The following is a 283,446-nucleotide window of genomic DNA, read 5'->3' as shown; positions in this document are numbered from 1 at the left end:
CCCAGCTTGGCGCCTGACATAGTAATGGTGGCAGTGATGGTGGCAGGCACAGGTGCTGTGCGGCACAAAAGACATGTAGCAAGCTCCCTAGCAGAGGTGACACCTGAGCCAAAGCAGAGGGAGCTATTAGGCCACGGCATGAACCAGCCCCTCTATGAGGATGCCTCCTGTAGGTTTGAATAGTGTCCCCAAAGAGATACGCCCCAGCCAAGGCCCTGGTACCTGTGCATGTGGCCTTATTTGGAAATGGGGACTTTGCAGATGGAATTAAGTTGAGGATCTCAGGATGAGATCATCCGGATTTAGGGTTGACTGGTGTCCTTATAAGAGGAAGGAGAGGGAGATTTGAGACGCACATCCCGCGGGAAGATGCAGACAGAGACGGGGGTCGGAGTGAGGCAGCTACAAGCCAAGGGACGCCAAGGATTTCCGGCAGCCATCACAAGCTGGGAGAGAGGCCTGGAAAGGACTCTCCCTCAGAGCTTCTAGAAGGAACCACCTCTGCCAACACCTTGGTTTTTGGACTTCTGGCCTCTAGAACTGTGAGGAAATAAATCGCTGTTGTTTGAAGGCACCCAGCCTGTGGTCCTTTGTTATGGCAGCCCCTCGGAACCGACACACGCCCAAGGGGCCGTCTTTCTCAAGCTCCATCTGTAAGCCCCTTCCTTCATGACCCCTTGTCCCCAGGACCCCTTAGAGGACCAGGTCTCTTATCCAGCCTGCGGCAGCCAGCCACCAAAATGGCCCCAGTGACCCTCGCCGCTGGTATGCATGCTCTTATCTAGTCCCTCCCACACTGAACAGGGCTGACGAGTGTGACAGTGAAATACTGCACGAGTGACAGGGTGTGGCTCCCAAGGCGAGGTTATAAATGTCAAGATCCAGCTTCTGCCCTGGCCTCTCGGACTGCTCCCTCTGGGGGAAGCCAGCCGCCATGTCCACGGGGTGAGGAGCAGAGGCTTGTCCCCCACAGCCAGCCCCAACTTGCTGACCAAGTGAGCGAGCCCCTGGGAAGACCACTGTCCCACACTGGTCCAGCCTTCTGGTGACTGAAGCCTCGGCAACCCCATGGGAGACCTCGAGTCCAAATCCTGCCTGAGGGTCGGACTCATAGCAGCTTCGGGGTCGTTTGTTATGCAGCACTGATCCTGCATAACTGACACAGGGCCCCAGTTAAATTTCATGCTTGTTTCTCTCAACTTCAAGGTCCTCGGGCCCCACCCTTGGCACTGGAAGTTGACAGGAGGCAACAATTGGTGGCTGGATTTAATGGTGACAGCTGGCCCTACTGGCCTCAGGAGGATCAGAGCTGGGAGGGGGCCGGCTGGTCTTCTAGTCTAACCCTCCTTGACAGCCCGGAAGCCGCTTCAGGTCCTTGTCCGGGAAAGTCACGCCCAGTCTGAATAGACTCCTGTGCCTGGAGGCCATTGACCCATTTCCTGGGGCTACTGTAACAAAGCACCCCAGATCGGGTGGCTTAACCAACAGAAGCTTAGCGTCTCACGGTTCTGGAGGCCAGAAGTCCAAAATCAAGGTGCCAGCAAGGTTGGTTCCTTCTTTTTTTTTTTTTTAAAGATTTTTTTTTTTAATTTATTTTTTTCCCCTTTTTCTCCCCAAAGCCCCCCGGTACATAGTTGTCTATTCTTAGTTGTGGGTCCTTCTAGTTGTGGCATGTGGGACGCCACCTCAGCGTGGTTCAATGAGCAGTGCCATGTCCGCGCCCAGGATTCGAACCAACGAAACACTGGGCCGCCTGCAGCGGAACGCGTGAACTTAACCACTCGGCCACGGGGCCAGCCCAGGTTGGTTCCTTCTGAGGGCTGTGAACAAAGGAGCTACTCCAGGCCTCCCTCCTTGGCTTGGAGATGACCATTTTCATGGTCACATGGTGTTCTCCCTACACGGCTGTCTGTGTCCAAATTGCCCCTTCTTACAAGGACACCAGTCCTATTGGACTAGGGCCCACCCGAATGACCTCACTTTAAGTTCATACCTCTGGAAAGACCCTGTCTCCAAATAAGGTCTCATTCTGAGCTACTGCGGGATGGGACTGCGACATATGAATTTTGGGGGGAACACAATTCAATCTGTAACACCCCAGGACCCCCTTTTTAGGGTCATGGTCTTTCTGCCCATAATTCATTCTGTTTCCCGGCCTCTTTCCTTCTCTCTGCCTCCCCCCGCCCATTTTGTGCCCTTGGGAGACGTATCTGATCCCTCCCAGCATCCTCTCTGCTGAAGCAGGAAGCAGACTCAGAGTCCTCATCAGCAGTCTCCAGGCCATCTGCCCACCAATATGGGCTGGGTAAGACTTTGCGGAGAGGGGTCAGCCCCGTGGCATAGTGGTTAAGTTCAGTGCACTCCACTTCAGTGGCTGGGGTTCACAGGTTTAGATCTTGGGTGGGGACCTACACCACTCATCAGCCACACGGTGACCACGACCCATGTATAAAATAGAGGAAGATTGGTATAGATGTTAGCTCAGGGCTAATCTTCCTCAAGCAAAAAAAGAGGAAGATTGGCACCAGATGTTAGGTCAGGGCCAGTCTTCCTCAGCAAAAAAAAAAAAAAAAAAAGAAAGAGGACTTTGTGGAGGAGAGGGAGGAGTCAGAGGAGACTATGCATGATAAGCTCTTATTGAATGTATGACTGCATACCTCTAACCTACAAACAGTTCAAAATCCATCAACTTGTCCGTCTGTCTCTGAAGGCTTACCACTGGGCCCAATGAGGCTGATCCCCATCAGGAGCTGTGGCCCTCTTTGCTGGTTTTCATCCTGGGGAAGGTGGGCACCTGGGGGCCCTGACTTCAGGGCCAGAGCCCATGGCTGCCAGGGAAGAGAACCCTTCTGCGTCCTTCTGTTGTTTGTAGGTCAAGCAGTACGGTTTTTTTTTCTTTCTTTTTTTTTTTTTTTTGAGGAAGATTAACCCTGAGCTAACATCTGCCGCCAATCCTCCTCTTTTTGCTGAGGAAGACTGGCCCTTGGCCCTGAGCTAACATACGTGCCCATCTTCCTCTACTTTATACGTGGGACGCCTACCACAGCATGACCTGCCAAATGGTGCCATGTCTGCACCCGGGATCCGAACCAGCGAACCCCAGGCCACCAAAGTGGAACGTGCACACTTAACCTCTGCGCCACCGGGTCGGCCCCAAGTATTTCTGAATGCTGTAATGCAGGGAGGGGGCAGGGGGTGGGCAGTAGGGGGCAGGGTTGCCTGTCTACCCAACAGCCATGCTTCCTTCTTTCTTGCAAACAGAGCCCCAGCTCTGCTGGGGTGATGCGTGGAGATCCCTGGGTGTCACGGCAGGTGTGCTGGAGCACAGACGTGATGGGTCCAACCCAAGCGTGGGCACCCTATGCTCCTTTGCTAGGGGTTGGTAAAGGGGCCTGGGCCTGCTCAGGGATTCCTGGCAAAAGTTATTCTCCCTGAAAAAAGAGAGATGCCACGGAGAAAGGCCCACACCTCTCCCCTCCTAATCTAGAAATTGTCCTTCAAGGATGGGAGGCTCGGAGCAGCTGCAGCCATTTAGCGACCATGAGGGGAAAACTTCTGATGCGTGGAAGAGGCAGAACTGAGAGAAGAGAAACAAGGAAGAGGCCTTGATGACCACGGAGAGCTGTCCGTGGTGACCATCAACCTTCACACTTCTTAGGAGAGATCATAAAATGTCTGCTTTGCTCAAACCACCACTGAGCAGCTGTTCTCTTACAGGAGGAACAGCCAAATGCATCTTCACTGAAAGGGCGTGGACATAGGGATTCGAAACACAGGGCTCTGGCATCAGCCGGGTTGAGATCAGTCCCGGCTCCGCCACTTTCAGGCTGTGTGGCCTTAGGAGGTCCTGTTCTGAAATCTCAGCTCCCCGCCTGTAAAAATGAAGCTAACTGGGATACCCACCTCACAGGGCTCCTGTGGGGGGAAACGAGAAGAGAAAATTTAGGCAGGCATTTTGCACACAGTGGTTGGTCCATCTCAAAATTCAATTTGTTTATTCATCCATGAATTTATTCAGCAGTAATTCTTGAACATCTACTATGTACTTGGACATAGTATGGACTAATCTAGAGTCAGAAGATGTAGCTATGAAAAAATTAATAACAGGAACTCAAAGACGTTGGCTCTTTCTATTATTATTGTAAGTCTTTACCTACCAGGAGCCCGTAATCTGTTGGTAAAATCGAGGGAGATTGGGCAGGAGGATTTCCCTGGACGTGGTGAGGCTGGGGCCGTTACAGAGGGGAGGGGCAGTGAAGTGGGACTTGGGACGCCCCCGAGCTGATTCACTCAGCAGCCATTTGTTGCGTACCTACTGTGTGCCAGCTGCTACAGGAGGAGCTGGGGATGCACAGGTGAATCAGACAGGCCCCGCCCTCTCTGGGCTCACAGCCTCAATGGGGGGACAGACAGGTAAACAAGCAGGTGGTTACACTGGAGTGTGATCGGGGCTGAGATGGGGAGGGAGGGAGCGGTCCCAGACAAGGCGCTGTCTGAGCTTCATTTTGCAAAGTCAATGAGGATTAGTCAACAGGAAAGGAGCAGCGGCGGCTTCCCCAGGGAGGAACGGCAGGTGGTTCAGCGTGGCCGAAGAAGCATCAGTTCAAGAGGAGCAGTGTTCAGGGATGTGTTGTTTCAGAGGCTGTGCTTGCAAGTGACAGGAAACTGAAATCAACCAGGCGCAAGCAGTCCGAGGAACCTGCTGGCTCATACGACTAAAATGTTCAGAGGTTAAGCGGCTTCAGGTGCGGTTGATCCAGCAACTCAAAGATGTCACTGGGAAACCAATTTTCTTCCCTCTCTTCGTTGTGCCCTCCAGTGTTGACTTTCTTTGAGGATCAAAGATGGAGGCCGAGGAGCTGGCCTGGTGGCGCAGCAGTTAAGTTCCCACGTTCTGTTTCGGCGGCCCAGGGTTTGCCGATTCCGATCCCGGGTGTGGACATGGCACCGCTTGTCAAGCCATGCTGTGGCAGGCATCCCGCATACAAAGTAAAGGAAGATGGGCACGGATGTTAGCTCAGGGCCAGTCTTCCTCAGCAAAAAGAGGAGGATTGGCAGCAGTTAGCTCAGGGCTAACCTTCCTCAAAAAATAAAAATAAAATAAAATCTGTAAAAAAAAAAAAAAAAGAAGGAGCTCAGAGGAGGCAAGAAGGGAGCTGTTTCAGTAATGGGGTGAGAGGGAGGGGACTGACAGAAACGGGAGACTCGTGGACACGGAAGTGAAGCAAAGGGAGGAGGAGTCCAGGGCAACGCCCGTTTCTACTTTGGGTCCTGGCGGGCAGGGGAATCAGGAGTGGGGTAGGCAGTGCGAATGGGCCATCAAGAGGCTGAGGTCTGACTTGGAAAGGCTGGCATGGGGGTGTCTGAGAAATAAGCGAGCACAGCCGTCCAGAAGGCACTTGGTTGGACATGGGGCTCCCGAGCCCGGGGTGGGGGTCTGGGCTGGGGAGGGAGGCTGGAGCGTCCATGGCGGGGGAGTTCAGGATGTGGACTGGCCCTGAAGCAGGCACGAGGGGAGCCGGCCGGGAGCTCATGTCCGGGAGCACGGCTGGCCCTCTCTGTCCAGTCCTGCCCGTCCAGAGGCAGAGGAGCGAGACCGGGCCCACCAGGGTTTTGGGTTCAGAGATAACAGCCACTGGTGACCTTGGCAGGAACAGTCTCCGAGGAGCAGCTGAGGGTGAGGTGTCATTGCAGTGAGTGGGAGGTGAGGACAAGGATAAAGGGTGTGAACAACTCTTTTAAGAAGCCCAGCTTGAAAAAAAAAGAGGAAAGGCAGCAGTAGCTTCAGCTGAAAGGCGGAGCCAAAGATGAGCGTGGGACAGAGGGCCGGCGGGGTGCATGTGCGTGTTGGCGTGTCAGTGGAGGTGGCGGCTGGGGGTGGGCTGGGGGCATGTGAGGATGGAGGGACTGAAGCAGGCTGACGTGCTGAGGGGACAGACAGGAATGGGGGAGGAGAGGTAAAGGAGGACCAAGGCCCTCGGGAAGGGGTGTGTGTGCACGTGGAGGGGGGAGATGTGGAGCCTGGGAGCGAGGTGGCCTTGAAGGGAGAAGGTGCGGCTACAACTGGAGGTGAGAGGGACGGAGCCGAATCTCTGGATGTGGGGGCAGGCTTCCTCCCAGATGGCCTCACTTCTGTCTGGAAGTGGGAGGCAAGGTCACGGGCTAAGAGCCAAGCACCAGGTGGGGTGGAGGAGGAGCATGAAGGGCCAGGATAGAGGGGACCAGGCCAGGAGCCCCGGCTGAGTGCTGCCAGAGCAGAGCTCGCCTGCAGGAGCCAGCAGTCCCAAGGGACAGCAGGGCATGGGGCATTCCGTAGTGGGCTGGTCAGCATTTGCAGGGTGGATGGGAAATTCTGGGCCACCAGCTAGGGCTCAGCAGATGGTGAGCAGATCTCTTTGGCTGGATCAGAAACAGGTTAGAAAGCCCTCGGTACTGGGCTAGGAGAGGAGAAGTTCCAACTTTGCCCGGAAGGCAATAGAGAGCCACGGAAGATTATGGAGCAGGAAGGGGACCTGATCAAAGCAGTATTTAAGAATCTGTATCCAGCTCCGTGTGCACGAGGGACTGGAGAAATCAGACTGAAGGCAGGACTCTGGAGCACTGGACAAGTCTGAAGGGAGGATGTCAAGCGTCAAATGTCACAGAGGAAGAGCTTTTTAGCACCAGAGGTCAGACCCAGGAGCCCTGGGTGGCGATGACCTTCAGCTGGTCCACAGAGCAGGGGCTGCCTCACAGAGCAATGAAGGGGTTTCCAGCTGGGTGGGGGTATCCAAGAGGGGACCCCTGCTTTAGAAGGAAACCAGCATTGACCGCGGCTCTACTTATGTTCCAGCTGAGATGATGCTGGATCGTCTCCCAACAATCAGATGAGGTCAGAATTATTGTTCCCTTTGAGAGATGGAGGGCTGAGGATCAGAGAGGCCAAGTTACTCACCTCGGGCCACACAGCAAGGGAGAAGCAGAGCCAGGACTTACCCCAGGTCTGAGATCTTTGACCTGCACTGCTTTTGGGCTTCCCTGGCCTGTTCCTAATCTCCTCTGCCATTTCTCTAGAGCTTTCTGCTCCATCTGACCTTGTTCTGGGAGGTTCTGGGTGGCTCTGGGCCTAGGAGACTTGTTGGGGACCGGATCTAAAGCTTAGTAACTCTAAACGTCGCAGGGCGACCTGGATCCCACGCCCTTACGCCAGGAGGTCGACCTCCCAGGGAGGACGTGTGTGGCCAGGCGGAGGCGGGACCCCTTGGTTCACGCGGTCACCGCCAGAGGGCGCCAGCTGTCGCCCAGGTGAGGGCGCGGGGAGGCCCCTGCCCGGCTTCCGGAACAACAGAGCGGGCTCCTGGGGCTGGAAGCTGCCCCCTCGTGGGTCCGGGGAGCCCCTGTCGCCTTCCCCCCTCTGTCTCAGCCTTGGGCTTGCTGACCCTTCCTCCCCACTTCTGCTTTGCGCAGGGAGTCACATTTCCTCGGTGTGGGTGTCGGAAGCCTGGGGTCGTCGCGCTGCCCTCCCCCGGGCGCCAGTCCCAGATGTGCCTGGCTCCCCCCTCACGCGGAAACAGTGCTGAGGCCGTGCCAAGCACCGGATTGTCACCTCTGTCACCTCCTCTCAGCCTCTTCACAGCCCTGGGTGGGAGTGCGGGCCAGGCCCGGGGATTACTAACTGGGCCCAGAGAGGGGGAGGGCAGCGCTCTGGGCCACACAGCCTGCCAGTGGGCCCCAGGGGTGTGGGGGAGGGAGGAATCGAATTCCTGCCTAGGCAGGATTGGGAGGGTGGGGGCCCAGGCTCCTTCCGGCTGCAGCCCATCTCCTCCATTCCCCCAGCTTCATCTTCCCCCAGGGCCTCCAGTCCAGGGGAGTCCAGGGGAGCACCTCCCTCCAGCCCCCCCTACTGCTCAGTCAGGTTTCTGCTTAGATCCTGCCACCGTCCCCCCGCCGGCCCGCTTCCCTCCCTCCCCCCCCACGCTTCGCCCCTTGGCTGTGGCCACTGAGGGCCTGGCCGGGGGCCCAGGCAGCACACCGCAGCGGCCAGCGCGCTCGGGACAGTCCCAGTCTGTCTGGCAGGGCTGCGGGTTCAGGATTGGCTGGAGCTGCCCCCGCCTTTGGGAGGAGGCAGCCGTGAGAGAGGCCCGGAGGTGGCTCGCTCAAGGTCACCCTCCTTTTCTCTCCCAGCATCCCTGTTCAACCTTTGTCCCTTCTGCCTCACCTGGAGGAGGGGAGGAGGCAAGAGGCCCCACAGGCAGAGGACAGAGGAGCCCAGGGAAGAGGCAGGCTTTTTGGGCTCCTGGCGTTTATTCATTCAGCAAATATTGAGTGCCCACTATATGCCAGGCACTGAGAACACAGCAGGGAACACCGTGGACGCAGTCCGTGCCCACAGCCCAGTGGGGAGACAGACCAGAAATAAACAATCACACAAACTGTGTAAACTTGTGTCCCCAGCAGTGTGGCAAGGGCCCTGAGCGGGGCTGTGGTCTCGCCTCCCTGGGGACCTGGGAGTGAGGCGTCTTATCTGGCCCAGGGCAGGGAGGCTGACTTCAGACGCGGCCAAGGGCTTTGCGGAGGCCGGGGGGCGGGGCTGAGCACAGCCTCAGTTTCCTCAACTGGAAAACGGGGAAAATAAATGGCCCTGATCATGGGCTGCTGCATCCTGGCCTGCAGCCCTCAAAAAGAAGGCGCTGTCACCGTCCCTGAGGAAGGGTGAGGGAGCTCATCAGGAAAATGGCGGGGAGGGCATTCCTGGAGACCAGCAGCTCTCACAAAGCTCAGAGGTGGCCTCAAGGAGGTGAGGGAGCCCAGTCCTACAGCCGCTGCGCTACCGAGCTTCGCTGGCCCCTCGCTGCCTGAGGCTGGAGGAGAGGAGGGGCTGGTCCCCGGGGCTGTCTCTCCTTCTTTCCCTTCCGTGCCCCCATGTTCCTGGCCACGTGGCACCTCTGCGGCCCCCCGCCTGGGGGAGGCTGATTCCTGACCTGGGGCTGGGGGAGCCAGGGACAAGTGGGTTTGGGGTACCGCAGAGAGCAGGTCTGTGGCGTGCTGGCTCCGCCCCGCCCCACAGCCCCAGGGTGGCAGGGAGGGGTGCTGTCTCTTTAAGAGCCTTCAGGCTGCTGGGAGCAGATGGCCAGGCCGGCCGGGGCCCCTTGTCCTTTGTGTGGCTTTGCACAAAAGAGGGGGCCAGCTGGGGAGGGGGCGGCTGCAGCAGGTGGGAGGGTGGGGCCTTGCCCCTCCCCCTCCTAGCCCTGTGCCATTGCCCTTGGGGAGGGGGTTGCTCACTAGGAATGTGCCTCCTTTACGGGCACTGTGGCCCCCACAGTCGCCCCCAAACTCCTAGGATACCCCTCCAGTGTCATGTCACACCTCCTAGGTAGAAGCTTCATCACACCCAGGCCTAGGGACTCCCGCCACCCCCAGCTCCAAGGAATAAACCTACCCTCCCTGCCCCCTCCCCCAGCAGAATCTTCCTCCTGCCCTGAGCTCCAGGCTCTCGGGAGAAGGGAGAGCAGAATGAGCTCCTTCTGGGAGGGGTATGGAAGAAGGAGTGACACTAGTGGCTGGGGGTACCTGGGGCACCCCTGGAGAAGGGAGGCCAGAACAAGCATGATGCTGAGGCCTGGGGGCGCAGGGGAGCAGCTGGGGCCCTGGACCCTGGGTATGAGTGCCAAATGGAAGCAAGGAGAGGCGGGAGACCCAACTGAGGCCCTGCCTAACGTGGGCCGGAGCGGGCAAGATGGACTCCCTCCTAGGAGCGGGCTGTGTGCAGTGATGGCTGCCTGCCAGGCAGGAGGGGACAGCTATGGGAGCCTCCCTAAGGACTGGAGGTGCTGGGGGCGGGTGTGGCACCCTGCCCCGCAGGAGGGGTGGCTGGAGAGGCTCTCTTCATCTTGTAGCAGACCCCTTAGCTCAGACCTGCCCTTGGCCCATTCATTCTCCTCCTTTGTCCAGACTTCCCCACCCTGGGGCTTGGTGCCCAATCCATGATTTAAGAGGAGGAAAAAGGCCCCGTAGCTCTGGCCCGAGGTGTGGCGGGCAACGTGGCCGCGGGTTGGGTGGCCCCATGTGGCCCGACAGTGCCGCAGCCGGGCGGGGTGGTGCCTGACTTTGCCCGGCCGCCCGCAGGAGCCCTAGGACCAGGCGGTCCCAGCCGGGTCGCGGCCCGACCGCAGGACCCCGGCCGGCTGGCCGCAGGCAGTGGGTGGGGGCGGGGATCCCTGGCTGGGCCCTGGGTTGCTTCTAAATTTAGGAATCTGATTACAGAGTGGCCGAGGAAGGGAAGGGAGAGGAGGGGGCGAACGCAGGCTCGGCTCTGTCTGGGCACAGCGGGGTGTGCCCGGGTGGAGGTGTGTCTAGGAGTCCGGGGCTCCGGGTGGGAGGGGCGGCGGGCGGGGGCTTCGGCTTGTGTGCGCTGCAGCACGTGCCCCGGGTGGCGGGGACGGGCACCGGCGCGGCTCGCAGGCTCGGAGCCGCCGCCGGTGTGCGCGCTGGCTCTTTGTGTGCCTGGCAGGGTGGCTGGGTCTGGCTTTGAAAGTCTCTGCCCACCCCCCTCCCCCATCTCCGTCTGTGCCGCTCTACCCGCTTCCCGGTCTGTCACTCTGCCCGTGCTTGTCCTGGGGGAGGGGGATGCTGATCCCAGCTGGGGTGACAGTGAACCCAGTAGGGAGGAGACCCAGCTCCTCCCTCTCTTTGCCGTCCAGACTTTTCCCTACACCTCCCACTCCCCATCCCTCAGCCCCTTATGCCACTGTTTTGGGATGCACACTGCAGCAGTTAAAGGGAATTGGGGCGACCCCTGGGGACCCACAGATGCACCAGAAGCCAGGCTTTGGCCCGGGAGCTCTTGGAGGAATTCATTCCTCGCCTGTCCGGCCTCCCATCCGCTCTAGCCCCCAAGGGCGCATGACGGGGGGGGGGTCCCCCCTGCGGAAGGGGGGGCGGGGAGTTCCTTGGCAGGAAGGGAAATGGAAGGAAAAGCTGGGCTCCACCCGGGCGGGCGGGCAGGCGGCCTCAGGGCCCCCGGGGCAGGCGGCAGTAACCCGAGCCCACTGGTGCGTGGGGCTGCTGTGCGCGCGGGTGGGGCTGACCCCCGGCTACTCCTGGGGGGCAGCGGGGTCTTCCCCAGGGACAAGTCTGGGAGCCCGGGGGGCCGGCCGAGGGAAGCGCTCTCCACCCTGGTCCTGACCCCACCCCCTGGAGGTCTAGCCCCGGCCCCCAGGCCCCGCCCCCCGGGCCCTCCCTCCCACCCCAGGGCCAGATGTTCAGCTGGCGGAGGCATCGGCTGGGGGAGGGGTGCTGAGGCCGCAGCCGGCACTACTTCCCTGCCAGCAGCTTCATTGTGTGCGCGAGGAGCGAGCGGCGGCGGAGAGCGGGCGAGCGAGCGGCGCCCGAGCGCGGCGGGGAGAGCGAGCGCGCCGGGGAGGGTGCGAGGCGGCGCCCGCGGCTGCGCTGCGCCCGCCTCCCGGCAACTCTGCCCCAGCGCCCCGCGCCGTGCGCGCAGTCCCGCCACCGCCGGGGCCCCGCCGCCTGCCGTCGCAGGCAGGGGTCTGGTCGGGACAGGGGTCCCCACCCGGGGACCGGGGCATCCCGGTGCAGCCGAGAGGTGCGGAGCCCGCGGGGGGCGCCAGTTGCACGGCAGCGTCCGCCCGCTGAACTGCGTGGGCACGCGGGCGCTGGGGCTCAGGGGCGCCCCGAGGGCAGGGCGCCCCGACTTCTCCGGGGGAGCCCATACCCGGTGGAGCGCACGGCGCGAGCGCGCCCCAGCCGCACCGGACCTTGCGCGCATTCCCCGCGTACCCCACTTCTGCACAAACTTTTCTGACGCCCTCGCCCCTGGGGGTCGCGGGGAGCGCTGGGCTGCCCGCTGGCCTCCCGCCCCGCCGGACCCTAGCCACGCTGACCTCCTGCCTCTCGTAGCCTCAGTGGCGACCTCTCCAGGCCGGGCCGGGCACGGCACCCGAGGCGAGCGCGGCAACCACCGCAGCTCTCCGAAGGCTCCCGCGCCCCCGGGGGCAGCTGGGCGCGGTAATGCCCTCGGTGATGGAGAAGCCGAGCGCGGGCTCCGGGATCCTGTCCCGCAGCCGGTCCAAGACGGCGCCCAACGGCGGACAGCCCCACTCGGAGGATGACAGCAGCGAGGAGGAGCACTCGCACGGTGAGCCCGGCGGCCTGGGGTTAAAGGCGCACCGCACCAGCCCGGAGGGCGCGGAGTCGGGCGGGGGAGTTGCCGACCGCGGGCGTGTTATACTGATGGTTCCAGCTCCCTGGGTTGGAACCTCTGCCTTGCTTCTCGCCTAGGCCGGCTCAGGGAATCTGAAGGCTGGGCCCCTAGCTGCTCAGGAGGCGGTCCTGCCCTCCCCCGCCCTGCCCTCAGTCCCTGAGGGACTCAGGCGCCCCTCCCTTCCCCTGATTGGGTCCCTCATACCTTGCCACCTTGCAGGGGTCTGAGGTCTGGCTGGGGCAGGGGCTGGAAAGACACCTCCATAGCGAGCTGTGAGGCTCATGTGGTAGGGAGGAGCTTGGATTCCCTGCAGGGCTGTGGTCCAGGTCTAGGGGCAGCCCTCCAACCCCCTTACCCCCGCAGCCGGAACAAAGGGCTCTGCTTGGCCTGGCCTCTAAAATTGGCCCCTTGTCCGTCTGGTGTCGTTCCCCCCCCACCCCCCCACCCCCCATGGCTATGACTAGGCAGGGTCTCTCCCTCTTCCAGTTCCTTCTGTGGCTGAGGGTAACTAAGAGGGAAGATAGCGAAAAGTGAGCCTCCTGGAAGGTGGGGGCCCTGGGTGGTCAGGAAGGAGAACTCTAGGCCAGCCACCTCCCCCGCCACATCCTCCCATCCTCCCTCCCTCCCTGGAGTCCTGACTGCCTCCCCCTGGCTTCACAGACAGCATGATCCGCGTTGGAACCAATTACCAGGCCGTAATTCCGGAGTGCAAGCCTGGTGAGTGGCAGGGCAGGCTGCGAAGGGAGGGGAGCGGAGGGCCCATGGCTTGGCCCTGAGCCCCACCTGGGGGAGCCCTTGGCTGGCGCCCACTGGAAGGACAGGCGGGGGGGGGGGGGTGGCCCCGTGGCGTGGTTAGTTTTCCTGCTCTGCCTTCCTGTCTGGGTCTCTGCCCCTCCTTCCCTCTGGGCCTCACCTCCCAGGCCCCACTCCTCTGCGGCCCTTTGGCCGTGGGTTCAGGCCAGCGCCACCAGGCTGGTCTGAATGTCTTCCCTCCTCTGCTTCTGTGCCTTTCAGAGAGCCCCGCACGCTACAGCAACAAGGAGCTGAAGGGGATGCTGGTGTGGTCGCCCAACCACTGTGTGTCAGATGCCAAGCGTGAGTGGGGTCAGGACCCTGGGTTCATGCACGTCCCTGGGAGCTGGCGCCTTGAGGTCGTGCCAGCGGGTGGCCAGCTCTTCTCAGAAATGGGCTGGAGGCTGAGTGAGGTGTGTGGGTTCAGCCCCTGCCAGGGGGGGCTCAGGCTCAGGGGCCTGGTCCCTGGGGGTGTCCCTCTGTCTGGACAGGCCTGGGTTAGGAGTTGGAACCCCTCCTTCAAACTCTGGCCCCTCCCGCCCCTGCAGTTGACAAGTACATCGCCATGGCCAAGGAGAAGCACGGCTACAACATTGAGCAGGTGAGCCCTGGCCCCGCAGGGGTTTGGGGTGGGCACGGGACAGTGCAGGGGGCGGCTGAGCCTGAGCCCGAGTTGTCCCCTCTCCCGGGCCAGGCACTGGGCATGCTCCTGTGGCATAAGCATGACGTGGAGAAGTCGCTGGCCGACCTGGCCAACTTCACCCCCTTCCCCGACGAGTGGACTGTGGAGGACAAGGTGTTGTTTGAACAGGCCTTCGGCTTCCACGGCAAGTGCTTCCAGCGGATCCAGCAGATGGTAAAGCCCCTCCACCCCCACCGCGGCTCCTTAGCCCCTCCTTCCTGACGAGCCTGCCTGGGGCCCGAGTCTTGGGTGGGCCCCAGCCTCTGGCGTTGCCCCTTCAGCTGCCCGACAAGCTGATCCCCAGCCTGGTGAAGTATTATTACTCTTGGAAGAAGACCCGTAGCCGGACCAGTGTGATGGACAGACAGGCTCGGCGGCTGGGGGGCCGAAAGGACAAAGAAGACAGGTAGGGGCCCAGGGAAGCTCTGGGTGGGGGCAAGCCGAGCTCCTGGGGGCCCCTTGCTCCCGCCTCACTCCCTCCCTGGCCCTGTGTCAACAGCGATGAGCTTGAAGAAGGACGAGGAGCCGTGAGTGAGGGAGAGCCAGATGCCGGAGACCCCAAGAGAGAGGTGAGGTCCCAGAGCTGGGTAGGCCCTGCCTGCCCGCCTGCCTTCTCTCTGGGCTCTGCACCACCCAGCCCCTCTCCTTTCCCTGGCAGCCTGTGCCCTCTCGGCCCCTGAATGCCCGCCCAGGTCCGGGGAAGAAGGAGGCGCAGGGGTCTCAGTACCGCCACCACCCGCTGCGAACCCGACGGCGCCCACCCAAGGGCATGTACCTGAGCCCAGAGGGCCTCACTGCCGTGTCAGGAAGCCCGGATCTTGCCAACCTCACGCTTCGAGGCCTTGACTCCCAGCTCATCTCCCTCAAGCGCCAGGTGGGGCCCAAGAAGGGGCCATGCAGAGGGGGCAGTCAGCAGCGGGGAACTATGAGTGGGGGCAGCTGCGATGGAAGGGAGGCGGTGCAGGCGCCAAGGCTTCCTCTGCCCTATCCTCTGGGCTTCCGGGTAACTCGGCATTCTTTTCTGGGCCTTTAGAAAAACTGGTTCGTAAAGAGAGGTGAACCCTAGCATCACCCCTACTGAGTGGTTGTGAGGGAGGAATGAGCTAGATGATGGGTGGGAAAGAGCTTGGCTGGGAAGGAGGCCCCTGGCGAGGGCTGGGTATTGATGGCCATCCTGGCACGGAGAGTTTGACATCCCTTCATTTCTGACCTTCCCAGGTGCAGAGCATGAAGCAGACAAACAGCAGCCTCCGCCAAGCCCTGGAGGGGGGCATTGATCCACTCCGCCCCCCCGAGGTAAGGCTGCTCTTCGAGTGCAGAAGGGGGTTTTCTTGCAGGTGGAGCAGAAAGGGAGAGCAAGGCCTCCACTTCCGTATTTTTGAGTCTCAAGGATATATTGTTTGCTCTCCAGGCCAACACCAAGTTCAACTCCCGCTGGACCACGGATGAGCAGCTTTTGGCTGTGCAAGGTAGGTTCGATCGCCTATGGGGGGAGTAGAGGGCCCCCAGAGTCTTCCCACCCTCCGAGGAGCTGGGGTGGAGGGGGAGGAGCAGGGAAGTAACTAGTTCTCAGGGGTGTTCACAGTCTGCTGCCCTTTTGACCCTTGCAGCCATCCGTAGGTATGGCAAAGACTTTGGGGCTATTGCAGAGGTGATTGGGAACAAGACTCTGACCCAAGTGAAGACCTTCTTTGTGAGCTACCGGCGCCGCTTCAATCTGGAGGAGGTGCTGCAGGAATGGGAGGCCGAGCAGGATGGGGCCCCTGGAGCCCCGGGCCCCATGGAGGAGGCTAGGAGAGGGGCTCCCTTGCCAGCCCCAGCCCTAGAGGAAGATGACGAGGTGAGAAGGGGTGAGGACACCCTTCAGAGAAGAGAGGAGAGGAACCGCGGGGACTGGGCCGAGGGCGGGAAAGAGCCTGGTCTCTCGCTCTTTTCTCTCCTCTCAGGTCCAGATCACATCTGTCTCAACGTCGGTGCCCCGATCGGTGCCCCCTGCACCACCCCCTCCTCCACCTCCCACCTCGCTGTCCCAGCCGCCCCCGCTGCTGAGGCCACCTTTGCCCACGGCTCCCACTCTGCTTCGTCAGCCACCCCCACTCCAGCAGGGCCGCTTCCTCCAGCCCCGGCTGGCCCCCAACCAGCCCCCACCACCCCTCATCCGCCCTGCTCTGGCTGCCTCCCGCCACAGTGCCCGCCCTGGCCCTCAGCCCCCACCCACCCTGATTGGAGCCCCTCTGGAGCCTCCAGCACCCTCACTCTGAGCCCTGAGGCCCTCTACCAACCAGAGGCTCCAGAACCCCTTTGCTGGACATCCTCAGACACCTCTGGCTTCCCTGAGGCCAGAAGGGACTAGAGCTCTTGCCAGCCCTTTTGAAGACCCGAGCAGCCGATGGGCACAGCCTGGACCCGCGGGTTCTGCACATCTCTGGCAGCTGAGCCTGTCTCTGCCCCCATCCCAGCCAGCAGCTGGGACTCAGTGGCTTCTGAGCTGGCCTGAGGGTACTTTCTTCCTGGCTGGGACTGGAATGGCTGTCTCCGAGTCAGCTCGGGCTTGGCCTCTGGGCCATGCCCGTTGTGTAGAGGGGGTAGTGACTCTAGCTTGGCGGGTAGGGGAGAGGACAGTTCGGCGTGTGGGCTGTTCTCCCTCCGTCCCTTCTTTCAGCAATAAGTCTGGGGTGAGCTGGGGAGGGGCCCGCAGGGGGTTGGTGGGCAGAGGTTCCTCGGGGCCTGAGGTGAGCAGGGCTGGAGGGGCAGCTCTCCTGTCTGTCTTCAGGGGCCCCTGGGGAGTGCCGAGGAGCTCTGAGGGTGCCCACTGTGCCCCCCACCCACAAGCCTGGAGAAAGGAGGACTGGGAACATATGCAGACATGGGTTTATTTTTCAATGTTTTTAAAAAATAAATAAAACCTTCCAAGCTCGCTGAGTCCTCTTTCCCTGGTGTAAGGACCTGTCAATGCCATGAGAGTGGGAGCGAAGGCCACCCAGCATAGGCCTCTCCCCCAGGCCCCAGACAGGAATCAGTTCTCTCCTGCGAGGCAGGCGGGCTGGGCCACATCTTGCCCACGGGGACTGGGTCCCTGCCCAGCTGGGAGAAGAAACAGGAGGCAGCTCAGATTCCAAACATTCTCTTTATTACGTGTTTGATCCAGAGGAGAAACTAAGTGCAGGGGGGGGCTGGGTGGGGAGGGGCCACCTTGCCTGGGAGCCCCCCCGGCCACCACCCCCTTTGGGAGCCAAGCCATGCCCTCCGGGCCCCTCGGAGCACCCGGGCTGTTCCATAGGGCAGGAGCGGGGTGGGGGGGGAGGGAGGGAGGGTGGAAGGGAGGGGGAGCCCTTGGTCGGAGCCGGAGCAGCCCGCAGTCCAGTCGGGGCTTGGGGCAGGAGGGCTGAGGTTGGCGAGGCCCCTTCCTGGGACCCAAGGGCTCGACTTGCCACGGAGCCTGGCCTGGGAGTGGGGGTGATGAGTAGGGGTGGAGTCATCATAAATCAAAAAAAATAAAATAATAAAATAAAAAATAAAACCCATCACAAAAAAATGTACAACTCAGGTGAGGGTGGGGGCAGCCTCTGTGCAGGACCCCCTCCCCCAATTTCTCAAGAACAGAAACAGCAGAGAAATAAATTAAGGGATGCAGCGGCCGCCACCAGCCAAGCGCCCGTCACCAGCCACTCCCACACTGGCCGTGGAGGTTGGCAAGCTGGGCATCACTTGGCCTAGCTGTCCCCCCACCCCGTGGAGGGCAGAGGCTCCCGGCCCCCGCTGCCCCATCCAGCCCCGCCAGGCGGCCCTGGGCAGTGTCTCCTGAGAGGAGGGGCGACAGTGTCAGGAAGAAGAGGCAAGGCCGAGATGAGTGGTGAGGGAAGTCACTGCTATGGAACTAGCTGGTGCCTAGATTAATGCCAATGACGGGGAGCAGTGGGGGAGGAAAGGCGGGGGCTGTGCTTTCAGACAAAGGCTCTCCCATAACGGAGAATGCCCAGCGTCCCTGTTCCGGAGACTAGCAGCCCAGGCGGCCCCCTGGGGGCCGAGGAGCCCATCTGCCCTGCAGTCCCCTCCCCTCTCCCAGCCCTGGGGTCAGCCCCGCCTTCTACCCGGGAGGGGATGGGAGAAGATGGCACAGACTTTTGAGGAGGGGGACAAAAGTCCCCACAGCAGCTCGTGGAAGGAAATGCCCAGCTCGGGGGAAGGAGGGGCAGAGGATACAGTGTGGAGGGAGGCCGAGCCCCATCCTCGCCGCCAGCCCCACCTGCTTCAGGGCTGCGCAGCACCCCCGCCCCAGCCCCCAGCCGCCCAGGCCTCCAGCCCAGGGGCCTGAGGTCAGGGGAAGGCCACCTCTGGTGGTTTGCTTGGAGGGGAACGAGGGGGAGAGGGGAGAAGCCCAAAGTGGGCCTGGCGGAGGGCCTGACAGGGAACTCCACCACTCTTGCCTGAGAGTGTTCCAGCCCTGAGCCACCCTCCCGGGAAACCCCACAGATCCAGTCTCAACTGTCCCGATGGGGCAGGGAGGAAAGGTGGCCGCTGGGATTTTTTTTTTTTTCTTTTTTCTTTTTGGTATTAAAAAATTTCTTGGTTTAGGCGAAATACTCTGTGCAACCGCAGTACCGAGGGGGAGCCCTGCCCCCCCACCCTCCCTCCCCTTCCTTTGCCTCCTGTGGGAGCGAGGGGGGAAGGGGGGGACTTCTGGGCAGGGGTAAATGTGGGGGGGAAAGAGCCATCTCCCATCCCCCACAAACATGGAAGAAAAAACTGAGAAGGGCGGGGAGGGGAGATGTGCCAGCAGGGGGAGACACACCGATCCATCTCTGCAGTCTCGCCCAGGTGGGGCGGAGCGGCCGGCCCCAGCAGCGAAGTCCAGCTGGCCCGCCTCCGTGGCCCCCCACTCCTGGCAGCCTGTTAAAGCTTCAGCTCGTTGGCTATTTTGGAGGCAATGTTTTTGAAGGCCATGGAGGTGCCCGATATCCGCTTAAATCGAACACCGTTGAGAGAGAGCCGCGGCAGTTTGCACACCTCCATCTCCCACTGCACGAAGTTCTCGTGGCCCGGCGTGCCGTGCATGCACAGCAGCATGTACTTCTCGTGCAGCTCGCTCTGGCAGCTGTTTGCGTCCAGCACCTTGCGGATCTCCCGCATCATCTCGTTCGGCTCCATGGAGCTCGTGGTCTTCATACTCCACGTGAAGCGCAGGGAGCGGGGCTTGGCCTCCCGAAACTCCTCCTTTTCTTTGTCATTACCTCCGCTGCCCACTACGTGAGGTCTGCGGAGAGGGCAGAGGCAGAGTCAGGCGGGGGCTGAGGCACCCCCCGAGGGACAGCCACCCTGGCAGACAGACCCTGAGACGATGGGGGAGCGGAGGGTGCCCGGGAGGCGACACTGCAAGAGGGAATGCGAGCCCTGGTCCGGGGGAGCAGGGAGGGTGCGACAGGTGGGCAGGCCTGCCCCTCCGGCTCTTGGGGCGGAGAAGGCGAGGGGAGGCCAGGCCCTGATGGGGGGTGGGGGGGTGACAGTTCCATGCTTTGCTCTGAAGAGGGGAGGAGAGCCAGGGAAGAAAGGGGAGCGGTGTTCAACAGCCCTGAGCAGTTCACAGCCTGGACAGAAAGAAGCAGCTGAGGCACAGAAGTGAGCCAGTCAATGGGTAGGAATCTGTAGCCCCGACCGCCCAGCCCAGGGCCCCTGCTTCTAGAATATACCAGATCTGAGGGGAAGGGCCCACACCGACTACAGCTGGGCTGTGGGGATTCTCTGAGGAAAGGGAGGCCCCAAGAGGGTGAGGACAGGGCAGAACCACCGGGGGAAGAGCCAGGTGGCAGAAGGAAGGAGGAGCAGGCGGCGTGTGGCGAGCCCGGCGGCCCGGGCAGGGCCAGTGCTGCTCCCGCCCTCTCACCTGAGCGTCTCCACTCGGTCTTTGCTTTCAGGTTCATTCAGGTTCCTCAAAAAATAGAGCGAGGGAGAGTTTAGTGCTGGGACCTCTCGCTCCTTCCGCCGCCGCAGACCCAGGTGAGGGTGGGTCCGGGGAGGCGCCACTGGCAGGTGGGCAGGACCCAAGCCCAAAGGCCATTTGCCTGTCACCTGGCAGGCCAACGTGGCTCTGCAGCACCTCACACTGGCAGCTCGACTGTCCCTTTCCAACAGGGAGCCCAGCACAGGGGGGCTGTCCCTCCCCACACTCCCAGATATCTGTGCTGGGGAGAAGGAGCCTCTGCTCTGGGGGAGGAAGAGGGTGTGGATGTGCAGGCACACGCATCAGCACACAGCCACAGCACGAGGCAGCTTCCCCCACCAGCCCACAGCCAGGGCTCACGCTGTGAGCGGGTCTCTGAACCGCAGTCCTCTGGGACGGAAGGGGCAGGGGGGAGACAGAGGTCTCTGTCCAGAAGCTCACAGGCTCAAGAGCCGGAACTGCTCTGAGGACACCCGGGGCTGGGCGGGGAGGAGAAGGGCCCTGAGGCCAGCTGTGCCAGCCTGCCTCGCCCATTCTTTTGTAACTCCCTGCCTGCCAGGCCCTCTGCTTGTAGAGAATGGAGGATGGAGGGCAGGGCAGGGCAGACACCTTGCTTGAGAGGGTGGGTGGGGAACAGGTCTGGCCCCGCTGAGCGGCTTCTCCAGCTCCTGGCTGGAAGATGGGTGCCTGGAGCCGGGAAACTGGGGATTGCAAGAGGGCAGGGATGTGAGGAGGAGTGAGAGAGAGCAGCAGCAGCACATGTAAAAGGAACACAAAGACACAACAGACGCACAACTGCAAACCAGCGCACCGCGAGCAGCGAGCCCGGGCTGTGCAGGGGAAGGAGCCTGGCTGCTCTCTCCAGCCCCACCTGGCTCCTGCCCTGTGGGTGGAGGCGCCCTGCAGGGCAGGCCCCCACTGGGGCCTTGTGAGTCAACAGTCAGCCATGCAGTGAAGGGCTGGGTGGGGAGCAGTGGGCGGAAGGGGGAAAGCCTGAAGACCCTGTCTTGGCCCCTCCTCTGTCAGCTAGGACACCAACGTGCCTGGCGAGGTGTCCCCGCCCAAGCACAGGGCCTGGGCTGACAGCCTTGGGGAACCAGGGCTCCCAACCTGGCCGCTGGTCTTCAACTTGGTATTTGGCCCACTCAGGCCTCCAGAGAGGAGGAGGGTAGGGCCAGGGGTGGCAAAGCCAGAATCTGGCCTACGAAGGGAGATGCCTGAGGTGGGATCTCCCATCGTTTCGCCAGAGCTTAGGGGTAAGCAGCCCAGACCTAGAACATCCCAGCTCCTGGCTCTTCGGAAGCCACAGGCCATATCAGGAGCACCTAGCCCAGAGAGGTGGCTCATTCGTCCAGATACTGGGGGAGGCAGGAGGTGTGCCGGGGGAGAGCGGGGTGGGCCTAGTTCTGCAGGAGCTGCCAGAAGGGGGTGCTGTGCCCCACTCGTGAGGCAAAGGCTCCTTGGGCCTGGAGGCTCAGAGTGAAGTCCTGGGATCCCAGGGTCCCTGGAGTACCTCCAAAGTCCTACCATCCTGTAGGACGGGGGCAACAGGTCACAAAGTTCCAAGGACCAGAGAAGGCGGAGCCCCCAGGAGACCCGGAATGAGATCCCATCCCAGACGCACTTTCGACCCCCGTGGAGCCTCTTCACAGCGCATGCACAGATGGGCGAGGGCCAGAAAGGGAACCCAATGCTTGTACCAAAACCCGGGCTGGGGGTGGGGGGAGGAGACAATCTTAAAGGGAGAACTCCCTGAGAAGGTCCCCCTTGCTTGGGGACAGACCCATCATTTTCGAAGCCATCTGCCCTGAGTGGGCAAACGTGGCCTCGTGCCGCCGCCTGGTCAGAGGCAGTCTTCGTCCCTTTAAGATGGCAGAGAGAGGGCCACACAGACGTGGTTAGCAGATGGAGGAGGGAGCGAGAGCCAGAAAAGGGGAGTTAGTGACGGAGGCAGGACACAGGACACAGACACACACACACAGCGGGCTCAACGCCTACCTTCTGGCAAACCTGAAAGACAGATTTCTAAAAAAACAAACAAAAAAAGACAAAATAAAAAAAGAAATAAAAGAAAAAAACCAACAAGACGGTATGTGGATAAGCAGGTGAGGAGTGGGCTTTACAGGGTCCAAGGGTCGCCCCATCTGTGGAAGAGCCGCTCAGCGAGACTAGAGTCCCAGACATCCCGATCTGCTCCCGGCCGCCCCGCCGCCCTGGACCCCGTTCCAGGGCCCAAAGGGGCCTGGCTTCGGGCCGCTCCAGTGAGTGGAGTGGAGTGCAGGAGTAGGGCCAGCAACCCTGCTCTCTCTGAACCCCCTGCTGCTTCTGGAGCTACACTAAGGTGCTTAGAGGAAGCGGTGGGATGGAGAGACAGCATCCCAAGAGGCCAGATTGCTGGATGCCCCTCAAGAATCAAAACTTCCCTTTGGGGTGGTCGGGGCCGGGTGAGAACCCTCGTGAAGAGAATTCCCACCCGGTTTCCACACAGGGAGGCATCAGAGCATCGGTCTGCAACGGAGGAGGCCACCCTTGGCGCGGCCCACCCCCACCCCCGCCCCGGGCTACTTCATTGATGGCTTCATCTTGGCAACTCCCAGTGGCAGAGGGGAGTGGCTGCAGCCAGACCTAACCAAGTGGGTTGGGGGAAAGGAGGTCAGAGGGGGCGAGGCAAGAGACTAGGAAAAACTCTCCTTGCCGGCCCAGCCTGGCTCAGGCCTCATGACTTTGCAGCTGCGTCACCAAATATAAGTTTCCATGGGAACCCAGGAGAGAAGAGGGGGCTTTTATTTTAGCATCTGAGTTCACACTCTCCGAGGGAGGAGGCGGCATCGGCCATCTGCTCTGGGGCCAGAGAACGAGGGGTGTGTATAAGGAGCTGGGAAGGCCTCAGAGGGATGGACGGGTTTGGGCACCTGAGGTGCTGACAAAGACCCAATTTCTTAGGCTTCCCGAGGCCTCTTCTAACCCCAGGACCCAAGTGCAGTTCTGGGTGTCCCTGTCCCCACCACCAGGCAGGTAGGAAGGCCTGGCCTCAGCCTCTCTGCCACCCTAAGCCCCCTACTCACCTGCGTACAAACTTGGAGGTGAATTTGCTGAAGATGCTCCCAGAGGCGCCCCGCCGGCCCTGGCTGTTGCCCGAGGGAGAGGCTGGGGTCACACCGTAGGGCAAATTCTGCTGGTCCCGCACCTGCCGGAGCTGCCCAGCGTGGAAGGTGCTTCGACTGGACACACCCCGGGGGAAATTAGTTCGGTCTGGGGCTCCACCACTGCTGCTGATGTTGTGGGCGGAGGGGGAGGCGACAGGGACACGCTGGGGGGCTGTGCTGTGGGAAAAGAGGTGAGGGGTGGGAGAAATGCGTGAGGGCATGAGAAAGCTGTCATCGCCAACCAAATGGACCATCCTAGGGTGGGAACAGGGCAGAGACAGCCATCACAGAGGACACAGAAGGAAGGGGTGTGACCATTGAGGACACTGGTGAGGACGTCCGGGTGGAGGTGGAAGGAAATGGTGGCGGGGAGGGAGGAAGGAAGGACACGTGTGTGGAGAGCAGCACAGGCTGGAGAGAAGTGGCTCCGTGGGAGCTGGGCAGACTGGAACCTCAAGGGGACAATGTTGACCAGCCCTCAAGGGTTGAGTCCCTGTGATGCTGACTGTCCCCAGGGTCCTAAGGACGTCCAGGAAGGCTCAGAACAAAAAGGCTTCCTTCTGGAGCCCCAGGACGGCTTCTGGCATACCTGTTCTGAGAGGGAGAACTGGAGGAAAAAGGGGGCAGTAAGCTATTTTTGGTTCTCTCCACTTCCTGGCTGCAGGGGACAGAGCCATTTCTTGTGGCTAAGATGACAAGAACAGAGCAGGACCCTCAGGTGGGAAGAAATCGTAGGGGCAGGGGTGGGGCAGGCCGAGGGCAGCAGGTGCACCAGCTGCCACAGCACACTTGCCTGGGCCGCGGCACCTCACAGTTACTGTCCGTGGGGGGCAGCCCAGTGGCCTTGTTGGGGTGCACGGAGGCCGACATGGATTTCTGGTGCTGGCGGGGCCGGGCCGCAGAGACTGCGGCGGAAGCAGAAGCCGTGGAGGCCCGGGACCCTGGCATGGTTAGGCTAGGAGACAAAAGCAGCGGAGAGGCCTGGGTTAGGGGCAGGTGGGGGCAGGGAGGTTCGGGTTAGGAAGCAAGGGCAGGGCAGGAAGGCCAGAGCTAGGAGCCTCGGCAGGATGCAGAGCAGGCCCCAGAGCAGCAATGGGATGCAAGTCAGAGCTGAGAAGCAGGGCTGGGAGGCGGAGGGCAGGGTGAGGAAGGCGAGGCAGGCCCGAGCCTGGGAGAGGAAACCAAAAGTGCAGGGAAGCCGACAGGAGGCAACTGCCTCCAGCTGCACTGGTCTCCTAGGAATTCTAAGAACAAGGATGCTTCGTTGACAGAAAGAGCAGGGTGTTGCTAAGGGGAATTTTCATTAAGCTCAGAAGAGGCGGAGCCAGGAATGCAACACACGGGGAGATGCTGACGGCCAAGGCTGGGGGAGCGCTGCTCTCACGGGCACAGCTGGAGTCACCCACAATGTGTATGCCCCTCAGGTGGGCATCTCAGTTCTGCCCTGAGCTGGGGCCCCCAAAACAAAGCCTCAGGCAGTGATGCCTCGAGGAGCGCAGCTGCCATGCCCGGCTGCAGTCAGGAAGTGAGAAGGCAGCTGAGATGATCATGGAGTCACACTTGGGGCACTGCAGGGGCGGCCACAGGAGCACAGGGAAGAGGAGACGGGTGGGGGGAGTGGAGAGCAGGGAGGAGGCGCTGGTGTGTGGGAGGCTGGACTGGACAGAGCCGGGACGGAATTCCAGGGAGCAGGGAGGGAGGCGGTGCTGCTGACGGACGTCACCACCGCAAGAAGAGGTTCCAGGGAGCGGGGCAGGCAAGGCCAGGCCTGCTTACCTGTCTTTGCCATTCTGGATGGAGGCCTGGCCAAGGCTGGCCCTCTCCAAAAGTGGGGAATTCCTGCTTCGATTTGTGCTGGTGGAGAGGACACTGTTCTGTGGGGAATAAAAGACAGAGTTGTACTCAGAAAATCAGTGTTCTACTGGCAGGTTTGTAGGACCTGCTTCCCCTCCCCCTTTCACCGGGGGCAGATGGGGTAGGGAAAAGAAAGGATTTTGCTTTTACTCTTGAGGGCAAGGCTGTCCACAGTAAGCAGACGTGGCCCCGGAGGGAAGTCAGGGAGGCAGCAAAAGGGAGCTGGGTCTGGATTAAGAGCTGCCTGGAGAGGGCAGGCCCCACTGCAGGAGGGGAGAGAATGGGAGGGAGAGAGTGGGGCTGGCCAGGAGCAGGGAAGGGATGGCATGGCTCACCGTGGAGGGGGTGGGGGTGGTCTTCTTCCTCTCCAGGCCGGGCAGGGGGCTGGCAGGCACTTTGGCTGTGCTGCTGGCCTTCCGCCCTGACTCCCGGTCCTCCTCCGGCCGCTTATTTTCTGCGTTGTTACTCTGAGTCTTCTTAGAGTAGGAATTCGAGGTGGGAATGGCAGGACCAGCTGTTGGGCCAGAGGGACGGTGGGAATGGGTGAGGGCCGGGGGCCCGCTGAGTGCCCGCCACATACACGGTGCTTTCCTATAGTCTTGCAGCAGCCCAGCAAACCCCACCTCACCGGGGCCAAGAGAAGTTCTGTGACTTGCCCAAGGCCATGCTACTAGCAAGCGGCTGAATGGGGACTGAATCTCTGCGGTGTCACCTGAAGCCCCCAGGACCTGTGACCTCTCAGGAGAGGGGTGAGCCCCCAGCTGCAACTCCTGCTGCACTTACCCTGGTCACTGAAGCGCCGCTGCTTGGGGTTGGCTGAGACGCTGCGCTGTACCTTGTGGGAGGGGGAAGGGGCGCTGCTATTGGTCAGATCAGCTGGAGGCCGGGGCTTCAAGGTGATGGTGTCGCCCTCCAGCTGTAAGAACAGAAGAGGGAGGGCTGATCCTCCAGCGGTGCCTACAGAGGGACTCGCTCATACCTGTCACTCTGCCTCCCCCGAACCCGCCCCGGGCTCACAGGAGACAGAGCCCTGCAAGGCCAATGTGCATCAAAACACGTCCCGACACAGATACTGACAGGCACAGCCAAAGACACCCCCTCAAGACCCCCACCCTGAGAGAGGGATGTCCATGTCCACGAGAACATACTCAGAGACCCTCCGCCCCAGATAACGCCTGAGCCCGCAAAGGTGAGAACCCAGAGAAGGAGCCCAACACTACCAGGGGCCAGCAGGGTGGGGAGGCCGTGGCACATGTGGGGACACACAGATGATGAGCAAGACTCCACTCCCACAGAAACCCACGGACTCAGACACAAACATGATCACCCAGACGGGCAGAAGGACAATCACGAAGCCTCCAGATGCACAGACTCCCGTGGACACACGTGCACACAGATGCACATACCCAGACGCCAGCACCAGGCAGAAGCAACACACAGACTCAAGACCCCATAAGAAAGACACACAGGCCCACAGACCCACAAACCGAGATGTGCACTTCCAGAAACAGAGAGACACCAACACATGGAACGGACACAAAGATTTCTAGATCAACACAAAACTAATCCAGTCAGACTGACCCAGACCCAGTCTAGCCAACAGAGAGCGAGCCACATCTGGCTTGCCCACGTGAAAACCCAGCCCCAGGCCCCGGCCCCAGAGGCTTCCCTACTCCTTCCCTCCTGCAGACACGTGAAAGCAAAGGCCGGAGGCCCTCGGCCACCAGAGCAGAGCTTAAAATTTGTCAGCAGAGAGCACACCTATTCAGAGACAAGCGTCTGCCCTCCACGGCTGCCAGAAGCATGGGGGAGCTACTGACGGGGAAGGTGGCCGGTCAGGGAGGGGAGCAGGGGGCACACACCTCGGAGCTCTTGTAGCCCAGGAGCAGATAGGTGGCCATCACCTCGTTGTACCTCTGGCCCACCAGCGAGTCCTGGATCTCTTCCCGTGTGTAACCCATGGACACCATCAACTCTGCAAGGGGGGACACACAGTTAAGGCTGGTCCTGAGTCCTGGCAGGCTCAGCTTCCTGGCCCAGCACAGCCTCACCTGTCCGCCGGGGGTCCTTGTAGTCAGGGAGTGGCTCCACATAAGGCTTTAATTCATCATCTTCATGACCCACGTTCATCCATCGATCTTTCATGATTTGCTGGGGAACAAAGGGAAAGGGAAGGAGACTCAGCTTGGAGGCTTCCTCGGGAACCCAGGGCCTCCCAGCCAGCTGGGCTCAGGCTGCTCACCTCTAAAGTGCCTCTCTTGCTGGGATTGAGAATGAGAAATTTCTTAAGCAGGTTTTCACAGTCCGTGGACATGTAGAACGGAATACGGTATTTTCCCCTCAGTACCCGCTCCCGCAGCTCCTGTAGGAGGGAAATTTACATCACCCCACGGCCCAGGGAAGAAACCTAATATTCAGGCTCTTGAGAGCTTAAGACAGGCCAGGCAGGTATACATGAAATACAGCAGGAGGCAGAGAGCCCAGGACAAGGCACCTCGCCCGAGAAGCGGTCAAGTACCCTGTGCCCTGTGGCTTGCCCGAGGCCAGAAGTCCTGAGTGCCTTGGAGGGTGAAGGGACACGTGATCTATCCCATCCCTCGAGGAAACAACTGCGATTATGACACCGGGCGCAGAAGACCTTTCAACTGCTGCTACCTTTTGCAAGCCCTTCTCTGAAGCCCTGGCTGGGGAAGAACGTAGAGAGGTGGCGAAGGGGAGACCAGGGACAAGGCGAGAGGCCGAGAGAGGAAACGAGAAGTAACACAAGCGGCCTGAGTCTGCGCTGCACTCCACCTTGAGGTTCTGTCCGTCAAAAGGCAGGGATCCGCTGACCAGTGTATACAGGATAACACCCAGGCTCCACACGTCCACCTCGGGGCCATCGTACTTTTTGCCCTGGAAGAGCTCCGGGGCGGCATAAGGAGGGCTGCCACAGAAGGTGTCCAGCTTGTTCCCAAAGGTGAACTCGTTGCTGAAGCCAAAGTCTGCAATCTTGATGTTCATATCAGCATCCAAAAGCAGGTTTTCTGCCTGGAAGGTAAGGTGGAACATGTCAGGGAACCAAGTGGACTCCACTAAGGCCCGGGGCAGGAGGGAGCTGAGGGGAACGGGAGAACAAACAGGAAGTCATCTCCAGTCTTAGAACTTTCTCCACCAACTCCAGGGCAGCTCTTCAATCGCTGTGAGGAGGCTGGGCTGAGGAGGGCAGTGCAGGCCACTCCTCACACAGGCAGCCCTGAGAGAGCTGGGATGCGAAGGCTCAGAGAGGCTGCGAGCTGTGCAAAGCGTCTGCGTCAGGCCCAAGGTTAATCATGGTCACAGCTCTGAGGATGCAGGGGCCAGGAGACTCATAGGCAGCCTCACGCCCTAACATCTCAGTGAAAGAGGTGAGTGAGCGTGTACGCCGGCACAGCAGCTGTGACACAGCTGTGGGAACAGCCAACGTTCTTTCCTCGCTCAGCCGCCAGGCTGCCTGAAGGACCAGCAAAGCCTGGAGCGCTCCTGCCAGGCCTGGCTGCCTGGAAGGTGAAATGGCAGAGACCCGCTGCCGGCCAGCTGGAGTGGGATCCTAAGTCCAGTCGTAAGGCCTCTATCAAAAGCAGCCCTAGAGGCTTCCTCACCATCTCCAAAGAAATTAAAGGCTGGGGTTTCCTCAAACACCTGGGGCCTGATGGTTCTGTACGTCATGGTGAATGGAAGGCCAAGAACCCAGCCCAGACTGAGACGCGGGGGTAAGGGCACACCTTACCTTTAGGTCTCTATGAACAATAAACTTCTGGTGACAGTACTGCACAGCAGACACTATCTGAAAGGAAGGAAGAAGGGTCAGTCCAGTGGCACCTGAGGGTAGGCCACAGGGGCTGGCAGAACTGTGACCCCGTGACCTAGTTCTCAGCTGCCACATAGATAAGCAAAGCCCAGAGGACCCTCCAAAGGCCACTTACAGACAGGCAGCTCCTCCATGTATGCCAAACCCCAGAAGGCAGAGGTCGGGCCCATACTCCATGGAGGGACTCGCACCCACCTGGCGGAATTTGGCTCGAGCCTCTTTTTCTTTCATCCTGCCATGAGCCACTAGGTAGTCAAACACCTCTCCTGCAAGAGACGGGGCAGAGTCTAGGTCAGAGCTTGTGGGGTCTGGGGGGCATGGGGACACGGCAGGAAGAGGCAGTTCCACACCTACCTCCACTGGCGTACTCCATGACAAGGTAGAGAGTTTTTTCAGTTTCGATCACTTCAAATAATTTAACTACAAGAGAAAAGGCCAAGCCATGAGTCAGAGAAGCGGGAGGGACAACACATCGAGCCCCAACACGTACAGGGGCATCCCAAGGATGAACGCTCCCCCCTCACACGCCCAGCCTCCCAAGGACAAGCTCCTCTCAGAGCAGCCACATTCCTAAGGACAGCCCAGTGGGCCGGAGGCAGAGCTGGCCGTTGAGCTGGGCTTCCCCAGAGGCGGCCTTGAAGACTCCAGAAGGCCACATGCCTGGGGGGTGGGGGGAGGATGACACGCTGGGAAGTGGAGCCCTGAGGTGGGGGAAGAATGGAATGATGACTGGTTCTCACCTATGTTGGGGTGATTCAAAACCTTCATTATTCTTACTTCCCGGAAGAGCTGGAAAATAAAACACCAGGGGTCATGCCTGCCCAGGCTGCTCCCCAAACAGAGCCACTGCCAGCATTCTTTTTCCAAAGAGAAAACAGGCAAGGAAAGGAAACAGGACAGTTGTCCAGGTCATCCCTGCCCGTCCCGGGTGGCTGGGAAGCAGGGGGGAGGGGAGGAGAACAAGGAGGGCCGGGGAGGGGGAGAGCTGGGCTCTCACACCTTGCAGCCTCAGGTTCAGCACCTGCGCGTCTCCCCGAATCCAGCCCCCAACAGCACACGGGTTTGGGGTACGTCAGAAGGCAGGAGTGTGAGTCCATGTATATGAATATTCAGAAGCTGAGCTGCTTCTAAAGTTCAGTGCCAAGACAGACTCCAGCCTGGTCTGCATGAAGGGGTGGGGCGTTCTAAGGGGGACCCCATCATCTCCTGATTTGCAGAAGTCACAGGGCTCTGCACTGGGGGTAGGCCTTTCTCTCCTGGGCCTCTGGGGTGGTGACAGAAGAAGCCACTCCTATATATAGCTGATGCCAATTTTAATCAAATCCACCTCCACACACTCACGCTCTCTTTGAGAAACAAAATCAGGGACTCCAAACCATACATTTCCATAAAGAAAGATGACAGAAATGAACTCCATCCCCTCGGCGGGGGCCAGAGCACTAGAGGTGGGGTTTTTCATAACGTCCAGGCCTCACAACTTGCACAAAGAGCAGAACTAGTTTTTTGTTTGTTTGTTTTGGTTTGGTTTTTGCGGGGAGAGGAGGTTTGGAGTATAGTTTATGGCATAAAGTGAACACTGTTTTTTCCTTTAACGAGGTCCCAGAGCTTTCGTGAGCTGGAAAGAAGAAGAGACAGGCTTTCCAAAATCTTCAGGAACCTGATTCTGACCTTGGCCCCCTTTTCTTGTCAGAGCCCAGGTTTCTCTTGCTTTCTTCCCTGGCCCAGCAGTTGTCTTGGATGAACAGGCAAAAAATCCTGGACACCGCCTCGGGGCGGTGAAGGGGGGCAGCACTGAAATGGGGTCCGGAGGCAGCTGCCAGCGTTCTGCTGCTGAGGGCAGCCACTTGGCCTGGAAAGGGCACTCTCCTGGGACAGTGTGGAGCTTCCTGGGCTCGACCAGAGCCCTGAGGGGGCTAGCTTCCTCACTGCTAGTCCTTTAGGGATCATTCTGGGATTAAATTTAAACAGAGTGATGCGGCCAGAATCAGATTGGCCTGGTAACAGAGTGTGTTAAAAGGCTTTTAAAATGGCTGCATTTGTCTGGTACTGGTGCCTTCCAGCCAGTCGGGAAGAGGCAGGGAGCAAAAAAGAGGTGTGGAATAAGATGGCCTGGTCGACTCTGGCAATGATGATGGCAGGCTGGACGGTTCCAAAGACCAAATGGCCCATGCCAGACTGGCATCTCCTCTGTGGGGTCTGAGCCAATAGTAGCCCTCTTTCTCCTCTTTCTGGAAAGCTCCAAACAGGGAAGCCCCAGTGATGACAGCAATGTTTCCTTTGAATCAAAGAGCCTTGAAAGGAGCTCAGGGGTAACAAAAAACAAACACCTTGGATTTGGGTGTAAGCGTGTCAGGGCGCCTCAACCCACACGCTCTGAATCGGAGAGCATCTCTCTCGGTAACAGCCCCCAGGCCCTGTCCCAAGCTTCCCCATCTCACTGTAGCTGACTCTGTTAGCACGAGGTGTGCCCTCTCCTAACTCAAATGACACAATGTGCTCATGAAAAGAAAACTTCAATCTGCCATGAGATGAGAAGAACCAGGTTAATCAAGGTGAGAAATCTGAGCCAGGGTCAGCTGGAGCGGGAGGGCACAAAGGAAATGTGACTGACCTTAACGGGGGCAGCTTTCGGGAGCCAGACGGGAGATTCCCTCCTTCCCCTGACTGCCGGAGCGCAGCACGGGGGGAAAGCGCAGAGAGCTTCCAGGTCTACAACCCCCAGGCGCTGGCACGCTGCCCCCTTCTGCAAATCAAAGTCTCCTTTTCTCACTCCTACCAGCTTTCATAGTTTCTTGAGTTGGGAGAGGGGGGAGGTATGTATTCCTACTTGGAACGTTCTCCCAACCTGCCAAGTAAGACCTCAGTTTCCCTCCACAAGTCAAAGAGGGAAGGAGAAGTTCAACCTCAACCAGCGAAGACTGTGTGCAAACGACGTTGCGACTTCTGGTCAAGAAGAGCCTGGAAGTGAGAAGGGAGACTGGGAGAACCTGTCTTCATGTGCACACTGCCAGAGGCCCGGGCTGGAGCTCACCCTCCAGAAACCCCAGTCTGCCGCACTCAATCTCCAAAACGTAGCTGGCACAGAATCCAGGGGCAGGCTCCCTGCCTCGTCTTATCCCTGTACTCCTATAGCCACTCCCCTGGATTATTCCAGATCTGGGAGTAACTGCATGTGTTTCTAGTAATGGCTACAAACATGTGTTTTTGCATAGGGCTGGCCACAGGCCAGAAGATAACAAGATGCAGGAAGTAGGTCAGACAGGTAGGCCAAGTGGCTGGGAAGGGGCAGAAAGACTTCTAAAGAGCCAGTGCCTGTGGCCAGGAAGTCCAATTGGAAGGAGTCAACACAGGAGATCCAATCAAGGCCATAAAGGTAGCAGAGCCACGGAGATGGGTGGTGCGACAGTGAAGTGCCCAGAGATTTTCAACTAGGGATTCAAGAGGAGGTCCAAACGGGGTTAGGAGATCACTGACCCCTGGAGAGAGCTTTAGAAAGGGAGAGGAGGTGCGGTGTGCTTACTTTCTGGAGGCTGGAGGAGTTCAACTGAGTCTTGTCAATGATCTTCACAGCTACCTGAAGATGAGACAAAAAGCCCAAGGTTACCTCTCTGCCCAAGCTAACCCAGGACGCAAATCTCCTTCCTCCTTTACATTTCTGCCTCCTTTCTGCCCTGCCCTCTTAGCACCCCTACTTGTTCAGATCTCACTTCTGCCTGATAAACAAGAAGTTGGCTGTGGTGGAGGCCCCACTACTACCTGCTGGAGCGTTAACAGTCGGGAGACACTGCCACGTCCCAACCCCAGTGCTCACCTCTTTCCCAGTTAGGATGTGCCGAGCCAGCTTCACCTTAGCGAAGTTACCCTTGCCAATGGTCTTGAGGAGTCGATAGTTGCCAATATGGGGCTGCTCGTCAGCAGAGGTGGCTGAGTTGCGGCCCCGCAGCATGTTGGACTTACTGCTGGGCTTGGAGTCAAGATGTCCCAAGGTGGGCTGCAGGGTGGAAACACGCACACCTTTGAGCACACTGGCCTTCCAGCTCCGCACACCCTTCCCTTCAGCCCTCTGCAAAATATCGAAGAGGCTGGGGGTGTAGGGGCAGATTCCAAGGGGCTGGCGGGCATGCAAAGAATCATAAGGCGAGGAGGGAAAGGAAAAAAGAGATGAGAAGTGAGCCAGTCTTCCCCTCAAGAGCACAGCCCAAGGTCCCTTGCCAACATCCTGTGGGTGTTGGAGCTTAGGACCTGAGCTATTCCATCACTGGCTCCACCGCCTGGCAATACATTCCCCCATTAATAACCCAACAGCTCCTCCGCCTCACGTGGGAGAGCGTCTCCTACTGTTCTGCCTGCTGCCTGTTCACACTGTGAGAAGGCTGCATCTCAAAGTCGCAGGTGCAACACGATCAGAACTACTTCAAAGCACTCATCGCCACCCAACGCTTTCATCTACCTCCATTATTTATCATTTTGCATTGATTTGCTGTCTATCCCAATGAGAAAGGAAGCTCATGAAGGCAGGCATATATCATTTATTCATTGATACATCCCAGCACCTAGAGTGGACTATAGTGGATGCCAAGTGAATATGCGTGCAAAGAATGAAGTGAAGGACAGAGTTTGAGCAAGGCAATGTTCTGCCCTACCTAGATACTTGACAGCTCCAACAAGGGTGCGAGGAAGCAGAAATGATGACAGCGGCACTGAGCAGGCATACAGACATAACGCGGGGTGTGGTCCAGACAAAAACATACGTGCATACAAAGACTTGTACATTCCTCAAAGGGCTAAACACACAGTTACCATGTGATCCAGCAATTCCACTCCTAGGTCCACACCCAAGAGAAATGGAAATGGACGTCCACACAAAAACTTGTATCCCAATGTTCACGCATAATATCCCATAGTCACGATAGCCAAAAAGTGGAAACAACACAAATGTCCAACAACTGGTGAATGGGATAAACAAACTGCGGAAGATCCACACAGTGGAATATTCATCAGCTGTGAAAAGAAATGAAGTACTGACACATGCTACAACACAGATGAACCTTGAAAACATTACGCTGAGTGAATGAAACCAGTCACAAAGGAAGACATACTGTATGATTCATTTCCATGAAATGTCCAGAATGGGCAAATCTATAGAGACAGAAAGGAGATTAGTCTAGGGCTGGGAGGGCTGAGGAGAGCGGGGGATTTGGGAGTGACAACTATGGGGTGTGGGGTTTCTTTCTGTGATAAGGAAAATGTTCAGCTCTGTGAATTTCCTAAAAGCCACTGAATTGTAACTTTAGTTATTTGGTTTTTTTTGGTGAGGAAGATTAGCCATAAGCTAACATCCATTGCCAATCTTCCTCTTTTTCCTGAGGAAGAGTGGCCCTAAGCTAACACCCGTGCCCATCTTCCTCTATTTTGTATGTGGGATGCCACCACAGCATGGCTTGATGAGCGGTGTGTAGGTCTGTGCCCCAGATCCAAACCTGTGAACCCTGGGCTGCTGAAGCAGAACATGCAAACTTAATCACTATGCGACCAGACAGGTCCCTAGTTTAAAAAAAAATTTTTCCCCCCGCCCCAAAGCCCCAGTACACGGTTGTATAACCTAGTTATAAGTCCTTCTAGTTCTTCTGTGTGAGTCACTGCCACACTATGGCAACTAACAGACAAGTGGTGTGGTTCTGTGACCAGGAAGCGATCCTAGGTCACCAAAGCAGTGAGAGCACCCACCTTTAACCACTAGGCCATCGGGGCTGGCTCTGAACTGTACACTTCAAATGGGTGAATTGTATGGATACGTGAATTATATCTCAATCAAACTGCTGAGAGTCTGGTCTAACTCTAGTTCTTATTTTCCTCTCAGAGACTATCTGACGCCATTGCTCCAGCAGACTGCACATAGCTGCTGCCAGAGCCTCACCCCAGAATCACTCAGAGCTTCCCTGAAAACTTCACGGGAACGATCTGGAGGGGGGCAGGCTGACCAGAGGAGTGGGCGTCAAAGTTCCTCACAGCCCCTTCTGTCTGTATGTGAAGCCCTCAAAAACCACAGAGGAAAGGAATGACTTGCTGCCACCCAAGGAACTGCCCAGGGTTCCCTGACAAGGAGCTTGCCTTCCCTACCAGAGACTTCAGCAGAAAAACAGTAACACACAGTAAGTGTCCTGCTACCGACTGTCCCCTTCTTCACTGTGTCAATGTCCGGCCTCCCTTTCTCTCCACACTGCAGCAGCCGCCTGGTTTGGGGGCAGCTGATTGACTCAGATCCCAGAAGCTCATGAGGCTGAACCCTTGAGGAGAAAAGACCCCCTCCCCCCGGGTGCGGCAGACGCGGGAGAGGTTCCCGCCATCCCCGTGGCCCTTCAGGGAGTGCTCTTTCTTAAGTCCTCACCAATCCTCAGATCTACCACAAGTGCCCAAAGCCTCTGACGCCTGCCCACTGCCACCCACAAAGCTCTCTGCCCTCTGCTCTCCAGACACCCTGGAGCGCACCTGAGCCTGCCCGGTCCTGACGCGGTACTGCTGGACCAGCTTTTCTCCCTCCAAAAGGAACTCTAGGGTTCACAACGCTTGGAGAGAAGGGCATTTCTGGGTCCTGCTGGTACCTGCATTTGGGTCAGTCTACTGAACGGCACCCTGAACCCCACCCTTCAGGGTCCTGAAGGCCTGGCCTCCTGGCCTACCAGCCGGCCTGAGAAACCATGGACAAAGCTTCCCTCTGCCCCAACTCCCACAGGAGGAAGATGGGTAGAAAAGCTTCCCGGCAACCTCTAATTCACCTCCTGTTTCTTGCCACTCCCCTCTTCTCTGAGGATAGGTGCCAGGGCAGCAGGAGCTTGGCAGTCTCCAGTCCTCAACATGTAGAATAGGGGATTCAGCATCTCCCTGGGGATTTAGGCCCTCTGCCCCTCTGAAGCCAAGGCTGCGAAGCCTACTGCCTATCCTGAGCTCTGCGCTGCCCATCCCTCTCGGGGTTTCTGGCACCAGGGGCTGGTCAGTGTGGCACGGCAGGACAGCACTCCCTGCCAGGCTCAGCTGCACGATGAACTTGAAGGAACATCCACAACCACAAGCGGGGCTCTGCCATCCGGGCGCCTCCTCACCGGGGTAGAGCGGCGTGGTTAAGAGTGTGGATGCCAGAGACAAACTGCCAGGGGTCAAACCCTAAATCTGCCACTTACTCACCACATGCTAACTTTATTATCAACACCATCCTTCAGAAGGAGAAGAGAGTATTACAAAGTGGGAAGGAAACCATCTGAAAGATGACCGGTGTGGGTGACCCCACACATCTGTGGTCTGGTAGATGGTCTAGTGGACGATGAGGAGCTCCGTCGTACAGAACTCGGCTCCCCCACTTACTAGCGATGGTTTCCTTATGTGTAAAGTGGCGATAAAATACTCCTTACTTCACACTAGGTAGGTGAGAGAACACTGTAAAATGTTTTAGCCAACGCTCAATAAAGAGCAACCATTATTGCTATTATTTTTGGTTCCCAAATACTACTGTCTGCAAAGCTAGAAATCTCAACAAGATTTCCGCATCTAAGTCGAGCCCTCGTAAGCCAGCTGCAGCCCAGATGGAGGCCCACGAGAGATGCTATGGGCCGCCCCACGGGAGAGAGGGCCACGCTGAGTGTCAGCCGCCCTCTGCTCCAGCGCTGCTGCCGGCCTTCACAGCAGGGGACGAGACAGGCCAGCTGTGAAGCGCTCGTTCCAAGCCGGGTATCTAGGACTGTAAGAGAGAAGGCTCTGCTTGTCCGGGACCCAGAGAAGCAGAGAGTGCTGGCACATGCTCTTTGATCCCCCGCGCCAGAAGTCACCTACTCCCCTGTCAGGACTGAACCACCCACCTCTCAGGACTCAAAGCGTACAGCCCTTCTCTTACCCGCTCCCCTCTTCTACGTCGTAAGATGTTCCCACAGCAGGGATGTGGGACAGGGCGAGGAGAGCCCGCAGCAGGAAGTAGAGCATGGAGAACGGGAGTAGAGAAAGGAGAAAGGCTCCAACAGAAAACGTTTCTTGGACCGAGACCCCAAGCGAGGCGGCTTCCCCGAAGGCTGACGAGGAGGTAAGGGTGTGCGGCCGCTGCTATGGAGAGTCCCTTCCCTGGTTCCGAGAGACCCGTGCAGCCTGGGCCCAGATCTCCCCAGGCCGAGGACTAGCTGCCCCTCTGGGCCAGCTAAACAGGATCTGGCTAAAGCCATGTCTGTCCTCCGTGCTCACAGGAAGATACGGAACACCAGCCGGCCCAGGGCTCTGGCCTACCTCACACCCAGGCAGGTCCCAAAGGTCTGAGGGAGCCTGCTGAAAGCACACGCCACAGCTCTCGGGCGGCCCTCAGAAAGAACAACGGGGTCCCCTGTGAGGACGTATTTGGAACCAAACGGCAGGCCTGATTCAGAAGCAGGGCCTCAACAGCTTCAGGGTCCTCGACCAAAAGGAGGAGAGAACGCAGGACACGGAGGATAAAAGAACAAGAGAGCCTGACATCCGGTGGGCCCTTCCACCTGGGATCTCCGAGCCGGCCGAGGCGCGCTGCCAGGTGCGCCGGAAGCCAGCCTCCACCCCGAGGCCCGGCGCTGACTCAGGGAGCGGGGCGCCTTCCCTGGTGCTGGGGGCTCCTCCAACAGTTCTCCCCCGGAAAGGCTCGCGCTTCGGGGCTCTGCACTCAGGGCTGGCCTCGAGTGTCCTGAGGCTTCCCCAGGGCTGAGAAGGGGCCGAGCTGGGAGGGGTGACAGGCAGGCACTCCCTAGCCACAGGTAGAGTAAGCCCGGGCACTGTGGAGTGGAGGAAGAAAGGCGTCCCTTGGGCACTACCCTTGGGTGACTGCCCAGATCCCAGTCTCCCTCACTCTCACACCAGAGACCCCCCTGGGCCCCTGCCTGTCACCAGCACCCCGTCTCGCTCTGCTTGAGCCCGCTGACTCCACCTAAGGGAGACTCCTCCTGGTATTTGCTCTTCCTTCCGTAGCCAATGCCTGTTCATCTGGAAACCCTTCCCATGAATTTCACTGCCCTGTGCTGGTGCCTGGCTCCATTTAGCAATCTTTTAGACATCCGGTGTTCGGGGTAGGAGGGAGGAAAGAAGACAGGGTAATCCTAGAGCAAAAAAGGGGAAAACATACCCGGCTGGAGAAAGGGACAAGGACTACCAGCGACTTCCATTCAGCAGAACCTGTCAGGCAGCGAGGGCAAAGTACAGAGGCCGGGAAGAGCCAGGCCCAGGGCGGGGGCTGCTGGCTCCGCCAGCCACCCTTACTCAGCCGACGCAGGCGACACCTTCCACCACCTCCTCAGTGAAAAGTAGCGAAGCAGCCAGGCCGAGCGGCTCCTGCCTGGGAACCTGGACTGTGTTGCAACCGAAACCACCACTAGTAGAGAGAACCCGGGCTTGGCAAGGGGAGCAATGGGGACCAAGCCCCGCGGCTTCCCACAGGCCAGGGCCCGGTGGCCAGGAAACGCATGCAGTTCCAGGACACTACAGCAGGAGCAAGGTGGGAGAAAAGGGGCAGGAGGGGACGGAGAAGGAAGGGAGACAGACAGAGAAAGAGGCGGGTTTAGATCAACTTCCTTCTCCCTCCCCCACCCCCTCCCCGGAAGTGGGCTGCCCCACCCTCCCCAAGGTGCTTTGCTGGGTAACAGCTGGGACAGGGTGAGGAGACTCAGTGCAGCCAGGGCTGTCATCAAGTCCTTATCTCACCTGCAGCAGGTGGGACCTGGGTAAGGGCTCGAATCAGACATGCTGACCCAGAGAGCGGCTGGGAAGACCAGCAACCGCCCCTCAAGAACAAGGGTGGGTGGGGGGAGAAGACACCAGCATCCCATGGTGGCAGATGGACCTCCTACTTCTCAAAAAGCAGTGTTTAACCTTAAAAATGCATATTCTACTTACATGGACAATATTTTGGACATAGTTTCAGGGGGTTTAGGGACCCTGTGAAGCACCTTAGAAGTCTGTGGGTTCTAGATTAAGGACCTTTGTCACCGATACAGAATGTCATGTTTAATCCTACAGTTTGCCCAAAGGCTGGGGAACAAACGAAATGTCCCTTCTAAGTCCCTTCCAGCCCTGCTTCTGGGAGTCTAGCCCTAGCTTCCCGCCCCCTTCCAGGTCTCCACCCCACCCGCCAACACTGCTTTCTAGAAGAACTCTGAGGGCCTGGGGGCCTGGGGGCAGCCGTTCGCACACCTTCCACCTGCAAAGCCTGCTCTCTAGGCGTCTGCTGACGCGGGGCAAGGTGGAGCCCACCCTTGCCTATGCTCTGTGCTCTGGTCATGGCCTTTCTTCTGGCTCCCAGATCGACTTTGCATTCATTCCACTACTCCAGGCTACAGTCTGTCCCACTGAGCAACTCTTTAAAGATCTCGTGCTGGTAAGCCCTAAACACCTCCAGGGAAGGGCCAAGCCTCCTCTGTGCCCTCAGCATCGGAGCACAGACACCTGGGAGACCATGCTACTCAGTGGTCACCTTACATACGAGCCCTTGTGCACAGATTCGACATTCTGACACTACATCTGCCGGCACTTCCTTCCTATGTACTCCACACCACAGACCTGCAGGGTAGGTAGCATCCTCATTTTACAGAGGAGAAATTGAAGCACAGAGGTTAAGAGACTTGCCCAACGTGTCTCCAAGCCTCGCAGTGCAGAGCTGGGACTGGAGCCCAGGGCCCCTGTGCCCGCTTCAGCACTCTGCTGTTCTCACAGTCCCCTTTACTACTTCTCATTAACCCTTCTTGATGCCTAATCTGCTCTTATTTCCTCTAAAAGAAGGTAAGTCCCTGGCTCTTCCTCCAAGGAGGGGAAAGATGTGAAGACTCCGGGAAGGTGCCTGGGACAACAAGAATGCCGATGGTCGCTTGAGGCCAGTGGGGAGGGCTGTTTTAAAGGCTGACCCAGGTGGTCCCATAACAATCCCTCCTTTCACTCCTTCCCAAAGTGGGCCCTGATCTCAACGGAAGAGGTCAGGATTTATTCTGGACCCTGGGCTCAGGCCTGCCTGGGACCACTTGCCCCTTCACTCAGAAGCCAGAGCAGGATGGAACAGCTTCATTTTTCCAGTCCCCAGGATTTTGCAATGTGACAGAAGGATTGTTTCCTCAATCCTATTTGTGGGAGGCATTAAGGGGTTTTGTAAACTGAGGAAGTACTGAGCACTGACCTCAAACAGACAGGCTGGGGAGAGATGGGGTCAGACTGAGCTGAAAAGTCACATGGCTGTGGCAAGTTGCTAGTTCTTTAACCCTTCCTCCTTCACCGCATCCAGGAGCCTTGTCTGCCTCCTTTGATCCTGGTAACTGTCACTCTCAACTGCCAAACCAGCGGAACACTCTAGGTGGGAGAGATCTTGCAAAGCTGTGGTAAGCACCGATCAGTGGGGAGGCTGGATGCACCTCTGTCCCCGACATTGACTGTGATGGCCCCACCTGGGGACCCCCATCCCTTTAACACCCCACTGCAGAGGGGAGGTGGGGGCTGTACAAAACCGTCAAAGGGCTGCTCCCTTTTCCCGCCAGGGCAGCTGCCTCCCTGACACAAGAGACCAGCAGAGCCTGCCACTGAAGCACAAAGCCGAAAGCAAGGGGGTCCGCTGCCCTTTAGCGCTGAGTTGCAAGCCTCACCGCGAGCAGGGAGACCAGCACTGCAGCCTGGGCCACGAGGGGAGCCTGCAGGCCTCATAGCGGCCACAGCAGAACAAGTGCCCGCCTGGCAAGACCAGCAGGCAAGAACCGACCTGGAGTGGGATGAGAACTGAGCCCCTCCAGCTCACTCCCTGCATGCACGGGAGCCACACTGCAGCGAACACCCCTCCGATCTCCCGTCTCCAGAGCCGCCTCAAACGCTGGGCTCCTCTTCAAACACAGTGGATTCTCCTGAGCGACCAGGGCTTTGTTCAGGAGCTTCCAGCACCACTTCATCCCTGAGAATCTGCTCGCTGGGGTCTGGTCTCTATGTCAATCCAGAGGTAGGGGCCAGAGCCAGCTGCAAAGTGCAGAGCGATGTGGTTCCCGCCTTCTAGAAACTCAGAGGAGGGAAGTGTACATGAGACTCACGACAGTATCTCTGCTTACTGTACTGAGGGGGCAGGAGGGCACGGCAGACGACCCCCGCCTTGGCTGCTTACTAGCCGACTGAACACAAGCAGGATTACTTCACTTCTCTAAGTCTCAGTGTCCTCATTTGGGACATGAGGATACTAGCTGTACCCACTTCACAGGATTAGTGTGAAGACGAAATAAGGAAATCCACGCCCGAGTTCACCATGGTGCCAGGTACTCAGTAAGGTCTCGACGAGGGTTCTACGATCTCTCTTCACTTTCAGTAGGAACCTTTGTTTCCCGTCTCAAGGGGTTCTCTGAGCCCTGAGAAGAGCTATAATCTCTAAGAACTTGACTACAAGTACCAGTGTAGCGAAGCTGGTATCCCTTCTAGAATAAGGAGAAGTCAAATTTCTACCATGGCTGGGCTGTCAGGCAAAAATGACCCTCCTTCCTAACATAAAACCCCTCCTGCCAAGAGGAGCGGGGGAACGAGAAAGCGGCCCTGCACCTCTGCCCCCTGAGCAGCCCAGAGGAGGAGGAAAGTGTGCCTGCTCTGCCCTTTCCCATCGGTTCCTTAACTCCTTCCTCTCAGAAAAGGCCTAAGAAACAGCCGACATACCAGTACCACATGGTGCCAAGGGCTGGGGGAAGCTCGCGTTGCCAGCCTGACACTCCATTCGGCTCCTCCCTGTACCAGTGGGTTCTGTAGCCATGGAGACCAACTAGTTCCTCCATCTCACAGGAGAGCCCGCCTGCCAGCAGCCCAGGGCTCTGGGGGAGGCAGAAGGCAGCCTGCAGCAGGAAGGTTTGGCTCACGTTACAGAGGACTGTGGGGAGTTGATGGAGACTAACCAGTGCAGCCAAGGCGCCTGGGCCTCCCTCTGACTTCCTTTTCTTTGCCTAGTAGTTTGTGTTGTTAGCACATTGTCTGGCTGTTTATGGTGTGGTAGACAAGGGCATCACTCTGGAGTTAGACAGACCTGCAGGGGGACCCCAGCTCCACCACTCTGGCTGCTGTGTAGGGAACGGATGGGAACTGTGGTAGGAAGAGCTACACAGATACACACATATTAGGAGGAAGGCTCCAGCTATCATATGATGCCTTCTTTTAAGGGATCCAAGTAAGTAAACCCTCTTATCCTTTGTTTATCCGAAATCCTTTTGTTCCAAGAATTATCCAGACATCTTAGCTGAGAGCGATCCCTCCCTTCTCCGGACTCTCACAGCACACTATCTGTACCTGTTCGTCTCTCCTGACTTTGTGTCTCCACGCCTTAACCCCTTGGAGCTCTGAGATATCGGAGACATCTTCATATGCCCTTAGTGCCTGTACCTAGCTGGCCCATGTTAAAGTGCACACAGAATAAAAGTGGTACAACTTTTTGATACTTAAAGTTGCCCTCCCCCCAGCCCCCAAAAGATAAGCCAAGGGCAGAGGAAGGAAGATGAACACCTCTTACCACAAGACCCCTTTCCCCTCTTAAAGGCATTCATTGCCCTTTGAAGTTGGTTGGTTACTGTTCGTCCTTCCCACTAGACTACACTACAAAGGGAGGGACCCTGGTCTGTCGGATTCACGGCCCACAACGATGACTACAGCACAGAGCAGAAGTATTCAATAAGGTACTGAATGAATAAATGGGTATGAACAAATAAGCAAGAAATGTGCTGGGGCAGCTTCATGACCATCTCTGGGATCCACACCAATAACCCGCATCAGTGGTTCTGCACACAACATCCAAGAGGGCAGTGGGCCACAGGATCCCCTCTCCCAAGGATGGATGACATCTACAGAGCATCAGTTCTACAGAGAAGCTTTCTCAGGTGGTGATAAGGCCCTTGGTGCTCTCTCCTGACACAAAGCTCGAGGCAAAGGTGGCTGGAGACAGACTCAGAATACAGGCATACCCAGGACCAGCAGGGCCCATCCCAGCCCTGCTCCCTGGGCCCCCTCTCAACCACGTCCTGCTTTCGTCACAGAGGGGGTACCCTCTCCTCCAAACTTCCTGCTGCCCAACAATCACCAGGCCCTCCCACTTAAGACAGTTCTCTCTGCCTCTTCCATTCAATCCCTCCACTGCTTTGCTATCAAAGCCGCTGTGTCTTGCTGTGACAATGCAATGCAGCGCAAGTATTCTAAGAGCTACTGATTTGGGGAAGTGACAGTGACTTGCAGGAGACATTTATTTACTGTTTGCCACACTGAGAGCTCTGCTTTGCTATTTCCTCCCTGAACCACTGTACTGACTGTAAGGCCCTGTCAGCCCTAGAGGGCCAAGAGAATTCACCCATACACACCTGCCTCCTGTCCTGCTGTAGAAACCGGCATCATCCACCACCTCCCCCCAAGTGCCTCCTGGTACAGAAAAGCAAAGGAACTAAAAACGGCAGCTGGGGAGCGCAGGTGACTCACCCAGCATAATCATCTCCTCCCAGAATCTCCCATCTTCTCCTGGGGTTTTTGCCAACACAAAGTGAAAAAGAAGCACAAGATCTTAAGAAAAAAAATCCTCTCTCAGCATTTATGCAACAGCCTTTCCACCTGGGTGCAGATTTAACCCTTTATCTCTACCCTTTCCAGTGTGGTTTCCTTAAAGGGTCTTCAGGCTGGGGAAGGCCGGGGTCCTAGCCAGCTCCAGCTCTACACGGGAAGGTGCTGAATAAGATGTGTGCCTCTTTCCACTGCATCTTTCTCTGGGAGTGGAAAAAACACTAGCTGCCTACTCCTCCAGTTTCAAAGAGGGAGTTGAAGGAGGAGGAGGAAATGTCAGATGAAACACTGGGACAAAGTTTGCTGCCCAAGAAGTCACCAAGGCAGAGATCAGAGTCAAGCAGGAGAAGTAGTAATAGAAACCACCTAAGGCTGTCCCCACTACTCTTGCCTCAGAACTGTCCCCACCTAGCCAGGCTGCAATGTGGCTGCTCCACCTAAGCGACCATGAAAAATCCACTGGCTGCTGTTTCCATCAGCAAACCCCCAGTGGGCGGCCCCTGCTCACAGTGTTATCTTCCTCCTACAGCAGGTCTTCCAAACCCAGCAGGCAAGGGCACCTGAGCTCTGCGGCGCGGGGTGCCCCCGTTTCCGGTGCTGCCTGACAATGGGTCAGATCAGCCCAAACTGAGAATTCAGTCTCACCTGTCCCTCAGAACACCCACGGGAGACGAGTACAGCGCTCAACAACATTTCTCGCAGGAAGTGGTGTTTTGTCGTTGTCATCCAGAAGGACAACTTACTTTTCTGATAGATCGTGCTGCAACTGGAAGTACTGAGGACTCTTCCACAAGCAAATCTGTCGCAGCATATTAGTCAAGAAATCCCCAAATTACCAAAAGTTCCGTTCTGAGAAGGGACTATTTTTCCATAGAAATATGTTTCAAATGGAGGTTGTGTCCTCAGGCCAGCCCATGAGAGCCCACCACGTATCTAAAGTAGTATATTAGCCATACTTAAGATGTAAACTGTAGTCCAGAACAGGGAAATGAATTCAGTGTTCCAAGGTGGGACCTAGGAACGTATCTTGGTTCTCCAAGCAGCAGGGGTAGCAGAAACTGGGGCTCTCTAACCGACAAATCCTGGGTGAGGGGTTGAAACAAGGGGACTTGGGATGGGGGAGGGGGCTTCAAAGCATTTGGGGTGTTCAACTAACAGGGAGGGTCTAAGGAGCTGTGAACCCAGGTGAGGATGAGGAATGACGCTAGAGGAAAGGAATTTTGAGTGGGTACTGCCTTACAGAAGGGGAGGAAGCCCAGAGAGAACATTCGGCTAGAGAGAGACAGTCCCCCAACATATCAGGGGCAATGCTCTTTAGAACTGTCTCCTTGTTTGGCAACTGAAGCCAGAGAGCGTGCCTCATATCTACCTCACTGGGCCTGTCGCTGCCACTGCAGTCTCAACCCTGAGCGGAGGGCAGACACTGCTGGATCCTGCCACTAAGTGGCCATGACGTGGGCAGGTGCCTCGGCTAGCCTGCCAGGTCAATGCAGGAGGGCTCACTGGTCAGAAGTGAGGTGGAGAAGACTGAAAAGCACAAGCTCCTCAGTGAGACTAAGCACATGTCAGCTTCTGACTCCCGGCCTAGGTTGCCCCCGGAGCCAAACACTGTTGATTCTCTGGTGGCAAGGACAGTTCTACTCTCTAGTGCCCTAGCTGTTTGTGCATTTGGCCCAGGAGCAGAGAGTACAGTAAGGGAGAGGAGAGCCATTTTCCATTACAAGTGCCTTCTTAAAAAGCACTTTTTAGAGTTAATTCACCTTTTCAGAAAGAATCCTAAGAAGAGAGTCTGACTGTACTGGTTTCCAAGAAAAGGGAGTGGTCCAGAGAAGGGCCAGCTCAGCCCTGGCCATGGCACCGGGGAGATGTGGGATCTGGAGGTTCTGAGCTTTCTGCCCTCTGATATGAACCCAGGAGCAGGGCTCTTTGGTGCAGATTAGCTCACGTGGTGGTGGAAGCCCTCAGGAGCTAGAACCACCAGTTAACAGGTGGGGGTGGGCAGGAGGGGGTCACTTTTGGGCACTGTTAGATGTACTATTACACAGACTGCAGACAAGAGAATGCCGGTTATTTTGAAGGAGGCAAGCAGCCAAGTCTGTAGCTCTCCACCTCCGAGTCCACTCAGAGAGGGCAGGGAAGAAAGGATGGCTACAAAAGGAATACAGATCCTCCACACCAAATCCTGAAGGGCAGCTCTAATTGCCAACAGGCATAGTGGCTTAAATAAAGACCTGAAGCTTGAGAGGAAAAACCCACACAGGATACATCCAATCAGAAGAATCTAGCTGGGCAGCAGGAGGCCACTGCTACCCATTCTGCTGTTCTGTCTAGTCCATGAGACCACCAAAGACAAAAACCCCACAGGCATAAACGGGTCTTTACCAAGAGAAAACAGAAGGTGTTAAGTCAGAAGTCACCGAATATCCAATAGCGTCCAAAACACTTAGAACAATGCCTGGCATCCCCTAAATGCTCACGACACGCCTGCTATTATTACTGTCATTCCATATGCTCTCCCAACTTAGTCTGCAGGTTACCAGAAAAAGACATGGCTTTCGGCTTTAACTTCTCTTACCCAATGATCTCCGCAAATGCTCTACCTCTCCAAAACGAGATGCATCTTTTCCTACCGGCCCCGGAGAGCTCTCGAGTCAAGGCCAAGTTCTGGTCATCTATTCACATGGCTTGGACGTGGACTTGGGTTTCCTGCAGAGCCAGAAAAGGCTCCAGCAACTCAACCATTCTATCCCTTCCATAAAAGGCCACTCTACTTTCCCCTGATAAAAAACACTTTAAACATACACATCCCACCCTAGGAAAATCCGGAGTGCACACCACAGCTCCTGAGATATACAATGTCAGCAAGCTTGCCAAAATCTGCCAGATATATGGACCTGGAAACTTTGCAAATCAATAGTCACAATGGGATATGTGACTAGTATTTACAACACACACACACAGACACACATACACACAGCATGGCTGGAGTCCCTGACTGTGAGGCCCTGGAGAGCGCTGCCTTTTCAGGTGTGAGATGAGGGAAACCTGCGTGTGGGCGTGCTGGTGGCGGTGAATGCTCAGCCGCACTTTCAGCTCCCGAGTGTCTCTGGCGTGAAGACTCGGCAGCCTTCGGTGGCAGCCAGGCTCCCACCACCAGCTGTCCTTCACACGACATAACAAGAGCACTGTTTGGGAAGACGGGATTTTCGGTGTTGGGTTTTGTATCCCACGAATTAGTGTGCATCTGTCTCAGGGGCAGTTTCCTGAAACAGCTGCACGTCTTGGGCCCCAGCAGAGAGGATTTGAGACACAGGAGAAAGATAAATGAGCTGCCAGAAGTAGGAATTCAAGGATAATAAAGGCAAGAAGGAATAAACTGTCTAGCTGTCTCTCGCTCCTGTCCCCCGGGAGCCGACCTGTCCTACCTGGTCCTCGCCAAGGAAGCACATCCTCTCCCGTTTACTTCCTTGGCAGACCCAGGCTTCCTCCCAGCGTCTCCACCTCTTTACCCTGACAGCTCGACCCCGTCAAGTGACCACGGTATCTAAAGTTGAAGCTGGTTACCCCAGGAAGAGATAACCAAGGTCATGTGAGCTGGCCCGACACGTTCCGCTGCACTTGTTTATAGGCAAGAGGATTAAAACAACCTGTCAGGGGAGGGAAGGGGGCAAACCCTGTGCACAGGGCAAGCACTGGGAACACAGCAGAGAGGCCTCCCGCCAAGAAATCTTTCGCTCAAATATAAAGCAGAAATCTCTCACCAAATGCCAAACCAGCTAACTATGCCAAATACCACTTACGATACAGTGACCCTGAGGCACCGCTCAATTTTTCCAATGTTCTGTGCGTGAAAGGTTTGGGTTTTTTTGGGGGGGGTTGGGGAGACTAGAGGGATGAACAACACAGGCCCCCATAAAGAGCCCCAAATTAAATTAACAGCCAAGCAAAGCCTTTCTGTGCCACCAAGAAGTGTATGTGATGTGGGGCTAACGAAAGTTTGAGGGTACGTTTGAATAAGGCAAGCACTCAGTTCTCAGATGCCTAAACACCCAATCAGAAGTCAAACTACCGAAGCAGAACTTGCTGTGACCATTTCTTGTCCTACACAAAGTCAGGACTGGGAGACAAGGCAGAGGGCTGGGGCAGCAGGAGGTCCAGAGACCAGGGCAGGGGCATCCTCTCTAACCGGAGGGTCAACCCGACAATGACAGCACTGACCACAAGACACAGGGAGGAAGAGGGGAAGGCAGCACCTGAGCCTGTGGCTCCAGGCAGTCTAGGCTCTCGACAGCGATGCTGCAGATGCTGGCCCCTGGCTCTGCGAAATTAGATTCTTTCTCCCCTGCTCTGCGAAACCATTTGTCACAGCCCCTAAATAACCAATCCTCCCCTCTCAGCAAGCTTGGGCTGCTCTGGTCTGATCTCTGCCATGGGCACTCAAATCTTAGGAGCAAGAGGATGTTTCCATTTGGGTGTTCCCTTGGCTGGCTGGTGAGGTCAGCAGAAGAGGGCTGGGGTGGTGTCCCTTCTCCAGCCAGCCAGAGGCGGAAGGTGAAAGGCCTGTCAGCCACCTGTGCTCCCTCGCCAACATCCCCTTTCTAGCACAGGAGCAGCTCCCACTTTCCTAACCGTCCATCCAGAGTCTTGCTGAAGCCCGGGAAGATGCACCTAGCCTATGAAAACTGAAGGTAGTTAAGTCCAGGTTAGGAACTAAAGAAGCTGGTTTGGAGAAAAAAGGGATATTGTGCAGCAAGGGATTCCAAGAATAAACTCCTCAAACCACCCACCAAGCTCCTCTGAAGAGCAGGGGTGTTTAGAAGTGCTTTCCATTTCCCCACACCATAGAGAACAGGGTGGCCGTAGGCAGACACACACCTGGGCCATCATCTCCCCTAAGGAGCGCTGGTCTCCCTACCACAATGAGCCCACGCCCGCCAGAGGACCGGCCTGAGACAGTAACGGGCTCCAGAGTTCAGATACTCACGCGTCCATTAATCTGCCTCCAGATCACTGCTGTCATGCAGAGTAGTGAGGCGGGCTGAGTCCCACTCTGAGCCTCTGAGCCGGTCACTCCAGTTTGCTTGGCAGTGTTGGGGGCAGGAGGGGGAGGAGGAGGAAGGGAGATTATGAGTCTCTATTTTCAAGCCCCGCCCCTGAAATCAGGGAGGGAAGCAGCTGGGTTCCCGTTGCAGGAGAGCTCCAATCTCTGGGCACTACAGAGCCAACCAGCTGCACAAGGAGAACTCTGGGGAGCGTGCACATCAAACACCCTGGGAAAGGAGGGGAATCCAAGCCGGGCAGAAGTGGGTTGGTCTCCTGCCAAGAACTCTGAATGGTACTCCTATCAGAACTAGAACATAACAGGAGGTGGGCAGGTTTATGGTCTCTGGGGAAAGGCAGGAGGGGAAACAGTAAAAGCCAGACTAGCATGGGAACAAAACTCGCTCCCTGGCAGGAGAGGGGACGGCCCAGCTGTCTGCAGCGCAAGGTCCACACGCAGTCAGGAGTGAAATTCTGTCCCTGTACGCCTTTCTGAGACCGACAGTCCACACTAACCTTAGGTCAATTTTCACACGCTTTGCCCGCTGCTCCCTGAGCCCTGCAGTTTGGAGCAAGGTCACTTCTACAACCCAGTAAGCTAAGGGCTGCCCCTCAAGCACTTGTGCCCCCGCCACCCAATGATGGGAGGGGAGGGGGACTCTCACTGGCTGTGTTGTGCAATCTAGTCTGTGACCAAGGACAAAGCAGAAGCCACAGATGACAGCCCCTCCCACGGGGAGGGGAGAGAGCCTTTGCCAGAGTAGAGCCCAAGGCTGCCACAGAGAGGTGCTGTTTAGTGACAGAAATGTCTGTCAGAAGTGGCAGAGGGATGGACACCAGGTACTTCCTCTTTCTCACCAAGTGCCACCATCAGCCTCCGCAGGCTGCCTCTGAAAAGCCTGCAGGACCTCCGGGAGCAGCAATGGCCTGTGAGTCACTCCCCACAAGGAGAGGGAAATTGGTCCTGATCCTGCTAGCTGGGCCGGAAGAAGCCCCACAGTGTCCTAACCCAGCCCTGCTCCAAAGCAAAGGCCAGAGTCCCCCCAACCCCCAGGACCGAAACCTGGGACAGCCTACTCTCCTCCTACATCTGCACATAGGAAAACCAGTCCCTCTCACCCTGCAACATGGGCGGGGTGGGGGGGGCTCACCAACAATCATCTCAGCAGGAACCCAGCACCCTTAAGCACACATGTGCACACACATGATTTTTACCTATGTGTGTATACATATGTGCAAATGTCTGTGTAAATAAACATATACATGGAAAGCTGATTTTCGTACTAGACCCACATGGTTTCCGGGTTTTTCCTTCAGCTGCATTACGAGTTGGCTGGCTCCCTTCCTGTGCCTGCAGATCCAGCCTCAACCTTGTCCCTTCCTAGAGGCTCATTTTGGGCTCCAGGTACCTGTCTTCAAACGCAGAACGTTCTCTCAGACCTCCAGGCCTTTGCTTCAGCCTCCTGCTGCCTAGAACACTTTACCTCCATCGTCCGCTCCCATTCTTCTTCCTGGTGAGCCTCAGCTCAGGCATCACTTCCTCCAGGAAGCTTTCCCTGCTCCATCCCTCTGGCATCCTGAGGTCAGCTCTTCCTGCACTAGGACTTCACTGCTTGCTGAACGGCCTGTTTTCTTCACAACTCTTTTTTTTTTTAGGAAGATTAGCCCTGAGCTAACTACCACCAATCCTCCTCTTTCTGCTGAGGAAGACTGGCCCTGAGCTAACATCCATGCCCATCTTCCTCTACTTTATATGTGTGACGCCTACCACAGCATGGCTTTTGCCAAGCGGTGCCATGTCCGTACCCAGGATCTGAAGCGGCGAACCCCAGCCCGCTGAGAAGCAGAACGTGCGAACTTAACCGTTGTGCCACCAGGCTGGCCCTGTCTTCACAACTCATGGTGACGGTCCTGTTCACCATTACACAAGACAGAGCGGCGGAAGGGATATTTCCAGGACTTAAGTCATCTCTGTCCTCAGTACCGAGGCACAGTGCCTGGCACTTTACAGGCTCCCTTGAGGCTTTCCTAATCCATGAAAAAAGTCAGAGTCAGGGTCCTCCTGCTTTTTTCGGAGTGACTCCTTACCCAATAGCTCTTAGCACAATCCGTGTGACCCCTCCAACTTGGGTCAGGGCTATAGTGCTGGTGCCCACTGTTTTACATCTGGTCCCTAGGCCTTCTGGTGCCTCTGTGGACAGAGTCCCTGGCAGGATTTCAGAATTCATCCCTGGGGTGTGGAGCTGCGGCCTGCTGTCCTTCCACTTGTCCTCTCCTAGCCTCCCTTCTGCCGTGAAGTCTGCAGGTAGCCCCCACGCAGGCCTGCCTCTGAAGTGGAAGCAATGGGGGTATACAGCCAAGGTCTCCAGGAGAGAGCGATTCTAGACCCAGCTCCATCCAGAAAGTCATACTCTTGAGCAAGTCATTCGCTCTCTTGGGACCTGTGTTTCCCGCTTGGAAAATGAGGCTGGAGATGAGCTCTGAGGGTCTGTGCTGTGTGAATGGGAGGGCTCTCAGTGCCTCCGTGCTCACAAGCCTTCCAGCCCTGCCTCTGAGACCGCAGCAGGAAGTGGGCCAGGTCTGCACATCCTGAACACATCTTGACCTTGGCTTACATCGCATCAACCTCCCTACAAGTCTGGCTCCATAAGTAAACCTCACCTAAGGTGCCTTGGTCACCAGGCTCACACCTTGGAAAATCTCTTCTGCCTAGGGCTGAAAAAATTAAAGTTAACCTAGGTGACAACTCTGGACTTAGAAACACTAAAACCTTGAACTCAGGGTGCCCTAGGGAAGGATGCTCTCCCTCCCTAGGCTCCATTTACCCACAATTTACAAGCTCCTCACCCCTCCCAGCCTCTCTGCACACCATCAATGTGGCCACAAGGCGCAAGGAAAGGCACCATGACAGACAGTCTATTTCCAGCAGGCCCCAGGGATCTGCAGCCTTAGTCTGAGCAGCTGAGTAGGTGCAGTCCCTCATGGGGTATGTGGCACACCTAGTGCCTGGCACCTGCCCCCACCGCAGCGCCACTCTGCAGCAGCTCGGCTCCTCCGAGGGCTCCTGGGTGGGGAGCTGCCAGCCTGCCCACATGGGTAGGTGATCCATGAGGAGAAACTGACTTGGCAAAGCCCAGCAAGCAGCAGTTTCAGTCTCCCTGCCCAGAGCAGGGGGAGGGGAAGGCAAGTCCAAGCAGACCAGTCCAACAGGTCCTTTTTCCACCACCCTACACAGCTGATGCCTTCTGCACTGGTTCAGAAACAGGAGATTCAAAAGCCAGGTGGAGCTTTCACACCCTGAGTCACAAAGGCCAGGGAATCAAGAAGGAGCAAACGGTCATCTTTCTCACCCTTGCCCTACCCACAATGGTCTTAGAAAACAGGGCCCCTGACCTCACAGCTCTTGGTCAATTCAGAAAAGCCACGGATCTCCCCTGAGATGCTCAAAGAAAAATCTGGGTCCTCGTCATCCCCAGGCGCTGAGGCAGTGTGAAGTCAGTTTTTCCTGTGCCATGCTCCTGAGCTCTTCTCCCACTATAAATAACTCCAGCCTTCTGATACAGACCACATGATCTCTCCAACTCCGGACAAAACTCCCAACACTCAGCGCACCTCTCTCTGTTCACCCATCCTCAGAAGAGGGATGGATGAGGTCAGTTTAACCAGAAGCAATAATGTAGCCAGAGATGCCGTGTATCAGGGGTAAGAAGAGACTCAGCAAAACCAGGAGGGCTTGGCTTTCTGGCTCTGGTCCCTACTTTGGGAAGCCAGACAGGGTTTCCTCAGCAGCGCATTCTCCCTCGGTGATTTCCTTTCTGAGTTCCTAACACAATCCAGTAACAGGGTAAACCTTCCCCCTTATCCTTTTATCCTGAAAAAGTTGTTCTTTTTAGTCCTTATTGCACCTATTAAGACACCAATTAAGACTTGTGACTTATATGGCCAAAAACTGGACAGACAGATGTCTGATTTCCAAATCAATATGGAACACTTCCCTAGGGGAGGTTGTAAGTGGAAAATAATGCCATGTTATAATTTTTCTTACTTTTTATTTCACAAATAATTGATTGAGAGATGACCACATGCAAAGCACTCTAAGAGATGCTGAGGGAGGAAGGGATACAGAGAAAGATAAAATAAAATTCCAGCTTTCAAAACAGTTGGTTATATAGCAGGAGAAATAAGCACAAATCACACAACCTGACATGGGACCAAATCCAGGAACTAAGGTTACAGTCTGCCTTTCCTCCCAGTTTACTAGAAGTCTGTGGCTGTTATTTTTCAGGGGAACCATTGGCTGAGAGATCTGAAGATCCTAGGGCTCGCTTCTAGCTAGGACCATGAGTCTGCCAGAATCTATCGAAACCCCAGTGCTTCAGGGAACGGGGATGCCCACCCAGTGAGCCCACTATGGTGAGAGTCGTGCCATGCTGGCATAAGAGGAAGCCCACCTAGGGAGACTTACTGTAAGAATCAATCATCTAACCTTCCTCGTCTCATCCCCATCTGGAAACTGGGCACAGGCCCAAAAGATAAGCGAAGATGACACGGGAAGAACATAAACACAAAGTCAAAGTTGCTCACAACTCAGCTCACGGAAATGAAGGCAGAAAACCCCCCGAGTAACAGAACAGCAGAAGACGCTCTTGGAGATTTGGAAGGGATTCCTGAAGTTCTGCATCCAGAACCCCCAGACCTCAGGGCTAGCGGAGACGAGGGAGGCAGATTATCTATTTTTCCTTTCATTTCCCAATTATTGCTTGTCAAGCCTGGTCTCCCTCCTTAATTCCCACACAATCAGTACTACAGCTCAGTGCACACCAATACTCGTTTTTCTTTTCCTTCTCCCCAAAGACCCCCCGTACACAGTTGTATGCTCTAGGTGTGAGTGCCTCTGGTTGTGCTATGTGGGATGTCGCCTCAGCATGGCCTGATGAGCAGTGCCATGTCCGTGCCCAGGGTCCAAACCGGCAAAACCCTGGGCTGCCGAAGCGGAGCGCGCAAACTTAACCCCTCGGCTACACACTGGCCCCCATCTAGCCTTCCCCTTCAAGCTTCCAGCAGTGTCAGAGCTCTTCTGGAAGGTAGCAGGAAGGAGCGAATACTCATTCCTGAAAGTGCCTGGAAAGAAATAAAAATCCCCAGACAAATGGAGAAGATTCTATGCCATCTAAAAAAAAAGTCAGTTAATTCAGGGCCTGGGGCTAAAGAATAAGCTGAGGTCCTCCTCTGTTGGGGGAAAAGGAATCCTGAAGCTAGTTCTATCTTAAAAATGGGAAAAGGCTTGGTCCAAATCACCTCAAAAGAAAATCACTTCCTTAAATTAAAAAAAAAAGTAGGTGAGGGGGAACTGGTTTGTTCAAACCTTTCCTGTACAGAAGAGAGCAGATTAGCTACGCAAGACTCTTCTGGAATGGTTTACCATGAAGAATTCTATAGTGTAAGTATTCTGAATGTGAAACTGGGAGTTCAGCACCTAAACATGCATTATTGAGAAAAATCCTCACACCACAACCATAACGAAGGTTTAACATCAGCGGGTGACATTTTGTCATTAGGACTGGTTTTAACAGTGTGGATTTGGCAGCTTGCCCCATCGGCTGTTTCACAAGCAGTTTCTGTGGTTTCAAGAAAGGCAGGCTGTTTGCTTTTAAACACTATCTTAAAAATATATTTCAGAAAAGGGTTCCACCATTCCAAGACAGAAGGAGGGAATGAAAACCAAACCAAATAAAGGGATCTGGTGCTACCAAACAGAAAGGGAGCACACCAGAGGTGCCGGGGAGGAAAAGACATCACGCACCACCTGCACGAAAACGGCAAGACAAGGCAGCTGAGCGATCCCTGCTACCGAGTTAGAAAGTAAGGACACAGAAATGGCACTAAAGACATGTGATTAACAAAGAGAAAGCCCTACACAGATCTTCATCTCTCCAGAAATCAACTTACCTGGCTCAAACCTATCTGTTTATTTAAAAACAAAACAAAACAACTCCAACACTTCCACATCAATGCAAAAGACTGTCATCTAATCAATTAGCAGTCACACCTCTCTGCCAGCGTGATGTGGTAATTAAGGTAGAGATTTTTCTCCCTGGGAATACAAGTACAGAAGGGCAGAGCCCCTGCGGACCTAACCCATTATGACAGCCTTTTCATTAGCAAGAAAACACTGCCGCGCGCTCTCCAAGGAAGCAGTGGCCCGCATCACTAAAGAACACCTGTGTGTGAACAGCAGCTACTTCTGTGGAGAGACAAAACTATGTTGGAGGGGCCGGCCCTGGTGGCGCAGTGGTTAAGTGTGCATGTTCCACTTTGGCGGCCTGGGGTTTGCCGGTTCGGATCCCGGGTGTGGACATGGCACCGCTCAGCAAGCCATGCTGTGGCAGGCATCCCACGTAAAAAGTAGAGGAAGGTGGGCACGGATGTTAGCTCAGGGCCAGTCTTCCTCAGAAAAAGAGGAGGACTGGTGGCCGATGTTAGCTCAGGGCTAATCTTCCTCAAAAAAAAAAAAAAAAAATGTTGGAGATGGGGAGCGGGGAGGGGGAGAACCACTCCTAAGAAAGCCAACAGGCTGTGCTTCTCAAAGTCATTTATGTGGGTCTTGGTTTTTCCAGTATGACAGAAAGGGTTCTAAAGTAATTTAGAAATGGCATATAACCGTGATCTTGGAGGAATGAATCAGGTTTGAACACAAATACAATCATATAGTTGAACTCCCTCTTTCTCTGTGAAGGCAGCAGAGAGGCACAAGTGGATAACGGATGCTTGAAGCAGGGGTAGCGGCTCACCCCTTTACCCTCACCCCATGCTGGCATATTCAAATAGGCTCAAGATTTCAGAACCTAGCTAATAAAAATCAAAACCTCTACCAGGATACAGGAAAAGGCACTACTGCCAGGGTGAGACAAGCAAGTAAATCAAACTATAAACTCATAAACTCAAGTTAACTAACATTCTACAGAGGAGCACACAGCAATCACTCTCACTAAACACAACTGCAGACATCTAGGAGGACCACATGCAGAGCCATGGGGACCAGCTAAGCTCAACAGAGAGACAGGAATCAAAAGAAAGACTGAACAAATGCAACAGGAAATAGTGGCATATTACACAAGCAACGGGACAGACACAGCAGGATGGCCAGAGTTCAGCTCCCAGGATTGAACTGGCAAGTCCCAAACGCACACAGAGGCCTGGCACTACCAGCTACAGCGCTCAGTGCCCTTGGCAGCCAAGGCTAAAAACGAGGAGCTCTGGGCCTCTGCCTCTGTAGTGGCACGTAGAGGGTTGTAAAGAGAGAACGTTCGTTTCAGAAGGATGCAATGTACACAGCTGAGATACACACAAAAGCTTTTTTCTTCTATTTTGGGTGGGGAGAGGAGGAGTGCTCCACAAAAAAGAGTTCTAGAATCCCAGTATTTCATGAGTGCCACAGAGCAAGACAGTCAAATCTAGGACACCAAACTGCCCTATGCTATGGGGTGCTGACTTGCTGCCTACCAATTTTAGGTCTCAGGACTGTGGTTTTTCTAAAGGGGTTCTCGAAACTCCAGAAGATGAGAAGAGATGAAGAGGAGAATCACAAGCCAGGATTAAATAAGGTCTTAAAGAAAGTTTCCCAGCTTCTGTACGGGGCAGTCAAGAGCAGGGAGGTAGGGGCAGAGAGCTGCATCGCGCACGGCACCACCCTCGCGCTCTGACACAGGCCACAGGAGGGGAAGGAAACAGTCAGGTCAGAGGGGACCACGCACCACTCCCAAGCCAACCTGGGCGATTTGTTTAGCCCCTCACTGATTGGGCTAATCCTAAGGGATCTTCTCCTGCCTGTACACAACCGAAGCCAGGGCCAAAAAAGTCTCACTGTGACACTGACACACACTCTGGACCACTCGGGTTTGTACCTTGAACAAGTTACTCAACATTTCTGGGCCTCTGTTCCCTCTGTAAAGATGGGAAAATAGTAAGACCTACTATCTCACGAAGATTAAATGAGTTAATGAATGTAAAAGAGCTAAACAAGTGTCTAGGACAAAATAAGTGCTCAATAAACGTTGCCTATTATTTTGTCAATCGCTAAAGACACTAGCCTCGGGGCAAACCCACCCTGTGAGCCAGACGGGTATGGGCACTGTCCCCTCCTCACGTACTCAGAGGCCATTCCCTTTAAGAGTTTCCCAACCACTTGGAACAGAGTAATGTACTTAGAGGGCCATCCAAGAGGCACTGTTACTGAGTCACCGCCTTAGCTGATAGAGTGAACAAATCTCCTTTGAAAGCAAAACTCTATCTTCCACACAGACCAGTGGCCAAAGAGAGAGAAAAAAGCACATCACGTTCAATTCTGGAATTGAAATGAAAGCCACATGTGAATCTGAAAAGAAACATGCTTTGCGTAAAAAGCAGAGGATTATGGGACTTGCTGAGTGATGGGAAATGGAGCAATAATCCTCTACTTTTATATATGTAGGCTCAAATTGATATAAATTAAGCACTTGATTAAACAGGTTTTGTTTTGTTTCTTTATCATTATTTCTTTTCCTTTTTCTCCCCAAAGCCCCCCGGTACATAGCTGTATATTCTTCGTTGTGGGTCCTTCTAGTTGTGGCATGTGGGATGCTGCCTCAGCGTGGCTTGATGAGCAGTGCCATGTCTGCGCCCAGGATTCGAACCAATGAAACACTGGGCCGCCTGCAGCAGAGCACACGAACTTAACCACTGGGCCACGGGGCCAGGCCCCCCGAGAAGCGATTCTGAGCAAGTGAGATGAGTTTAAAAAGATCTGCTTACAGTCAGTCAAGGGACTACAGGAGGAGGCCCAAAGGTCTACTATTAGTGGTACTAAGGGAAGCTTTTAAAAGTTAGAGGGGCTACGGAACCTGGAGGATGAGTACAAGCCAAAGATCAGGTCGAGAATTATAAGGTAGTTTAGAAACTATATATCTACTGCAATTTCACCTGTCTCGTAAAGATAAAGTTCACAAACCCTACATGTGGGGCTAAACCAAACCCTCTTAGAAAGAAAACAAAGTGTACTACGTAAGTGTGGGATTTGGCAGGCACATTTCATTAAGCAACAGGGCTAAGGAAGAGTTAAGCACAGAAGAAAGCGGAACAAAGTGTGTAGGCTCTACAGCCACCCAGAGAACAGACTGTTGGCTGTTCTGGCCTTAGTGACTGCAGCCTACCAGCCTTCAGCTATGGTAGGAATCAAAGTTCTTCAAGGATATAAGCTAAGCAAGCTTTGCAGTTTTCAAATTTGGAATTGACCAATAACCAACACATAAGCTTAAAAAAAAAAAATCTAGTATCATAATGAAATCCAAGTAAGCCAAATGATCTTTTTAATGGAATAAAACAACAACAACAACAACAAAAACCAGCCAACGCTCTGTATTAGAAGGAGGAAACAAGCCAACTTTGGTAAAAGTCCCTTGGGTCACTGAGAACCAGCTTCCTCAGCTACAACGTCTTGAAACCAAGGCAGCAAGTGCCTTCCTGCAGCCCAGCCAGGACTCTGGGAATTGCAAAACAAAGGCTCATTATGAGGTCATAGCAAGGAACCAACCAATTAAGGAGAGGGATGACCAACCCCGTATTTGTCTACAAAAGTGATTCTCACACCCCTGTCTGGAAACCCTTCTCACTCTTAATTATTAAGGACCTCAAATAGGTTTTGCTTATGTGGGCTATTGCTACTGCATTATAATTAAAACTGAGAAAATGTTAAACTACCTATTAATTCACTTAAAATATCATTACTAAACCCATTACAGCTACACATCTCAGTAACTTTATTTTCCAACATATCAACTTAATACATATCATCATAGTAAAATCTAAGTTAAATTTAAAATGAATTAAAGCTTCAATTGGGTGAACCTTGAAAATATTATGCTAAGTGAAATGAGCCAGACACAAAAGGACAAATATTGTTTGATTCCACTTATATGAGATACTGAGAAGAAGCAAATGCAAAGAGAAAGTAGAAGAGAGGTTACCAGAGGCGGAGCGGGAGGGGGAGATGGGGAGTTGTTTCATTGATACAGAGTTTTTGTTTGGGATGATGAAAAAGTTCTGGAAATAGTGGTGATGGTTACATAACATGTGAATGTGCTTACTGCCACTGGAATATACACTTAAAATTATTAAAATGGTAAATTTTATGTTACGTGTATTTTACCACAATGAAAAAATGAAATTAAAGCACAAGGCCATGAGAAAATCTCAGACTACCATAAGTGAGGAATATTCTAAAAAGAACTGACCAGTATTCTGCAAGATTGTCAACACCATGAAAGACATGGAAAGATTAAGAAATGGTCACAGATTTGAGACTATGGAGACATGACAACTAAGTGCAGTGGGGGATCCTGAACTGTACCTGGAACAGAAAAAGCACATCAGTGGAAAAACTGATGAAATCTACATAAATTCTATACTTTGGTTAATTGTATTATGTGAAAAACTGATGAAATCTACATAAATTCTATACTTTGGTTAATTGCATTATACCAAGATTAATTCTCACTTTTGATACATGTTTTATGGTGGCATAAGATGTTAACATAAGGGGAAGCTGGGTAAAGAATGTACAGGAACTCTCTGGACTATTTTTGCAACTCTTCTAAGTTTAAAATTATCTCAAAATTTAAAAAAATAAAATTTCACTGTTTAAAAGAACTCGCAAGGCCAGTGCTCTGTATTTGAAGGAGGAAATGAGCCAACTTTGGTCAAAGTCCCTTGGGTCACTGAGAACCAGCTTCCTCGGCTAGAATGACAGCAAACCAAGGCAGCAAGTGCCTTCCTGAGGCCCAGCCAGGACTAAATAGGGGCTGGGAATTGCAAAATGGTTTTTTACGAAATTACCAAGAAATCAACCAACCAAAGCTAGGGAGAATTAACCCAAGTTTTGTCTACAACTATGACTCTTACACTTTCTGGTTTCAGAAACCGTTTCACTGTTAAAAATAACTGAATCCCCCAAAAGCTTTTGTTTATATGGATTATATCTATCATTATTTACTGTATTAGAAATTAACAAGAAAAGACAAATATGTATCCATTCATTTAAAAGAATTTAATAGTTCTTTTAATAAACCCACTACATATAAACACAGGTTACTTATTTTTAACGAAAAAACTGTATTTCCCAAACCACAACTTCACACAAACCAAAGGGAAGTCCACCTGACGAACCGATCTCACAATGAAATCAAAACACAACGCCCGACCAAAACTAAGGGTCAAACACTAACAAACTAAATTAGAAACAAAAAAAGGAAAAAAGTGAGAAAAATTAAAAATAAATGAATAAAGAGAAAATGACAAAAAGAATACAAATGAATGAATAAAGCAAAAAAGGCGACAGTAGAATAAACAAACAAACCACAGATAAAAGAACAACAACAAATCTCACAGGGCCAGCGCTATATGCATGAGAAGAAGGAAATAAGCTAATGGGGGTCAAAGTCTCTGAGGCCCAGGCAGGAATTCCAGAGGGGCTAGGAACGGCAAACTAGGGCTCCTTATGAAGTCAGCGCAGGGAACCGACCCAAGACTGGGGACCACCAACTCAAGTTTTGTCTACAACAGAGATTTTCTCACTTTTTGGTCTCAAGAACTCTTTATACTCTTAAAAAAATCATTGATGACTGCAAAGAATAGTTCATTCATGCGGGTTACAGCTATTGACAGTTACCTTATTAGAAAGCGAAACTGATAATTTTAGAAAATATTTTTATTAATGCCTTCAAAATAACCATAAACCCATTACATGTTTACACAGATAACCTATTTTTTATGAAAAAACTATATTTTCTAAAACAAGGTGAAATTCCTGACAGGAGTTGCACTGTACATTCTTGTACATCTCTTGAATGTCCGGCTTAACGGAAGAGAGTCGACTTCTCATTTCTGCTTCTGCACTCAGCGTGTTTCGATGTGTTGTTTTGGCTGAAAGATATGGAGAAAATCTTACTTCACACAGGTCTGTACTTGGAAAACGGAGTTCAATAGCCTTTCGGATACTGAGGATTTTATTCTTTGACGCTAGACCAAAACTCAACAAATCGTAATTTTTAAAGGCTAGTGGCAACGTGCAATCTGAAATTTTATCAGCGAATCTTCTGCGTGTGTCTACACCGAGTGGTCATCTTGTGCTCTGAATGGCTTTTACCCGCTGGCAATCTGGGGAATATTCCTTCAGAGAATTATGCAGAATTTCCAAATATTGGCATTTCATACAATATCAAAAAAATCACAGTCCATCAGTTTTACCAGTAATTTCATCAAAAAAGTCTCTGATAAATACCAGTTTTCCAAAATTCTAATTTTCTCCTGAAAATTTGAATTTTATCACTGGCAATGATGACAGACTCACTTTGTTCAATTTCAAGAAAACATCCAGTAAATACTCAAGTATGAACAGCTACAGCTTGCCCATCAGTTGTTCTTTCAAGTAAAAATGATGATCCATGCAGCTGGTTGGGTTCCAACACCCAAGCGCACTTTCTCAAGACAGTCATTGTACTATGGTACACAGCAGCAACGCTCCACGGACACTGCATTTCCTCACTCACAATACTAAGATCTTTATAAAAGGGTTCAGAGTTAATAAAAATTAATAATTTTTAGTGCTTCATCCCGGACATTCTTAAGTGATTTTTTTTTTCTTTTTTTAACCACAAGTGTGTAGCAGGAAAGAAGTCCACAACTATGGCCACCAGCAGAGTTTGGTGCCACTGCTCTGATTCATGTTGTGGCCCCAGCAGTTTTCTCTGCCATTGCTTCTGCACCAACAGGGCAAATGCAAATGAAGTCATTCCAGGATAAACCACGAGAGTCAAAAAAGTCGTTCAAGCCTTTGCATATTTATCACCACTCGTGTCTGTTGTTGGGCATTCACATAAAGAAAATATTCTTTAAAGCAGAGCTGGTGCCGATACAAGTCAAGCCACATCTATAAATCTGCTCATTTGTAAGGTGAAAGTAACATTCGGTAAGCAAGACACTGACTCAGTCTTCACATTTGCAGGTAAATCTTTAATTTGACGAGTCACGGGAACATATGAAGTGGCACTGCCCTGCATTCGACCGACTCTTCATCCAGTGGGCACTCAGGAACGTCAGCTGTTCAAGACTCCATTAGTCTCTCTGCTATTGGGTGGCCTTTCCAGCCAAAGCAATGTGACAACTTAGCCTGTAAGAGGCTTCAGTGACTGTTTCACTTCCAGACTGAAAAGCTGGAACAAATTTTGGCTTTTCAAGAGCTCATGGTGTTTACACTTAAAAATATTCAACTCCTTTTTCTTTAAACTCTGAATGACTGGTCTTCAAATGACGCCGCAGCGTAACTGGCACTGTGACACTACATGAAAAGGTTCTGTTGTGTAAGATGCAATAAGATACATTATTAACATCTATAAAGCTGAGGAGAAGATAGCTTTCAATATAATTTTGTTTTTCTTAATTTTTTTTCATTTCTTATTTACAGTTTTGCCCAGTTTCTTTGGAGTAGATTTCTCCCTTTCACGTGTCCATTTCAGTAAAGAGAGGTTGCAGCTATGTGTTGAGAACGCAAGTCTTCTAATTTGCCTTTTTAAAGCCAACAATTCATCCTTAAATATAAGAGAAATATTATAAATTTTCTTCTATTTTAGAATAAAACAGTATTAAGTGCTAAAATAAGTTGTAAATAAAGCTTTTTAAATTAGAAGTTTCCCCAAAAGTTTTTACAAGTAAGTTTTACAAGTTGTACTTACTTCTTACTGTGTTTCCTCGAAGGTGCCAGGAAAATGCCAGGACTTCAAAATAACTATCTTTTGGAGAATAACGAGGGTTACAGAGATTATAGTAGGTACAACCAAAGAAAGCTAGTAGGAGCACAGGAGAAGTACTGAGAACAAACTGTGTTCATCACTGAAAACTTTCATATTTATATCTTAAAGCACTACCCTAAAAATTCTAGAAAACACAAGAATACAGTAGCATACATTTCATTAGCCAAGAATGATGATGTCAGCACACATCATTCAGCTCTGGAAAACTCCACTGCATCCTGTGAGAGAACGAGAGTGAAAAAGGCAAATGCTGCATTAATGTTACGCCGAGGATAATTCTGACTTGCTATATCACCGGAAGGGTCTTAGGGACCCCTAGGGTTCCCAGACTATACCTTGAGAACCAAGTTCAATCTTGTACTATCCAAAACTAACACGTGCCTCCTCAGATCTCTCCCAAGACAGGGGCTAGAGTTATGGCATTCCTGACAGGTCAGAGGAACAGCCCACAACTAGCTTAGACTCTGTCACCAGGGAAACTAGGACGCCGTCCCTAATAAGCTGTCGCATCGCCAAGCCTGGCTTTACTTAGGAAGGCGGCCCCGGAGACATAAAAAGAAAATGCTTTCTAAAGTAGTGAATCCTTAACTTTACCAAAATCAGAGGAATAGGAGAAAGGATTGAGTGGCTGTGGGATTCCATCCATGAAGGAGATCTCGACTCCCAAAATCCCTCTCCTGAGCCACCGCCACAGAAGAGGCACAGGAACAGGTAAGGCAGACTGGGAGATGGAGACGAAAACCCGGGACGGACAGTCATAATGAAGGAACAGAGTTCAAAGAAACCAAACAGAAAAAAAGGAAGTGAGACAAGTCAGCAGAGGGGTCAAAAGGAAGAGGAAAATACAGTGAAAGAAATTCACTGCCCAACTCTGATGACAGTTACCTTTCTCCCTGGCCACAGTTGCTCTGTGAAAACACTAAGCACCTTACTTGCTGTTCTGACAAGGCGTTCAGGCTCTAGAAGGGGCAGGAGATGAAGCCAAACAAGGAACCAAATGAGACCAAAATCTCAGCCCCACGTTCAGCGTTCAAATTCACAGGAGCCGCTGAGAAATGGCTGCGACCTCTCCAGGCCTCACCAAAGGGAGGCTTTCTTCTCACTTTAGAGAAGTCAAGAGAGGTAACAACTTATCCTTGAAGGCCCCTCTGCTAGTGAAAAAGGAACCTAAAATCATTAGCTGCAAAGTTCCCATGTGGTCGTTAAGAGAAACAGGGAGCTTTCTCTTGGGGCAAATACTGCACTTGAAGAAAGGAACTCGATGAAAGAAATCCCTACCCTCCATGGGGCTCCTCGAACACCTTGACCCCAACGTTCAGGAAAACCCACGCCCTGGTGACTGTTGATTTGGCCTTGCAGTCATCCATGAGGCTGCATATCCACCACCACCATCCACCACCCACCACACAGAGTACGGGCGGGCAGAGGGTGGCGTGTGCGTGGTTTTTTTCTTTAATCAATAAAGTTGCCCAATATTGACATCTTGTAAATAAATGAACTATCTTTTTTCTTTTTAAGTGCTCTCAAAAGTACTTAAACCTCTCCAACAGCATTCTGTTTTCTTTCAGATAGCTGACTGGTAAAAACACAAAACAAAACAAAACACAGAAACGCTAGAAAAAGCACCTATGGCACCCAATGGCTAGAAGCGGCCAAGATTCTTTCCATTGATTACAGGGAAATTCCACTGTACATCCCTCACACTGACCTGCAGCTGTGCAGCGCGCAAAGAAAATCCACCAAGTGGCTCAACTGGAACAATGATGACGAAGATGATTGAGTCCTGCCAGGCACTATTCTAAGTGCTTTATACTCATTAACTCCTGTAATGCTCACAACCACTATAAGATAGGTACTCTTATTACTCCTTTTTTACAGATGTGCAAACAGGCCTAGAGATTAAGTAAGCCCAAGGTCACAGTAGGGGCTGACCCAAGACTCCAATACATGGAATCTAGCTGCGAGCCTGCTCGAACCACAAGGAAACCACTTATTTAAAGTCCAAAAGTGCTGGGATCTCCTTTCAACTCTGCCATGAGCTCAACTCAATTAGAATGCTACGCTACACCAAGAAGGCCTATGGGGCCCCACTTCCTGTGACTGGAGAACCAGTAATTCAAACTCTTGTGGGCAAAAACAAAGCAACAAGCCACAAGTGCCTCCAACACTAGATGCACACAGCCGAATGACGGCCATCTGTGGAGGGGAGGTGGGGAAGGGATGGGGTAAGACAAGGCCGGCAGACTCTCGGGCCTAAAGAAGGTGGAGGAAAGGAGGGCCACCCAGCATACAGGATATCAGTAACCAAAACCAAACTCTCAACAAAATGGTGCTCAGAAGAAGCGCTGAGTAGATCAGTAGTAGCAACAGGAGCAGCCTGCCCCCAAGGCCAAGGGCACAGGCTGGAGTTTGAGACTTGGGAGTTTTCAGCTTAGCAGGCGACTGGGCAAACCGATGGTCCAGCAGCCTCAGAATCCTGCTGTGTCCTTCCCCTGAGAAAGATTCCCTACTGCTGTTCAGGAAGGGCCAGCACGTGGGGACCGATGACTCCCACCTTTCCTACACGTACCCCAATCAGGGACAGACTCAAACTGTCCCCCATGGCTGAAGTACCTGCTGAGCTGCCAAAGACCAAAAATGATTCTCTCTTCTTTTTCCTTGCCCAGCAGGCCTGGACAGACAGTCCCGCTGTCCTGAGCCAAAAGCTCCGGGGTCTCATTGGATTTAGCAGCCAGATCACAACAGCCAGGAGTCAGGAGTCCCGATTCCCTTCCAGATCCACAAATGAGGAGCCAGCCACAGACCCAGTCCCTTCCTCCTGAAGGCTGAGGGGCTTCTGCCAAGCTGTGAATTGCAAAGGGGGCCCAAGAAAAAGAGCTGTATCTTAAGAGCTTCCGACGAAAGGTGTGTGAGACCCAGCTGCCTAGAGCTGCGCGAGGCGTAGAGAAGGCCCACTCATGTGCAGAGGCCCAGCTCGGAGATGCATTCAGTATGAGCGGGGAGGGGGTTGTCAGAGACACTGCTTAAACTCCTGCCTCAATGAGCAGAGCCCCAGAGGAGGCAGACCTTTGTATTGCCAACTTCCCAAAGAGCACAAGGGAAAATAGGCTGAGGCTGCTCAAAACCAGCTTGACTGGTTCTACAGAGAAGCCTCTGGTCTGCCCCGCCTTCCTTCTGTTTAAAAAGAAAAGGTGGCTTGGAGCCAGTCGTTGAACACACTCCTCCCCTTCTGCTCTCTGCGGCCTCCATCCCCACTCTGTCCCACAGGATTCACCTACCCACAATATCAGTGTCCATCTCACCCTCTCTCCTACCAAACCGGTGGTTATACAGCTTTCTAAGGCTAAAGTGAATCATTTGCTGCACGAGAGGAAATACATTTGTTTTTGCCCTTTTTGCCATTTTCTAATGAGAAATGTAAGGAATAAATGGACATAGGGGAAATGAGTGCCAACGCGAAGACAGACATCTGTGGAAAGAAGCTTCCACAGGGACTGAGAAACTCCAAACACTCTAGACAACAGCAGACATTCAGATGAAGGATATATTTATACCCCCAAAAGGAGGAGCAGGTCGGGTGGGCACGAGAAGGAACTGGGATCCCTCCTTCTCAGAGAGAACTGGAAACCAGGAGGCCAGACCCTCCCTTGGGGCTGTTTCAGAATCAGATGTACCATCTCAAAGTCGAAAAGACAGCAATGACATTCGATGGCCTGCCCCAAAGGGGGTGCGGGGGGGGGGGGGTAGTGACATTCCACTCTGAGAGCTAGAACTTTCAGAGTTAACATGGGGATAGACGGCCTCTTCCCATGCCAGAAGTGGGAAATGGGTGGTTTCCTCCCCCACAAGGTTTGTAAAGGCTTACTCTCGCCTTTGCTCAGACAGAAGGGGAAAATGCATAGATAACACTACAGTGACTCACTCATGTTTGATGAAGGCTGGGAGAAAGCCTGGAGAATCCAAGCTTCAAGCGCAAAATGTACAAATACTGGAATCTCCCATCCAGAGAAGGAAACGCAGCCACCTATCTGGTTTGTCATTTTGCTGAACTTCCGCTCAAAGAGGAAGGGCCAGGTTTAAACCCCACCCACCCTTTCCACATCCCTCTCAATTTTCGCTTTGACAGGAAAGTGGTGACCCTGGCAGCACCGGCATGGCTAAGAGAGCATCAAACTGTTTCCACAACATCTCAAAGCAGACGCCTAGAAGCCAAGCCTGCAGTTTAACCAAGCAGAGGGAGTTGGGTCCGGCCCTGGTTACTGCAGGAAAACCTCATCAAGCAATCTCAGGGAAGGAAGGACGACCATCTTCCTTGCCCTTTCCATCTGCTGAGGTTACTTCATCTCAATCCATTAAAGGGCTCCAAAGTGCTGCTAGGAGGAGTCCATTTAGCAGAGACACTATCATGGGGCCAAAGGTGGTGCCCAGCCCCCACCCCACTTGCTGATAATGGGCCAAAGTCTGAGGCTTGGCTGCACTCTAGGCATAAAATATTTATTCAAGTCGACATAATACATATGTAGGAAAGTCATAGAAGCTCCTGGGAGAAAAGAAATGCCAGCCAGGTGGCTAAGTGCTCAATGGGAAAGAGTTCATGAAGGCATGGCTTAGTCCTGGTCACATGACCAATGAGAAGTGGGTTGTTCTGTCCAAAGGGGAAACAGTCTAGTCTGAGAAGTTTTTGACTCCCAAGAAACCATGCAAACCTCTCAGGCAAACAAATTCTCAATCTTTTCCTGCCTCATGAGCATCAACTCTGCTTAAGACATTTACATGGAGAGACATCTCAAGCCTGATCTTTGGTCACCATCTGAGAGATTCAGTGGTCCCTGTGCAAACTTGGTTTTAATCTGAAGCAGGCCAAGTTTCGATGACTGCCTTGTATCTGTCTGTTTAGCTACTTCCCAAAGTCCACAAATGAGGGAGAAATTATTACAATTTACTAGGTAGTTACCTTTACTAGGTTCAAAGATTAGAGGTATGACGACACCATGAACTCCAGGACTCCTGGAGCACTTGCTCTAACAGCAGCAATTTCTGATTTCTAGGGCCCAGCAGAAAGCGAGAATAGACGGTCCAACATCCACCCACATCCCTGACCAGAAGGCAGCACCACCAAAGAGCCCCTGGGTCAGAGGCAGAGGGCGGAGGGCAGAGTCAGCACCCAGAGCATGGCGGCGTACAGCTCGGAGGGCAGGGAGTGACATGAGAGCTAACAGAGCTCTCTACTAGATGACACTAAAACCAAATTATCCAGTGCAACACTCAGCCGGGATCGACTCCGGGATCCACGGAAAACATGTTTGGAGTGGCCCAGTTGCTCTTTCCAGGATCCTGTAAGTTAGATGTGCTCCCTTCACCCAGACTTCCCAACTCCTCCTCCCAGAACTACCTGGGAGAAGAAACAATGCCACTCACCCCCTAGAAGAACGACAGCAACACCCTCCCTTGCCCACTGCAACAGAATCGGGGTGAGGGGTGCAAGTCTCCTGTTTTCTCTCAGGAGCCCTCTCGCGTGGTTCCTGAGGACTAGACGGGGGGCAGGTCGCAGCCATGGAGCCCCTCCACCAGGTGTTGCAGAAAGCGCTAACCAGCGGCAGATGAACTCTGGAAACTGGACCCCCCTCCACACTTGCCTATTCCTGCTGCTGTGGGCTGGAAGACAAACAGTCATCCTGCTGATGGCTTTCACCACTGCCAAGCCTCCAGGCCAGCAGAGCCATTTGGAAAAGAAGCGAACAGAAAGCTCAGCTCACAGACTAAGAATCCCCAAACTACCAGCCCCAGGTCACAATCCTCCTCCTGTAAACGGAAGAAGAGTCTGGGGCTGTGAACAAGCACATCCGGAATCAGGTGTCACAAAAATCAACTTAAAGACAGGGCTTGACTTTCTTTTATCTCCTACTTTCGCCATTAGAAGCAGAGCTGACAGCAAACAGGCAATCTCCCCGCGTCACAAGGTTTATTTTTATTCTTCAACATTTTCTGTGTGTGTGTTTAATTCAGATGTGATCAAAGAGCTCCTGGAAACAGCTTCTCATCAGCCACATGTTGTAAAGAAAGGGGGAGGGGAACAGCAAGAGGAGACTGGAGCTTGAAGACAACCAGTGAAGTTTACCTATTTTCTGTTAAAACCAGTTTAAATAATTTAAATACGGGGATAGAGGACCTTTGCGGGAGAAGGAATCAGCCCAACCAAATCCCGTGCTTTTCATTTCATAACGTTAAGGCTTACTGCAATGACTGAGCTCCCAGGAATACTTCAGCTGAAATCGCAACAGGACAAGGAGAGCTGCCTTATTCTCCCCCAGTAGCGTGATGTATCCTAAAAGAAGCCACCACTCTGGCATCCCTGGTCTCATGACCAGAGGAGCTGCTACTTGTTTATTTTCTTGTTTGAAAAAACACAGGCACCTGCCCATAACAGGTGTATCCAAGGTTTTCCAAAGTCTGAGCTTCTACTAGGATGACACTTAACATCAAGTCAACAGGGTGACCGCCTACCCTGAGAACAGCAGCAGCAGCTATGGAGTGGCTCAGGGGAGCCTAAGTCCATAAAGAATGGAAACAGGATGGGCAATCATAATTTGGAACAGGATGCCAATGCATGCAGCCACTGCTCTGGACAAAGTTATCAAACAGCAGTTTACAATCCCAAATGGTTCACAGATTACCGCTATCACAGAATCAGCGGGTGGGCACTGACCTCCTACTACGCGCGCAGCAGTATGCTAGGCATGTGCAGAAGAGAGGGAAATCAACGCACACATCACAAGAAAAAACACATTTACACTGAGTAAACAGCATAAAGAAACCACACTGAGGCAGTCTGTACTCCACTTCGCTGAACACAATGCCCCCCAGCCTCATGCAGAGAGCAGGCACTCCAGCCACTCCCCAAATGCCTGAGGGTGCCAGTCAGTCACTCGGCCTCCTCCTACAGCTCCTGATCAACAGTCTGGGAAAGTTCTCTGGTTAAGCAGGGTTCACTTGCTAAAACAAAGGCTGTCATAGGAAAAGGAATGGAACAGGCGACCTCAAGAGGGCCTGGAGAAAGTGGTTCCCAGTAAGGTGAGAAACAGCTGGCAAGTGAGGGCAAGACTGTGAGATACAGACGACGCTCCGGTTTCCAGAGCCCTCAGTCCCAGGCAGAACCAGCTGCCAAGCCCAGTGATGACATGGAAATCAACCAAACCTCACTCTCGACCCGTGTCACCCCACAAGCAATCATTCCACCAGTAATGAAAGGTCACCCACTGCAGAGAGAAACTGGGTCCAGAACTCCTCTTGAGTTCCTGACTGCCAGAACCAGGAGGTAACAAGAGAAAAACGTAGGAAAAATGAAGAGGGGAGACTTTTCAGAAAAGGATGTTAACACGCAGGAGACTAAAACAACAGCTCTACTGGGCTCCAAAGAACAACGAAGGGAACCAGAGGAAAACAGAAAGGATGTGATGAGGGAAAAGGACGCAAAAAGCACTGCAGCCCCAGGGGAGAAGAGCTCCTTTTTTAAGCCGAGTTTTTTTGGCCTGTGAAGTTCTCCACCAAGAAGGGTGTGACAGGCAGGGGACTCTCCACAGAGCAGTCAGCAAGGGACACTGGAGACGGTGAAAGAAAGGGGGGGGGGGGGGTGGAAAGTGGACGCCTCTCAGCTCAGAGGTGAGATGACACAGGAAAGGCTAAGACTCGGGCGACAAATGACAGCCGTGATGGCCAGGATGAGGGGGAGCGTGTGCAGCCCAAGAAACTAGCATGCAAAACGCCTGGGCCGGGAGTTACAAAGACCAGCCAATCGGAAGAGGATGGAGAGGGGCATATGTGGGGAAAGCACACACGGGGTGAAGGCGGGAGACTAACACGGAGATGAAAGGCGATCCTGATTAAGAGGCACAGGAGGGATTACGGGGTGAGGGTGGCGAAACCGGAAGGCAACAAGCAAGGAGGAAGATACTACGAAAAGTGACAGATCCGGGAGTGAGGCGACAGGAAGGCATCATGGTTTGTGCCGCGGTGTAGGTAGCCAGAAGGGCAAGGACGGCGACGCAGCGAGGCCCGGGAGAGGACTGAGCAACAGGTTGCGCTAATGGAGTGGGGTTGGAACAGTCTCTTCCCTCGGTAGGAAGAGCCCAGCGAGAAGGCTGGCAAGGCGCTCACAGGAGAAGCAGGAGCCCCAGAGACGTAAAAGCCAGATCCCGGGGGGGAAGAGAACGTGAGGGACCCGAGGACTCCGAAGGGAGTGATGCTGGAACCCCAAAGACAACCTGTGGGAAAACTATGCGCATGACAGCTGTATGGGAAACACGGAAGCAACAAATGCCAGCGCGAGGCACCAGGGAGCTCCTGGCGAGAAGAAGGGAAAGTGATGAGCACAGAGTAGGCGAACGACTGGGAAAGGTGACGAGGGTGGAGCTGGTGGGTTGCGAGCAAGAGGGATAGCACAATTTGGAGAAGGAGGAAGCAGGGTAAAAAAAAAAGCGGAGGAACTGGAAGGGGACAGGGTTCCGGGACCGAGGACACTCCGGGGAGGGACCCTGAGGGTGATAACCAGGGACCGGGAGAACCGGTGCCGGCGGAGGGGAAGCCAGGCTAGAGAGCCGGAGGGAGAGGCGGACGGCGACGCGGGGCACATCGCGGGGTGCATCCGAGGGGCGGGAGGGTGGCTGCTTCAGGCGTGGGTGGAGGAAGACCAGAAAGGCCCCCGAGAGAAAAAGGGAAGAGCCGGGGGAGCTGCGGAGGTAACACGGAAGGGCGCAGGAGGGCGGGGAGGGGAGCAGGGGGCGGCAGGAGGACGAGTGTGCAGCTTGCAGTCGGGACTCAGTGGGTCCCAGGACGGGACTCGGAGGGGGATGTGCGGGGCCGAGAGCCAGATGACAGGGCAGCCGAGGCCGGCAGGAAGGCAGCAGGGGCACGAGGGGAGCAGAGGAGGGAGGAGGCTCCGCAAGGTGCAGGGGCCCAGCCAGAGAATCGGGGAGCCCTCGGGGCTCCTTACCTGCTCCGTGTCCCTCTCGTTCAGCGTGGGTAGGGGGGTCCGGGCGCTGGACATGGCGCCGGTATCTCAGGGGAGGGAACCGAGAAGCTTGGAGGAAGGGAGGGAAGGGAAGGCGCGGAGCCCGGCCGGGCGGGGCTTCTCACAGCAGGGGCACCCGCCGCATGGGCCCCGGCCGGGGGTGCGGGGAGGCCGGGCAGCCGCTCACGCCAGCCCGGGGATGCGCCGCTCGGGCTAGGCCGCGCCGGCTCCGAGCGGCTCCGGACCGCACCCCCCCGACCCCCGGCTGGGCTGTGCCGCCTTTCGGCCGGGCCGCGCCGCTCCGCCTACTCTCTGCCGCCGCAGCCGGCCGCCCGCCTCGCTCCTCCCCTGCCCTCAACGGCACTGCTCCGCGCCCGGCACACAGGCAACCGCCGCCGGACCTGCTGCTCCCAACATGGCCGCCACCACCGCCGGCCCTCGGCTCTTTCCGCCGGCAGCAGCCGGAAACATCCGAAGCGGCTGGGAACGGGAGGGGGGCGCGCCTCCTCCTCCCGGCCGCGGACTACGGGTGAATTCCGGAAACACCCGAAGAAGGTAACCCCGGGGACGCGCGCGCCTCCTCGATTCCGAAGACCGGGTTTCGGCTGTGTTTACGGAAATCCACGAAGCCACTCCGGGTACTCCAGCCACGCCCACAGGCCTTTCCCCGCCCACTGCAAGCTGGCTCTCGGCAGTTTCCGGAGAACACCCGAAGCGGCTCCGCGTGCCGTGAGCCGGCCACGCCCCCGTCCCGCCCCGCAGCCGACGGCGGTCGTCGGCCATTTCCGGCAACACCCGAGGCCGATTGAGCGCCCGGGTCATTCCCTCGGGTGCTAGCCGGAGTCTGACTCTTCGTTTCTTTCCGTCAGTTTTCGGATATTTTCAAACCTTGAACAGGCAGCGTGGATCACCTGTGCGTGTTGTTATTTGACTAGATAGCAAATAAGGCTGTGAGCCGTCCCTGTGATTGGCATCCTTTGGTTCTAAAACAACTTCCCGTCTGCGCGTCCGTTCGTCCGTCTGGCGGTCAGCTAATAAAATGCATCTCGTTTATCAACCAACCTATCAACACATGTGTCCTGTCAAATGCTGCGTTCGTCTATCACCTGTCTACCTACTACTCATCACCTGCCATCATCTATCTTGGCTTCTATTTATCTATCCATACACCCCACATCTAGTCCGCAGGGCTCTTCAAGGTCCTGGTCCGTGTCCTTGGCTCCCAGCTGCGGGAGGCTGCAGAGGTCCCCCCAGCCCTGCATTCCAGCCCCAGCTCTGTGGACTGAAAGTGCTGTGTGACCTTGGAAAAATCACTAACATCTCTGAGCGTAGGCTCCTCGACCTCCCGATACTGAGAAAATCCGTGCCTTTGTTCCAGTGATGACATTCTAAATAACGTCTTTGAATTCCAGTTACCTTTTTTTAATTTCAAAAAAAGTCTTTTAGTTGTCCAAAATAGCACAAAACGACACGGCACTATGGCAATGTTGAGTCACGCCAGTTACCTTTTTAAATACCCCTGGAAGGTAAGGCAGGAGAGAAACTCTCATCTTAATTCACATTTCAGTTATCCCTTCTAAGACAAGAAAACTCATGGAAAAAGAGAGAAACTGGTTGAAAATGAGGATTCCTCAGGATGGCACAAAGAATGGGCCCCTGGAGAAGTTCCTTTCCTTCCCTGGGCCTCAGTTTCCCCATCAGTAAAGTGAGGTCAGTGGACTCATGAGCTCCGAAGTCCCTCTCATCTTTGGAGAGCCCCTGACTAACAGGAAGTGCGTGTGGCCACCAGAGTCCACACTTCACTGCCCCCTTGACTGTCTCACCAGGAGAGGCTGGTCTGACTCTTCTGGTTCCAAGGGGCTCCCATTCATTGTATCCCAGACACCCCACCCCCCCAGGGCTCAACAGCAGCTTAAGGTGGGCAGAAGCCAGAGTCCCCCCAGGAGCCAGAGACCAGGCTCAAGCAACAAGTCCAAGGTGCAGGAGCAGAGAGGCCCCAGGGATGGGGGGACGGTGGGGCGGGGGGGGGGGGGAGGGCAGGGAATTGTTGGTTGGACCTCCGATGCTTGACTTCCAACTCCCAGCCACAGCATCTTGAGCAGAGCCCTGGGCCAAGTCAACCAGAGAAACAGGCAGCCAGGCAGACGCAAGGAGAGGATGGTAGGAAAGTACTTCCTGGGGCAACAGGTACCACCTACAGTCCTAGTAAATGTACGGGACTCCAGGACACCTCCCCATGCCCCGCCCCAGCTCCATCCAGGCACCCAGCCCTTGCGGAAGAAGTTGATGAAGGAACAGAGAGGAGGGGAGGAAAAACGAGAGGAGGAGGTCGGGACAGGAGACATTCCACTCCCCCAACCCCAAATTCATCTCAGAAAATCCATGAGAATGATCTGCCCTCTGGTGGCCAAAGGGAGATACACCACAGATTCCTGCGCCTGATGTCACCCCCAAGGCTTGGGTCTGGAAAGAAGGGAAAAGGGGAAGAGGTTGGAAAAGCAAAGGAAGGTGTGCTGGGGGGTCTACCCAGCCCCAGGCTCTTGTCTCAGCTCTCACGCCTGCCCTCTGCCCCTTAGCCCCCACCCCCAGCCCACCTGTCCCCTCCCTTCCTCACAAGGCTGCCTATCTGGTCTCCCTGCCTGGACTCCCTCCAACCTACCCCACCAGACAGGCCAGAATAATCTTCCTAAAGTTCAGCTCCAGGGACATCTCTGCCCTGCTACAGGGCTCTCTCCAGCTTCCTTGTGGGACGGGCAGGGCTGGCTTCACGGGCCCAGGACCTGTGCAGTCACACAAAGCCCTGGCTTAGGAGGACCTTGAGCTTGATGTCATGCTCTGCGGTCACTCGCTGGAAACCTTCACCCAGGGGGCCCCGCCCTTCCATTGTGCAATGGGCCCCACGCATTTCGCAGCCCGTCCTGGAGATAGGAAAAGCCTTTAGCCTGCATTCAAAGCTTTTGCACAATCTGGTCCCAATTTAGCTTGCAAACATCCTCTCCAACCAGGTGCCACGGGTTGACACCTCCCTCGGCGCCTGCCCAGCCACCAAGCTCTCACCCCCATGCCCTTGTTCAGGCCGATCAATTGCCAGTCACCTACCTCAGCTTCCGGACGTACTTTAGGATCCAGTTCAAATGTCACCTTCTCAAATCCCTGAGCTCTCCTAGTTCCCCTCAAAGATTAATTATTGCCACACATTTACCCCTCTCTAATCTGCATATTTATTCATTCACAAATCTCTACTGAGGACCTACTATGTGCAAGGCACTCTTCTAGGCTCTTCTGGTGTATCAATGAACAAAAAAAGATCTCTGCCCTTGGGGAACTTACAACTGGGGGAAGACAGACAACAGATGTAATAGTAAGTGTTAAATGTCGTGGAAATAAAATAGAGCCAGTTAAAGGGGGTCAGGATTGCAGGGATGAGGGGGTGGAGTGGAAGGATTAAGGTGGTCAGTGTAGGCGTCACTGAGAAGGTGACACTTGAGCAAAGACTTGAAGGAGGTGAGGGAGTGAGCTCTGTGGATATCTAGGGGAAGGACTTTCTAGGCAGAGGGTATGGCACGTGCAAAGGCCCTGAGGCAGGAGTAACCTGGTTGTTTAAAGAACAAGAAGGCCAACGAGACTGGAGCAGAGTGAGTGAGAGGCTGAGTAGTGGAGAAGAGGGCAGAAAGGGGATGTGGAGCCAGGGCACAGCTTTGGCTTTCCTTTGGAGTGAGACGGGGAGCCGCTGCTGGACATGATCTGACGGGCTGCTGAGTTGAGAAGAGAGTGAAGATGCAGGGCAGGAGCGGAAGCCTGGGGACCAGGAAGGAGGCTTTCACGACAATTCAAATAAGAGATTACGGTGGTTTGTGGGAGGGCGGCAGCAGTGAAAGCAGGGAGAAGCAGCAGATTTGGGATATATCTGGAAGGTGGAGTGGACAGGATTTCTTTTGTTTTTTTAAAGATTTTATTTTTCCTTTTTCTCCCCAAAGCCCCCCCGGTACACAGTTGTGTATTTTTAGTTGTGGGTCCTTCTAGTTGTGGCATGTGGGATGCCACCTCAGCGTGGCTTGATGAGCGGTGCCATGTCTGCGCCCAGGATCCGAACCCTGGGCTGCCAAAGCGGAGCGCAAACTTAACCACTTGGCCATGGGGCCGGCCCCTGGACAGGATTTCTTTTTTTCTTTCTTTTTTTTTTTTTGAGGAAGATTAGCCCTGAGCTAACTGCTGCCAATCCTCCTCTTTTTGCTGAGGAATACTGGCCTTGAGCTAACATCTGTGCCCACCTTCCTTTACTTTATACGTGGGATGCCTGCCACAGCATGGCTTGCCAAGCGGTGCCAGGTTCGCACCCGGGATCCAAAGCAGGGAACCCTGGGCTGCGGAAGCGGAACGTGCACACTTAACTGCTGCGCCACCAGGCCGGCCCCTGGACAGGATTTCTTAATGGATTGGCTTAGGGGGTGTGGGAGGGAGGAATTAAGGATAATTTCAAGCTTTCCGACCTGAGCAACTGAAGACAAAACAAACACAAAGGTAAAGGCATCTACCACAGGCCCCAGACCAGGCGGACACCAGCCCAGAGGAGCCGTGCTCCAGGGTGGCTGTGATGCCCCCTGGGATGGGGAAGGCAAGGGGTATGGGGTTCCCAGCCCTAGCAGACACAAGGGGCCTTAGAGGATGAGCAGGGAGGAAAGAAGTAAGAGGAGGAAAGAGTGTGGAGTGGAAGCCATCCTTATTCTCACCCCTCCAAAATACTGCAACCCATCATCGTCTTTCTCCTCCCAACCCAGAGGGGCCAGAGACTATGCTGTTCCAGGCAGCCAGGAGTGGGAGGAGTGGGAGTGGGAGGAGGGGTCCAAAATTGCCCTCTGATCAAGAGTCAGATGCCTGGGGTGAAGCCAGACCCTCCCATCTCGCAAAGCTTTATTTTTCTTGACGTCTCTGAATTTCCAGCACGCGCTTTATTGCCGTTGACATACGCCATGTTGAATTTAGGACATTCCAGAGACGGTCGAATGTGAAAAAAATGTGCATCTTACAATTGATGGAATAGAATATGTTTATTATCGGTGCCTCTGCCCAACCATCATCAGGACGTGAACACAAGGGCAGGGACTGCCGCTCTCAATCCTCTGTCTTGGTTTTGCTGACATGCATTGAGAGCTGGGTACTGTGTGGACATCATCACATTTATCCTCAAACAATGTGCAGGAGGCACTGTTATTCCCCCTGGTTTACTAATACTGAAATGGAAGCGCAGAGCAGCTTGGTCCCTTGCCAGTGGGAGTGGGAACAGGAACATCATGCTTGGGGTCCCCAGGCCGTGAGAGGGTGGCAGTGTGGGGCAGCGAGCAAACACAGACCCTGCCGCCAGGCTGCTCCGTAGGAGGTACGTGATCTTAGGCTTTTCTTAACCTCTCTCTACCTCGACTTTCCCATCTGTTAAGTGGGGACAATAAAACGACCTACCTCATAGGGTTGATTTGTGAGGATGCAATGAGTTGATCTATGAAACATGCTTAGACAGAACCTGGTGGACGGCCGGTGCTTTGTGTGGGCTGCTGTTATTTCCAGGCAAACTCTAGCCAGCCTCCCCGAGTCTTCTGTTCAGTCTGTCTGCTAAATCCTCCCCACTTCCCAGAAGAACACCACCAGATCAGAAGCAAGAGAGCCCGTCTGGTCCCAGCTCTGTCACCGATGGATTGCGTGAGCCATCAGGTAACTCCCTTCCCCACCTGGGGCCTCAGGCTCCTTGTCTGTACAGTGAGGGGAGCTGGACTCCTTGCTCTCTCTGGGGTCCTCTATAATGCTGTAGACCGAATGTGTGTCCCCCCAAGATTCATCGATTGAAATCCTAACCCTCAAGGGGATGGTATTTGGAGGTGGTGCCTTTGGGAGGCGATCAGGTCATGAGGGTGGAGCCCTCATGATGGGATTAGTGCCCTTATAAAAGAGGCTGGCCCAGTGGCGCAGGGGTTAAGTGCGCAGGTTTCGCTTTGGCGGCCCGGGGTTGGCCAGTCCAGATCCCGGGCGCAGACATGGCACCGCTTGACAAGCCATGCTGTTGTAGGTGTCCCACATATAAAGTGAAGGAAGATGGGCATGGATGTTAGCTCAGGGCCAGGCTTCCTCAGCAAAAAGAGGAGGATTGGCGGCAGATGTTAGCTCAGGGCTCATCTTCCTTAAAAGAAAAAAAAAAAAAGAGAGACCCCTAAGAGCTCCCTAGTCCCTTCCACTGTGTGAGGACCACGAGAAGACGGCCATCTATGAACCAGAAAGCAGGCTCTCACCAGACAAGGAATCTGCCAGCACCTTGATCTTGGACTTTCCAGCCTCCAGAACCTTGAGAAATAAATATCTGTTATTTATAAGCCACCCAGTCTACGGTGTTTCGTTACAGCAGCCCGAAAGGACTAGATACTCTCCAAAACCCTAACCCACCAGCAATGTCCCTCTTACCCCTCCTCATCCATGACCTGGCCTCATGCCTGGGATCAAGGGGACAGTGTCCCTGCCAGCCTTGCTCATATGTTCCTACAGTGCAGTAGGAAGGTCCAGCTGCCCACAGACACCACTGCAAACCAACCTGGGGCTGTGCGGGGGAGGGAGGGGCAGCAGGGAGGGGGGCCACCTTCAGAGTCTGTTCTCCTGGGAGGAGGTGTCCTTTGGACCAACCCACACTCCCACACAGGGTCACTGTCCACCTCCAGGATGGAGAGCCAGGCTGCCATGTTGGCAGATGCCCTGTGAGAAGGAAAGGAGAAAGCAGAAGTGGGCGGTTCTTAATGGCGCTTGGAGGGGGATACCCAGAGCGGCTGATCTGGGGTCTGTGGGAGCATGCGGACTGGAGGGAGCAGCAAGGAAGGCTTCTTAGAGGAGGTGATGCTGATTCGGATCCCAAGGATAAGCAAAGGGATGCAAGAAAGGACTGGTGGAAATAGGAGCAGCCTCCTAGGAAATAGGAGGCATGAAGGAGACTGGCCTTCAAGGAGTTCTCATCTCGTGGGGATGTCGCATGGGCCAGCAGCAGCCTCAGACTTGGAGCTGGCATAGGGGACAGCTGGTGTCCAGGGCTCTAACTGGCTCTTGGAGGAGGTGGGGGGGCCAGGCCAGCCAATCACTCACCAGTGTGCCAAGATGATGTCCCCACATACCCAAAGCTGTGCAGTCGCTTCTGGAGCCAGCAGGCAGGGTGTCTGTCTGGGAACACTCCTGCTGTCCCCACCTGCCATCCTCCACTGGAGGACAGTGCCTGAGGTCCCCAGCCCCAAGGAGAGCAAGGACATTTTCCGGTTCCTGGCAGAGTCCTTGACGCCTCAAACCATGCCTGGCACACTGCAGGCTGGCTGTGAATCCTTCGGGAATGAAAGTCACAGGGCTTTGGCACCCCTTGTCCTCTTGGCCTGGAGCTCCTTTCCCTACTTAATTGCATGGCTCTCTCTGCTTCAGTGTCTCCTCCTGAGGAAGCCCTCTCTAGCCTCCATCTCAAAACCACATACTTCTGGGGGCTGGCCCCATGTCCGAGTGGTTAAATTCATGCACTCGGCTTCAGAGGCCTGGGGTTCGCCGGTTCGGATCCTGGGCTTGGACCTACACGCTGCTCATCAAGCCATGCTGTGGTGGCGTCCCACATAGAACTAGAATGACTCACAACTGGGATAAACAACTATGTACTGGGGCTTTGGGGAGAAAAAAAAAGGAGGGAGATGGGCAACAGATGTCAGCTCAGGGCCTATCTTCATCACACACACACACACAAAACCCCCAAAAACTGCATCCTTCTGGATGAACACGCCAAATGATATTACGGCAATGCAATCAGCCAAATCCAGAATGGAGGAAATTCTGTCTACAGAACACGTCACTGTGTTCTTCCACAAGAAAAAAGAAAACAAGGAAAAAATGAGGAAAGAAAGGCTGTTACAGGTTGAAACCTATCAACCAAATGCAATGTGTGGACCTTACTTAGATCCTGGTTCAAACAAACAAGCTGTAGAAAGATACTCGTGGAAGAGTCCTGGAGACTGCTTGGACAACAACGTGAATGTACTTACTACTGAATTGTACACGTAAAAGTGGTTATGTGGAAACTTTATCTGATACGTATTTTAGCGCAATTAAAATTGTGGTTTTTTAGTAAGTTCAATTTATTTATTTTTTTGGTGAGGAAGATTGTCCCTGAGCTAACATCCGTGCCCATCTTCCTCTATTTTGTATGTGGGATGCCATCACAGCACAGCTTGATGAGTGGTGAGCAGGTCCGTCCAAATCCACGAACCCTGAGCCACTGAAGCGAAGTGTGTGAACCTAACCACTATGCCACTAGGCCAGCCTCTAAAAATTTTTTTTTTTTTTAAAGATTTTATTTTTCCTTTTTATCCCCAAAGCCCCCTGGTACATAGTAGTATATTTTTATTTCATTTTATTTTTATTTGATTTGATTTGATATTTTAAAGATTTTATTTTTCCTTTTTATCCCCAAGGCCCCCAGGTACATAGTTGTATATTTTTATTTTATTTTATTTTAGTTTTTAAAGATTTTATTTTTCCTTTTTCTCCCAAAGCCCCCTGGTACATAGTTGTGTATTTTTAGTTGTGGGTCCTTCTAGTTGTGGCATGTGGGACACGGCCTCAGCGTGGCTTGACCAGCAGTGCATGTCCATCCCCAGGATCTGAACCGGTGAAACCCCAGGCCGCTGAAGCAGAGTGTGAGCTTAACCTCTCTCTAGGCGACGGGGCCGGCCCCCAGAGTCTCAATTTCTTAGAGATACAAACAGACCTATTTACAAATGAAGTGAAATAATGTCTGGGATTTGCTTTAAAATAATCCAGAAGGGAGGGGGATGAGAGGAGATAAAGATAAACCAGGGGGCCGGCCCCTAGACCGAGTGGTTAAGCTCGCACACTCCACTTTGGTGGCCCAGGTTTCACTGGTTTGAATCCTGGGTGCGGACATGGCACCGCTCATCAGGCCATGCTGAGGCGGCGTCCCACATGCCACAACTAGAAGGATCCACAACTAAAAGTACACAACTATGTACCCGGGGGCTTTGGGGAGAAAAAGGAGAAATAAAATCTGTAAAGATAAACCAAAATTGGCTGTATTTATTGAAGCTAGATACATGAGGTTCGTTATGCCATTGTCTTTCTCTCTTCTTTTGGATGTGTTTGCAAACGTCCATGATCAAAAAAGACAAAGAAAAGAAAGAAAGACAAAATAGCGCCTCTCCATCAGGCCCCGTTTTTCTCCCTACCACTCATCCCAGCTGGACATCCGGGGACCCTCCTTCCTGGGAGCCGGGGTGCCAGGAGAGCTGGGGCTGTCTCTCTCATCCACCGCTGTATTCTCAGCGCCTGGAACAGCGCATGCGTCTCACCCAGCTCGCAGCTGTGGGTCCAAGTCTGCGTGGCCTCTCGAGCCTGAGGTCTGAACCACTGTCTCGACGACGGTTCTGACCTTGGAGGGCTGTGGGCGAAGCTCTCAGAGGCAAACCGCTCACTCAGGAAGATGTGGGTGCCACGGTGGACAAGAGGAGCCGCCCCAGGTGGAGGAGAGGGCGGGGAGGGGACAGGGCAGCATCTGGGATAGGAGACTTGCCCCATCCCCCTGCCATGCCCTGCCGCCTAGAGCAGCCCAAGCTCACATGGACATCATGGACCAGTCCCTGGTGGGTTTTTTTTTTTTTTGAGGAAGATTAGCCCTGAGCTAACATCTGCTGCCAATCCTCCTCTTTTTACTGAGGAAGCCTGGCCCTGAGCTAACATCCGTGCCCATCTTCCTCTACTTTATATGTGAGACACCTACCACAGCATGGCTTGCCAAGCGGTGCCATGTCTGCACCCAGGATCTGAACCGGTAAACCCCAGGCCGGCAAAGTGGAACGTGGGCACTTAACTGCTGTGCCATGGGGCCGGCCCCAGTCCCTGCTTTTGTAGCCTCCAGATACAGAGCCCAGTCTGAGCCAGGGTCAGAGGTTGCTGAGCGAGGCCAGGGCCGGCAGTCAGGATCTAGCCAGGGGCCGAGGAGCCCCCTTCTGGAAAAGGGGCAGGTGAGACGAGCAGCCTTCCACGTCTGTGGTGAGCCCCTTCAGTCAGCACTGGGTACCATCCTAGCAGGTGCCAGGACCTGGGTGACTCTGGAAACGGCCTGGCAAGGGCCCTGGGCACCACCATCAGAGAGCTGGAGCAAACAGGTGTTAGGAGATCCAGTTTCCAACATGGGGGGAGCAGTTCCCCACACATATGACAAGTAATTCTCGGACACCAACTGGGTGTCCGACAATTCAACTCAATTCTGACACCATCTATCTGAAGACAGCACCAGATTCCACAGGCTAAGGGTTCAGTCCTATGAGACTGCCCTCCCCCTTCAAGGCCAATCACAAGCCTAGGGTGTGTCACCTGTTCTTCTGACCGACTAGCTGTAAATCAGAGGTTCCCATGACCTCCTCCTTGGGTGTTGACCAGAGCGGCTCACAGCAGAGAAACATTTGACTTATTGCGTTACAGGTTTCTTACAAAAGGAGACAACTCAGAACGGCCAGATGGAAGACATGCCCAGGGCAAGCTATGGGGAAGGGCGCAGAGCTTCATGCCCTCCCCAGGTGTGCCACTCTCCCCAGACCTCCACGTGCTCACCAACCCCGAGGCTCTCCAAATCCTGTCCTTTTGAGTTTTGACTGAGGCTTCATGACATAGGCATGATCGACTAAATCACTGGCCGTTGGTGACTGATTCAACCTCCAGCCCCAGAAAGTCCTAACCTTCTAACCACCTGGTGGGCTCCACTGGCAACCAGCGCCCCCCATCGGTGCTTTTGCAGAAATCACCTCATTCACATACACCCAGTTACGGTGGAAAGGGCTTGTTATGAATATCAAGACCCTCACATCACCTTTATGGCTCTCAAGCGTTTTTTTGGGAACTGAGGACAAGAGACCAAATACCGTAACAAAAGATGCTCCCTCCCCTTATTACGCAGGAAATTCCAAGGGTTTTGGGAGGTGTGAGCCAGAAACTGTGGAAGAAGGCCAAATGTATCTGAGAAATATATTTTGGTCATCTGAATGACCATATATATATATATATATATATATATATATATTTAAGATTGGCCCTGGGGGCCAGCCCCGTGGCCGAGTGGTTAAGTTTGTGCGCTCTCCTACCGTGGCCCAGGGTTTTGTAGGTTCGGATCCTGGGCGTGAACCTAGCACCACTCACCAGGTCATGCTGAGGCGGCGTCCCACAAGCCACAACTAGAAGGATCCACAACTGAAAATATACAGCTATGTACCCGGGGGCTTTGGGGAGAAGAAGGAAAATAAAATCTATTAAAAAAAAAAAAAAAAGATTGGCCCTGAGCTAACATCTGTTGGCTTTTTTTTTCTTGCTTTTTCTTCTCCCCAAACCCCCCAGTACATAGTTATATATTCTAGTTGTAGGTTCCTCTGGCTCTGCTATGAGGGACGCTGCCTCAGCATGGCTTGATGAGCCGTGCTAGGTCCACACCCAGGATCAGAACTGGTGAAAACCCTGGGCTGCTGAAGCAGAGTGTGCGAACTTAACCACTCAGGCACGCGGCCGGCCCCAAATACATATATTTCTTATAAATCACAGGATCTCATGGAACAAAGGAGATGCTGAGGGTTTGTCATTGTGAATGACCTTCCTGGCTCCCACCTGAGTCCCTGCCCCCTCAACCCCTACCCTCATCCTACCACAGGTGCCCAGGCTCTCAAGAGAGGGTGTGTCAGTCTTCCTAAAGCAGAAGCAGGCCGCATAGCACAGGAGACAAGAGCTCTGGGGTCAGTGGCCTGGGCTTGCTCGGCTCTGCTCGTTTACCAGCCCTGGAATGGCAGGCAAGTCACCTCATTCATCTCGCTGTGCCTCAGTTTCCTCGCTTGTACAATGGGCACATTTGGGGTGACCACGTAGAGACCAGGGCGGTGTCCTGTCTGCTCTCTGCAGTTCCTAGCACACTTCCTGCCCACGGGAGCCTCATTCATGCCTGTGGACTCTGAGCCCTGCAGGGGGGTCGCCCCAGCCCCCTGCTCCCTCGGGCCTCCTAGATGTGGGGCCCAACACCTGAGGCGTTGGTGTTGGTGTTGGGGAGCCCAAAAGACCTGCTCCGCTTCCTTCTCTGGAGGCTGATGTGTTCTGTGCGTGAAATCAGGCTGTTCCTTCTAGAGGAGAAAGGGACCGGCCAGATTCAGTGGCGTGAAGGCTCTGGGCTGAGCACCTGGTCCCAGGGAGGCGGGAGAACAGACACACCAGGTACTGCGGAGCCACCTTACCTGTCGCTGCACCTGCAAGCACTGCACCCTGCCGGCGAGGCCTTGGGGAGGTCAGCTGGGCACCCCCGTCCAGACTCAGGGAGGGAACAGACAGACAGGCTGCAATCCCATCAGAGACGCTCTCCCATCTCAGCCCCCATCCTTCCACACCTCAGGGGCGTGCAGGGTGTGACAGTTTACAAAGGGCTCCGAACGCAGTCTCCTTTGAGCCACAGAGCAGCCCAGGTGTGTGTGCGCGAGGTGGGGTGAAGTGACTGCTGCGTTTTATCAAAGGGAGAGGGAGGCCAGACTGAGGAGCCACAGAGCTGGCAGGGGACCAGTGCTGCCACTGGGTGCTGCACAGGGGCCCAGCCAGCATCCCCCATGCCCAGCCGCACCCTCCCACACTCGTTTCTCTTCAAGGAAGGAACGGGCTTCTCCCTGCCATGTCTCAGACTGGCTTAGCCCCCAGGGCTATTACTCCTTGCCCTGGACCCCAAGGAGGGCAACTGGGAGGGGCAGGAGGTGGCTGGCTGAGTCCAGAGCACAGAGTATTAGGATCAAGAGCACAGGAACGTGGCTCAGCAGTCAGGGGCAGCGGCTGTTTCTCAGCATCGCACCTGGAGAAAGTCGCCATGGAGGCTTTCTTCATGTCGTGGGCAAACAGCTGCAGTGGCTCCAGGATGGTGGCTCTGGTTGTGCAGGTGGGGGGGAGGGGGAGTGGGGGGGATGGTACAACATCCCCAAGCCATCAGTCACCTCAGTTCAGAAACTTCCTTCTGCACCCCGGCTGGGGTCATGCCCTCAGCTCCCTCCCTCCACCTCTCCCTGGGAGCCCAGAGGTGCCACAGGGCAGCCTCCAGCCACCGCCACTCACACAGTCCCTAGGGTCCCGGCCAAGGCTGGGCAGACCCCGACTGGCCGGGATGTGGGGCTGAAGTCCTGGAATGCCACCCGCAGACACCGAGGCAGCCCCCTGTGCAGAGAACTGCGCCCTAGGGAACAGCTCGCACTGATAAACATCACACAAGAAAACACACCAGGAGGGCACTTGACATTTATTGAGCACCTACTATGTGAAGGCCCCACATGGGGCTCTAGAAAAAAGAAGTCAATGCAACCTAGTTCCTGCCCAGGAGCTCACAGTCTAGTGGGCCAGACCAGCCGTCACAGTAACAGCAGCGAAGGCGCATTTAGCGTCACGGTTTTACAACGAGCTTATATACGCGTTTTCTCAACTGGGAACATCCAGCAACACAGCCACGTTGTTGAAAAGCACATCGGCATCAATGTAAACACAGCGACACGACTGAAAGGACGGACAGAAATCACCTGCAGTAATTCACAATTGCTGTTCAGAGCCAGATTTTCAGCACTATTCATTCTTTTCTAACAGGTAGGATACAAGCTTTGCCATGTGCAGAAATGGTGGTAGAGACATGGGGCGCGCTGTGGCACACCTGATCTCACACGGGAGCCACCCAGACGCACACGAGGGGTCCTGAACCTCTGCCTGCTGCCTTTTCTCCTCCACAGCGTCTTCTAATCTCCCTGGGACAAGGGCCCCACACTTCCTTGGGCTCGAAGTGAGTCAGATGGGGAGAAAGGACTGAGGCTCAGCTGGCCACGCTATCAGAATTTGGCCCATGGGTGACACAGCTCTGACAAGCACACAGCACAGTGTGCTCATGCCCAGACCCTTCCTGACTCAAAGATGAGCTTTCTGACCAGTCTCAAAGCCCAGCTGGGTCAGTGTGGAACGCAAACAACTGTGCTGTGTCTTGCCTATGCCCTCTCTCCCTGAACGCACATGTTCACCAGGAGCCCGGTCCTACGGATCCTGCTTGCCCCAGGATTCTCAACCGGACAGCGAGTTTGGGGTCTGAGAGGGAGCTCCATTAACACCAAAGAGGAAAAAGACTTCACACAGATTTGGCTTGTGACAGTCAGCTGAGGAGGGTAAGGAATCTGATGAAGACACCCATAGTGGGCTAACTCCTGACCCAGGGAATGGGGCCACCAGGCAAAGGCTCGGGTTCAATTAAGCCAAAAAGAGGGCGTGACAAAGCTGTGAGGCTGTATACACAGAGGTGGAAGGTTGGAGAGGGCAGGACTGCCCCTATCGTGAGGTGGGTGGGGGGGAGCGGGGGATGGACAGACACGGGACGGACACAACCATTTCACCTCGGAAAGGTTAAGTCTCAGCTCCTAGGGTGTGGGAGCCCCAGGGTCCCCTCACCGAGGCCTCTCTTGGACAGATGCTTACCAAGTGAGTCAGAAGGTACCAACTGTAAAAAAGGCATTTCTGACCCCATTTCGAGGGCAGCGGCAAAGGGGAGGGCCCGAGTCCCTCTGTGACTGTCAACCCCAGGCCTCATGCCCCACAGAGCCCAGCCCTGGCCCCGCCCCACCTTCTGGGGTAGGGGGCTTTCCTCACAGCCCTCCTTCCCCTCAAGGTCGCTCCAGGCGGCCAGATGTCCTGGTAGCAACCCCTTCCCCCAATGATGGCCCAGACGGAACTCTCTTAATAAAAAAAAATAATTTATTGTCAACAAAGGAGATATATACAACAGGAAAACAGGTGGAAAGGAGAGAGGGAGTGAATGGGGCCCCCAGGAGGGCTGTGGGCCTCCTCGGGGATGGAGCGGGAAGAGGTAATGGAGGCCTCCTGGTCTAGGAGCCTGAACAGGTGGGGGAGGAGAGGCGTCCCCCGAGGTAGTGGGACTCGGATCAAACCCCGTTATGACCACCTCTGTGTAAGGCACTGTGCCAAGGGAGAAAGGTGGGGGGCTAAGAGAGGCTGGGAGGAGGAACGAGGGACAGAGAGATCTGGGTCAGCAAAAGGATCGGGGTGGGTGTTCTCCGCAGGCCCAATGCCCTACCGCACGCCGGCCCTCAGCCACCCTTGCCCACCTCAGGGCCTGGCCTCTTGCCTGGCCAGGGGCAGACATTTCCCAGTGCCCCCAGGGAGAGCGGATGCTGCCCACTTCCGCTCCTCCATCCTGCCCTGACACCTGGTTTTACTCTCTCCACCAGGTGGCCCAGCAGGGCAGCTGTGAGTGACTAAGCCAAAGGGGAACACTGCCTCCTCCCACCCCCCCCTCCCCGGGAAAGCAAGAACCTACACACCACCACCTGCCTCCGGCTGCCCCCCGACAGTGGTGCTGGATTCCGACAGAACCGAGGGCCAGTCTGGGGTGTCACCTGCTCCCACACCCTTGGTGCCCTGGGGGGGCTTGGACCAGTCTTGCAGGAGGCTGACCGCCGGGGGCTCCTCCATCCGCACACGGATAACCTGGAGATCCAGTGTCCCGCGAAGCCCCGGAGGGGGAGCTGGGCAGGGATGGGAGCAGAGAGCAGAGTCAGGGCCCTCCAGAACCCCACCACCAGGATGCTCCCTGGCGGTCTCTGCAAACTGCACCCCCATTCCCATCACCCAGTGCCTGCTAAGGGGAGAAGCCTGAGGACGTGGGAGGCTCCACTTCTGGTTCATCCAAGCACCACTACCCACCAGAAAACAAGGTCATGGGCCCAAGGCCCTCCGTGGCCTTCCTCTTTCCTGTTATTTCGGTGCACGGATGCTTAGCGGCGTACAGATGCTTACCGGTGTACGCCTCCCTCAACTCTTACCTTCCGCTGACTCCATTTCATCTGAAACTCAGTGGGCATCCTAGCCTGATGGGTTCTGCCCTGGGCGGGCTGAGGTGACGGGGGTGGGGAACACCCCAAAGCACAGTAAGACAGGGCCAAGGAGCTCCTGAGTAAATACGCATGGTAGAGGAGAGGGCACCGGGCCTCCTGAGCTAGTGTCCCAGCTCGGCCTTGCAACCTCGACCAGGCTCTTCATCTCCTGGGCGCCATCCCCTACCACACAGGGACCAGACGTCCACCTTAGCGGCGTGGAGAAGCCACTCAGGCTGGGCAAACCCGGGCTGGAGACAGGGAAAGTAGACTGCCAACGGCTATTGCACAGCTACAAAAATGTCCCCTGGATGGATGTCAATTATTTCTCAAAACAGAAAAACAAAAATGTCCCCCGCGACACGGGCATGTGCGAAAGTTACAGTGAAAAGCAAAACCAGAAAACGGTGATTGCAATTGCTGCAACGTCTGGATCCAGAAAGACCAGTTTATGGTTTTCTTCTATCTTGTTTTTAGAGACACAGTGACTTAAAGCGTGGCAGAGAAAATGCGAACAATTTTGCTGGACAGTTTGCTGGGGTTTAACATGACTTGGGGGCTGCCACTGGGTTGTACGATTGAGCCAATCCTGCTGTGTATTCCCATAAGCTGGTTTGTCTCCTTGACAATCCTAAGCTCCTCGAGGGCAGCCTGAACCCCACTCATTTGTACTTTAATTCAACAGTAACTTATGGAGCAACTATGCTGTGCCCAACACTATTCCAGTAGGGAGGGGTACAGCAGGGCATGGGGCCCACCGGGTGGCCTTCTTGGAATTTATGTTCCAGTGGCGAGAGGCAAAAAACAGGATCAACAAAAGATGCAATAAATAAGCAAAAATGCACAGGAAGTGGAGAGTTAGCTTTGTGGCTAGCTGGGGGAACAGCATTCTAGGCAGGAGGAAAAGCAAATGCGGACACCCTGGTGGAGCACACCTACTGCTGTTGGAACAGCCGGACCAGTGCCTGTGCCGCATGCGCCGGGGGTGTGGGAGAGGGAAAGATCCTGGGGTGAGGATCTCTGGTCACCTCAAGGACTCTGGCCTGTGTCTGGAGTGCGACAAGAAGAGCACGGGAGGGCTCTGTGCAGAGCAGCGACAGGCCTCTGCTTGGGTTTTCGAGGCACACTGGCTGCTGTATGAGACCAGACCACAGTGGGCGAAGGTCAGAAGCTGGGAGACTAGCTGGAAGGCTGTTAGAGGGGCCAGGCAGGAGACGGCTTGCACTGGGGTGGCAGCAGTGGCGGTGGTGACAGGACGGTGAATTCTGAACGTTACTTTGGAGGCGGGGCTAATGGGACGCGTGGACGTGTTGACGGGGGGTTTCAGAGAGCCAGAAGGGGCTGAGTCCAAGTGTTTGGTCCAGCCAAAGTGAACAATGGGGGAAGGGAAGGGGAGACAGGGGAGGAACAGAGTGGCTGGGGCTGTGGGGAGGAGACTGGGGGTTCCACGTGGATACGCCGAGCTTGAGAGATCTTCCAGACAACCAGTTAGAAATGCCACATGGGCGACAGGAAGAGAGGCTGGAATTCCAGGGAGAGGCCCAGGCTGGGACCACACAGAGCATGAGTAAAGATCCGGACCCAGGGTGGGGGCATTTAGTCACTCATTCATTCACCAAATACAGAAGCTGCCCCTATCCCATGCTGGGCATCGGGGTACCACAGACCAACATCCTGACCCGAGGGAGCTTACATTCTAGAAGGGGGAAGAAAGACAACAGGATCTAACTTGAGGACCTGTGAATGAACAAGCAAGAGAAACAGAACAGCCAGTGAGGGCGGAGGAAATTCAGGCCAGCTTGCCCGAGAAGCCAGGGACAAAAAGTGTCTCCAGGAAGGAGGCAGGGCTGGGTTCACATTACTGCCACATCAGGGAAGATAAGCACTGAGAACCACCACTGGATTAATTTTATGGGGGTCAATGATGACCTTGCCAAAAAAGTGATTTTAGCTTGGGGCGGCGAGGATGAGAGTTTGACTGGAGTGGCCTCCAGAGAAACTGGAGGGAGACAGTAAACGCTTTTCAGCTTTGCTGAAAAGGTGTGGGGACCAATGGGCCAGTGGCTAGAGAGGGATGAGGGGTCCAGCTTTGTGCAGGCCACTGGGGAAGATTCAGAAGAGAAAGAAAAGCTGATGTGACAGAGAGGAGAGAACTGACGGCGGGGAAGAGGGGACGGGCTCCAGCGGTGGTCTAAAGGGCGGGCGCATCTTTGCCAAGAGCAGTGCAGTTACAGGAGAAGGCAGACAATGTGGCCTGGATGCCGCAGGGAGGGTGGGGGCAGGTGGACATGCTTCTTGGCACTGTGGGCAGGGTGTCTGCGTGGGCCCAGCGGAAACGCACACAGGCTGCAGGGGGCGAGTGGCCTGAACGAGGTACCAAACCTCCCCAAGGCTCATGAGAACCATAGTACTTTATATGGTGCTTTTGAGGATTTAAAGAGATAACGTGTTAACGTATTAAGAGTCCAGTACATTGTAAGGGCTCATGAAGTTAGGGACTTCCCAAAGCAATGGAATTAAGTGACAATTCTTTCTGGTACCAAGGAGGGTAGAGGTGTGGGTGCGTGGGGAGGGGAGCATCAGAAGAGAGAGTCATGGCAGACAGATGCCCCTTTAGAAATCATGCATGATCAGAGCCCCAGGCCCATAAAAAAGCAAGCCAGGAGGATTTATTGGGCCCTGGGACAAGATGTCCCCACCAGAATAAGTACAGGCAGCCACTGTCCACTTATCTTTCAATGAGTCTTCACTGAGGGCTTTCTTTGCGTCAGCCACTGTTGTAGGCGCTGAGGATACAGCAGGGAACATGACAAAGCCTGTGCTCGTGGGAAAATCTCACACACTCACTCACATACTTACTTCTGGCTAAGGTATTCTAAGCCAGATCGCTAGGTCCTACCCAAAATTAAATACAAACAAGACAAAAAAGGCTTTTTTCCACTATTTGTGTGAGTGGGCCCTCAGGACCCACCTTTTTCCTGGCCTGGACACCCTCCCCCCCACTCTCATCCTGCAAAGCCCTTGGAAAGTTCTAGAATGTCTTCCCTGACTGCTTCACTCATAACCATCAGCTCAGCTGACCTGACCACAGTGACCTTTTCCAACTTCCAAATCCTTTTTTAAAGTGGTAGTATCTTTAGTCAAACAAAATCTTCCAAGAACTTCAATACACAAAGCAACTCAAAGCGGACATTCTGGTTGAGGCCTCACAGGATTCTGAGAAATCTGTCCAAGCTGTGGGTCCCCGAAACAGCCTGAAACGACTGGTCCACAGCCTTCGCTCTGCACAGAAGCCCCAAAGGCCCTGCTCCTCCCCATCTGCTTCACTGCCTCTGACCTGGACCGCCAGACAGCGAGTCTCAGGGACAAAGGCTGCCTGCTTGTGTCATTTCCCAGAGTGCCTCCCTCGGGGCTGGGCTGGGAACACTTGCTGCCGTGTCTGGGCCATCTCCCACCCCCATGGATCCTTCACTGCTGAGGACACCTCTCCTGTCCCCCGTCCCCCTCACATCAGTCCACTCGCCCCACACGAACCTGCCACTCGAGGACCCCGTCTCAGCTACTCACCACTCCAGATAGGTGGAGTTTGGGCCCAGGGTACCCCAGGACTCAAAATGAAGGCTCCCTTCGAGAAGGAAACCAGAAGACCCTCTAAACAGGGGAAGGGGTCAGCCATTAGAGCAGCGATCCACCGGGGAGACGGCCGAGACCCAGGGACCGCTGGAGTCCAAGCGGAGCGCAGTGCCTCGGGGAGGCGGGCGGAGTGTGACTCAGGCTGAAACTTGAGACAGTCAGACCTGTGATCTGCCTGAAGGGTCGAGGCCTGCCTCGAGATCAAGAAAAGCGGAGCCTACTTTGGTAAAATATAAACGCAAGTGCACACGTGCGCGTACACACACCCAGAGCTCTGTGGGACCAACTACGGACAGTGGGTCAGCACTGGGGAGGGAGGTGGGGCTGGAGAAGCGACCCATTTGCTTTTGTCTTTATGCAAACAGCACACCACCTTTGTGAGAGCCCTGCTCTGGGGAGCCTCCAGCACCCCATGTGGCCTCTTTCTCCGGGCTCTAACTCCAAACACATATTTCAGACAGGCTGGGACAAGGCACCCTCTGTGTCACTCATCCACTCCTTCAAGAAGCATTTCCCAAGCCCAAGATGCTGCAAGCAGGGCCTGGCGAGACCAAGAGGAACCAGGCTGGGGCCCTGCCCTCCTGGAACGCATTCCAGTCTCATCTGAATCCTGCCCCTGCTTGGTCACATGACTGTGGAAGGCAGAACGCCCCCCAGACGCCCATGTCCTCATCCCCAGAATCTGTGAATATGGTGCGCTTCACGAGAATTAAGGCTACAGACGGAATTATGTTGCCAATCGGCTGACTTTAAAGTAAAGAGACGATCTGGGTGGGCTCGCTGTAATCACCAGCATCCTTAAACGGCACAGAGGGATGCAGAAGAGTCGGAACGAAGACGGCATCCCGAGAGAGACTCTACTGGCCACTGCGCCTTTGAAGATGGAAGGAGACCACGAGGCCAGGAACGCAGGCGGCCTCTAGGAGCTGGGCAAGGCAAGAAAATGGGCTTCCCCATGACCCTCCAGAGAGGAACACGGCCCTGCCCACACCTTGATTTTAGCCCAGTGAACCCATTCCAGACCTCTGACGTCCCGAACTGCAGAGTAACAGATCTGTGTTGAACGCCACTAAGTTTGTGGTAATTTGTTACGGCAGCCAGAGGAAACCAAGGACCATGGGGAAGAGAAACTCTCTCTCTGAGACTCAGCCTCTCCATCTGGAAAAGATATTTATCTAAGGGCCAAACGCACCATGGCAGATAAAAGTTGCTTAAAATCAGAGGACACAACACACAGACACATGTGCTTTCTGTTCTCCTGAGGCAATTCACTGAGCTGCCTTCCCCATGGTGGTAAAGGCTGTGTGCTTGCTACTGGTCTATTCTCCTGTGACCGGCCACACTTCGGCCCCTGCTCCACCAGGGTAAGGTGGGCGCCTCTCAGGCTCCAGCTGGAATCAACCTCAAGCGTGGTGATGGGTGTCAGGCTCCGGGGAGCACTGGCCTGGCCCAATCTGAGGACCAATTCCAGGACACTCCCACAGAGCCTGCAGAGAAGTTCAGCTCTCTGATCAGCCTGTCACTCAAACCCACCTGCCCTTGGCCCTGGCTCCCAGGGGACCCGTGCACCAACCACCTCTACGCTGGGCTGTGCTGCAGGGCCACTTCGCGGAGCCCAGACCCAGGGATGCGGCCTGCCTGATCCCTGGAGCTCACCTGGAGAGGCGCTTTCTGGCTGGGGTAGGACTCCTTCGGCCGCTCTCCCCTCTTTGGGGGAGTCCTTGCTGTCTGAGGCCCTGAGCTGGGTGTGGGAGAAGAGCTGGAGGACGAAGCCTGGGGGGAAGCTGCCATCAGTGAAATGCCGGACCTCGGGGGGAGCTGCGAAGGTCTCTGTGGGTGAGTCGGGTGATGGCGGATCTGGAAGGGAGACAGGATAGAACTGTGAGTCCAGGAGGCCTGGCTGCCTAACCTGCCGAGGCCAGAATCCAAAGGCCTGAGCTGGAGGCCTCCGGGGAGGCAGATGCCCTCAGCCTGGGCCCCACCCAACCCTCACTGGCTGGGCTTTCCTCTGGGAGCCCTGCAGCCAGAGACCCCACCCGCCCCCCGCTTCACCTGGGTCGGGGTCCGGGTCTGGGTCCAGATCCAGGTTTTTGGTCATAGGTCTGCCTCTTTTCTTCCTGACCGGCTCTTCCCCAGAGGGCTCCTTCCATCTCTGACCACGGGGCTTCTTACTTCCCGGCTCGGTGACAGGAGCAGCTGCAAAAACAAAAGACCTCACATCTTTTTAAGATGCCACGCCTGAACCCCGCAACCTCAGGGCTGCCGAACACACCTGCCCAGCAGCCTCTCTCCCCCCAGAACACGGGGCCTGTGGTTCCCCCCCCGCTCCCCACCTCAGCCTCACTGGCTTCCAGGATGACTGACCGAGAAGCTCAAGGGGGCGGAGGCCCCTGGGCCGGCTCCTTTTGGGGAGGGATGGGTTGTCCTCAGAGTCAAGGAGAACGACAATCTCCGCTGGCATTTTGGCAGGGTCTGGGTCAGAGTCCGGGTCAGCATCGACCTCCTGGCCTGAGTCTGAAGCAGGCAAATGCCCAGTGAGCTCCAAGTACTCTAAAGGATCCGACATTTCCCTCCACCCCGCACCCCTCACCCCACCCCAGGCCCAACTACCTGAGTTGGGTGGGGATGGCTGCTCAGCTCTGACGTCCTGCAAAAGGGCCACCCCCTCACTCCAGGCCTCTAGGATGTTGCTCTTCTCAGAAGGGCTCAAGTCCAGGGTGTGAGGATGCTGCTCCAGGATGTGCGTGCGCGCCGTGTCCGCCGACGGCGACCGGATCTCAGCCCCACACACCATGCACAGCGCCCGCCCGCTGCCTCCTGGGCTGTTCCCCACCAGGAACTCCTGCTCCCAAGACACCTGCTGCTTGGGCTCCTCACAGCCATCGCCACCTGCCTCCAGCAGGCTGGGCCTAGGTGGTGGGGTCTTCTCCTGCTGGGCCACTACGCAGGGAGAGGAAGATGCTATCAATAAAGGTGCCCGTGGACAGTAATACTCAGAACGTGATTCCCCGAACCAGGTGGTATGGCATTGGGAGTAGGAACATTTCCACCCAAAGTCTTTCTCTCCCTTTTCCTGGAGCCCACGAGACGCCAGCCACGTTAAACACAACCTAGGTACCCTGGGACCCCGCTACCTCACCTCTGCACCTTCCTTCAATCTAGTCTCAGACCACATGTCCACATGTGTTTATCCAATAGGCTATGTGCTTGCACGTCTTCAGAATTGGCCCATCTGTCTGGACCACTCTGACCAGTCTGGCAAATTCCTGTACTTCCTTCATGGCCCTGCTCAGTCACCCCCATGGAGTCTTCCTGATGGCTGATTATCTCCGCATGTGACTCCCCGGCCACAGTGCTCGCTTTCTTCAAGATGAGAATGGCACACAGGAGAAGAGATGCTCAATGAGCCTTCCAGTCAGTGAATGACGTCTGTGCCTGTTTCTGCACCTGCGGAGGCCCCTTCAGAAAGCCACCCTATTCCGTGAGAACTAGCCCCGCTTCCACAATACCCCCAGAGCATCTGCAACTGTGATCTCGTCCCCGTGGGTCTGCATGGCACCTGCTCTTCGTGCACATGGACCGTAAGTTCTGACAGGGCATGACCTTGTTCAGCTTGACAAAGACGACAGGCTCAGACCCATGTTAGCCTGGCAGCTCAGTGCTTCTGTGACATGCCCGTGAGCACTCCTGACCGTAGCTCTCTCCCACCTGAGAGGATGGGACAAAATACAAATACGGGAGGCTAACACCTGGGGGCTGCATGGAAGAGGTGGCATTTGAAACGGGTATGAGCACTGGCTTGGACTCAGAAGACCTGGCTCCACAGCTGGGTTGCACCTATCTCCCCTGGGGCTGCAGACAGGAACCTTGACCTCCTGGTTGCAATTTGGGCTTTCTTTCCCACCACTCCTCCAAAACAGCCCGTGAAGGTCACCAACGCTAAACCCAGTGGTCAGTTCTTTTTTTTTCTGAGGAAGATTAGCCCTGAATTAACATCCGCTGCCAATCCTCCTCTTTTTGCTGAGGAAGACTGGCCCTGAGCTAACATTCGTGCCCATCTTCCTCCACTTTATATGTGGGATGCCTGCCACAGCATGGCTTGCCAAGCGGTGCCATGTCCACACCTGGGATCTCAACCAGCAAACCCTGGGCCGCCAAAGTGGAATGTGTGAACTTAACTGCTGTGCCACCGGGCCGGCCCCCGCAGTCAGTTCTTAAACTTCATCATTTGACTGATTGCTTCTTCCATCTTGACTTTTGTCACTTGGCCTCCAGGGCACCACCTTCTCTTGGTTCTTCTCTTATTTACAGGTGTCTGCAGTCACTCGTGCCTGTTGCTCATCTCACCCTCATCCTTATCCTCATCCACGTCACCTTCTCTTCTCAGATCCCTGCACGGCTCCCTCACTTCTTCCAGGTTGTTGCTGAAAAACCATCTTCTCCCCAAGGCCTTCTGTGCCACCCTGGGGAAAGCTGCCACCTGCCCCCCCCCACCCCGAGCACCCCGTTCCCCTCACCGCTTCACTTCCTCCCTAGCACACGTCTCCCCCTGACCTCACAGGTACTCTACTTGTTTACTGTCTCCCCAGCACACCGTAGGCTCCGTGACAGCACGGTTTCTGATCCTTCACTCCTGTATCTTCAGCGCCAAGCAGAGTGCCTGGCGTGTAGTGACCGCCAGAATGTCAGATGAGAGGCTGACCCCCAACCTGGAATCATAGGAGCGCCCCATGACATCCCCAGACCCCATGTCTACCTCCTTCCTCTGATGGTCTCATCCCACTGCCTGCCTGTTGACAACTCCCACAGCAGACTCCAGCCAGCCTCCCCCACGAAATTGCGACTCACATGTCTAACTTCCTATCTGACCTCCGCGCTTACTGTGTCACCTCAAACTTGCCACGTCCAAACCCTAACCCCCATCTCCCACAAGCCTGCATCCCAGCCTTCCCATCGCAGTAAATGGGAGGCCCATCCTTCCACTCAGTTGCTCAAGCCAAAAACCTTGAATTCACCCTTTCTCTCCCACCCCAAATCCTTCAAGAAGCTTCTGCTTCAGGACCTTTCCACTTGACATTCTGCCTAAAATGCTTTCCCCTCCATCTATCTACAAGGTTCGCCTCTTCACTTTCTTTGGGTCTACGCTCAAAATTCACCTTAGAGAAGCCTTTCGTGACCGTTCGGCACTCCAAATAAAACACTAACCTCTCTCCTTACTTTGCTCCTGTGTCCTCTGAACCCTTTATCGCCACTTGACATACTGTACATTTGTCTATCTTTGGTCATTAGTACACACATGTTCCAGAAGTGCAAAGTTCCGTCTTTGTCTACAGCCATTAGCATGCCCAGCCTCAAACAGTGCCTGGCATAAAGCAGGTGCTCAGTAAACACCTGTTGAATGAATTAACTTCTCTGCACTTCTTTTTCCTCCTCCCTAGCAGTGGGGAGCGAGGCCGCCCTCGCAGGGTTGTTGAGAGGATTAGCCGAGACAGCCTGGCCTGGAGTACTCAATAAATACCAGAAGTAGGGAAAGCAGCTCTCTGTTGGATCCAAAGCTCCGAGCAGGGTAGCGGCCTTTATCTCCTTTACTTATTTTATAACCCTCCCGATTCCAACAAGGATGAGAGGTAGCACAGGCACGCACCATCAAGTTCCCCTGGGGTTAAATGAATGGCCTGGCTCTCGACGCCTTTTAGGTACTGCCCCCTCCCCCCCAAGGAAGAGTATCTGGGAACGAAACACGCTATTTACATTTTAACGAATATTAAGTCTCCCACTAAGGTGGCTCTTTGTTTTCCTACGCTTTGCAAGATCCTGAGGACTAAAAAAATTGGTAAAGGGGGAGGGGAAAGCGAGTGTTCCCAGATTGTTGCAAAAACGCCCTCCCAAGGCAGGGTGGCTGAGGGCCCCCCTAGCAAGCACTTCTTTTCCCACAGCGGGTGCTGTACGCAATCCCATCCTCCCTTGGAGCTCCAGGATCTGACACCTGTGGCTTACGCAAGTCGAAGGCCTGGGGATGGACGCGGGGTGGGAAGGAAAGCTTTCTGCATGGAGGGCCCTTACGATCCACCTCTCGGCGGGCGGCAGCGGCGCCTGCCTCCATCCCCCGAACAGCTCCGGACGCCAGGCTGCCGCGCCAGCCTCGGTCCGGAGGCCCCGCCGCCCCCGGGCCTGCCTCTGCCTCTGCCTCCGCGGGACGGGAGCGCGCGGCCGCGGACACCCAGCGCCGCCGGGAATCCGGCCGCTCTTGCTGGGCCCGGGAGAGGGGGCGCTCGGGCACCGGAAGATCCGGAGCGCGCGGGGCCTGAATCGAAGGCTCCAGACCCTGGGCGGGGGCGGGGGAGGGGGAATTCGGGAAGGCCTGGGATTCCAAACCCTGGGGAGGGCGGAGCAAAAGCGCACTCGCGCCCCGGACCAAAGGGGGAAGGGGGTGCTGGGGCCCCCGCGCCGGAGGGGGAGGGGGCGCTCGGGCTCCAAACGTGTGTGGGGGGGAGCCGGGGGGACCCGAGCCCCCCCAGGGTGACGCGGAAGTGGGATCCCCTCCCATCCTCACCTCTGAGCATCGGCTCGGGCCGCGGAATGACGGCCACCACCATGGCCTCCTCGTCGTCGTCCCCTTCCTCGCATTTGAGCGTCACCTCGAAGCAGTCGAGCGCGGCGCCCTCGGCCTTCAGGGCCATGGTGCGGCCAGGGGGGATGGCGGTGACCGGACACCGGAGGACGGGCGCGCCGCCCCCTCCCCGCGCAGCCCCCGCCCCGCCGCTCGCCGGCCGGACCTGCGACGGGCACGTCCGGGCCTCCCCGAGACCTGGCGCGTCGGGACCCCGGCCGGGGAGGGCTCAATCCGGGGCCCCAGCCCCCCGCCGCTGCCTTTTATGGAGGCTCATTGTCGGCGCCCGCCCGGCCGGCCCGCCGCGAGCCCGCCCCCGACCCCGCGCGGCCAATCGCGTGTGGCCCCGCCCCGGGCACGCGGCTCCGTTAGGATCCCGGGGACCCGCAGCGCGGCGGGAAGGGCGCGCGGGCTCCCGGCCACCCTCCCGCGCCCACGCGGCGATCGCCGCCCCCGAGCGGGGACCCGCGCTCCCCCGGGCGGGGGGCGTCGCGAGCCGGCCGGCCGAGCCCCGCGGGGCGCCCTCCGCTGAGCTTCCAGTCGGGCATCTTTGCTGGCTTGAAGAGCGCTGCCAGGCGCCCCCAGATTTTGCTCGGGGTCGCTTTTGCCTTCCCCTGAACCAGCCTTCCTCCGCCAGAAGATGCCCGGGCGGGAAAAGAAGCGATGGGGGAGTGGAAAGGATTAACTGTTCTAGGCGGAGGGCTTGGCGTGGGAAGAGTACAGCCTGGATTCTTTCCGATTTGCTTGTGACCTTGGGCACGTTATCTGTTTTCTTAGACAATTCATCCTTTTTTTCAAAAAACACTGTGGAGCCTTCTGGACAAGGGAATGCAAAGAGGAAGAGCCAAGTGGAGTGCTGGCGCACGCGTACCACCCCCGATTAAAATTTCCATTTTTTACACGTGAGTTCAGAGATTGTGACCCTCCCCAAGGTCACACAGAAATCCCTGAGAGCCCCAAGACCAGGGTCCAGTGGCCATGACACTGCTGTCTCGTAATCCTACTGTGGGTGAGCTTTTACCTCGGTGACGTAGAAGGGGCTTCTCCGTCTGCTGCGGAGAGCTGAGATTGCAATCGAGCATGAAAATCCATCTTAAAATGCCCTGGATCAGACGGGGCACAGAATTCAGAATAATGTAGAAGGTTGGGGGCGGGAAAGGAGATGTGAACGGGTGGGTATGGATTACAGTATTTTTTTTTTAAGGTGTGTCTTTTGGTGAGGAAGATTGGCCCCGAGCTAACATCTGTTGCCAATCTTCCTCTCCCTCCGCCCCAAAGCCCCAGTACATACTTGTACATCCTAGTTGTGGGATGCCGCCACAGCGTGGCTTGAGGAGTGGTGTGTAGGTCCACGGTCAGCATCCAAGCCAAAAGTGGAGCCCGGGAACTTCACCACCAACGCCACCAGGTTGGCCCCTACAGTATTTTTTTGCGTGAAAAATTTTACTTTCAAGAATATGCAGTACTTTAAAGGTTTTACAATTAAAGGTGTTAGCGAGCTTGTTTAACTAATTTCTGTCAAATGTTCGGTCTCCAGCCTTGGGGGCAGATTCCTTCCTTGCCCTCCTGCTCTGCTCTTTGTTGCCCTGCCGGATGCAGTTTCTCAGGCTGCGCAGACAGCTGCCTTGGACCTGGATCTGGCCCGTGGGAGGCAGTGGCAGGAGACTCGAGGCAAGGAGGAAGGAGAGATCCCTGATATTTCTTCTCTTTCCCTCTCTTGCCCAGGCTCAGGTGGGTCTCCAGCAGCAGGCGAGGCTCCTCTGTGGCTCCAGCTCCTACTGGGGAGGTGGCTGTGGTTCCAACTTCTGAAGGGTGGCCTCACCCTTGGGCTCCATTAAATCCATCTCCTCCATCGGCCCCTCCAGTTTAGGAGTGTTGGCAGCTTTTTGTTTTTGCTAACCTCTGGGGTGCCTCACTGTCCCCTGTTGGGCTTCTCAGCCCTTATATCACCTCTGTCACAGGTGTCACCAATACCCTGCCTTAAGATCTCTGTTTTACACACTTATGGTGGCTTTTGTTTCCCTGGTTGGACTGAGTGACACACCCAGTATTAATGCCAAGCACTTTGTAGACATTATTTCTTAGTCCTCACAAGCCTTGTGGGGTAGATCGTATTGTTTCCATTTTACAGAGCAGGAAGTTGAGGCTTAAAGGGTTAAATTACTTGCCCAAGGCAATACAGCCAGAATCCTATTTCATCAAATCCAGGATGGGCGTTTCCCCCCACATTTTCACATCTTTGAAATGGAGATGCTTTCTGTAGTGGATGTCAATGTGAAGTTGTAGGAATACCAAGAAAGCGTAAGGTGGCCGGTCTGATAGTCAGACAGTGATGGTACCAGCAGAACATAAACCACGCTTAGAATGCGACACAGATGAGGCCACTTCATGACCACAACAGTGACTTCGCCTTTCTCTGAGTGATTGCTGCTTCTTTCCCAAGGGTAACTCCAGCTCTGCTTGATCCTCCTGCCTCCTAGATAAACATTATAAAGATACCCAGTGTCTGAATTGCCCCTGCTTCTTGATAGCGTTCAATCCAGAACCGGTCCCCACTTCCCTAATCCCTCCACAGAACCGTGGAAGGAGAGCCCAAATTTAGGGAGACACATGAGCGTGTCCCAAATGGTGTACTCTCCTTTACTGCGGCAAGTTAAATACACCTAACCCTTTTTAAGTATAGGTGTGTTTCTGGTGGTCTCCACTCAGAGGGCTTTGACAACCTTAACCAATTTATTTTGCTTACATTTTCATTTTTATGTATAGGAAGAGTGATCTATAATAAAAATCTGTGTCAAAATATCACTAAGCCCAAAAGAGGTCTTTTAATAACAATTCCAAGAGATAAGAAATCATTGTGGCAGAATTTGGCAGTGTTTTTTTTCTTGGGGGAACATAAAATAATGGTCCATCTTGCGATCTGTGATGTCCTCGATGTAATGAAATATGGTTGCAAAGTAGGATTCAACTCCGGTTCTGTCTGTCTGGTCCTTGCTCTTTCCACTAGAGTACCGCGCTGTCTCTTAGTGAACTTTAAGTAGTTGTTAAATGAATGAAAGGGTAGATATTATTAGCTCCAATATATACACGAAGAAACTGAATCCGAGAGAAAGAAGTCATTTGAGATCAAACAACTTGGAAGTCACAGAGCGATTCTGTCTGACTGCCAAGCTGGGCCTCATTTCCATCACACCTGCTGCTGAGCCAGTCCTCTGCACCGAGCGTCTGAGGGGAAAGTCCAGTGTTAAAAGGAGTCCCCATCCACTGGCTACATAGTCAGTGCTAAATGACTACTTGTTAGAGGAACTGGGTTCTTAATTGTTGAGAGAGCCCCGTGGGCACGAGAGAGGGTAGAGACTTCCTAGACAGGTATGTCTGTAATTTGTCTTTTGACTTAGTGAATTTGGTCTTGGAATATGAGATTGGGCCTTGGGGACAAGAGGGGACAGGGAGAGGGCTGCTGCAGGAAATAAAGCTAGACAGAGCTCTAACTTACTTAGGGGACTAAGTAAGAGGGGGTGTGTGCCGCTTGCCTCCTAACTCCCTTGGTATTTTGTAGTGGTCTGCAAAGACCATGATAGATATATGTCTATGCTCTTCAGCTTAGTAATCCTATTTCTGAATTACCCTAACGTCATCTGAATGAAGAAAAATAATGACCTAACAAAGATGTCATAGTAATGCTCACCGCTTGAACTATTTATTCCCTAAAACTGAGCAGACTCTCACTCCCGGCTAAAATGTATTCCGTTCTTGCATGTGTTCAGGGGTCCCCTTCTTGTGCTCTCACTTCAGTTGGAACAGCTGTGTTAGGAAAGTCGGCACAGCACGGTGTAATTGTTTGTTTGCCTATCCTGGTTTCTCATAGTCTCTGGGCCCCTGAGGGCTGGTCCATTTCTTGTCCATCTTTCTAGGTCCAGCACTGGCCCAGAAGCTGTGGTGTTAGCGTCAGCTCGGTGCCTCTACTTCTGGGCTCTTGTTCAAACAAAATGGGGATTTATTGGCTCGTGGAATTCAAGGAGAGGCTGACTGCCCAATCGTGGGAAGAGCAGGGATACGATCAGACTTTAGGAGTAACTGACCCAGGATGTGAATACCACTGGAACATTCTTTCCATCCCGGTCTCTGCCTCTTTCTGTGTGTCAGCCTTATCCTTTCCTTGTAGGTGGGCTTTTCTCACGTATCAGAAAATGTGGCCACTGTTTCCCATAGCTTCTAGCTCTGTATATTTCAAACCTTGCTTCTCCTCCATTGCCCACATGTGCCTCTGGTGCTGGGCACTGTAGGACGTGCTCCCGTCACCAAATAACTTCTGGCCCTGTACTTTGGTGTCACAAAATGAGCTGAATCAGCTTAGTGGGCAATAGGAGAATTTCTGGAAGCCACTCCTATTCAGGACAGCTGTCAATAACTGTATAAGGACGTGGCTACGAATTATATAAATCTATACCAGTAAACTACTACTATTGAATTACTAAACTATTCCTGAATTCAACGGTTGGAAAATGCCAACCACCATCCCACCTCCACTTGACATGAGGGGAAGAATGGTGGAAAAGAAGGCAGAAAAAACTCAGCCAATCGAATGTAATAAGAATTTTTGGAATGAATGAAAGTAATAGTAAAATGCTAGAGATAACCACAATGTCCAAGAACAGGAATTGGCTAATTAAATGATGGTATGTGAGCACCAAAAAGAACAGATACCCAGATTGTAACAACATGGAAAAGCATTTATGAAATAATGTTAAGTGTGCAAACCCACAGACGTATATACTATGATTATGATGAAGGAAAAATTGAATAACATTAATACAGATTGGAAGGAAGCAGGAGAAATGGAAATAAATCTCTTAGGATGGCAGAATTATTGGTGAAAAAATATTTATAAACACATCGAAAATGTAAGTACCATCAAATTCGTACAAACATTAAAAAATGATCTATATTTTTATACAGAAAGGTATTAATGAAATTTTAACGAACAATAGAGATTACAAAACAGTATGTATCGTAATCCTGATGGTGTTAAAAATAACATGAGTGTGATTATATATACGTATGAAAGTGTGTAAGAATGAACACCAAGCTGTTAACGTTGGTTAACCCTGAATGGTGGGATTATAGCTAAGGTTTACATTTTAAAGTTTTCTGTAGCGTCTGATATTACTACTTTTATAATCAGAGTTTAAAATATAGTCATTTCTCTTAAAGAAAAAAGATCCCAATGCAGCGGACGTTAGACAGATGTCTCATAGAGCAGGAATGGCAAGTATGTCGCCCAGTAGCCCGGGTAGATTGGCTTGTTTCCAGCTCTTCCACTCCCCCCTGAAATAAGATTACCCGCCCAGCCCCATTACCTTGAGACTTTTCAGAGCCTCTCATTAGGCAGTGAATACTTTCCCAAGCCTCTGACTTTGGGCTTGGCAATGCCACTTGCCTTGGCCAGTGGAGTGTGAGCAGGCGTGAAGGAAGCTGTGTGCTAGCTGAGGCTTCGTGCACGTTTGCGTGGCGTGGCTTGGCCTCTTCTGCTTGTGCCGCCCGCCCTGAGAACATGCAGCAGAGAAATGCTGCTTCTTCAGCCTGGGTCCTAGAATGAGAGACACCCGAGTCCAGCTGAGCCCAGCGGGCGCAGTTGAGGCATAGTTGACTCACAGACCTGTGAGCAAGAAATACACGTTTGCTTTTGTAAATGACTACGTGTCCAGGTTGTCTGTTACACAGCATTGCTAACGCAAAAAGCTGCCTAACACCCAGACTCTGCATTTTCTCCCAACCCCCTTCTTCTTTTTTTAAAAAACCAGGGGCCGGCTCCGTGGCTGAGTGAAGTTCATGCGCTCCACTGCGGCGGCCCAGGGTTTGGATCCTGGGCGCGGACATGACACCGCTCGTCAGGCCACGTTGAGGCGGTGTCCCACATCCCACAACTAGAAGGACCGGCAACTAAGATATACAACTGTGTACAGGGGGGATTTGGGGAGATAAAGCAGAAAAAAAAAAAAAAGATTGGCAACAGTTGTTAGCCCAGGTGCCAATCTTGAAAAAAAAAAAAAAGAAAACATTTATATGAGTGAGGATGGCATTAGGGGGACCAACCCTCCTGGTTTGCCTGAGGGATAGAGGGGTTTCCTGGGACACGAGACTTTCAGGTTTTTAAAAATAGCTTTGCTGAGATATAATTTACATCCCATACAATTCACTTATTTATTTATTTTATTTATTTTTTAAAAGATTTTTTTTCCTTTTTCTCCTCAAAGTCCCCTGGTACATAGTTGTATATTCTTCGTTGTGGGTCCTTCTAGTTGTGGCATGTGGGACGCTGCCTCAGTGTGGCTTGATGAACAGAGCCATGTCCGTGCCCAGGGTTCAAACCAACAAAACACTGGGCCGTCTGCAGCAGAGCACATGAACTTAACCACTCGGCCACGGGGCCAGCCCCAATTCACTCCTTTAAAGTAAACAATTCAATGTTTTTTAGTCTATTCGTAGAGCTCTACAACCATCACTACGATTTAATTTTAGGACTTTTACCCATTAGCAGTCACTCCCCTTTGTCCCCACCCCCCATCCAATGGCAGCCACTAATCTACTTTCTATCTCTATAGATTTGCATCTTCTGGACATTTCGTATAATGGAATCACATGGGATGGCTTTTTGTGACTGGCATCTTTTTAATTAGCATAATGTTTCCTAGGTTCATCCTTGTTGTAACATATATCAGTATTTCATTTCTTTTTATTGCCGGACAATATTCAATTGTATGTATATACTACATTTTATTTATCACTTCTTCAGTGATGGACGTCTGGATTGTTTCCCCCTTTTGGCTACTGTGCATAGTGCCGCTGTGAACATTTATGGACAAGTCTTTGCGTGGGCATCTGTTTTCAGTTCTTTTGGGTATATGCCTACAAGTGGAATTGCTGAGTGATATTGTAATTCTCTGTTTAACTTATTGAAGAAGCACCAAACTGTTTTCCACTGTGTATTCCTCCCAGCAGTGTAAGAGGGACCCAATTCCTCCACATCCTTGTCCACACTTGTTATTGTCCACTGTTTACATTGTAGCCATTCTAGTGCGTGCACAGGGCTATACCGTAGTGGTTTTGGTTTGCATTTCCCTGACGACTAGTGACATTGAACATCTCTTCATGTGCTCTTTTGCCATTTATATATCTTTGGAAAAATGTCTATTCAAATCCTTGGCTCATTTTTACATTGGGTCATTAGTCTTTGTATTGTTGAGTTGTAGGAGTTCATTATATACTCTGGATGCTAGACCCTTATCTGATATACGATTTGTAGATATTTTCTCCTATTCTGTGGGTTGTCTTTTTACTCTCTTAATGGTATCATTTGCAGTATGGAAGTTTTAAATGTTGATGTAGTCCAATTTATCTATTTTTCTTTGGTCGCTTGTGCTTTTGGGGGTGTACTTACCATCCTCCTTGTCCATGGCAGACATCTTTAACCAGCTGGGGCAGTTTTTCTTGCTGAACCTGGGTGCCACCAACCTTGAAATTTTCGTCAACACTGCGCTATAGTGTAATGGTTAAAGGCCCACACTCTGGAGACACACTATGTGGGTTCAAATCACCACTACTGCTGCCACTTACTGGTGGTGTTTTCTTCGCCTCAGGGTCACTGACCAGATGAGCAAAATGCTGAGTGTAGGTGAGAGAAATCAAGAATGGGGATAGTTGAGGAAGATAATTAACGTAGCTTATTCTACAAATCCTCTTGTAATGGATTGGACTTTTAAAAATTAATTAATGAATTAAATTTATTTTATTTTTCCTTTTTCTCCCAAAGCCCCCCAGTACATGGTTGTGTATTTTTAGTTATGGGTTCATCTAGTTGTGGCATGCGAGATGCCGCCTCAGCGTGGTTTGATGAGCAGTGCCACGTCCACGCTCAGGATTCGAACCGGTGAAAACCCAGGCCGCTGAAGCGGAGCATGCGAACTTAACTACTTGGCCACCGGGCTGGCCCCTGGACTTTTTTTTTTTTTTTGAGGAAGATTAGCCCTGGGCTAACATCCACTGCCAATCCTCCTCTTTTTGCTGAGGAAGACTGGCCCTGACTAGCATCTGTGCCCATCTTCATCTACTTTATATGTGGGACACCTACCACAGCATGGCTTGCCAAGCAGTGCCATGTCCGCACCCAGGATCTGAACCTGTGAACCCCAGGCCGCAGAAGTGGAGCGTGCGCACTTAACCACTACACCCCCGGGCCGGCCCCTGGATTGGACTTAATGGTGGGCCTGAACAGATCTGAGAGTTCGAGAGGTGGACCATACAGAAGACCTCTTGTGCATTACTTCAAATCTTCTCGGTCAGACCTCTTCTCAAGCCACTGCTGCCAACTCTGGATAGGTACAACCTGATGGCACCTTGCCCATAGTTTCCACTCCTTGCTTATTGCTCTGGGGCATCTCTGACACCTCAGTGTGGGACGCTTGTGGGAGCCTACTCAGCACTGACACATGTGCATCCTAGAAGTGGGTGGAACCAATGCCTGTGGAGCTGTCATTGACCATAGGGATGGGAGCTAGTGAGTAAGTGCTTATGTATTTTGTCCCTCACATTGTTTCCCCACAGGGTACCAAAAGGAGGGATGAAGGATGCTGAATAGGCATAAACAACTTTTTCTACTAAATCAGAATCCATGGAAGGATTCCAGCAATCTATATTTGTAACAAGCCCTATGGGTCACTCCTATGCACACTAAAAAGTTTGCAAAACACTGAATTAGGCCATTTTCTCAAGGCATTCACATTATATAAGGAGCAGAGATTGCAATTCTGGCTCACTTGAACATTCCCATGTATCAAACAGAAAAAGCACTACCTGATCCTCCATCTTCATCTTCATGGATGCTTCGTCTCTTCTGACTCCGCCCTCTGGTCCTCAGGTTCATCCAGCATGTGGACATGAATTTCCTTCTCAGTCTCTAAGTAAGACAGCTCTCTTCCTAAGGAAGACTCTACCCCTTTCCACAGGAGGTTTTGCATCTGGGTTCCTTCCTGCATCCTGTTGTCCAGAGCTGAGTCCTGGGCTTCAGCTGGAAGGACACCGATGTTCGCTTCCTGCCAGCCCAGCAAGCTTCAGTGATGAATGGCGTCTGGAACTCAGAGCAAGGATGAGTGTAGTGGACCCCCTAATTTTAACTCAGTTGGGAGAGTGAAAGCTGCAGAACCTGCTTAGCTTCCTCATTAGATTTCTTCTTAAGGAAGCATGTCTTTCAAAGACCCGCCCCCCCAGAAGTTTCTAGAATCAGTAAGTATAAACGTGTTTCCCTCTCATTGGCATGGCTATTATCTTTACAGATAGCATTCCTCCCTGTGCTGCCTGGGTCTTAGGGGCATCATAAATCCATACTTACTTTCTGTGGCTGCTCAGTTTATTACTCAGGGAGTGGCGCTAGTTTTCATTAAATTCTTTTGATTTAGAGTCTGTCTCTGATAAAGCTGATAGTGGTGGGGTTGGGGAATTTAGTAATTATTCCAGTTTTAAACAGTATGCCATTGGATCTGACTTTGGTCTATCCAAGGGCAGAGGGAAGGGCTCCCCAACTTCTGTAACAAGGGCCATGCCACATCTATCTGGTCATGTCTTTCCCTTGCTTAAAACCCATTTGTGGTTCCCAGTTACCCCAGAAAAAGGTCCAAACTTATTAGCCTCACATTCAGGCCTTTCATCATCTGGCCCATTTGTCACCTATATTATTTAGGACTCTTCAATTGCAGATGATAGAAACCGAATGCAAACTGAGTCAAGTGAAAAGGAGAAAGTATTTGCCCGTATATCTGAAAAGTCCTAAGCTACAGCTGGCTTCAGGCACAGCTGGATTCAGGAACACATGTATTACTCTCGGTCTCCAGTCTTCTGGCTCTGTCTTCTGCACTGGCTTCATTTTCAGGCAGAATCCACTATGTGGTGGCAAAGATGAACACCCTGGTGACTTCAGGGTTATAATCTGGTAGTTTAACAAGCTCAGCAGAGAGTGAGTGCGTCTTATCTGGTAAATTCCAGATAAGTTCAGAGGATGCCTCTTATCAGTGAGGCTAGGTCACGTGCCCATCCTTGAACCATCGTTGTGACTCTTATTGTCCACTCCTGAATGCTTGAGCTGGAGTCACCCCGGTTGAACTACTTTTTTTTTATTGAGTTCGTAATAGTTTACATCAATGTGAGATTTCAGTTGTACACTATTTCTTTACTGTCACCACATAAGTGCTCCCCTTCACCCCCAGTGTCCCCCCCCAACTCCCCTTCCCCTGGGAACCACTGAACTGTTTTCATTGTCCCACTACTTGTTTATATTCCACATATGAGTGAAATCATATGGTGTTTGTCTTTCTCAGTCTGGCTTATTTCACTTAGCATAATTCCCTCTAGCTCCTTCCATGTTACTGCAAATGGGATGAATTTGTCTTTTTTCTGGCTGAGTAGTATTCCGTTATATATATATATATATACCACATCTTCTTTATCCAATCATTGGTCGATGGTCACTTGGATAGTTTCCATGTCTTGGCTATTGTGAATAGTGCTGTGATGAACACAGGGGTGCATATGTTACTTTGGGTTGTTGATTTCAAATTGTTTGGGTAGATACCCAGTAGTGGGGTAGCTGGGTCATATGGTAGATCTATTTTTAGTTTTTTGAGGAATCTCCATACTGTTTTCCATGGTGGCTGCACCAGTTTGCATTCCCCCCAGCACTGTGTGAGGGTTCCCTTCTCTCCACACCCTCTCCAACATTTGTTATTTTTAGTCTTAGTGATTACAGCCATTTTAACAGGCGTAAGTTGGTATCTTAGTGTAGTTTTGATTTGCATTTCCCTGATGATTAGTGATGTTGAACATCTTTTCATGTGCCTATTGGCCGTCTGTATATCTTCTTTGGAAAAATGTCTGTTCATCTCCTCTGCCCACTTTTTGATCAGGTTGTTTGCTTTTTTATTGTTCAGCTGTGTGAGTTCCTTATATATTATGGAGATTAACCCCTTGTCGGATATATGATTTGCAAATATTTTCTCCCACTTGGCGGGTTGTCTCTTTGTTTTGATCCTGGTTTCTTTTGCGTTGCAGAAGCTCTTTAGTCTGATGAATTCCCACTTATTTATTTTTTCTTTTGTTTCCCTTGTCTGAGAGGACATGGTATTTGAAAAGATCCTTTTTAGTTCGAAGTCAAAGAGTGTACGATATTACCTTCCAGGAGTTTTATAGTTTCAGGCCATATCTTCAAGTCTTTGATCCATTTTGAGTTTATTTTTGTGTATGGTGTGAGATAGTGGTCTACCTTCATTCTTTTGCGTGTGGCTGTCCAGTTTTCCCAACACCATTTATTGAAGAGACTCTCCTTTCTCCATTGTATGTTCTTGGCACCTTTGTCGAAGATTAGCTGTCCGTAGATGTGTGGTATATTTCTGGGCTTTCAGTTCTGTTCCACTGATCTGTGTGCCTGTTTTTGTACCAGTACCATGCCGTTTTGGTCACTATGGCTTTGTAGTACATTTTGAAGTCAGGGAATGTGATACCTCCAGCTTTCCAACTGAACTACTTTTTTGAGAGTGAAGTATGGGAGTTTCCAAAGGATATTTGCGATGTTATTATAGAAGAGGATGTGGCATGCATCACCTGTCTATCAAACAGCCGTGCCCCCCTTCTTCCTTGCTAACAGAGTCCAAGCTTTGCTGGGCAGCAATGTGCTAAGGGAAGGAGAGCCCCTCACTCAGCGTCAGGGAATGAATCATAACTGGTTTAACCCCAGCCCGGGAATCCCGTTCCTTTTGTAGTGATTGGTTTATGGGTCTGCCTATGACCTGGCTCTAGCAAACGAGAATCTAAGAGGCAGGCTGCTGGAGGGCTCCTGGGGAAGGTTTCCTTCCCTGAGAAAACACGTGAGATCATCAAGGAGAAGCTTCTGCCCACTGTCTTTCCTTCTTTGGATGTTATCACGTGGGGATGAGAAGCTTGAAGCTGTGGCAGCCATCTTGAAACCATGAGGGAAAAACGAAGAGATTCATGGAGAAGCCAGCCCATCAATCTGCCTTTGTCAGGAAGTTGAATTGTCCAAACTTAGTGCTCCTCTTAAGACTTCTTCTTCTTTTTAAATTGTGCTAAAATATACATAACATCAGATTCATCATTTTAACCATTTACAGTGTATAATTCAGTGCCATTTGGTACATTTGCAATATATGAAACCATCAGGATCTGGTTCCAGAATATTTTCATCACCCCAAAAGGAAACCTGCATACCCATCAAGCGGTCACTCCCAGTTCTCCCTACGCCAGCCTCTGGCAACCACTGTTCTATTTTTCGTCTCTCTGCATTTGCCTATTCTGAATATTTCATATAAATAGAATCATATAACATGAAGCCTTTTGTGGCTTCTTTCACTTAGCGTAATGTTTTCAGGGTTCATCCATGTCGTAGCAGGTGTCAGTACTTCATTCCTTTTTAAGACTGAATAATATTCCATTGAATGGATATACCACATTTTGTTTATCCATTTGTCACTGATGGATGTTTTAGCTGTTTCCACCTTTTGGCTGTTGTGAATAGTGCTGCTATGGACATTCATGTACAAGTGTCTGTTTGAATACCTGTTTTCACTTTTGAGTATATGCCTGGGAGTGGAATTGCTGGGTGACACGGTATTTCTATGTTTAACTTATCGAGGAATTGCCAAACTGTTTCCCACAGTAGTGGCACCATTTATGATCCCATCAGCAATGTAGGAGATTTCCAGTTTCTCTACATCTTCACCAACACTTGGCTATTTTCCATTGTATAGCCATCCTAGCGGGTGCAAAGTGGTATCTTATTGTTTCTTAATTTGCACTTACCTAATGACCAATGACATTGAGCATCGTTTCATGTGCTTATTGGCCATTTGTATATCTTCTTTAGAGAGATGTCTATTCAAGTCCTTTGCCCATTTTTTAATTGAGAATCTGTTGAGTTGTAAGAATTCTTTATACAGTATGGATATTAGACTCTTATCAGATATATGATTTGCAAATATTTTCTCCTGTTCTGTGGGTTGTCTTTTCACTCTCTTCATAGTGTCCTTTGATGCACCAAAGTTTTAAATTTTGAAATCCAATTTGTCTGTTTTCTCTTTTGTTGCCTGTGTCTTTGGTTTCGTATCTAAAAAACCATTGCCAAATGCAAGGTCATGATAATTTACCCATATGTTGTGTTCCAAAAGTTTTGTAGTATTAGCTCTTAGATTTAGGCCATTGATCCATTTTGAGTTAAATTTTGCTTATGGTGTGAGGTAAGGGTCCAACTTCATTATTTTGCGTATGGATATTCAGCTGTCCCGGCACCATTTGTTGAAGACACTATTCTTTCTCCCATTTAATGTTCTTGGCACTCTTGTCAAAAATTAATTGACTATAGATATATGGCTTTTTTTATGGACTCTCAATTCTATTCCATTGATCCATATGTCTGTCTTTATGCCAATATCATACTGTTTTGATTACTGTAGCTTTACAGTAAGTTTTGAAATTGGGAAGTGTGAGTCCTATAATTTTGTTCTTTTTCAAGATTGTTTTGGTTATTTGGGGCCCCTCGAGATTCCATATGAATTTTAGGATGGATGTATGCATCTGTGGTCAGACCCCTGATGTTGAGCATGACTCCCCTTCCCTTCTGCTGCAGGTCACTGATGTGGTCACAACAGTGGATGTGACAGCAGATGTCCCAGGAGTGGGCCTGGCCGCCACAGGCCTCACTGGGATCCTTCTGGTCAGAAGCAAGTGGGAAAAGCAATAAGGTCAAGAAATTGTCCTGAGAGCAACCAGTTAGTATGGAGAAATCCAGCTTAGCCAGCAGGCATGGAGTGGGGTCTACTGATTTTACTCTTTGTGATCATTTAGGCTTATTTTAATGGAGCAAAATTAAAGCACAGGAAGATTTCCTTTTTTTTTTCTCTTTTGGTGAGGAAGATTGGCCCTGAGCTAACATCTGTTGCCAGTCTTCCTCTTTTCTTTTTTTCTCCCCAAAGCCCCGGTACATAGTTCTATATCCTAGTTGTAAGTCCTTCTAGATCTTCTCTGTGGGATGCTGTCACAGCGTGGCCTGATGAGCGCTGTGTAGGATCTGAACCAGTGAACTCCGGGCTGCCGGAGCACAGTGCACAAACTTAACCACTTGGCCACCGGCCGGCCCCACATGGGAAGATTTTACTTGGGGGAAATGAAGCCTAGTGTAAATTATATTAAAGACACAGTTGGGCTCTGTTATGGACTGCATGTTTGTGTCCCCTCAAAGTTCATATTGCAGCCCTAACCCCCAATGCGATGGGATCTGGAGGTGGGGCGTCTGGGGGACAGTTAGGATTAGATGAGGTCATGAGGCTGGGGCCCCATGATGGGATTAGTGTCCATATAGGAGGAAAGGGAGAGACCAGAGGTTTTTCTCTCCTCCCTGTGAGGAAACCATGAGAAGGCAGCCATCTGCAAGCCCGGCAGAGGGTCGGCACCAGGAACCGTCTGCCGGCACCTTGATCTTGCACTTCCAGCCTCCAGGATGTGAGAAAATAGATGTCTGTTGTTTAAGCTGCCCCATCTGTGGTGTTTTGTCACAGCAGCCCAAGCTGACTGAGACACCCCTGATTTCCAGGGGACTCATTCCAATGTTTTTATTTTTAGGATGATGCTTTCTGTATGTTTTTAATTTAATTTAATTTTAAAAATTGAGGCTAAATTTACATAAGATAAAGTGCGCGAATCTGAAGTTTGACAAATTTTTATATATCTATACATATCTATACACCTGTGTAATCAAATCAGATCAAATGGAACACTTCAAATACCCGAGAAAACGTCAACCTACACCCTCCCAGGCAAGACCCAAAGCATAACCACTACTCTGACCTCCGTTCCACTGATGACTTTTGTTGGTTTTTAACTGTCGTATGAATGAAATAACAAGTAAAAATAAAAAATGCTCTTTGCATCTGACTCCCTTCGCTCAACTTCATGTGTGTGAAATTCATCCATGTTATGGCGTGTAGCGGGATTTTCTTCCTGTTCATCATTCTGAGGGGTTCCATTTTATAACTATAGCAGAATTTATTTATCCATTCCACTGTTGATGGAAATTAGCATTGTTCCTAGTTTAGAATTATTAAAATAAAGCTGCAGTCTTATACACGTCTCTTGGTGAGCGTATGTGCTTATGTTTGTTGAGCACGTACCCATTGGTGGAATTGTTGGAGCATAGGGTCTGGGCATGTTTACTTCTCCTAGTCTTCTAAACGTTTTCCCGAGGTGATTGTACTAATTTACACTCCTACCAACAATGTCAGAGGGTTCCAGTCGTCCACATCTTCACCAACACTTTTTATCGCCAGTCTTTTTAATTTGAGCCAGTCTGGTGAGTGCGTGGTCGTATCTCATTGTGCTTCTATGTCCATTTCTCCAATGACTAATGATGCTGAACACACTTTTGTATATATTGGCCGTTAGAATATCCTCTGTGTTGGTGAACTTGCACAAGTCTTTTGCCCAATTTTATGGATTGTCTGTCTTCTCAGTGAGCATTCACACGGAGCCAAGTATCTTCACATTCTGTGCCTCATCAGAGAGGTCCAGCGACCTATTTCTTTCCTAGACTTTCCCTGCTTCCAATTTTCCAATCATGCTTCTCCAAAGTCCCTGACCATCCAATGAAACCATTATTAACTCTTCAGGAATCAATGTATATCTGTACCTTTGGGTGTCTCTCTTTCTAGAAGAAAAGAGCCACCTAGTGCCCTTCTCAAGGCTTTGTCTCCTGGGAGTATTTCCCTTCACCACTGTCTTTGAGGGCTATCCCTGAGCGGGGTGAAGTGCTGCAGCTGTGCATGTGCAGACAGTGCCAACATGTTATGCCAAGTCACTTGGGCCAAGTCACTAGGCCCCAAGTGTTTCTTCTTCAGTTAGCTGCTCATAGGATGTCCTATGAGGCTATCGGGACAGTTTGAGAGAGCAGAGGCAATGTATCAGAGTAGGCGCCGTAGGAATCTGGGAAGTCAGGCACATCTAGCTGCCAGACTTGGACCAGAAAGCACAGCTGCTACAGACATCCAGGGAAGGCTGCTGCCTCTGCATCTGGTGCTGGGCTGTGTCACTGTTGGTTAACAGGGCCAGCAGTGGGAAAGAAGTGCCGGACAATCTGGGATGCACTGGCATCTTTAACCAAAATGCATTGGCTGCTTCATCATTTTTGTCTTCCCAGATTCTCACAATTGTCTCTCTCTTTCTCTCTCTCTTTTTTTTTTTTTTTAAGATTTTATTTTTTTCCTTTTTCTCCCCAAAGCCCCCTGGTACATAGTTGTATATTCTTCTTTGTGGGTCCTTCTAGTTGTGTCATGTGGGACGCTGCCTCAGCGTGGTTTGATGAGCAGTGCCATGTCCGCGCCCAGGATTCGAACCAACAAAACACTGGGCCTCCTGCAGCAGAGCGCGTGAACTTAACCACTCAGCCACGGGGCCAGCCCCGTTCTCTTTTTTTTTAAGATTGGCACTTTTTCTTTTTTTGAGGAAGATTAGCCCTGAGCTAACTACTGCCAATCCTCCTCTTTTTGCTGAGGAAGGCTGGCCCTGAGCTAACATCCGTGCCCATCTTCCTCTACTGTATATGTGGGACGCCTGCCACAGCATGGCTTTTGCCAAGCGGTGCCATGTCCGCACTTGGGATCTGAACTGGTGAACCCCGGGCCGCTGAGAAGCAGAACATGTGAACTTAACCACTGCGCCACCAGGCCAGGCCCCATAAGATTGGCACTTGAGCTAACATCTGTTGCCAATCTTTTTTTTTCCTTCTTCTTCTCCCCAAAGGCCCCCAGTACACTGTTGTGTATTCTAGCTGTAGGTCCTTCTGGTTGTGCTGTGTGAGATGCAGCCTCAGCATGGCTTGATGAGCGGTGCCATGTCTGCACCCAGGATCTGAACCGGCGAAACCCTGGGCCGCCAAAGTGGAACAGCGAACTTAAACACTCAGCCACAGGGCTGGCCCCCACAATTGTCTCTTTGAGCCAACTCTGACCCAGGACCACCCAGGAAAGGGGATTTTGGGATATGTAGTTCCATCGTAGCCAAACACGCAGCACAAAGCTACTACATCCATCCAATGAGTTCTTAACTTCTGAAATTATATATTTGTCCATTTGTCTTTTTTTGGTAATAGATTCTGACTCTCTATGGAAATTCTGCTACATCTTTTCATCTATTTTCTCTTCGTTTCTTGTACTTTCTTTAACATCTTAATGATAAAGTCCACATCAACTTATTGCAATATGTGAATTATCTGAGTGTCTCCCTCTAATTTCTGTCCTTTGTTTTCCTCTTGAATATTGGTCATATTCTCTGGCCTTTTTGCATGTCTAGTAAATATTGATTGTGTGTTGGACATTTTGTATAAAAGAACAATTATCTTTTTAAAAAAATAGACTTTATTTTTTGGAGCAGTTTTAGATTTACAGGAAAAATGAGAGGAAGGTACAGTGATTTCCTATACACCTCCTGCCCTCACAGATGCATGACCTTCCTCATTATCAACATCACCCACCAGAGTGGTACATTTGTTACAATTGATGCCCTACATTGACACATCATTATCACCCAAAGAACGTAATTTACATCAGAGTTCACTCTGGGTGTTGTCCAAATGTATGAGAACATGTATCTGCCATTATAGTATCATACACCGTAATTTCACAGTCCTAAAAATCCTCTGTCAGTGACCTATTCATCCTTCTCTCCCCTCTACCCCTGGCAACCACTGATCTTTTTAATGTCGCCAAAGTTTTGACTTTTCCAGAGTGTCATATAGTTGGAATCATACAGTATGTAGCCTATTTAGATTGGCTCCTTTCACTTAGTAATATGTATTTAAGATTCTTCCATGTCTTTTCATAGCTTGATAGCTCATTTCTTTTTAGTGCTGAATAGTATTCCATTGTCTGGATGCACCAGAGTTCATTTATCTGTTCACCTCCTGAAGGACATCTTGGTTGCGTCTAAGTTTTGGCGAATATGAATACAGGTGTTATAGACATCTTTGTGCAGGTTTTTGTGTGGTCATAACTTTTCAGTTCCTTTGGATAAATACCAAGGAGTACGATTGCTGGAGCGTATGGTAAGAGTATTTTTACATTTGTAAGGAAATGACAAACCGTTTTCCAAAGCGGTGGTCCTGTTTTGCATTCCCACCAGCAGTGAGTGAGAGTTTCCATTGCTTCGCATCCTTATTAGCGTTTGGTGTTGTCAATGTGCTGGATTTTGGCCATTTTAATAGGTGTGTAGTGGTATCTCATTGTTTTAATTTTCATTTCCCTGATGACATATGATGTGGAGCATCTTTTCATGTGTTTACTTGCCACCTGTACGTCTTCTTTGGTGAGGTGTCTGTTAAAGTCTTTGGCCCTTGGGGCCGGCTCTGTGGCCGAGTGGTTAAGTACACGCGCTCCGCTGCAGTGGCCCAGGATTCAGATCCTGGGCACGGACATGGCACCACTCGTCAGGCCACGTTGAGGTGGTGTCCCACATCCCACAACTAGAAGGAGCTGCAACTAAGATATACAACTATGTACAGGGGGGGTTTGGGGAGATAAAGCAGGAAAAAAAAAAAAAAGATTGGCAACAGTTGTTAGCCGAGGTGTGAATCCTTAAAAAAAAAAAAAAAAAAAGAAGGTTGGCAACAGTTGTTAGCCTAGGTGCCAATCTTTAAAAAAAAAAAAAAAGACCCATAGAGCTCCCTCAACTCTCCCACCATGTGAGGTTACAGCGAGAAGATGGCCATCTATGAACCAGGAATCAGGCTGTACCAGAACCTGACCATGCTTGCACCCTGATCTTGGACTTCCAGCCTCCAGAACTGTGAAAAATAAATGTCTGTTGTTTATAAGCTACCCAATCTGTGATCTTTTATTATAGCAGCCCAAATGGGCTAAGACAGGCCCATATCTTAATCAGGTTGTTTGTTTTCTTATTGTTGGGTTTTGTTTTGTGTGTATGTGTGTGGGGGGCGAAGATTGGCCCTGAGCTAACATCTGTGCCAATCTTCCTCTATTTTATATGGGATGCCTCCACAGCACGGCTTGACGAGCAGTGCTAGGTCCACACCTGGGATCCGAACGTGCAAACCCTGGGCCACCAAATCAGAGCGTGCAAACTTAACCATTACGCCACCAGGCTGGCCCCTTATTGTTGAGTTTTAAGAGTTTGTTGTATATGTTGCATAACAGTCCTTTATCAGTTATGTATCTTGCAAATATTTTCTCCCAGTCTGTGGCTTGTCTTTTCATCCTCTTGACAGTATCTTTCACAGAGAAGAAATTTTTAATTTTAATGAAGTCCAGCTTTTCAATTCTTTCTTTCATGGATTATGCCTTTGGTGTCATATCTAAAATGTCATTGCCAAAGCAAAGGTTATCTAGATTTTCTCCTATGTTATCTTCTAGGAGTTTTATAGTTTTGCATTTTACATTTAGGTCTGTGATCCATTTTGAGTTCTGTGTCTAGATGTATTTATTTTTGCATGTGGATGTCCAGTCGTTCTAGCACCATTTATTGAAAAGACTATCCTCCATCCATTGTATTGCCTCTACCCCTTTGTCAGAGATGAATTGACTACATGCATGTTGGTTCTCTCTTCTGGGCTCTCTATTCTGTTCCATTGATCTATTTGTCTATTCTTCCACCAATACCACACTGTCTTGATTACTATAGCTTTATAGTAAGTGTTGAAGTTTGGTAGTGTCAGTCCTCCAACTTTGTTCTTCTCTCCCAATATTGTGTAGGCTATTCTGGGTATTTTTTCCTTCATATAAACTTTTTGAATCGGTTTGTCGATATGCATAAAGTAACGTTCTGGGATTTTGATTGGGATTGCATTGAATCTATAGATCAAGTTGGGAAGAACTGACATCTTGACAATATTGATTCCTCCTATCCATGAACATGGGATATCTCTCCATTTATTTAGTTCTTCGATTTCTTTCATCAGAGTTTTGTAGTTTCCTCCTATAGATTTTTTTTCCAATTATTTTATTGTGGTAAAATACATGTAACATAAAATTTCTCATCTTGACCATTTTTAACTATACAATTCAATGGTATTAAATACATTCATGATGTTGTGCAACCCTCAGTACCATTCACCTCCATAACTCTTTATCTTGTAAAACTGAAACTCTATACCTATTAAATGATAGCTCCTATGCCCCCATCCTCCCAACCCCCGATAAGCATCATCCTACTTTCTGTCTCTATAAATTTGACTACCCTAAGCACCTCATATATGTGGAATCATACAGTGTCTTTTTGTGACTGGCTTATTTCACCTAGCATAATGTCTTCAGGGTTCATCCATATTGCAGCATGTGTCAGAATCTCCTTCCCTTTTAAGACTGAATAATATTCCATTGTATGTACATATGACATTTGGCTTTCCATTGTATGTACATATGACATTTGGCTTTTCCATTCATCTGTCAATGGAAACTCAAGTTGTGTGCACATTTTAGCTATTGTGCATAATGCTTCTATGAACATAAGTGTACAAACGTCTCTTCAAGACCCTGCTTTCAATTCTTTTGGGTATATACCCAGAACTGGAATTGCTGGGTCATATGGTAATTCTACATTTAATTTTTTGAGGAAACGCCATACTGTTTTCCACAGCAGCTGTACCATTTACATGCCCAGAAACAGTGCACAAAGCTTCCAATTTCACCACATGCTCTCCAACACGTGTTATTTTCTTTCTTCCTTTTTTTTATGAGGAAGATTCATCCTGAGCTAATATCTGTTGCCAATCTTCCTCTATTTTGTATGTGAGCCACTGCCAATGCATGGCAACTGACAGATGAGTGGTGTAGGTCTGCACCCGGGGACTGAGCCTGGGCTGCCAAAGAGGAGTGCATCAAACATAACCACTAGGCCATCAGAGCTGGCCCTCTTTTTTTTTTTATAGTAGCCATGGTAACAGTGGATGAGGGTTCCCTTTTGTCCACATCCTCTCCAACACTCATTATTTCTCATCTTGTTCATTATAGCCATTCTGACAGGTGTGAGGTGATATCACATTGTAGTTTTGATTTGCATTTCCCTAATAATTAGTGATGCTGAACATCTTTTTGTGTGCTTGTTGGCTATCTGTATATCTTCTTTGGAAAATGTCTGTTCATATGATCTGCCCATTTTTTGATCAAGTTGTTTGTCTTTTTGTTGTTGAGTTGTATGTGTTCTTTATTTATTTTGGAAATTAACTTCCTGTCGGATATATGACTTGTAAATATTTTCTCTCAGTTGGTGGGTTGTCGTTTTGTCTTGCTCATGATGTCCTTTGTATTGCAGAAGCTTTTTAGTCTGATGTGGTCCCATTTGTTTATTTATTCTTTTGTTTCCCATGCCTGAGTAGACATGGTATTCAAAAAGATGCTGCTAAGACCGATGTCAAAGAGTGTACTGCCTATGTTTTCTTTTAGGAGTTTTATGGTTTCAGGTCTTACATTCAAGTCTTTAATTCATTTGAGTTAATTTTTGTGTATGGTGTAAGATAATGGTTTACTTTCATTCTTTTGCATGTGGCTGTCGCGTTTTCCCAACACCATTTATCAAGAGACTTTCCTTTCTCCATTGTATGTTCTTGGCTCCTTTGTTGAAGATTAGCTGTCCATAGATGTGTGGCTTTATTTTTGAGCTTTCAATTCTGTTCCATTGATCTGTGTGTCTTTGTTTGTGCCAGTACCATGCTGTTTTTGATTACTATAGTTTTGTAGTATATTTTGAAATCAGAGATTGTGATGCCACCAGCTTTGTTCTTTTTGTGGTTCTTTTTCTCATGACTGTTTTGGCTATTGGGGTCTTTTGTCCTTCCATATAAATTTTAGGATTATTTGTTCTATTTCTGTGAAGAATGTCATTGAGATTCTGATTGGGATTGAATTGAATCTATAGATTGCTTTAGGTAATACGGACATTTTAACTAGGTTTATTCTTCCAATCCACGAGCATGGAGTATCTTTCCATTTCTTTATGTCTTCTTTGATTTCTTTCAATAATATCTTCGAGTTTTCAGTGTATAGGTCTTTAACCTCCTTGGTTAAGTTTATTCCTAGATATTTTATTCTTTTTGTTGCGATTGTAAATGGGATTGTATTCTTGACTTCTCTTTCTTCTAGTTCATATAGAAATGGAACTGATTTTTGTAAGGTGATTTTTCTGTACCCTGCCACTTTGCTGTAGTTGTTGCTTATTTCTAATAGCTTTCTGGTGGATTCTTTAGGGTTTCCTATATATAGAGTCATGTCATCTGCAAAAAGCAAGAGTTTTACTTCTTCCATTCCAATTTGGATACCTTTTATTTCTTTTTCTTGCCTAATTACTCTGGCCAAAACCTCCAGTACTGTGTTGAATAGGAGTGGTGAGAGTGGGCACCTTTGTCTTTTTCCTGTTCTCAGAGGGATGGCTTTCATTTTTTCACCATTAAGTAAGTATGTATGATGTTGGCTGTGGGTTTGTCATAAATGGTCATTTAATTATGTTGAGGTACTTTCCTTCTATACCCATTTTATTGAGAGTTTTTTTTAAATCATAAATGGATGTTGAATCTTCTCAAATGCTTTCTCTACATCTATTGAGATGATCATGTGATTTTTATTCCCCATTTTGTTAATGTGGTGTGTCACATTGATTGATTTGCAGATTTTGAACCATCCCTTTGTCCATCCCACTTGATCATGGTGTATGATCCTTTTAATGTATTGCTGCCTTCAGTTTGAGAATATTTTGTTGAAGATTTTTCATCCATGTTCATCAGCGATATTGGCCTGTAATTTTCCTTCTCTGTGTTGTCCTTGTCTGGTTTTGGTATCAGGGTGATATTGGCCTCATAGACTGAGTTAGGAGGCATTCTGTCTTCTTCAATTTTTTGGAATAGTTTGAGAAGGATAGGTATTAAATCTCCTTTGAATGTTTGGTAGAAATCTCCAGAGAAGCCATCTGGTCCTGGACTTTTGTTTTTGGGAGGTTTTTGATTACTGTTTCTATCTCTTTACTTGTGATTGGTCTATTCAGATTCTCTATTTCTTCTTGGTTCAGTTTTGGGAAGTTGTATGAGTCTAAGAATTTATCCATTTCTTCTAGATTGTCCAGTTTGTTGGCATAGTTTTTCATAGTATTGTCTTACAATCTTTTGTATTTCTGTGGTATCCATTGTAATTTCTCCTCTTTTGTTTTTAAATTTATTTATTTATTAAATTTTTTTTAAAGATTTTATTTTTTTTTCCTTTTTCTCCCCAAAGCCCCCCCCCCCCCGCCCCGGTACATAGTTGTATTATGTTCTTCGTTGTGGGTCCTTCCAGTTGTGGCATGTGGGACGCCGCTTCAACGTGGTTTGATGAGCAGTGCCATGTCTGTGCCCAGGACTCAAACCAACGAAACACTGGGCTGCCTGCAGCGGAGCACAGGAACCCAACCACTCGGCCACGGGACCAGCCCCTATTTATTAAATTTTATTTAAAAGACTTAAATCTTTTTTTCTTAGTGAGTCTGGCTAAGGGTATGTCAATATAATTTATATTCTCAAAAAGCCAGCTCTTAGTTTCATTGATCCTTTCTACTGTTTTTTAGTCTCTATTTCATTTATTTCTGCTCTAATTTTTGTTATTTTCCTCTTTCTGCTGACTTTGTCCTTTGTTTGTTCTTCTTTTTCTAGTTCTGTTAGGTGTAGTTTAAGATTACTGTTTTGAGGGGCTGGCCCCGTGGCTGAGTCGTTAAGTTCGCGTGCTCCGCTTTGGTGGCCCAGGTTTTCGCTAGTTCAGATCCTGGGTGCAGACATGGCACTGCTTGTCAGGCCATGTTGAGGCGGCATCCCACATGCCACAACTCAAAGGACTCACAACTAAAAATACATGACTATATGCTAGGGGAATTTGGAGAGAAAAAGCAGAAAAAAAAAAGTTTGGCAACAGTTGTTAGCTCAGGTGCCAATTTAAAAAAAAAAAAAGATTACTTATTTGAGATTTTTCTTGCTTATTGAGGTGGGTCTGTATTGTTATAAATTTCCCTCTTAGGACTGCTTTTGCTGCATCCCATAAAAGTTGGTATGTTGTGTTTTCATGCTCATTTGCTTTCAGGTATTTTTTTGATTTCTCCTTTGATTTCTTCATTGATCCAATGGTTGTTCAGTAGCATGTTGTTTAGTCTCCACATATTTCTGACTTTCCCAGCCTTTTTCTTTTTCTATTTTTTTTCTTTTTTTAAAAAAAGATTTTATTTTTCCTTTTTCCTCCCCAAAGCCCCCTAGTACATGGTTCTAGTTGTGTTATATGGGATGCCACCTCAGCGTGGCTTGTTGAGTGGTGCCATGTCTGTGCCCAGGATCCCAAGTGGCAAAACCCTGGGTCACCGAAGTGGAGTACGTGAACTTAACTGCTCGGCCATGGGGCCAGCCCGTCTTTTTGTTTTTTTTAAATGCAGTCATCCTTTGAGAAGATGAATTCTTTTTTTTTTTTTTTAAAGATTGGCACCTGAGCTAACATCTGTTGCCAATCTTCTTTTTTTTTCCTTCTTCTTTTTCTCCCCAAAGCTCCCCCAGTACATAGTTGTATATTCTAGTTGTGAGTGCTTCTGGTTGTGTTATGTGGGATGCTGCCTCAGCATGGCCTGATGAGTGGTGCCATGTCCGTGCCCAGGATCCAAACTGGTGAAACCCTGGGCCTTTGAGGCAGAGTGTGTGAACTTAAACAGTTGGCTACAGGTGGACCCTGACTATAAGTTTCTGTCATTCAGTATTTCAAATATACCCTTCCATTCTCTCCTAATCCTCTAAGGTTTCTGCTGAGAAATCTGCAGAAAGCCTGATCGGGGTTCCTTTGTACGTTATTTTTTTCTCTCTTGCTGCCCTTAATATTTTTTCTTTGTCATTGACTTTCCCCAGTGTTAATAGTATATCCCTTGGAGAAGGTCTTTTTCCATTGATATAATAAGAAGTTCTATTGGCTTCATGTACTTGTAAGTCCAGTTCCTACCTAAGGTTTGGGAAGTTCTCAGCTATTATTACTTTGAACAAGCTCTCTGCTCCTTTCTCTATCTCTTCTCCCTCTGGAATACCTAGAATCTTTATGTTGCTTTTCCTAATTGAGTTGGACATTTCTCGAATAATTTCTTCATTTAAAAAAAAATCTCAGTTCTCTTTCCTCCTCCACCTGAAGCATTTCTGTATTTCTATCCTCTCAATCACTAAGTCTGTTCTCCATAATGTCAGCTATATTTTTTTTTTGAGGAAGACTGGCCCTGAGCTAACATCCATGCCCATCTTCCTCTACTTTATATGTGTGACGCCTACCACAGCATGGCTGACAAGTGGCGCACAGGTCCGCACCTTGGATCTGAACCAGCAAACCCCAGGCTGCCAAAGTGGAATGTGCAAACTTAACTGCTGCACCAGTGGGCCGGCCCCTGTCAGCTCTACTTTTTATTGATTCTAGTTATCTACAATTCTAATTATCTATGGATAATTCTTTTTTTCTCATTAATTGTGTTCTTCATATCCAGAATTTTTTTTTTTTTTTTAGAGTTTCAATCTCTTTGGTGAAGTATTCCTTCTTCTCATTAATTTTATTCCTGAGCTCTTTGAACTTTCTGAGTTTTCTTGAAACTCGTTGAGTTTCTTTATGATAACTATTTTGAATTCTTCGTCATTTAGATGGTAAATTTCTGTGAGCTCAGGATTGGTTTCTGGAGACTTGTAATTTTCCTTCTGCTCTGAAGTGTTAATGCAGTTTTTCATGGTGTTTGATGAAGTGATCCTTTGCTGGCAAATTTGTGGTACTATCAGGTGGCAGATCCCACCTGCCACTGCTCGGGGGGAGCAGGAGCTGTACTTTCTGATCCTGTCCCATCTCCTGGAAACTGTGTGGGTTGGGCTACTCTGTGTTTGCCCGGGCTGGCCGCAGCTAGTCTGCAGGTTGTGCTGACATGGGGAAGGCCTTTGCACTGGGCGGGAGGCTGGGCACCATAGGCAGGGCCTCTGTCCTCTGCAGCGGATCCGCTGAGCTGTGTGCTAGGTTGAAGGGGCACCTACACAGGGGCTGAACTCCCGCTCAGTGGATCCCACAGGCTGCTATGCTCTACAGGCAGGGCGGCTTTTGAGTGGGTGGGGAGGCTTCTTGCCTGCGCTGTGCTAGGGTGGAGGGGTGCCCACATGGTGGCTGAGCTGCCACCACTCAGTGTAGAGCAAACCCTCTACAGGGAACAGGGCCGCCGCGGAAGGTTGGGTGCTGCCGTGAGTTGAGCTGCAACTCTGAAAGCATTTGTGCAGGCTGGGCTTTCCCACCTCCTCTTACAGTTGCATGCAGCTGCTGTGTGAGGATCCACAAGCTGTCTGCTGCCACTGGGGAGGGGGAGGAGAAGGGGTGCATTTACTTAGTTTCACTGCTCCCCCCACCTCCCCCCCCGCCCGACTGGGATCCAGTCCACCCACCTTCAGATGTCTAGCTGTGTGGATCGGTCAGAAGTCCTGCTGTGCTGTCCAGAGTCCCCTGCAGGTTAATGAATATCCATTTGATTATAACTTCAAGGGGAGAGACGGAGGCAACAACTGATCTGCCATGATGCTGACGTCGGCTCTGTAGTTTTCTTCTCCTGCAATGTCTTTGTCTGGTTTTGGTATTATGGGAATACTGGCCTCATAGAATGACTTAGGAAGTATTCCCTCTCTGTTCTTATCTTCTGAAAGAGATTGTAGAGAATTGGTGTCATTTCTTCCTTAAACGTTTTTTAGAATTCACCAGTGAACCCATCTGAGCCTGATGCTTTGTGTTTTGGAAGGTGATTAATTATTGATTCAACTTCTTTAGTAGACGAGACCTATTCGGATCATCTGTTTCTTCTTGCGTGAGTTTGGGTGTGTTGTATCTTTCAAGGAATTGGTCCATTTCATCTAGGTCATCAAATTTGTGGGCACAGAGGTGGTGGTGATATTCCTTTATTATCTTTTTAATGTCCATGGGATCTGTAGTAATGTTCCCTCTTTCATTTATGATATTAGTAATTTGTGTCCTCTCTCTTTTTTTCTTAGTTAGCCTGCCTCGAGGCTTATTGATATTTTCAAAGAATTAGCTTTTGGTTTCATTGATTTTTCTCTATTGATTTCCTGTTTTCAAATTCATTGGTTTCTGCTCTAATTCTTATTATTTCTTTTCTTTTGCTTACTTTGGATTTAATTTGCTCTTCTTTTGCTAGTTTCCTGAGGTGGAAACTTAGATTACTGATTTTCAATTTTTTTTCTTTTCTAATACACGCATTCAATGCTCTAAATGTCTCTCTAAGCACTGCTATTGCTGCATCCCACACATTTTGATAAGTTGTTTTCGTTTTCATTTAGTTAAAAATATTTTTAAATTTCTTTTGAGATTTTTTCTTTGGCCCATGTGTAATTTAGAAGCATGTTGTTTAATCGCCATGTATTTTGAGATTTTTTCCAGTTACTTTCTGTTATTGATTTCTGGCTTAATTTCATTGTGGTCTGAGAGTAGACATTGTATGATTTCTATTCTTTTACATTTAAGTTGTGTTTTATGGCTCAGAATGTGGTCTATCTTGGTGAGTGTTCCATGTGAGCCTGAGAAGAATGTGATTCCGTTGTTGGATGAGGTAGTCTATAGATGTTAATTTTATCTAGTTGATCAGTGCTGTTCTTGAGTTCAATAACATCCATACTGATGTTCTGCCTGCTTCCAGGCAGAGGGGTGTTGAAGTCTCCAACTAAAATAATGGATTTATCTATTTCTCCTTGCAGTTCTATCAGTTTTTGCCTCATATTTTGATGCTGTGTTGTTAGCCAAATACACGTTAAGCAATGTTCTGTCTTCCTGGAGAACTGACCCTTTATCATTATGTAATGCCCCTCTATATCCCCAATAACTTTCCTTGTTTTGAAGTCTGTTCTGTCTAAAATTAACAAAGTTACTATTTTCTTTTGATCAGTGTTAGTATGGTATATCTCCATCCATTTCCTTTTAATCTGTGTCTTTACATTTAACGAGGGTTTCTTGTAGACAAGATATAGTCAGGTCTTTTTTGATCCACTCTGACAACCTCTGTCTTTTGATGGGAGCATTTAGACCTTTGACATTCAAAGTAATTATTGATTTGGTTGTATTAATATGTACCAGATTTGTTACTGTTTTCTATTTATTTCCTTGTTCTTTATTAGTATTTTCATATTCCACTCTTTTTCTGCCTTTTGTGGTTTTAATTGAGCATTTTGTATGGTTCCACTTTCTCTCCTTTCTTAGCATATCAACTATAATTCTTTTTTTAGTTTTTTTAGTGGTTGCCCTAGAGTTTGCAATACACATTTACAACTAATCCAAGTCCACTTTCACATAACACTCTACCACTTCACGGGTAATATGAATATCTTATAATAACAAAATAACCCTAACTCTTTCCTCCTCTCCCTTTGCTGTCATTTGTGTCATTTATATACAAGCATACATAAATATATATATACATATAAGCATTCATAATTGAATACATTGTTGCTATTATTACTTTGAACAAAATTTTAGATCCATTAAGAATAAGAAAAATAAAAGGTTTTCTTCTTTTTATGTGAGGAAGATTGTCGCTGCACTAACATCTGTGCCAATCTTCCTCTATTTTTTTGTATGTGGGATGCCACCTCAGCATGGCCTGCTGAGTGGTGTGTAGGTCCACACCCGGGATCTGAACCTATGAACCCCGAGCTGCTGAAGTGGAGTGTGTGAACTTAACCAGTATGCCACCAGGCTGGCCCCAAAATAAAAGTTTTTATTTTATCTTCTCTTATTCTTTCTTCGGTATTCTTCCTTTCTTTATGTAGATCTGAGTCTCTGACCTTATTATTTTCCTTCTCTCTAAAGAACTTATTTTAACCTTTCTTAAAATAAATAACAGGTCTACTGGCAAAAATTTCTCTCAATTTTTATTTGAGGAAATCTTGATTTCTCTTTCACTTTTGAAGGATAATTTCACAGGGTACAAAATTCTAGGTTGGTAGTTTTTTTTTCGCAACAATTTAAATATTTCACTCTCCTCTCTTCTCTTGCTTGCACGGTTTCTGAGGAGAAGTCCGATATAATTCTTATCTTGTTCCTCAATACCTAAGGTGTTGTATCCGCTCTGGCTTATTTTAGGATTATTTTCTTTATCTTTGATTTTCTGTAGTATGAATATGACTGACCTACCTGGGTGTAGTTTTTGTTGCTGTTATCATTTTTTAGCATTTATCCTGCCTGGTTTCTCTGAACTTCCTGGATCTGTGGTTTGGTATCTAACATTAATTTGGGGAAACGCTCAGTCATTATTGTGTCAAATATTTCTTCTTTTCCTTTCTCCTTTCTTCTCCTTCTGGCATTCCCATTATGTGTATGTTATACCTTTTATAGTTGTTCAGCAGTCTGTGGACAATTTCTGTGTTCTTTTCCATCTTTGTTCTCTTTGTTTTTCAGCTTTGGATTTTGTTTTTTTAAAGATTTGCACCTGAACTAACAACTGTTGCCATCTTATTTTGTTTTTCTTCCCAAAGCCCCCCAGTACATAGTTGTGGATTCTAGTTGTGAGTGCCTCTGGTTGTGCTATGTGGGACGCTGCCTCAGCATGGCTTGATGAGCAGTGCTATATCTGCGCCCAGGATCTGAACTGGCGAAACCCTGGGCAGCCACAGCGGAGCACGAGAACTTAACCACTCCGCCACGGTGCCGGCCCCATTCTTCATTTCTGCTACAGTGTTTTTGAGCTCTAGCTTTTTGGTTCTTTCTTAGGATTTCCATCTCTCTTCTTACGTTGCACATCTGTTTTGGCAGGCTATCTACTTTATCCATTAGAGCCCTTAGCATATTAATCATAATTGGTTTAAATTCTTGGTCTGATAATTCCAACATCCCTAGTTGTCTGGTTCTGATGCTTGTGCTGTCTCTTCAAACTCTGTTTTTGCTTTTAGTGTGTCTTGTAATTGTTTCTTAATAGCCAGGCATGACATCTTAGGTGAAAGGAACTGCTGTAAATGGGCCTTCAGGGATGGTGGTGGTGAGATGTGGGGGCAGGGGGCGTGTTCTGTAGTCCCAGGATTAGGTCTCGGTCCTTTAGCGAGCCTGTGCTTCTGGACTGTGACCCTTGCAAGTGTTTCTCAGGGGGGTTTTCTCCCACTTTAGGTGGGACAGGATCGCCAGAACTGTCTGGAGTTGAGTATTTCCCTTCACCAGGTCAATTAGGCTCTGATAAAACCCCAGCAGGTTAAATAGTTTCTCCTGAGGGCAGACCTTGTTAGGAAGAGCAGAATACTTGGTGTATTTCAAAATGGTTCCTTTTCCCCTCCCCCTTGCCAGAAGCATGAGGGGATTTTTCTCCAATAATCACTGTGAAAAGCAGGTGGAACTCCTGGTTTTCCTGGTTTTTACCTGAGCGTAAAACTCACAAACGTGTGGGGGTCCCCTGTGACTGGGTCCCCCTGGAGATTTTTAACTCTCAGAGTTGTCTCCACTGAGCCCCCAGCAATTCTTCAATTACAATTCAGGTTTCCCTACCCCGCACTGGTTCCGATGGAGGTTTCGGCTTGTGGGTTCCTGCTCCGGTCGATCGTGACTCTCTCTATCTCTGTCTGTCTCTCCACCTTTGGGGGCGGCAGTTTGCTGCCCTCGCTTCTGTGACCTCACGGTCACAGGTCCCTGTCACTGTGTGACCTGTCCCTTGCTGTGACATCACTTCTCTTACAGATCTAAGAAGAATTGTTGATTTTTCAGTTCGTTCACCTTTTTCCTTGTTGTTAGGACAGAGCAGCAACTTCCAAGTTTCTCATGTGCTACAGAACCGTGATCTTTTATGTGGATGATTTTATCTTCCAGCAGAGGATGGTCCACCTCTGCTCTTTCAGGCTCAAACAGTCAGAATTTATCGCCTCACCCTGGTCGTGGGTTGAACTGGACTGGGGAGCCGCTCCAGTTTTACTAAGACTCTGTCTCCGCTTGTTTCATCCTCATTTCTCAGGCGTGATCCTTCTGGGCTTTTGCATGAGAGCCTGGAAGCTCTCTGTCTCCCTGGTGTATGGCTGTGGGAGATTTTATTCTGCCTTTTGGAGGTTTTGAGTTTAACTCTCCTGTCTCCCACCCCACATATCTTGAAAGTCAGGCAAACATCCTATGTTTCAGGCAAGCCCTCTTTCTCCAGTCGGACTTTGTCTCCTAAACACCATGAGACTGTGGGAGACTTCACTCTGACTTTTAGGAGCTTCTAGAAGCCTCCAGCTCCCCATAACCACCAAAAGCTCTGCTGGTTTCTCTTTCTCCCGGTAGTGTCCCTTTGACTGAGCTAAGCTTTTGTGCCAGAATTGACAAATGCCCCCAGAGAAGAATATTTAGCTAGCGATCCTCAGCTCATTCAGGAAGGAAGGGCTCCTCCCTCTTTGGAATTTTAATTCATTTTGTTCATTTATAGCATCGCAGTCATAGTTTTCTGCTGTCTTTAAAATGATGATGCTTGCAATTTTTCTGGGTTTTTTTTCCTTCTAATTTTTGCAGTGGGAGCCTTGGTCTGCTGGAAGCTTCTGTATTCTAGCTGGAAACAGAAGTCTTTTTGATCTTTTCTTGAATTCTGTAAATTCTCTCCATTATTTCTTCAGATATTTTCTCCTCTCCATTTTTATGTTTCTCTTTCTGAAATCCTCCTGTCTGCATATTTTTACTTCCCCTTCTATCTTCTGTATCACATTTTTTCTTTTATATTTTCTAAGTTTTTTTGGTCTTTGTCTTTTTGAATCTTCCTTCTGGGAAAGTTGCTCACTTTGGTCTTCCAGTTCATGAATGTTTTCTTTAGCTGTTTTTATTCTGTTTCACTCATCTGTCTGGAATGATTGGCACTTCTGGTTTTAAAGGGCTACTAAGGAATAATCAGACTGCTATATGCATTCATTCATTCATTCATATATTCATCAAATATTGATTGAATGCCTACCTTGTGCCAGGGCAGGTAGGGAGAATTCAATCACCATCTATACAAAGGAACCTTGCAATTTAAACCTCTAACTCAGACCCACATGTGCAATAGCCTACTTGACATTGGAGGCATCTCAAACTCAACACATCTGAAATTGAACCAGGGATCTTCCCCTAATCAAGATTCTACTGGTGGCAAGTGGCAGAACTCCAAATCAAACTGGTTTAAACCATAAAGCAAAGTTATTGGCTCAGTTAACTGAAAAGTCCCAGGGGGTAGGGTGACTTAAGGCCTGGCTGATATTAGGGGCTCGAAAGGTATTGACAAGACTCAGCATCTGTCTTTCCATCTCTTGCTTCCGCTTTCTTCCCTGCTGACTTCACTTTTAGCCCTGCCCTCCTCACGTGGGGCTGAGATGGTCACCAGCAGCAATAGGCTTACATTCTTCCAGCTCAGTGACTCCAGCACACGGATTTCTCTTTCCCAATAATTCCATCATCAGCCCCATGCTGAAGTCTTGCTGACTTTTCTCGGGTTTTGTCCTCAGCTATAAACCAATTATTGTAATTTGGGGGAGGAATATTCGGATGGGCCAGACCTGGGTCTGGGGCCCACACCTGCCGTGGACGTTATGTTCTCTAGCTTTGCAACCCAGTAGAGTAAGAGCCACTTTCCTCAGAGCTCCATCAAACTCCCAAAAAGGGACTCTCATCAGCCTGGCTTAGGACTCACGGCCTTTTCCAAAGAGATCTCTGTATCCTACTGATAGTCCCGGGTCTGGTGTTGCCAGATTTAACAAATAGAAATACAAGACATTCAGTTACATTTGAATTTCAGATAATGAAGAAAATTTGAAGACCACTATGTCCCAGGTATGCATCCTATACTTTATCTGGCAACCTTACCTGGGGCATATACCAACCCCTCAATGTGGGGGATGAGGTCAGCCACACCCCAACCACTCAGTTCGAGTGTGAGGAGGACAATTCCCTAAGGAAGAATGGAGGTGCTGTTTCCAGAAAGAAGCATGGATATGGGCTGCACAAATGAAGGCTGCCCTTGACATGCTCTGTGCACACCTAGTTCCCTGCAACCCATTACCCTTTCCCCAGCTCCTTTATCCCTGCCAAGAGATCCCCGTTTGACACAGGAAGTAGATGGAGATCCCTTGACTTTAGGAATAGAGGCTCTTCCCTCAGCCCAGAGGAGAAATTATGATTAATCTAAACTACCAACGATAGTCCCCTTCTCTTTTGGCAAATGACTAATGTTAAAGAAAAATTATTCATGACACTTGTTGACGAGTAATAAAGGCAGACTTTCTTCAAGGGGGCCTACTGCAATGGGGCTTTGTAGCAGGGGGGAGATCTGGATCAACTCTGAATATATCAAGGAAAAGTGGGGATTTATAGCCAAGGAGCAGGGTGGGGTCAGTGGACGGAAAATTACTATGAAGAAACCTCAGGGGTGAGGAAGGATTCTGGCGAAATCGACCTAAGAGGATTCTTGCTAAAAGTGGACAATGCAGAGATGAACACAGAAGCCGAAAAGTCAGGGCATCGTTGAGAAGAGAATTCAGAGGAGCTTGACTAGAGTTTGTCAGGAAGAGAGTCTTCATCACTGATACAAGTGTTCCTAGCTCCCTTTGTATCCAGGGATGGCCATGCAACCAGTTCTGGCCAATGGGAGGCGAGGAAAATTTGCTGGGGGAGATTCTAGAGTAGATTTCCTTCCCAGAAAAAAAGACAGAGGCTTTGGAGGGAAAGATCTTTTGCCCCTGTACCTCACTTCGTCTTACTTGGAATGCTGGTGTGAGCACATGATATTCGGAGCTGTGGCAGCCACTTTTGGATCATGAGACAAAAAACATAGGAGTAAAAAGCTAGCAGGCTAAGAATAATGGAGCTGAAAGGTGGGAAGAGTCTCAGCAAACTCTGGAGACTTCAACCTCCAGACTTCTTCTCTAAACAATAAAGAGCCTTATAGTTTAGCCTCTGCCTTCTGTTACTTGCAGCTAAATGCACTCTAGCTGATATATCCTTCCCTCAAGCCTGCTTCTCTCCTAATGTCCCACAGCTCAATGAATAATACCACCACCTTTCCTTTCATGCAAATGCAAAACTTTAGTGTCATCACTGGAACCTCCCTCTCCTCCCCTAGTCCACCCCCCAATTTTGTTGAGCTTCCTCAGTAACTCTGGAATCTGCCTCCTTTCTGCGTTTCCGCCTCCACTATCATATTCCTGGTGAGTCCTCATTCCTTTCCTGGTCCAATTCACAAGCCTGCTATCCAATTCCTGCCTCTACTCTTTGTTCCACTGCAATATATTTCCAGTTGTCTTTTCAAAATATAAATCTGATAATGTCACACAACCCATGCCATGCCAAAAAAGCCCTCAGTTACCTCCCCTTGCTCTTAGAATAAAGACCAACATCCTTAACAAAACCTTTAAAACCTGTATGCTTGGGCCTGCCCCAAGTCATATCTCATCCACGCTACTTTCCTCTTAATATGAGTCTGTTCCCTTCTACCACAGGACCTTTGCACATGCTGGAATGCCTGGAATGATCTTCCCCACCTGTACTCTCCTGATCCACTCCTGCCCTGCCTTCAGATCTCCCTATTACCCCAGCTTTTTCAGGTAAGCCTTTTCCTGACCACCCAGACCCACTGTTACACTTTCTCAGAGCTTGACAAAGTTCTCCTTGAATACAGTCCACAGAGACCTTCTCCATTTCTCTCAAGACCTAGGAGATGTCCACAGGCATCTCTTCCCTGCTTCTCCCAGAATCCTGCCAGCACTCCCTTAAGCTCCTGAGATCCTTCCCCTCTGGGACAATCTTGCTGCTTTTCTTCTATTTGAGGCTTTCAAAATCAATGGGCTGCTAATTCTCCAACAGCAGTGGGAACAAAAGACAAATTAACATTTCGGTAGATTATTTTGACAGACGAATAATAAGGCAATTACATTCTTGTGTTGTCCTGACTGGGTTTTACAGGGCACCACCTAACCCAGATACGGGAGGTTCTTGAAGTACCTAAAGGATGAGGACGCTTGAACCAGGAGCAGAGGGAGAAGTACGGTCCAGGCAGAGGGAGCTGTATGTGCTGTTACATTAATGAAAGAAGGAAACCGTTAGACTGAGGCGGTTCCGAGGCTGCAGTGCCTACATAAGTAAACCAAAATCTAAGCCTGTAAATACCTCAAGGTTATGAAAGTGAAATCTCAGGACAGCCAATCACAAACAGCCAACTGGGGTCTAAGCTATAGCCAGTCAATCATTTCCTTACTTTGTGTCTTCCTTTTCTCTGTAAAACTTTTTCCCTGGCTCCCCTTGACAGAACTCTTCTAGCCACTTCCAGTTTGGCATGGCCCAGTTGCAACTGATTTTTGCTCCAATAAATTCCCCCCATTTGAATATGCCTTAGTTTGTCTTTTAACAATTCTGGTGTCAGAAGTGGGATCTGAAGGAGACCCCCAAAGGTCCCCGGAAACAATGAGCAACCAGACGAAGGTACCTGCTGAGCTCATCTTGCTCCCTGCTTTCTCACCTTATCTGGAGGTCACGGGTAAGTCCTCTCAGATCTGAGCTCCACGGTTTTTGCATTTAAAAGAGCTCTCTGAATTTATTTGAGTATTTTGTTCTCCAGACTGGGTCTGGGCTCGGACTGGGTCCAACTTAGAAATCAGACTGGGTTTGGGATTGGACTGGGACCTCAGGCTTCAGGTAATAAGGGAAAAAAATTAGAAAAGTGAGTTCCCCTCAGTCCAAACTGTCTGAGACTTCCCCATCTACCACCCTAGCTAACTATATGTATAAAAATTATGGGCCCCAAACCTGTGTTTTCCTGAACCAATGGTTTAACCTCACCAAGGATAACCCTGAATTACGGTGACCACAGTGGGGAACTTTTAACCTAAATAAGCTTATCCATTTATGAGGTGCTCTAGAGAAAAAAGGGTCCTGAATTTCCCCAAAACAATGGGATGCATTTTTAATTGGTATGCAGAAGCTTCTAAGAAACTAAATGAATCAAAAATTGCCTCTTTAAAAGATTCTTTACAAAAGGCAAATGAAAAGCTTAAGCAACAAGCTGACGGTGAATCTAAAAAGAAGTTTATACTGGCTACCTTGACTCTGACAGCTCCAACCGCTCCTTCTCTCTACGCTCCTCTCCCTAAATATTTCGAACTTGTTAATCCCTTTAATTAATCGCCTTTTCACTTTGAAGATGAGCTAGAGGCTGAACAAATGGCCTTTAAGGGGAGGACCTCTGCTGAGTCTGGAATACCAGAAGTAACCATCTTTTCTCCATGACCAAAGGCTGAACTTAGGGCCATCATCAAAGATTTTTCCAAACCCTAAAGAGAATCCTCAAAAATTTTATGAGGGATTTAGAATTTTAATTGGAGATGACCATCTGGGACTCTTGGATCTCTATCAGTTTATTCATATGACATTAGGACCTGGCGATGTCTGAAAATGGATAGTTAAAGCCAAATGGGACGATCCCGAAAGCGACATTTAAAGACCCACATCCTAATCCCCCCGCCAGAATGGCCCAAAACATGCTAGAAAAACAGCGCAAGACCTAATTGAAAGTATTGATAAGGTATTTCCTCAAAAGACTGACTGGTCTGTCAATTTCATCCTGTAAAGAAAGAAAGGATGGAGCAGTCTCAGACTATGAAACAAGACTGGAAACTCTTTTTGCAAAATGTTCTGGGCTTTCTTTATTAAACGCAGGCACAGAAAACACCCTGACTTTCTTGCTTGTGCCTGAACCAAGTAGCCTAATAAAGAGACACAAGCCGGGCTGGAAAGCCACCGCTCTTGTTGAATTAACAGCCCTACTCGAGCATTTTGAATAAACCTTGGGGCAAGATAAAAGGAATAAACTTATGGTGCTGCAGTTACAACGGCTCCAACGGCCGAGAGGACCTCCGCATACATTTCAGGTCAGGATCTGGAGGTAGTCCACTCAGCAATACTCTGCCCGGAAATGTGCCTGCGATGCAAACGACCAGGACCCTGGGAAAAGGGATGCCGCCTGCTGAACCCATCGTTTAACAGACCTCCACCTATTAGTCCAGACTGTTTTTCCATTGGGGAAGTGTTAAAAAATTTGATTACTGAAATAATAATAAGCCTTGATGGGCCTCCAAGGGATCTTCCGGTAAACTGCTCCCCGTGATACTTCCAAATGAGCAAGGGCAAACTAAGATAAATATTAATGCAGAATCCTGTACGGTATTGGTGGGTCCTACGTCCACTTTATCTACATTAAACCTCACTTTCCTAAAACAGCAAATGTCTCAGAGCAAAGAGAATATTTTCATGGGTGGGGGCGATGGTTTCTAACCAAATTCAAAGGGTACCCGTGTCTAAGCCAGTCCAGCTGGCAGCAGGGCCATTTTCAGGAAGCCATAATTTCCTTCTCCTGACACTGCCCTGGTGAGCCTGTTAGGACAAGATTTGCTTTCTAAATTGAGGAGTTATATAAAATTTAACTCAGAAGGAGAAAAGATCTTAGGATTTCTTGACTCTCCGGAACCTGAACTGCTCTGCTCTCCGCAAGCAGGAATTGATGAAATTGAGACTCGACAGTATGAAAGCCCCGATCTCTCAGAAGTGCCTGGATGCCCACGGGCTTCCTCCTCAACCGACAGAGGCAAAATTAAGAGTGCTGAACCCAAAAATATCCAAATAGATCATTCCACACCCTGCCTAGAAAAACAGATCCTGAGTAGCATGGAAATGCTCTAGAAGACGTCCATGTTCCATGAGCCAGCACTGAAATTGTTCCAATGTGCAACAGGAGTGAACGCCACAAGACTGACTCTAACGGAATTCTTTACGATAATTCATATAAAAGACAGAATCAGGCACCTGAGCTGGAGCAACAATGTTGAGACCAACAAGGGTGCGAATTTAATATTAAATGAGGACTCGCTGAGGGCCTGGATGGCCACCTGGTTCGTCCCGAGTCCTTAAAAATGTCATTACTGAAAGCTCCATTCTGCAACTCATCATGGCACAAATAAGATGATCCAAATTGTGAAAAAGTATTGATGGGGTGATGGCTCCAAGGTCACAAAATTGGTTTACGACCAGTGTCTGATTTGTCAAACCCATAACCCTGAAAGACCCATTAAGGTATTAGATGGAACCAGCTACTGGGCCATTTTAACACTTACAAATGGATTCCATTCAATTGCCTCCTGCAATGGGTTATCAATGTGTTTTTGCAATTGTTTGTGTGTTCACAGGATGGAATGAAGCCTTGCCATGGAGAAAGGCTGACACCACAACCATGGCTAAGAAACTTTTAGAAAATATATTTCCTTTATGGGGCATCCCCAGAGAAATCTCCAGTGATGGGGAACTCATTTCACCAGACAAATAATTAAACAGCTAAATAAGGCACAGCTGACACAATCGTATTACCATTGTCAGCCTCAGTCATCTGGTAAAGTTGAACGGACAAATGATAACTTACAATTAAAGCTAGCAGGGCCGGCCCGGTGGTGCAGCGGTTAAGTTCGCACGTTCCACTTCGGTGGCCCGGGTTTCGCGGGTTTAGATCCCGAGTGCGGACATGGCACCGCTTGGCAAGCCATGCTGTGGTAGGCGTCCCATGTATAAAGTAGAGGAAGATGGGCACGGATGTTAGCTCAGGGCCAGTCTTCCTGAGCAAAAAGAGGAGGATTGGCAGCAGATGTTAGCTCAGGGCTGATCTTCCTCAAAAAAAAAAAAAAAAAAATTTAAAGCTGGCTAAATCAACAGAATCAACTGGACTGCCCTGGCCAGAAGTTCTACCGCTGGTTTTGATGGCAGTTAGGTCCACACCTTTGGGAAAGCATAAATCAGTGCTTTACAAAATAGTAACAGGAGACCTATGCCTTTGATGGTAGAACCACGTGGGCCTCTTGTACTCATGAATTCTGACGTGACTCAGTATTGTAAAGCTTTAGCGCGTTACGCCAAAGTGTATTTCCACCAGGTGACGGGATCTTTCCTTAACTCTCTGACAGATGGTCAACCTTCCACAACTTAGAACCTGGAGAGTGCTTCTTCTGGAAATGACCCCTAAGAAAGACTTCTTTGCACTTTGTTGGAAGGGACCGTACCACGTTCTCCTCGCTACCCAGATGGCAGCCAGACTTCAGGGACTTGAACCTTGGGGTCCATGTCTCCCAGCGGAAAAGCGCTCCTCCAGACTCCTGGAACTACGTAGCAGCCGGAGATCTAAAGTCAAAATTGACCCAGGAGATTCCTCCCCAGAAGCAGACAACGCCTTGAGGTGGACAGCTCTCCCAGGATCACGGGTCAAGATCTCCGTCTCCAATATGAAACCTTTATCCCTTTTGCCTACTTGCTTTTTGCTTTTGCTCCCCATTAATGCCTGGGGAGATAACACTATAATTAGGATTTCACAGTCAATAGCTACTGCAGAAAACGTAACCAACTGCTGCATTTGTCACACTAAACCAAAATCAGTAAATGAAGAGAGAGACCCCTTAGTTCACCCTATAAGTAATTTCACTGGAGTCCCAAATGCCACGGGAGGCCGAAACTGTTCTGCAGGTCCCTTTTTATAAAGTTAAAATACTAAGTCCACATAACCCCATTTCTTGCCTCAATTTAACCTAACCCTGGGATAGGAAAATGAGATACATTAAATATATATAAAAAGACACTGCAGGGGCCAGCCCTGTGGCCGAATGGTTAAGTTTGCCTACTCTGCTTTGGTGGCCCGGGGTTCACTGGTTCAGATCCTAGGCACGGACCTACACACCAAGTCACGCCGTGCTGGCATCCCACATAGAAGAACTAGAATGACTTATAACTAGGATATACAACTGTGTACTGCGGCTTTGGGGAGAAAAAAAAAAAGAGGAAGATTGGCAACAGATGTTCGCTCAGGGCCAATATTCCTCACCAAAAAGCATTAAAAAAAAAGACACTGCAGAACAATCAGTGTAAGTCAGACCATTTGTAGGCTCACTGTCAGGCCCATATACTTAGGTGGTCTTTGTTTTTTTTTGTTGTTTTTTTAAAGATTTAAAAAAAATTTTTTTTCCTTTTTCTCCCCAAAGGCCCCCGGTACATAGTTGTATATTCTTTGTTGTGGGTCCTTCTAGTTGTGGCATGTGGGACGCTGCCTCAGCGTGGCTCGATGAGCAGTGCCATGTCCGCGCCCAGGATTCGAACCAAGGAAACACTGGGCCGCCTGCAGCGGAGCGCGCGAACTTAACCACTGGGCCACGGGGCCAGCCCCTAGGTGGTCTTTGAATATGTGATAATGCAGCATTTGAGTCTTGCTTGAGTGATGCTCACACCTCCATACTGACCAATGGGGCCAAAAATGATGCTCCTTACGAGGGAGCCCTATGTACACCACCTGGCCACTCCTTTATATGTGGAAGTTTTGATAATGGTCCCCATGCTTGGGCAACGCATTGTCTTGAGAGCTGAAGGATGAAAGGACAACGTGCTCTTGCTGTACTGTCCCGTTGTCCCTTCATAATGTCACAGAAGCTCAACATTGGTCCACTCCCTTGAATTTATACTATTGACCAAAAAGGAGTTTACCAGCAGATGTTAACTTCTCTGGAAAGGGCGTCTTTTGGACGATCCCTTCTTCCTTGGCTTGGAGTCAGTACGAATGAACATATGATGGGAAATGTATTCTTAACGCTGGCAACTGTTGCTGCGTCTACTGCTAAGGCCATGGCTGCACAATGAAAGTCCCCGGGCTCTCTTGCTAAGTGGTTTTAGATAGAATTGCTTTAGGTTACTTGCTGGCTGAACAAGGAGGAGTCTGTGCCATAGCAAATACCTCCTGCTGTACCCGGATGCACACCTCTGGTGTTCCAGAAACTCAAATGCCGGAAATTTACAAACAAGCCACTTGGCTAAAACAGATTGATAACTCACTAGGTACATTCTTTGATACCAACCGGTTTGGTTCATGGGGGTCCTGGCTACAGCCCTTGGAATTAATCTAAGAGTCATCATCTAGTCTCCCCGGTGTGCTGTGTTCTCTCAAAGATCTTAAATGCATGTTTGCAGCCACCAGGCCCACATCACACGGTCTCACTGTGCCTGGAGACACAGAAACGAGGTGAACAACGGGATAAACAGCGAAAGTCCTTCTTCTGGGGATCTGACGTAATAACCTATGAGTTTCATCATGAGCCAAGGGCAGTTTAACTCTGAGGGTGACTGAGAGTGGCACTAATATCAAGTTTGTGGTCAACCTTTCATGTATGAGAGGATCACCAAAAGGGGGATATTGTTAAGCTAATTAGACAAGGACGCCATTAGTCTGAGGTGGCTGTGATGCCAAGGTTAGGAAAGCGAAACACTAAGGCCAACCGATCACAAACAGCCAGCCAGGCTTTCCGCTGTAGCGAATCAATCATTCCCTTACTTCGTTCCCGCCTTTCCTCCAGCTCCCGTCCATGGCGGGCTTCTATCTTCTTCTGGTTTGGCGCTGCCCGATTGGAATTGATTTTTGCTCAAATAAATTCCTAAAATTTTAGCATGCCTCAGTTTCTCTTTTAACAACGGGCTCCTTAAGTTTGGTCAGCTGGGAAGAGAAGGTGAGGCGTTAGAATCGAGAGGCATCCGTGGTTCATTGGACGGGATGTCGGGGAGGACCGCATTCCCCAGAGCTACAGAACTGTTAGAAGCCCAGAGAGGATGTCAATGTCCCCACAGCTCAGGAGGCAGCTTCTCCGTGTCCCCACGCTGCTCCCAGCTTTGAGCCCTGGGCGGGTCCTGATTACAGGGAACAGGGCATCTGAGGGCTGCCGTTGCACAGAACTTCTGAAGGCCACATACGAGGAAAAAGCAATTGGGTATCTACTGCATTAGTAAGTGGGGAGATAAACGTTTCTTTTAGTCAGGAAAGTGTCTGTCTTTCCCTAAGAATTGGGTAAGTACAACCTAATGAAATACTGTGACTGTTTTTAATGAACAGTTAAGGAGAAAGAAGGAAGACAGAGAGAAGAGTTAGAGGGAAAGCGGAGAAGCGGGAGGGTGGAGACACATGCAATGGGCACTGAGGGCTGAACGGCCAAGGGGCGGGCGGTGTCCAGGTGCCACCAGCCTGAAAGCCCCTGCAGCCCCCAAACAGCTCCGGTTCCTCTTTCTCCTCTTTGTCCCGTAACAATATTTTATCAAAAACTTAAATCCTCCTGCAATTTGCTTTTATCACTTTGGCGCACATAGTTCTACTTTCTTCTTCTTTTTTTATTTTTATTTTTTCCCCTCTTTCTCCCCAAAGCCCCCCAGTACACAGTTGTATATTCTTCGTTGTGAGTCCTTCTAGTTGTGGCATGTGGGACGCTGCCTCAGCGTGGTTTGATGAGCAGTGCCATGTCCGCGCCCAGGATTCGAACCAACGAAACACTGGGCTGCCTGCAGCAGAGCGCACGAACTTAACCACTCGGCCATGGGGCCAGCCCCTACTTTCTTCTTTTTTATGGCCACCTAGTATTTATAGCATGAACATACCCTGGCTTATTCAGCACTTTCCCTATTGGAGGCCAGGTAGGTAATGCCCAGGTTGTCATTACGACCTATCATGCTGCAAGAACCCCCTTGTCCACAGCCCCTTATGTGTGTACGTTTCTGTAGGGTAGAATTGCTGGGTCAGAGGGGATGTGCATTTTGTAAAGAAAACTTTTAATTTTGGAATCATTTTAGATTTACAGAAAAGTTGCAAAGATAGCACAGAGAGTTCTCATATACCTCTCGCCCGGTTTCCCCTAAAGTTTTCCCCTTACATCGTCGTGGTACATTTGTCAAGACTAAGAAACCAACATTTGCATATGACTATTAGCTCAACTCCAGACTTCATTTGGGTTTCGCTAGTGGTATTCGTTTTCTTGGGCGGCCATAACAAAACACCACAGAGCAGGCGGCTTAAACAACATGAATTTATTCTCTCACACTTTGGGAGGCTGGAATCCTAAGATCCAGGTGTCGGCAGTGTTGGTGTCTGGTGAGGCCTCTCTGCCTGGCTTGCAGACAGCTGCCTTCTTGCTGTGTCCTCGCATGGCCTTTCCTCTGTGTACATGTCGGGTGAGAGAGAGCTCTCTGGTGTCTCTTCCTCTTAGAAGGACACTAGTGCTATGGAATTGGGGCCCCACCCTTATGACCTCATTTAGCCTTAATTACCCCTGTCTTCAAATACAGTCACATTGGGCCTTAGGGCTTTAACATATGAACTTGGGGAGGGGGGAGCGTAATTCAGTCTGTAACACTAGTTTTTCCACTAATGTCCTTTTTCTGTTCCAGGATCCCATCCAGGATACCACATTGCATTTAAGAGCACGTGCATTTTTAGATTTAAATAGATTTGGCCAAAGTGGCCCTACTAATTGACACATTCCCAGCTGTGCATCCCCCTTTCCCCATGCTGTCCCCATTCCTAAGAGCATCACATTTTCAAATCTTTGCCAATCAGATAGGTGACTAACGATATCTTGCTGTTTACTCAGCTGTTCCCTGAATGCAAGTCAAGTTGAGCTTCTCTCTGCTGGCCACCTGTTTTTCCTGACTGTGAATTGCCTGTTCCATATGGTGGAAGAGGGTTGGTCCTGATCGTCACAGTTCTAGCCACCCTCAGATATCAGCTGGCTGGCTATGAAATACCAAAGTGTCAGGAGAGAGCATCTGATTGGCTTTGCGTGGGTCGGCATGACCACTCCTACTGGACAGTCACCTGTAGGCTCCCAACCTGGAATGCGTGGAGGAAGTATGGTTGCTGGGGGCCCCCAGGGTCGGTGGGGAGGGGTGAGCTGGGCAGAGATCCAGAGCCATCTCCCACAGGGCTGTGATGGACAGAATGGAGGGGTGACCCCCAAAGTGTGCCTTGCCCCTCGAATTACTTGTCTTGCTTTTAACTTGAATGACAACATGTTCTCAACATGAGTGACTTGACATCTGTTGCTCCTGCCATTCAGCATTCCTTCTTTTATTAAGTTCATATGGTTTTTTCCTTATGGTAACCACCCTTCTCAGTCCCCATGGCTGGGGTTGCTGACTCCTCTGGGAGCGGGCATCTGACCCCATCGGAAGTCAGTGGCACATCCCATGCATTTGGCCACAGTGATTGGCTGAAGGATAAGCATGTGATTAAGCACGTGATCCACTTCAGGCCAATGAGAGCGAGACCTGGGATGTTCGTGTTGATCGGCACCAGCTTCCGGAGGGTTAGCTTGGGAAGGAAGGGAGGAGAATGGAGCAGGAAGGCTGGCGTAGGAGCTCCAACTGCCTTCGTGATATATTATGTTTTATATGACATTATGTAGCAAAGACGTCAAAATGTTTAGATTTGTTAAAGTTGAGAGGTATGAGTATATCTATGTTATGTGCATCATAGGGTTTTCTGTATGTTTGAAATATTTTATAATAAAAAAAGTGTCTTCAAGTGTCAAGGATTTGGAGCCTGGCAGGCGAAGGGTTGTCTTCTTTTCATCAATTACTAGCTGTGTTTTTGGACAAGTTACTTCTTTTCCCATCTGTGACTGCCCCTCTTGGGATGTCACAACCTCTTCACCTGCACTGAACACTTGATTCAGTTAACATGGGGAAACAGCTTGCCAGTTTTCTCTTTTCGAAAAAACAAAACCTTATTGGCTGCTTTATTTTCAAATTTAAGTGGCTGGAGTTGAAATTCCGCCAACACACACATACAAAGTCTGAAGGTTTTGCTTACACCTGGAGATCACTTGTAGGCTTGGAATTCCTTTGGAATTTCATAAAGGATAACTTAAGTTGCAATCTACACGCAAAGTCCTTTGACATTCACAGGCTTTACGGCAAACTGACTTTAGTTCTTTGAAAGAGTTTACGTCTGCCTTCTGGAGAACGCGGGAAAGCTACTTTTCAGAACCACTCTTTGTTTTATAGTTCCAAGACATATTGAAAAGTAGAATCCAGAATTTGTAGCAAATTTTGGTCTAGTGAGGTTGGTGTGTTCACTGCCTGAACAACTTCCTTTAGAAACACTATTCACAGCTCCTCTGTGCTGGTCATCAGTGGGCCCTTCCTTTAACGGGACTCCCCAAGGAGCCACTGAGCAGAGGGCTCCGCTGCTGCCCCCAGAGACTTGGAGGATGGGACCAGCCACCTGAAGGAGCCCACGGTGCTGCTGGCTGGAGGCACCAGACGGCACACGCAGAATCTGAGTCAGAGAATGGAAGGGAAGAGGCGAGGTGCAAAAACGAGGAGTTCTGGGTTTGATACAGGCTCCGAAGTTTCCAGCTTGTGACCTCATTCTTTCTCCACCCCCCTTCAAATCTATTTTTCTTTTTATTTCCCTGGCCCTCCCATCCAGATCCTTGGGACTCAGCCTGGCCTTTCTCTGATCATCACATGAAATCAGGCACCGCATCCTGTAGATTCTACCCTCTTAATCTGGCTCAGTCCAGGACCACTGCTAGCCTCTAAGGGGCCCGTGTTAGAAACTAGCTAAGGGGCCCCCTCTGGTCTAGTGAATTAGGAAAAGATGCCCCGACTGGGTGGAAGCAGCTTTCAGGTATGTGCTTGGCTAACACAGCTCGTTGGTGAGGTGTCCTTTGCTCCAGGCAGATGCCAGGGTGCAGGGCTCAGCTGGGGTCACAGGCGGCGTTTCACCCCCTCAGCCCCTCCAATGCCCCTTGAGTGCAATGAAGATTGCACCACACGATGTGCTGTGGCCCTGCTCCAATCTTTGGCGTCCTCTCTGTCACCCCTGCTGCTGCTGCCACTGCCCGAAAGCCATTCTTGTTGCTGGTGGGGACTGCCCGAGCAGTGTCCACAGTCCTTCTCTCTCTTCTCTCCCCCACCCCCACCCCGTGTCTTCAAGGCCACCTCCTGCATGTCCAGGACCCTGGCTCCGGGCACTCCTCCTGCCTTCAGGACAAACAGACTCAGCATGGCACCCAGCGAGGTGCTTGCTCAGCTCATTTCCGTTTCCTCTTCTGCCTCTCCTGTCAGAAACCTTCACCCTGGCCTCGGCCCAGAAAGCGTTTGCTTCATTTCTCCTCCTGGCAACCCCTCCTGGTCTTTCAAGACTTGGCTCACCTAATACCTTCCCTAGGAGCCCCCTGTATTGCGATCAAGGCCGGCTAACCATTGGGCACTGGTGCCTAGCGCCCATGATACTTTTAGAGGCTCATGGAAATGTTTTAAATTATTTTAAAATCAGAAGAAAATAATGAGGTCTAAAGAAAAATGTGTTACTTTATCTCACATTAGAAAAAATAGAGAAATTTGTATGGCCCACAAAAATCTATTAAGTCATTTTTTTCTTTTTTTTATAGAGGAAGATGCTGGTGGAGGCAAAAGTCGCTATGGCCCATAGAAAGTCACTATGTGACCCTGACTGCTGTTGTTTCCCCTTCCCACAGTAGGACTAGCAGAGGAGCACTCCCAGGAAGTGGGGGATGCCCCCCTCCAAGGGCCGTTAGGTAATTTCTGAACCTTTGTATCCCCAGCCCAGGCCAGTCCAGTGGTTAAGATTTGGTGCTCTCAGAGTCTGCCCGTGGCCTAGTGATTAAGTTTGTATGCTTTGCTTTGGCAGCCTGCTTCTGTTCGCAGGTGCAGACCTACACCACTCATTGGTGGCCATGCTGTGGCAGTGACCCACATATAAAATAGAGAAACGTTGGCCCAGATGTTAGCTCAGGGAAAATCTTCCTCAGCAAAAAAAAAAAAAAAGAAAGAAAGAAAAGATTTGGTGCTCTTAGAGCTGGCCCATGGCCTAGTGGTTAAGTTCTGTGCTCTGCTTCAGTGGCCTGGGTTCAGTTCTCAACATGGATCTACACCACTGGTTGGCAGCCATGCTGTGGTGGCAACCCACATACAAAATAGAAGAAGATTGGCACAGATTTTAGCTCAGGGCAAATCTTCCTCAGAAAAAAAAAAAAATTTAGGGGCCAGCTCTGTGGCCGAGTGGTTAAGTTAGCACGCTCTGCTTTGGCGGCCCAGGGTTTTGCCGGTTTGGATCCTGGGCGCGGACATGGCACTGCTCATTGGGCTATGCTGGGGCAGCGTCCCACATGCCACAACTAGAAGGACCCACAACTAAAAATATGCAACTATGTACCAGGGGGCTTTGGGGAGAAAAAAGAAAAGTAAAATCTTAAAAAAAAAAAAAGATTTGGTGCTCTCACCGCTGCAGCCTGAGTTCTGTTTACTGGTCAGGGAGCCATACCACCTATCTGTCTAGAGTCATACAGTGGTGGCTGCTTGTTACTGTGACACTGAAAGCTATGCCACTGGGATTTCAAATACCAGCAGGGTCACCCATGGTGGACAGGTGTCAGTGAAGTTTCCAGACTAAGAAGCGGGGCCTGCCCACCCACTTCCGTTTTGGCCATGAAAACCCTGTGCACAGCAGCGGAGCACTGTCTGATATTGTGCTGGAAGGTGACAAGATGGCGCAGAAAGGCCGGGCAGGGTTTGCTCTGCTGTACACAGGGTTGCCAGGAGTCAGAATCCACTCGATGGCAATAACAAAAACAAACAAAAAATCCCAGCCCAGAGCTAGGCACTCAGGACTGGCTCTGTCAATGCTTTCCGGATAAATAGAAATGAATGAATGAATGGCCTTGGGGGAGATTTTCGACTCTCTGAGTCTCCATTTTTCCATCTGGAAAGCGAAGCTTCATCCTCACAGGGTGACCGTGAGGATCAAACGGAGAGTGGGAAAATGCTTTGGAACTGTGGAGCTTGGAGCCGTTCCTGATGCTATGCAGGATGTGGGCAAGGAGAGGAGCACTGGAGGTTGTTAAAAATGGCTCCAGGTGGCTTTGAAAACTTTCTTTTGGTAACAAATAAAATTACCCTATTTATACACATAGAAAGAGAACTGGAAGGACAGGTATTGAAGAATCTCACAGCCACCAGCCCTGAGCATGGGTTATCTTTGCAATTTTTTTTTAAAACATCCTTAGAAGCATGTGAAGGCCGGATCTGCGCCTTATTTTCCCTTTGTGTCCCTGGGCCTGGCACAGGTGAAGGACATTAGGAACGAAGGAATCCTCCATCTCAGGGTCCCATCTAGCACCCCATTCACCAGGGCCCTGCCCCCAAGTGGGTAAAAGGAGGACGGCTCCTCCCTGAGAGCGAGGCCAGCAATGGAGAGAGCAGAGCTGTAGGACGCAGACTCAGTTTACCCAAGGTGATGTCTCTCCCAAGTCATCATGGGGACTGAAGGAGATGGGTCCACATCGCCAATGGTGACAGACCCCTTCAGGCACTTAAGAAATTTTAGTTCCCATCCTTTCTTCACACTTAGGAGATAGGCTTCCTGTGTGGCAAGGAATTTAATATTTCCCATGGCTCCCGACGGGCTGGCATTGTTTCCTTTTTATAAGCCGTGGGTGCCTAAGTCATAACCAGCATCAGACCTGTCTGTCTTGTTCACGGCTCTACGCCCAGCGCCTAAAATCATGTTGGCACACAGTAGGTGCTGAGTAAGCAAATGACTCTGTCGAGGTTTACTTCTTTAACGGACTGCTGGGTGCCTCCCCAGTGAGAAGGAAACCCACCTCTAGATCGTAAGACCCTGGGCGGCCTCCCGCACCCTGTAATTTGGATCTCTAGGAATCGCCTTTGTTGTGGGCGACCAACCACAGGCAGAGCAAAGCAAGCACCTGCTCCTCCAGCCGGGCCTCGCGGAAGGACCCCAGGCTGCCGCGCCCCGTCTCTCCGCTTCCCGAGACCTGGGGGTCCCGAGGCATCCCGGGGCTCGCAGCCAGCGTCCGCCCCAGCGCTTCCCAGCCGGGGTGCCGCGCGTCCCCAGGTGCCCGACCCCGCGCCCGGGGTCTGCGTTCTTCGCCTCCTCGGGCCCGGCGGGGGCTCCGGGGCTGCGTCAAGCGCTTCGTCGGGCACCCCCGGGCCGGCGGAGGCAGGAGCCTGAGTCACGGCGGCGCACGCCCTCCTCTCAGCCTGCCATCCTGGGGCCACCTCCGCCCCGCAGCGTCGGGCCCCGGCACAGCCGGCTCTCCCCGAGTCTGCTGCGCGCCCCCTCTTCCCTGCCTGAGTCCCCGCGGCCGCGGCCCCCGCCCCCGGCCGGCTCCGGGGGAGCGTCGTCCGTCCGCCCCTCCAATGGAGAAGCCGGAGCTCCCAGCGCTCCCCGGCGGCTCCCGCGGGAGGGGGCGCGGCCGCCCCCGCGGCTCCACCCTCTCGGCGGGGCCGCAGCCATCTGGGGCCCCTGCCAGTCGCGTCCGCTCCGGGGCCCGCGCCGAGCTCGCGCGGGAGGAGGCAGCCCTGGCAGGGACCCGGGCCTCCTCCCCAGGCGATCGAGCCCCTGCCGGAGCCGGTGCCGGTGCGAGGAGCCGGGCGCTGAGATGCCCCGAGGGGCAGCGGCTGCGAGCCGAGCCTGGGTGAAAGCGCGTCGCAGCGGACGCGGGCGCCCCTCGCCACCTCGGTGACCCTTCAGGAGCGGGGACCGGAGCCCCAGAGGCGGCGGTGCGGGCCCGCGGAGGGCGGCGAGGTCCGCGATCCTAACGTCCGGGGCGGGCGCCGGCTGCGGAGCCTCGGCCCGGCTCTTCGCCTCCCGCCTCTCTCCCCCAGCCCCCCGCGAGCTGGCAGGAGGAAATAGCGCGCGGCCCCTTTAAATTTACCCAGGAGCCCTTAAAGGAGCCCCAGGGGCCCCAGACAGGAATCCCCACCCCGGTCCAGCCCGCGCCGCCGAGCGAGCAGCCAGCCGTCCGTGCGGCCGGCCGCCCCGTGCATGCGCCCCGCGCCCAGGGGCCCCGCGCACCGAGCGCCCCGCGCGGGCCGCCGCCGGCCCCGCGGCCCCGCGCCCCGCCGCCCCGGGGCCCCGCTCCGCAGCGCAGCGCATGGAGCCCGGCGGGGACCACCGGAGCCGGAGCGGCGGCGGCAGGGGCGGCCCCGGGCCAGCAGCGGCCTCGGCACGGGGCCGACCGCTGCCGCCCGCCGGATCGAGCGGCGGCGCGGAGCCCGAGGAGGACGACGGCGGTAAGAACTGGGGCCGGCGGCCCGGGCGGGGGCCCCGGCATGGGGGAGGGGAGGGCTGCGGCTCCGGGCTCCGGGCCCCTCTCCGCCGCCGAACAAAGGGGGGGACGCGGGCAGGGCGGCCGGGGGCGCCACCTGGCGGGCGCGGATCGCGGCTGCAGGGCCAGCGGGGGAGCCCCCAGCCCGGCTCGCGGGGTCGGCCTGCGGGGCTCGGGCGGATCCCCTCCCCCGCAAGGGGCCCCGCGGCCCCCGCCTTGGAGGCCAGGCCGGAGGGGCCCCAAAGGGCCTGGCCGGGCGCCACGGGGCGCGCGCTCTGGGTTGTGGGACTTGCCGCCCCCGCCCCGTTCTCTTTCAGACTCCCAGGTGGTCTCCCTTATCCGGTTGTCTCTTAAAAGTCGGCCCAGACCGAGGGTCCCTCTCGGGGGCTTCCCCCCAGAGGAGCTGAGCTGGGCACTCCGCTGCTTTCGGTCGGGCTGCGCCTCTTCTCTTGTGGCCTTGCTCAGAGAGAGGCAGGCTTTTCTCTCCCCCATATTCTCCCAGGAGACGGCATAGCTGGTGCCTGGGGGCCCCCGCCACTGCCTTCCCCACGGCGGGCAGTTTTTAAAGGGCTGGGCTCGCCCACAAAGGCAGACACCCCCTCCTGTCCGCGCCTTGTCTCCTCCCTTCTTTTCAGAAATTTTTGGCCACAATTTGGCAGCTCTAGCGGGACCAGCCGGTCCTCCCCGTTCGCTCTCAGAGGAGACTGTTTCTTCATTTCCCTGTCGCGGGGTCACCGCCTTAAGACCCGTGAAGGTTCTGTCCAGGCTGGGGAGCCTCTGCCCTCATCTCCAGCTCCCCTCCCAGAAACTCCCCATCCCCTTTTGTTTTTAAAGAATCTCAGCTCCTCCCCTTTTTTCGGCTCTTAAAGCGCCAGTCCACGCTAGACTAGCAGAGCTCCAGCGCTGGAAGGATGCGCAGAGACCAGCTAGCTCTCCAGTGCCTTTGCAGACAAAGGCGCTTAGGCCCAGAGAGCGACATGACCTATCAGAGGGCACAGAGCAAGTTACCAGTGACGCTAAGATTCGAACCCAGGTCTCTGACTCTGAAGCCAGCGCTTTTTCTTTGGCTCTGCTTAAACCAAAAACAAACGAAAACCACAATCTTGACAGGAGCCCTCTCTGATCCTATCTTTTGTTTCCCCGACCCTGAGATAGTCCACTGGGAGAATGACCACACCTGTCCATTCAGCTTATGTGGCCAGGAGACCCTTTTCTAAATAACATGGGGTCCCAACTATAGGGAGGGTGGGGGACAGCCTAGGGTCTCTCTTTGGCAAAAGAGAAGACCACTGGGTTAGTGGGCTCTGCTCGGGCCTCCCCGGTGCCCGCCCGGTCATTGCTGGGCAGTGGCCTGCTCCCTGCCAGAGCGAAAAATCAATCCCCAGAAAGACTTCGTGGGCTCCAGTAGCTGGTGGCCACTCCCTGCCTGAGTCTTCAGTAGCCACTCTGGTGGCCCCCCTGCTCTCCCCTTCCAGAGTCGTGGGCTCTCCCAGGCTCTGGAGAAGTCAGGGTCATAAAAACTCCTTCCCCTGAAGGTGTTGACAGCTTTGTCATGGGGATCCCTCCCGTGGGGAACCGACAATGCTTAGGGCCCCCTATAATGGGACTCTCAGGACGACGTATTTGGGGCATTATTGGAAAAAGGGAGAAGATCTTTGGGTGGGGCCCCCCTAGCTGGGGCCTCAGGAGGGTGGGTCCTGTGTGCAGCCCTGGATGCAGACAGATGCCCCCTTTGTTCTTCTCGCCCCGCTGCCCGCTCTGCTCCGCTCCGCTCCACTCCGGCTGTAACCGCCCTGGCAGGCTGCTCCCCTGGCCTTACCCCCACAGCTCTTGTCCAGTCAGGGTGCCTAGCAGAGTCGCTGCCTTCTCGGCCGTCACTGTATTTTTTAAAAAGTCAAAGCTGGTCCCTGACAGTGCCCTGCGTCCTTTTGTTCTTGATCCTCTCTTAAAGGGTCCTCGCTGTTTATGAAGGGCTAACGTTTTGACTCCCTGCTCTCCCATACATCCCCTTTACTGCTGCTGTCATCCCTTTCCTGCCCCGGACCAACCCCTCCCCCACCTCCTTTTCTCAGGCTGCAAAATCAAAACTCTGGGTCCTTTCCCTGGAAATCGGAGATTGAAAAACTGTCTCCCTTTCCCCCTCTTCAGGGCCAGATCTTCAGCTGGAAGGGGGTGCCTTGGGGTCCTGGGGGAGTGCCCCCCTGCCCTCCTCCAGGGCCAGGGGACCAGCATCTTCAGGCAGGAAATACTCAGACCACTGTGAGGCCCGGGCCTCGAGGCCTGGAAAGAGCCGCATCCCCGGCCGTGACCACCGGCGCTACTACCACGAACACTGGCGGCTGGAGTACCTGATGGACTTCAACCCTGCCCGGCACGGCATGGTGTGCATGGTGTGCGGCAGCTCCCTGGCCACTCTCAAGCTCAGCACCATCAAGCGGCACATCCGTCAAAAGCACCCCTATTCCCTGCACTGGAGTCCCCGGGAGAAGGAAGTCATCAGCAACAGCTGGGACGCCCACTTGGGGCTGGGGGCCTGTGGAGAGGCCGAGGGCCTGGGGGCCCAGGGGGCTGAGGAGGAGGAGGAAGAGGAAGAGGAAGAGGAGGAGGAGGGGGCTGGCCTCCAAGCTTGCCCACCCAAGGGCCCAGGTAATGGAGGACATGGAGAGGCAGGGGCCTGGGTGGCAGGAGGGGCCAGGTGAGGACAGCCCTGGCTTAGCCGGCCAGCTGCTTTTCTTCAACAAGTCCCTGCTCCTTTTCGGGGCGGGGTTTGCTTATTGCCCTTATTGTATCATAGTAGGGAGGGACAGTGGGAAGAGCGGGTCTCCAAGGTCCCAGACAGCGTTGACCTGTGGTTTTAGGAGGATCAAGGAGAGTAGAAGCTGGAGGGGTAGACAGGGGAAGGGCTGGGAGCAGAGGGTGCTGCGAAGGTATGGCTGACAGTGAAGTCCAGAGAAGGAGCTAGAATCTGGGTCTGGGGCAGAGTGGGTGGGCTTAGGGTTTGTGTGTAGGAGGATTAGGGGATGGAGGAGTTAAGGTTTGAGGGGAGAGGAAGAGAAGGGCAAAGGTTAGGCCTGAGGCTCTGAGTCAGAGTGAGGGAGAGGCCTCTGGAGGACCTGGCTGTGGTGGGGGGGGGGCTCCCCCAGAGGGCCAGCATCTCAGTTCCTTCCTCCCTCCAACCCTTTCAGGCAAAGCCCCAGCTGGTGGGGGCAGCCGGCGCCAGCTGCGAGGGGGCCCAGTGGCACCCCGGGCTCGGCGTCGGCGCCTCTCGGCCTCCCGGAGGGCCGGGGGCAGCAGGGGGCTGGGTGCCCGGCGCCTGGAGCGGAGGCTGAAGGAGTCCCTGCAGAACTGGTTCCGGGCAGAGTGTCTCATGGACTATGACCCTCGGGGGAATCGGCTGGTGTGCATGGCCTGTGGCCGGGCACTGCCCAGCCTGCACCTGGACGACATCCGCGCCCACGTGCTGGAGGTGCACCCCAGCTCCCTGGGGCTCAGCGGCCCCCAGCGCAGCGCCCTGCTGCAGGCCTGGGGCCGCCAGCCCGAGGCACAGTCCCAGCCCCCACCAGGTGCGAGGCCCATCCCAGGGCCGAGGCCCCCTCACATAAGGGCTGCGAAGTGGGATCTGTGGCCAAAACCGGGAGGGACTCCCTCCCCCCACCCATCCCCCATCTCGCACTGGCTGGGGCCTCTAGCTTGGGGCTGGGGTGAGGAGCAGGGGCCCCCCTCTGCCTGGGTAGGAGCGACCCAGCCAGCAGGCTGAGCCCCTCTCCCTCACCCCTTCCCCAACAGACGATGACCTCGTCCCCCAGGACCTGACCAGAAAGAGCCGGGACTCCGCCCTCGCTGCTGGAGCCCCCTCCTCTCAGGATCTCAGCCCCCCAGACGTAAAGGAAGAGGCTGGCTGGGTCCCTGAGAGGCCCGGGCCCGCAGAGGAGGAGGAGCTGGAGGAGGGCGAGAGGGTGGGGGTCCCGGGCCGGTCGCCGCGGGGCCGCCCCCGCCGCCGCCACTACCAGGAGCGCTGGCGGCTGGAGTACCTCATGGAGTTGGACGGCGGCCGGCGCGGGCTGGTGTGCATGGTGTGCGGGGGCGCGCTGGCCTCGCTCAAGATGAGCACCATCAAGCGGCACATCCGCCAGCGCCACCCGGGCTCCACGCGCCTCAGCGGGCCCGTCAAGGCCCTCATCGCCCAGGAGTGGAGCGAGAAGGCCGCCCACCTGCTGGCCCTGGGGCTGCCCTGCCCGGAGTCCCCCAGGGACCCCGCCGCCCCCGGCACCGCCCCCAGCACAGCCGCAGCCTCCGAGGAGGGGGGAGGGGCAGAGGAGGAGGAGCCAGAGGAGGAGGAGTGGTGGGGTGAGCCGGTGGAGGGCCAGAGCAAGTGGAGAGGGAGAGCGGGGCAGGGACCCGGGCCAGGCAGGGAGCGAGGGCTGGGGACGCTGGGGGAGAAGGTGGAGAGCGGAAGGCTGAATGGAGACTGGGGAGGAGGCGACAGGAAGGCAAAAGGGGGCGTTATGAAGCTGAGCCCCAGACCCGAGCTGCTGTCGTCCCCCCGCCTCCAATGCAGCCCTTTGTCCCTTCCCAGGCGATGTCCCGCTTTCTCCTGGGGAACCGTCGGAGCGGCCTGCCGAGGAAGAGGACGACGACGAGGACGGCCAGGAGCCCGGGGGACTCGCCTTCCCGCCGCTGCCCCCACCGCCGCCGCCGCCTCCCCCGCCGCCGCCGCCCCGCAGCCGGGAGCAGCGGCGGAACTACCAGCCGCGCTGGCGGGGCGAGTACCTGATGGACTACGACGGCAGCCGGCGCGGCCTGGTGTGCATGGTGTGCGGGGGCGCGCTGGCCACGCTCAAGGTCAGCACCATCAAGCGGCACATCCTGCAGGTGCACCCCTTCTCCATGGACTTCACGCCCGAGGAGCGCCAGACCATCCTGGAGGCCTACGAGGAGGCGGCGCTGCGCTGCTATGGCCACGAGGGCTTCGGGCCGCCCGCCCCGGCGCCGCGCGACGGCGGCGCGGACCTCAAGGCGGGCGCCGTGTGTCGGGCGTAACGGACTCGCGGGCCGGGCGGGGCCGGCGCTCCGGCCGGGAGACCCTGCTTCCCGCCGCCCCGCCGCCGCCGCTGCCGCCGCCCCCCGCTGGCCGGGCCGGGCGGAGACTGGGCTTGGGTGGGGTCGCCAGCGTCCGCTCGGTGCCAGGAGCCCCCCTGAGCTGGCCCGGGCGCCGCAGGAAGCGCGCTCCCCTCGGACCCGCGCGGGGCCCACGGGTCCCGAGAAGCCACAGCGGCCTCCGAGCATTTGCACGGAGAGCTTCCAGCCCAGCCCGTGGGGTGTGCGGCCGCACCCCACGAGGCGATCGTGTGCCTGGCGGGGATCGGCGACGCCGACAGTCAGTATTAGGGCTCCAAGGTGGGAGCGGGGAGAGGACGAAGAGGAGGGCGGCAGCCCCTTCCCCTGCCCGGGGTCCCAGCTCTCGGCAGCGTGGCGCGCCGCAGGCACGGCTCCCGGGTCGGGGGCGGCCGCTCCCCTGGCCTTATTGATATTCTCTGCCGCCGAGGCCTGGACTGCGCCCCGGCGCCCCCGCAGGAGGCGGGGCGATGGGGCCCGGGAGCCCGCGGGGAGGGCGCGTGGCCCGCGGGCGGGGCGGGGGCGGAGCTGGGCCGGGCCCCGCCAGCCTCCCGGGCGGGCTCTGCGCTCCGCCGCCCCGCCCACCGCCGCGGCCCCTGCCACGCCCGCCCGGACGCGGTCTTGTATGGGATCAGCACTTTTTCCCTTTGCTCCCCGCCTGCTCCGAAGGCCTCCGTTCACCCCGCGGCTCAGTCAGGCGCTCCTGCTTCAGCGCCCCGCTCGGTCGGAGCCCGGGGCACTGGAGGTCCCGGCAGGTGGCGTTGTATCCCCGTCCCCTCCCCGTCCCCCTTTGTACGCGGTGGACGCGCCACCCGTTCTCAGCCCCCAGGGCCTGGGGCCGGGCCTCGGCCTTCCTTTCTCTTCCCCGCAGCAGCGCCAGGCCCTGTGGGGCCGGGAAGGGGCCCCGCGATCTCCCAGGCAGGTCCGAGAGGGATGTGTAGATTCATTCTCCCGTGGAGAACACGTGGCCCCGAGATCAGGCCCTTTTTGCTCTTTGTATTTTATTTTGAAACTGTATTTAATGCTTTTATATGAAAGGGGGAGGGGCGGAGAGAGCTGTCCCGGTCACCCTTATGTGCAAATGTCTTATTTATTATGCGTGTATCAGAGATAAGCTGTGAGGTGGTGGAGGAAAGACCTAAAGGAAGGAGCAAAGACAGAGGCTGGGATGGGAGGACCCCAAACACCCCAGACTGTGTGACTCTCCAGGCCTCTCCTCCAGGCTCTGGGCCCCACTGTCTTGCTCTTCGCATAACCTGGCCAGTTCCTTTGGTCGAAAAGCCTGAGAGCACGGAGTTCAGAGGGAGGGGCTTAAGGCCTGGGTCGGGAGGAGGGGACCCGGCCCGGGGGGCTGCCTCTATGGGTAGGAAAGCAGAGAGCGAAGAGGAAGCCCTTCCTCTCGTCCCAGCCCCCAGGCCAGAGCTCAAGGTTCAAGTGCCTCGGGCCCAGTCCCTTTGACTTCTAGATTGGGAACTGGATTTTATACCACGGATTTTATAGCATTTTTATATAATTCAAGACGATCAGAGTTGGAAAGACCTTGGAGACCAATTAGTACTCATCCCCACCCCTCTTGCAGATAGGTGAAATGAAGCCCAGGAACGGAAATGATCACACAGCCAGGTAGGAACAGCACGAGAACTAGAATAAAAATCTCAACTCCCAATTCAGTGTTCTTTGCCACTACGCCACACTGCCTTCCCATCTCTGCTAAGTGGCTAGAATTTCTTTCCCCATAAGGCCTGCCAAGGGCTGGCACGTGCTGGGCGCTGCAGGCCATCACAGTGCGGTCGTGACCTCCTGGGGATGGCAAAGAGCTGCCCTCGGCCTTGGAAGGAGCATCACAGGGGAGCTCTTGCCACCACAATTTCGGCTGGAGGGTGCGGGCAGCAGCCTTCTCCATCAGAACTCCAGAAGTGGGGCTGGCCGCCATCTGGCCCAAGGCCTCCCCAGTAGGGCCAGGGCCCTGGCATTGTATTCTTTGTTCTTCATGCCACCAGGAATTCAGGAAAGACTGCATGGTCTGTCAGTTGAGAATTCCCAGTGAGTTGGGACCTCCCGGGTTTTGAAGCAGCATTAAAAGCTTGAGAACAGGCATTATGGATGGCACCAGGCTGGGCACTGCCATTCTTTTATTTTCTTTCATGCATGTTGTTTTCAGCTTGACATTCTACCACTTTTGCCACTCTGCCTGCTCAAAAACAGCAGGCGAGTTGGGGCAACCCATTAGAGTCAGCCAAGTCCACCGCCCAAGTTTAGGGGAGCCGGGCTGAAGGCGGCTAGGGAGTGGTTGCTCCCCTCCATCGGTGGGCAGCCAGCCTTAGGAGCACAGGAGCGGGTGTCTTCATGGAGAGGCAACCCGAGCCCTCCAGCGGTTCTAAGTGTGGCCGCCCAACCAGCAGCCTCACCTTAGGAACTTAGTAGAAATGCAGTCTTGGGCCCCGCCTCACAGAATCAGAAGCTGGCGTGGGGCCCAGTGACCCACTCTGATCAGCCCCCCAGGGAGCCTGAGGCACAGGGACGTTCTGAGCGCCCATGGTCTAGGACGTGCCACTGTACTGACTCCTACTTTTGATGGCAGCTGTGGCCTTGTGGGTTGGGGTCAGGGGTCAGGAGGTCATCTCTAGCTGGGCCTCCTTGCCTCGGGAGTCTGACAGGAACAGGTGAAGCTTCATGAATTTTTTGTTAATGGTATGCTTGCTATTAGGGCCAATATGTAAATGTTACTCTGAATACATATTTATATACCATGTTAGTGACATTATTCAAACATTTGTATGCCTATTTGTGAAGTTGTTTGCATCAGTTATTTTTTAAATTTCAGCCTAAGTTTTCTAAGAGGTATGTTGAATAAATTTAAAAAATCCAGCTGAAGGGTCACGGCAGCCTTAGTTTTGGAGAAGAGCAAATCCGAGGTGAGTTCTGTCAGCAGAGACCTGATGTGTGGAGGTCTGATGTGTTTGCTGTCCTTGGGGGCTGACAACTGAATCGCAGGGACTGGGGGGTTTGCAGGCCGCCTCTTGTCGCGGGCGGGGAACCCTCCTAGGTTGGCGTGAGGCTGAACTGGGATAACAGACCTGTCTGGCCACTTCCACTCCTCATCTTCCTCCTAAGGCCACCTCTTAGAGGGTCTCATTTCCATTCAGAAACCAAATGCACACTTTTGCTCCACTATGGAAATTCCACAATCTGGGGAATCATTCCCAGTATTGACTACGAGTCACTTTTTAAAGCCTCAAAAGTGGAGTAGGGGTGGGGCCGGTGGCAGCCTTGTCTGGTTCTTACTTTACCCAAACTGTGTATAAAGAATAAAGTTAGCAGAATGACACCACGGTCACTGTGTTGTTGCTTTTTTTATTAATAACACATCAATTTGCAGTTTTACAGGAACCAACATTCAAGCTCCTTAGGTGCTACTGTATTTTTATGTTGCACGCACATATACGCACACAGTTTCATTAGTAATTTTTCATCTATAGGTTTTTCTTAAAAAAAAAAATTCCCGTGTGGCACAAAGATCTGTCCAATTATCTAAACACAGCAGTAACAAAACGAGAGCTGGGTGTGGAGGCTTCCAGTGCAGAATAAGGTCCTTTGGAGGGGAAGCCCAAAGTGATGAGCAGTGCTCTGACTTCCTGGGAGGGCAAAGGACGGGGATGGAGAATGCATTTCCTACTAGGACATGAAATCAGGTTAAAAATCGAGAAGGATGTGGAAAGGGGGCTAAGGAAATAAGAGAAGTAAGGCAAAGGTACCTTTTACTCATCTAAAGTCCTAAGTAATTTTCCCAAAAAAGTGGAAAACTTCCTTCCGCTCCTTCTACAGAGTTGCGGTCCATCGGAGATTGTAGCCCTTACTTTAAAGTCACCAGCGCATATTCCCTCTGGATTATCATGACTACGAGTTAGAATCTGAAGGAACTCACAGACGACTTTTTTTCCAAGTTTACCGAATGTTCATGTTGGAAGGGGAGGGAGATGCTTATCAGCCTCAAAGGGAATCAAAGATGCCCAACCGCGCTCCATCCATGCCAGCCCGAGCTGCTCCTGTGCACGGAGCCCATCAGCACAGGCTCACCCGGCCTGGCTGCCCTCACTTAAAGCTTAGGTTTTGGAAAACACTCTCAAAAGGAGCACCCCGGGCCAGGGCAGAGGGGCTATATGTGCCTGAAAACGAAAGGAGCCCTCAAAACATAACACACACCCAGTAAGCTAGCCTCAAAGTCAAAACTCCATGTGAACCACAAAATGCACTTCCTACGCTAATGTGTGGTCTCTCGACCACAGACACACACGGTCTCCTCTCAAGCCAGCTCGGCTGTGGTCCTTCGGGCAACGTGATGAGCAAAGGTTAAAGATGTAGCTGCGAAGGAGGGAGCCGTAGGGAAAAGATCAAGAAAAAAGGCCTTTAGTACAGTTTCTGTAATTCACCTCTTGAGAACGTTTCCCCCCCACGGACTGAGGATTACAATAACTCAACAACTGAGGAGCCCGCATGCAGAGTAGTTTTTTCTCTAACAAGTTTACAGCAGTGTACAGCAGTTACAGACATTTATTTCATAATAAGAAAAGTACAACCATATTTATTAAACTTGAGGTGAGGTGGGTAGGAAAGAGGGAGGAAAGCACATTCAGGGAAGAGTTCTCAAACTCAAGCTCAGAACTGCTGCCCAACAGAAATGACAGAGACAGCACCTTCCCAAACGGTGGAGCCCGCCTTCCCTGGGCTGAGGGGGCGGGAGCAGTCTCAGCAGGGCTCCGGGGACTCCCTCTCCAGCCCCCCTTTCTGTTTCCATTCTTGGTCATCGATGGCATTCTGGGAATCAGGAGTCACTGTTACCACCCAGAAGTCCCTGGGAGTTGGAGGTTCCAGCATTCAGTGAAGAAGAGGACTATACAGGAGGAGCTGCTCACACTGGGGGGCAGGAAGACGGGAGCGAGGGCACCCCACTCTTGTCCCAGATAATTTCTTCAGAAGTTAATCATTATTTCTTAACTTAAATATAACGGCAAAACTATGATGGGAAGCTGACTGGTCCTTGAAAACGGAACAGGAGGACCCAAGAGATGTGTTTCAGCTTTCGTTTTCTCCTTTCCCTCCCACCTTTCCCCTCTCAAGCTACAGGCAAAAGCTCCACCACTGACGTACTGATTTATCCTATTCAATTGATTCTTTCGGGTTCTAAGATATCAGTTCTTTTTTTAATCCAACAATTCTTGTGCTTGATACTGCGGGTAAAGGGAAAGGAGGGGAGAAACACCAAATTAAAAAAAAAAAAAGCATGGAATGCAGGCTCAAGCTGACACTGAGCACGTTCCTTCATAGTACAAGTAACAACGTTATAACTATTAAATGGTGTTTTAGTAATGGTTGCATTTCTGGTTTCCATGTACTTAGTCTGCCTTTTTTTTTGCGATTCCAGGTAGTTTTGCTTGGATCCTATTGAGGAAAAGAAAAAAAAGGTGAAAACACAGCTATTACATTAGTTCTAGGTTTTTCCTCTAACAGTGATGCTAGAAGATAGTCCAGGACTTGCTGGAGCAGCGTGAGAAACATTCCCTCACTTCCGCAGGGCGGCTGGATGAGGGAGCAGGGGCCGAGACTGGTCTGGGAGGAGCTCAGAGGTCCACCCAGATCCACTCCAGCTCCTGCCGCCGCTGCCTGCTGCTGGCCTTTCACTGCCAGAACCTCGGGTCCTTCACTGGGGTTCCAGAGAAGAGTAAGGGGTGTCTGGGCATAATGCCTGCTGCCTGTGCTCTACACACTGGCAGTGCAAGAGCCACTTCTCTGGGAAGGCCAGGTCACCCACGAGTGCCACAAAAGGAACCAGGAGTCAAGGGTCAAGGAGATACATAAAAAAACTAACCAGAGGAGCTGGCAGTAGTCCCCAGCCCCTCACAGGACACCACAGCTGCCCTTCACCGTGTTCATTAAGGTCATTCACATCCCTCAGCTAATGGGAAAGCTCCTTCCCACAGCAGGGGCCCCGTCAGCTGACACCCCTCATCAAGACACCAGGTTTAGGGCTAAGCTGTGACCATCTTTCACGATCAGGAGCAACCAGCAACCAGATACGTACTTGTGCTAACTGTCCTTGCCTGGTTTTAGCTCCAATGCGTATCTAAAATAGCAAAAGAGCAAGTACAGACCCTGACATCCAGCCAGAGCTGTCTGGATGTGGTCACAATTTCCTCTTATCAAAGCTGGAAAAAGCACTAAAATCTGGGGTGTGAAAGGGATGCAGGGGGGCCCACAAAGGGGATGTGATTGTTTGCCATGTTTTGTTTCTTAAAGAATATCTGAATACGAAAAAATGTTGACATTTTAATCTGAAGCATTGGGTTCATAGTGTCTGCTATAAATTCAGAATTAAAAAAAAGAAAACAGTTCCTTGATACAGGGAGTCATAAAAATGTCTATCAATATTTTATTACTTGATTTAAATACTAAATTAGTTTAAAAAAAGAGGAAAACAGAGGGATCTGGTAGTCTTAAAAAGAGGTAGTGTAAACCCTTAACTCATGTATTTTACTAAAACTTTTGTTTCTGGAAAAAGAAGGAAGAGTTTGGCTTAAAACTGACAAACTATGTGAAAATAAATGAAGGTGGAGACAACCATGAACATTTAAAAGCCAGTCCAAAAGGCACACTGGTTCTGATTCCATTCACCCTTATTAATCTAAGATACGAAGGACGGTTTTTTAAAGAAGTGGATGAAGTACTTTCTAGTCAAATCAAACTATTAACCGAGGTTTTTTTTCAGCGTGAAAATTACTTTCTTTAGCATCAGCATTTTACACAGGGGACTAAAAATAATCGGGGGGAAAAGCACACGTCTCGATGAAATTTGGAACCTATGCGTACTCACTTTTCAACGATCGACTTGGTCTGATCGCGGGCGATGCCAACATAGTGATCAATCTGGGTCTTTAAAGGAAGGAAAAGCGACTCAGTTGTGGCGACACAGAGATTAACAATCTTCCTGAAGGTAACGTTCTTTTGTCTAGTTTAACCACTTTTTAAAAACACTATTGAATATTCTCGAGAATAAAAATAACGCCCAATTTTAAAAAGCATTTTAAAATTATGCCAGAAACACCGCATGCTCTGTTGAAGTCAGACTACTCCTTTCTCTCGCAGGGGTAAGTCTCACTTGCTAGGTCTTCTTTAGGGACACCAGAGTATGGCATTTTCTGAATACCAGAAACTGTGTCTAACCTATATTCTGTCATCACAAATGTGTTTTGGCTCTTAAGTAAGACTAATTCATTTAACATCAAAAAGCCATAAATAAAGTCAGCTGACGGATGACTTACTCCATGAGAACAGCGTCACAGCACGCAGTATACTCTACACCCCACCCACAACGCAAGCAGCTGTTCACACCGATGGAGTCCCATAATAGTCTTAATAGTTTACATTTCTTTTTAAAAGACACCAGCTTTTATTTATTTAAGCATTTTTCAACTTTTTTTTTAAACAGATAAGCACCCATGTGATAAAACCTCAAAAGGCACAACGAGGCATAAAAGCAAGTCTCCTCTCATCCTTCTCCCTCCTAGACATTCAGTTTCTCTCCTTGGAGAAAACCACTGACAGCGGTTTCTTATAGGCAGCTGACTTACAAAATGAGACACTAGAAATGGTTAGAAAAAGACTGCTCCAAACTTTCAATGCCTAAAACATGAACTAACAACTAGTCATACAACAACTGGTATATCCTATTTGAAACAGACAAACGCTTACCTTGTACTTCTCATAGACAATTGGAACGCTGAAAACGAGCAGTTCGGCTGTAGGACAGAATCACAGGACACGGCATGTATAAATGTCAGACAGTCATAAAGTCTCAAGATTCAAGTAACACAGACACTTCTCCTCTTGCAACAGAAACAGCTCTTCAATATGAGAAACCCTGGCGACAGCTCTCAATTAAGGACAGTCAGATGTAGGTACACAGATGCTTTCTTTGTACCACAAATAATTTCCGAATTATGAAAATGGTTTCTAGAAGTAAAATCCCCAAATTTAAGCCGAATCCAGACAAGTTCCCTTTCTTCTGGCTGTTTTGCTATTTCTTTATAGTTAGGACCATTTAATACACAGACGGCCATAAACACAGGTTCCTCCACTCAGGTCTGTGCGGAAGCTGAAGGCTGGGCCACACGGGGGAGGGACGCCCTGGGGAGCAGTCCCTTCGCTCTCACTCTTACCAATCACTTCAAAGAGCGCAGAGCCACACTCCTTGCTCCCTTACCAAGAATCAGGAGGGTGATTCCATTGAAGACAGCGCCAACATAGGTCATCAGCCACATGAAGACAGCCAGCTGTGAAGGCCAACGTCAGAGGGTTAGCAGGAATAACCACAAGGCGAAACTCAGGGGAGCCGATGCCATTCTCCTCTAGCTAAGTCTGCGTAAGGTAATAATCTCAGAATGAAGGCCACCCCATTTGCACTATACAGTTGAGGGTGCATGAGAGAAGTCTGTAGTTCGTTTCGGCCTGAAGGACAGACCGCCCTTGCGTTTCTGTCAATTACATCAGTGCTGTTCTGATGTTAGTTCTCAGGGTGCAGGGGACGCCTTCTCTAGTCACTCCCATGCCCACTTCTACAGGCCGATGGAGATAAGCATACATTCTTCTGTCTGATAAAACCCTATGTACTGCTTTTCCTTTGAATCACAACCTCACCCCTGGTTTTCCTCAGCCTCATCACCAAAAGCTGTAGAAACAACTAACCTTCAAGGAGTCGACCAGATCTTCCACCAGAAAGAGACGGATGATGAGCTTCAGGGCCCGGTTGACGTGCACCAGGGCGGCATTGACGTAATTATGGAAAGCTTCCGAGGACAGAGTGATGTCCACATCCAGGTAGGCTCTTCCGGGAGAAGAAACAACAGTCACACATTGGACCAGGAAGGAAAGGATCTCTTTGTTAGCAGGGCGATAGGGCGATTCTTCAGAGTGAAAGCCCCCAAGGGTGCCTTTTAAAAACCTGTAGGGGCATTTTTTGCTGTCCTGGGAGGGGTGGGGGCACCACTGTCATCTAGTGGGCAGAGGCAAAGACGCCAGATGCCTGCAAAGGATGGGACAGTCACACACGTCAAAGAACCGCCTCTCCTACGTCCTGCTTAACTTTTACTGCCCCAGAGGAAGTTCATGAAGGTGAGCCATTTATAATCATCAAGAGCCCAGAAGACAGAAAAACAAGGTTATATTTTCCCCACGGTTTTAACATATCCTGAATCTTCTAAAATTGTATTTTGTTTATGCTAAAACTATACGATGATGGTTTTCACCATTTTGGAAAATCACATCTGTATTAGAGATTACACATGTAGGTGCAAATACCTGATGTCTTTATTGTTTCTTTGGTGTAGTCATGTCCAAGCAATTAAATATTGACTGGAATACATATTATTTTATTATAAATGGCTTTCTGTGTTATGGCTCCTTTATATTACAATTATAATCTATTTTTGTTTATAGATATATTATCTATGAATTTCATTTCAAAGTGATAAAGGAGGAATTATAAAATATTTGTTAAAAAAGAAAAAGGAGAGGGGCTGGCCCCGTGGCTGAGTGGTTTAGTCCGCGCTCTGCTGCCGGCGGCCCCGTGTTTCATTGGTTCGAATCCTGGGCGCGGACATGGCACTGCTCATCAAACCACGCTGAGGCAGCGTCCCATATGCCACAACTAGAAGGACCCACAACGAAGAATATACAACTATGTACCGGGGGGCTTTGGGGAGAAAAAGGAAAAAATAAAACCTTAAAAAAAAAAAAAAAGAAAGAAAAAGGAGAGTGGAGATAGTAAGTTTGATAGTGCTGAAAACTAGAGGAAAAGACGGACAGACTCAGGTTCTGTTCCCAGATGACTACAGAACTGAGACGTAACCGTGCTCACAACTTGTCCCCTCAGGCAGAACTTCCTGAGCGCCCGGGGCCGGGTGCGGGCTATCCCGGGAGAGGAGGCTGCCTTTGCCTCAAAGAGCACACAGCCTTGCAGGAAAAACAGCAGAGTAACAGGCACATTTTTCTTTCTGATTTATTACGAAAATATTTACTACCAAACACAAAAGTTATAAAAATTAGATGTTATAATTCAAACATCTTAGCAAAACACATTTTATAAATAAATCTACAAGGGTGTCACGCAAAAGGGAAAAAAATCCTGCTGAGACATAACGACTTTGTGGGCACTCACTCATTCAACCACCGTCAATTTGTTAAAACTAATTTGCAAGAACTTTTTCAAGGCCACAGGGTTTAAATCATGCCTTCTGTTTCCTCTGAGAGAAAACACAAGGACCAGAGCGACAGCTAGACAGCTGTGTGTCATGGTCCTGAGGGTCACGGCAGGGCTTCCTCCTCTGTGAGAAAAGGGTTTTAAAAAAACTGTCATTTGCTAATTTTAAATGGATTTCCGTGAGGAAAACATTTGTTAAAGTTACAGCACAGCCAGAAAAGCCAGCAACTGGATTCCAGAAATGCACAACCTACTGACTTCATCAAGACCGCCAAGCCTCAATACCAAGATTTCAAAGCTGTTTGCAGATTTAACTCTGGGGGGCCCACCGGTGTACCCGGGACCCCTCTAACTGAGCACTGCTCCAGATGCTCTGCCGCCCTGACTCTGCTCAGGGAATTTAGACCGTCCTCTTGAGTCTTAAAGTGTGAGCTTCTAGTTTGTCCAAAGGTCTTGGCTCTAACTCGGTCACCTCTTCAGGCGGCCCCAAGGTTCCCAGCTGACGTTTCCTGCCACCGACCAGCCGCATTAGGCCCTGGGATTCTTGAGTGTTAGTCAGGGCTGACTTCTAGCCCTGACCAGCCTCAGCGAACTCCTTCACTAAACTGCAGAGCGTTACTCGTGATACTTCAACTCACTTGAATGGATGGCCTTCTTCTGACTTCTGTACAGCCTGGATGACAGACTTGTAGACCCTGAAGCTGATGGTGACAGAGAGAAGAGCCAGGATGAGGTAGGAAACCACACTGATGACACTGAAAGCTGCCAGGGAAAGCAGCACGATCAGCGTGGTGCCAAAGACAAACCCAGTCTTCTTCACATCTCGCCAGAAAATCAGATCGTGCACTGCCAAAGAAAAGGGAACAGAGTTACATAAACGCCCACGAGCCACAAGGCCAGGGAGGCTCGCGGCTGAGCAGCACGACGCTGCACAGAGGTCCAGGAGCACCCTCCCTAGGAGAATCTCATCAGTGGAATCACACCAGGACTGGGGTGAGCATTTACACTGCAAAGGGTTCCTCTGGCTTCCGGATAGGTTTACAGAAACTTAGGAACTTATGTTTTAGGGATGGCCACTTAAGTACAACGGGGTAAAGTGTCACTGACTTTAAACGTTTCAGCAGAAAGGATGGTAGAGCAAGTCTGGTAAAATCTTCATGTACTGTTGACTAAATTAAGCAAACCATGCCTACAAAATAGTTGGGTCAACAGACTACAAAACCATCTAACTTAAAACGTATCAATTGGGGTGGTGGCAGAGAGAGTGGAGAATAAAAATAAACCAAGCCCTATCAGTGTTAGTCACAATGAAACACCAGTCCCTGTGTTCATCCGAAGAGAACTCAGGAAGCACTATGGGTAGGGGACCACACAGTTATCTAAACCATGATACTTCTGAAAATGAAGTATTCATAACTATTAAACTATTCATAACTGTTAGGAGACAGGTACAGACCAAGACTGCCCCAGGCAAGTGGGTTCCATGGTTGGAAAACTGGAAAGATCTAAGTTCTTCTACTTAAAGACACCTCAAAAACTGGGTGTAAGCTGCTAGCCATCTCCGCCCGGCAATGACAGTGCATTTGATTTCCACCTGTGACGGCGAACGTCCACGCTCACAGCCCTGTCGCAAGTTTCTTCTTTGCTCCTTGCTTATAACGAAGAGCACGGGCTTTGGAGCTGGAGAGACATCAGTTTGAGCCCGGGTAATTTTTAGCCATCTTACCTTAAATAACCTTTCTAAACCCTGTTTTCTCTAAAACAAAGAAAGTGATACCTACTCCCTGGAGTTGTTTTAAGCATTCTATCAGGCTAATGCATGCAGCATGCTGAGCACTGCAAACGACACGCAGTAAACGCTCAAATTTTAACTACAATCAAGATATGGTTTGCCTGGAAGACTGACTGACGGTTAAATGAACTCGAATCTGATTCAAGCTGAGCCACTGGCACCTAATTCTTCCCCATATTCAGCTACAATACTCTCCTCTGAAGCCTGAGCTTGCTAGAGCCAAAGGAACCCAACCTGAAACTAAGAAAACACTCAAGAGATGCTGGTTGTACAGAACAAATCATCACTGGCTCCGCGAGTCCGGCGATGGGATGTGACTTACCAGGAGAAAGAAGAGCTATCGCGATCCCTGATGGGAAGCCGAGGGTCCCAGACAGAGATGCTACAAAGGAGAGAAGGCAACGGAGGCCCACCTGATGGAAGAGGAACGCTGAAGAGGATGCTGCGTGTTCACGAGAGCAAACACTAAGCGGGAGAGTTCCCACAGCCAGAGTCCAGGTGCATCCACACCACGGTTCACACGGCTCCAAGAGCAATCGCAACACGGAAGGCTTAGAGGACCGAGAGCAGGTCCGCACCGAGTGCTGAGTCACGGAGCAAACTGACCCATGCGCCTCCTGATGGAACGCCCCGGGAGGGACGCAACATCACTTCTGGGCTATTCCTGCCAAAATCATAACCCGAGTCTAACGAGAAAACACCAGACAAACCCAGATTGAGAAATAGTTTACAAAACAACTGGCCTGTATTCTTCAAAAATATCAATGTTGTGAAAGACAAGGAAAACTGGAAGAACTTTTTCAGATTAAGAGTAAGGAGACTCGACAACAGATAGGTGCAAAGTGTGGTCATACACTGGACGCTGGATAAAGGGATAAAAATAGTCATAAAGGACATCCCTGGGACAGCTGACACCATTTGAATGGGGACTACATAATTGATACAAGTACTGTATCAATGTTAAATTTCCTAAATTTGGTAAGTGTACTGCGGCTATGTAAAAGACACACAAATTCGTGTCTGAGAGAAACACACTCCAAGTATTTAGGGGTAAAGCGGCCGGATGTTTTCAACCAGCTCGTACATGGTTCAGGAAAACACACGTATCTGGAGAGGGGGGAGGGAGTAATAAAGCGAAAGTGGACAAATGTCAACAAGTGGTGAACTAGAGCAAAGGTTACATGGGAGTTTTTTGGATTACGCTTGCAATTCTTTAAGTTTGAAATATTTGAAAGACAGAAAGAGAACAATCAAGAAAAGCTTGGAGCATAAGGCTGGGGCCCAGAGAGAAAAAGATCTTGATGCATCAGAGAAGGAAAATGGGATAAAAACACTGGCCTAAATGCAAACCTACCTTTGGGCAAGTTAGAAAAAGCCACCCTGTTCCCATGAACTCTACTGCCACCTGCTGGAAAAGAGTCATAAGAAATACTCAAAGCTACAGAGCCCACTCACGGGAACGGCCCCCCTAGGTATGCAGCACATACTTACAGAACAGTGGAGAAGGCCGTGGGCTTGGCCTTCAAATCAGCAGTAGAATTATGGTCTGGGCTGGAAGGCGGACACACCATTTAAAAGGGGGACAATGGAGGGAAAGCCAGGCAAAGATGGCTCGATACAGTAAGCCTCCGTCTGGGACGCTCCCCTCCACAACTTCCCGTGGCTGCTCCTTGACTTCATGCAGGTCCTGGTTCAGGGATTCCTCCTCAGAGACGGCCCATCCCAAGGTCCCCTCCTTTCATCACTCCCCATCTCCCCGTCCTGCTTTATCTTCCTCCCTAGCACGTATCACTATATTTATTTACAGCGGGCTCTTCTCATCTGTTGCTGAACGCTTAAACGCCTAAGCTAACGGCCAAGAGACAGCAAAACCACGCTCTCCTGTGCTTCCCGATAACCCCTCTCCATCAGGACAAGTGTCTGCACCTGCGTCCTGCTAAGGACAGTGGGCCAAGGATCCTGAGTACACAATACCAAAGAAAGGACACTGGCATAGTCTGGAGACATGATCCTCTCTGAGTCTTGAGGAAGAGACAGGAGGATGAAACATATGAGGAAAAAGCAAGACAGTTTCAGTGTTTCTTTCATAACCAGGAAACCAAGAGGCTGCCATGGTTTGATTCCATGAAATGCTCCTTCAGTCTTCTGTCATCCATCTGCTCCTACTACCTCAGCAGAGGACTTTTTAAAACAGGAAATTCCTCACTTTCAATGCGTTCTCTTTCCTTCCTTTCCCAGCCTGCTCTTCTTCCAGCAAGCTCTAATCAGATGCCTACCATGTGGCAGGCAGGTTCTAGGCACTGGGAAGAGAACCCACCAGTAAATAAGGCAAACAAGAGCCTTTCTGACGCTCTGGTGGGGAAGGAGGTGATGAACAACAAACGAGCTCCCAGAGGCCTGTAAGGACACAGACCCACTGCGCTACGATGAGGATAATGTGCATGCAGATGTGCGTGTGCGGACGGCGGTCAGGAAAAGCCTCTTTGAGGAGACGACGTTAAAGGTGAGACACGAAGGATGAGGAGCTGGTCACGCAAAAGCAGGGGAGGGTGTTCTAGGCTTGAGGACACACACACAAGGACTCTTGGCGGGGCGGGGGGCTGTCGGGCATGGCTTGGGAAAGGTCAGAAGGCCAGTGTGGATGGTACGGAGTGAGTGGGGGGAGTGTGGTGGAAGATAACAGCTGCAGAGACTGGCAGGGCTGGATCATGGAGCCCTGCCTCAGAGCAGGGTAAGGAGCTCACGGTAAGGATTTTACCTCAGGCGAAACGGTGAGTCACTAAAGGACGTCACGCAGGGGAATAACACGCTATATTCCATTTTTAAAAAAGCAGTTTTCCTGCGGTACAGAAAGTGGATTGGCGTGGGGCACGAGTGCAGGCAGGAGGGAGCGGAGTGGACAGATCTGAACCACATCTGGGGGCAGAACAGGCAGAACTTGGTGATGAACTGGATGCAGGATGTGACGGGAAGAACTGTGGATGACCCCTGGGTTTGGAGCCTGAGCAAATGGATGGATGTGGTGTCATTTACTGAGATGAGGAGGAGCAGAGTACAGAACATGTTAACTCTGGGATGGACGTCTAGAGATATCCCTTATTAAAGAAGGTGGTTAGACCTGCCAGTGTGGAGCACACAGGATAGTTCTGAGCTGGAGAAACACAACCGGAAGTGACCAGCACACAAACAATGTTTAAAGTCCTGGGGAAGGATGCGGTTCCCTAGTACTGACAGGGAGGGAGGCCCAGGTCTTCATTCTGAGGTGCTCCAATATTCACAAGTGAGTACGAGCAGGGAGCTAGCGAAGGAAACAGGAAACACCGAGTGTGGTGGGGGATAACCAGGAGGGTCCGGTCTCACAGAAGCTGACAGGAGTGCCTGGAGGAGGGCGTGGGAACTGCCTCATCCTGCCGCGCTTGACTAAGGAAAAAAGTGACCCTGGACTTGGCAAGATGGAGATGGCTGGTGATCTGAACAAAGGTGCTCAGTGGAGGGACAGGAACACGAGCAACTGGAGGGAGCTGGAGGAATTAGTGCTGAGACGTGGAGGCAGTGTGAGAAACGCCTGAGAAACACGTGAAGGGGAGCAGAGCCACGTGGAGCCAGGGAACGGTTTTTAAAGATGAGAAACACGGCAGCATGCTTACATGCAGATGCAGACAAGGAGAGGGAGCAGAAGCAGTGAAGTCCAGGAAAGGGTGGGTGGCGGTGCAGAGTCCAGGTGAAGGGGCCGCTCCTTGTCAGAGTCAGGCACAGAAGAGGACGAGGAGAGACACAGGCCCACCACAGGGCTGGAGACTGGAAGAAGAGGGGTTGCTTTCTCAATAAAAAGGAGCTGAGATCATCAGGTGGGGTCGGGGCAAGGGGGAGAAGCAGGTTTACAGAGAGAGAGAGAGAGAGAGAGAGAGAGAGACAGAGAGAGAGAGGAAATGATTGTTTCAGAAAAGTGAGAAAATGTCTTAAAACTCTTAGAGTAAACCTTTGTGGCCTTAGGTTACGCAACGGTTTCTCAGATGTGACACCAAAAGCACGAGTGCCAAAAGAAAAAATAAACTGGACTGCATCAAAAATAAAAACCTTTGTGCTCTAAATGGTACCAAGCAAGTGACAGGAAAACTCAGAGAATGAGAAAATACCTTTGCAAATTACAGAACTGATAAGGTATTTGTGTCCAGAATATGTAAGAATATATAAAGAATTATAACAAAAAGAAAAATAGCCCAACTGAAAAATGAACAAGGAATCTGAATAGACATTTCTCCAAAGATAGACAAATGGCCAATAAGCACATAAAAACATGCTCAACATCATTAGTCATCAGGGAAACGCAAATCAAAACCACAACGAACTCACTAGGATGGTTTTAACAGAAAACAGTAACAAATACTGGCAAGGATGTGGAACTCTCATACATTCCTAGTGGGGACGAAAAATGGTGCAGCCACTTTGGAAAACAATTTGGCAACTCCTCAAAAAGTTAAACAGAATTATTATATGACCCAGCAATTCCACTCTTAGGAAAATACCTGAGAGAAATAAAAACACATGACAACACAAAACTTGGTGTACACCAACGTTCACAGAAGCATTAATCATAATAGCCAAAAAGTAGAAACAATCCAAACTTCCACCAACTGATAGTGGACAAATAAAATGTAGTATATCCATACTATGAATTATTATTCAGTAACAAAAAGGCACGAAGTTCCAATGCCACTTGCTACAACATGAATAAAACTTGAAAATGTTAGGCTAAGTGAAAGAAGCCTATTATAAAAGACCACATATTCTATGATTCCATTTATATAAAACATCCAAAATAAAAAATCTATAGAGATAGAAAATAGATTAGTGGTCGTTTAGAGCTGTGGTGTTGGTCATGGGAAATGGGGAATGACTGCTAATGGGTATGGGGTTTCTTTTTTGTGGGAGGACTAAAATGTCTAAAATTGGATAGTGGTGATGGTAAAAAATATTTAGCTGTACACTTTAAACAGATAAATTGCATGGTATGTGAGTTATATCTCAATAAAAACGTTAAAAAATGTGCAATTATAGTCAGAGTTCAACACTGCACTCTCAATAACTGATAGAACAAGTAGACAGAAAATCAATAAGGAGATAGAAGACTTGAATTCTATTAACCAATTTGACCTTCTTGACATTTATAGAACACTCCACACATCAGCAGAATATATATTCTTTTCAAGTACATGTGGAACATTTACCAAGATAAACCAGATCCTGGGCCATGAGACAGCCCTGATAAATTTACAAGGATTCAAGTCACTTTTATGTTTTCTGACTACAAGATAATTACCTTAGAAACAGTAACAGACAGATATTGGGAAAAACCCCAACATTTGTAAACTAAACAACCCATGAATTGAAGAAATCAACATGGAAATTAGAAAGTTTTTTGAACCGAATGAAAATAAAAATTCCCTAAAGCAGGACATAGTATGAAAGTGTCTATAACAGGAAAGAAGACGACAAATCAGTGATCTCAGCTTCAACCTTAAAAAACTAGAAAAAGAATAACTTGAATCCCAAGTAAACAGAAGACAGGAAATAATGAAAATCAAAGCACAAATCAATGAAAGAGGTAACAGAAAAATGAGAGAAAAATCAATGAAACCAAAATTGGTTCCTTGAGAATATCAATAAAATAAATAGAACTCTAGCTAGACCGATCAAGAAACAGTGAAAGAATACACAAATTGCCAACATCAGGAATAAGAGAGGTGACATCACTACGGATTCTACAGACGCTAAAAGGATGATAAACGAATATCATGAACAATGTTATGCCAATAAATTAGACAATTTCGACAAAGTGGACAAATTCCTACAAAGACCCAAACTACCAAAACGCAAGAAATAGGTAAACCAAAAAGCCCCACATCTATTAAAGAAATAAAACTTACAGATAAAGTGCTTCCCACACAGAAACCTCCAAGCCCCCGTGGCATCACTGGGGAATTCTGCCAAACATTAAACAAGAAATCATACCAATTCTACACAAATTCTCCAGAAAAATGAAGAGAAGGTAATATTTTCCAACACACTTTATAAGGCCAGCAGTACCCTGATCCCAAAACTAGATAAAGACATTACAGGAAGAGAAAACTACAGACTAATATTGTTTATGGACACAGATGCAAAAATTCTTTTCTTTAAATTATTATTTATTATTATTTTTTTGGTGAGGAAGATTGTCCCTGAGCTAACATCTGCATCAATCTTTCTCTATTTTTTTGTATGTGGGACGCTACCACAGCATGGCTCGCGAACCCCAGGTTGCTGAAGTGAAGCATTTGAACTTAACCACTACACCACTGGGCCAGCCCCAAATGCAGAAATTCTTTTTTTTTTTTTTTTTTTAAAGATTTTATTTCTTTTTTCCTTTTTCTCCCCAAAGCCCCCCGGTACATAGTTATATATTCTTTGTTGTGGGTCCTTCTAGTTGTGGCATGTGGGACGCTGCCTCAGTGTGGTTTGATGAGCAGTGTCATGTCCGCGCCCAGGATTCGAACCAACGAAACACTGGGCCGCCTGCAGCGGAGCGCGCGAACTTAACCGCTCGGCCACGGGGCCAGCCCCAAATGCAGAAATTCTTAACGGATATTTTGCAAATCAAACCCAACAATATAGAAAAAGAATACATGATGACCAAGTGGTGTTTTTCACAAAAATGCAAGACTGGCTTAATATTTATAAATCATTTAATATAATTCACCATATTGACAAACTGAAAAAGAACAACCATATGATCTCCTCGAAAGATACAGAAAAGGTATTTAACAAAATCCAAGATCCCCTCTGATAAAACCTCTCCAGCAAACTAGATTATAGAAAGGAGTTTTCCTCAAATTGATAATGGGAATCTACAAGAAACGTCATGTTTAATGAAAGAAGGCAAGGATGTTCTCTCTCACCACGTCTATTGAAGACTGTATTAGAGGTTCTGGCCACTGTAGTAAGTCAAGAAAAAGAAATAAAAGGGGGCTGGCCTGATGGTGCAGCAGTTAAGTGCGCACGTTCCGCTTTGGTGGCCTGGGGTTTGCTGGTTCGGATCCTGGGTGCGGACATGGCACTGCTTGGCAAGCCATGCTGTGGTAGGCGTCCCACATATAAAGGAGAGGAAGATGGGTATGGACGTTAGCTCAGGGCCAGTCTTCCTCAGCAAAAAGAGGAGGATTGGCAGCAGATGTTAGCTCAGGGCTAATCTTCCTCAAAAAAAAAGATGAAGTAAAACTGTCATTATTCACAGAGGCATGATGGCCTACGTGGAATACCTGATGGAATCTACAAAAAGCTATTAGAATAAGGTTGCAGGATACAAAATCAATTCTATTTCCATCTATTAGTATTAACCAATCAAAAATTTAATTAAAAATAGCATGAAAATATGGAATATTTAGGTACAAATCTGACAAAAGATGTTTAAGACCTGTACAGTGAAATCTATAAAATACTGCCGAGAGAAACCAACGAAGACCTAAATTAATGGAAAGCTATACTGTTTTCATGGGTTAAAAGTCTCAAAATTGCTAAGGTGTTAACTGTCCCCAAATTTATCTATAATTCTATGTAATTCCAATCAGAATCTCAGTAGGTTTTTTCCGTAGAAATGGACAAACTGATTCTAAAACTCCTATGGAAAAGACCTAGAAGAGCCAAAACGACCTTGAAAAAGAACAAAGGTCAAGGACTAACAATGTCTGGTTTCAAGATATCTAAGGCTACCATTATCAAGATGGTGTAGTATTGACCTAAAGACAGACAACAGAGCAATGGAATGGTAACAAAGTCCAGAAACAGCCACGTATGCGGACAAACTATTTCTCGACAAAGTTGCAGAGATGACCCAGTGGAGAAATAAGAGTCTTTTCAACAAACGGTGTCAGAACAACTGGATACCCATAAGCAAAAAAAGAACTTTGATCAGTATCTCACATGACATGCAAAAGTTCACACAAAACGATCACAGACAAATGTAAAATCTAGTACTATGTAATTACGCGAAGAAAATCTTGTGCCCTTGGATTAGGAAAGATTTCTTATATAAAACAATAAACATCTGGTACATAGAAAAAATCGACAAATTCTATTTCATCAAAATTTAAAACTTCTGCTCTTTTTGAAAGATACTGTTAAGAGAATAAAAAGATAAGCCACAGACTGGAGAAAGTATTTGAAAAAATATACTGATAAATGACTTGTTTCCAGAATATATATATATATATATATATATTATGTATGTATTTTCTACCACTCAAAAATAAACACAATAAAAACTCGTCAAAAATTTAAACAAACCTTTCCTCAAAGATGATACATGGATGGCAGGTAAACACGTGAAAAGATGCTCAACATCATTACTCATCAGGGAAACGCAAATTCAAACCGCAATGAGCTCCCACTATGCACCTGGTAGAACGTCTAGATTTAAAAGACCGACCACACCAAGTGTTGGCAAGGATACAGAGGAAGCGGGACTCTCACACAGGCTACTCGGAATGTAAAATAATGCAAACCACTTTGAAAAGCAATTTGGCAGTTTCTTACAAAGTTAAATACAACTATCCTATGATCCAGCCATTTCACTCCCCAAGTATTTACTCAAGAGAAAAGAATATATTATGTTCTATAAAGATTAGCACATGAACATTTACAGCAGCTTTATTCGCAAAATAAGCAACACTGAAAATTAAAAATGTCAGCAAAAAGCGAAAACAAATGTCCATCAACAGATGGTATATCCATACAATAGAATACTACTCAGCAGTACACTCATCAACATGGAGGAATCTCAAAATGATTCAGCTGAGTGAAAGGAGCCAGACCAAAAAAAAGAGTACATACTCTATGATTCCATACGTATATAATTCTAGAAAACACAAAGCAATCCAGCGATAGCAAACAGATCCGTGGTCGTCTGGCAGGAGGGAGCACAACGAGGCACAGTGAAGCGCCTGTGTGATGGAGATGTTCACTACCTTGACTGTGGCGAGTTTCACAGGTGTCTACATAGGTGAAAACTTCTCAAATCGTGTATTCTAAATATGTACAATTTACTGCATATCACTTATACCCCAATAAGATGGTCTTTTAAAAAAGTTAAATGATCACATGGTAATATTTTTGGTCTTCAAGTGTTTAACAAATTAAAAACTTGATGCGTGAGACAGAACTGGAGGCAAAGGAAGAACAATAATGTACGGTAAAACCTTTTAATTTGAAGTCTTTTACTAGGAACTCAAACTTCATAATAATCTAACTATCCCAAGCTTGTACTGTATTGTCTATAAAAGCGTCTGCTAAAATAATCAACAGTGTAAGCAACATGCCCGGGGGAAGGACTCCTTAACAGTTTCCTGATCCCTCAAACTACTCAGAAGCACCATTTTTAAACAATTTATGTATAAAATCTTATTTAAAAATGACCGACAAAGAAAACTTCACTCTAGAAATCTGGTTACTGTGTCAGAGAAGCACCTACGGTCCTTTCATTACCAGAGATGATTACGGAAGACACAGTTAGACGCAGCTTTAGGTACAACTGTGTGCTAAGGGATGTTGACTTTAGAGATTATCCCAGCATTCTCTTTGGAGCCCCTTCACACCTTCTGGCTTCCATTTGGCCCCAGATCCCTACCTGGTGACACACTTTATCCCCCGCTTTAGAGACATGACAGCAAAGAACAAACTCTGCCCCAGACTGTCTCGGTTTGCGCCCTCTTCCATTTACTAACCCTGTGATTTTCGGAAGACACTTAACGTCTCTGTGCCTCGGGTTCCTCATCTGTAAATGGGACAATGCAGTATCTGCTCTATCGGGATGCTGCCAAGATCAAACAGGTCAACGTGCAGAAGTGCTGAGATCAGGCAGTAATGCAACACGAGCTATTACTATTCTCACTTCACTGCCAATCCCTGCTACAAGCATAACGCAAAACTGAAGAACTAAAGTGAAAATCTAAAGAGAAGTACAGATTTTTCCCCTCTCCTTTCTGTTGCTAACAAGATACTGAGAGAGAAGATCGGGGGATTACAAGGGACCCTTTCAACCAATCAGCTCCTTCTATCTATTTTACCTATCAAGCTTCCACATAGAATTTCCTATGGAAGAAAGGCTGCGCCGTCAGCACTATGATTAAACAAAGAGAATGATGTGTAAAAGGTCGGGGTGGGGCAGAGGGGGCTAGCATAGATTGCGGAGCTATCAACACACAGGCGGGAATGTGAAGCCACGGGAACAGAAGAGATCACTCAGGAGCATCTCATAGTACCTCAAACTCCTCACATCAAAGAACCCATTATCTCCCCCGGCCACTGCTCCCTGTTCAGAAAATGGTGCTAGCATCTGCCCAGTGACTCAAGACAGGGATACGGAAATAGGGCTCACTCTCCCGTCTCCCTTATCCGCCCACTCAAACAGCAAGGCCTGACAGAGTCTACCTTCTTGAATCTACCCACGGAAAGTAAGACCTTAACTGAGAGCCAGTGGGCTGATAAACTGCCAGTCGAGGGCACTATCTTAGAGACAGAATGAGGCCCTGGCTGGCCTCTCCCTGATGAGTACTGGCCCAAGCTAGTCCAACAGACACTGGAAAAACAAAAGGCGAAAGTTCTCAAAAGTGCAGTCCGTATTCCCTTACTTTTCAGGTCAAACTTTATCTTTAATATTACATCACCTAAAACTTATTTTCATTTGAAAGACTGACTTTTTTCTAGTTGTGCTTCAATATGTTTAAAGTCTTGTCTTGTACTAATTATGTCTTTTTTTTTAAAGATTACCCCAATGATTTTATTTTTTTTTATTTTAGAGGAGGATGAGCCCTGAGCTAACATCCACTGCCAATCCTCCTCTTTTTTCTGAGGAAGACTGGCCCTGAGCTAACATCCGTGCCCATCTTCCTCTACTTTATATGTGGGACACCTGCCACAGCATGGCTTGCCAAGCAGTGAGCAGGTCCACGCCTGGGATCCGAACCAGCAAACCCTGAGCTGCCGAAGCAGAGTGCATGAACTTAACTGCTGCACCACCGGGCTGGCCCCTATGCCTGTTATTTCTTAGAATCCATTTCAATACATAATACAGCCTCTGTCTAAAACTTTATGAAAGTAAAGTCAACTATTTCTTGGTTATTTTAATTATCTTGCTAATGGCAGAGGAAACATCTGACAAAGAATGTCTGTATTCACCAAGAATGTTTATATTGCTGGTAGAATTATGAGTGATTCCTTCTTTTCATTTTCTAAATCTTCCATAACGTGACCACTTTACTTCTATTTTAAAAGCTTTCAAGGATGTCTACCTCTTGCCTGTATTATTCAAAGTCGCCCACTGCAGTACCCTTCTTACACCAAAAGAGGGCACTAACACATCCAATGGCATCTCCAGACTAAGGAGAAACAAATGGGTCCCTGCCAATTCAAGCACAGTGCAAAGCTTGTTGATTCCCCACCCACAGATGCTTCCTACTGAATTTGAGGAAAGTGCTTAGTTTGACTCCAACTTCAGCCATTCCCAAGGCTCAACTGACTTTAATCCACTCTCCCAAGAATACATCTCAAAGAAAAGAAAGGCTGGTCAAATGCTTATTCTGGAAAGGAATAAACATTCAAGAAATTTCAAGGTTTAGTAGTCAACCAGCTTTAACTTCATTTTTAAAAGTAAATCTCCAACTCAAGGATCCATACAATACGTCCTATCTTCTGTGCTTCAGTTTTTCAAAATTTGTAAATATAGGTGCGCCCTGCTTCAATGGTCTGGGTTCGGTTCCCGGGTGCGGACCTACACCACCTGTTGGTGGCCATGCTCTGGTGGCGACCCACATACAAAACAGAGGAAGACAGGCAAGGACGTTACTCAGGGCAACTCTTTCTCAGCCAAAGATTATCAATATACATCTCTAAGAAAATTTAAATGTGGCTGAAATAACTAAAAGAAAAAAAGCCCCAGATTTTAGGACCCCAAAAGGGAAACTGCTCATTACTAACGGGTAAATAGGGAGTTAAGCTTTTTATATGAACAATTATTTACATAAAGAAAAATATGTAGACGTTTTCATGATTATTTCTTTCCCTTGTTTACATTAATAGTTCACAATAAATGAAGCCACTTTTTGAGTTGCAAAAGACATTGGATTATGTGTTTATAAACTCAGATCCAAATTTTGTGGCTGCCGAAATGGGTTAATAGTCTGCTCTGCTACAGATTTGCCCTGAAACAAAGATATCCTCTTAAAACGGCACAGAAGGATCACTGACAGAATACAAAGCTGTTGCTGTCAAAGACAGACACACATGCTCTCAGTCACGGACGCACCTGGCAGCAGGCCAAAGACACTTGCAGGAACCCCTTCCAAACTAGCATTTCTCTCAGACTGTCAGGAAAAAACAGTTTTTTGTCCATTAAAATAACCACACATCCCCTTTGCCCTCAATTTCAGATTTATAAAGCACAGAAAACAAAATGGCCCTGACTACTCCTTCCCAATGGAATAGCTAGGTGGATCTGAATAAGGGAAATTTTGAACTCAGTTATCTAAAGAATATAATTAAAGATAAACGCAGTGCTGAACCACGATGGAATGGACAAAGACACAAAACTCTGGCTCTCATTTTCTATCCTCTTTGTTCTTCTAAGTCTAGTTGGTTCTTTGCACATGTTGGACAACCACTAAATGCTCCAATAAAGCAAGTAGAGACTTAAGTCTGCAGAAGACATCAGATCCACTCCAAAATTAAAACAAAACACTAGTTAATTGCTAAAAATTGTGAAAGCCCAACCAAATGTAAGGTGATTTTATGGCCTTGCACACATTTATTTCTAATTCAATTTTCATGCTAGTCACGTCACGGCAACATGAAATTTCTCCTAAGGTCATGATGCACTTGGACTTGAATGTCTCTTTGACGGTCTGTTGGGTAACACCGATGAGTGACATGGTATCAGACTGTAACAGTACGTGACATAAAATTCTTCTCTTCTAAAAAAGTTAAGTCTCTAAAATCTTTACCAGTAATAAGCAAAATAAATTTTTAAAATGAAGGGTTAGGTAATACATACACCCTTGACTTCTGAGATCTTACTCTATTTCCCTAGTGGCTCTGCTGAGTTCCCCCATGGAAATAAGGGGACTCTGATCATAAATGGGACAGCTTTTCTCCTCCTCTGCTTTATTTCCTTCCAACATTTAATTCCCTCCCCCCGCCAACATATAGCAAAGTCGAAAAGAGCTTAGAGGGAACATCCATATAATCACTATCTAGATTTTATCATTAACATCTTATTTTTATTATTGTCATAAAATACATATAACATAAAATTGACCATCTTAACCATTTTTAAGCATACAGTTCAGTGACATTAAGTACATTCACATTGTGGGGCAGCTGTCACCACCATCCACTACTGTTTTACTATACTTAATTATATATCTGTCCCTCAGTCTATCTTACTTTTTATGTATGTCAAAGTACAATACAAATATCAGGAAATCAATGTCAGCTTGCATGTCATTAACTAAAGTCCAATATTTAGTATTTTTCTTTTGATGTAAAATTTACAAACAATGAAACACAATACATTCAGACTTTGGACACATGCATACCCCTCTGTAACCCTATCAAGCTACAGAAGATTACCATCGCCCCAAAATTTCCTTAGGTTCCCTCCCAGTCAACACCCCAAGAAGTAGCCACTGCTCTGATCTTTTCCTACACAGAACAGTTTGCTTATTCTGTAATTTCACATAAACGGAACTGCAGCACGAATTCTTTGTCCTGCTTCTTTCACTTGGCATAATTTCTGAGATTCATCCTTACTGTTGCAAGTATCAGAAGATGACTAGCTGGACCACAGGTTATCTAGTCCCTTCTCGACGGACAACTGGCTGTTTCCAGCTTTGAGCTTTGATGAATAAAACTGCTATGAATATAAACAAGTCTTCATACAATGACACGCTTTCATCTCTCTACAGCGGAGCTGCTAGATCATGGAGAAGGTGCATATCTAGCTCTCTAAGAAACTGGCCAACCTTCCTCTCAAGTATCTGTACCATTTTACATACTCACCAACAGATGGAGAGTTTCAGTTGTTGCACAGCCTTGCCAACATTGGGTGTTTCCAGTCTTTAATTTTAGCCATTCAAGTGGCTGTGTAGTGAGTGATTTCTTATTTTGATTTTAATTATGTCAAGACTCTTAATGCTGAACACATTTTTTTCGGATTACTGATCATTTGTATATCTTCTCTTGTGAAGCGTCAATCTTTCTGCCAAATATCTTTATTGTGTGTTGGTCTCTTTATTGTTGAAATGAGTTGTTTTGGTTTCTGGGTTTTTTGGTGAGGAAGATTGGCTCTGAGCTAACATCTATGCATATCTTCCTCTATTTTGTATGTAGGACACCGCCAGAGTATGGCTTGAGGAGCAATGTGTAGGTCAGCGCCTAGGATCCAAACCCATGAACCTGGGCCACCGAAGCAGAGTGCACGAACTTAACCATACCAGCACCAGGCCAGCCCCCTAGTGAAATAAGTTTTCAGTATTTCCTGGATACTAGTCCTTCATCAGATACATGTTTTGTAAACACTTTCTCCCAGTTAATGGCTTGCTATTAGTGGTGTCTTTTAATGAGCAAGTTTTAATTTTGATGTCTAATTTACTGATTTTTTATTTTACGGCTAGTGCATTCTGTGACCTAAGAAACCTTTGCCTAACCCCTAGGTCACAAAGATATTCTCCTATGCTTTCTTCTAAAAGTTTTATGGTTTTAGTTGTTTTTAAAAAGTTTTTTAAAGATTGGCACCTGAGCTAACAACTGTTGCCAATCTTTTTTTACTTTTCCTCCTTCTCTCCAAAGCCCCCCAGTACGTAGTTGTATATTTTTAGTTCTAGGTCCTTCCAGTAGTGGCATGTGGGACACTGCCTCAGCATGGCCTGATGAGCAGTGCCATGTCTGTGCCCAGGACCTGAACCAGTGAAACCTGGGCCACCGAAGCAGAGTGTACGAACTTAACCACTCAGCCACGGGGCCGGCCCCTGGTTTTAGTTTTATGTTCAGGTCTTTAATGTATTTTAAATTAATTTTTGCATATCACCGGAAGCAGAGACTGTGGCAGGCAGAATGCTAAGATGGTCCCCAATACTCTTGCCCCTTGGTGTACACATCCTGTATGATCCTTCCTCCTGCCCCAAATGTCAGCAGAACCTGTAAATACGATGGGACAGTCACTCTCGTGTTTACATTTCAGTTCTGTAAGATCCCGTAGCAGCGAAATTCTCCTGATAGCTTTGAAGAAGTAAGCCACCGTGCTGTGAAAGGGCCAAGAGACTAGTATCTGAGCACAGCCTGTGGGCGCTAAGCATGAGCCCCAGCCCAGAGCCAGCAAGCAAGAAAACAGAGATCTGGTTTTACAACTTCCAGGAACTGGATTCTGCCAAAAATCACTGAGCTTGGACTGGACGTGGTCCCTGAGCCTCAGATGGGATCACAACCCCGGCGATTTCAGAATCACACTTTCTTTCAACCTGCTGAGATCCTGAGCAGAGGACTCCTGATCCGTGAAAGCAGTAAGATAATCAAGTCGTATTGTTTCAAATTGCTCAATTTGTGGTGGTTTGTTATTTCTGGATTCTCTGTTTATTCGATCTTTTTGTTGACTCATTTGCAAGTACCACGCGGTCTTTATGACTGAAGTTTTACGTCCTGAAGGGAGTATTCCGAGTCCTCCAGTTTTGCTGTTCTTCAAGACTGCTTTGGATTTGCTAAGTTCTGTGTATTTCCACAGAAATTTTAGAATAAGCCTGTCAATTTCTATAGAAAAATTCCTCTGGGACTTTGAATTGTATTGAATCCACACATGAATCTGGCTGGGACTGGCATCTTAACAATCCTGGGGCTTCTAATCCATGAGCACAGCACCGCTCTCCTCTTGGACAGTTTTTAGTTTCTCTCTGCAGTCCTGTAGTCTTCACTATAGAGGCCTTGCACATTATTTTTGGTGAAATTTATTCCTACTTTATGCTTTTGATGCTACTGTAAATGGAACTTTTAAAAAAATTCCATTTTTCTGATTACTTACTGCTGGTATATAACAAGTAAAACTGAGTTTTGTGTAGTAACCTGATATCCTGTAACTTTGCTAAATTCATTTAGTCTTAGTTTTTTTTCTTTTTTAAGATTGGCACCTGAGCTAATATCTGCTGCCAATTTTTTTCTTCTTTCTTCTCCCCAAAGCCCCCCAGTACATAGTTGTAGATTCTAGTTGTGGGTCCTTCTGGCTGTACTATGTTGGACTCCACTTCAGCATGGCCTGATGAGCTGTGCCACGTCCGTTGCCCAGGATCTGAACCAGCAAAACCCTGGGCCACCGAAGCAGAGTGTGCTAAAGCACAGCGCGTGAACTTAACCACTCGGGCACAGGGCAGTGCCCCAGTAGTCGTTTTGTAGAATCCTTAAGATTTTCCACGTAAACAATCATATCATCAGTAAATTAAGACAGTTTAACGACTTCTTTTCCAATTTTCCTTCCTTTTATTTCTATTTTTTCTCATAATTCAACAGGTAGGACCTCCAGGATGATGCTGAAGACAAATGGCGAAAGTGAGCATCCTTGCCCTGTACCCAGTCTTAGCGGAAAAGTGCTCAATATTTTGGCATTAAGTATGAAGTCAGCTGTAGAGTCAACAGATGCTGTTTATTAGACTGAAGAAATTACCTTCTATTCCTAGTTTGCTGAACACTTTTACCAGAAAAGGATGCTGGGCTTTTTCAAATGGCTTTTCTGTATCGATTGAAATAATCACATAGTTTCTCTGTTATGTTGTTATGGTGAATTATGTTGATTGATTTCCCAATCTTAAAACAGGCTTCGGTTCCTGGAACAAACTCCACTTTGCCATGCTGTATTAACCTTTTGATATATTGCCGGATTTGATTTGCTAATATTTTGTGAAGGATTTCTCATCTTACTATGTTTACGAGGGATACTGGTCTATAATTTTCACTGTAATGACTTTGCCCAGTGTTGGCATTACTATACACTAGTCTATGAGTTGGGAAGTGTTATCCCCTTTTGCCTTAAATGTTTGTAAGAATCCCCCAGTAAAATCTCTGGGCTTGGACTTTTTTACGTGAGATTTTTGATAATGAATTTAAAAGAAACTGTGTTAGCTTTGGTAAGTTGTATTTTCCAAGGGATCTGTCCACCTCGTCTAAGTTGATGACTTTGTCGGCATGAAGTTGTTCATACTATTCTGTTATCCCTTCACTTTGTAGGATCTGAAGTGATATCCCTTGTTTTATGCTTGATATTGGTAATCTGTGTTCTCTTTTTATCTTGATCACTCAAGAAATCAATCTTGTTGATCTTTTCCGGAAACCAAATTTTGGCCTTGTTAATTTTCTTTTTTATTCCATTCATTCCTGCTCTTATCTTTATTATTTCCTTCCTCCTACTTTCTTTGGGTTTACTTTGCTCTTCCTTTTCTAGCTTCTTAAGTTGAAACCCTTGACCACCGAATTTTGGTATTTTCCTTTTCTATGTAAGTATTTATTGCTATAAATTTCCCTTTTGGCACTACATTCTGCAAGCTTGATATATTGCATATTCATTATCATTCAGTTTAAAACATTTAAAATTTTTTCTTGTGCTTTCTTCTTTGAGCTATAAATTGTGTAAAAGTGTCTTGCTTAATTTCCAAATATTTGGAAATTTTCCTAGTTATCTTATTTTCATCGTTTTAAAATTTAATTTCACTATAATCTTAGAATATATTTTATATGATTTTTATCCTTTAAATTTATGAGTTGTTTTATGGCCTAGCATATTGTCCATATTGGTGTCCTTGGAAAAAATGTGTCTTCTGCCACTGCAGGGTACAGTGTTCCATAAATATCATTTAGGTCAAAGTGGTCGATTGTGCTGTTTAGATCTTTGTGCATGAATAGCTGGTCTATCAATTGCCGAAAAAGAGGTATTAAAACCTCCAATTAAGATTATAGAATTGCCTGTTTTTCCCTTTAATTCTGTCAATTTTTGCTTTGTGTACCCTGAAGCTGTTATTAGGCACATACTCATTTATGACCGCCAGACTTCCTGATATCTTTTATCATGATAATATGTCACTTATTATTTCTGGTAATACGCTTTGTCTTCTTATGCTTACTTCTGCATGGCATACATTTATATATTTTTTGGTATACCTTTTTCCATCCATTTACTTTCAACCTATCTGTGTCTTTATATTTAAAGTGCACTTTTTATAGTCAGCCTCCAAGTGGGTCTTGCATTTTCATGCAGCCTGCCACAGTGCTGACTGCAGTGTTCCGCCCGTTAACATTCTGATATGGTTGCATTAAGTTTCCCATTTTATTCCCATCTTTCCTCTGTCTTTTGTTACCCCGTTCTTCCTTTCTTGCTTCTTTTTGATTATTTGAAGATTTTAATTTATCTACTGGCTTTTTAGCTATGTGTGTTTGCCTTATTATTTTAGTGGTTGTTTTAGGGAATACAACGTACATCTTTGACTTTTCAGTCTACTTAAAATTAATATTAATATTTACCCAGATATTTACCATTTCTGATGCTCTCTGTTCCTTCCTCAAGGTCTGAGTTTATATCTGATATCAATTCCCTTTAATCTCAAGCACTTCCTTTAGTGTTTCCAGTAGTGCAGGTCTTCTGGTGATAAATTCTCTGAGTTTTCCTTCATCTAAAGAAAGTCTTTGTTTTGCCTTCATTTTTGCAGAGTTTTTTTTTTGCCAGATAGAGAAATCTGGGTTGACAGCTTTTTCCCTGTTTGGCACTTCAGAAGATGTTACTTCCCTGTCTTCTGACATCTGTGGTTTCTGCTAAGAAGTAAGTTCTGATTATAATTGCCATTCCCTTGTACGTGTCATTCTTCTCTAGCTACTTCCAAGATTTTTCTCCTTACCTTTGGTTTCAGCAATCAACTATGATATACTGTGCAGGAAAGGGCTAACTCAGCAGGCCTGGGATGCTCAAATCCTGCACAAGCCAAAGAAAGGTCTGTCTTCAGGACTGGCTGACTCCTGGGAGATGAACTCTGAGCCCGTGAAATATCCTGGCTGACAGGCACGTCTGCGTGCCTGGGCCTTGGGCCATGCTGTACCCGTGTGACCAGGGAAGTTCATCCTAATAATATGATTTATGGCAACACTGGTTTTTGCTCTGGGGGCTGAGTAGCTGAGGTCAGTCACGTGGGCACTGCACACCATCCTGGACACAAGGATTGACTGAGCTTCCCTAGTTGGCAACGCTTTGCACACGCTGTCACATATCCCTGATGGAGAGTTAAGGACACCTCTGTGTGACTCCAGTGGACACCTGGGAGCTTGCAGCTGATTTCTCCTGGACTTTAACCCATATGCCTTTCTCCTTTGTCAAATCTCATCTCTGTCCTTTCACTGTAATAAACCATTGAGTTTAAAAGCTTCTGAATCCTGTGAGTCCTTCTAGCAAATCACTGAGCCTGAGGGTGGTTGTGGGGACCCCTGACACATGTACCAAAGTATGGTTTTCTTTGTCCTTATCCTGGTAGGTGTTTGCTAAGCTTCTTTAATCAGTAAATGTGTTCTGCATAAAATCTGAGAACTTTTTTGCCATTTTATCTTCGAATATGTCCTTCTCCAGTCTCTCACCTTCCTCTCCTTCTGGGACTCCAATTATAAAGTTAGAGCTTATATAATATTGTCCCAAAGGTCCCTGAAGCTTGGTAATATTTTTTCTTTCTGTTCTCAGGTTGGACAGTTGCTTGTTCATCAAGTTCACCGGCTCTTTCCTCTGTCACATCCACTTTGCCGATAAGGCCACTTGGTGAATTTTAATTTCAGCTGCTGAATCTTACAGTTCTAGAATTTCCACTTGGCTCTTCTTTTTTTCCTATTTCTCAGTTGAGATTTCCTTTCTTTCATTCAGGGTAAGCATATTTTCTTTACTTTACTGAACAGTTACAACAGTTGCCTTAAAACCCGTCTCCCAGTTCTAACATAGAAAGTTAGTTTCTGTTGGTTGTCTCTTTTCTTCAGACTGCATCGTATTTTCCTGGTTTTTAAAATGTTGTGTAGTTTTGGATTATATCTTGGACATTGTGAATATTATGTTGTGCAGCCTCAGGACTCGGCATATCCCTCTGGAGAGTACTGATATTTCTGTTTTAGTACGCAGTTAAATTTGGCAGGACCCAAGCTGCAAATTCCTGTCTCCTGGGCAGCACCTCACATCTTAGTTCAGTCCCTTTATCTTTAGCTGGGCTGCCTGTGGGCTTCCATGCACATGCGTGGTTCAGGGATTAAATAGAGGCTCATACACAGAATTTTAGGCTCTCACTCTCCGGAGCTCTCCTTTCCAGGATTCCCCCTCCCCTCACTTTCTGGTGGTTGAATGGCTGACCTGAATTCTGTCCTCTGCTCAGTTTTCTACGAGAGTTTTAGCCAACCTGCCAGGTGCCAACTTCAGCCTGTCCTCTGGCTAAAAGCAGTACAAATGGAAGACTAATTTCACACAGGTCTCGTCTCCAAAGTCTCAGCCCTTTTTCAGACTCTGCCTGCTCTGTTCATTTTCCAGTACCTTCAGGTCTTTCTTTTTGTTTCCAATCTTGTCCAGAGTATACAGTTACAGCTATGCACCAGACAACGATGTTTCAATCAACGATGGACCACATACACGGTGGTGGTCCTGTAAGATTGGTACCATACAGCCTAGGTCTGTAGCAGTTTAAACCATCTCCAAGTATGTTCTACGATGTGCAAGTACACTCTACAATGTCCACACAATGACAAAATTGCCCAACGACACACTTCTCAGAACATATCCCTGTCGCTAAGCGACATGTGACTATATGCAAAAAGGTCAGTTCCAGTAAAAGCCTACTTGGCCATACTATAAGAAGAACTCTTTTGATCTTGTTTTTAAAACTTTACTTCAGGTTCACTGTGTGTAGGGAATACAGATTCACTTTTTTTTTTTCCAGGAAGATTAGCCCTGAGCTAACATCTGCCACCAATCCTCCCTCCTCTTTTTGCTGAGGAAGACTGGCTCTGAGCTAACATCATGCCCATCTTCCTCTACTTTATATGTGGGATGCCTGCCACAGCATGGCGTGGCAAGCAGTGCCATGTCCACACCCGGGATCCGAACTGGCAAACGCTGGGCCACGGAGAAGTGGAACGTGCGCACTTAACCACTGTGCCACCGGGCAGGCCCTACAGATTCACTTTTACTAATACTAAAATGGGGATTATTCTGAACACCTTGTTTTCTAACTTTTTTTCCCTACTCTAAGCATTCATCATATAACAAAAACTCTGGTAGGTGTTCAGTAACGTAGTTCTTATTAATAAAATACCTACATTTTCACATAACAGTAGAAAGTCCAACTTTGACAGCAAATTGACAGTTACCAGAAAAATCACGCGCATACCTAAAGTGAGATTGATAAGCAGTGGCACACTGATCCTGGAGATATCTGTATATGTATAAAAACAGAGAAGTATAAGGATGTCAACTTCGGCGCTGTCCATAACAGTAAAAAATGGAAAATAACCCAAATGGTAATCAAAAGGGAAATAATAACATAGCAATAAAATGGACTACAACATACCTGTTAAAATGAGTAAATTCTATATATTTCAACATGAAAGGAGTCAAAAAACCTAATGTTGAAACAAGTTACATAACAAACAGGATACTATTAACAAAGTTTTAAAAACACAAAACAATACTACATATGCACACATTTAAAATAAACTGGAAGGATCTATCAGGTGCATGATGGCGGTCACGTCTGGGCAAGGGGAGAAGCGAGTGGTCAGGCGGTAGTCAAAGGGTCCTTTAGTTTGGAAGCAAATATGACCACTAATGTTAATAATTAATAGAAGTTAATGCTATATACAGAAATACGAGTATATGTCTTTTTGAACTTTTCTATATTTCTCCACTTCTTAAAATAAAAACCTCTAACAACTTGGAAGGCTACGTAACATTCGACTGCATGGACATGTCAGAACATAGCGGACCATGTCTAACTGTTAACGACACCGAGGTATCTGCTCTATCGCAGACAGGCCGACAAAGAACACCTTGTAGTTGTTTTTGCACGTCAATTTTTTTGCCCTTACCATAAATTCCCAGAAACAAATCGCTCAATTCTAGGTCTTTGTTACACATTGCCAAACTGCCTTCCAGAATAGTTGTCACAACATACGAACCTATCACCAAACTCTATACCCGCCTATTTCCTTGCATTTTTGCCAAGCTGGATACCAAAATTCAAGAAATTATCTCCACCTAATTAGGTATATGAGACAGGGATCTAATTTTTTTCCAGAAGATTAGTCATACCACAGATCAGACCATAATTACTGAGCAACTAACTATAATATCATCTAGGCTTCACTATACAATCAACATACATATACAGACAGCATGTTGTATACAACATACCATAAAATAGCAAAAGAAAAAGACCATACATTTTTTCCATTGTTTCTTTGGTCTATTTTCCCCAACAACTTTAGGCAGAACTAACCACACAACTGGTTTTCCTTGAGAAAAGATGACCATTCAGATATACTACTTCGAACTAGAGACTGATGTATTTTACTAAAGTAGTTTATATTTTAAAAGATTTACTCATAAAGTAAGACAATTTAAAAAGGTTTTCAATTTGGAAACCTGCAAAGACCTTTCAGCTTCTTGGTCTAACTATACCAGACTTCTTTAATATTATCATCTAAAAATATCTACTAACCAAAGAATTTGGTCATTAACAAATATCCTAACTTCCATAGCCCTTGTCATCTCTCACACTAGATTAAATAACTCAGCTGAGAATTACTAATAATTAGTATTAACACTGTACTTTATTTACTACAACACTACAAAGCAGGGCAAAGCAATTACCACCACATTAACAAAGGAAGACGCTGAACCAGCTAGGCTAGTTGTCCAAGGTCACACCAAAGCAGGAATTTGCCAGAATTAGACAGTGGCGCTCTTGGAGCCTAATTCCTGTCTGCCTATCACTCAAAGGAACTACCTGTAAGAATTACGACAACAACTCACGGAGAAACCCAGGATATGCCAGAGTCATAGGATCACATCACTGAAATGATGCTGAAGACCATCTACATCAACATCCTCACTCTACACACAAGGAAACCGAGGCCCTAAAAGGTGACGTAACCTACTTGTTCAAGGTCACACTTCAAGACACAATAAAGCAACAATCAGAATTTAGTACTCCTTAATCTAAGCTCAATAGTCTTCAATTACTACAGTATTAACAGCTATCTTTAAATGCCATTAAAACTTTTGTTTATAAAAAAGTCTCAATGTTTTCACTGATAACTATTAACAATTCATTCACTTAATTAACCATTAAGGAATTAACAAATAATTATCCAGTACCTACTCTATGCCATGTCCTGTACTTGGTGCTGAATGAGTACTTACTGTGTACTCCATTACCTGCATTTTCACGTTTAATCCTCACGTTATAATAAGGTAAGCATAATTATTATCTCTATTTTAAGGATTAAAATATAGGAAGATGAAGTCATCTGCCCATGGTCTTCAGTAAGGAAATGGCTTTATAAAAAGTAAACCGTGCCCTTCTGCCGCAGCAGCCGTGGCTCCGTGGTACCCCGCGGCCGAGGGGGCCTCAGCAAGGGCCACAGGTAAGCAAGATGCCACCAAGCCGAGGCACAGCTGCTGGCATGGGCATCTCACCAGGCACAGCAGGTCAGCGCCGGATGAGACCCAAGAGGTGTGTGGCTTTGTTCCTCATGAAAGGCGCCCCCGATGGGAGGAGCTGAGCAGCGTTCTGGCTGCCACCAGGAGAGGACGGTGGCTAAGGACAGAGACCCCTCCCCAGTCCGTGAATAATAAAACCTTTATAGAAAAAAAGTAAACTATAATCACACTTGTAAGTTTACCCTAACAAAAATCTGATTTTTGTTTTAAACATTGTAACTTTCTGTGCGATTCCACTTAAAAAAGGGGATCTACTGTCTCCTCAAAAAACTAAAAATAGAACTACTATATGACCCAGCTATCCCAGTACTGGGTATCTACCCCAACAACTTGAAATCAACAATCTAAAGTAACATATACATCCCTACGTTCATTGCAGCACTATTCACAATAGCCAAGACATGTAAGCAATCCAAGCGCCCATCGACCGATGATTGGATAAAGATGATGTGGTGTATATATACAATGGACTGCTACTCAGCCAGAAAAAAAGACAAATTCATCCCATTTGCAACAACATGGAAGGACCTGGAGGGGAATCATGTTAAGCAAAATAAGCCAGACTGAGAAAGACAAACACCAGACGATTTCGCTCATATGTGGAATTGAACAAACACATGGACAAAGAGAACAGCTCAGTGGTTACCAGGGGAAGGGGTGGGGGATGGACACAGAGAGTGAAGGGGAGCACTTACGTGGTGACAGACAAGAAATACTGTACAACTGAAGTCTCACATCGATGTAAACTATTATGAATTCAATTAAAAGAAAGGATCTATTGTCAAAAAAGTCTGGCAAACCAGAGATCCCTCCGTGGCACCTAACACTGCACTAACCACACAGGAAGTGCAGAACTGGGTATTCGAGGTTGGGGGACCCTTTTGAAGAGCTTTAAATAGCCTGTTTTCTTACACTTTCCAAGACCCCAGAACAGACAGTATTGGAAGTAATTTGACTGAAGGCCACTGCTAGGAAAGCAATCAAATAACGGAAGACAAAGGGAAGGGCTTTTAATACCACGTAATAAGTTTTGGCCTGAAGAAAATCAAATAAGGTCCAAAGGAGAAGAAAGCAGGAGTTCTCTTAAGTATGACTCACCAAACAGTTCTACAAAACTGGTTACCTACTTTCAGAGCATAAAATCTCTGCGGTATAAGACTAAATTAGTTAAAAGTTTCATTTACCGTCTTTCCCAGCAGGAATTCCTTTATCTTTGATTGCTAAATAGATTTCACGAGGCCCACAGCAGCAACATACCCAAGTGCTAAGCAGAGCTCCTGTTATGGAGCTTTTAAAATAAGCTTTGTAAATAAATAAGAGCCTAACGCGATATTCTGAAAAGCAACAATCACCCTAAGGTCACCTTGTAAGGAAAGGAGAACCTTGGAAAAACTGGAGCATAAAAAAATTCATTTTGGGGGCTAGCCCCAGGGCCGAGTGGTTAAGTTCGTGCGCTTCGCTTGGGAAGCCCAGGGTTTCACCAGTTCGAATCCTGGGCGCGGACATGGCACTGCTCATCAGGCCATGCTGAGGCAGCATCCCACATGCCACAACTAAAAATACACAACTGTGTAGCAAGGGGCTTTGGGGAGAAAAAGGAAAAAACAAAACCTTTAAAAAATCATTTTAAGGAGAAAATTGATTTTAACAAGTGGTCTACTGCTTTGGGAAATATTTGTATAAGAAAACCAAATCAAGCAACCATTAAAAGAAACAAACCACTTTTCCTCATTATACAGTGTGTTTTTATTCTAGCTATAACCTTGGTGACGTAAGTCAGAGGCTAAGAAAAATGGCACTTTGATGAGTAATCAATGGCATGCAGTATGTCCAATGTAAACGGTTACCTGAGAAGTCTGTCAGAAGTCTTGCTAGGACATGCTTGTTCACTGGTTCAGTCTTGCTAAGGCTGGAAAGAACATCTACCCTAGCAGTCTCTTTGAGAACAGTGGGCTTTCTGGAAATCCCAAGATCAGATCCAGTCTTGACATCTGTGTGTTCTAGGACATCATACGATTGCTGTGGCCAAGAAGATTCTGGAGCAAATGTTAAAGTCTCCTTGAGTATTTCTTCAGAAGGTGATTCCACTTCATCCTGTGCAGAAGCGCACTTCTCCTGCCTTTCACTCAGTTCTTTAAGGGCTCTGATTGTGAGCTGTTCCTGTTCCAAGTCAAGAGATGCTGCTGGAGTCCGTCGGGTAGGGAAAACATCCAGAAGCTCACTTCCATTTGCTTCTCTGCTTTGTTCAGTGTATTTGCCTTTTACGTCTTTAATTTCAGAACCACCTGACTCACCTTCATGCAAGACTTCTCCCGGAAGAGATGGTTTGAAGCCCGCAGTCTTCTCTGAGGTTGCTGCACAAGCTTCACCTTCATCTACTATTCCTCTCTCTCTGGTTTCTGTAAAGGCTGCTACCAGGTCCTCTGGGGAGGAATCATCTGTATCTTTAACACTTTTTTCATGGAATGACCCCAAACAGGCAGATGTTGTCACATTTAGTGAGAATTCTGTCTCATTACAAACATCTGGAGATGCTGAAGGACGTTTTGGCCTCTCACTTGTCACAGGCCTTACAGGAGAAACTTCCCTCACACTACCTGGCTGCTTCACCTGTTCCGACAGGACACTCACATCAGGCACGTGTGCACACACCGCCTCACCACCAGCTGGGCTCCCCTCAAGAACATCAGGCTGAACCGGCCGTGGCTCAGAGTCAGTGACTGACCCTTCCAAGTTCTCAGATGTCTTGCTTCCCCTGTTACAACTGAGAATCTTGTTGACTTCTCTTTCATCTGTTTTTACAACAGCACTTGGAACGGGAACGGGTTTTTCAGCCTGAATTTTGTTACCTTCAAATAAAATATCTGCTGTGATGTCCTCTATTACTGTGTCATCAGACTCACCAGAACTATCAGCCTCTGTCAATTCTCCCAACACAGAGCTCTGCCAGTTCATCTCACCTTTCACGTGGCCATCAGGTAAAACCACCGTCACGGTGTCTGCTCCAGGACCCAAAGAGACGCATTTCTCAAGTGGGGACCCAGCTGGCTCTGAAAGTGTGCCACCTTGTTTCTGCACACTGCCTCCTACACCTTTGGTACTGACCTCCTTAGTGGAATCAAGACAGTCTGGTGCAGGTCTTTCAGTGAAGGCACTTTCTTGTGGGAGAGACGCTTCTGTCCAATCACTCGTTGATTTGGTGATGCGAGTGCTCCCATTAATAGAACGTACAGGAATTTTCTGATGAGCGTTAGTTTTAAGATTTACAACTGGAATCTCTGAATCATATTCACTCATGTCAAGTCCTATAGTTTTCGTGACGCAGTCAGATTTTTCACTCTGCTGTTTCACTTGGGGAACCAAATCCCAAGTCAATATTTCATTGGTGAAGTTATGCATATCATTCACACATCTAGACACCTCTTGCAATGCTGCAGTTGTGTGTGAAAACTGTCGAGTGAGCAATGCAGAGGTTGGGCACCGCCCTGCCTCTTCATTTCGCAGTGGAAATACTCCGTCATGCGACTCTGAAATTTCTGCTGATGATTCGCCATTAGTGTGCATCGCCCAGCTACCAAAATCATTAGTGCTCTCCTTATACGCGTCTTTAAACTCTTTGTCAAATGCTGCTTTGTCAATAATTACTTCAAATGGTGATTCAGGAGAATCCTGCTCAATAACACCACCTCCTGAAACTTCAGATGGGGACGAAGAATCTGTACAAACGTCTTCTGCCTTCGACGGCTTGGTGGGTGTTTTCTGGGCTGTCAGCAAAATGAACTTGTCTTCAGCACCTAGGGCAGTGTTATCGTCCCTACTTGCTACCTCATTTGGGTTCTTGGACTCTTGATCTCTATTTCTTTGCTGTTCCACTTGACCAGCTTCCTTTGAGAGAAAAGCAAGGTGCTGTGGGAAACTGGCTGGAACGGAAGGACGGTTACAGTGAACTCCTGCAACAGAAACTGGGGCGTCCGCTGTGTCTTCACTGGCCCCCTGAGGCTTGTCCATCTTTTTCACATCTAGAAGAGCCAAGTGGTCTTTTCCTTCTTGGGCTAAAATGGGCTGGCTGCCTAACTCTTTGCTTTTTTCTCCATGTAGTATTGTAAGGTCAGTGTTACGTATTTCAGAAGATGACAAAAAGGAGGAAGTCATAATTTCTGAAGGTGGCTCATCAGAGCAAAGAGAGCTCAATCCCTCTATGGTTAGAATTTGAAAGAAGAACAATTGTTTACCAGGTACAATTACACATTAGCTAGGCAGCCAAGCAGCATGCTTTTTATTTTTGAAATCATATATATACACACAGGATGTATATATACACATACACATAAACATGTAACAAAACAAGGATCAAAAGTTATCCCGTAAGACATGCATAAAATTGCCAATGCTGAAACAGAAAAGCCTTTTGCATCATGCTACAAATTGCAAATGACAAAAAACTGTCATGACAAATACTTTTCAGTCTACTTTCTCCACTGTAAAGGTAAAGCATAAAGAAGGGTAATGAGACTGGGAAACCCGGGGAAGGTTCTCCCCTTGTTTTTCGGTAGAGCTATTCAACAGAAACAACGTCATCCAGACAGAACAAGGAGCTTGATGTCATGGAGCACCGCCACGCTCCTCTAGAAGCTGACTATTCCACACACAGCACTACTACAAACCCACTGGGATGGTCTGCAATCTGAGAAGGAAAAAACGTAGCGACCAGAGTTCTTTCCGATTTTCAGGAGATACAGCAGACCCCTCCTGAGCCTAAAAATCAGGCTTGAATTATTCTATTCTGTTCACAGTGACGATCGGTCCCAGGGACAGAAGACCTCAATGTTTTAAACTAAAGGGTACTAAAAAGGCTGGCCTGCTCTAAATTAACCAAAAGTGAACCATGCAAATTGGCTTCTTTGGTTAAGAAGGGTTAACTCTAGAAATCCTTTTAAAACAGAAAATATCCCTCTAACAGTAATATATTGTCTTATCAGTTATTAATACCACAGGACCATTGATTTACCACATTGTTTTCCAATTTTCCAATCCAGCAAGTTTTTACTGTGGAAAAAGATCAAAACAGCTGTCTCGAGGGACTGGCCAGTGGCATACTAGTTAAGTTCTCATGTTCTGCTTTGGTGGTCCAGGGTTCGTAGGTTTGGATCCCAGGCAGGGACCTAGCACAGCTCATCCAGTCATGCTGTGGTGGCGTCCCACATAAAACAGAGGAAGATTGGCAACAGATGTTGGCTCAGGGCCAATCTTCCTCACAAAAAAACAAAAACAACTGCCCCAAGGGCAGGCACTGTCTTCCTCGCACACTGTTGTATCTCTGGAGCTGGAACAAGCCAGGACTTAAATAAACGGTTCCAGATGAATGAGTCAAAGACTCAGCTCGGTCAGGCGAGACCCGAGTGAGCTCAGGACAGCAACGCCTTGGGTGTGAATGAGTAACTGGGAAGACGTGAAAGAGAAAAAACCTTTGGGATCACCTTTATTTGGTTTATGTTCTTTCTCATGTGAGAAGCTGAATAATAATTAGACAAAATCAAAATTACGACCTTATTCAAAATCATTTTTTAAAGACGGAAAGAAATATCTTACTGCAATAAGTAAAATTCCACCATAAAAATGATTCCAAATGCCAGATAACGTTCCTCTATTTCAACACATCACTGAAATTTGATCTAATAGGATTTGACCTTTAGAATAGTGTAACTGTAATCTGGGCAGTGGGGAAAAAGTCTTTGTAAATTGAGGGAAAACAGGTAAAGTTTGATGGTACCAACTGTACTAGTGGGACAGACAACAGGTGAAATAAGCCGTAATTCATACCTAGTTCTAACGTAGCAAACATGGTTTCCCATCTACTATCACATAGTATGGACATTCAGCAAGCCTGGATTAAGGATATAATGGAAATGAAACTGAGCACTGTAGCTTAAAAGGTTCAAAAACCTGAAATTTAAAGAAGTATAGGCTACATCTAAATCAGAAATATTCCACACTCTGAGCTATGTATTGTTAATCAACTTTCTGGTTACTGTTTCTATCAGGAAACACGCAATGGACTGAATCTGGATTAAGGGAGAACTGACTGGGAACCCTTCCCTTCCAACAGGAACGGAACCTGGAGGGGAGCAAAACTGACTCCACCTCACAGGGAACACCGTTCACACGCCTCTAGAGATTGAGATCTCAGACGAGCCAGACTCGTCAGCTCACACACACAAGCGGACAAAATGAACTAGCAACCATTCAGCAGAAATTTACTGAGTGCCAATTACGTGTAAGACAGTTTTAGAAATCAGGTTAAAAGCAGTGAACGAAACAGAAAAAATCCTTGCCCTTGTGGAGCGTACAATACAGAGGGGGAGACAGACAAGAGGCAGAATCAGTAAGTAAAATGATGACGATGAGGTGGTGGGCTTGAGGAAATGAAAAAGAAAGTAACCCCAACGAATGCTATCACGCAATGCACACATTACCGGGGGAAAAGCATGGGAGGAACGTTCTCCGCCTTGTCAGGACACACACGTGTCCGTTTTCCAAGCCTTGTTTCTCTCCTATCTTCCGTGAACTCTTAGTACTCCCCAAGCCCTGAGTTACGTATATAATAACTGAGATAGAGCTGGAAGATTAGGTTAGAAACCCTCTTCTCAGAACACCAGCAAGTCATGTTCTGAATGCCGTGACTGCCCGACAAACTTCAAACACTTTACTAAAGATCCTTTAATGCGACAGAACTGTACAAAAAGAACTTTAACCATGTTCCCTAATAGTAATTGTGTGACTTAACATTTGGGGTGGCGAGCTTCGGAGGTAGGGTGCGATGCTGCATTCCTTACTCAGTGATGGTGAGATGCAGGTGCTAGCTCTCAGGACTGTCAATCAAGCTTCCCCACCCGGAGCAAAGTAAGGTAGCATCCTCATCTGTGGTTTAATTTTAAATCATCTTGTTTAGAATCTCAGCAAATGAAAAGAAGTTTCTTTGGCTAGTTGAAACCCTAACAAACTTGGATAGAACTGACTTGTACCAAGTCAATGGAAAAAATTGGGCTGGAAGAGTTTATAGAGGCGTGAAAATATTAACCAGAACAAAGAGCAGAATCTAGTACACCTTTTAGAACAGATTCCGTAAGTGAAGACTCTTCCAGGTAGTCAGTATGGCACTTAATAGTCATTGGTGTTGTCCAATGGAAATCTGAAGGTAGTTACCTTTGAAAATACTATACACAGGGGCCGGCCCAGTGGCGCAGCGGTTTCTCGGCAACCCGGGGTTTGCCGGTTTGGATCCCAGGTGCAGACATGACACTGCTTGGCAAGCCATGCTGTGGCAGGCGTCCCACATATAAAGTAGAGAAAGATGGGCACGAATGTTAGCTCAGGGCCAGTCTTCCTCAGCAAAAAGAGGAGGATTGGCAGCAGTTAGCTCAGGGCTAATCTTCCTCAAAAGGAAAAAATAAAATAAAATAAAATACTATACACAGTAAAACTGCCTCATGGAATAACTGGATTATCTTACATCTCAGTAAATGTCCACTACCTTTCCTTTTTCAAAAGATCCAGCCCTTCAGACGCACTACAAAAGACTTTCAACATTACTCAAAAAATCTCATTATGAATATTTTCTAGATTAGTTATTTGCTGTATTGGGATTTAATGTGAATATTCATTTTCAGGAATTCTAATCCCTTAAAAATATGGTATTACTCTCATTATTAACAAGAGTTATACATCTAATAAATCTGTTAAAAGGGAGTCAACATATGGTAAGAGGGGAAAAATGTCATAACCCACAGTGATCATGAGAATGTTCCCAAATTTATCCACTAGTGAGCTCCTTGCTTACCTATAATCTTCTCAAACTCTAAATACTTAGAAGTCTCCATTTAAGTATATTATCTGAAATAAGACTAGGAAACTAAGTGGGCAGTCATATCCTAAATTTCTAGACCACTCCCCAAACAAAAATTCCTATTAAAAGATGCAAAATCCTTTTATCACACTTACTAATCATGTGGCCTTGGCAAATTGCTTAATCTCATCTAAAAAAATGGGGATACTGAAGCACCTACCTTGAGGACTGCTTAGAAAGTACCTGGCACTTAGCAAATCCTCAATATATGTCCCCAAACACCACATTCTCAAAAAAAAAACAAAAACAAAAAACAAAAACAAAACTCTCCCGGCACAGAAGCTCCAGAACATATGCCTTTTTGTTAGAGGAGGGAAAAAAGGCACACTGTCCAGTCATAACCACCATCACCTGGTACGCGGCACAGAAAATCCTCATTCAGAATTTTAGACACACTCCCCCCCCCCCAACATTCACACATAAAAGGAATTTAAAGAGTTTTATCTATTTCAAAATTTTGGGAAATGCAACTTCTGAATCAGTTGGTACAAACCAAACGCCTATGACATTCCAAGAACTGTGCTAGGTTCTACGTGGATAAAGACATTTAAGAGAGTCCACTACATAAAAAATTTCGAAGCCAAAGTTGAAAGAGAGAAGAACGAACTTTCCCTGAACACTGTCTCAGCAAACGCTCTTCACCATCAAGGTCAAAGTATATTTTAGGTCAATGTACAACCAGCTGAACAATTTAACCACCTCGCAGGAATGCAGCCTTTGGCACCGTCGTTTAGTCTCTTTCAAACTTGGAAGCAGCTACTAGCACTTTATGGGCTTTATCTCTGACTTTCTGACTCAGAATTTCCTGAGGAGGACGGAGCTCAGAAATCTGCATCACAAGTTTCCCAGGTAATGAACCTGGCTTGAGAACCACAGCTTTACCGCATGTTATTTGTTTTAGAAGGGTAGAAAAGCCAAGCCGTACTTCCGAACTCTAGTCCTGCAAGCGCCCACAGGAGATGAGACTGACACTCTCCACTCTCACCCCAGCTCAGACCGTCTCCGTCCAGGAGCACAACTCACAGCGGGGTAGGGCGTGGGGCAGGAGTGGGCCTACGTGCCTGCCTTAAGTACTTCCACACACTAATTTTTTATTTTTTTAATCAAAGATTGGCACCTGAGCTAACATTTCTTGCCAATCATCTTTTCTTCTTCTCCCCAAAGCGCCCAGTACACAGTTGTGTATTCTAGTTGTAGGTCCTTTTGGCTCTGCTGTATAGGTTTTCCTACACTTGAATTTTCTCATGTTCACAGAACAAGAAGGAAAGACAAATTATCGTGCGAAACAGTCAGCAACTTTCAGCCACAGCATCAGCATGACCTGATGAGCGTTGCTGGGTCGGTGCCCAGGATCCAAACCAGCGAAACCCTGGGCTGCTGAAGCGGAGCGCACACACCTAACCATTTGGCCACAGGGCCCGCCACCTACACACTAATTTTAAAATAGATTAACTCAAAACTTTGATTGGCAAAAGCTCCATTTGACTAGAGAATGTGGAGTGGGAATTGAGACTTTTCTCTCCTCTATGCCCAGAGGGTATTTTATCTCACAGAGCAAGGTGGGGACAAAAATGACAGATGAAAAAACAACTTCCAAATGAATACTGTGTTCGCATCAAGTAAATACATTCAAACTGAAAAGAAACCCTTCATACACTATTCACTCTATCCTTCAAAATACCTTCTCTTTACTTGGCTTCTTGTTCCCCAAACTGTCTTTCAGAAAGAGTAAATTTAGAACTTTTTTATTCAAGTGTTTATAATTTAATTACTCAAAACATAATGTGATCTAGAAACAAGTCAACAATAATAAATTTTATATCCTCTATCAGAGTTCTAACAGAGTGAATAGCTTAAAATTATATATGGTTACTTTCCCCTCTTCACTTAGGAAATTCATTACTTTTAACTAAAAAGGATACCTGTAACATGGAAAAACCATACACATCAGTAAAGAAGTGATGCCAGCCTGCAGTAGCCACGAAGTTACTTTTCCACGTACATAATATGCATATTCACACAAGGCAGGCTTGAAATATTCAGGTATAGGTTTTCCTACACTTGAATTTTCTCATGTTCACAGAACAAGAAGGAAAGACAAATTATCGTGCGAAACAGTCAGCAACTTTCAGCCACAGCATCAAAATAGGAAGTTAGCCAGCAGACACTCTGCAGCCACGCTAGATCCTGAACAAAAAGGCTCTTTTGTACAAAGAAAAATGTTTTGCTTTTGTTAAAAAAAAAGGCTGTAACTGGCAAAATTTTTCTCCTCAATGTTTGCCCCAAAGTTCAGTGTTTAACTTCCTATTCCAGATGCCTACTGCATTGCTCAGATCGAATGCAAGTGTTCATTACTGCAAACGTGCTTCCAATTCCGCACGGTGCATGGATCCCCTTTCCAATCTTATTTTCACTTACTTTCCTTCCAATGTTTTCTAAAGAAAATTGCAGTATTTTCCAGCCTCTACTCTTATCAAAAATAGAAACCAAATTTCAGTCTGATTTTGTGTGTGATGGCGGGAGCACATCCCCCAGGTGATACTAAATTTCATCAGCAATAGCAATAATATGGCTAAAATAGTAATCTCTGCCTCTTCTGCTCTCATAATTTTAACATGAATCCCAAAATGACATCTCTAAAAATATCTGTAAACTCTAATACCCAACTAACATACTTTGTCATCTTTACCATAGGTAGGTAGTAGTTTTGAGCATGGACTTGGAGTTCTAGGTCTGACTCACTGTGTGACCTTGAACAAGTCATTTCATCATTTTAAAACCTCCGTTTCCTCAACTGGTAAAAGAGCTGGTAGCTTTTCAGTACAACTGGCTGTGAGGATTAAATGAGATGATTTACATAAAGTACTGAGCATCATAAAATAAAAGCTCAAGAAAAACCAGCTACATACTACATCTATACCTGTTAATATCTTTATATTACATTACAGGAAAATGTCATTAAAATTTACTCCCCCATTTTGAAATGCTCAGGGCTTAGACTGAAATTTAACTCTGTTAAATGAGAAAAAAGGAATCAGTAAGATTACAAAGGACCTACTCAGGAGTACAACTCATTTAAGAAGGAACTGATTATGCCATTGGCATTTTCATCACGAATCTATTCATTAGCTTTCAAAAAGCTCAACCTGCTAGCTTGAGTAGCAGTATACTTCAAAGTAGTACCATTTAATAAATACTGCATAGTTTCCTTTTGAAAAATTTAACTGCCTTTTCTTTACTCAGTCCAAATTAATGAGACTTTTTGCTACATGCATCTCCCTGAAGCCCAGTAATGATACGTATATATTTCAGGATTAAAAATGCCATTCTTAAATATGAAAATATCCTATTTAATTATTGCTACATATGCCTCAGTATGGTTACATCTGTAAAAGCAAAGCACAGCTCCCCAAGGCTAAACGCCTAAGGAGTGTGGGCGCCCAGACCAGCAGTCAGCTGGATTAGTGCTGTGACGGACCCCAGGTGCCGGCTGGGGCAGCAGTCGGTCTGAAAGGCCTGCGTTGGCCCAGACTGGTCCCGGCTTCTCTCCCCAGAGGTTTTTATCCAGCTAACCAAGTACATCAACAACTTCCTCTTCTCTTATTTTTAGTAAGGCAGACTACAAGTTACCAGCGTTGGCTACCCTAGAACACACCTAATCACTTGCCGAGGGGTTCCTTCAAAAGCCGAACAGGCTGGTCTCTAGATCTGCCAAGGATGTGGGGAGCCAAGTGGGTTACTCTTCCATTATGTGTTTTTTTTTGCAGGAGAAAACGCTGGTAATAGAGGCTAGATTGAAACACCTATAGGGTTATGATGTTTTAAACTGCCTCTTTACAATACCGTCTTAACAATAACACTATCCTGAATGGGCACTGGTCAAAATAACTCTTTATAAGCAAAAAGGAAGAACGACAAATCTATTTTCTTTTACAAACCTTCATACTCACTGTGAAACTAAAGCCTACTGCAACATTAGTTTTTAATTAGAAAATTCTTTTTTTATTTACCTCCACTCTACTTGAGTGTATGTCTAATTTTTCCTAACAGGGATTAAAATAATCCTTTAAGCTATGACAGTTATCTTCTCAACATTCCACTCATTAGTTATATTAGGCTTGGGTTGCAATGTTACACTATTTAGGATATCAATTATCCCCTTTCTGTATGAAAAAAGTGCTTGGAAGTTATAACTACAAAGAATGTATTTTAAAAGATCTGAAATATTTATGATAAAAAATTATTTGTTCTATTTACACTATGATATTTTTACCGGTTTATCATCCAGAGTAGAATAAATGTAATACTTACTTGCCTAAATTATTAAATTTCTCATGTGGGGAAAAAACCCTTAAAAATATAAATCTGGTTGGCAGAGGAGATGGGGGTGGGGGAGGGCAATGCGGTAAAGGGGCACATTTGTATGGTGACGGATAAAAACTGGACTGTTGGTGGTGAACACGATGCAGGCTATACAGAAACTGAAGATACCGTGACATACACCTGAAATTTACAGAATGTTGTAAGTCAGTATGACCCCAATAAAATACTTTTTTAAAAAATATATAAATCTGGTTGGGTTCCAGTTGTCAAGAATCAACTTTGTGTATTTGAGTTACTTTCTAACATTCACAAAATATCTTCTAATGAAAACAAGTTAATTTCAAAGGTCATGATTTGAAGAGATACCCAAATTCACACAATGAGGTACATTATAAAGGGGTTGGGGTCTCCAACGTTATGAGTTTGAATTAAAAACAACAAATTATCACTTAGAAGCAACAAATTATCTACCAAGTTTCCTAAGAAGAAGATTAAAGCCAGCAAAAATTTTACTAAGTTCATTTTATTCCATTATATTTGTATTCTTATAAGGTCAAAGTCTTCCTAACAAACCAGCATCCAGACTTCCCACCTAGAGAATTCCAGCTGGGACAATAAACTGCTTGCACAGGGCTTCTCCGACCTACCTAGTGAGTTTAATTACCTTTTTTAAAATGAGGGTTTTCCAGTGACCTATATTTGAGGTCGAGTACAACAGCACAAATGACACAGCGCCTATTATTAGTGCAAATCAACGAAGCACACAGTGCTCTCCTGCAGATTCTTGGCAGTGCTACCCCCCAAATGTATAGCCATCACACTCTGATTCCCTTCCTCAGATGAAAACAAAAAGCCAGTTTAATCTCTAGGAAAACAAACCTTGCTTGCCTAAAAGTCAACTGATTTGATCAACGTTCCTAGGCAATTTGGAACTAGCCTCGCTTCTGGGATAAATCTCATGCAAATTCGCACTAAAGTCCTCTAGCTAGGTGGGTGTTATCAGTAGCTTAGTGGAAGCACAATTTCATACTGTTTTTCCAGATCTCCTACCTCTCCACACCAGTACATAACTGCAAATCAATAAGTTAAATGCATTCTAGGGGCGGGTTGTCTCTGAGCCACAAATCTATCTGCTCCAAATTCCATGGGTGAGTTTTAATTTTTAAGAAATACTCAAAACTATGCCTAAAGTGTATGCTATGTTAAAGATCCACCTTTAGGGTTCATTTTATTTAACTTCTACAGGAAAGCCACTGAAAACTGCTAAATGTAAAGAACTGGCTTGTAAGTGACTTTTATTTTAAGGGATTTGGGGCCAATAGAAAACTTGTGCCTCATGCCCCCAGTTACAGCCTCTTTCTCAACATTTTTCTTTTATTAATGCACAAAAAAATGACAGACTTGCCTTGTGAGGTCGAAAATAGAGATACAGGCTGAGAGGAAGAGGAAGAAACAAAGGAATCTGAAAGAAAATATACAGCGTGAGAAACTGACAACCTCACATAGGAATTTTAACGTTCCTTTTTTTTTCTTTTTTGGCCAACCATCACAATTTCATTGGGTTTAAGCAAGAGGGGAAAACCCCAATCTGTATTTCCAATTACTGTTTTCACTCACCTGGCAGAAAAACCTTATTTCATTTTCAAGATGCATTTCTAAAAGTTAATCAATTCAGTTTTTTTGGTCAAATATTCTCACCTTCAAAGGAAGAAAAGAGAAACCCCTAGTATTTTTAAACAAATATAACCTCAAGGAAGATGATGCTCCCCTGCAACTGTGTGGGAAGAAAAACAGGTAGCTGAGAACTAATGGATATTTGCTTTTAACCATTTTCAACTGCATTTTGAGGAGTTAGTCACTAATATGAGCATTTAAACAGACAGTTGGCAAATATGCAAAGTTGACCCTGAATACTTAAAAAAAAAAAATCACAATTAATCCTGGGAAAATAGGACTACATGATAAATCTTCCATTTCCTAAAATTATACTCTTGTAAATTTGGCAACATGTATCAAAATTTTAAACGCACATACCTTCCCCACCATCCCCTGTACATATTCTTTAACTCTGCAATTATACTTCTAGGAATTAACCTACAGAATCTATTTGCATATAGGGACAAAGACATGTGTATGAGGATATTCATAAGAACACTAGTTATAAATAATAGGAAAAATCTAAATGACCATCACCAGAAGACTAATTAGTTATATCCAAAGAATGGAATACTTGCTGCTATGAAAAAGAACGAGGTACAGCTATATATGTGGATTAAATTTAAAAAGCAAAGTGCAGAAGTGCATACAGTGTGCCCCTACTTGTTACGTGGCAACAAAAGGGACTTTGAGGTCTGGGGTGGGAGGGTGATTTGCTTTTCACTACAGCCCTTGGTCCTTTCAAAAAAAAAAAAAAAATCAATCAAATAAACCAAGAATATAAATTATCTTTCCAGTAAAAATGGAAAAAAGTTAATAAAAACAGCACATGAAAAACAAAACCTTCTAAAGTTTCCCCAAGTTGTTTCCCAACATCGTAAATTTTTATGCACAGCAACTATTCTGGTACAGAACACAGACAACCAATAAGAGTTTTGCAACAATATTGCGTGAAGTCTTCTAACTCACAAAACCACACTACATTCACAGGCTGTATTTATGTTATAGGCAACTGAACTCGAGAATGGCAACCTTAATTCTCAAATGCCTTTAATTAAATCAAACACTATCTAGTTTGATTAGCTATTAACTAGTTCCAGGCACTGTATTTGCACTGCTAATACAGAGATGACAGCTGTGCCCACCGGTAACTGAAAAAGAAATACAGGCCAGGGGCCGGCCCGGTGGCGCAGCGGCTAAGTGCCCACGTTCCGCTTCTCCGTGGCTTGGGGTTCCCCGGTTCGGATCCCAGGTGCGGACACAGCACTGCTTGGCACGCCATACTGTGGCAGGCGTCCCACGTATGAAGTAGAGGAAGACAGGCATGGCTGTTAGCTCAGGGCCGGTCTTCCTCAGCAAAAAGAGCAAGATCGGCAGTAGCTGGCTCAGGGCTAATCTTCCTTTAAAAAAAAAAAAAAGAAATACAGGCCAGTAAAACCAGTTGTGGGAATGCAGCGGAGGCAGTCACTGCTGTAAACTGCAGCCGAGATGGTAAACTTGGTCTTAAAGGGTGTTCATCAGGTGAACAGGCAGGGCAAGGCATTCTGGAGAGAAGGAACTACTGGCCAGATTCCAAATGGCTGCAAGCGTCATGCAAGGAAATTCTATTATATTCTGTGCGCAATGAGGAATCACTGAAAGTTTTAAGGTAAAGGAGGGACAATATCACGTGTTTTAAAAAGAACTCTGGCAGCAGGGCAGAGCATGGACTTAACTGGAAAGCTACTGAATAATCTTGGCATGACATGAGGGCCTGAACTAAGGCAGTGCGGATGGGAATGAGGGGCTAGATTCGACAAGAAGAATGGGGAGGACTTGGACTCATCTGGATGCTGGGGAAGTCAAAGCACTGAAGGACTAAACGAAATGCCACTGGGTGGGGTACGAACAAAGGAGGAGGAATTCCTTATATTAACTTTCTCTAAAAAGTAAGCTGTCCAAGGCATATCTAAAGTGGAAACTGTTTACCAATATGGACAGCTCAGGAGAGAGGCAAGGGCTACAGACAAACACCTGGGAGTTAACATGTGGGTGAGCACTGTCAGCACCGGAATCTGCCTGGGGAGCATCAGAGGTTTCACAACGGAATCTTGAGACAGACCAATATGTAAAGAAGACATGGAAGAAGAACCAGCGAAGGAGACAGAAAGCAGTCAACAGAGGAGAAAATGGCGTCACTTGGAGAATGCTGTGGAGAACGGTCAAGAGTCAAAAGCCCATGAGTGGTCCAGACTTTGAAATGGGTCACTGAAATTAAGGAATCAAATACTTTGGGATTGATGACCCTATAGCTGGGGTGGGGCAGACACTGGAGACCGAGGAATGAACGGAAGTTTAAAAAGTACTGACAGCCAGTATGGGAAGAATGGGTATAAACGGAAGGGCTAACAAGTGGGCGGCAGCTGGAGGGAGAGGCAGAGCCAGGGAAAGATTTTCAGGAATGGAAAATGATTCAAGCATTGTAGGAGAAAGGAAGGAGCAAGTAGAAGGAAAAAGTCTGAAGACACAGAAAAAAGAAGTAATATTTGCAGGAACAAAGCCCAGAAAGTTGCTGGAAGATAAGGGATAAAACAGCACAAGTGGATCCTCTGAAAATGTAATTTCAATAAATAAGCAGTCATCTGTCCAAATATGCAGTGATAGGATCGCTTATCACGAACAGGATTTTTCTTTTAAGGAAACTTAATAAGCTCTATCAGGGACTGGTTAAGTAAGTTTTGGGATATCCCTACAACAGGATACCATTCATTAAAAATTGTGTTGTAGATGACAATTTATTGATACTGATAGTACACTGAATAAAAAAGAACATTACAAAGATGATTTAAATAATATGATCCTATTTTGGTAAAAAAATACAAATTCATGTGAGAAGAAACAGGGACAATGCTATTTACTGAGTAGAGGAGGGGTTATGGGAATTAAAATTTTTTTTGCTTTTCTGTGTTCGAGTTTTTGAAAATAACGAACATGTATTACTTATTTCAAAAAAGAGCTTTTTTTGTTACAAAATGAAAGGATATACATGAAAATATTAACTAGCTAATATTACTGCCTGATTTTTAATTTTCTTTATATTTTTGTTTTCCTAAATTTTCTATTATGAACATGCATTTTCCTCACAATTCCAACACGTACCTATTGCCCCCACCTACATGAAATGGGTCAGCTACCTGAGAGGGGAAAGAGGACACTTAAAGCAGGATCCCTAGCAGGTCTTTCAATAAAACTGTTTGGTGAGTAATCTTATTAGTCTTCACACCGCTGGATTTTCAATCCTCATAATACTTTAAGCTGCAACAAACTGTCAAAGCTACAAAAAAAAAATCCTGCCTCTTTGCAAACAGGGCTTCTGTTTACTTACTGAGGCCTGAAAATCTAACTGTGATAGACATGGGGAGCCAAGCCTTTAAATATGCATATTAAAACAAATCCTCACAACTGCACTTAAGACAAAAAACTGAACCTTTTACGTAAAAGTATCAGAATCAAGATTTAAACTTGAACTCTTCCTGAATCGCTGTGCCTTCCTTCTACATCACTCTATCTGCCAGTCAGATCACCTGTCCTCATCCGGCTGGTCTGAAACGTACTGTATGTGCTCCTTACCTGAAAATCTACTAGTCAAGTTCATATTTTAAAACTCTGTAATACTAGTAAGAAAAGACCCTGTCCCCTTACCAAACCCTTCTCTTCAGCAGCATATTGAGTGGGTGAAAAGTTGAAAAACAAGGAGGAAAAATAGCAAAAAGGTCCACGAATGTAGGTTTCAAATTTGGGTCAAGCCTGTGCTAGACGTGTTGTTGAGGGGAGGGAAAGAGAGGAGAAGCTTCGGACTGGACAAGAGATTCAAGTTTTGATGTACATCAGGGGGAAAATATACCACATAAATCTAAATGTTTGAATTTTCTAAGCCCCAATAAAAATTCTGTTTCAATGAATTATTCATTTCGGTGATAACTGTCTTTCACTACCAGCAGAATACAGGCTATATTTTTAGACAGAGAAGCAAGTTACCTTCAGGAACTCTGTAGAAGACTTCTATATCTAACCCCCAAGCTTTTCCTTTGTGCTAGCTTCTATACACTATTAAAAAAAATCTTCCAATACATAAGGAAAAGTGTTTGAAATTTTATCAATTAACATAATGAAAATTAGAAATGCGTGAGTTCTTTTAAAAATCTTTCCTAATACTCTCTGTACTATTAAAACAAATGATTTTATATCATTTACAGTTTCCTTTTTGCTTTATAGCTGGGCCACAAAAACAGTGGCCATTTTCCAGTCTTTCTTGCGACCACAATTCTTGATGGCAATTCATACCATCTCAGAAGCTGCTAAACTGAGCCAGTGAATGCCCCCTCCGCCATCAGAGCTCCGGGGACAGGCAGATTGACTCCCCACCAAACTTTCTATCATTTCTTTCTTTTTCTCATCTTTTTGTGCTGGCTAGGACCTCCTTGCATCTCCCAAAGCAATTTCTGCTTCACGATTAAGGCTTTCTTCTTCTTCTTCTTTTTTTTAACGTTTAGAATACTGTTATATTTAACATATATTTGGAACATGTTATATTTAACACTTAGAATTTAAACATTTTAGAATAATTTCAGATTTACAGAAAAGGTGCAAAGACAATACAGTGTTGCCTTACATCCAGCACTCAGTTTCTTCCACTGTGAACATGCTACATCAGTATGGTGGTACATTTGTCACAACTAATGAACTAATATCGGTGCATTACTAGTAACTAAGCCCCATTCTTCATTCGGATTTCATTAATTTTACCCTAGGGCCCTTTTCTTGTTCCAAGAGCACACCAACTCAGGATACCACACCACATTCTGTCATCTTATCTCCTTAGCCTCTTTTGGACTATGACAATTTCTCAGATTTATCCTTGCTTTTGATGATTTCGAGTTCTGACGAGTACTGTCAGTTATTTCATAGCATGTCCCTCAATTTGGGTTCGTGTGATGTTTTTCTCATGGTTGGCCTGGCGTTACAGGTCCTGGGGAAGGTTACCAGTTAGGTGAAGGGCCATCCCTGCCCGATCACACCAGCAGTTCATACCACATCAACGTGACATCACCACTGACGTGAACCTTGATCCCCTGGCTGAGGGAGTTTGCCAGGCTCCTCTCCCCTCCCTTTCACACTGCACTCTTTGGAAGCAAGTCACTAAGCACTTCCCATACTTAAGGAGTGCGGAGAAGCTACATAAATCAGCAGGTTGATTTTTAAATACTTAGAATTAACATTACTGTAAGAACAGAACAATTAGTAAGGATTTGGTCCTCTGGAACCAATAAGTCTAGATAAGATCTACTATCTAGCTAAAAAAATCCAATTTATTTGCTGTTGGAAATAAATTCCAACCTAACTGGAAGCATCTTAGGGCTAAGGAGCATCTTACAGGTCCCTGTATCTTTCGTAAGGCAGACAGCCCGATGACCAGCATATAGGAGAAGGCACGGAATATGGAGGCCTGAACATCACAGAGGCTTAATAAACGTTTGGTGACAACCAGACTGTAAGAGATTTTTAAACCGTTATTTCAAAAAAAGACTCTGAAAAGCAACTGGACATTAGTCCTACTAATGCAGTAGTTACTAAGCAGTAGTTGCCTCCAGCATAAGTCAAGATGGTGCCTGTTATCAAGAAGCTTACTCTTCTATTGCAACACTAAAAAAGAGGCCGAAAGCTTTCTTTGTACATTTATGGAGCAAATGTACATGCAATCTAAGAGGAAGAACAAACATAATTCCTGTTGCAAAAGAAACAAAATTACAAAGTCTGAGTGACAGAAAGAAAATAGACTGTGTAAAGAGGAAATTGGTTACAAATATTTTAAAAATGCAACTTCTAAAATAGCACTACATTTACCTTTAGGAACGTCTTACCCTTCTCCAAATTATGGTCAAGATGTATCAAATCAAAACCTCAGATTTGTCAGGAATAAAATGGAAATTAAACTTATTTTAACATATTTAAATATTCTGACACATCAGACCAGCCTACCATTGAGTCCTTACTGCGAGTCTCTTTCTAAAACACCAAAATGTGGCATTTAAGTGGTTATAAAAAGACACTTTTCTGGATTAAAGTCATTAGTAGGAAATACCCAGAGTCTAAAAGAAAAGATAGTAAAAGAAGCTAATCTTAAACACAAGGTATATTTATTACAGCTAGAGTTTTCTGGGCTTACATGAAAACACTCTCCTCAGCATGTAAATGGATAGCCCCCCGTTATCTGTGGTTTCAGTTACCTGCAGTCAACCACTGTCTGACAATATTAAATGGAAAACTCCAGAAATAAACAATTCATAAATTTTATTGCATGCTGTTCTGAATAGTGTGAAGAAATCTCGAGCCATCCCGCCTGGAACGTGAATCATCCCTTTGTCCAGCATATCTACATCCACGCTGTGTGCGCTATCTGCCTGCCAGCCTGGCAGCCTCTTGGTTACCAGACCGATGGTGGCACATCGCAGTGCTTGTGTTCCAGTAACCCTTATTTTACTTAATAATGGCCCCCAAGTGCAAAAGCAGTGATGCTGGAAATTCAGATATTCTATTCCTGGGCTTAATTTATACATTAGACTTTATGACAGGTATGCATGCATACAAAAAAACACAGTGCATACAGGGCTCAGTACTACTGCAGTTTCAGCCATCCACTGGGGGTCTTGGAATGTATATTCCCCTCGAATAAGAGAGGATTACTATAATTCGATTTTCAAAAACCAAATGTTCTGGGGCTGGCCCCGTGGCCGAGTGGTTAAGTTCACGCACTCCGCTGCAGGCGGCCCAGTGTTTTGTTGGTTCGAATCCTGAGCGCGGACATGGCACTGCTCATCAAGCCACGCTGAGGCAGCATCCCGCATGCCACAACTAGGAGGACCCACAGCGAAGAATATACAACTATGTACTGGGGGGCTTTGGGGAGAAAAAGGAAAAAAATAAAATCTTTAAAAAAACCAAAAAAAACAAATGTTCTGGGCCAGCCCTGAGGCCAAGTGGTTGGGTTCATGCACTCCGCTTTGGCGGCCCAAGGTCTCACCAGTTCGAATCCTGGCACGGACAGGGCACCACTCATCAGGCCATGCTGAGGTGGTGTTCCACATGCCACAACTGGAAGGACCGACAACTAAAATATACAACTATGTACCGGGGGGCTTTGGGGAGAAAAAGGGAAAATAAAGTCTTAAAAAAACAAACAAATGTTCTTAATCAAAACGGATTTCACAGCTCATGAACCCTGTGAAAGTATATGCAATACTTTGTTCATATCTATGTTTTTCTGGGAAGAGTTTCTCCATCCATTCATTCATTCCAGAAACATTTACTCAACACCTATTAAGAGTCAAGAACTAGTTTTAGCTGCTGAACAAAAACAATAAGGTCTCTGCTCTGATTCAAAAATAGCTGAGAGCTTGCTTTGTGCCAGGTTCTGTCCGGGCATTAGACATGGAGAAGAAACAACAAAAATCTCCACTCTGATGGAACCTATATTCTAGTGTGGAAGATAGACAATAAAATAAATACGTCAAATACAATAAGATAGATTATGACAAGTGGTAAGAAAAACAAAGCAGGGGAGGCCTAAAAAGTGTTCTTTTTCTTGTGCAATTTATATAAGGTGGTAAGGCAAAGAGCTAAAGGAGGTGAGGGAGTGACGAGCTGCCAGGATATATGAGGGAAGAGCCTTCTAGGCAGAGTGAACAGGAAACAAGACTCGGAGGTAGAGGGGTATTCTGCCACGAAAAACGGCAAGGTGGTCAGTGTGGCTGAAGCTGGATGAGCAAGGGTGAGGCTGGGGCCAGATCCTACAGGGCTTCAAGAGCCTGCTACGGACTTTACTGCGAGCGTGATTGGAAACCACTGCAGCGTTTGCCCATGAGGGACATGATCCAACTCACATTTCTCACAGGCTTATACCAGCTGCTGTGCAGAGAAGAGACCGAAGAGAAGCAAGGGAGAAAGTACGGAGACCAGTTAGGGGCAAATGCAATAATCCAGGAGAGCTGTGATAGTAGCTTGCACCACGGTGGGGACAGTGGAGGCTGAGAAAATTGGTCAGACACTGGATATATTCTGAAGGTAGAATCAACAGGATTTGCTCATAGACATACGAAGGAAACAGAGGCATCAAGGAAGACCCTAAGCTTTGTGATTTGGGCAAAAAATGGCCAGAATGGCCAATTACTAAAATGGAGACGACAGTGAGAAGGACAGATTTAAAAATAAACATCAGGTGCTTAGCTTTAGACATAGTAAGTTAGAGATGCCTATTAGACATGGAGGCAGAAGATAAAAGATTTGGAAGTCGTCAATTTATACATGGCATTTCAAACCACAAGACGGGTATCTTAAATGAGCCCAACGAACACAGACTGAGAAAAGTTCTGAGAAGTGAGTTGTAGAGCACTCTAAATTTTAGAAGCTGGGGAGATATAAAAGAATTGGCAACATGAAACTCCCCAAATAAGGAAATCTCTAGAGTCAGAAGGTAGATTAGTGGTTGCCAAGAAATGGGGAGAGGGAGGAACGGAGAGTGACTGGTAACAGGTATGGGGTTTTTTGGGTGGGCAGGGGTGATGAAGATGTTCTGGAATTAGATAGTGAGGATGGCTGCACAACCTTGTGTATATACTAAAAACCACTTTAAAATGGTGCCTTTGATATTATGTGAATTGTATCGCAATTGGAAAAAAAAAAAAGAACAAGCAAAGGAGACAGAGGAGTAGCCAGTACAAGTCTACATGATATCATGGAAGACAAATGAAAAAGCTATTTCAAGAAGGAGAGAGTTGACCTGACCCGGTGGCACAGGGGTTAAGTTCGCACGTTCCGCTTCTCGGCGGCCCGGGGTTCGCTGGCTCGGATCCTGGGTGTGGACATGGCACCGCTTGGCAAAAGCCATGCTGTGGTAGGCATCCCACATATAAAGGAGAGGAAGATGGGCATGGATGTTAGCTCAGAGGAGGACTGGCAGTAGTTAGCTCAGGGCTAATCTTCCTCAAAAAAAAAAAAAAAAAAAAAAGCCCCCTGGCTTAGGAACCATGGGACCAGAAATTAAGGTTTTAAAGTTAAACTGATAACTGAATTCAAGAGGATGACTAAGTCATTTTTATCACAGGTTTTTTCAAATTTTAAAGTGAGGCACTATGTATTATTTGAAAGAGAACTAAATTGGGCCCTCAATCCCTTAGTTGTATTTTACCCTTAACTTCACAGCCACAAACCTTTGGGTATATAATTTAATCTCTCTGAGCCTCATCCCTCATCTGTAAAATGAGGTTTATATCACTACCTACGTCACAGATAAACATAAGACACGTCTTTCTCCTCCCGAATACAGCCTCTAGAGGGATGATCCTAACTCCCACAGCACCTAACAAAAAGCTTTAACATATGCTCAAACATCTGCTGAATTCAGTTAATGTATGGGTACAGCTTAAACCATAAAGCAAGACACAAATCTAAGATACAAAAAGAAAATATTTCTCCCTCCTATGGAACATGAAGACAAGGCTCACTGCTGAAAAGCTTTCAGGTAACAGGACAAAAGGGGCCCCGTATTAGTTTTGCGAAGAACACTTTCCAGAATACCCTTCAACATATGCTCAGGGGCAAGCTGCCAATGAGGAACTGTCAAAAAGCTCACGTGTCCCTCCTGGTTAGGTTACGATCACATGCTTACAGCTGACTGGAGAAAGTGGGTAAGAATGTTTCTGTGAAATTTAAAAAGGCCATCACAAGAGTGGGCTACCTGCTGACTATTTCCCCCCAATAATGTAAAATAGAAACAAAAATCCTATACAGTTTAAACGGATTCTCTCTGAAATTGCAATATCGCAGAGTAACAAGTCTTATGTAAGTCACAGATATGTGGTAAGGGACTTCAATGATGCAATCACAAGAAATACTGATTATAGCCAAACTTATCTAGCATATTCAACACATCTATAACATACTGAATGATCCAAAATAATTCTAGAATTAACAGCTGTTATAAACGAACAGAATAAAAGGTAAGTCAGTTTCCCGGGCAACTCCTGAATGAGTTACTTATATGAACATAATATAAATTTGGTAATTTTTATCTAAAAGGTTTTACTATGAAATTTATTATTATAATTTCTGACCAGCCTATACAGTTTAGGAGGCAGGTACAAAATCATCATTAACGATAAAGTTGAACACAAACTATAAGATAAGTACACAGAACAAATATGCATAGCGAATCATTTACTTCCAGCCTCAGAATTACAAAATGGGTAAATTCTAAGATTACGGCTAGTCTAAAGAGAAATGCCTTTCTACAGAACAAACAACCTCTTGGCTCAAATAAAACCGGAAACCTTAACTCTCCCTTTTCCCTTCAACGACACGTCACCAATTCCTTCACTATCCAGGATCATTTACAAGCGCCTGAAACACGCACAGGATTAGACAGGTGAATCCGATATCAGGAAGAATACATAAATTCCTCACTGGAGAATACAGCAAAAGCAGAAATATTAGTTTTGTTTTCAGACCATCTCTAAAATAATTAAAACAGAAACACTGATGCTCTTACCAGCAACTTCATAAACAATCTCTCAGAGATTTCAATTTAGGGCTAAGGTCTGCCTGTTAAATATACGTAGACCGGTTTGTTTCATCAGAGTGCTTAATTATTTGTGAATTTGACTCTAAAAGAAAACAGCATTAAAAGAAACCTTTTATTCCTGGGGAATAAAAACCATCCAAGTCAACAGGCATTTGTAAACCATACTGACACGACCACTCCTGCTGTCTCCTGCCCTCTTGCTTTCACTGACAGGAGTTTCATAATGTGTCATAACTACACTTATTATGGTCAGAATGCTGCAGAAAACATTTAAGCATATTGATATCATGCCAAATCATCTACAAAACATCTTGGCTCCCCGGCCCACAGCTTTAACAGACAAACTGAGTCAAACGGGTGGCAGCTGTTAAAAGACTAAATTAAGGTGAGGGGTTCAAAAGCTGAAACAATGGACTCACTTTTAGAAAGAAGAAAAAGATATAAGATCTTCCCTTATTGTGAGGAAAAGCATGATTTATCACGTAATTCAACTGCTATTTTGTAACTATGTCCAAATAGTTTGTAACATGCAGACAGATGTATCAAATATTAGGTAGTGTCATTGAATAAAAGTTAGGATTTAAGGGTGCAAAGCCAATTCGTCTAGGTCACATCACTGAGGCTCAGGATTTGCACAAGGTCATGTAATTAATAAGAGACAGTGTCAGGATTGAAATTTAGGTGGCTCTGGGGCTCAAGTCTGTGTGTTTATCACCATGTCATACTGTCACTGATAATCTGACATGAACATAACACAGATCATGTCAGTGTTGAACAGGTGGTCAAATTCCTTTTTATTTAAGGGTTAAGATGGAAAATACAAATTACATACTCACATTTAATTGACATTTTAGAACAAAGTGTGAAAATGATGCCATAAAAAGTAACAAAACAACTAGGTTTCATGAGTGAGGAAAGAAATATTTAAAGCGAAAACACTGTTTTTTAATTGTTCAAGCTGTTTTTGCTTTGGGCTAATTTCCACAGACAGATATTAGAAATGCAGCTTTATTTTGGCATCACGAGTTTCATGGCAATAATAGAGAGCACTCTCCGACAAGTTATAAGATTTCAAAGGCTATAACCAACTATTAAAGCAGTTTTAAAGTTCAGGTATTCGTAAACCATTAGACATGTATCCACACTTGACGTGTAAGGAAGGCAACCTTCATCCTGAAAACAACACTAAATATTTAAGTGTCTTTTATCTCAACCTCAAATTTCTGCCTTTGAAATCTCTGGTTTCCTTCAAAGGCCGAAATCTGGGAAGCCAATCCTGGCCCCTGACCTCCTTCTCTTCTCCAAACATATTACATTCCTGGCTGCACTAGTACCCGAGGCAGCGGACCATAGCTCATTCTCCACCTTTGGGTAGGAAGGAGTATTTCTAAAATTTGTTACCGAACAAGTCAGTCAGGACTGAATTGTTTCCTGCAGTACGCCAAACGACCACTTACTCTTCTTTAACTTTTTGAAAGTCTCTAAAACCAAGAGGAGATCAGTGAAAGAATATAAAGCTGAAGGCTGATATCAACACTTGCAGTTTTTTAAACAATCAAGGTAGATTTCTTTAAATTAATTTTATTTATTTATTTTTGAGGAAGATCAACCCTGACCTAACATCTGCTGCCAATCCTCCTCTTTTTGCTGAGGAAGACCGGCCCTGAGCTAACATCCATGCCCATCTTCTTCTACTTTATATGTGGGATGCCTACCACAGCGTGGCTTGCCAAGCGGTGCCATGTCCGTACCCGGGATCCGAACCAGCAAACCTCGGGCCACCAAAGCGGAACGTGTGCACTTAACCACTGCGCCACTGGGCCAGCCCCCAAGGTAGAATTTTTAGCATCCGTTTTAAATGAGTTAAATTTTGGAATAGTAAGTTTCATCTTATTTTCATGGTGCAGAAGCCTGAGACATTTCCTCTGAGAGATGGAGAAAACATTCCGCAAGGAGGAAGAGCTTCTGCAATGAAATGATGACCATACATTGCATTCTCTTAAGCTAAACTTTTCAAGTAGTGACCTGACGAATGAGGATCTTGCACTGAGCCCACCAAAACTGTATTAACGCTTTTTAGACATTAACATACATACATCTGTAATGGATAAGAGCTTAGGATAGAGCATCTATCTAGCTTATTTTTCAGGTTAATAAAAAACTTAAAATCAAGAAAAATCAAAAAGTATGCACAGGAGAGCCAACAACTGACCAGTTCGCAATGACAAATGATTATAAAGTCAAAACACTGAGTTGCTAAGTTATAGGGAAGCTGCTGTTCATCTGGACCTTTGCCCAGAACACAAAAATTTGGAGGAGAAACGCTGGTGGTTCAAAGGGAACACGGGCTCTAAATTTGCTGCCTCATTCTTCTATCTGGCCAGCTAATCTTGACCTCGCAGGAGCTTCCTCTAACACTGTTTCTACTGAAATGGCCATAACCACACTGGAAAATCCAACAGCTCTTATGTGGAAAGGTACAGTTCGAAAAACACATAGGGAGTATATTTAAAGCTGAGATCAGAAATTGTATGTCCTCTAGAACGATCAACCCAAGCTTCTGGCAGAGGAGACAATAAAGCATTTTAAAACCTCTCAAAATCCTTTAAGGAAGATAACCAGAGGGCAAAATTATCTGTATTCTACTAGTTTTATGGCCCTTCTTTTGATAAAAAGCCTTTTTCCCCCCTTCTTCAAAGCCTGAGTTCCTTTAAGAACCACCACTTGCTCGTGGTGCATTTTTTCCCCCTCAATAAGGCATCTGCACTGCAGATCTCCGCACGAGGGGAGCGTGCCAGCCAGCTCCCACCGGCAGGCAGCCGCGGATACAATGGAAACGAAAAGCGGTCGCAGCTTCCCTCCTAGGCTTTCAGAGATGGGAGGAGAAGGGGGTTCAACCAGCCCCTTTGTCTGAATTGTCTCCCCCTCCCCCCTTTCTGCGGTAAACACCCCCTTTTGTTATACTGCGATCAATAACAGATCACGGGAAACATGGAATCAAAATACGTTGATGGCTTGGCGTGACTCTATTTATTACCTTCTAGAATATAAGCAACTGATTGCATGTCCCCACCCCCACGCCGCGCCAGGGAAGAGCAGACTGTGTTGCAGAGGCAGCCACGGATCCATCTTGAACCAGCAGGAGCTCCCTCCCAAATCTCCCTCGAGCTATTCTCATCACGCCTCCTTCTACCCGGGAGCCTCAGAAAAATCGGGCAGTTAGGGAGTCTAGCCTCAACCAATTCAAGGCAGATAAAAACAGTATAGAAAACGCCTACAATGTTTCCATTAAACTTCCTCATCCTCCCCCAGGGCAGCCAGAAAAATATGTATATTTTTGGAAGCCTACCATGCAGGTCTGATTATGTCGACACCTGTCTGCAAACCTGCAGTGCAACCCTTCCACCAGCATCGGCTCAAAATCTAACTAACCGTTTCTCCCACGACCAATCCGCCCCAATCCTCTCAATCTCCCTAATCCTCCACTAAATCGCCCGGTTCAGCGCACGGCTCCCCCGTACTGCCGTGTTTCCCCACCTGCCGGGGCTCGGCGCGGATGCCCACCCTCCAGACTCTCTCCCCGCCCCCACCAGTTTTCCGCACACCCCGTTATTCCCTCACCGCCTGCACGACCTCACGCTCCCCCCGCCCGGAGCCCGGCTTCCAGCCGCCCGTGCCCGGGGCTGCAGCCTCCCCCGACCCCCCGCGGGCGGGGGCCCCGGCGCCTCACCCGCACAGGAGGAGCCGCAGCTCTTCGCCCCCAGGGCGGGGCAGGCTCCCTGGCTCCCGCCGCCGCCGCCGGCCGCGGAGGGCTCGGCCCCGGAGGACGACGAGGAGACGGACGGGGACTGGGTGGCCGCCGACGGCTCCGCCATGGCTGCGCGAGCAGGAGCGGGAGACGGGTGAAGAGAGACGCGGGGCGGGAGAGAGGGAGGGGAAAGAAGATAATCGGCCAGCAGGCTCTCCGAAGTCGCTTCACACCTCCTGCTCCGAGGACGGACTCCGACAGACTGACCGACTCAGCCGAGCGCAGCGAGAGGGCGGGAGAGCGAGCGCGCAGGCGCACAAAGGGCCCTCGGGCGGGCGGCGGGGGCGGGGGCGGCCGCGTCGAGGCGCCCAGAGACGCAGGGCGCAGGCGCAAGAACTGTCCCTCCGCGCTCCTGCAGGGGAGGCGGGGCAGAGCGGGCGTCACGCAGCGCCCGCGCCAGCGGCGGCGGTGGGCCGCGCCCCTCGGGGGACCAGACGCACGGGGCGTGGCCCAAGCACCAGGCCACGCCCACCACTGCGGCCGAAGCGGGTGGGGGGCCTGCGGGTTAACGTTTCCTCACGACTCCTGTGAATGTTTTAGGGTCGGCAGATGATGTGTTTTAACGATAGAAGTTTCTTTTTGCTTCCATTAGCTGGAGACTATCTCTCTCATAAATTCCAGAGCCGATGTCTTTTTTCTGATGCGTTTCCGCCTGTGACTCGTGCAGAGAGAAAACCCCCATGTGGAGGAGACCCCCCACTGCAAGGTGCTGCATGAATTTTTCTGGATGTGTCGTAGTATCTCATCACCATGAGGCAGAGACGGCACGGTCTCCCGTTTGGTAGGTGGAGAAAGATACTGTACAGAATGAAAAGCTATTATTCATTCCAGTCACATTGCAATGCAGCTGCAGAACCTGCTTCATATTCTTATCGCGTTCCTATTCCCAAAGAGGGGTCCACCCTGGGTCTTAAGGTTGTCTTTTCCTTTGAATAGACTATCAGGGAAAGAAGACATATCTTGAAGGAAAAAAAGCCGAGCTAATGAGAAAAGCCAGGAGATAACATCCTGCTGTGGTTATAGGGGATGGTAAAATGAGGTATTAAAAATTGAGAATATGACATAAGATACACATAATTGAATTTCATTCGTAGCCTAAAAGGGCTCCTTAGCATAAAACGTATTTGAAAACTATTAATTTGCCTATCCTGAATTTTGTTCATTTTTTGGCTTCTCTTTGGTTGGCTTGAGAAATTCAAAGCCTTCTCTTTACATCAGTCAAAATATTTGAAATGTGCATAATTCTTATAAAAGGGAACATAGCCTGGAAATAATAAAAATGAAGGCCGTAGGTTTTGTTATTGCTAAAGAAGCAATTGATGACCCAAAGGACAATTGCAGAATCAGCAGATCCTGTAAGATGCAGCCTCATGAAGGAGAAGTTAGCCAGCCAGGTGGCCAGAGAGGAAAAGAGATCTGGCCACTGGAAATCTTCTAGAACAGGCAGTGGGCTACATTTGCCTTTGACAGTTTTTAAGGTCAGGTAAAGCCCAGACAGGAAAAAAACTCTTGGCCATTGCAATGCTCTGAAAAAATGCACAGCAGAATATTTCCCAAAATAACTTGGTGGCAAATATCTTATTCTGGCACTTACAAAATCAGGTGATAATGCCGCAGTCTGTCCTTTAGATGGCAAAGGGAAATACAAGCCAATCTGATAACCAAGCCAGTTATCTACTCATTCTGATAAATGCATAAATTTTAAAAATTTACATTATTAGGTGCTGGATAAGGAAATGAAGGATGCGAGTCTCTAACCCTGACAGCAACTGCTGAATCTAGAGACCCTGGCTGGAAAGGAAGCCCATTTCCATGATATGTAGAAGCAGAGAAAAGAAGCTAAAAATCAAGACATGGCGATGTGGTCTTGGTGGTCTTTTCTGACCCTTCAGATTTTTTACATAAGAGGTCTTTGTGCTTGGCCTAATTTCTGAAGCTGCCTTTCTTTCCTGCTCTCTCTTGCTGTATGAGCAAACTTCCCTGAGACTGACTCTTGCCTGGGATGTTCTTTGTGTATGCGATTTGTTCCACAAATATTTACTGATCACCTGCTGTGTGTTTGACACTATCCTGGAAAATCTGGAGAGATCCAAAACATATGTTTGTCCTGTTTTCAATGAGCCTACAAGCTAGTTGGGGCTTAGAATATACTCACATAAAGTTTAAAAATTGCAAATCAAATAGCAACCAAAAACAACCCCAAACAAGACAAAACAATAATGCTTTGATTAGATGGCAAGTGAATTGGATGAATTTAGGAGGGAAGGGAATCACTCTGGAGTTATAGAGGCTTGGGGAGGTTTTGTGAAGAAGCTCAAAGTCAGATAGGAGTTTGGAGGGGTAAGGAGGTCATAAAGGCAGGGGGAATGACGTGCAGCAAATGCAAGGCTGCTTTTGTGCAAGTATACAATAAGACCTCTTTCTGGGCAAACTAGTCACGAAAAAACACTCCTTGCTCCCAGCCTGGCCCATGATACACTTTACTGCCAGCTTGGCTAGCAGAATGTGGCCTAGATTTGATCCCCTCTTGCTCCTCCCCTCCCCAGGCTGCCTTAGCACAACACGTAGATTGCATAGCCCTCTGTGGTGGCTGGAGGCTCAGAAGTGTGGCCGTGTGTAAGGTGTTTTGGATGTGGTTAGCCCAGGTTGGCTAGAGCCAAGGGCGTGAAGTGGGACAAGGGGGAGGTAAATGGGGAAGATAGTTTGGGGCCAGAGTGTAGAGAAGCAGTAATATAGCATAAAGCACCAAGGCTTTGTCTTAAGGCTAATGGGGATTCAGTAAAAGTTTTCAGGCAAGGAAGGGCTCTGATGGGATTTTTTAAATGTTCAGTGGAGCACAGCTGTTTCTTGGGAGTTCTGCTGAGCAATTTTTACTGCTGAGGCACTGAGCTAGGCCTCTTCTTCCTTGTCCTTGTCCTTATAGGACTGGTATTTACACGGCTAATTTCCCACCTCAGCTTCTAGGCCATCCCATTACCCCATTTTTTTCTTGACTTTTAGAAAAAATTTATATATTTTAATTAAAAAAATTTTTTGGGGGGCTGGCCCCGTGGCCCAGTGGTTAAGTTTGTGCACTCTGCTGCAGGCAGCCCAGTGTTTCGTTGGTTCGAATCCTGGGCGCGGACATGGCACTGCTCATCAAACCATGCTGAGGCAGCGTCCCGCATGCCACAACTAGAAGGACCCACAACGAAGAATATACAACTATGTACCGGGGGGCTTTGGGGATAAAAAGGAAAAAAAAAAATTGGGGGGGATATATTCACATCATGTATACATGTTCATAAACGTATATATTCAAAAGTCTATAGACTATAAAGGTTTCTTCTATCACTAACCCCTCTCCACCCACTGGTCTCCCCCTCTACACACACATGGGTAACTACTGTTAGGAGCTTTTTGTGGCAAGTGCGAAGTTGAATATAGCAAATCTATGTCCTCATCCACCTTTTTAACACAAATGATAACATGCTGTACACGCTGTTAGGTATGTTGCTTCCTTTCCTTAATGGGAAATTCTAGCGATCTTTTTTTCTTTCAAGATTTTATTTTTTTCCTTTTTCTCCCCAAAGCCCCCTGGTTCATAGTTGTATATTCTTCGTTGTGGGTCCTTCTAGTTGTGGCATGTGGGACACTGCCTCAGCGTGGCTCGATGAGCAGTGCCATGTCCGCGCCCAGGATTCGAACCAACGAAACACTGGGCCGCCTGCAGCAGAGTGCACGAACTTAACCACTGGGCCACGGGGCCAGCCCCTCTAGCAATCTTTTCTAGTATCTTTTTGAAGCGTTAGACAGCTGTGCTGTTGGCCAAAATAACAATAACGAAGCAGCTTACAGGTCTTGAGCTTTTACTGTGTTAGCATGTTGAGGGCCTGATATTCAACGTCATAACACACTATGAGTCGGGGTTGACTATTTCCTTTGGATAAATGAGGACACCAAGTCATTAACTCATTTTATATATGAGCAAAGTAAGGTCCAGATATTTCAATGATGCCTAGGGATGCCAGGAGTCCAGTCTGTCCCTTCTGAGGGCCCAGACTATGGCTTAAACATGGATCCTACAAGTAGGTGGTAGGAGAGATGGCCGAACTGTGTCCCGGCAGAGTCACAGTGGGGGATAATTATGTATTTGGCTGTTTACTCCACAAGACTGTGAGTCTTTGGAGGACAAGAATGTGTCTTACACATCACTGCAGCATTACTGCCTAGCACTGTGCCGGACACGTAACAAATGCCCTATTTTTGGAAAGCTTTGGAACCTGAGTCACCGTGGATGTCACTGCAGAAAACCACTGGGCTATTTTTGCACTTCATAAAATACTTGAGTATCTTTAATATTTATGACTTTGTTTTGCTTTTTCAGAATGAATATGATGATGACCGTTTTTTGAGCACTAACCATGCATCAGTCATAATTGTCACTTACATCTCATTTAACCTACAACAACTCTGTGACTTGAGTATTTGAATCATTTGGCAGATGATGATGAAACGAGTTCAAAGAGGTTAAGTAACTTACCCAAGGTTGCACAGCTAGTGAGCATCAGAGCCAGAATTCAAAGCCAGGTCTGCCTGACCCCAAAGCCAGTGGCCTTCACCATTCAACCATGTCTATATGTCACCTACTTCTGGAAATCACAAGGAAAGCTCAGCCTCTGGTTGTGCCAAGACTCAATTCAGAGTGACGTGCCTGAAGGCAGGCTGTAATCAGCATCATCAATATTTAGCATTTTGAATGTCCACTGTTTTGATGACCCTGGATATTTGAGAAGGAAATAACAACAAAACATGTTTCTTGTTCACAGGGTTTGCTTTCTAAGCTGCGGCTAATCCTAAAGTCTACCTATAATTTGTACTGTGCTGTTCCAAATGCCAAAATCTTCTACAAGGTGTGGGGACAGCTGATGTGCTAACATTGACCTTGATGTTGTATTGAGACAGATGTAACGTCAATATTTGCTGGTCACTTCCTGACAGGATGGATTTCAGTGGATCTCTATTGGGAGCCTTTAAAATAGAACAAGGTATTTTGTTTAAAAGCAAAAATTAGGTACTTAATATTAAAGGAACAAGAAAGTGAGTGAGTGGTGTTAGGTGTATCATATGCTTGCTTTATTCATCCATTCAATAAATATTAATAAATATAGCAGTAAAGAGAAACAGACAAAAATTCCTGTCCATTTGGAACTTACATTCTAGTGGGAAAAGACAGACAAAAAAACCTCATAAAACGTAAGTCAGACGGTAAGAAGTCTTTTGGAGATGGATGGTGAAGAGCAATAGAGAAGGCTGCGACGTGTGTGCAATTTTAAATTCTTACACTGTGTTGTAATTGTGACAAGTCATGGCCTTTGGCCCCTTTCTCTTTCTGAGCATGCCACATAATGCCCTGGATTTGTGTCGCATCCTGTAGGTCCTGCCTTCTCCACACCCAGTGTGAAACCCTAGGAACCATTTGCTCTGATGTTCATGTCTAGTTTCTTGCACCCCCGAGTTGGTCTAATCGAGACTCAAATCTCAAGTCAAGGGTATTCAAATAGCCTTGAAAGTTTGGGGAGAATCAGAAGGGGCAGGGGAAGAGAAATCAAAACAGGACCTCTTTAGGTAAGATTAGGTAGAATTACCTTTACTCTTCACCTCTGGCCTAATCACTCAGTAAGTTAAAAACAGCTCAAGAGCTCGGCAGGGCTGGAGGCAGCTGGAAGGAGGTTCTGGGTAGGTTGTAATAGTTAAGGCAGAGGCAGAAAAAAGAAAGTGAAATAATTTGTTGAATGAATGAGGCAATGATGATGCCAGGAGGTGGTGGTGGTGGTGGGAAGAATGTGTTAGCCTCCCATAAGCTCCACAGCTACTTACCCTACCCCCGAGACGACTGCCCCACCTCAACAAGTCCAAAATAACAATATTCTTCAATTGTGGCAACTGACATTTTCTCCATCACATGTGAAGTGTGAATAAAAGCATTTTCAGAGAACCTTGTTTTGTATTCATCTACAGCCTTCCGAACGAGGTGTGGAAACCCGAGGTTTACAAAAGACTGCCATGGCTGAGGCGGACAAACCGGTGGAAGAGGTTTCACGGGACGTTCTCAGGTGGGGTATCAGAGGGGTGTTGGCGCACCCTCAGCTTGGCCAGGGACGGGACTGCGAGGGGCAGCTGCCGATGGCGGTAATAGTCACGGCCTCCCCTCCTTGTGAAGTCAAAATCGTTAAAAACCAGTGACGTTCTTCAGGGTTGAGGCCTCCCTTCGGTGCTTAAGGCAGAGCTCCCCCCACCGATGGCCCCGGCCAGCGTTAAACATCGAAACTGTCTCAAACGCGGCCAGTAAGAGCTGGAAGCCGGTTACCCCAAAGCCTCGGCCGCGGCCCCACCCGGTCTCAAGACGAGGCTCCGGGCCGGGCTAGCTAGCCGTCCCGGGTCCTGGCCGGCCCAGCCCTCACGCACGGCCTGCTGGGAGTTGTAGTTCGGTAGTCGAGGAGCCGAGCCCAGCCCCATCCCTCTCTTCCGCTTCCTCCTCGCCCCGGGTGAGCGCGCAGGGGACCGCGGGCGGGAACCCAGAGAGCGTGGGACTACAATTCCCAACGGACCGTCGCGCCCAGTGCGCAGCTCCAGGTAGCCGGCGGCGCGCTTCGCGCTCCCGCGCACGCGCACTCGTGTTGGGCGGTGGCGGGATTCGGCAGCGTGCGCTTTCCCGCCCCGGCCCGCCCCGCGCTCGCCTTGGGCCGCCGGTCGCGCCTCGGGGACCCGCCCTGTGCTGGCTGCTTTGCGGTTCCGCGGGCCCCTCCTTTTCCCCAGTTTCTTCTAGAGCCCAGGCCCCGCCCGTTTCCCTCCTCAGGGCCTGGTCCGTTCCCGCCCCATCCCGGCCCTCGCTGCGCCCCTGCTGCTTCTGCTGAAGGCGGAGGCTCCATGTTGTCCCCTCAGCGAGCGGTAGCGGCTGCCTCGGGAGGAGCAGGTGAGGCGCCCAATTTTCCCCGGGCCCGCTCCGTGGCCACTCGCCGCCCTCCCTGCTGTCGCTCCGAGGAGCCCGCCTGCTCGCGCCGGGGGTAGGGTCAGGGTCCGGGACTGGGGCCGCGCCCCTCGCCGGGGTCCCTCGGCCCGCGAATTCGGCCGGTCGGGCGCGGGCGGCGCCTTCGGGGGTCGGGCCCTGCGCCCGGGGGAGGCCGCTCGTGCTCGCGTTGCCGCCTGGCACCCCCGGGGCGGTCCCGGGGCCAGTGGCCGGGGGGCGGCGTCCAGAGGCTTCGACCCCGCCCTGGGCAGCGCCGGGCGCCCCGGGGCTACTGCCCCCTCCCGGCCCGGGGCCTGCGGCCGGGGTCTCTGACCGTGTTCGCGGGCGAGGGGGCGGGAAGGTGGCCGCTTTATTGTTCGGCCGCTTGGAAAGCCCTGGAGGGCTGCACGGTGTCTCGAGTTGGAAGCTTCGTTCTTAGCCTCACGACCTTGAGGCGGTGACAACAAGTGTTCGGAGAGTTTATTTCCAGCCCACACTTATCTCCTTCAAGGAGATGCAAGAATGTGGCCTGAACTGGTTTTATAGGCAGTTCTTTGAGTACGTTTGGTACAGTCCGTGGTTCTTTGGCTTTCCTGAAGACAAAAAATAGGGAAAGTATGAATTAAGCACCAATCGTCGCCATACAGTCTGGGAGACGACTTCATCTGTCCTTTTACCTTCTCTCGTTTGATGGGTGTGCTGTGGAAGTGGGCAGAAGTTCACTTGCGAAATCTAAAGGCAAAAAAAAAAAAAGGGGGGGAAACGTTGTTTGAAGAATCTTTTAATAAAAAAATCCAGCCCTGAAATTTGAATACGAAGTTGGGTGGAATGTTTTGTGAAAGGAAGGAGAGAACTAACGGCCCCGGACCGTGATTGCACATTTTGGCTTGCTTTGGGAGACGCGAGACCCACGTAGCTTTAATCCTTGTCGAGTATTCAGCATTGCAGCGTGCTGAAGTTCAAATGAGGGCTTTTTTTCACTCCCCGCAGAAACTAGCTTCTGGTCTAGAAATCCGTGTTGCTGCTCGGACACCTGTAAAGGAAACGCTTGGCTGAATCCACATAATGTAGCGTTACATTAGTGCAGCTTGTTGTACCAGCTGCGGTTTACTGTCTCGTTGGGGTAATCATGAAATTAACAATAGAGGATAAATACCTTGTGTGTTAGCATAATTTTCTTAGTTTTCGCTAAAGAGGACTTGCTTAGAATAGGCTTTTTATAAAAATTAGTTTTCTAGGCTGTCCCAGATGCTTTTTTCCTCTTTATAATTTCTAAATCATAGAATAAGGAATGTGCTCACTAATTATGTAAAATGAGATGATAGAGAATTTTAAGAGGCAAGAAATATAAAGATCTCTCTGTCTCCCCAGGTCCCCAGTGGTAGTAGTTATTAAGTTTGGTCACCTATTCCTTTAAGTTTTCTAGCTGGTACCTTAGGGAACCCTAGGTCTGGTGAACCCGTCTGAGAACTGGTTTAGAATTTGCCTATGATGACTAGGCATGCCTGTGAAAGTTTCTATCGCCTTGTGTTTCATATTGAGAAATCGTTCAGGTAACACGACTACTTTTTAAAGTTAATCTGAATTTTAAAACGTCTTCCTGAGTTATCTGTGAGGTTTAGGAGGACATTTTCTAAAAAACATCAAGGGGGGAAAAGGTGAGGGGAAAGCTTTTATTTAAAAGAATATTTTAGTTGCTGTAGAGCTGTGCTTCTCAGCCCTGCAGCATATTAGAATAACCTGGAGTTTTTAAAACCTGCCAATGCCTGGGATCCACTCACACATTGTGATTTAATTCATTGGGGGACCAGGCAACAGTTAAAAAAAAAAAAAAGCCCAAGTAATTCTAATTTGCATGTTAATATGTAATCAAATTTCCCAATAGGTGGTTGCTTACATTTGAGTTGATTTGTTACTTTATGGGAAGTGTAGTTTGTAATATCAATATTGATATTGAAAAGTTGCTCTTCTGTTTAAATTTCTGAAAAGATGCTTTTTACTGGTATGCATTTCGATTGTCAGAACATGTTAGATATATTTCACAGCTAAAGTATATTACAAATTAGGAAATAGGCTTTGCTGATATAGAAGATGAATAAGCAAACAGGAGTAGATTAACTCTTTTTATGCCTTGAAATGATAAGGAATTCAAGTCAAATAAACGTTGCCAATTAAGAAAGCCTTATTCAACTAGAACACAGATGATTAAATCAGGTAACCAGATTGATTTTGGTGGTGGTCTCATTTTTAGGGAAGAATCAAATAAGATGCATATTGAACTCATTCAATTAAAAAGATTTTGTTTCCCTGTAGTATAGCCTGGCATTATTTTTAGATTCAGCCTGGTCTCTGCATTTCTGAATCTTCAATACTGTTTGGGCATAATCTTCATAAAGCCTTGAAGCACAACAATCCTTTTTTTCAAATCCTTTTCAATCCTTAATTGACAAAAAGTGGTTTTGTTTAGCATTCTGGACTAAAGTACAAAGATTTTCTACAGATGGATTGAGAAAAAGCTTCCTCTTAAACCCTTTAGTTAATTAGAATGTAAATTTCCCCCAATATTCTGTTTAATTGGGTTTAACTAGTATTTTCCCTGAAATAATCTTAAAAATATATGTGTATCTCCCAGCACACTTACTACGTTAAGAAAATGTAGAGTATATAAAAGCACTCCCCCCATCACCAAAAAGGAACCACACCCAGCAGTTCTGGAGTTGGCCGAGGCCTTAGAGCACTTACCCTCGCATATGATGTGTTTTCTCTGGCCTTGTCTGTGAATTAGCAACTTTAGCCTGCCAGCGAGAACAAGGCATGAAAATGTTATGCTTCTGCTTTCGGGTGTGTTGCTCTTGCCCTTTAGAGAACGTGGTATTTCCAGAGGAGACTGGAAAACTCAGGTCATAACTTTACCCTGAGTCATGCACTCTTCTCAGTGAAATGTTCCTATAACTGTAGTTAATTTGCTGTTCAGTATTCTCTGGACAGTAAGGATGAGCACTGAGCCTGGCTCTACCCCAGTGGTTCTTAACTCAGGGCGATTTTACTCTGGTGGGACATTTAGCGATGTCTGGAGACATTTTTGGCTCTCACAACTAGGGGGGAGCGCTACTGGTATCTGGTGGGCAGAGGCCAGAGATGCTGCTAAATATCCTACAGTGAATAGGATAGCTCCCAAACAAAGTGTTACCAGCCCAAAATATCAGTAGCACCGAGGTTAAGAAATCTTGGTCTACACTGTCGAATTGATCAACTAAATTCTGTATGAATTTTCTGCAATAGCAATTGTAACTGCTTCCAATTGACTGGTTTCATTGAATTTATCACTGTTCAGGTGGTCTCAAATATTTGAGGGGCATTAAAACTTTTTTCCCCATAATGCTTTCCTGACAGAACTTATTTCTTAGAATTTATGTTTTCCATAGGACTGAAAAAGCCAATTATGATTCAGTAGTCTCATCTACTTTTATTTAACCTGTGCAGCTACTTTTTTTCTAAGTCCTTTAAAAATTCAGTTAGATAGTTCTAGAAAAAGTGCTGTCATTTGCACAGATCTCTACAAATTGTTCCTTATAATTAATTTTACCTGTTAGTCTTTCAGCTTCGTTCTACTTGTTGTTTTTGTCATTTTAGTGCAGAGCTAGTCTTTTGAATGCAGTTATTTCAGAGATTATTTGAACAGGCATATTTAAACCTATTGGTTAGTCTGCATTAAGGTGTGTTGTGCCAAAAGTAAAGGATAAATCAGTACTTTAAAGGTAATTAGCAAAAAGGTAGTAGCTTCCACATAAACTATTGGAGTACTTTTTAGTTATCCAAATATTTTTCAACCTACTTAAAATGATGAGTGATACAGTATTACCATGAGCTATTTATGGCAATAATCAGAATTATACAATATTTCTACCACTCACCTTCTTTTTTTAAACATAGGTTTTAAGTTCACTTACATGTATATGGATGACGGATGTGACATGGTCAGGCTGTGTCTTTGTATGCGTACAAAATTGTCCCATCTCACAGTTACTCATATAAGTGAATGTAATATAGCATTGACTCTTCATATAAATGAACGTTAACTGTTCCTATAAGTGAGCATTACTGTTGTTGTCTCAGAGTGCATATCTAGACCTTGGAAAATAATTACTTTGCTAAAGGGAAAAGGCATATAAGGTTGCTACTTCAAGGTTTTTCTAGTACTATCCCTGGAGGTTAGATCGCCAGAGTTTAAGATCCTGAGAAGTGGGAGTAATTTCACTGCAATTAGGGGAACTTCCCTGAAAAAAAAACCCCAAAACAAAACCCCAAACCCCAAAATCTTTTGTGTGGATCCTTACTGAGCAAGTTGCTTTAATGTTTTTATCATCATAAATTTTGTTCTTTAGCCAGGCCTGTACCACTTAAATTAAGCCAAGGGATGAATAGGTTACCTAGCAAGTTTAGCAATTTAGAGATCCAGGAAATTTTTCATTGTTCAAGAGTCATTGAATTTTAGAAGCAGAAAATAGCTTCACCTAACTGCCTGAGTTTGTAGAGGAAACTGAGACACAGAGAAGTAAAATGATTTACTCCTGCTGTTACAGTCATTGCAAAAGTGGGCCCAGAACTTGGTCTTTCTGGGTTGTTAGGGAGGGCCTTTCTCCTACCCACACTGCCTCACTAGAATAACAGCCTTTGCCAAAACGGGAGCTTAAATCATGGGAGAAGAAAGTGATAGGGTTGGGTGGCATATTGCGTACAGTAAGAGAGTCAGGGAAGATGTGGAGGCCGAGAGGTGGTGATTTGAGAGAGGTGGAGGAATGGAGAGGGTTCATTTTGATGATACTAAATAGAGACTTCAACTCTTAGTACTGGAAGAGTAGCTAGAGGTTAGATCTTGACTCATTTCGCTGTTGAGACTGAAGTCTAGACATGCCGAGGGTAGTGGTGGAACTGGAACCGGAACCCGTCTCCCGACTCTTGCGCCCTTGTGCTTCTCCATGTCCCTCCTGAGAGTGACGTGGTGGTGCAGTGTCCAGGCAAGTCTGTCTCGTAGGCAGTTGTACATTTGGACCTGAAATGCAGCTTAGAAATCAATGAAGTTGCATCACCAAAATAGAAGGTATAGTGAAATTATAAGAATAAAGAGCTCTGAGGGCGTGCATGAGACCTGCAGAAGACTGAAGCGAGCACAGGAGGCTGACGAGAAGAAAAAGAACTAGTGAAAGGAGGTGATACACGGCTTGGAAGAGAACTGGGAATGTGCACTGTCACTGAGTCCAAAGGTTTCAAGTTTTAGAAGTGAGTGGCAGTTGTATTTTGTCACAGAGAGATAGGGTTGAATGACAATCAGAAAAGGGCCATTGGATTTGGTAAGTGAGGTCATTGATAGACTAGAGAATAGTTTCAACAGGTTGGGAGGAAAGTCAGATTGCAAGGTGCTAAGGGAATGGGCAGATAAGTGATGAAGAAATACTCTTCAAGGAGTTTGACAGTGAAGGAAAGGAGACTGGGAGGGGGAAAGGGAGAAAGTGATTTTTACTGAGGTGCTTTACACGTACTGTTGTGTTAAGTGTACACAATGCTAGGAAACTATTCTTCCTTTGTTAGATACTGGGGCTGAATGTGACAGTTTCCCTACTTCCCAGGGGCTCCCCATGGGGTGATAAATCGTAATTACAATATGAGAGCATTATAATGAGTGGAATAATAGTATATGGAAGGTTTTAGTGGAAATAGGAAAGTAGGTCCACTTTATTGAGTCTCTGATAATGTCAGACACTGTGCTTCGGGGTGGGTATTAGTTTTATAAATACAGGGAGCAACAAGAAATATGTTAGAAATATGTCCATAGTCACGTTATGACTAAGTGGTGGAGTTTATTCGTTTATTCCACAAATAATTACTGAATGTCTATTCTGTGTGGTCACTGTGCTGGGATCTTGGGGGATATAGCATTGAACAAAAGAGACAAAAATCCCTGCCCTCGTGGAGCTTACATTCTAGGGGGGAGAGGGGAAGGACTGAAGCTCTGCGCTGTCTTGGTTCTAGAGCCCGTTTTCTTTTTAGTATACCACGTAAATGATAGGCTCTGAGGGTAGGGTGGGGATCAGGCCAAGGGAGTGTTGAAGGATGAGCATGCGTTTGCCTGGAGTCTGGGAGGAAGAAGCGTTTCAGGCAGTGGGAACAAATGATTGAATAGGGTGTACATTTGAAATTTTGGCATCAAGACAAGGCTGGACCTGAATCCTAACTTTCTTCCAGTAGAAAGACCACTGAGAATAAATTTGCCTGGGAGGATGAGGAGAATAAGGAATTAGAGGAACTAAGGCAGTGGGGAGAATGGTGAAAGGCTTTGACTTATAGGATGGAGATTTTAGCTCTGAGCTGTCAGTCCGTAAAACGTTTTTGTATGTGTGTGAGGAAGATGGGCCCTGAGCTAACATCCATGTCAGTCTTCCTCTACTTTGTGTATGGGACACCACCACAGCATGGCTGTGAACCCTGGGCTGCCAAAGCGGAGCGTACGAACTTGAACCATTTTGCCATCGGGCCGGCCCCCATAAAATGTTTTTGATAGCCTTTTATGACGTTGCTGTCATGATATGTTTATGAACTGTAATGAAGGAGTTTAGCCCTGAGGGAGGAGGTGACATCATTAAAGCAACACTTGCAGATGGTGACTTGGATGATCAACCTAACAGGCAAGAAAGGCCGGAAGGTGGCATGGCCTAATGGAGAGGGCCCTATAAGGTTTTGATTAAGGGTCTAAGGGATTAGGGGTTCTGAGATGTGAGGATAAATCAGCAAAGGACTTTTACGTGACATTTATTTAGAAAGGAGTGAGTGGAAATAAAACTTTTTATTTGGAAGATCAGTAATGTAGTCCTGTTGTATTAGGAAGTGAGAAACAAAGGTATTGTGATGAGAAGTAAACAGCTCTATTTGTTTAAATTGAATTATTGGTGATATGTACAGTTCAAAATGATTTTTCTCTTAAGTGGACCCAAACCAAAGGAATAAGATCATTTTTAATCTGGTGTGCCCAGTGTACTGTTGTGAAGAGAAATACAGGATCACCCCAGCTCCCTCAACTAAACATAGCCTGGTCCTCTTCCTATTCACTGTGCTGTAGGCAGAAAGAGAGGAGAGATGAGCGAAGGCTTTATCACCGTTTTCTTTTTTTTTAACTGTCCTTCTCAGTGGTCTTCAGCTTCTCTTAAAGTGCAGTTCATTGTGCACAGCTGCATACGTTTTTGTCATTGGATTGTTCCATCTTGTCTATAGCTCGTGTGACCTTACCTTCCATGCCTGTTGCTCTGACGATACCACCTGCATCCTTAGGCTCTTGGGCTTCAGCCATAGTACAGTACATATCATTCGTTCTTTTTTTTCTTTTAAAGATTTTATTTTTCCTTTTTCTCCCCAAAGCCCACCCAGTATGTAGTTGTGTATTTTTAGCTGTGAGTCCTTCTAGTTGTGGCACGTGGGACGCCGCCTCAGCATGGCTTGAAGAGCAGTGCCGTGTCCCCGCCCAGGATCTGAACTGGCGAAACCCTGGGCCGCCGGAGCAGAGCGCACGAACTTAACCACTCGGCCACGGGGCCGGCCCCTCATTCGTTCTTTTTGCAGTGGTTTGTTGTGTGCCTTCTGTGTGTCAGTACATTCACACTGCTCAGTAAACTTTAATAGTGAAATAGATGAAATTGAAAGAGCCAGTATGATGAATTTAATTGTCAAGTCCTGGGGGGCTGTTATATGGCTTACTAGGTTTGGCTGTATCTGACAGAGCCTACAAGTAAGTGATTTAAACAGGGTAGACATTTTTTGTTCTTTCATGTAAAAGTGAGCCAGCATGGTGGTTCTGCTACACGAAGGCCTAGGCCCGACCTCTCTGGTTGCTCCAACATTCCTGGGGTGTTGCCCTTGAGGGCCTGGTCCCGGATGACTGGCTCCCACTTCTACAGCCAGCCAGCAGGAAGGGGGAAAATGCATGACCTGGAAGTTGCTGTGTCATTTCTGGTCAGAACTTGGTCTCTTGGTGATACCCTAGCTACAAGATTGGGTTGGAAATGTATTTCTTTTGGGTAGTTATATGCCCAGCTAACCATCTATTGCCATAGAAGAAGGGGAAAACAAGTATTTGGGGGAGCACCCAGCCATCTCAGGGTCTTTGTTTGGTACTGTCATGAGTACTGCTCAGTACTTAACACTGTGGCTTATCCATAAGGTCTGAATAAATTGTTCTCACTAGTTCTTCCATAGGAAAGATCGAAGGTCTTTAGGTGCTGGATTCATCTGCTGTTGTGCTAGTAAGAAGAACGGTAAGAGATTATTGACAGAAATGTTTCCCTTTTTTTTGGAGAAGAAGACTAGCCCTGAGCTAACATCTGCTGCCAGTCCTCTTTTTGCTTAGGAAGACTGGCCCTGAGCTAACATCCGTGTCCATCTTTCTCTAGTTTATACGTGGGACGCCTGCCACAGCATGGCTTGCCAAGTGGTGCCATGTCCGCACTCGGACCCAAACCGGCGAACCCTGGGCTGCTGAAGCTGAACGTGTGCACTTAACCGCTGCACCACTGGGCCGGCCCCAGAAATGTTTCCCTTTTATCAAGCAATGATGGGAAAGAAAAGTCTTAGTATACATTTACTATAATGATAGTGTGTCATTTAGCCTATATTTATAACTTGTTTTCCAATAGTCTGCAAAAAATTAAAAAGTGGCAGGAACCCTTTTGTTGCTCTCTGATATTCTGAGTATAAGACGAGAGCAGCAGTTCCCGTAGCTGAAAGGGTGGAGTCTGGCAGTCAGGCTCTTCTGTCTGCTTTGCCTGCTGTGTTTCTTCAGTGTTTCTAAAGTAAGAGACGAAAATAATTTGGGGACCGTTTGTGATTTTTGGCCGTCTCTGCCTACCTGTGCTGTGTCTTACTTAGTATTTGTCCTTCAGTTTACTGTAAATTGATTCACTTTTTTTTTTTTTTTAAAGATTTTATTTTTTCCTTTTGCTCCCCAAAGCCCCCCCGGTACATAGTTGTATATTCTTCGTTGTGGGTCCTTCTAGTTGTGGCATGTGGGACACTGCCTCAGCGTGGTTTGATGAGCAGTGCCATGTCCGCGCCCAGCATTCGAACCAACGAAACACTGGGCCGCCTGCAGCGGAGCGCGCGAACTTAACCACTCGGCCACGGGGCCAGCCCCTAAATTGATTCACTTTTAAACTTAGCCCCCTTCTACGCAATAATCTATTAAAACATGGTTTTGTTTCCTAATGTACATTAAAATATATAATTATTAAAATAAAAAAATGTACTTTTAGCTACCTAAAAACATCTCCTTTCATAGCAGTGGTTCGTACTCACATTAAGGAAATAGTCCTTTGCCTCATTCCTTAGACCCTGCTAGTTTTTTTATAAATTTTCCATAAATCTGTGGCTATTAAGTGGCTCTGAATTTCAAAGAATTAATCTTTGTGCTTTCTACTCTGGTAGGGAAACTACTAATTAGGCTTAATTTTGAGCTAAAGAATTAATTGCGTCTGTAACTTGGATTAAGTTATTAAGAGTGATCTGGGGACTGGCCTGGTGGCGCACTGGTTAAGTTCGCACGTTCTGCTTCGGCGGCCCAGGGTTCACTGGTTCGGATTCCGTGTGCAGACATGGCACAGCTTGGCAAGCCATGCTGTGGCAGGCGTCCCACGTATAAAGTAGAGGGAGATGGGCATGGATGTTAGCTCAGGCCCAGTCTTCCTCAGCAAAAGGAGGAGGACTGGCAACAGATGTTAGCTCAGGGCTAATCTTCCTTAAAAAAAAAAAAAGTGATCTGCAAAATGTAGCCACCTAAAGATCTTTTCAGGCTTTTCTCCAGGACCTGTTGGGCAAGATGCTTAATTTTTGTAAGCCTTGGTTTCCTTATTTTTACAAAAGGGCAGTATCATTTACCTCGTAGGTTGTTCTGAAGATTGAATAAAGTAATGTGTGTAAAAAGCCTAGCGGTGGCAGGCACCCTTTCTACTGTTGGTGGACGTTTGGGTTCTTTACAGTTCTGCACTGTTTTGAATAAAGCTGATGGAAACATTCTTGTATGTATGTCTTTTAGTGGATGTAAGCATTTATGTCTTTTAGGTACATACCTAGGAATGGATTTGCTGGATCATAGGTATGTTTAGTTTTAGGAGATACTGCCACAGTTTCCCAAAGTAGTTATAGTCCCATCAGAATGTATGAGAATTCTGTGTGTACAGCCTCTCCCGCAGTGGATAGTGTCAGTCTTTTAAATTTTAGTCATTCTGATGGGCAGGTAGTAGTGTTTCTTTATGGTTTCAACTTACATTTCTTTGATAAGTAATGGTATGGAAGCACCTTTTCATATGATTATTGACCATTTGGATATCCTTTTTTTGTGAAGTGCCTGTTCAGTCTTTTGCCCATTACTGTTTTTAAAATTGGGATATTTATTTTTTTCTTACGGATTTTTATGTGGATTCTAGATATGAATCCTCTGGATGTAAGTGTTGTATGTATTTTCTCCTAGCCTGAGGCTTGCGTTTTCACTCTGATTGGTGTCTTTTTTTTTCCTTTTCCTGAGGAAGATTAACTCTGAGCTAACACTTTTGCCAGTCTTTCTCTAATTTATATGTGGGTTGCTGCCATAGCATGGCTGATGAGTGGTGTAGGTCCGTCCCCAGGATCTGAACCTGTGCACCCCAGGCTGCTGAAGCGGAGTGCACCAAACTTAACCACTAGGCCATGGGGCCAGGCCCTAATGGTGTCTTTTAATGAACAAAAATTCTTAATTTTAGTCAAGTCTGATTTGTCATTTTTCTTTTCTTTTTTTTTTTGAGGAAGATTAGCCCTGAGCTAACTACTGCCAGTCCTCTTCTTTTTTGCTGAAGAAGCCTGGCCCTGAGCCAATATCTGTGCCTATCTTCCTCTACTTTATATGTGGGATGCCTACCACAGCATGGCATGCCAAGCGGTGCCATGTCCACACCCAGGATCCGAACCAGCGAACCCTGGGCCTCTGAAGTGGAACGTACGAACTTAACTGTTGTGCCACCGGGCTGGCCCCTGTCATTTTTCTTTTATGATTAGTGCTTTTGTGCCCTGTTTAAGAAGATTTTTCTCTTCCTGTGTTCAAAAATATGTGTTTAAAAAATATTTGAAACTACTTTTTTTGTCTACAACAACATAGGTGATGCCATGGAGAGTGGAAAGCCTGGTCCAGTGCAGGTTGTTTTGGTTCACAAAGAGCAACATTCCTTTGAGCTAGAAGAGAAAGCCTTGGCCAGCATCCTCTTGCAGGACCACATCCGAGACCTCGATGTGGTGGTGGTGTCAGTGGCTGGTGCCTTCCGAAAGGGCAAGTCTTTCTTTCTGGACTTCATGCTACGATACTTATATTTCCAGGTAAGGTAGAGTTATTTCATTTCAAATTAGAAAAGGAGACTTTTATGTCTAAAAGAGCAAAATAAGCTTGTGGATTATCCTTGATATGTAAAATTACTCAACATTTAAGATTTACTGGAAATTTCTTATTTTTCCTGTAGAAGGAAGGTGGCCGTTCAAATTGGCTGGGTGAGCCTGAAGAACCGTTAACAGGATTTTCATGGAGAGGAGGCTCTGACCCGGAAACCACTGGGATTCAGATCTGGAGTGAAGTTTTCACTGTGGAGAAGCCAGGTGGGAAGAAGGTAAGGAAGAAAAAGAGAAATTAAAAAAACAGCAAAATGAGAACTTTAATGTATATGCTAATAATCCAGTTAAAAATATTTTTATCAAAATGATATAAGTTCATGGTTTAAAAATAATGCATGAATACAGTTTAGAAGATCAGATAGTAATATAAAATTTCTAACAAAAAGTAGCTGTCATGTGCCCCATTCCTCCCTCTGCTCATTTTCACTCCTCAGAGGCTAATGCTCTCAGTGGTTGTAGATGTTACTTCTTCCTTACTTTCTTCCTCCTGTGTGGGTGACCTAGACCTGGCTGCCGTCATTCTGGGAGCTGAGCAGGGAAAGGGCACTAGGGGACCTCACAGTTCAGGAGGTAGGCTTTCACCCCGCACACCCCCTGCTATCAGTAGTGCATCTTACCCCATCTCGTCCGTGCCTAGCCACAGCCATAGAGCCTCTCCCCAGATTTCTTTGTCTGGATCAGGAGGGGCAGGTTGTGTGAAGAGGGGATTTGTGGGTATCACTGTTTCTTAAACAGACTCTAACCCATTCCTTGTGTCTTTAGCCCCATCCTAAAGCATGCCTTCACAGCTGTTTGTGCCTCTCATTTTTGAGTCTTTCTAGAGCTTGAGGTTTCAGATCCTCCCTTCAGGGTGTGCAGGTTCAGCCTTTTCCTGAATGCTAAGTCATTCAGTATTTGGGCAGCTGGAGAGGTGGCACACAACTCTTGATTGCTGTTTTCATGTCTTCTATTTTTTTCCTTATACATTTCCATATTCTTTTTATATTTTATTTCTCTCTTATTTTTAGTGAGGTTTCAGGAGAAAGGTGTATTGGAAAACGCTTAATTTTTTTTAATGCATAATGCATAGATACACAGAAAAATGTGTAGCAATATGGGGATGTTATTGCACCTTTTTTTAAAGAAAGAGAATCTAGGAAATTCAGGAGTTATAACATTGAAATATAACATTGGGAACTTTTTCATGGAAGGATCTTTAGATATTATTTTATCCAACCTTTTAATTTTTTCACAATTCTGTTGAGATATAATTGACATTCCGTTTCATTCCTCCCAGCTTTTGTGCTGTTGTCACATATTTTACTTTAATAATATTGTTTCTATTTTTGTTTAAACAGTCGAAACAGTTATCTTTTAAAGATATTTAAATAATAAGAAAAAACCATTTACCCGTGTAGTTACCATTAACTTTTCATTTCTTCGTGTCCATATTTCTGTGTCCATTTTTCTCTCTGCCTAAAGGACTTCCTTTACTACTTCATGTAGTGCTGGTCTGCTGGTGAATTCTTTTAGCTTTTTTATAGCTGAAAAGTCTTTATTTTGCCTTTGTTTTTGAAAATATTTATGCTGGGAATAGAATTCTAGGCTGACAGGTTTTTTTTTTTTTTTTCAGTGCTTTAAAGATGTTGCTCTCCTGCCTTTTTGCCAATATTGTTTCCAGATGAGAAATCTGTCATCCTTATCTTTGTTCTTGTGTGCCTAACATGTCTTTTTTTTTGTCTGGTTGCTTTTAAGATTTTCTGTTTATCATTTTTTTTTTTTTTGAGTAATTTGATTATAATGTGTCTTGTTGTAGTTCTCTTCATGTTGCTTGTGTTTGGATTTTCTTGAGCTTCTTGAATCTACAAGTTTGATCAAATTTGGAGTTTTGGCGGGCCATTGTTTCTTCTAATATTTTTTTGTCCCTTATTCCCCTTGGGGACTCCTATTACCTGTATATCAGGCCGCTTGAAGTTGTCCCATAACTCACTGATGCTCTGTTCACTTTTTAAAAATTTTTATTTTTCTCTCTGCTTCCTTTTGGTAAATTTCTATTGCTGTTTTCAGGTTCACTAATCTTTATGATCTGCTATTAATCCCATCCAGTGTGTTTCCTTTCAGACATTGTGATTTTCATCTCTGAAGGTTCACTTTAGGTCTTCTTTGTGTCACGACCTAATTTCTTGAATATATGGAGCACAGTTATACAGAGTACTGTTTTAAAGTTGTTTTCTGTTAGTTTTAACATCTGTGTCAGTTCTGCATTAGTTCTGATCGATCTTTCTCCTCATTTGGGTCATATTTTCCTGCTTTGTCTGCCTGCAGAGTTGTGATTGGATGCCAGATGTGTGAATTGTACCTTGTTGGATGCTGGATATTTTTGTATTCCTATAAAATGTTGAGCTCGTTTTGGGATGTAAAGAAATTTGGAAACTTAGATCCTTTCTGGTCTTGCTTTTAAGTTTTCTTCAGTGGGCCCAGAGCAGTATTTAACTAGAGCTATCTATTCCTCACTACTGAGGCGAGACTCTTCTGAGTACTCTCCCCAGTGCCCCGCAAATTATGGGTTCTTTGCAGTCTGGCTGGAGGGGACGACACTATTCCTGGCCTTCTTTGAGCACTGGGTCCTCATCCTCTAAACCTTTTGAATGTTCTCTGTCCAGCCTCAGGTAGTTTCCTCATGCACGTGTGCTGGTCAGTACTCAGCTGAACACTCGATGGTGACCGTCTGCAGATCCCTGGGGTTCTTTGGGCAGCTCTCTCCTCTCAACTGTTCCACCTGGGAACTCCAGTTGCTTTGGTCTCCCTGACTCTCAGCTCTGTCCCCTCAACTTGAAATCCATTGGCCTCTGCCTGGCTTCCCCTCCCTGTGCTTGGCTAGTAAGCTGGGACGACCGCAGGGCTCACTGCATCTGTTTCCTTTCTCTCAAGGATCATTATCCTTTGTTACCTGATGTCCAGTGTCTTGAAAACTGTTGTTTCATATATTTTGTTTGTTATTTTTTGGTTTTAGGTGGGAGGGTAAAGCTAGTCTCTGTTACTCCATTTTGACTGGAAGTGGAAGTCCAATCTTTTCATTTCAGAGATGCCGAAAATGGACTCTGAGTTAAGGGTTTGCTGTTGGTAACATAGCTGGCTGCTCTTAGAGTTGGCATTACAACAAGGCCCTGTGACTTTCATTTCAGTTCTGTTTTTCTGTGTTATTCTCTCTCTGTATTTCTGGTAGTGTGTGGTAGATGCTTTCAGTAATTTTTTTCTCTTTTAAAAAACCATCTTTATTAAGATATATATATATAGAGTGTTAAAGATATATAAATTGTACATTTAAAGTGTACAATTAATGATTTTTAAGTGTCAGATTTGTATAATCATCACCAAAATCTAATTTTGGGACATTTTTCTCACCTCATAAAACAACTCTGTTCCCATTGGAAGTCGCTTCCCAGTCTCTAACCCTCAGGTCTGGGCAGTCACTAATCTACTTTCGTTCTCCGTAGATTTGCCTGTTCGTGGGATTATACCGTATGTTCTTGTATGTCTGGCTTCTTTCACTTAGCATGATATTTTCAAGGTCCACTCATGTTGTAGTATGTTTTGGTACTTTATTCCTTTTTGTTGATGAATAATATTCCAATGGATGGATATACCACATTTTGCTTATTCATTGGTTGATGGACATTTGGGTTATTTTCACTTTTCTGGCTGTTATGCGTAATGCTGCTGGGAACATTTATGTACAAGTTTTTGGGCAGACGTGTTTTCATTTCTCCTGGTATATATCAGATTATACTGTAACTCCATGTTTAATCACTTGAGCAACTGCCAGAGTGTTTTCCAAAGCCTCCAGATACCATTTTACGTTCCCATCAGCAGTGTATGTGGGTTGCAATTTGTTAAATTATCCATATCCTCACCAATTCAACAACAAAAACATCTGAATGACTGGCTGGGTGAGTGAGCTGATTGGCCTCAACATTTGGCTGTTTTAGTTGGAGGCGGGCAATACTCCCCTCCTTCCATATTGCTCTGTGCCCCTCTGTTTTGTATCTTCTCACCAGGTCAGAGTAGTTAATCTTCTCCAGCAAAGTTCACTGGTCCAAACAAGGCAGCTAATAATTGTGCTTTTCTGATAGAACCTACAGAACAGGTGCTCAAGCTTCATTTCAATGTCACCTGTGCTTTTCAATCTCTCCTTTACATTTTCCCCATCTCACTTTAGCATATTTTGTTCTTATTTTCCTTTTTTTAGGTTGCAGTTGTTCTGATGGATACCCAGGGGGCATTTGACAGCCAGTCCACCGTGAAAGACTGTGCTACCATCTTTGCTCTCAGCACCATGACTAGTTCTGTTCAGGTAAAACCATGGACCAAAAGAAAAGTGTGCAGAGGAGATACGATAAAGGGAGTCCATCTAGTTTCAGCTATTGTTCTGTTGTCAGAATTTCTATGATGATATATAAATGTTCTTGTTACACTATAGGTACATGTTAAGCTCAAGAAGGAACCTAACCTGTTTTTCTGCTTTGGTCATAAATATATGTAAAACGCTCCAAGAAAAGTCTGAAAAATGAGAATTTAAATTACATCAATTATGGGGCCAGCCCTGTGGCACAGCAGTGAAGTTCACACATTCCACTTTGGCCGCCTGGGGTTCTCCAGTTCAGATCCCGGGTATGGACCTTTGCACTGCTTGTCAAGCCATGCTGTGGCAGGTGTCCCACATATAAAAAGTAGAGGAAGATGGGCATGGATGTTAGCTCAGGGCCAGTCTTCCTCAGCAAAAAGAGGAGGATTGTCGGCATATGTTACCTTAGGGCTAATCTTCCTCAAAAACAATAAAATAAATTACATCAATTACAGGAGGTGTAGATTAGACAAGAATTTAGGAAAGCTATATTTTAAACTGTAGGGGAAGAATTTCGTGATTTCAACTTTATATATGCATAGTTTTCTGAAAGATATAATACTACTGTTTGAATAGACCTCATGTTCTTATATGCAGACCTTTAGTTCTATAAAGCTTCTGTTCAATTTGGCTCATTTGGAATTTGTTTTAAATAAGCTCGAGTAGTATCAATTCAATTTGGCATATTTGGAATTTGTTTTAAATAAGCTCGAGTAGTATCAATCTGGATTTTTGTTTTCTAGATTTATAATTTGTCCCAGAACATTCAGGAAGATGATCTTCAACAGCTACAGGTATATGTTCCTCATAAAAAATTTAACATCATAATATATTGTTTAAAAGTTTTAAGACTAAGAAAAATTTTACAATTGAGTAGTTTTAGCAAAAGATTGAAATATGGAGGAAGGTTTTGCATTCATGGTAATCCTACGTGGTATCTGTTGCTGGGGTGGAGCTGGGGTGGTCAGGGGAGGCCTTACCGAGTTGAGCAGGGAACAGAAGAAAGTGGGTGAGTAAGCTCTGTGGACACTTCTCAGAGGAAAAATGTTATAGGAGAGGGAAGAGCAGGAAGAAAGACCTTGAGGTGGAGTGTGCTTGGCAGGGCCAAGGACCAGCAGGGAGGCCAGTGGGTGGGCTTGGGGGCTGTGATGGGAGGAGGCTAGGTGATGCAGTCAGAGGGGCACTGAGGTCCTGGTGATGTGGGGCCTTTGTAAGGACTTGAGCTTTTCCTCTCGGTGAGATGGGAGCCGTGTTGTGAGCAGAGGAGTGATGTTATGTGACGTATTGTAAAAGGATCCCTCTGGCTGCTGTGTTTAGAATGGATTTTTAGGGGGGCAAGCCAGCATTCAGTGAGACTGGTTATGAAGCTATTGCAGTAATCCAGGTGAGGTGAAATACATTAATGTGCCTGGAACAATAGTATGTGCTTAGTAACTGCTGCCCATTATTTCTCACTACTGTTACTACTGCTATTATTAGTCATGGTCTTCTGTTCTCCATAGCAGCAGTTCTTATGTTTTTCTGTAAAACACTCTTCTGTGGGTATTGCAGAGTCGGAATTCCACTTCCCCCACTGACATTCAAGAAAACATCAGAATGTGAGAGAGTGAGGCTTTCATTTCTCATAGGGATTAGCCTTGAATTAGTTCTAATTTATATTCATTTAAAAAAAAACAAAATAATTCCTAAACTTTTGCCTTTAATGTTACTCCTAGCATTCCTTGTACTTCATAATTGATGGTTCTACACCAGTGCCATGACTCAGTGGTTGAGAGCTGTTGCTCCTTAAAACATTTTCATCAAAACTTGAGCTTGACACCTTTTCACCTGAAACTTATTCTTCTCTAAGCTCCTTCCTCTTGCGTATTTTTTGGAATGCCTGCCTTGTGTGAGGCAGTGGACCCAGTGCTATAGATAGACGTGATTCTTGTCTGTATGGATTTTATAGTTCGGTCAGTGAGAGAGAGACATAAATGAATAGGCATGGATGGTGTATTAGGACTGCAGCAACAGTACCACACACTGGGGCCTTAAAACAACAGAGATTTATTGTCTCACACTTCCGGAGCCTAGAAGTCAGAAATCAAGTGGGGAAGGGCCGTCTCTCTGCAGCCTGTGGGAGAGAACCGTTCCTTGCCTCTTTCCTGCTTCTCGTGGTTTGCCGGCGATCTGGCATTCCGTGGCTTGCAGTTGCAGCACTTCAGGCTCTCCCTCTGTCTTCACGTGGCTGTCGTCCTTCTGTGTCTTCACTTTGCCTTCTTCCTGTGTATCTGTTATTTCTTCTTGTAAGGACATCAGTCATTGGATTAGGGCCCATTCTAATGACCTCATCTTAACTTGATTACATCTGTGAAGACTGTTTCTAATAAGGTCACATTCACAGGTACCAGGGATTAGGACTTCAGCATACTTTTGGGGGATAGGAGGAACACAATTCAACCCATACCAAGTGGTAAGGAAATTATGATGCAGTTACAGAATTCTCCTATGATGCTGTTCTCAAGAGCTCCACCATCCTCTGGTTCCTCAAACCCAAGATATGTTTAAGCGTGTCTTTCTCATAATCGTTTCAACATCAAGCTTTCCTGCTTCTTTTAATCATGTCCTACTGCAGAGGAGGAAAAGCATCTTCCCTCTACTCCTCTTAGGTTCTTGGCTGAGGCAGGGAGTGAATGGAAGTGCCTGCTTTGATGAAGACTGGGACAGGGCCAGAGTCCTCGATGGATGAGAGGGAGTGACCACATGGTTAGTAGAGGGACAGCAGTAAGGAATAGGGGGAAGAGGTTCTACAGAATGGCAAGAATCCTAAAGGAGCAGGCTTTTTACAAGGGGACGGAGAATCAAGGCTTAGAAGTGATAAACTGAAGTGAGGAATTCACCAACCCAGCTCTCGATCCGGAGACACAAGGGGTTTGAGAGAATAGTAGCCACTACTTGAGATATCTACAGGGAAAATTGTGCCCTCAGGTTTTAGTTAAAGCAAGGAGGTAGAAGAAATGCTCAGAGAAGCAGCTGGAAATTTTGGGCAGTGTTCAATGTGCATCTGAAATTGCAGAAGATACAGTGGAAGTGTCTGGTGTGGGGGAAGGGAGGTCTGGAGTATTATGTGGATGAGGTGCCAGTGCCTTAGGCCGAGTAGCTGGGGGGAGGGATGGGGCTACAGTTAGGGCATTGGTTGGTGAAAATGGGGATGGTAGGTGTGGTGGATTTATTCTCTATAGAGGCTGGCCACTGGGCCTAATGGCTGGAGGACTTGTCTCGCTTGACAAGGCTGATTGACGGTGGAGCCAGAAATTGCATTAAAAAAGAGGAAAATGCTATTCTTGTGTGTCTGGAAATCCACAAGAATCAAGTGGAAAACTATTTAGAATGAAAAAAATAATTAGATAACCATCACAAAATAGAAATACAGAAATCAATAGACTTTCCTATCTACCAACATTAACCAGTTTAAAAATGTAATGAAAACATTCGCAACAAAATATTAAAAATATTGGAATAAATAAATATTAGAATAAACCTACAGAGATCTTTATTCTTCATAACTGAGGCTCATTGTGAACTATGATTGCATTTCTTGTAATTGATTACCTTTGTCACCTTTTTCATTAGTTTAGTGTTCTATGTGCTTATCACTAACGCATCCGCAGAGGATAGGCTGCTAACCCTTCTTAGCATGGTCTCATCACTTCAGGTCCTGTTTCCTTTTCCCTGGGGAGGCGTCCCTCCTGCTGCTGTCTTCTCCTCTAGTTGGGACGGCCTCTTCTCAGCCTGGTGCACAGTCATCATCCTGGCAATTGCTTTTCAATTCCTTGGATCAGTTGGATCCCATTTGATCTTTTATTTGTTTATTCTCTCCTTATTCCTATGCATTCTCCAGTAGCTTCCTGAGAAAGTATAGAAAGCTTGCATAGGAGGTAACTTTTTTGAGGCCTTGTAAGTCTGAGAATATTTAAATTTTATCCTAGAATTATAGGATGGAATAATTTTCTTTTAGACTTGAAGGCATTGCTTCATTCATTGCCTTCTAGCTTCCACTGTTGCTGCTGAAGTCCCACACCATCTGACTCCTGATCCTTTGTGTGACCTTTTTGTTTCTCTCAGAAGCTTAAGATCTTATTCTTCGCATGAATTTTCATGGTAATGTATCTTACTGTGAGCTTTTTCTTCATTCTTTGTAAACTCGTATTCTCAGAAAGATAAGATGTTGCAACTGTTGTAACCAAGAAATAACAGGATGCTGTTAAAAAGCCGCCTTCAGAAAACAAAAAAAGAGCTCCTGGAAATTAAAACTATGACAGCAAAAATGGAAAATTCAGTAGAGGAGGAGTTAGAAGATAAATTGGAAAAAATTTCCCCAGCAGATTGAATGAAAAGACAAAGAGTAGAAATTGGGAGGCCTGCCCAGTGGCACAGCTGTTAAGTGTGCACATTCTGCTTTGGCTGCCTGGGGTTTGCCAGTTCAGATCCCCGGTACGGACATGGCACCGCTTGGCAAGCCATGCTGTGGTAGGTGTCCCACATATAAAGTAGAGGAGGATGGGCATGGATGTTAGCTCAGGGCCAGTCTTCCTCAGCAAAAAGAGGAGGATTGGCAGCAGATGTTAGCTCAGGGCTAATCTTCCTCAAAAAAAAAAAAAAAGAAAATTAAAAAAATTAAAAGAAATTGGGAAGAGGGGGAGTGAAGCAGAGAGATAGGGAAGAGAAGAGAGAAGGGCAGGGTGGGGGGGGGAGGGGAGAGAAGGGAGAAGGGGGGAAGAGGAGATGGAGTGAGGGAGGAGAGACAGAACGGAAGACACATAAAAAAGGAAAATTTGAGGATTAATTCAGGAGAGGTTTAACATGTTAATAACAGGTGTTTTGGTAAATGAGAAATGAGAGAAAGAAACTATAAGAGGAATAATATAAGATGGTTTTCTAGAACTGAAGGACTTGAGCTTCTCTCTTTCCTGCTGGAAGCTTTTCCCAAAGGCCTGGTTTTGACTGTGTTTAAGAGTGAGCCCCTGAAAACCCGCCTGGGAGCTTTGGTGAGAGGGTGGGCCTTGTGTACTGGTTTGGATAACCGTGAGGTGATTGGGCAGGATTATTTAGCTATTTTGTTGCAACCCCTAATGTCTTCTTTTCTAGACTGTTATTCTTGGGCTGTCAATTTCCCCAGAGACTTCTTTAACCTCCTGGCTGGGTGGGTGGAAGCTTAGGGTGGCTCCAGCAGGGTGAGAGGGCTAAGGAGTGTCACTGTTCAGTAGGTAAACTGTGACGTAAGTACCCATTTCCGGTAAGGTAGGGGACTTACTCCTGTCCTCAGCTGAGTTTGGCGTCAAAGTCTAAATTCTTGTTGCTTTACCCTCTCCAGAGGGTACATGTCCCATCTCTGTGGGGCAGGAAGAGGATTGGAGCGGGGGAGGGAGCAGGATCTGGGAGTGTGGGTGCTCTCTCCAGAGACATTCAACCATTTCTTAGTTTTCAGCCCTCTCCCTCACCCCTCCTTCAAGGTGACTGGGGCTTCTAATTTCTGAGCCTTTCAGAGAATCTGCTAATTTCTTGATGGCTCCTGCCTCTTGCGGATTTCTTAGCAGAGCAGAGAAAGCCCAAACCAGACACTTCTTTCTCATTTGTCTGTTTTCCTCCCGGAGTATTTTTAATAACTCTTCTCTGCTGTCATATCATTTCTCATCCTCTTTGTCCTGTGAGTTTATAACTTTTAAACTTTGTTTTGCAATACTTTTAGTAAGGCTTCATGAAGAGATAGAGGTAAATGTATGTATAAACCTTAACCTTAAAGAATTCGTTCATTCAGGGGCTGGCCCAGTGGCACAGGGGTTAAGTTTGCATGTTCTGCTTCTCGGTGGCCCAGGGTTCGCCAGTTCGTATCCTGGGTGTGGACATGGCACCGCTTGGCAAAAGCCATGCTGTGGTAGGCGTCCCACGTATAAAGTAGAGGAAGATGGGCACAGATGTGAGCTCAGGGCCAGTCTTCCTCAGCAAAAAGAGGAGGATTGGCAGTAATTAGCTCAGGGCTAATCTTCCTCAAAAAAAAAAAAAAAGAATTTGTTCATTCAGTCGTTTGAATGGCATACATATCACGGGCCCAGGGCTCTTCTTACTGCTGGAGGTGCACAAAACAGACGAACATTCCTGCCCTCATGGAATTTACAGGCTAGCAGTGAAGACAGACACTTGTCAAGATAAGTAAAGGTATAGTGTGCTGGATAGTGAGATGGGTTAAGGAGTAAAATAAAAAAGAGACATGAGGTAGGAAATACTGTATGGAGAGTTGTAATCTTGTTAGGCAGATGGCCTGGAAGGCTTCATTGAGAAGGAGCCCTCTGAGTAAAGACCTTAAGAAGTGAGGGAGCTGATTGTGCATATTTGGGGGAAGAACACTGCGGGCTGAAGGAGGGATCAGAACAAAGCCCTGAGGCAGCAGTGTGCTCAGCGTGTCTGAGGAGCAGCTGGGAGGGCCAGTGTGGCTCGATCCCGGTGAGGACTGGCTGTTATACTGAGTGAGGCTGGGGTTGTGAACAGAGGCGTGAAGTGACCTAGCTAACCTTATTTATGATGAAGCCACTGAGGCTGCTGTATTGAGAATAGTCCCTGGGGGCGGGGACTGAGAAGGGGAGCCCAGTTAGGAAGCTGCTGCAGTGTCCAAGCCGCGAGGAAGCTGTGAGTGAGGAAGCTGAGTGCTCGGATTCTGGGTTTGCTAATGAGTCGGCCTGCGGCATGTGAGGGAGAACCACCACCAAGATTACTTTAAGGTTCATAGTTCCTGTGCGCTTTTGAAACTATATAACTTTGGTCTCATACAAGTAGTATTCAGTCTGTTAAATGAATTCTTTGTTGAAGAATAGCCATAGAAATATTTTAAGTAATTTTGCCTTACAAATCATAACTCTTCTTTTTTAAAGCTCTTCACAGAATATGGTCGTCTGGCGATGGATGAAATTTTCCAAAAACCCTTCCAGGTAGAATGTTAACTATAAATGTAATTCATATGTTTGTTTTAGTTGAGAGACCAGTGAACTATAGCCCGCAGGCCAAATCTGGCCAGCTGCCTGTTTTTATATAACCTGTGAGTTAGGAATGGTTTTTATATTTTTAAATGGTTGGAAAAAATAAAAAAGAGGAATAGTATTTCATGATGTGTAAGTTGCATGAAATCTAAATGTCAGAGTCCATAGCTAAAGTTTTATTGGAACACAGCTGTGTTCATTTGAATTGTCCATGGCTACTTCTTCTACGACAGCCTGAAATATTCACTCTCTGGCCCTTTACAGAGAGTTTGCTGACCCCTTCTTTAGCTGATTGTTTCATGATGATGAGAATGCACAATAACCTCAGTAAGATGAGAGGACCTTTAAGTATTATTTAATTTAGTTTTCTTTTCCTTCCCCCGGTTACAAGTAGGTCTGATTCTATGATCAACCTGTGCCATGTTGTCTTCTTCTCCTTTCCCCGTTTCTCCTACTTGCTTAAAGAGCAGAGAGTTAAATTTAACATTTTCCCATCAACCTCTTCTTTCTGTTCCTATTATCCGTGGGAACAAGAATAGCAGATAGAATATGCAGACCTCACATTTGGCATATCCATGTCGTTCTTGTGTTTTTAAGGTTTCTAAGCTGGTACAGAATAGATAACATCCTTCAGCACATTTTCTTGCCCCCCTTTGAAGAAGCTGGCATTATGCAAAGAAGTATTTCACTTGGTATTTTGAAATGCATTTATGCAACACTGTAAGATGCTCTGCTTTTTTCCTAAATAGACACTAATGTTTTTGGTTCGAGACTGGAGTTTCCCTTATGAATACAACTATGGACTACAGGGAGGAATGTCGTTTTTGGATAAGCGTCTACAAGTAAGTAGGAATATAATCTTCTGGGGGATTACCTAAAAGTAGTGATAACTTTCTCATTGGCCTTTAGTTGTTGTATTTAAAGCAGATTATGGAAAATTATTTTAAGTGTGTTTAAATGCTTATGAATATTAGCCCACACGATTATAATTCACGGTAAGATTAAAGATCCTGGGTATATAATGCACAGGGACTATAGAGAAGAACCCTGGGCAAAAGTCCAAGCTTTGATTGTAATTTCCATTCCATGTTTTACACCAGCTTCTATATGTGCATTTAGAATGTCACATTCGGAACTTTAGTTCTGTTACTCTTATTCAAAATTCTGATTTGTTTTGGGGCGGATATAAACAGGCTTAGCCTGTTCTCCAAAATTGAAACACAGGAGTCCTTTGTCAGTCACTGCTAACTGGTTAGATCCTCCTTCATGCCCACAAACCTTTCCGTGTTCTTCCTGACTGTTGTGCAATACTCTTTTTTAAGGAACTCTTTAGTACCTGTTCTTTGGTAGCTATAGGAGTCAAGCCACGGTTAATCAGATTTATGCATTTATTGCTACCTGGGGTTCTAATGTTTCTCATTGGACATAAGACAGGCCACTGTGATCCATCAGAGCTGGGAACTCTTCTCTCCTTTGTCCTATACTAGTGGTTCCTAGTGAAGAACAACAAATGGTCTTTTGTAAATTGTTGGTCTTCTTTGGCAGGTGAAAGAACATCAACATGAAGAAATTCAGAACGTCCGAAATCACATTCACTCATGTTTCTCCAGTGTCACCTGTTTTCTCCTACCACATCCAGGACTCGAGGTGGCCACAAGCCCTGACTTTGATGGCAAGTTGAAAGGTGTGTTATAGATGACGTTATTTTAAACGTGTGATTTGGTCTCTGGAATTAAATAGTGACCAGAAAATGTCAATTGTGAACCTAGTGAGTGCTTAAGAGAAACAGCGTGTTCTCTTAGAACAGCATTTAGAGTCTAGTTCCGTTTTTGCTCCGCCTTACTGCAACTGTCAATTAGTTTACCTTAGTTTCTCCATCTGAAATGGTGGTGGTGATATCCATTAATGATCTTTCTAAGAGACATGATTACTGATTTACAAGAGATAAAAGTGCTAAATAAAGGAAGGCTAAACATTAGTCAGCTAATATTTATCAAGTGAAATTAATTTGCCACAGAAAGGTAACATGATTCATGGCATGGCTGTTTGTTTTTAAAGCAAAACCTGATGCTGGGTCGTGTGTTAATAGCAGGAAGTGCTGACTAGATGCTAGCTTGGAGAAATCAGAGTTGGGACTCTTGGGTTCCATTACCTTATTTTTGTTCCTTATTCATCGAGACCTTGAGTCATTTAATGGCTAGCCCTCAGTTTACACATATGTTGAACTCTAAGCACTTTTGTTTGTGAACTTATCTGAGTTTCTCAGGTTCCCGGTAAAGTAGAAATAATAAGAGCTGCCATTTTTAGAGGCCCAGTAGTGTTCCCAGCTGTCAGTCTGTTTGGGCTGCTCTAAGAAAATACCACAGACTGGTAGCTTATCAACAACAGAAATTTATTTCTCATAGTTCTGGAGACTGGAGACTGGAGAGTGCCTGCATGGTTGGGTGAGGGTCCTTTTCCTGGTCTCAGACTTCTGGTTGTGTCCTCATGTGGTGGAAGGGGCCAGGGAGCTCTGTGGGGTTTTATGGAGCACTAATCCCATTCCTGAGGGCTTCACCCTCTTGACCTAAGCACCTCCCAGAGGCCCCACCTACGCTAATACCGTCACCTTGGGGTTAGGACTGCAACATAGGAATTTTTTGGGAGACACAAACATTCAGCCCATGGCACCAACACTGTGCTAGTTACTTTCATGCTTAATTCCATGCAGCTGTTAGGCTCCGGAAGTTAAGTGACTTGCTCCAAGTACTCAGCTAGTAAGCGGTGGGGCAGATTCCCATCCAGATCCTTCTTACCCCTAAGGCATACTGTGCTGAAGTAGAAGTTCTTCTGTTACGTTGGGGAAGTCGTTTAGGGGGTCTGTGCTGTTTAGTTACCACGAGAACTTGCCTCTTGAAGTGGAAGTTTTTCATAGCTTCATATTAGACATAAAATGCACCATTTTCAGTTTATTTGACTCAGTTGATCCGAGAAAGTTAGATCCAAGAAAGTTAATATACTTGTTCAACTTAAGATTTACGTAAGTAAATCAACTTAAGACCAGCTCTTCTTAATATTACAAAAGAAACCGAGTGTGAGAGACTTACCTTTACCTTCTATTAGTCACTTGTATGATATTTTTATGTGGTTGGCAGGTTTCCTGAGCAGGAAACTTCCACAGCCTGTCAGATGGCAGTTCAAAAATCCAAGTTCGAGGGCGGCCCGATGGTGCAGCAGTTAAGTGCGCACGTTCTGCTTGGCAGCCTGGGGTTCGCTGGTTTGGATCCCAGGTGCAGACATGGCACTGCTTGGCAAGCCATGCTGTGGTAGGCGTCCCACATATAAAGTAGAGGAAGATGGGCACGGATGTTAGCTCAGGGCCAGTCTTTCTCAGCAAAAAGAGGAGGGTTGGCAGCAGATGTTAGCTCAGGGCTAATCTTCCTCAAAGAAAAAAAAAAAAATCCAAGTTTGAGGGCTGGCCTTAGGGAGACGTGTGCTTAGGCAGCACTGGAGCTAGAACCTTTTCCCTGAAAAGGAGTTGCTCCTCTGAGCTGAGTATGGAGAGAAAGTTGAGTGTGTAGGTGATGTGTTCGTTTCGGGTTCGAACACTCCATTATTAGACATACTTTCACCAAACCTAAGCTCTGCTTTGTTCCTCATTGGTAGGGCAGATGCTGAGTGACATTCTTAGATGTGGACGTTTAGGAGAGGGTTAGTGAGAGTGACTCCTGCCTTTCCTCTCGCCTCAGGCTGCTCTCAGGTTATCGGACATAAACGTACAAAGTGGCCTTCCTCCATATTTTCAAGCATTTTACTATTTCAAGACGTTCTGTTTTAAAATTCACTTTTATCATGTCATTCCAGGAAATAGAAATAGTTTTTTAAAGTTCTGTAGCCCCGACTTTTGAAATTTTGTATCGCTTTTGAATATGCATGTCATGTGAGTTTCCTAGGACCGCTGTAACAAAGTACCACAAACCGGGCGGGCGTGGGCAGGGCTGGTTCTCTGTGGAGGCTCTGACGGAGAGTCCCTCCCATGCTTCTCTCTTAGCTTCGGTTGGTTGCCAGCAATCCTTGTCATTCCTTGGCCTGTAGTTTCATTGCTCCAATCTCTGTCTCTGTTGTCACATGGCCACCTTCTCTGTGTGTATCTATTTCTGTGTGTTCTCTCTTTTTAGAAGGACACTACTCTTTGGATTTAGGTCCCTGAATCCAGTATGGTCTCACCTTAACTAATTACATCTGTAAAGACTCTGTTTCCAAATAAGGTCACATTCTGAGATTCCAGGAGGATGTGCATTTTAAGGGGACACTGTCCAACCCAGTGTATATGTTTACAGATTATGAATGGTTTATTACTAAACATTAAATATGCTAAGTTTCATATTTATTATATTTATAAAATAGGGAACAAATTCTATATGGGTAACCTTTAGTCTCATAATTATGCACTGTTTCTCTCATCCATGATTAAACTTTAAAACATATTTACATGTTAAAATCTTCCTTTTTACTTGAAAAGGCAAGTCCCAAAGAAAGAAACACAAATGGTCAGTATATACTCATGAAAATATGTGTAGCATCACAATAAGCAATGAAGGGAAAATGTATTGGTATAAATTCTTATAGTCTTTATGTGACAGTATCAAAATTTAAAATGTTCACATCCTTTGATCCAGTATCTCATTTTTAGGAAATTATCCTAAGGAACTATCCAAATAAGTAGATAGAAATGTATGGACAAGGATATATACTACTGTAGCATTATTGTAATCGAGAATAATTGGAAACAACCTGAATATGTGTTTTTGAGGAAGTGGTTAAATTATGAGGCATCTGCACAAAGGGATAAAATGCAGCTATTTAAAAGAATAAGGTAGGTAGATGGACCTATCTGTATTTACATAGGAAGATGTCCATGACATGTTATTAAATGTAAAAAGATTGCAAAGTGGCATATGTTGTATAATCCTATTTATTTAAAAATGTACATTTAAAGTGTATGTATATATGTTTAAAAATGTATGTTTTTAAAAGGAAAAACTTGAAAATTAAAAATTTCTTTTACTTCACTTGGTATTGATAGTCTGCCCTGTGTGTCTGTTTAAGGAACTGTAATCGTTAGGAGGATTAATCGTGAAGAATTCTTATTAGCTCTGCAAAGGTTTATGTATTTTTTAGCTCCCTAATGTTTTGTAATTTTAGGGAACCTTTTATAACTTTTTTAAAAAATTAATTTCCTTGAAATTTTATGTTTTCAGTTTTCACATTATAATTTATCATCCAATTTGGATCCAACTCATTTTCCTAATGGCTACCCATTTGTTCCAACAGTATTTATTGAATAGTCCAACTTTCCCGCACTGGTTGAAATGTCGCCTTTATCATATATTAAGCCACTACTCCATGTGTAATATGGGGATTAATCCCTTTTTAAAGCTGCTACAGGCCATGCTCTGGCGCCATCCTGAGGAGGCTGTAGAGTATGAGAGTATTTAGGTGGAGATTGCTACCATTTACTTAGGTAGGATGGATTAAAAAACTTCTTACATTTTTTGATGTCAAGAGATCAATGATCAGTTATTTAAGATGGGATGGGAGTCAGTGGAGATAAGAAGTGCATGTTGCTATTGAGAGGAGAATCTCATGTAGATTATGAGCCATAAATAAATTCTAGGTAGATTACAAAGTTAAGTTATAAACATTAAGGCATGGGGAAAAAGTTAATTTTATTAGACCATTGGAATTAGGGAAGGACTCTTTACAATTAGAAGGAATAAAAGAAATTGTCAAGGAAACGTGTCACAGATTTGAATACATAATAATCTTATGCATATTTAAAAAGCGAACAAACTGGATAAAATATTTCAGTGATCACAGTACACGTAAGGATAGCGTGTTGATTTGCTTATGAGGAGTGACTGCATTCTAAGATAAAGGCCTATAGTAGAGAGTTCACTGAAAAGGAAATCAGCTGGTGAACAGATACGGAGAAAGTTTGCCCTAACTAGTAATAAAAGAAACAAAATAACGAGCCACTATGAAATTTTTAAATGTACTATTAGATATCTAAAAGAATACAGAAGTATTACATGTGAAAAAGAAGACACACAAGATGTATATGTAAGGTATGAAACATAACATCATGAACATCCTGCCCAGCTTTGTGTCTAGAACTGGAATTGGAAACTTTTGTAATGGACCACATAGTAAGTGTTTTAGGCTTTCTGTGCCATACAACTGCTCAGCTCTGCTGTTGTAGCAAGAAAGCAGCCAGAGACAACGTGTCAATCAATGGACCTGGTTGTGTTTTCAATAAAGCTTTATTTACAATTGAGTTAGCAGGCTGTTTTGGTACAAGGGCTGTCGTTTGCCAGTCTCTGTCTAGAACACTAGCAGTACTCTTTCCTGTACCTGTGTGCTGCTTCCCTGTCCTGTTTTCCTGCCTCCCCACGGAAAGAATCACTATTCTAAATTTTGCTTATTCTGTCCTTGAATTTTTTAAAAAATTATTACTTGTGTTTGATTCGCTTAATACTCTATCGCTAAGTTTCTTTAATTTTGAACTTTATAAAAATATAGAATGTGGCCAACTTGCATTTTCACTGAGTGTTTTATTTCTAAGATTATCTGTGTTATTGCACGTAGTTGTGGTTCATTCTCTTTCATTGTTGTACAATAGTCCCTTTTGTGAATATAGCACAGTTTATTCTCAATGGAAATTGCAGCTTTCCCAGTTTTTTGCTGTTAAGAACAATGCTACCGTGAACGTTCTTGTATATGTGGATATATGGGAGTTTCCCAAAGGCGTGTCCTTAAAAGCGGGATTGCTGGATGTTAAAGTATGTATGCTGCACCTGCACCAGAGAATGCCAAATGGGTTTTGAAAGTGGTGGTTCCGGTTATACTCCCTTCATCAATGTGTGTAAAAATTCCCCTGATCCATATTCTGGGCAACACTTGGTGTTGTCAGACATCTTAGTTTTGCCAATTTAGTAATATAAAATAGTATGTCATTGAGGGGTTAAATCATGTTTCCCTGATCACTGGGATTGAATATCCTTTCATTTATTTATTTCCACTCATGTTTCCTTTCCTGTGAAATTCCTGTTGTCCAGTTTTTTGGCTGGGTTGTCTGTCTGTCTCTGCCATGTAAAGATCCTACATGTCTATTTGAAGATAGGAACTTTTGTTGGTTATGTGTTGCAGATGCCCTTTCCCATCTTGTGTCTTGACATTTTTTTATATGCCTCAGTTTTTTTTGTTGTTTTTTTTTTGAGGAAGATTAGCCCTGAGCTAACTGCTGCCAGTCCTCCTCTTTTTGCTGAGGAAGCCTGGCCCTGAGCTACATCCGTGCCCATCTTCCTCTACTTCATATGTGGGACGGCTACCACAGCATGGTGTACCAAGCAATGCCGTGTCCACACCCGGGATCCGAACCGGTGAACCCCAGGCCGCCGAGAAGCAGAACGTGTGCACTTAACCACTGCGCCACCGGGCAGGCCCCTATATGCCTTAGTTATAATGTGGTTGAATTCATTCACCTTTGATTTTATGTAGCACTTTTTAAGTCTTGTTTTAGAATATCCTTTCCTTTCTCTACACACACACACATACACTCTCTCTCTCTGTCTCTCAAGTTTTTTTTTTTTTTTTTTTTTTTAAAGATTTTATTTTTTCCTTTTTCTCCCCAAAGCCCCCCAGTACATAGTTGTATATTCTTCGTTGTGGGTCCTTCTAGTTGTGGCATGTGGGACGCTGCCTCAGCGTGGTCTGACGAGCAGTGCCATGTCCACGCCCAGGATTCGAACCAACGAAACACTGGGCCGCTTGCAGCAGAGCGCGCGAACTTAACCACTCGGCCACGGGGCCAGCCCTCTGTCTCTCAAGTTTTGTCTTTCATATTTGTGTTTAATCCACTGGGAATTAATTTTTGTGCATATGTGAGGTAGAGATCCCTTTTCTATTTTTCTATGTAGATACCAATGCTTGTAACTTTATTTATTGAATACTCGATTTTCCTATTATTTGCAGCTTCTTTTATGTTTTAAAAGAAATGCCTTTCATATATGCATGGGTCTCATTCTAGGCTCTTTATTTTGTTCCACTGACCATTTTGTCTGGTCATGTGCCATTACTATAGTATCATAATTATTTTATAATAAGAGTTGATGTCTGGTGGAAAACTTCTCTCCCTTTTTCACCCTTAGTCATCTTCAGGAGTGTCTCTTTTTTTCCAAAGGTATTTTTGTATCTTTGGTTGTTTTTAAAGATTGGCATCTGAGCTAACATCTGTTGCCAATCTTCTATTTTTTTTCTTCTTCTCTCCAAAGCCTCCCAGTAAGTAGTTGTATTTTCTAGTTGTAGATCCTTCTGGTTGAGCTATGTGGGACGCCTCCTCAGCATGGCCTGATCCAAACTGGCGAAACCCTGGGCTGCTGAAGCGGAGGTGCGAACTTAACCACTCAGCCCCCGGGCCGGCCCCAGGAATGTCTTAATTATGCCTTAGTCTTTGCTCTTCTATGTAACTTGGAATCAGCTTATCAAATTTATTAATGTCCTTGTTTTGGTTTTGATTGGAATCATATTGAATCTATAAGTTGATCTGAGGAGAATTGGCATATATTTATGATAATAGGTATTCTTATCCTGAACAGGGTAATCTCTCCATTTATCCAGGTCTTTAACTTCTTTTTATGAAGGATATGAAAACTTGATTCAGGTCTTATACATGTTTTATTACATGTATTTCTAGTTTCCTTAGAACTTAGAAGTCCTAAAAATTATTTTTCCTAATTATTCGTGTTGGTATCTTGAAATACATTTGATTCTTCTGTATTGTATGTTCAGCTATCTTGCTAAACTCTCATTATTTCTAGTAATTTATAGTTATTAGGTCTTGTCTGTGTCACTAATGAAGAATGAAGTTTTTACTTTTTTTCACATCAAATTTTGTATTTTTAAATTTTGTTCTTATAGGAAGACTAGGACTCCAGTATAATGTTAAGCAGAAGCGACAATAATGGGCATCTTTATCTTGTTCCTGATTTTAAAGGGAATGCTTCTAACAGTTTACCATTATTGATGTTTGCAATAGAGTTTTGGTATATATCCTTTTTCAGATTAAGGAAGTTCCCTTCCATTCCTATTTTGTCAAAAATATTTTAAAAATTATATATTGGTATTTTGTCAGATGTTTCTTCTGCGTCTACTGAAGTGAACATGTGGTTTTTCTACTTCAGTCTGTTAATGTGATGAGTGACATAGTTTTTTTTTTTTTTTTTTTTTAAGATTGGCACCTGAGCTAATATCTGCCTATCTTTTTCTTCTTCTTCTTCTCCCCAAAGTGCCCCAGTACATAGTTGTGTATTTTAGTTGTAGGTCCTTCTGGTTGTGTTAATGTGGGACACCGCCTCAGCATGACCTGATGAGCGGTGCCATGTCTGCACCCAGGATCCGAGCCAGCGAAACCCTGGGCCACCAGAGTGGAGCGTGCAAACTTAACCACTTGGCCACGGGGCCGGCCCCTGATGTAGAGCTTGCTAATGCTAAACCACCTTTGCATTTCTGGGATAAATGGATCCTCATGTATTATCTTTTTTCTTTCTTTGAAAATAAATATCTGTCACTGGATTTGATTTCCTAATATTTTGTGTGGAATTTTGGTATCTCAGTTTATGAGCAAGATTAGTCTATAGTTTTCTAGTCTCACCTGCCACCTCCTGGTTCTGATGCCCTGCTCTCATAGAATGCCTTGGGGAGTAGTCTCCTCACTGTTTTCTGGAAGAGTTTACATCACGTTAAACAGTGTTTGAAAGTGGTAGAAGAAACCTCCAAAACTCCTTAGGCCTGTGTGTGTGTGAGAATATTTTTTGCTGTTTATTCAGTTTCATTATAGAATTAATTAAACTCATTTTTTTCAGATGGTCCTTAAGTCTTTTTCTTTTCTTTTTGCTGAGGAAGATTTGCTCTGAACTAACGTCTGCTGCCTCTTTTCTCTTCCTCTTTTTTTGCTTGAGGAAGATGGTCCCTGAGCTAACATCTGTGCCACTCTTCCTCTATTTTTTGTATGTGGGACGCCTCCACAGCATGGCTTGATGAGTGGTGTGTAGGTCTGCGCCTGGGATCCAAGGCTGCAAATGCCAGGCCGCTGGAACGGAACGGGCGAACTTAACCCCACTGTGCCACCAGGCCAGCTCCCCTAATTTTCCTTTTTAATAAAAGATTTTTAAGGCTGTGAATTTCTCTTAGTACACTTTAGCCCATTATGCTAGGTGGCATTTTCATTATCTTTCACTTCTGAATAGTATTTTATTTATTTTATGATTTCTTCTTTGACCCACACCTTATTTAGAAGAACGATTTTTAATCTCCAAATATATATGAATTTAAAAACTTTTTAATTCTCTGATACTTCTGCTTTTGATGATACATTTTTTGACACGTTTTATCCAGTATGTTGATAGCGTGTGACTGCTGTGATGCTGATCCTTAGAACTTTGCTGGTATGTATTTCATGACCTAGACTTTTTTACATGTTCCATGTGTGCTGAACACAGTGGCTATTTGTTTAATTTTTGAGTATGCAGTTCATTTTTCTCTCTAAATCCTGCTTGTTAATGTGTCACTTTCTTTATCTTCACTGATCTGTGTCTCCTTGAGTGTCAGTTACACGTGTGTTGATCTTCCTCTGTTTTGCTGCTTCGTCACTGCCTCCCTGTCGTTCTGTCGTATGTTTTGAGGCCATTTTAATAAGTGTATTCAAGTTTAGTATGGTTACACCTTTCTGGTGAATTGAGGCAATCGACAGTAACCCTCTCTAGCCCTAATAACTTTTTTCTTGTTGTTTAAGCTTGTTTTATCTTTAATAACATGGCTATCCTCGCTTAGTTGTCCTAAGTATTCATTTGTGTCTCTTTTTCTGTCTGTCATGTTCAACCTCTCTGTGACTCTGTGTTTCAGGTGTATTTCTTATAAAGAGCATATATGTGGATTTTAAAAAATCCAATTTGAAAATCTCTGTTTTTTAAATTGGTACGTTTAGTCCATTTTCTGATTCCTGATACATTTGGTTTTAAAGCCATCGTCTTGCTTTTTGCTTTTTATTAGTTTTGCTCTTTCTATGCTTTTTTCCCTTCTGTTGGTCTTTTTTTTTTAAGTTGAGTGTTCTCCACAGTCCCCACTTCCCCACTAATATGGAAGTTACACACTGTATAAAAATAAATTCTTTTAGTTATCTTTGAAATTTTACCACACATACGTATTTAGAGTGTAAACGAGTAGCTTAATCTCCTTCCTTAATAATACCAGAGCTTTAGGACAGTTTAGCTCGGATTACTTCCTCCCAGTTAGTGTCTTAGTTCTGTCTTCTTTTTGACCGCGCCGGTTAACTGTCATTATTATAACATAAGATGATATCTGTTTAGCTTTCCCTAGATGCTTTTTATTTCTTTGCTCACCTTCCCTTCTTGTATTGCAGGACTTCCCTCTGAAAACGTTTCTCTGCTTCCCAAAGGTCTTTGCTGTGCTACAGCTTTAATGTTGTGGTGTATTGCTTTCTGTTTAACCTACTTGTTATAAGCTGTGGTCTGAAGCTGTGGATTCATGCATTTCATCAGTTCTAGAGATTTCTCAGCCATTATCCCTTCTATTATTGCCTCTAATGCACCCCTTCATCTCCTGGGACTCCAGTTAGACATGTATTAAATCTTCTCATTCTACTTCTCTTAGCTTATTTTCCCCTTACTTCCCATCAGCAGATCTCTCTGTGCTGCTCTTTGGGTACATTATTCAGATCTCTTTTTTTCCTCCAGAGAAGATTTGTGTTTGCTCCGTCAGGGAGCTGGGGGCTTTCTAACCTGGGGCCATTCCAGCCCCCTTCCAGGATCCACCTTCGTATAGGAGTTAATTTTGCCCAGAGTTTGGTCACCCTGTCGCCGTGAGTGGCCTCAGATGAGCCACAGCTCCATGTGCACTAAGCTCTCTGCTCTGTCACCTGCTCAGCGCCTTGCAGCTCTCTTTTGTTTCCAAGTCCAGCAACATAATGGAATATATCTTCATCAGGATCTTGTTAGGAAGAAGGTCCCTTCAGATTCTCCAGTCTGTAGTACTGTCAGAAGCAGAAGCCCCAGGATACTGTTTTTTACCAATGGAGGCAGTAAAGATTTAAAAAGCAATATAAACCTCTAGTGTATTTGAAAGTAGTAAACCTGCTTGCTCATATATTGGTGGCAGGGTATAAATTGGTACAATCTTCTGCAAAAAGAATTTAGCAATGTAGACGAGCCTGAAAAATGAAAGGGGGCATTTTAAATGTTAATTACGATTGTCTGATGGTGAGCTTTATGGATGGTTTTTTTTTTTTTTTTTTGAACTTTTGAATGTTTTCCAGGAGTCTACATTGTCATTACAGTATCTAGTAATTCCTCTAAGGAAGTAAAAGTTACCTGAAGTTTTTTCTGCAGATTTTTATGTTGATATGTATAATTGGAAAGATTTAGAGCCCGTTTATGTTTTCTGTACTGCTCTGTCCCCAACTCTTACAACAATGCCTGCCTCAGAAAGGTGCTTGAAACTGTTCAGTGAGTAAATGAAATAAGGTCTCGATTTTATAAATTAGGGTTACGGAGTGTTGATGTGTTCCTGCTTTGATGTGGGTTCCCACCCGCTGTCTGTTCAGTTGATGGTTTGAGTTAATTGGGAACCTGGGAAGAAGTTAGATTATAGAAATCAGGTGCCTTGTATTTTAATTCCTTCATCGTTGGACCAGCTGGTTCTCACTTTGAGGCGAGAGCTCTATGTAATGGCTCTCCTGAGCCCTCTGGGGGAACTTTGCAGAAGCTGTCACCTTCCTGAGACAGTGGTCTTTTCCCTTGGGGTGGCCCAGGGGTCCTCCGAGGAAATAATAGGTAATAAATATCATGAGGTACAGGTGCTTCTACTTCTTTTAGCATTAAAAAATGAACAAAAACAGGGAAAATGGACAAATAATGGTTTCTAATGGATTTAAGGGGGAGCGTGAGGGTGTGGCAAGGGCCTGGCCTGAGAGAACTTGAGGGGTTGATAGTTGATTTTTTGAAGACCTTGTTAATGAAATTCTTTGAAAAGTGAAATATCTTGAAAGGGTAAGGAAGAGACTGAAGCTCCCAGAGTGACAACCAGGGTCTGGATGTCCTGCGTCTTCTCCTCTGGACTAAGGAGACAGGCGTCCATCGGGACAGAGATCCAGCCAGCCAGAAGGTGTCAGTCTGGGACCCTCCCCTCCCTTTCAACTAGAAGATGTTGAAACCGCTAGATAGGCGGTGAAGACTGTTTCCTCCTCACTTGGGTTGAAGATATCTGTTTGGCTTACTGTTTGCTTCTTCTTGGTCCTGTGAACAGATATCGCCAGTGAGTTCAAAGAGCAGTTGCAGACACTGATACCATTTGTGTTAAACCCTGCTAACTTAATGGAAAAGGAGATCAATGGCTCAAAAGTCACCTGTCGGGGGCTGTTGGAGTATTTTAAGGTAAATATATGTTTTAATGATTAAAATGTTGACTTTTGGCAAAACTGATCTGGGTTGTAAGCTAACTTGAATGTCAGTATTTTAAAGTGTAGGGGAAAGTTTCACCGCGGAGATGGTGGGAGGCATTTTCAGGTGTTAGTGTCCTTCCAAGAGTGGGCCACTGGGGGGCAGCATCTGTCCAAGAACCAAATGGATATTCTCTGCACTCTCTTAGAGGAGTAATTACTGTGGCTAAAGGAAGATTGTTCCTCAAGGAAGCTGGTGTGGACAGGAGGTGGTTAGGAAGTTGCTGTGAGTAGGAGGAGACGGCATCTAGATGTGACACGACTACCTCAAGGCGGATGGTCACTGCCCACAGGTGGTGGTGAGGCCAGTGTGCATGGGGAGTCTGGTGGGAGTCCTAGCCCTGGTAGGCTCGTGCTGCTTGAGAACATTTTTAGTTAACTAAACATGCTAACATGCACTCAAAGGTGTGTTGTGTTTTTGCTAATTCCTGGGTGTTGATCTAGGTCCTTAGGAAAATGCGGTTGTATGGTCACTGTTTCTTAAACTATGATTAAATATGACCGAGTGACATTTTTCATAATCATTTTTATGTTTATGTTCTAAGGCATATATTAAAATTTACCAAGGGGAAGATCTGCCTCACCCCAAATCCATGCTCCAGGTAAGCAGTTCTTTGACGTCCTCAGTGATGTCTTGGTTACTGGAGTTGACCTGTGTACGCCAGGCCAAGTCCTTGGAGAAGAGAATGCTGTCGTCTCCTTTCCCATTGTGTGGGTCTGATAACAGCACGTTTCCCAGCAGGGTGACTGCCTTCCGGTTTTCTTCTCTGTTCTCATGGTGGTGCAGTTAAAACAGAACGGCCTCTCACAGTGCCGGTCTTCCCACCAAACACAGTGTAGAAAACATTGTCTTATTATACCCAGATAAAACATACCCAGTTTTGTTAGGTCATTTTCCTGTTACCTGTGGTCTACTTTAGTAGAGCATGTCCTGACGTACCTATTTACTATTTGCTCATCAGGTTTTTTATTTTCAACTACTTTTATTTTCAACATTTTGATATTTTCAAGATGTTATTTTGTTAAAACATATACTTTCCAACTTTCGTGTGTTGAACCTAAGGCTGTTTACTGCCAAATGTTTATTTCTTTAGTAGCAAAACATTTTCACAAAGGAAGCCTTGAGCTTGGGATGGATGTTGTAAAGATAAACTTTTTCCCTTTTTTTTTTTTTTTTTTTTTTTTACTTACGTCTTTTTTTTACATTTAAAATTGAAGCAGGGGCTGGCCCTGTGGCTGAGTGGTTAAGTTCGCGCACTACGCTGTAGGTGACCCACTGTTTCGTTGGTTCGAATCCTGGGTGCGGATATGGCACTGCTCATCAAACCATGCTGAGGCAGTGTCCCACATGCCACAACTAGAAGGACCCACAATGAAGAATATACAACTATGTACCGGGGGGCTTTGGGGAGAAAAAGGAAAAAAATAAAAATCTAGGGAAAAAAAAATTGAATCAAAAGAAATGATGTTTTCAGAGGTTTAATTTATGATAAAGATTCTTATGTATAAGAACATTTTTTGGCAGAAAATTTGGCAGAAAAAGTGTATTTCAGTTCATAAATTGAGCTATATAAAAGCTTAAAATATAGCAGGAGAATAATAAAAAAAGGAAGAATGAGGAATAGAGTGAGAAGAAATTTTGACTTGGTTATTTGTGGAAGAATGTTAAAAGAGGAAGGATTTATAGTTTCTGTTTTCCTTTCTTGACAGGCCACTGCCGAAGCCAACAATTTAGCAGCTGCAGCCTCTGCCAAGGACATTTATTATAACAACATGGAAGAGGTGTGTGGGGCATGTGTCTTGCTCGCAAGTATCTACAGCCTGGGCATTGTTGCTGACTTCAAAAGCCCAAACTTGATCCTGTTTAATGTCTCTTAAGATGATGAGGCAAAATGCTGTGTTCAGGTCATCCTGGTCCTTGGGCCTTCTAACCGTTACCATTTCTAACAAGGCTTCCTTACCGTGTCTCTGCTCTCATGGATCAATTGCCCTGGCTGTTAAAGTGTGCTTTTCAGAGGCGGTGAACTCAGAGTTTGTTGGTCTTGGTCATCATTTTAAAGTTAATTTCTAGTATCTAAGAATATTCTAACCTTTTCAGTGTTTTCACTTGTTTTATTTGGCACTTGTTTTTGAAGGGATCTTCAACAAGTTGTGTCTTTATTCTTCTTAGGTTTGTGGTGGAGATAAACCTTATTTGTCTCCAGACATCCTAGAGGAGAAGCACTCTGAATTCAGACAACTTGCTCTAGACCATTTTAAGAAGACCAAGAAGATGGGTGGGAAGGATTTTAGCCTTCGTTACCAGCAGGAGCTGGAGGAGGAGATCAAGGAACTCTATGAGAACTTCTGCAAGCACAACGGCAGCAAGAATGTCTTCAGCACCTTCCGGACCCCTGCAGTGCTCTTCACGGGCATCGTGGCTTTGTACATAGCCTCGGGTCTCACCGGCTTTGTTGGTCTTGAGGTTGTGGCCCAGCTGTTCAACTGTATGGTTGGACTGCTCTTAATAGCGCTTCTCACCTGGGGGTACATCAGGTATTCTGGTCAGTACCGTGAGCTGGGCGGAGCTATTGATTCTGGTGCAGCGTATGTATTGGAGCAGGTAAGTGGTGCCAACGAGGAGGCTGAGGGTTGGTAATAGACAGATGTTTGTGCCTCTATTGTAAAGTATCTCTGTTTGGAAGAGTTTCATAGTGAAAGAAGGCATGAGAAACTTCCCCTGGCCATTTCTTTTCTGATAGGCATTATGTTTTATTATCCTTCTTTAGGATGGTAATATTTATTCCTAATATCTTGTTTCCATGCCTGAAAACTGCCCTTTAATGCAAAAAAAGTTGCAAACATATTGTGTCCCTCACGGGAAAATTGTAACTACATGTTCTTCAGACAGAGTTCCTGTCTGATTCTCTCTCCTATCCAGGGCTAGTTTACTTTACTGAAAATCAAAGAGCTTTGAAAAATATGAACTTAACAAAATTTTGTTTTGGGTCCTACTAATGGATGGCATCTCTTTAAAAAATCTTCCAAAAAGCCAATGGCTTTTGACGCTGACATGATCTCTAGGTGTGCAGGTACTTGCGACTCTGATTGTTTTCTTTTTCTGAGTAGCATGAATAGATCAGTTAAATTAGGAGCTTGTGGTGAAGCCGGGAGAGCTGCCCGCCCCACGCCAGTAACACCAGAGGCTCAGCTGACTCTCTTGGGAGGTAGCTGCTGCCACGGGCTCCCCTGGCCCCTGCATTTTCATTCCGCTAGTTTCTGTAATATACCACTGATGGAGACAGAGATTTTTGAAAGTTTATCCCCAAGGACTGCCTGCTCTCTTGATGCTGTGCTGTATTTTATTGACTCATGTGTTGCATAAATGGTCTTTTGCAGGCTACATCTCATATTGGCAATTCCACTCAGGCTGCTGTGAGGGATGCAGTTGTTGGGAGACCACCTGTGGATAAAAAAACTCAATAGCATCTTAACAAGAGAATCCGACAAGAACCTGAGCAGTCCCCACTGATTTCTGGGTTTCTGCCACGGCCACAGGTTCGAGTCCGGAGGATTGCAGATCTGGGGCCATCCGGGAAGAGCTGAAACACGGCACTAATAAACAAACAGACCTGTCCTGTGGCTTCAAATTCTTAAACACACTTCCATTTCTGTTGGGACCATTTCTTTTCTTTGCTGATGTAGGTCCAAGCCTGTGTCTATTTTTCTTACTGCTCTGCTTTGTGCACTTTATGGGGGAAAAAGCTAAAGGAAAAAACGGAAATGTGGTTTTAAGTCCTTTATGTGCCACTTAGTGCCTTTTTAAGATTGAATCCATGCTTTTGAAGACATGGTAGGGAGGGGATTGAGGATAACCTCATGAAAGATGCAGTTTTGGGGTGAAACTTGTGAGTTCTTTTATACCTTACTCTTTTGGGAAGGATTCTGTTTTTAAAAGTTTACAAAACTTGCAAAAGCTTCAGAACTAAAGACTGACTGAAAATGATGCCATTACACTTTTAAAATCTTATAAGAGTAGAGAATCCTGTTTGCCACGTAGTCTGGAAGAATCATACCATATTTAAATCTACCGTACGCTGAAATTTAAAGTCTTACCTGACAGACTGGCAGTTTTATTGGAGCATACTCTTTTTTTGCCTTCATTCCTCCAGCTTCTTTCTAGAAAAGAGGCAAGCATGCCTTGAAAAGCCAGAGTAGGTCATAATAAAAGGAATGACTTGATACTTTAAGAAAAAAGCTTGAATCTAAATGAACCATGTGACCTCTGATAAGTCACTTGAACTTGTGCCTTGGTCAGATTCACTGTTTGTTGGTTTATGTACGTGTCTGTCTTCAACAGGACTCACACTAACACACAGCTGTCGTTTGAGAAGTTTTGTTTTTGAGAGTTCTGCATGAGAACAGAACTTTATTAAGGATTCGAGGAAAGACATTACCAAACATTACTGCCTTTACTTGATGTCCTGTTTCATGTGGCTTAGCAGTAAATCAGGTCTTTATCCAAAACGTTTATTTGCATTCTCCTATGCACTAGCTGGTATTTTTATTAATAAAGCTAAAACTGTCAATTTTATTTAGCGAATCTTTCTTTTAACTTTGCTTTAGTCTGGTAGCTTTAAAATAGCTTTGGCTTAGTAAGGCCCAAAGTCCCACCCAAACATGGACAAAGCCTTAGAAGTAGCTAAGAATTCTTTTTTATTTACCTTGCTTGTGTGATAAAAAATTTTTATCTATTAGTTGCCTTTTCCTTTGATTTATAATGGTGAATTATTGTGGATTTTAAAACTTCATAAAACTTGCCTGCAAATATGTATATAAACATTCAGGTATGTGAGCCTTAATTCTTAAGATAATTTAATTTTTGTTGTGGGAGGGAGGTGGGAAAGCTTCGGCAAAATCAGTGTAAATTCTACATACGTGAAGTATGAATGGAAGGTGGAAGAAAGTAAGTCTGCTAGTATGTAATCTCTTTATCAAAGAATTTTCTTTTGACCACTTTAACACTTTACCACGCGAGTATTTTTATAAGTCCTGAATTAATTCCAAGCATTTTATATATTTTTTGTATTTACATACCATCTTGCCCTGAAGTTCTTGCTTTTCTATTTAGTCGCTGTTAAATTTTAGAAAAATTTCATCTTGTTCTAAAAACTGTTGACTTACGTATCGGTGATGCTCAGCTTTGACTGTTAGATTGAAAGCTTTGTTTTGAAATTTTGGTACATTTTTAGGTGGCCTCTCATTCTTCCTGAAGGTTCGTACTTATTAGCTAAAGGCCTTACAGGTGTTGAGATTCTTAGCTTTTAATGCATTCTAAAGCACATTTATAGATTTCAGAATAATTGTCTAAAGTGACCCTACTTTTAATGATGAGGAAAGGATGATGTGTCTAAAACTTATTTTAATGCAAAAGTATTAGATTTTTTAAAATTTAAAAATGTGATAATGTATAATTTAGTGAAATCTTAGGGTTTAGTTACTGTTTAAATTCACCATTTCTGTTTTGATCTTAAAGGAATAACTTGGTTTAATTACCCCAGGGAAGCCTTATTTTTTTGTCTTTATTGGTTAACAACTTCTGCCTCTGGAAAGTGTGTGTAAAGTTTTCTCAGTGAGGATTCTTATGGGTTTTCTTTGGCTCTTTTCTGCTTTTACAGTAAATTGGTGGTTTTATATCAGCTTTTTCAATAGAAAATGCATTCCCATTGCTGGCTGTAAGTAGTCCTGGGGAGATTTATAACTGGGTTGAAAGAATGTCTTTTACCTCTTAACTTCACTCAGCCTTTAATCTGTGGGTCAAGGACATGACTGAGGAGCCCAGACTGCAAGTGTTTGCTGGTGTTTGTGGCTCTGCCACTCCTGGGTGGGCTTTCCACGCAAGCGTTCTTAATTTGCACATTCCCAACCATATATGGGGCATGATCCTAGTAACATATAAAAGGAAGTTTTTAAAACTTTCTATGAAAAGAATTCATTTCAGGAGAAATTAAATGTTAAGTTTTTTAGTACTTCTAGTTAAGAATTTCCAGTTCTTATGGTAAAAATAGTAGAATAAAAATTCAGAGTTTTTCACTGAGAAATCTTTCTAGATTGGTTCGTAGACAGAATGAGGGCAAACTGTCAGGTGTGATGATGGAGCGCCTTCAGTCTGTACCCCGTCCAGCAGTGTACCGAGAAACCTGTTGGTTCACGGAGGGTCGTCTGTTAACACCTACTTTGTACTGCGTAACGTTGCCTGTGAAGATTGTTTTTCCTTTACCCGTTCTTTCTCTTTTACTCACGTGAAGTAAAATGCTTTAGACAAACAGACAAATAAACGGACAAAGAAACTGCCTTGTCCTGGCAATATGCTTCTTTGGCAGGTCGTACCCAGCATTCCCCCCTGCCCTTTAACAATGGTGTCTGGATAGGGCAAGTTTGGATGAGTGTGTCTGGATGGGTGAGTTACAGAGAAGTTAAGCAGGCTGATTTAACTCCAGGCAAAAGCGATAGAGAACAAATAGTTTTATTTTTTCCCCAGAACTTTTTGGAATGTAACTTATTTGGAAGTCTTCATAGAACTTTTTTGCCCCCATAGAATTATTGAAATGTAATTGAGGATGATTAGGATGGCTGTCATCTAAGGTAGCCAACATGGGCTACATCATTCCTCTTACATTTATATCCAACCAAATTTTAGTCAAGGAATAAAGGCATAATGAAGACCAGCTAACAACAACAAAAAAGTACAGACTATTTGTTAAAGTGATTTTTGTAAATGGCATTAAGAAGCCCCTTGTAAAAGACTGTCTGCAATTAAATGGTTTTCCTTACATTAAGTCATATTGGAGCTGTGTTTTGGGTCGTGGTTCTCATCTGCCTTGGAGTATGTAAGACTCACCTGGGAGGCTTCTTTAAAAAAATTCAAACTCCTGCCTTTATACCCAGGGATTGCCCCAGTTGGTCTGGGCTGTGGCCCTGAACTCACCATTTTTATAAACAGCATCGCAGGTGGTTCAGAGACCACAGGGAGAGAGGCTGCTCCATGGATGGGAAAGTGCAATTCAGTATTGTCTGGAGGCAAGTGGACAGTTTTACCAGAGGCTCAGAGTAGGGAGTCCACTGGCAGATACAGTCACAGAGTTCACAGTGTTCAGAGTAATAAGGATGTCTTTAATGTACAGGGTTATCTAAGCTCCTTAAAGCCATTTTTGTAAATTAGGATGTCGTAGTGCCTTCTCTGAAAAATGAATGTACAAGTATCCTATTTACTCACAGATGTAATTATGATTAAAAAAAAAGTATTTTGAAAGTTTTCTTTTAAAAAGCAAAATTCAGCGCTGTGACTTGAACCCCTAAGTCTTTGATGCCCCGAAAACCTTAAGCCATAATAAAGATAGTGAACAGAAAGGAAGGAGAGGATCATAACTTTGAAAACTGGAGATAAAAGTACCCAGATGAGGAACCTTTCAAAATAGATCTAGGGGCAGAAAGATTTTAAAAGAAATATTTCTTCCGTGGGACAGAATTTCATGTGGCAGAACTAAAATATACGTGTAGTGTCCTTGTGACCAAGGGAAGATTGCGTTTGGTTCCCAGACTTTCCAAGTTAGATGGTAAATCCTGTTGTGGACTTAAACCTCAAAAGGAGTTAATATTCATCTTGAATATATACACGTTTTCCTCTCAGATTTCTTTTTCTTTAAAAAAATTGTTAAAAGTACTTTCTCCTAGACCATTTTTGAATGGCTTTAAAATTTAATATACTTTTTAAAAAGTGCAATGGGATGAGATGATGCTATTAGTATATTAAAAGATGCACGTTTCTGTTTTTTAGTTGTAAGGTCATGTAATGGAATAAAGATCACAGCACCATGTTACCTGTGTTTTTTTTTCTTTCTCTGTCTTTAATATGGGGAGATTTATGACACAGATTTGGGCTTGGCAAGGCAAATAAGGTATCTCAGGGGAGGGATAACTCGGTGTTGGGGTGGTCATGGTAATGGGGTTTGAGTGCGTCCGCTCTCCCTGCCCCACAAAGCAGTGCTGACTGAGGATCCTACAGGCGTGCGGCAGGGGCTGTGCGGCCGGCGCCGCTGCTTCACGTCAGACACCAATTGTGTTTACAGTAACTTGGGTTTGTGAGGACCCCTTGGATTCGTAGCACTTTCATTTGGTTGCCCCATATAGCGCCAACTGGTTAAATGGTTCCTCTTTGGGGTGGGGTGAGGTGGAGCTCTGTTGGGAGCTTTCTCTTTCACTTGGTGACCTTGGAGGCAGTGGGGAGGCTGCATTGAACTTCTCCAGCACTGACTAATCACGAGACATGCCCTGTTTAGCCCTACGATAAAAAGATTTCTTCCTAGTTTGAAATACTGGGTGAGGTCAGTAGCCTGGTGATCATATGGCAGGTGCCGTGCTAGGTTTTGCACTTGAGTTCATCACAGCTTAGTAGGGCAAGGGCAAACCTAGAAGTTGCTATGATGTGAGGGTTATGGTGAAAACCTGAGGGCTGCCGTTGGAGGGTTGATGCCCTGTCAGCATAAGCTGGAGAGAAGGGAAGTATGGAGGAGTCAGGCAAACTGGCTTGTCTTTGGTACATTGACATTCTTGCCATTATTTATTTATTTATTTGTTTTGAGGAAGATTAGCCCTGAGGTAACATCTGCTGCCAATCCTCTTTTTGCTCAGGAAGACCAGCCCTGAGCTAACATCCATGCCCATCTTCCTCTACTTTATATGTGGGACGCCTGCCACAGCATGGCTTGATGAGTGGTGCCATGTCCGCACCTGTTATCCGAACCGGCAGACCCCAGGCCGCCAAAGCGGAACGTGAGCACTTAACTGCTGTGCCACCTGGCTGGCCCCAACATTCCTGCCCTTAATTACCATATATCAGTTTGCCAAAGATGAGTGGAACTCTAATTAGCTTAATCAAAAGAAAAAAAAGAACTGTGACTAAATGTCTAGGAGTAAAACTGACATCAGGCACTGGAAGAACTCAAATGTCAACAGGGCTATTATCTCAAGTACATACTGGCTGCTTATCTGCTCTTGTAGATGGATTTCCTCTGAGCTGCAGGGGAGGGCAGGCACAAATGGTTCCAGGCTTACATCATCCGACTTTAATGTCCCGAGAGGAAAGAGGTGTTTTTTTGTTTTAATCCACTGCCTATTAAAAAAATGTGTGTGTGTGTATATATATATATATATCTCCATCCTAGAGAAAGCTTCTAATTGGTCTAGCTGGAGTCAGATGATCCTTCTAGGGTCAGTCACTGTAGGCTGGGGGCTAGGCTGATAACCAGCCAGATCTAGGTCACAAGTCTCTAGTCAGGGCAGTGGGGCACTATGATTGCAGCCCCACCAGAACCATAGTGTCACCAAATGAAAGTGCCGAACAGACAAAAACAAACGTCCACTACAGTGACCGGTTACTCAAACTGGTAATTTAACGTAGTGCAATGAGAGAGCCTGAAACGTGTCAGGAATGTTCTTTTAAAGGGCAGTGGAGGTGGTTATGTTGCACGTTTACTTGGAATGTTACTGGATGCAAATACAGGTTCGTTATCCACTGCATAAGAGGGGCCAAGTAAAAACTGGAACTTGAGGCTTATGGCAAGGATAGAGTTTTTATTTCAGGTGACATCAGCTGGAAGACAAGAGTCAGCCTTTAAATTCGTTTGGTCTCCCCAAAGATGGGAGGCAAGGGGTTTTAAAGGTTGCGAGGAACGTGGCTGCTTGTAGGGACGGGGAGCCTGTGGCCTTGCTGGTTGGCACTTTCCCACCAGCCTGCATTTGGCCTTGTAAGGCTGCTTGCGGGAAGAGGGATGGCAAGATAAGAGAATCTGCAGGTGGATGTCCTTGGTTGTCTGCTTCTGTGATGGGTGGAGTATTCTGGTGCCAGGAAGCCAAGGAGTTGGGGTGTGGGAAGCGTCAGCTTCTAGATATTTTCTGGATATGAGTTTCCTTGTAATAAAACTTCAAAGGACCGGTAACTAGCCAAAATGTTAGCATGAGGCCACCTGGGCTCTAAGAATTTGTAACTTCTATTTGCCTTATAAAATTCAGGGATACAAAGATTTAAAAAAACCAATATTTACATAAGAATATAACTTAGAGAAGCAGGGAAAGGGAATGAGTACCATGTATGCTGGGTTTAATGTAGGGGATCCATATCAGGGCTGGTATAAGTCCCCCCTATTTTATGTTCATTGCTCAATCTTGAGGGATTTGGGGCAATAACCAATCTAGCTAGTTCTGAATTCTGCTGATTGCTGTTGAATCGAGGCATAGGTCTGTGTTTGAAGAATGAGACTGCTTTTCTTCTCCCTTTAGGTTGACATTTTTATTAGAACTTTTGTACCTTGTTTAACAGTTTGGAACAACATCCAAAGGCACAAGTATCTGACCAGAAGGATAAGAAGTATAGACAGCCCAAATTTTAACAGTCCCTGAAAAATAGACAATCCCTTGGGGAATCCAAGAAAATAGTTCTGAAAAGCAATCTGGACCTGGTACCTCTGAGGATACCTGCTGATAAGGGGCATAGCTTGAACCATCTCATTGAACCAGTCTCTTAGTAAGGCAGTGATGCAGGTGGACTCCCAAAGTTAGGCCTATATTGTGTAAGCAAGTGACCAGGTATTTAATAAGAAGTATTTCTAGGTAAACAAAAAGAAAAAACAAGGTTAATGGAGCAAATTGTAAACCAGTTCCTGAACCCAGGGGACAGCCAATCAAGAAGATTTCTAGAAGTTAGGGTCCAAGCATCTTTTGCAGTATGAAATGTTTCTGATGTTATTGGGTGCTCAGGTATTTTTCTGAGTGGCTTACACAGCAACAGGTATCACTCTTAAGTTTATATCAAGATGTCTAGCTTCAACTTGCAGGGCTTCAGGAAAAAGGGCAAGTATAGTTCTCAATGATTTCAAATGAAAATGATGGAAAAAAAGGAAAACGTTAGTTTGGAGATTTGTACCCAATATTTAATGAGATTAGAAGAATTCAGGATCTAGTCCAGTTTACAGGTAGGAAACAAAACTTCAAAGACAATTGACAGGACCAAGATCCAACATCCACAAGTGTGTGTTATAGTTTTTATTGAAACATAATTTTTCTCTCTAAAATCACCCTCATTTTTACCAAAGATAGCCAAATTAAGACTCATTGGTTTGTAAAACTAGTCTAGTTTCAATAAACTTGGCCCAATTATTTACATAAGTACAGCAAGAATAGTAATTGATAATATAGACTCTTTTAAATCTGCTTTCCTGGAACTTTTGATGAGGAATCTCAGATTGAACTTTAAAGGCCTCTTTAGGCCAGAAAAGCCAGACCAAAGACTTACCAGACTCTACCTGTAATACCTACAGATTTGAGTGAATTACTCTTTTTTTGAGGTTCCTTATAATATTTTGGTTCCTTATACCTGCCAGAAAACTGGCCTTCTTTGCTTACCTGGTAAGGTTGCTGGGAACCCTGTAAGCAAGGTGTCAGGCCAATATTTCCAAGTGGCTTCATTCCTCAAAAACTGTCTGGTCATATCTGAGTCTATATATATTTTCCTCAAATATGACATTCCAGTCAAAGCTTTGGTAGTAAAACTGGTGTTTTCAATTGTGTCCTGATATAAGGAGAACATATTCTTTTTTTTTTTTGTTTTTTTGAGGAAGATTAGCCCTGAGCTAACATCTGTTGCCAATCCTGCTCTTTTTGCTGAGGAAGACTGGTCCTGAGCTAACATCCGTGCCCATCTTCCTCTACTTTATATGTGGGATGCCTGTCACAGCATGGCTTGCTTAGCAGTGCCATGTTCGCACCTGGGATCTGAACCAGCGAACCCAGATCATCGAAGTGGAACATGCGAACCTTACTGCTGTGCCACCGGGCTGGCCCCAGGAGAACATATTCTTATTGACCTTACACAAGCAACCATATTGCCATGAAAATAATGGTTATTCACTAAGAGTTTCCAGATTCTGGAGGGATCAGGTAGGGAGAAAAAGACAAATGTTTTAATTTTGTTTACAACAGTATAATTTACCAAATTATTATGTCATAGTTAGCTTAAGAGAAAAAAGTTTTCCTTAAATCTGAAAAAACAAAACATTAAAAAATATGCAATATTTCAAATGAAAAATCATAAAAGTTATAATCATCCTTATCAGTTCATTTAGTTTCATGTAACCAACTCTTGATCTTCTGTTGGCAGTTTCATAAGGCCATCAGTTTTTCAGTTATAGTTCTGTAATTTCTCACCCAGCTCAATTTCATAATCTGAAAGTTTATCAGAAACCTGTATTCTAGAGCAAGTGTTGGAGTCCTTTCCATGAATCTCTCTGAAGATGAAACATATTTGTAAAAACATCAGAGTAAAACAGCTGTCTGTAAATGACAAAAGATTTAAAAATGACAATTGAAGAAACTTGGCTATTTCTGTGACATACAACACTTTAAGATAATAACCAGAATTATGGCTGACAATCAGGACAGATCAGAATTTTAGGAATGTTATATGTATATTTTTATTGAGTTCATGATAGTTTACAACATTGTGGAATTTCAGTTGTATGTTATTACTTGCCCATCACCATATAGGTCCTCCCCTTCACCCCCTGTGCCCAACCGTCAGCCCCCTTCCCCTGGCAACCAGTGATCTGTTCTCTTTGTCCGTGTGTTTTTTCATCTTGCACATATGAGTGAAGTCATCTGGTGTTCGTCTTTCTCTGGCTTATTTCACTTAACATGATATCCTCCAGGTCCTTCCATGTTGTTGTGAATGGGACGATTTTGTCATTTTTTTTATGGCTGAGTAGTATTCCATTGTATATATATATACCACATCTTGTTTATCCAATCATCAGTCGATGGGCACTTAGGTTGCTTTCACATCTTGGCTATTGTGAATAATGCTGCAATGAACATATGGGTGCATAAGTCACTTTGAATTGTTGATTTCAAGTTCTTTGGATAGACACCCAGTAGTGGCATAGCTGGATCCTATAGTATTTCTATTTTTAATTTTTGAGAAATCTCCATACTGTTTTCCATAATGGTTGCACCAGTTTGCATTCCCACCAGCAGTGTATGAGGGTTCCCTTTTCTCCACAACCTCTTCAACATTTGTTGTTTTTTTGTCTTAGTGATTATAGCCATTTTAACGGGGATAAGGTGGTATCTTAGGGTAGTTTTGATTTGCATTTCTCTGATGATTAGTGATGTTGAGCACCTTTTCATGTGCCTATTGGCCATCTGTATATCTTCTTTGGAGAAATGTCTGTTCATATCCTCTGCCCATTTTTTGATTGAGTTGTTTGTTTTTTATTGTTCAGTTGTGTGAATTCTTTATATATAATGGAGATTAACCAACCCCTTGTTGGATATGTGATTTGCAATTATTTTCTCTCAGTTGGTGGGCTGTCTTTTTGTTTTGATCATGGTTTCCTGTGCCTTGTAGAAGTTCCTTAGTCTAAGTCCCACTTTTTATTTTTGCTTTTATTTCCCTTGTCAGAGAAGACATGGTATTCAATAAGATCCTTTTAAGATAGATGTCAAAGAGTGTACTACCTATATTTTCTTCCAGAAGTTTTATGGTTTCAGGTCTTACCTTCAAGTCTTTGATCCATTTTGAGTTAATTTTTGTGTATGGTGTAAGATAGTGGTCTACTTTCATTCTTTTGTATGTGGCTGCCCAGTTTTCCCAACACCATTTATTGAAGAGACTATCTTTTCTCCATTGTATGTTCTTAGCCCATTTGTTGAAGATTAGCAGTCCGTAGATGTGTGGTTGTATTTCTGGGCTTTCAATTCTGTTCCATTGATCTATGTGCCTATTTCTGTACTGGTACCATGCTGTTTTGATTACTATAGCTTTGTAGTATACTTTGAAGTCAGGGATTGTGATGCCTCCAGCTTTGTTCTTTTTCCTTAGGATTGCTTGAGTTGTTCAGGGTCTTTTGTTGCCCCATATGAATTTTAGGATTCTTTGTTCTGTTTTTGGGAAGAAAGTCACTGGGATTCTGATTGAGATTCCATTGAATCTGTAGGTTGCCTTGGGTAGTATGGACATTTTAAGTATGTTTATTTTTCTGATCCATGTGCATAGAATATCTTTCCATTTCTTTATGTCATCATTGGTTTATTTCAACAATGTCTTATAATTTTCATTGTATAGGTCTTTCACCTCCTTGGTTAAATTTATGCCTAGATATTTTATTCATTTTGTTGCAGTTGTAAATGGGATTGTATTCTTGAGTTCTTCTGTTAGTTCGTTATTGGAGTATAGAAATGCAATGATTTTTATAAGTTGATTTTGTACCCTGCAACTTTATTGTAGTTGTTGATTATTTCTAATAGTTTACCAATGGATTCTTTAGGCTTCTCTCTATATAAGATAATGTCATCTGCAAACAGTGAGAGTTTCACTTCTTAATTTCCTATTTGGATTCCTTTTATTCCTTTTTGTTGCCTAATTAATTTCTCAGGCCAAAACCTCCAGTACAATGTTGAATAAGGGTAGTGAGAGTGGGCACCCTTGTCTTGTTCCTGTTCTCAGAAGGATGGCTTTCAGTTTGTCCCTGTTGAATATGATGTTGGCTGTGGGTTTGTCATATATGACCTTTATTATGTTGAAGTAATTTCCTTCTATCCCCATTTTGTTAAGAGTTTTTATCATAAAAGGCTATTGGATCTTGTCAAACGTTTTCTCCGTGTCTATTGAGATGATCATATGGTTTTTATTCCTCATTTTATTAATGTGGTGTATCACATTGATCGCTTTGTGGATGTTGAACCATCCCTATGTCCCTGGCATAAATCCCACTTGATCATGGTGTATGATCTTTTTGATGTATTGCTGTATTTGGGTTGCCAGTATTTTGTTGCATCTATGTTCATCAGCGATATTGGCCTGTAGTTTTCCTTTTTTGTGTTGTCCTTGTTGGGCTTTGGTATCAGGGTGATGTTGGCCTCATAGAATGTGTTAGGAAGTATTCTGTCTTCCCTAATTCTTTGGAGTAGTTCGAGAAGTATACATACTAAGTCTTTGAATGTTTGGTGGAATTCACCAGGGAAGTCGTCTGGCCCTGGACTTTTGTTGTTTGGGATGTTTGTGATTACTGTTTCAATGCCTTTACTTGTGATTCATCTATTCAGATTTCCTATTTCTTCTTGATTCAGCTTTGGGAGGTTGTAAGAGTCTAAGAATTTATCCATTTCTTCTAGATTGTCCAATTTGTTGACATATAGCTTTTCATAGTATTCTCTTATAATCATTTGTATTTCTGTGGTATTTGTTGTAATTTCTCCTCTTTCATTTCTAATTTTATTTACCTGACCTTTCTTTCTCTTTTTCTTTCTAAGTCTGGCTAAGGATTTGTCAATTTTCCCTTCTCAAAGAACCAACTCTTTGTTTCTTTGATCCTTTCTACGACCTTTTTTGTTTCAGTTGCATTTATTTCTGCTCTGATTTTTCTTATTTCCCTCCTTCTGCTGAGTTTGGGCTTTGTTTTTCTTTTTCTAATTCAGTTAGGTGTAGTTTGAGATATCTTATTTGGGATTTTTCTTGTTTGTTAAGGTGGGCCTGTATTGTGATGAATTTCCCTCTTAGGGCCACTGTTGCTGCCTCTCATATGATTTGGTATGCAATGTTTTCATTTTCATTTGTCTCCAGACATTTTTTTATTTCTCCTTCAATTTCTTCAATGATCTATTGTTTGTTCAGTAGCGTATTGTTTAGTCTCCACATCTCTGTCCCTTTCTCAGCTTTTCTCTTGTAGTTAATTTCTAGTTTCATAGCATTGTGGTTGGAAAAGATGCTTGTTATCATTTCACTCTTCTGAAATTTATTGATGCCTGCCTTGTTTGCCAACATATGGTCTATCCTTGAGAATGTTCTGTGTGCACTAGAGAAGAATGTGTATTCTGCTGTTTATTGGATGGAGTGTTTATATATCTATTAAGTCCATCTGGTCTAGCTTTTCATTTAGTTCCACTTTTTCTTTGCTAACTTTTTGTCTGGATGATCTATCCATTGATGTGAGTGGAGTGTTGCGGTCCCTTACTATTATTGTGCTGTTAATATCTCCTTTCAGGTTTGTTAATAGTTGCTTTATATACTTTGGTTCTCCTGTCTTGGGTGCATAGATATTTATAAGTGTTGTCTTCTTGGTGGAGAGTACCTTTGATAATTATATACTGCTACTCTTTGTCTCTCTTTATCTGTCTATCTTGAAGTCTACTTTGTCTGATATAAGTATGGCAAGAACTGCTTTTTTTTTTTTTTTTGTATGCAGTTAGCTTGGAGTATCATCTCCATCCTTTCACTCTGAGCCTGTGTTTGTCATTGAAGCTGGGACGTGTTTCCTGGAGGCAGCATATTGTTGGATCTTGTTCTTTAATCTGTCTTGTCACTCTGTGTCTTTTTATTGGAGAGTTCAACCCATTTACATTTAGAGTGATTATTGATATATGAGGGCTTAATGCTGCCATTTTGTTGTTCATTTTCTGATTCTCCTGCATTTACTTTGTTTCTTGTCCTATATATTTTGGACTACCAATTCAGTTAGGTAGTTTTTTATGCTGGATTTCTTAGCTTTCTCCTGATTTATTATTCGTGACTCTGACCTACTTTTTTGTTTAGTGGATACCATAAGGTTTGTATGCAAAATCTCACAGATGAGATAGTCCATTTTCTGATGACTTCTTATTTCCTTAGACTAAGCTGATTCAGTCCCTTTTCCCTTCCCCTCCTAAGTTGTTTCTGTTACATCTTATTCCATCTTGTGTTGTGATTTTGTGATTAAAATGACATGACAAGGTTATCTCTATTTTTGGTATTTTCCTTCCTTTCATCTCTAATGTTGTACATGAGTATTTGCTAACCTATTCTGCTTGGTAGCTCCAATATTCTGATTTTGTCTACCTATTTATTTCCTTATTCCGGGCTTTGTAACCCCCCCCCCCCCCTTTTTTTTTTTTCAGGTACGAGGGCCTTCTGGAGGATTTCTTGTAAGGGTTGTCTTGTGGCCATGAACTCCCTTAGCTTTTGTTCATCTGGGAAAGTTTTTATTTCTTCCTCATATTTGAAGGATATTTTCACTGGATAGAGTATTCCTGTTGACAGTTTTTTTTCTTTCAAAGATTTGAGCATATCATTCCACTCTCTCCTAGTCTGTAAGGTTTCTGCTGAGAAATCTGCTAAAAGCCTGATAGGGGTTCCTCTGTAAGTTACTTTCTTCTACCCTGCTGCCCTTAGTATTTTTTCTTTGTTATTTACTTTGCCAGCTTTGCTACTATGTGTCTTGTAGTAGGTCTGTTTGCATTGACAAAGTTAGGAGATCTGGTAGCCTCCTTCATGTGAATTTCCATCTCCTTCCCCTGGTTTGGGAAGTTCTCCAGTATTATTTCTTTGAACAAGCTTTCTGCTCCATTCTCCTACTCATCTCCCTCTGGAAAACCTATAATCCTTATGTTGCCTTTCCTAGTTGAGTCAGATAATTCTCAGACTTTCTTGATTTCTTTTTAGTTTTAGTTCTTTCTCCTCCTCCATCTGAAGCATTTTTATGTTTCTGTCCTCAGTTATGCTGATTTGTTCGTTGATGATATCTGCTCTACCATTCAGATAATCTATATTGTGCTTAAACTCATCCACTGTGTTTTTCATCTCCAATATTTCTGCTTCTTTCTTCTTTCTAGTTTCAATCTCTTTTGTGAAGTGGCTCCTGAACTCGTTGAATTGTCTATCTGTATTCTCTTTTAACTCGTTGAGATTTTAATGGTAGCTATTTTGAATTCTCTGTCATTTAGGTTATAGATTTATGTGTCTTCAGGATTGATTTCTGGGTACTTGTCATTTTCCTTCTGGTCTGGAGATTTAATATTTTTTTCATACTGCTATATGGCGTAGATTTGTGCTTCTGCATTTTGGTATTATTTGATTGTCAGTTGCACCTTTTGCTACTAGATGGGGATCAAGAGCTGTGTATCCTGAGCCCGCTATGATCTGAGGGGAGAGCTCCAAGTTGCTGGGCTGTGGTGGTGGGGTCAGTGGGCAGTGGGAAGGGGCTCTTCCTCCTCCTGTGTGATCTCAGGGGCTTCTTGCTCTGCCCTCGCTGTCTGGTCTCCTGGGGTGTTGGCTTGATGCAGATACCCCTGCGATAGCTAGTCCCCTCTGTGTGGGGCTTTTCCCCAAGCTGTGAGGGACTTTAGGGATCTATGGTGTTCTCTCAGAGGGCCACCACTCCCTCCCTGCTTTCCTCCCTGTGGCTGCACTTAATCCCAGGGTCACTGTCCTTCTGTGAGGAAGAGAAGTGTCCTCTTACCTTGATTCACTTCCTTGGCATGAGGAGGGGAGTCCTCAGGACCTCCACCTTCCGACATGTGGCTGTGTGGGTCTCTCAGACATGTTTTGTGTTGTGTGGATGTCCTCTGTTGGAATTATGTGTGTCCTTTTCTTTGTAACTTTGGGGGGAGAGTTTACTGGGAGAGCTCACTCTGCCACGATGCTGACATCACTCCTGAATGTTATATAATTTTTAAAACACTTATATCAATAACATTTACCCACAATATAACCTAGGAAGGCTTATTCTCATTTATTTGATAATATTTCCCATGTAATTTAACATACCAAATAAGTTAGTTTAATATTTTCCTCTTAATAGAAAGAGAGACCAAATTTCTGAGAAGTTGCGGGGCTGATTGGAAATTCTCAAAGTTTTCTTTTTAAGTTAAAAGAAGACTAATTTTGGGAGAATTTTGTCAAAAATGTCAAAAAATTTTAAAACATTTGATCAGGTAGGAAACAATGCTTAGTTATCCATTCAATCAAAGTGACAACAGGAATAGTCAAAGGCAGAGTCAAAACAGCCAAAGGAAAAAAGAACTTTCATAATATTCTTTATCAGGAGCAAACCAAACAATTCAAGAAAATTTTCCTTTTAAGAGAGAGAAAGCCAAATTCGAATTTTGTTCCAGCTTACTTTTGATATTGAAACTTATTTACTTCAATCTTAGCCAACTTGACCACGTATAAAACTCTTTCCTCAAGGTTCTTCCTCCATAAACCTCTTATAACTTTCTTTTTCACATTTAGAATTTATTCCATGTCTTCTTTTTTCCCTCCTGGTATTTTAGGACAAATTCATTGTTCTTTAACCAAACAAAAATATCTCTATTTTTAGACCTCCTTTACTGAAAACATACATTTTACTTTACATGTATACAGACTTTTTAGAAATATGAAATATTTCTATATATTTATTTCTAAATATGAAATATTTTTCAATAGAAAATAGCATGCACAAAACACGTTTATCAACAAACCCAAGCATCTTTCAGTTTCTTTGAGATAAGAAACCAAAGGCAGGCAAATCTATGCCTAGGAATCAATTTTTAATATTTTATGTGGAAATGACCTAGATACTCAACAAACTTTATCATTTACTTAATTTAGCAAAACTCTAAAGTTTTAAGTTACCAAAATTATTTTGGAAGTTATTTTTCAAGCGTATATGTCATAAAATGTAATTATTGTTAAAAAGCTCCTCAAAGAGCTTTTATCTTTTTTGTATCTATTCAGTTTACCTGTCCTCAACAATTATATTTAGGCTGTCTACAAAAACCTCATGAGACATCAAACAAAATCAGCTATTATTCTAAGTTATTATTCTTGCTGACAAGTTCTATCCAGTGCTGATAATCCAGAGGACATGCCTATTCTAAATCAAACCAGCAAGCTTAAATAAACTTTTATTTATTAAAGATTATTTCATATCATGTTAACTTGAAAGACATTTGGGTTAGTTTTTATTACATTTAGAAATAATTTATGTAAGTGCTTACTTTGAGCCAATTAAATAGAGCTCTTAATTTTAGTCATACCATCCAGAGGTAAAATACCATGTGTATATATAACAAATATATAGACACAAATATACACAAAGACACCATAGTTATTGTTTTAAAACTTTAGGACAATGTATCACACCTTTAAAAGTCTGCACAAAGCATTGAACAAAGGCCCTCTTTCTAAGCGTACATTTAACCATAACCCCAATTTACCTCAGAGGGGGAGCCTTTATTATTGTTTTAGCACCTGATATTAGTGTCTAGTTTTGTTTCATATGGTGTGGGCTCAGGCAAGCTTATCGTCTTCTCTTTAGTATGTTTAATTAACATTGCCTGAAAGGCAGATTTATCCCCACAATACAATCAGGCAAAAAGAAATGTAATCATTTTCTATAAAGCCCATTTAAATATACCAATTTTTATAAAACTTTACCTTAATTTTATCAACTCTTATACCTCTAATTATAACTTATATTAGGGTTTCATTAATAAATTTTGGTATTATAGTACCGTGTAGGGGAAGCATTCCCCCCCAGACATAACACTTATTTCTAAAAAAAAATCCAGGCAAAGTTGACATGACCTCTTTATATAATATTAGCTTAAACACTTTAATCTTTATAGTCTTATCAACCTTAGCAGCCTAATTGTTGGCTCAAACAATTGTTGATCAGGTTTCTCAGGGTGATTTCTGCCTTATGGCTTTTTAAATTTTTTTAACCTGGGGTGAACAGAACAGGCTTGTCTGAGATCCTTTAGTGTTGGGGGAGGTCAATAGGGGGTCCCTTTAGCCTGTCCAGCCTTAGGCAGTGTTTTATTAAAACCTGTGTTTTAACTTTATTCATGTCTCTTCTATTCATCCCATTTTTCTTTTGAATAACTAGTTAAAGATTTCCATCCTGTTGGGATGAGTCCTGTGACTCTTCCCTTTTTGATTTCTCTTTGTTTTTCTCCCCTTTAATATTTGTCCTTTAAAAATTTTCACCTTGTGGGGCTGGCCCCATGGCCGAGTGGTTAAGTTTGCACTCTGCAGTGGCCCAGGGTTTCCCTGGTTTGGATCCTGGGTGTGGACATGGCACCACTCATTAGGCCATGCTGAGGTGGCGTCCCACATGCCACAACTAGAAGGACCCACAACTAAAATATACAACTATGGTGGGATTTGGGGAGAAAAAGCAAAAAAAAATTCACCTTGTTGAAAAGAGTCCCTTTATTTTTCGTCAGCTTCCTTTTATTCTTTTGTTAACTTAATGTTTTCATTAGCATCTGTAAGACCATGAGAAGAAGCTGAGACCCCAAGTTTGATTAAGTTCTAAAGACTAGTCTTTGTATTTTCCTTTTAATTTGGTCTTTTCATACGTACCAATAAGACAGCTGTTTATGATGAGAGCTCTCTAAAAATTTTTCCAACTTAAGGATCCATTGTTTGGCCATTTTCTTTCCAGAATCTAAAGACTACTGTGGCCATGTGATGTTACAAAAGAAAATCATCCCTTTTTAGACACTGGCTTATGACTATAATTAGACCATCTACTCAGAATCAACCCCAACAGGCTCTGCTTGGGGACAGATGGCATGCTCCCCATTCTGATACACAGAGGTGGACAGACACACAGATCCAGAAGAGAAAAACCAGACACCAGTGAACTGGTTCCCAGATTTAGGGTAGAAAGTCCTACAACTGTTCCCACTCTGAATGGGCAGCCAGATGACCCCTCTGCAAATGGAAGGGACCCCAGATGGCCCTGCCATAAATGGAAAGACCCCAGTGCGGGGGGAAGGGAGTTCACGGGCATCCCAAGGCAACTTACCTTATTCCACACTGAGTCCGTTGACTCACCAGAAGCAACAACAAGCAAATGAATCTAGAGCCTGTTTCCTTGGCATGAGAAAATGTGCCTAGGCCCAGTGGTGCTGGGTCACATGGAAAGTACTGGGGACAGTCCCTAGGGTAAATTACGTAGGCAGTTGCTGGACTGTTGCCCAGGAAATACCAGTCAGCCCAGGCTGAGGAGCCAAGGGCAAGAGCCTCCTGGCTGGCTCCCCAAAATGTTACTGGACACAAATACAAGTTCCTTACCTGCCACACAAGTGGGGCCAAATAAAAACTGGAATGCCAGGCTTATGGCAAGGAAAGGGCTTTTATTTCAGGTGATGTCAGCCAAGAGATGAGAGTTAGTAGTCAAATTCCTCTCACCTCCCGAAAGATGAGAGGCAATGTTGCAAGGAATGAAGCCGCTTGTAGGCAGGAGGATGGTGAGATAAGGGAATCTGTGGGTAGCTGTCCTTGGTTGTCTGCACCCACAACGGGTGGTGGATTGTGGTGCCAGGAAGCTGAGTTGGGTGGGGTGTGGGAAACTTCAGCTTCTTGATATTCTCTCGATATCAGTTTCCCTGTAATAAAACTTCAAAGGACCCATAACTAGCCAAAATGTTAACATGAGGCCACCCGGGCTCTGACAGTTTGTAACTTCTATTTGCCTTGCAAAGTTCAGGGATACAAAGGTTAAAGAAACCGACAATTACGCATGAATGTAGAGAAGCAGGGAAGGGGGATGGGTACTCTTCGTTTTAACCCCATATGTGCTGGGTTTAGTGTAGGGGACACATATCAGGGCCAGTATCAGCAACTCTTCAGGGCCTCACCATGGGGATTTGTTCTCTGCTTCAGTAAGGCATGAGGAGTTTCAGAGATAGGGGGTTCATGAGGAAGTTATACTTCACCTTCCTTTTCCTTCATAAAAGCCTGATTTTTCTGGTCAGAGCAAACTGTCAAAATTGGCATAATCACAAAGCCTCGCCAGAGTAGTTGGGACACATGTAAAAACCCTGTTTTCAGTTGGCTGATGGAACCTCAGGACCTTTTCCCTCAGGACTGCTTGCGACTTGAGAGTTGCTGTGGAGTAACAGAAACCCTCATGTTATCACGAAATGCTCCTGTGGATTCTGCTCCTTCACTGTGGTTTGCCTGTCCTCTCTCTCCCCTCCGCTATCCCTTCGCCTCCTGCCCTGGCCTTCTCCTCCCACCCCACCCCACCCCCTCAGAATCCCCCCAGGGCCCCTCACCTGCACAGCATTTAGCCTCGTGCCATTTCCTCCCACCTTCTCAGTTACTCCTTTCTCAGAGACAGCAGAACAATGGATTCTCCTGGAGGAGCCATCTTCCTCCTCAGATGGCAGAGAATGGAGAGATTGCAAATAATTAAAAATTAATGTTTCTCCCCTGTCACAAGAAGAAGAACGGGCCTCCTTAACTGCAGAAAAAGACTGGAGGCCTTGGAGGCAGATACCAGTTTGACCCCGACATGGCTGTCCACCCATCCCAGGGTGATGGAATTGGAATGCGGTTTAGCTACGGTCTTGCTGGTGATGGTGCTGACATCATGCGGTAGCTTCTCAGTCCCGGGGCCTTTCTTGCAGAGCTCCTATTGTGAGCGCTGTATGAAAGGTAAAAATCGTTTCTTTGATATCCCCGCCCCTCAGCATGCTTTTTGTTTTTCCTAGCACAGCAACAGGAACAAAAAATAAATAAAGGAAGTGGCAACTGGGCAATTCTAGAAGCAAAGAATAAGGAGAAGTGGAAGTCAGTCTGGTTTCCTCCAAACCAAACCTCTCCTTCCTGGGTTTGGACCGCCTTACAGAGAGTTGCTTGGTCAATATGCACAACAATTTGTTGGGTGGGTGGTAATGCACGCAAAGCTCTGGTATTTCTCTCTCTTGCCTCTGACTCTCCTTATCAGGAAGCTGGTGAATAACGTGTGATTGTTGATGAGTGTGGGCCTTTCCTCGTGTTAAGAACAGTCAATGTGTCCTGAGAATTTACCGCGAACCAGACATCAGGCTCGGCACCTTAATAGGCATCATTTCATTTGTTGCTCTCTCTCTGGGGAATGTATTTTTACATAT

At 47.3% G+C, this 283,446-nt stretch overlaps 6 protein-coding genes and 3 long non-coding RNA genes across 41 annotated transcripts; 4 read left to right on the top strand and 5 right to left on the bottom strand.

Moving 5' to 3' along the window:
• Positions 1-3,968: 3,968 nt before the first annotated feature.
• LOC138916732 (uncharacterized) lies at positions 3,969-12,820 on the bottom strand. The gene is made up of 2 exons (XR_011424073.1): positions 12,404-12,820; positions 3,969-5,107 (listed from the first exon to the last, which is right to left on the bottom strand). It is a non-coding gene; the product is annotated as an uncharacterized lncRNA (long non-coding RNA).
• Positions 11,432-16,590, top strand: RCOR2 (REST corepressor 2). 4 transcript variants are annotated; one of them, XM_023654273.2, is made up of 12 exons: positions 11,432-12,133; positions 12,860-12,916; positions 13,214-13,294; positions 13,540-13,592; positions 13,686-13,847; positions 13,955-14,079; positions 14,173-14,242; positions 14,332-14,547; positions 14,892-14,969; positions 15,085-15,142; positions 15,284-15,513; positions 15,620-16,590. In XM_023654273.2, the coding sequence occupies exons 1-12, from the start codon at positions 12,007-12,009 to the stop codon at positions 15,932-15,934; spliced, it is 1,572 nt and encodes a 523-aa protein (XP_023510041.1). In that variant the 5' UTR covers positions 11,432-12,006; the 3' UTR covers positions 15,935-16,590. The 4 variants fall into 4 exon arrangements, with proteins under 4 accessions (XP_023510041.1, XP_023510042.1, XP_023510043.1 ...); XM_023654274.2 differs by having other exon boundaries at positions 11,436-12,133; positions 15,323-15,513; XM_070230073.1 differs by having other exon boundaries at positions 11,639-12,133; positions 12,864-12,916.
• A 191-nt stretch (positions 16,591-16,781) lies between these two features.
• MARK2 (microtubule affinity regulating kinase 2) lies at positions 16,782-73,661 on the bottom strand. Of its 23 annotated transcripts, none has more exons than XM_070230062.1 (19): positions 73,520-73,654; positions 32,252-32,431; positions 31,961-32,014; positions 29,181-29,229; positions 28,795-28,860; positions 28,636-28,706; positions 28,360-28,416; positions 27,405-27,641; positions 26,854-26,973; positions 26,663-26,762; positions 26,474-26,586; positions 25,395-25,527; positions 24,947-25,125; positions 24,534-24,631; positions 23,551-23,712; positions 22,677-22,934; positions 21,610-21,636; positions 19,555-19,599; positions 16,782-18,927 (listed from the first exon to the last, which is right to left on the bottom strand). In XM_070230062.1, exons 2-19 carry the CDS (start codon positions 32,384-32,386, stop codon positions 18,567-18,569), a joined length of 2,265 nt encoding a protein of 754 aa, XP_070086163.1. In that variant the 5' UTR covers positions 32,387-32,431; positions 73,520-73,654; the 3' UTR covers positions 16,782-18,566. The 23 variants fall into 23 exon arrangements, with proteins under 23 accessions (XP_070086163.1, XP_005598323.1, XP_023510039.1 ...); XM_005598266.4 differs by lacking the exon at positions 73,520-73,654 and adding an exon at positions 70,843-71,300; XM_023654271.2 differs by lacking the exon at positions 73,520-73,654 and adding an exon at positions 47,957-48,097.
• Positions 73,662-85,644: 11,983 nt separating this feature from the next.
• SPINDOC (spindlin interactor and repressor of chromatin binding) lies at positions 85,645-97,280 on the bottom strand. 2 transcript variants are annotated; one of them, XM_023654270.2, is made up of 6 exons: positions 96,988-97,280; positions 93,045-93,374; positions 92,799-92,948; positions 92,487-92,630; positions 92,091-92,291; positions 85,645-86,453 (listed from the first exon to the last, which is right to left on the bottom strand). In XM_023654270.2, exons 1-6 carry the CDS (start codon positions 97,112-97,114, stop codon positions 86,242-86,244), a joined length of 1,164 nt encoding a protein of 387 aa, XP_023510038.1. In that variant the 5' UTR covers positions 97,115-97,280; the 3' UTR covers positions 85,645-86,241. The 2 variants fall into 2 exon arrangements, with proteins under 2 accessions (XP_023510038.1, XP_070086160.1); XM_070230059.1 differs by lacking the exon at positions 85,645-86,453 and adding an exon at positions 91,164-91,592.
• Positions 97,281-97,449: 169 nt separating this feature from the next.
• LOC106781487 (uncharacterized) lies at positions 97,450-138,588 on the top strand. The gene is made up of 3 exons (XR_001378095.3): positions 97,450-97,946; positions 131,576-131,680; positions 136,076-138,588. It is a non-coding gene; the product is annotated as an uncharacterized lncRNA (long non-coding RNA).
• Positions 138,589-146,681: 8,093 nt separating this feature from the next.
• Positions 146,682-152,113, top strand: ZFTA (zinc finger translocation associated). The gene is made up of 5 exons (XM_023654265.2): positions 146,682-147,029; positions 149,213-149,710; positions 150,250-150,627; positions 150,851-151,411; positions 151,641-152,113. Exons 1-5 carry the CDS (start codon positions 146,891-146,893, stop codon positions 152,102-152,104), a joined length of 2,040 nt encoding a protein of 679 aa, XP_023510033.2. The 5' UTR covers positions 146,682-146,890; the 3' UTR covers positions 152,105-152,113.
• Positions 152,114-155,513: 3,400 nt separating this feature from the next.
• On the bottom strand, positions 155,514-218,175 carry RTN3 (reticulon 3). Of its 3 annotated transcripts, XM_023654263.2 has the most exons (9): positions 216,245-216,595; positions 201,649-201,705; positions 189,865-192,213; positions 163,070-163,277; positions 160,919-161,057; positions 160,437-160,506; positions 159,926-159,972; positions 159,048-159,106; positions 155,514-157,618 (listed from the first exon to the last, which is right to left on the bottom strand). In XM_023654263.2, the coding sequence occupies exons 1-9, from the start codon at positions 216,387-216,389 to the stop codon at positions 157,573-157,575; spliced, it is 3,120 nt and encodes a 1,039-aa protein (XP_023510031.2). In that variant the 5' UTR covers positions 216,390-216,595; the 3' UTR covers positions 155,514-157,572. The 3 variants fall into 3 exon arrangements, with proteins under 3 accessions (XP_023510031.2, XP_070084933.1, XP_023510032.1); XM_070228832.1 differs by lacking the exon at positions 189,865-192,213 and having other exon boundaries at positions 216,245-216,760; XM_023654264.2 differs by lacking the exons at positions 189,865-192,213; positions 201,649-201,705 and having other exon boundaries at positions 216,245-218,175.
• On the top strand, positions 216,661-267,569 carry ATL3 (atlastin GTPase 3). Of its 5 annotated transcripts, XM_070228834.1 has the most exons (15): positions 216,661-217,103; positions 221,131-221,349; positions 222,323-222,417; positions 234,481-234,695; positions 234,836-234,979; positions 238,993-239,097; positions 239,892-239,942; positions 246,054-246,110; positions 246,908-247,000; positions 247,704-247,842; positions 259,518-259,645; positions 260,256-260,312; positions 261,421-261,492; positions 261,881-262,312; positions 263,089-267,569. In XM_070228834.1, exons 4-15 carry the CDS (start codon positions 234,489-234,491, stop codon positions 263,173-263,175), a joined length of 1,572 nt encoding a protein of 523 aa, XP_070084935.1. In that variant the 5' UTR covers positions 216,661-217,103; positions 221,131-221,349; positions 222,323-222,417; positions 234,481-234,488; the 3' UTR covers positions 263,176-267,569. The 5 variants fall into 5 exon arrangements, with proteins under 5 accessions (XP_070084935.1, XP_070084934.1, XP_070084936.1 ...); XM_070228833.1 differs by lacking the exon at positions 221,131-221,349 and having other exon boundaries at positions 216,693-217,103; XM_070228835.1 differs by lacking the exons at positions 216,661-217,103; positions 221,131-221,349 and adding an exon at positions 221,737-221,929.
• Positions 224,076-226,162, bottom strand: LOC138916431 (uncharacterized). Its single transcript, XR_011423699.1, has 2 exons — positions 226,053-226,162; positions 224,076-224,343 (listed from the first exon to the last, which is right to left on the bottom strand). It is a non-coding gene; the product is annotated as an uncharacterized lncRNA (long non-coding RNA).
• Positions 267,570-283,446: the final 15,877 nt, after the last annotated feature.

Source organism: Equus caballus, chromosome 12 (genome assembly GCF_041296265.1).
Source record: "Equus caballus isolate H_3958 breed thoroughbred chromosome 12, TB-T2T, whole genome shotgun sequence".
Classification (NCBI taxonomy): domain Eukaryota; kingdom Metazoa; phylum Chordata; class Mammalia; order Perissodactyla; family Equidae; genus Equus; species Equus caballus.
This window is presented reverse-complemented; position numbering and strand designations above follow the sequence as displayed.

What these genes read in the sequence shown, in the direction of transcription:
- RCOR2 (XM_023654273.2), top strand. Translation starts at nt 12,007, where the DNA reads ATGCCCTCGGTGATGGAGAAGCCGAGCGCGGGCTCCGGGATCCTGTCC. An exon ending in AATTCCGGAGTGCAAGCCTG is followed by an intron (nt 12,917 to 13,213) that starts GTGAGTGGCAGG and finishes TGTGCCTTTCAG; the next exon opens with AGAGCCCCGCACGCTACAGC. An exon ending in CCGGAGACCCCAAGAGAGAG is followed by an intron (nt 14,243 to 14,331) that starts GTGAGGTCCCAG and finishes TTTCCCTGGCAG; the next exon opens with CCTGTGCCCTCTCGGCCCCT.
- MARK2 (XM_005598266.4), bottom strand. Translation starts at nt 70,896, where the DNA reads ATGTCCAGCGCCCGGACCCCCCTACCCACGCTGAACGAGAGGGACACG. An exon ending in ACATCCTAACTGGGAAAGAG is followed by an intron (nt 32,015 to 32,251) that starts GTGAGCACTGGG and finishes TCTCATCTTCAG; the next exon opens with GTAGCTGTGAAGATCATTGA. An exon ending in TTTGAATCACCCCAACATAG is followed by an intron (nt 28,861 to 29,180) that starts GTGAGAACCAGT and finishes TTTCTCTTGTAG; the next exon opens with TTAAATTATTTGAAGTGATC.
- SPINDOC (XM_023654270.2), bottom strand. Translation starts at nt 97,114, where the DNA reads ATGGCCCTGAAGGCCGAGGGCGCCGCGCTCGACTGCTTCGAGGTGACG. An exon ending in GCCCGAGCCGATGCTCAGAG is followed by an intron (nt 93,375 to 96,987) that starts GTGAGGATGGGA and finishes CTCCCTGCGTAG; the next exon opens with TGGCCCAGCAGGAGAAGACC. An exon ending in GCCATCCCCACCCAACTCAG is followed by an intron (nt 92,949 to 93,044) that starts GTAGTTGGGCCT and finishes TGCCTGCTTCAG; the next exon opens with ACTCAGGCCAGGAGGTCGAT.
- ZFTA (XM_023654265.2), top strand. Translation starts at nt 146,891, where the DNA reads ATGGAGCCCGGCGGGGACCACCGGAGCCGGAGCGGCGGCGGCAGGGGC. An exon ending in TTGCCCACCCAAGGGCCCAG is followed by an intron (nt 149,711 to 150,249) that starts GTAATGGAGGAC and finishes CAACCCTTTCAG; the next exon opens with GCAAAGCCCCAGCTGGTGGG. An exon ending in ACAGTCCCAGCCCCCACCAG is followed by an intron (nt 150,628 to 150,850) that starts GTGCGAGGCCCA and finishes CTTCCCCAACAG; the next exon opens with ACGATGACCTCGTCCCCCAG.
- RTN3 (XM_023654263.2), bottom strand. Translation starts at nt 216,389, where the DNA reads ATGGCGGAGCCGTCGGCGGCCACCCAGTCCCCGTCCGTCTCCTCGTCG. An exon ending in GAAGAAGGCCATCCATTCAA is followed by an intron (nt 161,058 to 163,069) that starts GTGAGTTGAAGT and finishes TTCTCCCGGAAG; the next exon opens with AGCCTACCTGGATGTGGACA. An exon ending in TTGTCTATGAGAAGTACAAG is followed by an intron (nt 159,107 to 159,925) that starts GTAAGCGTTTGT and finishes CTTCCTTTAAAG; the next exon opens with ACCCAGATTGATCACTATGT.
- ATL3 (XM_070228833.1), top strand. Translation starts at nt 217,003, where the DNA reads ATGTGGAGGAGACCCCCCACTGCAAGGTGCTGCATGAATTTTTCTGGA. An exon ending in AGAAGCCAGGTGGGAAGAAG is followed by an intron (nt 234,980 to 238,992) that starts GTAAGGAAGAAA and finishes TCCTTTTTTTAG; the next exon opens with GTTGCAGTTGTTCTGATGGA. An exon ending in TTTTCCAAAAACCCTTCCAG is followed by an intron (nt 246,111 to 246,907) that starts GTAGAATGTTAA and finishes TTTCCTAAATAG; the next exon opens with ACACTAATGTTTTTGGTTCG.